Below are 273,924 nucleotides of genomic sequence, written 5' to 3'. Positions count from 1 at the left end.
TTTAGTGATATCTGGAGAGATAGGACAGTATAGAAAGCCATCTCCTATTCCCACTGATTTCATGAATTGTCCATTAGCTGTAGTTATCCCTTCTGTTTTGCTTTCATCAAGCTGAGCGAAGAAACTTTGGTCATTTGTCATGTGACTTGTAGCACCTAAATCCACACACCATGCTTGCACAGAGGTGACACCATTTTTGGATCCGAATGCATACTCCTTTGTTTCTATGACATTCTTAGCTTGTTGCAATGCACTTTGTTTTTGCATTCTAGCTTTCCAGATTCTACAATCTGCTTTTAGGTGTCCTGGTTTCTTGCACACAAATCATTCCCGCTTTTCTAGCTGCACGTTACTGTGTTTATTTTTGTATTTCGTCTTTAAAGCCGTCTCTGAACACACACTCACATTACTCATGCTTTCAGTTTTGCGCTTGTATTCATCCACAAGCTTGCCTTTAACATATTCCAGTGTCAGATCATCATCTGGACGTGCATCTAGTGCTGTTACAAGTGTCTCATAACTTTCAGGAAGTCCACTTAATAATAGCGCTGCAACATGGAAATCTTTTATCTCTTCTCCAATCCCTCGCAGTCTCTCCACCATCTCTAAGGTCTGTCTTATATAGTCCTGCATGTTCTGGTCTTTCTGTAGCTTAGTCTGATAGAGCTTTCTGATTAAATACAGTTTATTGCTGAGATTAACTCTTTCATGTGCTTTCTGTAACTCTTCCCACATGTCTTTTGCAGTCTGACAGTTACATATATGTATGATTTGATCATCATCTATGCACAGGGAGATTGTGCTCTGCGCCTTCTGATCTCTGTCTAACCACTCCTCTGTGGGCTGTGCGGGTCTTGGTTCATTTATACATTTCCACGTAACTTCTCTTATAAGCAGCATTTTCATCTTGAATTTCCAAGATTGGTAGTTCTGATTCGTCAGATTTGCAATGGAGAACTTTGCTGAGGGGATGGCAGCAGCCATTTCTGCTGTTTGTCTTTCTGTTGCTGTCTCCTGCACTCAATTGCTCTAGCTCACTGTATCTGGCTATATCCAGGGGTAATCTGTATTATATCCTGGGCTTCTGTAACATGTCCTGGGCCCATAACCTGTTAGATATAATCTTTTGGGGCTAAACAAAGTACAGACAGACAGTCTGTTGTTTCTCTGGAAAAACTGCGACAGGAACAGGAACTCATTTATTACTTATAAGGCATAGACAAAACATGAACTCACAAACGTAACACTGCCATCTAGTGATCATACAATGTAGTAGGCACACAGCAATGACATATAGTGGTTGTTGCTTATTAAATACAAACCTTGTATGCTAACATTCACTCGCTTTTACTTCAGGGTTAAAGAAAAGGGGGTTAAGTCTTCAAGATACTATAGAAAAAATTGTCCAAATCTGCGGGTAAGTAGTTGGTCGCTCACATAGCGCTTACTTTGCAGAATTTAGCCATGTTATGATTTGATTTTGCTGTCAGTTTTTCATAAAATGCACACACACATTCAAGTATTTAGGTCCTCATATAAGCATACAGGGGTTGAAAATGAGGACTGTAAAGTATTTTGAAATCTTTTCTTGTAAGTATATAAGTAAGTAAGTAAGTCAATTAAATACATTTTTGGTGTGTTTTCCAACAGTTCACTCAAACGTGTGTAAATCAGTCTATATGTAAGGGACCTAAAATATATGATTTTCGTACAGTAAATTAGATGTGTTAAAATGTTTCTGCTATGTTGCAGGCACAAAACAGTTTGGAGAATAACCAGGGGCCATTTTGGAGATATGGGCTAGGACAGTTCCAGCTAAAGCTTACAGCAGTTAGATTCAACAGTTGCATTGATATATATTAATAATTGAATGTGGTAGACCATTTTCACCATTCAGTTTTCAGGAGGAAGTTTGGAGCTCAATAACCATTTCCATTCATAAACGAGGATGGGTGGGGTCACACAGATGGAGGATATCAATAGCATACAGTATAAACATATGTAATATCATGTGCTAGGCCCCTTTCACACTGATGGACCAATCAAGTCCGCCTGGCAGTTTTTGAGGCGGACCCAATCGGACCATTCATTGGATCAGCAGATGACAACGGACAGGTGTGGACACCTGCCATCATCCGATCCAATCCTGTCTGCATCAGCGGACCTGTCATGCGCCTAAGTGGGCAGATCCGCTGGCAGACTCTACCAGTGTAAAAGGGGCTTAGTTTCCAATCTTTAATAATGGATACAGTAAACATTTGATATAGTGTACATTCATGACACTAAGTTTGCAAACCAAAAGAAAGCCAAACACTGCCAGAATGCCTTTTGGAACTTTTTGCAGACTGATTATTTAAAAAATGTTCATATTTGGCATTGACACGTATGTGTTCTTGCTTTGATTCATGCAATAACTGGCACAACTATTACACTAAAACAAAATTAAAAGTAAATATTCCCTGCTGTACAAGGAGCTATTGGCTATACAATGACCACAAAAAAAATCCTATGAGTCACTAACCACAAGATAAATATAAATCATAGCATGTTTGTGAACATACAGTATAAAAGAAACAACATACAATGATTAAATTACATAAAACCTGGAAGAACAATTCTCCTCTTTAAATATATTTAAAACAGGCATTCAGTTATTGACTAGAGACACAAGGCCAAACAAGCAGTAATTTCTGAATACAGGGAGAAGATGCTATAACTCACTGCTGACCTTGTAGCTCATTCATGTCAGCCATAAGTGGGCAGTGAGAGGCTTGGTGACCTTGAGAACGGGCATCAAATCTAAATGTTTCAACCATATGTAAAGGCAAAATAAAAAAATAAAAAAATGTAGTATACAGTAGATCTGCAATATAAGTACATTACCCCATCTTATGGCCATTTAACCACTTAAGGATCGCCTAACGCTGATATACGTCAGGCAGAATGGCACCACTGGGTACAATTACATACCTGTACGTGGTTGTATAAAGCCCAGCGGTGGGTCGCGGGCGCTCGCCCGCAACCCGGTCCGAAGCTGCGGGACTCGCGGACCCGATCGGCGCTAGAGTCCGGCGATCGGTCCCCGGAGCTGAAGAACGGGGAGAGCCGTGTGCAAACACGGCTTCCCCGTTCTTCACTGTGGCGATGTCATCGATTGTGTGTTCCCTAATATAGGGAGGCACAATCAATGACGTCAGACCTACAACCACACCCCCCTACAGTTGTAAACACACACTAGGTGAAGCATAACTCCTTCAGCGCCCCCTGTGGTTAACTCCCAAACTGCTACTGTCATTTTCACAATAAACAATGCATTTTAAATGCATTTTTTGCTGTGAAAATGACAATGGTCCCAAAAATGTGTCAAAATTGTCCGCCATAATGTCGCAGTCACGAAAAAAAAAAATCGCTGATCGCCGCCATTAGTAGTAGTAAAAAAAAAAATATTTTTTTATAAAAATGCAATAAAACTATCCCCTATTTTGCTAACGCTATAAATTTTGCGCAAACCAATCGATAAACGCTTATTGCGATTTTTTTTTTTACCAAAAATAGGTAAAAGAATACGTATCGACCTAAACTGAGGGAAACATTTTTTTTATATGTTTTTGGGGGATATTTATTATAGCAAAAAGTAAAAAATATTGCATTTTTTTCAAAATTGTTGCTCTATTTTTGTTTATAGCGCAAAAAATAAAAACCGCAGAGGTGATCAAATACCACCAAAAGAAAGCTCTATTTGTGGGGAAAAAAAGAACGTCAATTTTGTTTGGGAGCCACGTCGCACGACCGCGCAATTGTCAGTTAAAGCGACGCAGTGCCGAATCGCAAAAAGGGGCCTGGTCTTTTACCTGCATTTTGGTCTGGGTCTTAAGTGGTTAAAGACCCTGCAAATACTGTATAAAGAAATGTCTGTTGAATTGCCAAAAATGTGCTCAGCTCCTATGTCCTGTTGTGAGTTTTTTTGTAGACTGAGTGTCAGCCCTCCCAGTTGTGTTTTGCTAAACTACTCACTTACTCCCACTCTTCCATCTCCACTGCATAAATGTTAATCATTCTGTAATCCAAGATAAAAGCTAAGAGGACTCAGTGCACAGAAGCCAGCTCTGCAATTCTGACAAGTTCAATCGTTTTTGGGTTTTTTTCGATACATCAAAGCAGTATTAAACCCAAAACCGAAAATTGCATTGGTTTTCTTTTTTATGGTTTTCTTTTTTATGCTTCCCCCCCCCCCACACACACACACACACCCTACTCTCTCGATTAAGGAGAAACAGGGACACCTTTGGGCAGTAGTATTGTCAGTCAAGGGGAAGGGGAGTGTTGGATGCACTAGCAGGTTTACTGTAGATACACTAACAAATTGAAGACAAACTCCAGCTCACACATTTAAAGCGGTTATAACAACAGTTTTTTTTTTCTTTTAGGATGAAGGTTATTTTTTTAAAAAATACTGTAAATAAAAGCTGTTCATTGTAAGCACCCTGACAGTGTTTTATGGTTTGTCTCAACCCCCTAACTGCTACGTCTGCAGAACAACTTGTTCTGTTTAAAACAGACATACTGGCCGGATCCCCAGGTAAAAATAAAATAAATTCTTAAAGAAAACTAACGCAACCGCCACATATATGAATTGGTAAGCTGTAGTATAATAAATGTTTGGTTTTGGGTTTAATACTGATTTATTTGTTAGTGTTTTACATACATTTTAATAAGTCAACAACAGAAAAGAGGAAAAGCAAAAAAGAAAGCGGAAAATGGACTTTAACCACTTAACCCCCGGACCATATTGCTGCCCAAAGACCAGGCCACTTTTTGCGATTCAGCACTGCGCTGCTTTAACTGAGAATTGCGCGATTGTGCGACTCTCTCGCTGTGAATGGGTCTCTCTCTCTCCCCCCGCTCCGTGTATGGTAATACGTCACTTCCGTGACAAATTGTGATAGTTCACTGAAGGGTAGTGTCGTAAATCCCCTGGAACGCATCACATTTGCCGTTGGAGCGCATTGCGCATGCGCAGTTGCACGTCACGTGACTTCCGCAGCATTCTAGGATAGGCAGCAGAATATGACACTGCACCGGGCCTCCGTTGCAGTCTGCCTGCTCAGCATGACTCCACACTCATAGAGACGGCCTGCAAAAAATATGCCGACCTCTATGATAATCCATCAGACAGTATTACATTACCGTCCTCTTCTATTGCCAACTCTGACCTTTCTCAAACACACTTCTCCACCCAATATACCAACAAGGCCTTTGAGATACAAAATATCTTAAAGAAAAATTGGGGAATCCTGAAACAAGATTTTGTTCTTAATGGGTTCCTCCCAGAAAAACCTAATGTTGTTTTTAGAAGGCCAAGAGATCTAAGAAGCATGATCGCTCCAAGCGGGGTCAAAAAGCCCATTAATAAAATGACTAATGCTTGGACTACCCTATTCGATCAGAAGGGTAGTTACAAATGTAGCGTCAAGAACTGTGGCACGTGCATTTTCATGTGGCACAGAAAATAGTCGGTAGTTAGTATTGATGGTATGGTCCATCTGTGAAAGCAATTTATCAATTGTGGGACGGATTTTGTCGTATATGGTATCATCTGCCCTTGCGGTCGTCTTTATGTAGGTCGCACTTCTCGTCCCATGAGAGTGCGCATTGGTGAACACAAATGTGATATTATTAAAAAGAGTTAAACATCCGGTCCCTAGACATTTTTAAGAAGCACACCAAGGTGATCCTTCCGGCATGAGAGTTTTTGGGATTGAGTTAATTGGAGGATATCTAGATAGGGGTAGGAGACACCAGAGGCTCTGCAAACGAGAGGCCTATTGGATTTTCACCCTTGGGAGCCTCACCCCTGGAGGGCTCAATGAAGACCCGGAAATTCATAAAATCAATTAAAACAGTTCATATTAGTAAGAATTTAGTTTAGTGTAATCGTACTGTTCGGTAGGCTGGAGTCAGCCGATTTCAGCATCTCCGTTTCTTCTAGGAGATGCAGTTTGCTGGGATACACCTTTATGCCGCGTACACACGGTCGTTTTTCGGCATGAAAAAAAGTCATTTTCAACATGTCCAAAAAAAGTTTTTCCAACTTCATCATTAAAAAACGACGTTGCCCACACACCATAGTTTTTGAAAAATGATGAACAAAGCGTGGCGACATACAACACGTACGACTGCACTCTAAAGGGGAAGTTCTATTCGTCTTTGGGCTGCTTTTAGCCGACTCCTTGTTAGTAAAAGACGATTCGCGCTTTTCTGTCTGTTACAGCGTGATGAATGTGCTTACTCCATTATGAATGGTAGTTTTACCAGAACGAGCGCCCCCGTTTCATAACTTGCTTCTGGGCATGCGTGGGTTTAAAACTTCGTTTTTGCCCACACACGATCATTTTTTACAACACAAAAAACGACATGAAAAAATGCAGCATGTTCGAATTTTTTTTTGTCGTTTTTCAGAAGCCGAAAAACGATGTGAAGCCCACACACCATAATTTTAAATGATGTTTTAAAAAATGTGTTTTTTTTTCATGCCGAAAAACGACTGTGTATGCGGCATTAGTCTATTTGGTTTGATTTCATTTTGTTTGTGACCATATACCATACATGATTTTAATTAATTAATTATTTTCCATTCTACCTATAATATACACACACACACACTCACACACTTGTGGCCAAAAGTTTTGAGAATGACACAAATATTAGTTTTCACAAAGTTTGCTGCTAAACTGCTTTTAGATCTTTGTTTCAGTTGTTTCTGTGATGTAGTGAAATATAATTACACGCACTTCATACGTTTCAAAGGCTTTTATTGACAATTACATGACATTTATGCAAAGAGTCAGTATTTGCAGTGTTGGTCCTTCTTTTTCAGGACCTCTGCAATTCGGCACGCTCTCAATCAACTTCTGGGCCAATTCCTGACTGATAGCAACCCATTCTTTCATAATCACTTCTTGGAGTTTGTCAGAATTAGTGGGTTTTTGTTTGTCCACCCTCCTCTTGAGGATTGAGATCTGGGGGGGGGGGTTTCCAGGCCATGGACCCAAAATGTCAACGTTTTGGTCCCCAAGCCACTTGGTTATCACTTTTGCCTTATGGCACGGTGCTCCATCGTGCTGGAAAATGCATTGTTCACCAAACTGTTGTTGGATTGTTGGAAGAAGTTGCTGTTGGAGGGTGTTTTGGTACCATTCTTTATTCATGGCTGTGTTTTTGGGCAAAATTGTGAGTGAGCCCACTCCCTTGGATGTGAAGCAACCCCATACATGAATGGTCTCAGGATGCTTTACTGTTGGCATGACACAGGACTGATGGTAGCGCTCACCTTTTCCCTGATGCCCCAAACAATCGGAAAGAGGCTTCATCGGAGAATATGACTTGCCCCAGTCCTCAGCAGTCCATTCACCATATTTTGTGCAGAAGATCAATCTGTCCCAGATGTTTTTTGGAGAGAAGTGGCTTCTTTGCTGCCCTTCTTGACACCAGGCCATCTTTCAAAAGTCTTCGCCTCACTGTGCGTGCAGATGCGCTCACACCTGCCTGCTGCCATTCCTGAGCAAGCTCTGCACTGGTGGCACTACGATCCCGCAGCTGAATCCTCTTTAGGAGACGGTTCTGGCGCTTGCTGGACTTTCTTGGGCACCCTGAAGCCTTCTTCACAAATGAAGTGGAATTTTTTTTATGGGATTAAGTTAATTTTCATGGCAAAGAGGAACTTTGCAATTAATCTGATCACTCTTCATAACATTCTGGAGTATATGCAATTTCCCATCTCAAAAACTTTATATATATAAGGCTATTCTTAGGGGTGCAGGTCCAGTATATGCATACATAGTTGGAGGACTGGAGTACAGAGTTCCTCCATGTATGTATGTTAGTTTGTACGTGTATACAAGTCCATTTTTATTAAAAAGGCAAAAATAAAAGTCCAATCAAAGGTTTCCCACACAGGGGGTTCTTCTCCATCAAATACAAAACAGAAAATACTAGCCCACCTGGCTCTCTGTAGCAGTACTTCTGCACGTTATCCTGGTCACCCAGACCAGCGGACTTCTCAACATGGACGGCTTCCCTTCAGCGTCTACAGCTCTGCCTCTTGCAGTTACCAATGTTATGACTGCCTCTTGCAGTCACCCATGTTCTGGCTGTCTCCTACAGCCTCTCTGACTTCTGGAGACCTGCTGTCTCCAACTGGGATCCATGAGATCTTCCTACACTCTCATTATAAAGGGCTGTGCTCACCTGAGCATACACCCTGCTGATAATCCACAAAACCTGGATACAGGGTTGGAGATTCCGTCCCACCCCAGACACTGTGGAATCTCCAAACTATAGAGCCCCCTGACAAAATACCAAAACCTGGAGAAAGCTGCAAAAGCAGTCTTCCGCAGTCCACAGCTATGCTCTGTAGTCTTGCACCTCTCAAATGTGCATACCCTGTGTCCATTTTACAGTGACAGTAGCTCCTACTGTTATATATATATATATATATATATATATATATATGTGTATATAAATTCTATAGATCCTTTAATCTATTACAATCGATAGATGGCCCTACTTGGAGCTATCTCTCTCTCTCTCTATATATATATATATGTATATATGAATGTGTGTGTATATATATATATATATATATATATATACATATATATATATATATACACACATATACACAATGTGTGTGTATGTGTTCACAACAATGATCCTTATGAGCACCCCTTCAAACATTCACATGTGCGAGGGGTGTGTTAGGCTTTTCTACCATGTGTTTATATATATATATATATATATGTATTTATATTTATGTGTGTATTTTTCGTACATTTTTATATATATATATATATATATATATATATATATATATATATATATATTAGGGCTGCGGAAATTAACGATTAATTGGTCGATTAATCGTTAATTTCTTTGATCGATTAAAAAAAATTTGATCAAGGAAGATCTGCGGAGTGAGCTCCGCGGTCTCGCCCATAGAAAAGGCCGCGGCTTCGGCCTAGCTCCGGAGCCGTGGCCATCTTGGTCCACCCGGCGGCAGCTGAGTAGCGGCGCGCTGACGTCATCATCACTCGCCTGCCTGCTTGTATCATCTTCCCTTGCGCACCGCACGTGTCCATCAGCTACTCTGCGGAGGGTCTGCCTGCCTGATGTATAGTCAGGTAAGAGTGGACAACCATCCCGTGTGTGGTAACATTATGGGGGCAGATGTATATATTCCTGGAGTATGGGGGCAGATGCTTCATTTATACTTATAAGCCGGTGTGTGTATTCTTGCAGTATGGGGGCAGATGTGTATATTACAGCATGGGGGCAGATGTGTATATTACAGCATGGGGGCAGATGTGGATATTAAAACATGGGGACAGATGTGGATATTAAAGCATGGGGGCAGATGTGTATATTACAGCATGGGGGCAGAGGCTGTAATATACACATCTTCCCCCATGCTTTAATATACACATCTGCCCCCATACTGCAAGAATATACACCTCTGCCCCCATACTGCAAGAATATACACATCTGCCCCCATGCTGTAATGTACACATGTGGGCAGATGTGTATATTCTTGCAGTATGGGAGGCAGATGTGTATATTACAGCATGGGGGCAGATGTGTATATTACAGCATGGGGGCAGAGGTGTATATTCTTGCAGTATGGGGGCAGATGTGTATATTCTTGCAGCATGGGGGCAGATGTGTATATTACAGCATGGCGGGAGATGTGTATATTCTTGCAGTATGGGGGGGAGATGTGGATATTACGGTATGGGGGGGGGGGATGTGGATATTACGGTATGGGGGCAGATGTGGATATTACGGTATGGGGGGGGGGGGGGGAGTCATGGATTGTGGAAACCAACTAGTGTCGAGTGATTGTATATAGTGTACACCACATTTACCACTGACTAATGCAGAGTTGCAATGCAAGGAGATCAGCTAAAAGTAGTTGTATCTGTATGTGCGTTAATTAATCGAAATTAGTCGATTAATCGATTTAAAAAAAAAACGATTAATCGAACACAAACATTTTAATCAGTAACAGCCCTAATATATATATATATATATATATATATATATATATAATACATCTGTGCTGTTCCTTATACACGATTACTACTATATATTTAATATATGGGTTTAGGTAATGATGTCGTTCTAGCCTATCTGGTCCTGCACCTCGAAGGCGTAGTGTGGAATGGGTTCAGCCCCCGCTAGGATGTTGGGGTAGTGCATCCACAAAGTTTTTATCTGGGATGCACCCACATTCTAATTTTAGTTATGTGCACGCATATGCGCTTTTTATGACCTGCCCTTGCAAGCCGTTGCTGCAGCGACACTAATAGTATTTACCACTGTTATCATTACTATAATAATATCCCAAGTGATACGTTTGTCCTCTATTATATATTTGGAATGTTCAATTGTTTAATTATTAAACATAAGTATCTTTTGGTCCCATGGAGTGCAACCATGTAAGTTTAGTATTGGCCTCAGTCTTCTTGTAGTAATACACCTCGCCACTGGGGGTTTGCCATTTGGCCTCAAGAGTTTGGCCTTCACCATAATGGCAACGATCGGGAGGTGTGTTCATTTAGTCGCCTCGGCTCCACCCACATGTCACGAGAGTGGTATGCGGGTGGGTCGTACAGTGATGACGCAGGTCACTGGCGCCTGGCAACGTGGAACGCAGACATGTTTGCGCTCCACCTACGGCGTGTATGGGTTTGTGCGGAAGCACATTGCGGCCGCCATGGACGATGCTGGCATGGATCCATGTGCATCTACAAGCAACTATCTCTCTCTCTATATCTATATATTTTTATATACATATGTCCTCTATATACATGTGCGGTGATGTCTCTACAGATATATCAGTCTCTACATAATGGTCTTGCATATCAAGTGACTACTAATAATAATATTATCCACTTGGCCATTGCGTCTTGTGTATTGCGTATCATTTACACCACACAGTGGCGTGCTGGTATTAGTATTTTTATCATCAGAGTTGCCACCACAACTAATACTAATAATACTACTATTGATTTTACTTTTATCACTTTTATCTCTATTATTATTACTACTATTGTTATTACTCTCATTATCACCACCATAAATGATCATTCTCATTTTCATTCACATTTTTGTCTAGGCCTGCTACTGTCATTGTTGACGTTCTTGCACTCCATGGTTGCCTTCTATATATATTCCCTCGCTTGTATCATTATTGATATTTATATTATATCATTATTTATTCATTTATTTATCTATTTACATGTACAACTATTGTTGTTGATAGGCATGCAGGAGGCGTCAGACGGCGGTTACCCCTTTCACTTTCTCCATGACCGATCGGAGTGTGGCTCGAGGTCTTCTCACTGCAGCTTATGTCGATTAAGCTTAAATGCGATTTCTTCTACTACACTTGTGAGTAGGCCTTGTATATATATTTTAATTTATTAAAATCTTTTAACGGTAATGCACTAGGCTGGTGCGCCTTTGTTCTCTTTTCTCTTGTCAGCAAGGAATCTACCTGCTGGTCCTTGTCCCCTCTGCTTATACAGAGCGAACATGGACTGCTCAACTCTATGAGCAGTCGGATATAAGCGGAATGCCTGTCCATTTACACCCCGACTGCCATAGAGGTAGAGGCTAAAGAGCGATGATACTGCGGATGTAAGCAGTGGTTATGTCCGTTTTCTTGAGGATATGCGGAATATAGAGTGTTTTTAAGATGCATTAAGCCAATAGACGGGAAGGGTGCTTAATAGTAGGGATGAGCCGAACACCCCCCCCCCCCCTATTCGGTTCGCATCAGAACCTTCGAACGGACCGAGCGCACGAACATTTAGAACCCCGTTGACTTTTATGGGACTCGCACGTTTGAATTCAAAAGTGCTCATTTTAAAGCCTAATATGTAAGTTATTGTCGTAAAACGTCTTTGAGAACCCAGGTCTTGCCCCAGGCAACATGTATCAATGGAAAAAAAAGTTTTAAAAACAGTAGTTTTTTCTGGAGCAGTGATTTTAATGATGCTTAAAATAAAAATAAAAAATCGTACCTGTTGGGTGTCTATAGTATGCCTGTGAAGTGGCACGTGTTTAGAACTGTCCCTGCACAAAATTAGATTACTATAAGAAAAAAGTAATTTAAAACTGCTTGCGGCTTTAATGTAATGTCTGGTCCCTGCAATATGGATGAAAATCATTGTGAAAAATAGCACAGAGACAGACAGTACACACACCACGTAGCTTTAGGTGCACACTGCAGAGGACATGGGCAGTACACACACCACGTAGCTTTAGGTGCACACTGCAGAGGACACAGACAGTACACCACGTGAGAATACTGCAGCTAGCACAATCACCTGCCTGCCTGTCAGTAAATTAGGAAGAGCGGATCTAGCTAAACTATACAGTGTATAAATATATATACAACACCTAGGATGCATATATATCCTCTACTAACTGACTAGCCTGCCTGCTCTATCTACCTAAAAAAATGACTCTCTCTCTCTCTCATCTCTCTTAACCACCGCAAGACACTACTCAAGGCCAACCTGCAGGCGGCCTTTTATAGTGTGGGGCGTGTACTAAACCCCCCTGAGCCATAATTGGCCAAAACCACCCTGGCTAATTATGGCTCTCCGTTATTTTTTGCAAGCTGTGATTGGCCAAGCATGCGGGTCATAGTGCATGCTTGGCCAATCATCAGTCAGCAATGCACTGCGATGCCGCAGTGAATTATGGGCCGTGACACGCCACTCGAATTTGTCGCGAACGGCCAGTAACGTTCGTTTTTCGATGAACTGTCGAACATACGATGTTCGAGTCGAACGTGAGTTTGACTCGAACACAAAGCTCATCCCTACTGTTCAAAGTATATAGGGCCAAAGGGGCTGGTAATGACTTGGGGGGAGGGGGGCGGGGAAACCCATGCTATTTTTTTCAATGATTTTCATCCATATTGCAGGGACCAGACATTACATTAGAGCCGCAAGCAGTTTTAAATTACTTTTTTCTTATATAAATCTCATTTTGTGCAGGGACGGTTCTAAACACGTGCCACTTCACAGGCATACTATAGACACCCAGCAGGTACGATATTTAAAGGAATTTTTCAATTTTTTTTCACTTTAAGCATCATTAAAATCACTGCTCTAGAAAAAACGACCGTTTAAAAAAAAATAATAATTCCATTGATACATGTTTCCTGGGGCAAGACCCAGGTTTTCAAACCCGTTTTACGACAATAACTTGCATATTAGCCTTTAAAATGGGCACTTTTGAATTTGAACGTTCAAGTCCCATAGACTTCAATGGGGTTCTAAAAGTTTGTACGAACGTTCGGTCCGTTCGAAGGTTCTGGTGAGAACCGAACAGGGGGATGCTCGGCTCATCCCTAGCGGTAAGCAGTGCAGGGTGTACGAAGATGGCCGTCGCTACTTTCTGACTGCAGACTTGCCGCTGGTTTTCAAATTTACCATCAAAACAGAATCACAGATTTATAATACTGTATTCCACTATACACTATAAGCTGACTTTACTACTAAAACAAGTGTGAAATTCCAGACTTACCTGAGTGTAACAAGATGTCCACTGCCGCCTTTGTGTTCTGTCAGAATAGAAATCTATTGGAACACATAGTGGCCATGCTGGAACACATTGCGTAGTAAGCAATTTTTACTGGTAATATCATTTCCGTTACCAGATCTGACGGAACACGGGTAGCCAATTCATCGAGATCTCCAATCACGTCACCTCCGGCTACTGTAAAGCATCAGTAATTGGAGATTTAGGCGAGTTGCTGTTTTGACACAATACTGGCAATTGTATATGCTCCGGGACACGATATTATGAACAAACATTTTTAGTCTGCCCAATACCAACAACATGGCTGCCTCCAAGGTGGCAACAATTTTTTTCTCCTTAGCCGCTGTTCTTTCAAGACAGCAAATTCTTTGTGTACTGGAGTGTACACGCTTGCCGGTGTTGTGTCAAAACAGCAACTCGTCTAAATCTCCAATTACTGATGCTTTACAGTAACCAGAATTTAAGTTATTGGAGATCTCTGTGAATTGGCTATTTTGACAGAACAACTGCTCAGTGGAAATCAGCAGATCGATCCCCCACTGAGTTAAGTGGAGTCTGCTGGCAGGATCGCCCATGTTAATTTTGTGAAAATAGTGCAGCGCTGCGTATCTATATATCTTATATAAACAAATAATTATACATTCCATAAAACAATTTATGATTTTTTTTTATAAAAAACTGTTCATATGTAAGTTTCCAAAGCTGTCATCGCTGTGTAAAATCCTATTTAAATGGATCCAATATTCAATGGATCCTGCTAAAATGCCTGCTCACCTCAAGGATGAGTATAAAACTCAGACAGATCACTCCTTATGTTCACCACGATCAATCCACTTTACCAATGGTAGTAATTCCTACAGTCCCAGACTGCACCTCTGTCTGGGTAATCAACGTTTGAATTGTCTCCAAACACCACCTTCCTCCATTCGCTTTTTAATAATCAATTCCACTTATATTTCCAGGGGTTAATGACATGAAACAAAAAACACAAGTACCATAGTGTTCTCTGCTTTTAAACTTATTAAAAAAAGCCCCCCTAAAAAGTTACAGAAAGAACAATAAAAACAGCATGTATCAAATGTGTAAAGTGAGAAATTCCGCGCCTAAACGATAAATTAATAAACAATATAAGCTGCTCCTCATAAACAATAAAAATTGTACATATGTGAAAAATATAAAATAGAGGGCGCTAGGCCCATACAAATATTTGTATATTGCCGTGAACCAATCCAATGGGATTGGCAATTAATTAACAATCTCTAATAGATAATTAAAAAAAATAATATATGAATAAATAGTATACTAAAGTCCCATATATTGCAGACAGCGCTGCACATTCAAAAACAAAGTGAAAGTTCCAATGTGATCAATGTGAATATATAAATCTCAAAAATATAAAGGAAATTGTTGCAGTCCAATATGTTCGTTTGTGATTTTCTTTAAAAGGAGAGAAAGTGCCACCACCGCTCTATATAACTTCAATTCCACCCAAGGTGCTTGAGTTTAAATTGCTCTTACCAGAGCTAGTTGACCAGTTTAATGAAAAAGTGGTCAAACTAGCTTTTGCAGGATTGTGCCTGCGCACATAGGGATATGGACAACCAATAGACAGATCCAGGAGCTCCACATGGGATACGTTATGCAAGAGAAGAAAGCCAGGAAAGCCAATAGCGTAATAACGTTTATTAAAAGTATTAAAAAACACATAAAAACAGCCAAATGGCCTCTTACTTCCAAAGGTGCCCACCCGGCACTGAGGCTGCGGACTTGTCACCGACAAAACTGCGGTTTCAATTGTGGGATTCCGAAAGGGGGAGGAAGCCGCCGCTGTCTCGCCACCTATTGATCCTTACCGACACTCCACAGCGCAGGGGGGACGTCACGTGACCAGGTCTGCCTCCGACGTACGTTTCGTTATCCTAACGTCATCAGGGGGGCGTACCTGGTCACTAAAGCATCATGGTATATGTAGTCTAAAGCGAGCCGGTCATTGGTCAAAAACAAATTCAATTTTGGATTCAGCCTCGGTGCCGCGATCGCATACACAGATAAACAGTACACTTATAAACAGGTTCTACATTTGGGATTCTATAATTAAAGGTACATTTTGCATATAGGCTTATAAAAAGAACTCATAGAGCCCCGCAATTTGAACCCAAAAGAACACAGCACGGAAAGAAGCAAGGTTTAAACTGGACCGCTCCTCTCGCATCCCTCCGGATGTGCACAGTCATTGTAATATTTCAGATGGAATAAAATAACTTGCAATAAATTGATCAAAACATTTTTTTAGAATAAATCATAGCCTAAATAGGGCAAGGGATAATATATGAGTTCTGTACAACCATAGATATGAATGTTATCAACAAGTAGAATAAGTGCACAAAAATATAGAAACAAGGGGGAACCTAAGCAAAGGGACTTCCCTTGACTCCCTCTGGGAGTGCATCTTACATCCAGCATCCCACTATAAATCCAATATTAACTTATAAAAATAAAATTTCCAACCTGGGAAATTGTGATACAAGATAATCACATATTCTTAATAAATATGTGAATATATAAAAAATATATATATGTGTAAAAAATGGAAAAAAAACAAAAATTAGCAAACATTTAATTAAAACATTATAGAAATATATATATTGGATATATGGTGATGAAACGGAGAATTAGATCTTAAAAAAATTCTCGGATTGTATTGGGCTAGAAAATATAGGGTTAGTCATCAGTCAAAAAACAGTTGAGATCAAGTTCAACGTTTAGTCCTGATGGTTGCATGGTACGTAATTTGTGTACCCATTTCATTTCGTTTTGAGAAACACTCCTCAGCATGTGTGTACCTCGCCAGTTTCTATCAATTTTGTCTATACCATAAAATGTGCAAAGACTAGGATTACTATCATGATGACTGGCGAAATGTCTAGACACACTGTGGTTAGGAAAACTGTTTTTTATATTCTTTAGATGTTCATTAATACGGATCTTTAATTGGCGTGTGGTTCTTCCCACGTACTGTAAATTACATGGGCATTCGATCACGTATGTGACGTGATCAGATCCACAAGTGATAAGGGGTTTGATTTTGAACGATTCCCCTGTCACATTTGATCTGAACTCCGTTTTTTTCTTTTTATCACCAGGATTACGTGTAGTTCTACAGGCCTTGCATCTTGTGCAATGATGGAAACCTGATCCATCCAAGAAAGTAACTAACTTCCTTGGTGGATCAGGAACATTGGGAGCAATTTTGTTCCTCAGGCCTGGAGCCCTTTTGTAAATGAATTTTGGCACTTCTGGGATGGATGTGATGAGATCTCTATCTTTTCTCAAAATGTGCCAATGACGTTTAAAAACTGATTCAACCTGGCGATATTGCCTATGAAACCCAGAAATGAAAGGTACTTCGTTTTTATACTCTTTCTTTGGTTTAGGAACCAACAGTGATTGTCTGTCCAGAACTGCCACTTGGTCATAAGCTTGTTTTAATGTTGCTTCAGAGTACCCTTTCTCTAAAAATCTAGTGGTCAGAAGCTTGGCCTGTGTCTCAAAATCTTCTACAATATCACAATTTCGTTTTAGCCTCATAAATTGTCCTTTAGGGACTGCCCCTATCCAAGATGGATGGTGGCAACTGTGGGTGGGTACAAACCCATTCCTATCTGTAGGCTTGAAATAAGTAAGCGTTATAAATTTAAAGCCCTTCTTTTTAATAGTGAGATCCAAATAGTTTACAGAGGACATACTGGTTTCGGCTACAAACGTGAGACCATACTTGTTTTTGTTCATCTGCGTTATAAAGATCTTTAAATCCTCTTCAGGGCCCTCCCAAAAGAGGACAATGTCATCGATATATCGCTTATAGAATTTCAATGACTTGGGTCGATTTGCAAAAATTGTTTCGTGTTCCCACTTATTTAAAACAACATTCGCAACGCTAGGTGCATATCGTGCACCCATGGCTACACCACCAACCTGATTATAAAACTGATTATTTGCCCAAAAATAATTATTTTTCATCGCTAATTCAAGTCCTCTTATTAAATAATTAGTTTGTGCCTTTTTAAGCTTAGAAAACTTGTTTAGAGCCCATCGAAGAGCAACCAAAGCATCAGTATGTCTGATATTAGTGTAGAGTGATTCGATATCCACCGTTACCATAATCGTTTGCTCTGTTGCTGGTAAGGTTTGAAGTACCAATATCAAATCTCTACTATCTTTTAAGTATGATGGACTCTGTGAAACCAGTGGCTTGAAGAAACCATCAAGGTACTCTCCTAGCCGAGAGAACAGGGAACCTATCCCACTGATTATGGGTCTACCTGGGGGATTCACCTTATTCTTATGGATCTTAGGTAGAGTGTATAGGACTGGAATCCTGGGCGCATGCAAAACAATGTAATCAGCTTCTTTAGGGTTTAGAATACCTCTTTCGAGTCCCTCATTAACCCAGACAATCAACAAATTGCTGAGCCTCAATGTGGGATCGCACCCAAGAAGCTGATACGTTTTCCTATCATCTAATTGATTTTGCATTTCTTGATAGTAATATTCTTTTTTGAGAATCACAAGGCCACCGCCCTTATCAGCCGGTCTGACCACGATATTTTTGTTACTTTCTATTGTTTTTATGGCTTCTCTGAAGTGTTTTGAGGAGTTAGAAGGCACAACTTTTAAGTCACGTATATCATCTTGGACTAAAGTCCGAAAGACTTCGATATAGTGATTTGAACCTCGATGCGGATTAAAGACAGACTGATTCCTCAGACTACTATGGATAAATTTTTCTGGGCTTTTGGGTCTAGATTCCTGGAGATTATTTGCAAAGTGTTTTCTAATATTAAGTTTCCTAATGTGTTTCTCTATATCGATATAGACTTCAAATTTGTCGATATCTTTATTTGGTGCAAACTTCAATCCCTGTTGGAGAACTTCTAATTCTGAGTTAGAAAATTCTACTTCTGCCAAATTAAAAATCCCCTCACTTATTCTAGCCTTTTTCTTTTTCTCTCTCCCTCTTCCTCGTCGTCCTCTCTTTCTGAATATTCTTTTTGGGGAAGGGGGGATCTGGGGGGGATACGATACGTATCCTTCCACCCCCTCCCATCTCCCCCCCCCTGGTGCTGATTATAATAAGGTGCAGGTCGACCTCGAAAATTACCCCTATGGCCCCCCCGAGGGGGTCTGGGTGGATACTGTGGACGATAAGATTCATAGTAATAATGATCCGGACCTCTATCATCTAGGGGGCCGAATCTATTATAGGTATCTATTGGCTGAGGATAAGGATGACCATAGGCATTAGGAGGAGGATAGGTAGAGGGTTTGTAGTAAGGGGTCGATGGTTTGGAATTATTTTTGATAGCTGATTTTTTTGGGGTGCTGGATATTTGTACTTTTTTCTTTTCTGCATTTTTAATAGGCTGGGAGGGAAGTTCTCCATCTAGACTGATCTCATGAGAGTCACTTACTCTGAGAGTGTCTTGCCATTTATAGACCTTGTTCTCTTTGTATCAAATCACCAGCTCATTCACTGCAGATCTAGACTCACGGTGCTTCGTCTGACATCACAGATTCAACTTCTCCCCTCTAAACGCGTGTCGACCTCTCATTAGCCTTCATCGGTAGATCTACTGATAAAAGCCAATGAGAGGCCGACATGCGTTTTATTTGTTTATATAAGATTTATAGATACGCAGTGCTGCACTATTTTCACAAAATTAATATTGCAATAGGTGTGGTGTATCACTATATGTGTTCAGCAGCTGTGTAGACACTCAGAGGGGTATTTTTGTTTTCATGTCATCATAGGAGTAATTTATTACTGATTGTTTTTTTCTCACAGGATAGCCCATGTGAAAGAGCCCACTAGCCTATGGCACTGCGCTTGCTTCAACTGAATGGAGCTGTGCAGCAACTGTGTGCAATGCACACAGTGGCATGGGATTTTAGGGGTTAGAAACAGATGGTGAGGAGAAAGTATAACGCTTCTTCACCACCTGTCAAATAGTGCTCTGCGACTTTGTTTACACTTGTGGTTGGAGGACAGTAAAAAATAGAGGTTGAGCTGTGTTTTTACTGCTACCCAACTGTTCCTCTTAAGCTGTAAAGGCAGCAGAGGGGGGATAAACACACACAATAGCCAAAATTCTTTGCATCACAGTGTGGCAAAAACTGTCTGCACTGTTGGGTTCAGTGAGCAGTAATCTCTCCCGCAGGCAGTTCACACAATGTTAATGACACCCCCAGATCGGTTCACAGATCGCAGTGGGAACTGTGAACTCGTATAGGAATCAGATCGCATATGTGTGAACACCCATGTGATCCGATTCCAGTGTGGGGGAAAAAAAAGTCCCTGCACTATTTTGCACTAATTTTAAATGATGCTTTCCCAGTCTTTGAGGAAGAGGGATCCATGTGTGTCAATGACCACATCGAGGCATATGAAAATACCTTATCAGTTTTAGGCCTAGATGATGACCAGTCAAGGATTAATTTCTTACCGTGGGTATTTGAAACCAAACACTGTAGATTCTGCGAATCTTTAAAAGGTCCGTCTGGTACTTCATGGCAAGAAATTAAACACCGCTGTCATCTAGAATTCGGCCAGAACAAAAATGTTACAGTGGCTAGTGCAGCTATACAAAATCTGTGATGTGCCAGTAATCAAAACCCAACAGAATTTTTGGCTGTGCTCAAAAGTGCTTACCACTTAGCAGAAAATGAGCCAGATTACAATGAAACTGAGTTTAAATCCCTGTTCTTCGAGGCCCTACCTACCCACATAAAAGGACGTTTAGCAAAAGACTACAAAAGGGGGTGCTCACTGGAATCCTTGGTAAAAGAGTAAAAATGTGTACTCTATCCAACGAACTGGTGAATACAAAGGAAGGCCTCAACCCATAACTCAAACTGTGGATGAAATTAATGTATCTCCTCAATTATTACGGTTTGATACCCAGAAAATTACATGTGCTGATATAGTCAGAGGAGATATGCCACAGAGTCTTCCTGGCGGGAGACCACATACCCCACAAATTAGAAGGGGGGGAAGTAAACACCCTTTAGAGGGAGAGCACAAAGACCACCTCAGGAGTATCACCCTAGGGAACCAGACGCAAGGTTTAAGAGAAACTAGGGTGTACCTCCAACGTGTCAAATTTAAACCCAAAGGTAGAAAACCGTACTATTACAGGTCCAATTCGCCCCGGGGACCAACACAGGTAAATAGGGAGCAACCGCAGGGTAAGATGCCCCAAAATCCCCAGAAAAATAGGGAGAAATTAAGGCACAGACCACTATCCCAGAATCAGGACAGTGTTGCTGAGGGGGATATGTCTGATAAAACTGAGCCAGTAATCCCCAGAAAGTACAGAAACTGGGTTACAGAACCCTATTCTGATCAGCCTGTAGGCAATACAGAAACCAAAATAAAGCACATTATGGAAATGTTACACGGTTTCATTGCTGTATGAAGTGTAAATCACATTTCTTTAAGGGACAAATACTGGGGCCAGCCAAGGGCCACAGAGCCTTTGAAGCGCCTATGTTAAAGTAAATCTGAGGAATGCACTGGAAAGGTATAGGAGACAGAGGTTCTAACACCATTTTTTTTTTCAGGTTACAATGGTAAGAATTCTGAAATCCCCAACAGGGATTCGGGTCGTTAGAAACTGTTATCCTATTTTTCAGTGGTCACTTCATTCCTCTGACTTAAACAAGTCGCTCCAAACAGCTTAAGTTCAAGAAGTCGCAGAAAATGAAAATTACAGAGGATGACCGAATCCTAAAGACATTAATATCCGAAGGCCTAAAATGGTTTGATATTTTGGTAACAGATGAGTCACCCACATAAGGTAGTTTGATTGCCTCAAATGAGTTGTATTGACACCCCAAAGGGGAAGGTTTTGTTTTATTCCTCCCAAGTAGAAGGTTGACTATCGTATCAGATATTTTGTTACAGACAGCAAGTGTCAAACTGAAATGTTATTACATTTTGTTATTCCAGAACCGCTACAGTTAAGCTAAAAAAAAGAAAAATGGTTCTGAAGAATGTCAGTTATTAATGTATGGTATCCTCAGCTATAAATAAATGTCCTCATGTTAATGAGCCTTAGAGCTTTATCTCCCATAGCAAATATTCAGACATTGTATTGATAGCCAGAGGGCCAGATCCACAAAGAAGTTACGCTGGCGTATCTATTGATACGCCGCGTAACTTCTAGTTTGCTCCGGCGTATGTTTGTTTTGTATCCACAAAACAAGATACGCCTGAAGCTGGGCTAGATCCGACTGGCGTACGTCTTAGTACGCCGTCGGATCTAAGGTGCATATTTACGCTGGCCGCTAGGTGGCGTTTCCGTCGATTTCCACGTCGAGTATGCAAATTAGCTAGATACGCAAATCCACAAACGTACGTCCGGCCGGCGCATTTTTTTAATGTAGTTTCCCTAAGGCTTTTTTCGGCGTAAAGTTACCCCTGCTATATGAGGCGTACTCAATGTTAAGTATGGACGTCGTTCCCGCGTCGAATTTTGAAAACTTTACATCGTTTGCGTAAGTCGTTTGCGAATAGGGCTTTGCGTAGAATGACGTTCACGTCGCAAGCATTGGCTTGTTGCAGGTTGATTAAGCATGCGAACTGGGATACCCCCACGGACGGCGCATGAGCCGTTCAGAAAAAACGTAATTTACATCAGGTCAAGACGTATTACCATAAAACACGCCCCCATCTCATCCATTTGAATTGCGCGCCCTTACGCCGACACAGATACACAACGCCGCCGTAACTTACGGCGCAAATTCTCTGAGAATACGGGAAATACGCTGTAAGTTACGGCGGCGTAGTGTATCTGAGATACACTACGCTGGCCGTAAAGAAGTGCCAATCTACGTGGATCTGGCCCAGAGTGTTTAGTTAAAGGACTGATGACACAATGGGCCAAAAGGGGGGGGGGCTTGAGGAAGCCAGGATACCAGCCTGACACTGAGATCTCAAAACGCAGGTCATGTAAAAAAAAAATATATTGTCTTTTTCTCATGGAATCCATTTTACTTTACAGGACTAAGAGGTCCATAAGCCGGTCTACAGAACCGAGAGTCCAACACGTGTGAATCATCCAGAGGATGAACCGTATGGGGGAATCAGAGACACCGCTGATGGCTAGTCTGCACGGACAGAACCCACCAGGACAGCCAAGCCCAATGGCACCCGGGTGAGCCAGTTCCCACTAACCAACGGCTAACCAACCCTGAGATGCACGCATCAATCACAAACCCAATTCTTTTCCTTAAGGAATGACACCCACCTACAGTTGTCTACAACCTTTAAACACGATGTATACCCACAAAGTCGCTTCCTATCAGAGGATACGCAGGAACATTTGATCATCGCCACCTCATGGAGTGAATCCCATGCACGTCTTCTGTAACATACCTGGAATTCACTGGGGGGATTTTTGTCGTGGGTTTGCAAGGAAATATAATATATTTAATATTTACTGGGAAAAAATGTGAGATTCGCCTAGATGAACTATAAATCTATTGATCGAAAACGCATCGGGACTACACGCTGACCCTACTGCTTGCTATATGCCTATTTTAACCTACTGAAATGTGAGTGTAAATTTTTACTATTTGCTGCCAAGTAAATTATTTTTATACAGATTTACACAATGTGCATCCTCGTTTTTTTTCTCTTATCTCTCATACTCTGAGCCTTTGGATATTTTGCAATTGGAAAGTGCCTACTGTCATCATTGGCTGGTTCTGGCTGTTTTCTTCCATCGTTTGGTCTTACATTGCTTACACAGTAGAAGCCTCCAGGATTTCACCCCTCTGTCCGTTATTTCAAGTTGCCTTGGAGTCAGGACATCGTTACCCTTTAAGCCTGTCTGACTGTCATGGTCTTACCTCTCTCCTGTCTCCTTCGTTTGACATGTGCTGGCGGCCATCTTGGTTTCTGGGTCTCTTGTAGCCTCCCACCCTGCGGCTCCTCCTTCCCACTGGGAGGAGCTGGATGCCTGGCTCATATATATAGGAGGTCTGTGGCTTCAGTTCCTTGCTTGGTCCTCCTGTGTTCACATGCTTCTAAGACTGCTGCTGCTTCTGGTTCCGATCCTGGCTTCGTCTGACTTCCCTGCTGGTTCCTGATCCTGGCTTCGTCTGACTACCCTTCTGGTTCCTGACCTCTGGCTTCGCAAGACTCTGCTTCGGTTTCACCATCCGTTTGGACTTTTGCTTTACAGCTTGATTTTCAATAAAGCCTTCTTATTTTCACTTATCTCTTGTTGTACGTCTGGTTCATGGTTCCGTAACATTAGGACCAAGCCATGAATTTTGACGGTACAGGGCCATCCTCGCTACCCACGCTGGTTGCCAGACTTGATCAGCAGGATTACCTGTTGGGTCAGTTCGCCGTGGCGTTGCAAACCCTGCTTGAACGCACGGTTCGGTTCGCTTCCGTTGCCGATGGGTCGGTTGTCGCTCCTGGGCCCGCTCCTACTGCCGCTCCGGTTGTTGCGCCAGAGTCTACCCCGACACCTGTTGTTGCGCCTGCGGTGTTTCGGGGTATGACCGGTTCTGCCCCCCTTCCACAGCGATTTGGGGGAGAGCCAACTCAGTGCCGAGGTTTCCTTAACCAAGTGGGCATTTATTTCGAGTTGCTGCCACATGCCTTTTCCACTGAGAGATCAAAGGTGGGCTTCTTGATCTCGCTGCTCTCGGACAAGGCCTTGGCCTGGGCCAGCCCTTTATGGGAGAACAACAATCCGGTGGTTGCCGAGTTTTCCGGTTTTGTTGCTTCTCTTCGGAAGGTATTCGATGTGCCGGCTCGCGCCGCCTCTGCTGCGAAGCTCCTTATGTCCGTCAGACAGGGTTCACGATCCGTAGCCGAATACGCCATTGAGTTTCGTACCCTGGCAGCAGAGGTGGGCTGGAATAATGAGGCTCTGGTCGCTGCTTTCTCTCATGGTCTCTCAGATGCCTCGAAGGATGAGGTTGCAGCTAAGGACCTACCAGTGGAGCTTGAGGCTCTTATTTCTTTCCTGATTTTGATTGACACCAGACTCAGGGAGAGACCTTCCTTTAAAGAGAGCCTGCGGAGGCCTCCTAACAGTTTGGCGCCTAAGGTTGCTGTCCCACCCGTGCCTCCCTCTCCTCCTGGGGTTGACTTGTCTGGGGGTGAACCCATGCAGCTGGGGTTTGCTCGCCTGTCCGAGGGGGAGAGGGTACTCCGGAGACGCGAGGGCCGATGCATGTACTGTGGTCTCGGTGGGCATTTTCGGTTGGCATGTCCGAACCGTCCGGGAAACGCTCGCACCTGAGATCCTGTCGGGGGCAGATCTTGGGTGGAGTCTCCTCGTCCCCGGTTTCCCGTGTTGATAAACCACTGATCACTGTTGTCCTCTCCTGGGTCGGGGGCTCGGTGACGACCCAGGCGTTGGTGGACTCTGGTGCTGGTGGTTTTTTCATTGATAGTGTGTTCGCTGCCGCCAATTCCATTCCTCTGCAGGCTCGAGGTTCCCCGCTGGCTCTAGAGGCGATAGACGGCAGACCCCTCCAGCCGTCACACGTGACTCATGAGACCCTTCCAGTGGGGATAGCCATTGGTGCCGTTCACAGAGAGTCGGTCTGCTTCCAGGTTATTTCGTCTCCACACTACTCGGTGGTCTTGGGGTACCCCTGGCTCCAGAAGCATAATCCGACTTTCGACTGGAGATCGGCCGAGATCCTCTCATGGTCACCACAGTGTGGGGCTAGTTGCATCCATGGGCCTGTCAAGTTGCTGTGTACTTCCTCGGACTCTCTGTTGCCTCCTGAATACGAGGAGTACCGGGATGTATTTGATAAGGTGCGTGCAGTTGCCCTACCTCCGCACCGCCCATACGATTGTGCCATAGAGTTACAACCTGGTGCCGTTCCTCCTCGCGGCAGGGTCTATCCACTGTCGGTTGCGGAGAATGAGGCCATGTAGGAGTACGTGATGGAGGCGCTGTCCCGTGGTCACATTCGCAAATCCTCGTCCCCGGCAGGGGCTGGATTTTTCTTTGTGAAAAAGAAGGGCGGTGAGTTGAGGCCTTGCATCGATTACAGGGGTCTCAATCGCATCACGATCAAGAACGCTTACCCGATACCCTTGATTTCCGAGCTGTTCGATCGCCTTAAAGGGGCCACGGTCTTTACCAAACTCGACCTGAGGGCGGCATATAACCTGGTAAGGATCAAGGCGGGCGATGAGTGGAAGACCGCGTTTAACACCAGGACCGGTCATTATGAATCCTTGGTTATGCCCTTTGGGTTGTGCAATGCGCCCGCAGTCTTTCAGGAATTCATCAACGATGTTTTCCGTGACCTGTTGCAGCAGTGTGTGGTGGTCTATTTGGATGACATCTTGGTATATTCTGAATCCATGGAGGCCCACATTCTGGATGTCAAACGAGTGTTGCAACGGTTACGAGAGAACAAGCTGTTCGGTAAGCTTGAGAAATGCGAATTTCACCGATCCCAGGTAACCTTCCTAGGTTACATCATTTCCGCTGAGGGGTTGTCCATGGATCCTGAGAAGGTTTCGGCTGTCTTACAGTGGCCCCAGCCCAGTGGTCTTCGTTCCCTGCAGCGCTTTTTGGGCTTCGCCAATTATTATCGGAAGTTCATCAGGGACTTCTCCATGCTGGCCAAGCCTCTCACGGATCTGACCAGGAAGGGCAGTAATTCCCAGGTCTGGCCGCTCGAGGCCATCCAAGCTTTTGAGGCCCTAAAATCCGCCTTTGTGTCGGCTCCGATTCTGTCGCATCCCAACCCTGGGTTGCCCTTTGTCCTCGAGGTGGACGCATCTGAGACGGGAGTAGGCGCTCTTCTGTCTCAGCGTAGAACACCAGAGGGTCCTCTGCTTCCTTCTGGGTTTTACTCCCGGAAACTGTCTCCCGCGGAATGCAACTATCAGATTGGTGACAGGGAGTTATTGGCCATCGTGCAGACCCTTAAAGAATGGAGGCACTTGCTCGAGGGCTCGGTGGTTCCGGTTCTCATCCTGACGGACCACAAGAATCTGACCTACCTTTCTGAGGCCAAGAGATTGACACCACGTCAGGCCAGATGGGCTCTGTTCTTGTCACGTTTTAATTACGTGGTCTCCTACCTACCCGGTTCCAAGAACATCAGGGCGGATGCCTTATCACGGCAGTACTCCGAGCTGTCCAGGGAGGAATCGATTCCGACTTCGGTCATACCTCCGAATCAGATCCTGGCCGCCATTCGCACCAGCCTGACCTCTCCCCTGGGTGAGCAGATTTTGGCGGCTCAATCTGGTGCTCCCTCTGGGAGACCCAACGGCAGATGTTTTGTGCCTGAGGAGTTGCGCACTCGGTTGTTGCGAACCTACCATAACTCCAAGACCGCGGGGCATCCTGGAAAGAATCAGCTGTCCTGGGCTGTTTCACGTCTGTTCTGGTGGCCTTCCCTACGTTCCGACATCGCCGCATATGTAGCGGCATGCTCCGTTTGTGCCCAGAGTAAGTCCCCTCGGCACCTTCCGTTGGGCCTTCTGCAACCCATAGCCACCGGGGAGCGCCCATGGTCACACCTGGGGATGGATTTCATCGTGGACCTCCCTGCATCCCGAGGCCATACGGTCATTCTCATGATTGTGGATCGGTTTTCCAAAATGTGCCACTGTGTTCCTCTCAAGAAGTTACCCTCTGCACAAGAGTTGGCCACGATTTTTGCCAGGGAGGTCTTCCGGTTGCACGGTTTGCCCAAGGAGATTGTGTCGGATCGGGGGAGTCAGTTTGTGTCCAGGTTCTGGCGCGCCTTTTGCTCCCAGTTGGGGATTCATCTCTCCTTCTCCTCGGCCTACCACCCTCAGTCCAATGGGGCCGCAGAACGATCCAATCAGGCCTTGAGCAATTCCTTCGTTGCTATGTCTCCGATCACCAAGACAATTGGGTTGACCTCCTGCCTTGGGCTGAGTTTTCCAGGAACATGGCGGTGAACTCTTCCTCTGGGACGTCTACCTTCATGGCCAATTATGGGTTCCAACCTGCCGTGTTACCGGAGGCATTCTCTCCCCAGGACATTCCGGCTGTGGAGGATCACCTTTCCGTCCTACGTGCTTCTTGGGTACAGATCCAGAAGTCCCTCGAGGTCTCTGCGCAGCGCCAGAAACTCCAGGCTGATCGCAGACGAGCGCCTGCTCCTTCCTACCCGGTCGGAGACCGTGTATGGTTGTCCACCCGCAACCTCAACCTTCGAGTGCCCAAGCTGGCTCCTCGCTTTGTTGGTCCCTTCCGAGTGCTTCGCAGGGTAAACCCGGTAGCCTATGCCCTTGTGCTTCCACCTGGCATGCGGATCTCCAACGTGTTTCATGTCTCCCTGTTGAAGCCACTGGTGTGCAATCGCTTCACTTCCTCGGTCTCGTCCGGTCCAAGTGGGCAATCATGAGGAGTATGAGGTGAGCAATATCCTGGACTCACGCCTGGTCCGCGGTCGGGTGCAGTTTTTGGTCCACTGGCGTGGTTATGGTCCAGAGGAGCGTTCCTGGGTTCCCTCCGCAGATGTTCATGCCTTGCTCCGAGCCTTCCACGCACGCTTCCCTCAGAAACCGTTTTTTGCACCGCGGAGGAGGGGCCCTTGAGGGGGAGGTACTGTCATGGTCTTACCTCTCTCCTGTCTCCTTCGTTTGACATGTGCTGGCGGCCATCTTGGTTTCTGGGTCTCTTGTAGCCTCCCACCCTGCGGCTCCTCCTTCCCACTGGGAGGAGCTGGATGCCTGGCTCATATATATAGGAGGTCTGTGGCTTCAGTTCCTTGCTTGGTCCTCCTGTGTTCACATGCTTCTAAGACTGCTGCTGCTTCTGGTTTTCCGATCCTGGCTTCGTCTGACTTCCCTGCTGGTTCCTGATCCTGGCTTCGTCTGACTTCCCTGCTGGTTCCTGATCCTGGCTTCGTCTGACTACCCTTCTGGTTCCTGACATCTGGCTTCGCAAGACTCTGCTTCGGTTTCACCATCCGTTTGGACTTTTGCTTTACAGCTTGATTTTCAATAAAGCCTTCTTATTTTCACTTATCTCTTGTTGTACGTCTGGTTCATGGTTCCGTAACACTGACCTAATAAGTATATGCCTATTTGGGTCCCCTCTCTCTGGTAAGCCTCCCATTTAAATTTTGGTGGTGGATCTACTAGCAAATTCTCATTATTATCAACACTAAGTCACCCTTGGTTGCATTATTTTGATTTTGCATTTTAGAGACTTTTCTCTTTTTATCACAACATATGGACTTTTGAGCACTTATGGTGTCATTATCACATTATAAGACTTGTTTCTGTAGTCTTTTTTATTTTTCACATATATATTTAGCGGTACACTTTTTGTTTTTTGTTTGCTTACAGAATTGATCTAATTTTGTGGTGTTGGCTGCCATATATATATTTATTTTAGGTAGCGCGGTGATTGTATATACAAAATTTGTATATTGTTTTTGGTCTATAATAATGCACTGATTACTGTGAAAATGACAATTGCAGTTTAGAACTTAACCACTAGGGGGCGCTGTAGGGGTTAAGTGTGACCTCATGTGTGTTTCTAACTGTAGGGGGGCGGTGCTGGACGTGTGACATCAGTGATTGTCGTTCCCTATATCAGGACACCGGCGGCGATCGGGTCCGGGGGTCCCACGGGCGCGGAGCTTCGGACCGGGTCGCGTGTGCACCAGCGCGACCCACGGCTGGGCTCTTAAAGGCCACATACCTGTACGTGCCTGTGCCCAGCAGTGCCATTCTGCCGACGTATATCAGCGTTAGGCGGTCCTTAAGTGGTTAAAAAATTAAGAAAATAGGACTACATTGGAGGTTGGAGGAGGAGGGGGAGGAGGAAAGGGCACTCTGGGGCCCCTGTGCATACATATATGTGTACCCTGGGCCCTTGCACCCCCACCACTGGGGGAACATCCCTGTGCAGGGTATTTAGCAATTAAATTCAAACTTGTTGTATTATGATTATAATGATATGTTTCCAAAAAAATCTGTCATTCTATTTAGATGGCATTAATAGAAAGTCTGTATTGATAGCTTTTGATGAAAAGAACTTTGTCCAAGAAACGCATTGAACTGTAAAGACTACTATGCGCAATCACTAGAGTATTGAAATCGATTTTTATATATAAAACCATTGTATTTTATTGTAATTTTTTGTTGTCAAATGGATTGAATTTGTCAAATGTTACCAATTATTTGAATAAATGTTACTTTTACCAAAATGTGCTGTGCATTAAAAGTCCCATTTCTTCATGATTTCAATAGCTTTGATTTGGCACAGAGTTTGTATCATAATTCTCAGCACAGACTTTCCGGAAGGTCTTAGTGAGCCTGTCCCTGCTGTCGTTCCACTGACGTGAGAAATGCAAGTTTAGGAGATTATTCATTAGGTAATCCACAAAGAGATCCGGGGTGCCTGCCCGGTCCACAGCCAGGAAAATCCAATGGAAACAAAGAAGAATGGTGGCACATCCGGAAGTAAAATCAAAATAATTTATTGAAAGTCCATAAAATCAAGCGAACGCGACAAACATCAATCCAAAAAAAGGTGCTCAGTGGGCACATTTCACACAGACGTGCTTACTCATCATTGTATGTGATGAGTTAGCACGTCTGTGTGAAACACGTCCACTGAGCACCTTTTTTTGAATTGATGTTTGTCATGTTCGCTTCATTTTATGGACTTTCAATAAATTATTTTGATTTTACTTCTGTATGTGCTGCCATTCTTTCTTTCTTTCCATTGGATCTCCTTATTCCCCTCCCACAGCATATATAGTTCTTAAAGGGAGGTTAAATCATAAAAATTAAAAACTCTTTCCACCACCCCATATACAGACTTGCCAAGGGAGAAAATTTGGCACCCATCCACACGTCACATTTTGTGAATAAACTCTATACAATAAAAATAAGTTGAGAGTTAACAGGCAATCCACAGAAATTATCAGGAATTGCTGCAACTCTGCAGTATATGCACTATACCTCTTTAGATGGCATTTTAATGCTGTCAATGCTAGGTGTTGAGGGATCAAGGAGAAACAAGACTCCACCGTCCAATGTTACCTATGTAAAAGCTTCACCCCACTGTAGATCACAAATATATGATAGTTTTATACCTGTATCCTTGATGCAACCCAGTAGCCTCATAACCAATGGCTGCAAATACATATCCACCCACTCTCTTAGATGTTCCAACAGTCAATTGTGCAGCCCTGTATGGGAACACCCGATTTATGGACTCTGGGAAGATGATGGAAAAAGGGGGCGATAGGGGTATCCACCATAAGGTATTTAGCTGTTTTTGTACTTAAAACTCAAATTCTCTTATATTTGTTCAATCGACTCCAACAGTAGCCTCTCAAAAGCCCTGGTAGGATCTTGTTCCAAGGTCTTATAAGTGATGGAATCTTGGAGCTGTCCTACAGTCTGTTTATGCAGTAAAGAATGCTTGTTGTTCTCACTGTGGAACCTAAAGGGTTAATCCTGCACATTGTGTAAAAAAGCTGTTTGATCCCGTATGCACAGATCCTCCTCTTCTTCCACTGATTTCAGAACAGGTTCGGATAAAACAGAGCGTTTGGAGTCAGGCTGCACATGCTCAGTTTGGTGTGTATTGCTAGAGTTTTTTTTTCTTCTTATTGGGAGAGTGTGTGTGATTAGCACATGGCCAATCGGCACTGTCCAGACAGAGGGTCAGTGGTCCTGCATCCTGATAGGACAGTTCAGTGCAGTATGAAAACTATAACCAAGAACTGATAGAAGTCACAAGACTGCTATATACTGCTGAGAAAATTTTCTATTTACTAAAATGATTGCATTTCAATGTACTGTGGGAGACCAGATAAAGTGAATGCAGGGTTTAGTACTGGGTTTAGTACACTTTAAGCACTATGACTGTTCCACCTTTATCTGTTGTCCTTATTATCAGACCTGTGATTTCTACACCTTGGGAAATATACAGCATTATCACTTGCGGACACCAAAATGGAATACCTCAAACAAATATAATAGCTTTAGTTTATTTTAATATAAAAAAGTAAAGCACTTAATTGGGTTATTTACACAGACATGTCACTGAAAATAATTCACAAGTGAAATTGCTATCATTTCCTGACTAAACTTTACATTCTTGTAATGCTTCATCAAGATGTACAAGTTTCGCACTTTCTTCCCAAAGTTTCCTTGCACTCTCCTCATTCAAAGCTTGGGGAGCAGGCTCTTTTTCTCTTAGTGCATTGAAATATTTTCCAGACGTGTCTTGGAGATCTTCAGCTACAGCAAGGTAGATGCTGGACTGTGCCGCCTGTTTTGGTGATTTTATCAAGAACCAAAATATGGGACCTGCAACATGAAAACCCTTTTTTAGCATTAATAACTACCAGTCATTTATCAAGTTTAGTGTAGCTATTCAGTAACTGTGCAGTTGGTAAAGTTGGCCATACACTGAGCGAATTTTGGTTGATTTCTAATGAAGCGGAAGAAATTTGTCTGAAAAATGGGCAAAAAAAACTGCTGGCTAAACAGCAGCTGCATCCATTCAGATTTGCAAGTACTGTTCAAGTATTCCAAAATCTGGTGGCATCAGCTGTCAGAATACAAAAGCCACAGCAGGAGATTTGTCCATCTGTTTTAGAGGTGTGTGGCCAGCTTTAAAGTGGTTTTAAACCCACTTAAAAAAAACAAAACACTAACCTGCAAGACAAAGGCATAATGCATAGCATACTAGCTCATTATGTAATACTCACCTGAGATCGAAGCCCTCGCTGCGGTGCCTGTACACAGCACCGGCCAGCGACATCACTCCTGGGGGCTACAGCCGGGTATCGCGGCTCCGGCGCAATGCCGCTGGTAACGAAACACTCACTGAAGCAACAGCACGTACCTGCCATTGCTTCAGAGTGCATGTGTCGATTACGTTGGCACATGCAAATACAGGGGATATCTCCAAAACCGTTCAGGCACCAAAAACGATTTTGAGCGGAAAAGGAAGGCCCAGGCCTATGGCGTGGCTCCTTACCTTTTCTGGATTGTGGGAGCAACGTACTCTTACCCCCAGTGACATTTTAATAATGCCATCCAACGAGGCTCCAAAGAGCCTCTCTCCCTGGAAAGGCAAATCCGCCAGAGCCTATTTAGATGCCTGGTACACAGACCAGCATTTTAGCAAAATCCAGGCGGCGTAGCACCACAGCAGATACTGAGGCTCTAGTAAGCAAGTGGGCCGTATCTAAGGCCACATCACAGACATTCTTAAGGCCCTGCACCAGCTGGTCTGCTAGTTCCACGCAGACCAGGGAAGCCTGTTGCTTTTCCAACTCACGGTGCAACAATTTGGCCCATTCAGTAAGTGTCTGGGACACCAGGGCCTTGGCTAACACTGGCCGCAATGCTGACCCGATCACTGTAAACATGGACCGTGCAACAGCCTCGGCCCTCTTATCGGCAGGGGCCCCCTCCACCAGAATCGTGGTTACCTTATTTAACCTGGATACCGGGGGGTCCACAATCGGAGGAGATGTCCATTTTTTCAGGAAACTCTCCTCAAAAGGGGTAATGCACCGCCATGCGTTTTGGGACCGAAAAAGCCTGTTACGGGCAGTCCCATTCTTTGTAGATAAAATTTATCAAATTAGGTCAGGTACGGAAACATCTAAGCCATGCGGGCCGGCTTGTGAGACCCAAAAAGGACCGACACCTCTGTAGATGCCCCCGCTGTATCCTCTATTTTTAGGGTATCCCACACCGCTGTGATAAGTGCTCCTACAATCGCCTTTTCCTGCGCTAACCGGACACAGAGTCGTCCTCACTACCTGAACGGTCCTGGTCCGCATCCTCTAACACTTCAGACCAGGGGCCGGTTGCCACAGCAAGGCCCGAGTCTGAATCAGAGCTTTCCCCAGAAGACGGTGGGGGGAGGGGGCGTTTTTTACCCCCCTTTGCCCCACGCCCCGCTTCCACCCTGGCAACAAAGGACTCCAAGACTGCCGACAAAGCGTCCATAGGCACCGCAGGTGCAGGGGAATCGGCTACCACCACAGGGATGTCTGGGGGAAGAAGCGCCTTCTGACGCCATGCTGACTCACCTCGCCTGACACCCATTAGGGACCGCAGGCCAATTACATCAAAGTCCACCATCCTAGCTGCCATAGACTAAGGGAGCCCCCCTGCGGGACTCTCCCTCACGAGGTGTTCTGTGTAATTCGCGCCGTTCCAGAAGGTTAGCCAGCGCTAGAGGCAAAAACAAGCTGAGACTACAAGTAATTGGCCGCCTCTGCAAGAAAATGCCTGAGGCTCCGAAAAGATGGTCGTCGGACTTCCTGACTAAGGCTACAGGAAAATGGCCGCCAAACTTCCTAACTAAAAAAAATACAGGAAAATGGCGCTACCACGCTGCTCTGCACAGTGGTCTCCACAATGTGTACACCAGAACACCCCACAAAGTCTAAAAAACAGGGAAGAGAGCAAGCGGCCCCCCGCCAGACATGGAGCCCCCCATACAGCGGCCCACGCATGAAGAGGAGGGGAGGGACAGGGAGAGAAGAAGAGAATGAGAGACCCCCAAATCGACCTCCCAGGGAATGCCCAGATGCTCCATCCTGCCGAGACAGGTGAAACCATGCTTACCCTCCTGTGGGGACTGCTGGACGCATTCCGCAGACAGACCCATCACCCATGCGGTACGGGGTGGCTGTCAGCCATGGCAAACTGACACGGACAGCAGTAGCCTGGTCATATGTGTGCCCGGAGCATAGAGCTCACCGGCCACCCCTGGATCAGACGGGGTATGTCGTGGCCGACCCAGCACGTAGCTAGGGTCTGCTCACGCTCGATGGCCAGGCTGGGGAGACTACCAGGATCTATATTATCCAGCCTGTCACCCAGCCCAGCTGTTGATGGTAGATCACGGGAATCAAAAAACCAGGAAAAACAAAAAAAATCTCCAGGACCAATGGTCCCCACCGGGAGACAGTTCTTTCTCCTACACAAGGCAAAAGAAAACTGGGCTACTGGATGCAGTGTAAGGGGTTATAGCCAGCAGAACCGCCCCCCTGGGCGGTACTGTGCAGTTTTGGTTCTGCCTAGTCCTCTCCTGAAGGTGCCGATATAACCCTAAGGTCAAGATTTAAGTGCTGTCCGTCAATGAACGAAAGAGAAAAAACTGTTGGCTAAACAGCAGCTGCATCCATTCAGATTTGCAAGTACTGTTTAAGTATTCCAACATCTGGTGGCATCAACTGTCAGAATACAAATGCCACAGCAGGAGATTTGTCCATCTGTTTTAGAGGTGTATGGCCAGCTTTAAAGTGGTTTTAAACCCACTTTGAAAAAACAAACAAAAAACTAACACCTGCAAGACAAAGGCATAATGCATAGCATAGTATACAAAAGTACTATTCACTGGCCCTCTAAAAGTACAACCCTGCGCTTTAGGATAGATCCAAAAGTCCAAGCAAAAAAATCTGTCCAGATGGACCACAATATAAACAATAAAAAGCAGCTGCTTGAAATAAAAAAGTCACTTGATAAAAGCAGAAAAATAAAACCAGCCCGCACAGAGCTTGTTAATAGTCCTGCAGCAGCGCTGCAAACCCCTGGTTTGATGAAAAAGCTGTGTGAGATGACCAGATTAGAAGTATCAACAGTATGTGCTGCAATCACCAAAAGGAATTCACCACGTGGGGGGGGATATAGGGTCCCCTTTGGGGAGAAACACTCACCAGACGGTTACTTTAAAACAGCATTTCAGTATACAACTCCTCACATGTCACTTTCAGATGATTAAAACGGCATACCATTCTCACTCTTTGATCAACATTTGGATATTCACTCTCCAGGTATAGTATCCACAGGTATATAAGGGAAGGAAAAATCCATATAGTGCAATATTATTTTGATAGCTTTAATGTAACCCAAAAACATATATAAACAAGCCCCCTTATAAAACATGCGTACCAAACAGAGATAAATAGTCAGGCAAATGTATAATATTTTGGATTTTTAGCAACTCTCACTGTTGGTTGTGGACCCCTGAAGACCGCTTTGGAGACTTTCCTGCAGTTTTACTTCCTGGTTCCTCACTCCTGTGGAGCGCAAACGTCACTTCCGGTCGGGATGCTGGATAGCAGCGCTCTGACGTTTCGTCCGTTCGGACTTCCTCTAAGAGCGTGCTAATCCAAAGCATCCCCCGGAAATTTAATAGTGTTGCGCCGCCCGCCCGCCATTGACAAAGCTCCAAATGGGGATGACGCCCCATCCATGCGTCATTAGTTGTCTTTCCCCTCCGAGCGCCGTATAGGATCACGCCCCCCGGAGGGGAGGAGATGTGTGGGGCATTGTTTTGTACTGCGCTCCTACTGACTCTCACTGTTCCCACCATGGAACAGACTAATGAGTGTAAACTTGCACAAAGCCACAAAAAACTATTTAACCGCGGGGCTGACAAAATATAAAGGATTCTGATTGTTCAACACCCAGTACCATACATATTGAGGAATTCTACACAATATACACTATACTGGTGTGTGTCACTAACGTGACACTGCAGCTTGGGCACAGTAAATTATATAAACAATTTTATAACAGTATCAACCGTAGATAAAATGTCTCAATAAATATAATAAAATAAAACATTGTGCTCATAAAATCAGATTAAAATACAGTCTACTGAAAATATAAAGGAATATAAAATCATTACATACCCATAAAATACTGAACTGCATATATTAATAGATCCCATTTAAAAGATATAGAAAAAAAATATATATATATATATACATACACACACAAAATATATAAAAATCCATATTATATATAAAATCAATAAAGCGCATATAAAGATGTATTTCTAGAATATACGTATGTATGCATACATAAAATACATCTTATATAAATAGAAAATTCCAAATAAAATATATCTACAAATACTCAACCAGCAGAGTAGTGCAAGATAAATTAATTGATAAAGAGATACTGTATAGATGGAACAGAGATAGATAATGCTAATTGGGATGTATAATGCCAACTAGTTTGTACGGCCTGTATAGCTGGGGGGGTCATTAGACCTAACTGTAATTGACGTATGTTTATGTTTAACTCGATAAACAGGCAACTCAATAACTACACAGTTTAGGCCCGAATGTCCAAAGCACTGGTGGATCACCTTGTTACCACCACATTTGTGACCCCTCTCTACCGCTCGGGAAAGTACCCGGTAAGAGAATCATACACTGACTTATATACTCCTTCTTAAGTGTCACTAATAAAACAATTGATGTCCAGTTCAACATTGAGTCCTTTCGGCACTAATACGTCTGTCAGAAAAATCCAATTAGTCTCTCTTTTCGATAGTTCGCGTACTCTATGCGACCCTCTCCAGTGTGTTTCTACATGCTCAATGCCCCAGAATTCCAAACCAGATGGATCCTGGTTGTGTTTTATTTTAAAATGGAGAGACACGTTGTGATCCTTGTATCCCAGTTTGATATTCTTTATGTGTTCCCCTATTTTAACTTGTAATCGTCTTTTAGTTTGACTAATGTAAAGCAGACCGCATGGGCATCTGAGCACATACACAACATGGGTGCTATTGCAAGTAATAAATTACTTTATTTCGAATTCTTGCTTATTTAATGGTGATGTGAAATGGTCCAGATTTCTCTGTAGTTTTCTAACCTCTTTACATGGTTTGCATTTTCTGCACGAGAAGAAGCCGTTCTTATCCCAGAAACTCTGAGGTTTTTCAGGTAAGTCCAAGATTTTCTTCACTATAGCATCACCTTAAGTGGGTGCTTTGCTGTAAATGAATTGGGGGTGTTGTGGTATTATAGGTCCTAATTTCTTGTCCAACGACAGAATATGCCAGTGTTCGGTAAAGATGGATTCAACCTCCTTATATTGGCTGTGAAATTGGCTTCTTTCATCTGACATGTGCTGGCGGCCATGTTGGTTTCTGGGCTTCTTATAACTTACCACACCCTGCGGCTCCTCCTTCCCACTGGGAGGAGCTGGATGCCTTGCATATATATAGGAGGTCTGTTGCTTCAGTTCCTTGCTTGGTCCTCTTGTATTCACATGCTCCTGAGATTGTGCTGCTGCTTTTGGTTACCGACCCGGCTTCCACAGACTACCCTTCTGGCTCCTGATTCCTGGCTTCATTCGGACTACCCTTCTGGCTCCTGATCCCTGGCTTCGTTCGGACTATCCTTCTGGCTCCTGATCCCTGGCTCCGGTGGAAGACTCTGCACTGTTTGATCATCCGTTTGGACTTTTACCTTGCTGTTTGGTTTTCAATAAAGCCTTCCTATTTCATTTATCCATTGTTGTACGTCTGATTCATGCTTCCGTGACACTTCCCAACCTCAAGGAACTGTGGGTTATATCCTTTAGCCTTGAATCTTTCTGTTCGGATTTTTGATTGACTGAGAAAGTTGTTGGTTTCTGAACAATTCCGCTTGACCCTCATTATTTGACCCTTTGGGATATTCTTTAGCCATCTCGGGTGGTGTCCACTAGTTACTGGTAAATAACTATTTCTGTCTGTTTGTTTAAAATATACCTTGGTTTCTAGTCTATTGTTTTTGCGATAAATAGTCACATCTAAAAAAATTAATAGTATCCTTATGCCACTCTGATGTAAGCCTAATGTTGTTGTTATTGTTGTTTAAAACATTTAAAAACATATTCAATGATTCTTCTGGTCCCGCCCAGATAAAAAACAGATCGATAAAAAGTTTGTAGAAAATTAATTCGGCTTTTCTTTCCTTAAAAATGGATTTGTCTTCCCACTCGGCCATGAATAAATTGGCGATGCTTGGTAGTGAGGGGTGAGGGGTCACAAATGGGGTGGTAACAAGGGATCCACCAGTGCCTTGGACATTCGGGCCTAAACTGTGTAGTTATTGAGTTGCCTGTTTATCGAGTTAAACGTAAACATACGTCAATTACAGTTAGGTCTATAGACCCCCCCAGCTATACAGGCTGTACACACTAGTTGGCATTATACATCCCAATTAGCATTATCTATCTCTGTTCCATCTATACAGTATCTCTTTATCAATTAATATATCTTGCACTACTCTGCTGGTTGAGTATTTGTAGATATATTTTATTTGGAATTTTCTATTTATATAAGATGTATTTTATGTATGCATTAGGGTTGTCCCGATACCACTTTTTTAGGACTGAGTACGAGTACCGATACTTTTTTTCAAGTAGTCGCCGATACCGAATACCGATACTTTTTTTTAAATGTGTCCCCAAATGCAGCCATGTCCCCCCACAAATGCAGTAATGTCCCCCGTATGCAGTAATGTCCCCCGTATGCAGTAATGTCCCCCGTATCTAGCAATGTTCCCCGTATCTAGCAATGTCCCCCGTATGCAGTAATGTCCCCCGTATGCAGTAATGTCCCCCGTATCCAGTAATGTCCGCCATATCCAGTAATGTCCCCCGTATCCAGTAATGTCCCCCGTATCCAGTAATGTCCCCCGTATCCAGTAATGTCCCCCGTATCCAGCAATGTCCCCCGTATGCAGCAATGTCCCCCGTATGCAGCAATGTCCCCCGTATGCAGCAATGTCCCCCGTATGCAGCAATGTCCCCCGTATGCAGCAATGTCCCCCGTATGCAGCAATGTCCCCCGTATGCAGCAATGTCCCCCGTATGCAGCAATGTCCCCCGTATCCAGCAATGTCCCCCGTATCCAGCAATGTCCCCCGTATCCAGCAATGTCCCCCGTATCCAGCAATGTCCCCCGTATCCAGGAATGTCTCCCCATATCCAGCAATGTCCCCCACATCCAGCAATGTCCCCCACATTCAGCAATGTCCCCCACATCCAGCAATGTCCCAATATCCAGCAATGTCCCAATATCCCCCACATCCAGCAATGTCCCGCACATCCAGCAATGTCCCCCACATCCAGCAATGTCCCCCGTATGCAGTAATGTCCCCCGTATGCAGTAATGTCCCCCGTATGCAGTAATGTCCCCCGTATGCAGTAATGTCCCCCGTATGCAGTAATGTCCCCCGTATGCAGTAATGTCCCCCGTATCCAGTAATGTCCCCCACATCAATGTCCCCCACATCCAGCAAGGTCTCCCCATATGCAGCCATGTCCTGTCCCCCTTACCTTCATCGCGCCGCATCCCCGCTGCCGCCGACTGCTTAATATGGGCGGGGAACATTACAGCTTTGAACAGCTGTAATGATTGGCGCCGCGCTGCGTATAGACACTCCCCCTTGCTCGGGATTGGACAGTTCACCCGAGCAAGGGGGAGTGTCTATACGCGGCGGGCGGGAAAGACTACAGCTGTTCAAATGAATGCTGTAATGTTCCCCGCCCGTATTAACCAAGCGGGGAATGCGGCGGGATGCGTTGTAGCGACGGGATGCGGCGGCGGATGGGGGGGGGGGGGGGGAGTATTCTATTTTGGTATCGGGGGTATTTGCGGGAGTACAAGTACTCCCGCAAATACTCGGAATCGGTCCCGATACCGATACTAGTATCGGTATCGGGACAACCCTAGTATGCATACATACGTATATTCTAGAAATACATCTTTATATGCGCTTTATTGATTTTATATATACAATATGGATTTTTCTATATATTTTTTATATATATATATATATATATATAAAATAATTTTTTTTCTATATCTTTTAAATGGGATCTGTTAATATATGTAATGATTTTACATTCCTTTATATTCTCAGTAGACTGTATTTTAATCTGATTTTATGAGCACAATGTTTTAATTTTGTTATATTTATTGAGAAATTTTATCTACGGTTGATACTGTTATAAAATTGTTTATATAATTTACTGTGCCCAAGCTGCAGTGTCACGTCAGTGACACACACCAGTATATAGTGTATATTGTGGAGAATTCCTCAATATGTATGGTACTGGGTGTTGAACAATCAGAATCCTTTATATTTTGTCAGCCCTGCGGTTAAATAGTAGTTTTTTGCTGCTTTGTGCAAGTTTACACTCATTAGTCTGTTCCATGGTGGGAACAGTGAGTGTCAGTAGGAGCGCAGTACAAAACAATGCCCCACACATCTCCTCCCCTCCGGGGGGCGTGGTCCTATACGGCGCTCGGAGGGGAAAGACAACGAATGACGCATGGATGGGGCGTCATCTCCATCTGGAGCCTTGTCATTGGTGGGCGGGCGGTGCAACACTATTAAATTCCGGGGGATGCTTTGGATTAGCACGCTCTTAGAGGAAGTCCGAACAGACAAAACGTCAGAGCGCTGCTATCCAGCATCCCGACCGGAAGTGACGTTTGCGCTCCACAGGAGTGAGGAACCAGGAAGTAAAACTGCAGGAAAGTCTCCAAAGCGGTCTTCAGGGGTCCACATTCAACAGTGAGAGTTGCTTAACATCCAAAATATTATACATTTGCCTGACTATTTATCTCTGTTTGGTACGCATGTTTTATAAGGGGGCTTGTTTATATATGTTTTTGGGTTACATTAAAGCTATCAAAACAATATTGCACTATATGGATTTTTCCTTCCCTTATATACCTGTGGATACTATACCTGAAGAGTGAATATCCAAACGGTGATCAAAGAGTGAGAATGGTATGCTGTTTTAATCATCTGAAAGTGACATGTGAGGAGTTATATACTGAAATGCTGTTTTAAAGTAACCGTCTGGTGAGTGTTTCCCCCGAAGGTGACCCTATATCCCCCCACGTGGTGAATTCCTTTTGGTGATTGCAGCACATACTGTTGATACTTCTGATCTGGTCATCTCACACAGCTTTTTCATCAAACCAGGGGTTTGCAGCGCTGCTGCAGGACTATTAACAAGCTCTGTGCGGGCTGGTTTTATTTTTCTGCTTTTATCAAACATCACAATGCATAGCATACTAGCTCATTATGTAATACTCACCTGAGATTGAAGCCCTCACTGCGGTGCCCGTACACAGCACCGGCCGACGACATCACTCCTGGGGGCTACTTCCGGGTATCGCGACTCCGGCGTAATGCCGCTGGTAACAACACACTCACTGAAGTAACGGCACGTACCTGCAATTGCTTCAGAGTGCATGAGTCGATTACGTTGGCACATGCAAATACAGGGGATATGTCCTAAACCGTTCAGGTTTAGGCGATATCCAGGGTAGCTACAGGTAAGCCTTATTATAGGCCTACCTGTAGCAAAAAATGGAGTTACTTACCGGTAACGTCCTTTTCCAGGAGTCTTTCAGGACAGCCACCTTAGAGAGATCCCGGCTCCTCCCCTCTCAGGAAACACCGCCTTCAATAGAGTATTTAATCCTCAGCTTCCCACTGGCCCTTCAGTTTTTCACGAGCACCTCCGGCCAACTGGGGAGACACAAAAACACGTCATACAACACAAACATTTTAGTCTTACCTGACGGTCTTATGTGATGAGTCCTCAGACATCCAGTACCTGGGTGGGTACCGGTGCTGTCCTGAAAGACTCCTGGAAAAGGACGTTACCGCTAAGTAACTCCATTTTTTCCTGGATCGTCTTTCAGGACAGCCACCTTAGAGAGGATAAGCGAGCACCTTACCTTAGGGTGGGACTACTGCTTGCAGAACTTTACGACCAAAGGCTTGATCTTTGGCTGACAACAGATCCAATCTGTAGTTCTTGACAAATGTGTTGAAGCTGGACCACGTTGCAGCCCTACAAATTTGCTCCGGAGAAGCACCAGCCCATTCCGCCTGTGAAGCTGCTCTAGTGGAATGTGCCCTGATCCCATCTGGGGGATCTGACCCCCCTATCACATAAGCTTGAACAATAGCTGATTTAAGCCATCTGGATATAGTTCGTCTGGAGGCTCTGGATCCCTTCCTAGACCCCGAAAATAACACAAAAAGGGAATCAGACTTCCTAAATTGTCTAGTGCATTCTAAATACTGAAGGATGCACCTCCTAACATCCAAATTATGGAATGTATGTTCCTGTTCCCTCACAGGATTCGAACAAAAAGTAGGTAAGATAATTTGTTGGCCTCTATGAAATTTTGAAGCCACCTTTGGCAAGAAGGCCGGATCCGTTTTAAAAATTACTCTATCCGGAAAAATTTGAAAATAAGGAGCCCTAATAGAAAGGGCTTCGAGTTAATTTGCTTTGCCATGGTAATTGCCACCAAAAATGCCGTTTTGAGGGTAATTAATTTCAAAGAACAGGACCCCAATGGCTCAAAAGGTTCCTTTGTAAGGGCCTGCCAAATTAAAGAAATGTCCCACACTGGAAGGGAAGAGGTTCTAACTGGCCTCTGTCTACTTAGACCTTTAAAGAATCTTGCTATCCAAGGGTCTAACGCTAGCTGTTTCTCTAGAAAAACGCTCAACGCTGAAACCTGTCCTTTCAATGTGCTAAGCGCTAAACCTTTGTCTGCTCCCAACTGTAGGAATTCTAGCACTGCCACTGAACTATGTACGTCAAAGGAGTCTTCTGAGCACCAGCTATTAAAACGTTTCCATACCTTACAATAGATGGTTTGAGTCTCCACTTTCCTACAATTTAGGAGAGTCGTAATCAGACGATCAGAAAAGCCCCTGCCCCTCAACAATGCCTCCTCAGAAGCCAAGCCGCCAGGTTCCACCTGTCCACGTGAGGGCAGCAGATTGGACCTTGAGTGAGAAGGTTGCTCTGGACTGGAAGAATCCACGGAGGTTCTATTGCCAGGTTTTTTAGAATGGAGAACCACGGTCTCCTGGGCCAATAAGGGGCAATCAAAATGAGGATCGTATTCTCCCCTTGAAACTTCCTCAACACTGCAGGAATCAGGACCGGAGGGGGGAAGGCATAGCACTTTGAAAATGCCCATGTCTGAGCCAGTGCATCTATTCCCAGCGCCTCGTCCCATCTGTTCAGGGAAAAGAAAAGACCTGTCTTGGTAATTTGTTTTGAGGCAAAGAGGTCTATGCATGGCATCCCCCATCTCTGGACTACCATGTTGAACACCTCCTGGTTTAAGACCCAGTCCCCTTCCCTCAGAGTTGTTCTGCTGAGGAAGTCCGCTGTCTGGTTCTGATCCCCCTTCAAGTGAGTTGCCGACCTTCTTCTGGTGACCTGTTTTAGGAGCTTCAGATTTCCTGTGAAATTGAAACTTCTTTTTGGCCTGTTGCCCATATTTCTTTTTAATGGGAAAGGCTTTCTTTTTGTCGGCCGTTCTATCCAGGACGGCTGCCAGGCCCAAACAATAAGTCTCCTGTGAGAGGTATACCACAGAGCTTTATTTTGGACGCACTGTCCCCCTGCCATGTTTTAAGCCACAAGGCTCTCCTTGCTGAGTTGGTCAGGGCTGAAGATCTTGCGGACATGCGCACTGACTCTGCCGAGGCGTCAGCCAGATATGCCACCCCCTTTAGTAGCGTGGGAAAAGAAGCAAGGATAGTCTCCTTCGCTGTTCCTGCTTCAATGTGCGCCTTAATTTGAGTGAGCCAGAACTCCATATTGCCCTGTAAACTGTGGCCGCCATGGCGGGCTTAAGGTTCGTCTGCGACGAGTCCCAGGATTTTTTCAAAAGGGAATCCATCCTTTTATCCATGGGGTCAGAGAGCACCCCCATATCCTCGAAGGCCAGATCTGTATGTCTGGACACCTGGGAAAAGGCTGCATCTAGTTTGGGAGTTTTATTCCAGACTAAATTATCCTCCCCCGCAAAAGCAAACCTTCTTTTCAGTGCATTGGAGAAAAAAGGTTTCCTTTCCGGATCTTGCCATTCTTTTTTAACCGCTTAACGCCCGCCGCACGACTATATACGTCCGCAAAATGGCACGGACAGGCAGAAGGGCGTATATATATGTCCTTGCCTTCTAGCGGGTCGGGGGTCCAATCGGGACCCCCTCCACTGCGTGCGGCGGGCGGCTTACTTTACCGAGCGATCCGACTCGAGGGGGTGGCTGTTCGTTTCCGTCTGCCCCTTCGTGATCGCTTCTAGCCAATCCCGTGAGCCACCGCCGTGTCACTTCCTCTGCCTGTAAAATGTAAACATAGGCAGAGGAAGTGATGCAGCTCTCAGCTCGGCGGTATTTTCAAATCGCCAAGATGAGAGAAGAGTCGCACCTAACACTACACTGACACCACACACGCAGGCACATTTAACCCCTTCCGATCACAACCCCCTGTCACACTGTCACTGAATGCAGTGATCATATATGCACTGATCACTGCATTTAGTGTCAGTGTGACAGGCAGTTAGTGTTAGGTCCAGGGTAGCCCCGTACCCCCCCCCTAATAAAGTTTTAACCCCTTGATCACCGCCCTAGTTAACCCTTTCTCTCCCTATTGCCAGTGTCACTAAGTGATCATGTTTCCGATCGCTGTATTAGTGTCACTGTTGCCGCTAGGAAGGTAATTTTTTTTTTTTATTGGGATTTTTTTTTTACTAAAGACAAAAATGTCGCTCTATTGTCGCAGAGGCAATCAAATACCATAAAAAAAAGCTCTATTTGTGGGAAGAAAAGGACGCAAATTTTGTTTGGGAGCCACGTCGCACGACCGCGCAATTGTCTGTTAAAGCGACGCAGTGCCGAATTGTAAAAACGCCTCTGGGCATTTAGCAGCATATTGGTCCGGGGCTTAAGTGGTTAATGGCATTGACCAACACGTCATGGACTGGAAAAAAATTATTTTTCTGTTCTTCCAGGCCCCTGTACTTTAGATCATGTAATGACAACACTTTCTTTTCCTCCTGGATGCCTAGAGTGGTGTGGATGGCGTCTAAGAGCTCTTCCACCTCCTCTAGTGAAAGTTTGTACCTTGAGGATTTTGTGGACTCCCCGCCCACCCCCTCTGTATCCGATTCTCCTTGAGAATCTGAAATGGCGCAGCCCGCTTCTTCCTCAATATCCTCTGCCAGACCCTCCGGCTTCTCACCACTACTAGGGAGAAAATCCGTTAAGTCAGGTGAAACAACCTGCTGCGCTGGTGGGGGATTGCTTTGGGGCTGGGGCAATTGAAAAGAGGAAAAAAGAGCTTGGAAAGACTGAAAGGTACTAGAAAGCTCCTTAACTGATGCCGCCAGATCCACCCCCTGTTCTGCTGTCTGTTCTCTTAATAGTCCCTCAATACAACGCCTACAGAGCGTTTTTGACCAGGATTCCCCTAGTGTTGTTCTGCACACAGGGCACTTCCTTTTAGAGCCATGGGCTGATTTACTTGAGGCTTTCTGAAAGAGAAGCAAGAGAGACAGCAGTACATTAACTGGGGCCCACCAGCGTTACTCACAGGGATCACCAGGAGTGCCCCCCCAGGACCAACCACCACCGGGGTCCCAGAAACTCCTATCCCCACCGACCACCAGGAAGGGAACAACACCCGTGGAGCTATCGGGGAACAGGCAGGTGACCACCCCAGGATTCCGCTTACCTGCGACTGGCTGGTGCTTTCCTTTAGATGGAGCGGTCTTTGAGACCTCTGCCTCCGACATTGCTGCTCAGCAGAACGGTGGTCTTTGGTCTCCCTGATGCTGACACGTCAGACTGAAGAGACTGCACCAGCCAGAGTGCCTGGTCCGCTTTCTTAGGCCGCGTCCGGAACCGGAGGACGCGGCCTCGTGTAGCTGTTCCGCCCCCAACCGGAACTGATGTCGCCCATCATCCGGTCCAGCAAGCTCCATGCTGGCTGCAATGCAGGAGGGACCCGGGACAGCCGACAGCGCCACCCTAGGCAGAAGCAAGACGGACCTCCCAGCTTACTCTTTTCCTCAAAGACGCTGCAGGTAACCGACCCTCTAGCCGGCCTGAGCGCCAAATTTAAATAAACGATTTCTAAGGCAGAAGATCCCTATTCTCACAAACGCCCAAACACTGCCTCAGCTTCCCCAGCCATCGGCTCCTGGTTCCACAGCGGTGTCTCCCCACCAGAGGAAACACCATAACTGAAGGGCCAGTGGGAAGCTGAGGATTAAATACTCTATTGAAGGCGGTGTTTCCTGAGAGGGGAGGAGCCGTGATCTCTCTAAGGTGGCTGTCCTGAAAGACGATCCAGGGAAAAGTGAGTTGTAAGGGTTTACTACCACTTTAAACTACTGTAATGGATACAAGTCTTAAATAGAAAATGTTTCTTACCCAGTACTGAACTCGAAAATGAAGATTTGTGCATCCCTGTATGTCTGCCGAGTTCTGTGTCTGCAACACCTGGATGCAAAGAATTTGCAGTCACCCCCGTCCCTATAAAGAAAAATGGAAATGTAAAATTTTAAATATACACCCTTAAACATAAACATTTAACTAATTTTAAATATTGTGAAGCTCTGGCAATTGACTGTTGAATCACAGGGATGGGGCTTTGCACTGTGAGGAGTCAAATCTGAACATAAAAAAAGGCTGAGGTCATGTGAACAGTATTTGCCTAACATCCAAGAAGTTCCACAAGACAACAAAGATTGATATTGTACACTTGGGGGGATACAGGGTTTTCCTTTTCACACACAAACTGATTATTGGATAACAGCAGGTAGACTGCTTCACTTAGCAGGAAGTAGAATGGCCTGCAACTGTAAAAATCTGTATTTTTTGCTCGAAAATTAGTTAAAACACTCAAACATATCGTTTTTAAAGCAGAGACATTAGAACCCTCAAACATTATATCGTTTTTAAAGCAGAGGCCATAGAGAATAAATTGGTGTTTTTTTTATGTCATACAGTATTTGCACAGTGGTTTTTCAAATGTAAATTTGTGAGGGAAAAAATACACTATTTTGAATGCTAATGCATAAAAACACAATATATAACCCAAATTTTTGGAAAATATAAAAGATGATGTTACACCGAGCAAATAGATAATCAAACATGTCATGCTCCCGGGAGCACTTTAAAAAAAATAAAAAATTATTAACTTAAGAACTTTTATTTTTTTTATCACTTTCATAGTAACATCCTTTGCCACAGCAATAGGCATGTGACAGGTACTCTTTATGGAGAGAGCTGGGGTCTACAAGACCCCAAATCCCTCTTCTGCCCTCAAAAGCATTTGAACACACCAAGATCAGTGTGTTCAAATGCTTTTGATTTTTAAAAATGGCTTTGTTGACATCCAGATAAACCTGGAAGTGATGTCAGGTCATCGCTTTCGGGTTATCTTAGCCGAGTAGCCAGCTGGTTTATCAAGACTTCCGATAGGAAGAAAAATCCCGGTAAAGCCGCAGACAGAGGCAAGAGGGAAAGGACAGTCCCCTCCCCCAGCTAGTAAAAGCAATCCAGCAGGCAGTTAGCCAGCTAGCCAGCAGGATTGCTTTTACAAGAGATACAACTGTCAGCTCTAAAAAACGGTACCAGGATGATGCCTGCACCTGCAGGCACCATCCCAATATAACCACTTGAAGTCCAGTGTTGTACCAGGTATGTGACTGGTTGTCAAGTGGTTAAGGCCTCATTCATACGGGTGCCGACACCTGTAGTCTATGAATGGCCCATGTGTTTATGCAACTTGAGCCACCAAATGTTGCATGCAGGCAGCCCATTTAAGTCTAAGGACACAACGGTTGCATGGACGGAGATACTTATCCAAATTTGTCATACATGTGGGTGAGTGGCCCCAAATGCACATAGTCTGCGTTTGGGGCTGCTCATCTGCATGTTTGTCAAATTGGAGGAGCGGTTGTGTCAATGCAGCTGCTGCGTTCCCATAGACCTAAATAGGCTGCCTGCATGCAGCATCTGGCAGTCTAAGCCGTATAAACACAAAGCCCATTCATAGGCTACGGGTGTCCGCACCAATGTACATTAGGCCTAAATTCAAAGGGCTTGTAATCCTTTGTGTTTTTTCAAAAAACACCTTAGTCACCACTCCACTCCCCCAGCCCCTGTTTTACTTACCTGTGCCCCGAATTTCCGAGGGAGCGATCCTGCGTCATTATCCCCATGCCTGATCAGCTCTTCATTGAAAAGATTGATAGCAGCGCAGCCATTGGCTCCCGCTGCTGTGATCGAGCCACTCTATGCAAAACGAACTGCACAGTGGAGGCAAGTATGATATGTTTTTTATGAAAAAAAAAAAAATAGAAATTGAAGCTTTAGTACCACTTGAAGCCCTCTGGGAAAGAGGTATGTTTATATTATTTAAAAATGACAATAACAAGGTGTTTTCTTAGGACTGACTAACCTTTTAGCCTTTTTGCCAGTTCATTTGTAAACAAAACATTAGCAAGCTTGCTTTGGCAATAAGCTGCTTTTGTGTTATATTTCTTCTTCTCCCAGTGTAAATCCTCAAAGTCAATCTCCCCTACTATGTGAGCCAAGGAAGAAACATTGATGATGCGGGACTGACCAGAGTTCTTCATCTTGTCAAGCAGCAGGTTAGTCAGAAGGAAGTGACCTGAAAAAGTTGCAATTATGAGAAGGTTAAATCAGTAACTGAAAAAAATAGTATTTTTGTACTCACTGTAAAATCCTTTTTTTTCTGAAGTTCATGGACGGACACAGCTCCAAATATTAACAGGAGAATTATGTTCCATCTATCAGGAGAGGACTAGGCAGACATGTTAAAAACAGTTAAACATGTAACACAGCAAAGCCGAACAGCACCGCCCAGGGGGCAGGCCCTCTGGTCATAACCCTCACCCTGCAGTCAGCAGCTCAGTTCGTCAAATAGCAGTACAAACTTAAAGGAGGGGTGGGTGCTGTGTCCGTCCATGAACTTCAGAGAAAAGGATTTTAAGGCGAGTTCAAAAATCCTATTTTCTCTTTCGTTTATGAACAGACACAGCTCCAAATATTCTGTGTCAAAAGGGGAATATCTCTGATGTTCTCAAAGGGAGATTTCTGATTTCCCGAGAGCACCAGATTCAAATCCCACAGGGGTAGTGAAGGACGAACCGGAGGGGCCACATGTCGAACCCCTTGCACAAACGTTCTCACCAAGGAGGAGCCGCCAAAGGTCGTTGAAAGAAAAACAGACAAGGCTGAAATCTGCCCCTTTATGGTGCTTAGGGCAAGTTTTTGATCCACCCCACGCTGTAAAAACAGCAGGATCCTGGAAACCGAATAAGCCCATGAGCGCCACTCTATCTCCTCACACATGGAGATGTAGGCCTTCCACATGCGATGATAGATCTTTCGAGAAGATGACTTCCGTGCCCTCAGCATGGTGGAAATTACAGAGTCAGACAGACCCTGGCCCCTCAGTATCTGACTTTTAACAGCCATGCTGTTAAAGCCAGCGACTGTAAAACAGGATGAAGAATAGGACCTTGTGACAGAAGGTCCTCCAGCATTGGCAGTTGCCAAGGGACATCCTCCACCAGGCGTACAAGGTCAGAGTACCAAGGGCACCGAGGCTAATCTGGAGCAATTTGAATCACTGGGATCCCCTCGGTCTCCACTCTGCAAAGCAAACGAGGAACAAGCTTCAGCGAGGGGAAAGCATATATCAGCTGATATTTTCCCCACGGAGCAACCAACGCGTCCGCCCAGGGATCTTTGGACCTGGCCACAAACCTCAATACCTTCAGATTGAGTCGAGAAGCCAGGAGATCCACGTCTGGCGTGCCCCATCTCCAGCAAAGTAGCTGAAACACATCCGGGTGTAGTAACCATTCTCCTTGGTCCAACATCTGGCTACTTAGGTAGTCTGCTTGCCAGTTTTCTATGCCCAGATTGTATATGGCCGACAGGGCCGGCAGGCTCCGCTCTGCCCACCGAATGTGAGCGACCTCTAATGCTGCAGCCGAGCTTCTTGTTCCTCCTTGATGGTGTTGTCCAAATGGATCCTGACTGGACGTCCCTGAAGCCTCAGAGACCATTTGGAGAGGCACAGTCTGATTGCCCGAAGTTCCAACACATTGATCGGCAGACAGGATTCCTCCTGCGTCCATCGACCCTGTGTTGACTAAACACCCCATACCCCCCCACCCCCCAGCCGGTCAGGCCGGAGATCTCAGCCACCATACTAGGAAAGCGTTGACTAGTTGACTCACCCGGATTTAACAATCCAGGGACAACAGAGACTTGTCCCATTTGGACAAGATTTCCTTCTGCAAGACATGAGTGTGGAATTGAGCATACGGTACCGCTTTGAAGGTGGCCACCATGAGACCCAGGACTCGCATGCAGAATCGCAGTGTTGACCACCAGCAGGATGCCAACAGATTCACTGCCGACCGAAAAGTCTGCAACTTCTCCGCGGGAACTTTTGCCTCTGAGGAGTCCATAATTAGGCCCAGGTACTCCAGGCACCAACACCGACTTCTGTAGGTTCAACACCCTACCAAACTCTTGAAGAGTCTGACTGCTGATCGCCAAATCCTCCTCTAATTCTGAGCCCGAAGCAGGAGGTCGTCCAAGTAGCCCATGATAGCGATTCCTCGCTGTCTCAGCAAGGCCAGAATCAGAGCGAGCACCTTGGTGAAAACCCATGGTGCTGATGCCAGGCCAAACGGGAGAGGCACAAACTGGTAGTGGTTGTACCGACCGCAAATCGCAGAAACCTCTGATGCCTGGAATATATGGGGACATGCAGGTATGCGTCCTTTATGTCCAAGGACGCCAGAAAATCCCCCGGATGGAGTGCAGTGACCACAGAGCGAACTGATTCCATCCTGAACTTTCGTACCCTCACAAAGACGTTGAGGGCCTTGAGAACCAGGATTGGACAGACCCTTTTTTTTTTCGGGACAAAACAGATTGGAGTAGAATCCCTGAAACCTTCTGGCAACGGCACAGGTACTACTACTCCGTGCCTCAGCAGGTCCTGCACTGCCCCCAATAGGGCGTTCCGACGAGCCGGAAGAAGATGAAGGTTTGAGGGAAAGAATCTGTTTGGTGGACAAGAAAGAAACTCTATCTTGTACCCTGATGAAACCACTTCGCAAACCCACTGGTCGGAAAGAAGGGAGGTCCATCGAGCTGCAAACTCCAAGGCGACCCCCCACCTGAGAGTCGGGCGGGAGCAAACCTTTATGCTGTTGCATATTTGTTCGCAGGCTTGTTTTGCTTGCGAATCCAGGGACGCTTTTGTCCCTCAGCTGGCCCCTTGTCAGCCTGGGAACGCTTACCTGCGGGCCCAGACTGACTAAAATACCGCTTCTGAGCAGAAAAGGAGGGCCCTGGCCTACAGCGTGGCTCCTTACCTTTTCTGGATTGTGGGAGTAATGTGCTCTTACCCCCAGTGGCATTCTTAATAATGTCATCCAGCGAGGCTCCAAATAGCCTCTTTTCCTGGAAGGGTAAATCCGCCAGAGCCTTTTTGGAAATCTGGACCTCGGACCAGCATTTTTGCCAAATCAGGCGACGTAGTACCACAGCAGATACTGAGACTCTGGAGAGCAAGGGAGCCATATCCAAGGCTGCATCACAGACATACGTAAGGCCATACACCAACTAATCGGCCAGCTCCACACAGACCAGGGAAGCCTGTTGTTTCTCCACCTCGCAGTGCAACAATTTTGCCCACCCAGTAAGAGTCTGTGACACCAGGGCTGTGGCCAATACTGGTCGCAATGCTGACCCCAACATGGTGAACATGGAACGGGCCACCGCTTCGGACCTCCTGTCAGTAGGGTCCTTAAATGCAGGGGTCCCCTCTACCGGAATTGTGGTGAACTTGTTCAACCTAGACACCGTGGGGTCCACAACCGGGGGAGATGCCCATTTTTTCAAAAGGCTTTCCTCAAAAGGGTAACAGACCGCCATGCGTTTTGGGACCGCAAAGGTCCTCTGCGGTTGTTCCCATTCCTGGTCAATAAACTTATGAAAATAAGTCAGGCAAGGAAAAACTTTAGCAGTGCAGGTCAACTTGCAGGACCCGACACCTCAGTAGATGCCCCAGCCGCATCCTCCAATTTGAGGGTTTCCTGCACTGCGGTGATAAGTGCTCCAACAAGCCCCTTTTCCTGCGCTGCCACAGATACAGAGTCTTCCTCACTGTCCGAAGGGTCCTGGTCTGCATCCTCTGATACAACAGAACAGGGGCCCTGTGCCACGGCCAGGCCCGAGTCTGAATCAGAGCTTTCCCCAGATGATGGTGGGGGGGAGGGGGCGCTCTTCACCCCCCTTACGCCCACACATTGCTTCCACCCTGGCAACAAAGCACTCCAGGACCGCTGACAAAGCGTCCACAGGTACTGCAGGTGCTGGGGCACCAGTTGCTATCACAGGAATTTCTGGGGAAGAAGCGCCAGCCTCTGACGCCATGCTGACCTCTCTCACCTGACAGCCACTCAGGGACTAGGTAAGTCAAGGTACACTAAAAAAAGCCCACCCTTCTTGCTGCTATAGACCGAGGGGTATATCCCAGAGGAACTCACCGCCCTGACCCGGCACTGCTCTGCACTGTGGTCCGCTCTATCTCCCTGCACAGTGTGTGCCTGAGGTGATCTGCCGTTCAGAATGAACATTTTTACCTCATGAAAAAAAGAAAGAAAATGGCCGCCAGCTGTAATCTGTATTAGAAACAGCGCAGCTACAAGAAAATGGCCTCCAGCTGTATTGTAATACAGTGCGGCTACAGGAAAATGGCGCCGGCGCGATTCTGAGGTAAAATAAAGGCCGCAAAACGCTGAGCCTCCGAGCGGAGGCCCCCCTTATGGCAGACCCCCCACACCATTAGCAGACCCCTACACAGTGCGCAGCCCAAAGTTCAGGACCCGGAGTCCCCTCTAGGGATCTCCGGTAAACAGCAGGCCCAGCAATGCATTGGGGGGAGGGAAGGGATGGGGAGGGAGGGAGGAAATGGATGGGGAGGGAGGAAATGGAGGGTGAGAGACCCCCTAAACGACCACCCCAGGAATGCCCAGCTGCTCCATCCTGCCAGGACAGGAGAAACCGTACTTACCCATCCCGCTGGGACCGCTGGATGCGTTCCTGACAGACGCACCGCCGAGCAGTATAAAGTGGCTGTTGGCCATGGCCCACTGTGACACGGACAGCAGTAGCCCAGTCATAAGTGAGCCCTGGAGCATATAGCTCACCGGCCACCCCTGGAGCAATGGGGTATGTCGTGGCCGACCCCGCGCGTAGCTAAAGGTCTGCTCATGCTCGATGGCTGGACTGGGGAGGTCCTTCTCCTAAGCTAGGCAGAAAAAAAACTGAGCTGCTGACTGCAGGGTGAGGAGTTATGACCAGAGGGCCCACCCCCTGGGTGGTGCTGTTCGGCTTTACATGTTTTTAACTGTTTAGACGGAACATAACCCTACTGTCAAGAATATTTGGAGCTGTGTCCGTCCATGAACGAAAGAGAAATACCTATTTTATGTTAGGTAACAATGTCAACGTAAAATAAATAACTCACGTATATAAAGGCTATTCAATTTCAGGTGGGACTATACAGCTTTCTTTACTGACATGTTTTACATGCCATGTCTTATATGTCGAAAGTTTAGATGTAAACCCTAAGGGCCCTTTCACACATACGGACAAACGGTCTGTTTATTACAAATCCGTTTACGGACTTGTAATGTAACCCTATGGGATTGCAGACGTTAGCGGATGATGCATCCGCTAACGTCCGCAACCATCCGCGTCCGCGGACGGAAGAAAACCCTATTTTTCTTCCGTCCGGCGGAACGGATCGGATGAATACGGACACGCGGTCCGTATTCATCCGATTACCCATAGGGGAGAGTAGAGGAGAGACAGGGCGGTCTCTGCACTGTGTGCGGGGACCGCCCTGTCCGCCGACAGCTCAGCGGGGATTAACGGAGGAATCCCCGCTGAGCCAAACGGGCTAATGGAGCGGATCAATATGGATCCGCTCCGTGTGAAAGAGCCCTAACTGAGCATTTTGTGTGCTAAAGCACTGTAGGGGAGATTTTCTAAAAGTGGAGCAGCTGTGCATGGTAGCCAATCAGCTTCTAACTTCAGCTTGCTCAATTAAGCTTTGGCAATAAAACCTGGAAGCCGATTAGTTACTATGTAGAGCTGCACCAATTTTAGTACTTTCCAGTTTTATTTAATCTCTGACATAGGACATCATGCTGTGGAACATCAACAAACATATTGGTAAGGGGTAATGGAAGCATCAAATTAAAAAATGCTGAAAAATATTTAGTGATTGGGTTTACGAATACCTCATAGCTCAATTTTGCCATTTGAATATGCATCACTCGGGGCCAGCTCCCTACCATGGGACCCATGCGACAAGTTGAGAGGGGCGACAGAGCAGGGCCGCTGCTACCTACACCATCCACATTGAGTGCAGACTCAGTGAGAGTGTCGAGTCTCTTCCCTTTTCTCACACAAGCTCCTGGGCAAGGGTGGCACCAGGTGAGTGCAGGCCATGAAAGGTGGGGAGGGGTCATGTAGAGAGTCGGCATACTGATCGGCCGATCCAGCACAGAGATCCCTCCATCTTCTACTGACACCCCATTCCTGAACAGAGTGATCTGGAGGGGTGACAGGGACAGCCCGGACTAGAGGGAGGGATAATACACAGCACAAGGAAGCTCTGCGTATACAGTGGAACCTCCGATTGCGAGTAACGCGATTAACAAGAGTTTTGTATTACAACCTATTTTTTTTAAAAATCCTGACTCGGTTTGCAAGTGTTGTCTCGCAAAATGAGCAGGATTCAAGCCTCTGCGGTGTGCAGTACTGCATTTGGCCAGGGGTGCAGGTGACACTCAGAGCCGTTCAGAGCGGCTTGGAAATACTCCATTCCAGAGTGTTTCCGAGCCTTTCCGGGGGGTTTCAGTGTGCATCCGAACAGTCTCAGAGTATTTCCGAGTCTCTCCGGCACCCCCACCTCTGGCAAAATGCGGTATTGCCTGCAATAGAAGTCAATGTGGAATGAATTTGTTCCCATTGACTTCTATGGGGAAACTCGCTTTGATATGCGAGTGCTTTGGATTACAAGCATTCTGCTGGAACAGATTATGCTCGTAATCCAAGGTTCCACGGTACTATTTTAGCCTGTCTATATACCCATGTAGCCTTTCTCTATACACTAGCCTGTCTGTATACACCCTAGTAGCCTGTCTGTATACACCCTAGTAGCCTGTCTGTATACTACACTAGCACTTAACCTAGATTTACGCTTCTATGTTTAGTGCAAAAATCTGACTTCCTGTTAAATTACATTTTAGTTTTAATTATCATGATATAAAATAATGGATGTGGGGACCTTTTGGTGGCGTGTTTTTTTTTTGTTGGGGTGGTAATCTTCCTTACATGTTCGCACACTCCAGCGTTTGAGTGGCCATCTCGCAATGATGTCACTTGTGTGTGTTGCACAGTAGTCATGATTGCGGTGTGCACTGCGCATTGTACAGTGATGTCATCGGCTAGAGCCGATGTGAATATCTACTAAATGGCACAAATATAGTAGATATACATAGTACTTACAGGTAAGACATTGTAAGCTTACCTGCAGGTACAATTTTAAAATCTGAGTTTAAATTTGACTAGGTGTTTACCTAGGATTAGAAAAGTATTTAGGTTGATGACAGATTAATTTTAAGGTTATCAAATGTTTCTTTATATCTTGGCACGTCAGTGTTTCATGGTAGAGCCAAAGCATATATAAATCAAGGCAAATCAATGTACATTAAAACTTTCAAAAACTTTACCCAAATGGTTGACACCAAACTGCATTTCAAACCCATCCTCTGTCTTCCACTGAGGGCACCTCATTACTGCAGCATTATTAATGAGAATGTCTAGGTGTTCCACTTCTAAAGAAAAAAAAAAAAAAGAAAAAATATATGAAATTGCACAAAATATAAATGCTTGCATGTGTGCCAAGTATCACCACAGAACAAAATCACTTAACATTTGGTTCTATTTGCAGCGTGCTGGTCAGGTTTTTAGTCGATGCATTAATTTTCAGTGCCAGTCTCTAAGCAGTGGTTGTTTATGGCACAAGGCTTTTAACACAAAGGCAGAGTGAATAATACTAACTGGTCAGTGCTTTGTCTTCTCGCTATTCCCTAAAGCAGGATGTTACCGTTAAACCCCACAGAATCCCTAAAACAAGCACTTGCAGTGCCTTGAAAACATATTTCTACCCCTTGAAATTTTCAACATTTTGTCATGTTACAACAAAAAAACCTTAAATTTATTTTCATTGGGATTTTATGCGATAGACCAACACAAATTGGCACGTAATTGTGAAGTGGAAGGAAAATGATAAATGGTTTATTCAATTTTTACAAAAAAATATCTGAAAAGTGTGGCGGGCATTTGTATTCAGCCACCTTTACTCTGATAGCCCTAACTTAAATCTAGTGGAATCAATTGCCCTCAGAAATCACCTGACTAGTAAATAGAGTCTACCTGTGTGTAATTTAATCTCAGTATAAATACAGCTGTTATGTGAAGCCCTCAGAGGTTTGTTGGAGAACCTTAATAAACAAAAAGCATCATGAAGGCCAAGGAACACACCAGACAGGTCAGGAATACATTTGTGGAAAAGTTTAAAGCAGTGTTAGGTTATGAAAAAATATTCCAAGCAGCACTGTTTAATCCAACATCTGTAAATGGAAAGATTATGGCACAACTGCAAACTTACACGCCCCTCTATGGCGTTTACAGGCATTTAGTGGCAGGGGCATAAATCTGAATGCACCAAAATCGCATTTAGGAGAGGAGCTTTTGGGCATAAAGGACAACTGATGTGTCTAAACACACCTAAATGCTAGGCATGATTAGCACTTGAGTGTTTATTCAGTTCCACAGTAAGTATAACAAGCATGCTATGCTGCATATACAGACTGATTTTACTGTTGTGGGTTTAGTAACACTTTAAGGTTTCTTGGTTGTCGCTTGGAAGTTTCAGCTCCCTCCATACATTTTCTATAGGATTAAGGTCTGGAGACTAGCTAGGCCACTCCATGACCTAAATGTGCTTCTTCTTGAGTCACTTCTTCATTGCCTTGGCAGTATGTTTTGGGTCATTGTCATGATGGAAGACATATCCATAATCCATCTTCAGTGTTCTGGCTGAGGGAAGAAGGTTCTCATCCAAGAATTTACAATACATGGCCCCGTTCATTGGCCCCTCAGTGCACAAAGTCGGCCTGTCCCTTTAGCAGAGAAACAGCCTAAAAAGCATAATGTTCCATTTCCGTGCTTGACTGTAGGGATGGTGTTCTTATGCCGCGTACACGCGATCATTTTTCGGGTTGTAAAAAATTAAGTTTTTTTTTTATGTCATTAAAAATGATCGTGTGTGGGCTTCAGAGCATTTTTCAGGGGTTCTAAAAAACGGGCAAAAAAAATTCGAACATGCTCTATTTTTTAACAACGTTTTTAACATTGTCGTTTTTCGGGTTGTAAAAAATGGTCGTGTGTGGGCTTTAACGACGTGAAAAATCCGCGCATGCTCAGAAGCAAGTTATGAGACGGGAGCGCTCGTGGGACTGTAGGCCACACATATACCCACCAACAACCTTACTCCAGGTACAATAAGTAAAATTAAATAAATATACTGACCCAAGTTTGGCAAATAATGGCCGCGGCAATTTTTATTGGTTTTAACACAAGAAATAAATTATCCATATAAACTTTTATTATTCAACATCAAACATCAACTTTAATGAAACCAACCAACTGTGTAACTGCTTAGTTTTTAGAACTCAAGCAGCATTACCTCATTAAATCATGAAATAACACGTCCCCCCTGGACATCCAGGGTGATACCGACCACATAAAATTGCATGCGACTCGGGAGGGAGGGCGGGAGTTCTTCCACCGCTGCTTGTTGAGGAGAAAGAGGGGGATTTCCAGCCCAGCCAATCATTTTAAAGCCTTCCCAGCTTCTAGTACCTTCTGCTGCGTCCCATTGGCTGGCTGCTGATCCCTCATTTAAAGCAACAGTACCACAAATTTCCACATAAGCCCATACATACCCGGCATAATACAAGCTATACATTTTAACCCTTCATCCATTTCCCAAGTATGTGGTGGCCACAATCCCACTTAAGTGGGCTCCTATTGTGCCCCCTTTTCTATGGGACTGTAGGCCACACATATACCCACCAACAACCTTACTCCAGGTACAATAAGTAAAATTAAAAAAATATACTGACCCAAGTTTGGCAAATAATGGGCGCGGCATTTTTTATTGGTTTTAACACAAGAAATAAATTATCCATATAAACTTTTATTATTCAACATCAAACATCAACTTTAATGAAACCAACCAACTGTGTAACTGCTTAGTTTTTAGAACTCAAGCAGCATTACCTCATTAAATCATGAAATAACACGCCCCACAAGCCGGGCTTGAGTATCATGCCCGGCCCCTCCCCAACACCGCGGCCTGCTTAATTCTATTCTGTAATCCTAAATTGAAAATGTCAAGCCCCACCTCCGAGAGGTGAACACCAACTTGCCTGTACAACCCAGGAAACCCCCCTTCTAGATCCACATGCCTGTATGACAGCCCCCTGAGTTTAGGCATAAACTTCTTCATGGCCCTATTTATGCGCTTCCTCATCTTCTCCATGGCCTTCCACTGACAAGACGAAAAGCCATGAGAGGCGAGGGATAATTTCTGAAAATACTAGGGTTGTACCTGGAGAGGCGAGAGCAAAACGGTGTAGATCCCTCTGCATTAGGAAAAGCAAATCCAAGGTCCTCATGTTCCCTAAATTATTCCCCCCGGTATGCAAAACTAAAACATCTGGCGTAGGCCAATTTTGACACAACCTACATAAATGGAAATAAAGTTGGTGCCAGTGAAGGCCCCGCACCCCCTTCCAATATACCTGAAAAGATTCCGGACCAAGAGACAAGTTGGTGGAATACCTACGCAGGGCCTCCCATTGTATACATCCAGGATTTGTGCGCAGACCAACATATCCGCCTTAAGAGAACTGGTTAGCCTGACATGGGCGAATGCCGATTTTACACCTGTGATCGCTAAATAAAGACGTTGCGAAAACATACGACCAACTGGCCTGACCCTGCATGCAAATGCTAAGACTCCCAACAGAGACTGCATCTCCTTAAGCAGCACCTTTCTTTTTGACAGGAAAAAACATCAACAAGGACTTTAACTTCACCAGTTTTTCTTCAGGCAACCGAAATTCCATCCGGCAAGCGTCAATCTGAATGCCCAAAGATTCCAAGGACGTCGTAGGGGGACACGTATTTTCTTCTGCCAAGGGGACACCGAGCAGACTGGACATACTCTGAAAGGCCTGCAATAGCTCAGTACAAAGCAAAGAACCCTGCGGACCCATAAACAAAAAAACATCCAGGTAGTGTATTAACTTATCACAACCCGACTGAGCACAAATCACCCAATGCAAAAAAGAAGAAAAAGCTTTAAAATAGGAGCAGGACACGGAACACCCCATGGGTAGACACCTGTCAAAGAAATAAGCCTCATCAAAATAAAACCCCAACAAATTAAATGCCTCAGGGGCTATGGCAACAGTCTAAGCGCCAATTTAATATCAGCCTTAGCCAGTAACGCTCCAGGCCCACACTGCCGAATCTTGACAATTGCTTCCTCAAATGTCGCGTACGAGACCGAGCAGAGCGAATCATCAAACTCATCATTCAGAGAATCCCCTTTAGAGAATGACAAATGATGTATGATTCTATACGCACCTTGCTCCCTCTTGGGCACCACCCCCAATGGTGATATGCAGAAATTAGCAAAAGGGGGGTGCCCAAAAGGACCAGCAATGCGCCCTTCTGCAATTTCCTTCCGAACTTTCTCCCCGACACTGTGTGGGAACTGCTCAACTGATTTTAAATTCCCCACTACCGTACACCCCACCCTGGTGAAATTCAAAACCATTAATGAGAAACTGCGCTGTCGCCTGGTCTGGATATCTGTCTAACCATGGGCGCATGCTTTCCAGCCTCACTGGCGTGCAGTGAGGCCCTTGGACCCTTGGACTCTGACTAGCCCCAGTATTAGCTGACTTTTTTAAACACTTTACTGCCAGGTGGACTCCCGCACAATAGGAACATTTGTGCCTATACTTACAAGCCGTATTCCAGCGACATTGGCTGTCATTAACCCCTTAACGTCCGCCGCACGACTATTTACGTCCACACAATGGCACGGACAAACAGAAGGACGTATATATACGTCCTTGCCTTCCCGCGGGTCGGGGGTCCGATCGGGATCCCCCCCCGCTGCGTGCGGCGGGCGGATTCACTCGGGGAGCGATCCGGGACGACGGCGCGGCTATTCGTTTATAGCCGCTCCGTCGCGATCGCTCCCCGGAGCTGAAGAACGGGGAGAGCCGTATGTAAACACAGCTTTCCCGTGCTTCACTGTGGCGGCACATCGATCGTGTCATCCCCTTTATAGGGGAGACACAATCGATGATGTCAGACCTACAGCCACACCCCCCTACTGTTGTAAACACACACTAGGTGAAGCCTAAAACGTTCAGCGCCCCCTGTGGTTAACTCCCAAACTGCAACTGTCATTTTCACAATAAAGAATGCATTTTAAATGCATTTTTTGCTGTGAAAATGACAATGGTCCCAAAAATGTGTCAAAATTTCCGAAGTGTCCGCCATAATGTCGCAGTCACGAAAAAAAAAATCGCTGATCGCCGCCATTAGTAGTAAAAAAAAAAAAAAAATTATAAAAATGCAATAAAAATATCCCCTATTTTGTAAACGCTATAAATTTTGCGCAAACCAATCGATAAACGCTTATTGCGATTTTTTTGACCAAAAATAGGTAGAAGAATACGTATCGGCCTAAACTGAGGAAAAAAATAATTTTATATATGTTTTTGGGGGATATTTATTACAGCAAAAAGTAAAAAATATTGCATTTTTTTCCGAAATTGTCGCTCTATTTTTGTTTATAGCGCAAAAAATAAAAACCGCAGAGGTGATCAAATACCACCAAAAGAAAGCGCTATTTGTGGAGAAAAAAGGACGCCAATTTTGTTTGGGAGCCACGTCGCACGAGCGCGCAATTGTCTGTTAAAGCGACGCAGTGCCGAATTGTAAAAACGCCTTTGGGCATTTAGCAGCATATTGGTCCGGGGCTTAAGTGGTTAAAGGCAAAACAGCTGCCCCTCCTGTACACTGTGCCAGGAGTAGTAACCGCCGCCGGTTTTGGAGTGACTGACCTCTGCGGGGCAAGTAAATTTAGCCATAACCATGTGGGCAATCCATGGTGGCATATTGTGTTACTAATGGTTTGTTTGGTGACAGTGTACCCAACTGCCTTGAGATCATTCGCAAGCTTCTCCTGTGTAGTTCTGGGCTGATCCCTCACTTTTCTCATGATCATCCTTACCCCATGAGGCAAAATCTTGCATGGCACTCCAAACCGAGGGCAATTGATTTGTTATTTTGCATTTTTTCCATCTGCGAATAATCGCTCCAACAGTTTCCTACTCACCAAGTCTCTTGCTGATGGTCTTGTAGCCCATTCCAGACTTCTGCAGATCTTGTCTTTGACTGTTCTTTGGTCTTGGCCATGATGGTGAGTTTGAATAGAAGAAAGAGATTCTGTGGATAGGTGTATTTTATACACATAACGAGCGGTCATTAGGAGCACCTTCTAAAATTGACAGGACTAATCTGTGTACCACATGAGCACATATGGTAGCCAGTCTGTGAGAGCTAGAATTATTGTTGGTTAGTAGGGGATCAATTAGTTTATTTACTTACTGAACTACAACTCAAATTTATAACATTTATAACATTTGTATTACGTGTTTTTTCTAGATTTTTGGTTGACATTCTGTCTCCATCATTTAAAATACACACATGATAAAAAATTATAGACCCTTCATTTGTTTTTAAGTGGGCAAACTTACAAATTGCGCAGGGGATTAAATAATTTGTTTCCCCACTGTGTATTGATAGATAGATAGATAGATAGATAGATAGATAGATAGATAGATAGATAGATAGATAGATAGATAGATAGAGTGTGCGTGTAGGTTTCAAATTTAAGCCCACTGTTGGTTTACCCTTTATTTTAGTGAATACCAAAAGTCTGTTCCCCTGTCCTTCTGCAGACCTACACCTGGTTTCAGTTGTCATGATAACAATATACACAAGTTTATTGTTGAAGTGGTTATAAAACCTTAACATTTTTTAACCTAATGAATTCCTAGACGCAGACAGTGAGACTCAGGAGCGAGCCCGCACGGGACACGCCATAGAGGAGGAGCCAGAAATACCAGCAGAAAACCAGAGAAGAGGAGAAAAAAAAATGTGCATTTATTGTTTTTTGAAACAGCAGCCTGGAAAGAATTGCACTCGCAATTAACTGATGATGCAGTGTAAAGCTTCTGCACACACTGTTTACAGCTCTGTTGCCTGTACATCTGTAAGAGCTGTCATTGCAGAGTTGTAGGAAATGTGAATGAATTACGAGTGTGCTGATCAGCCCGCCCACAGTTCATTCAAAGTACAAGTACATCTGCTGCTGTAGCTGGTGGTACCTGTACATTGCAGGTGAAAGATGTAACATGCCCCAAAGGTGAACTCATCCCTTAAGGCACAGTGGTGCTTTAAATCTATTTTCTCCCGTGCCAAACTTTGGGCCCACCAAAGGATTCATTTAGAAATGCTTTGCGATGTCCCCCCCCCCCCCCCCCCCAAAATTGCCCATCTTATGCAGAGACTATTTGGGAAAGAGATGTTGGTACTTTTGAGAACAATGGAAGGATGCAATGCACACTGTACAAATATCACAAAATGTATCTCAACTGTATTTTCTCCACTATACTCCTTCAAACCTCTATAAAATGTGCGTACTATCTGAATCACTATGCAATAGATGGAAAATGGATGCTATCCTAAACTGCACCGTTATTGGATAGGGGTTATTACCACTGTAAATAATGTATTTCAGACCACTGTTAGGGAAGGTCCCAAACAATGCCTACTAGGCAACCTTTGTGACCTCCAAGTCTAATGCCACGTACACACGACCGTTTTTTCGGGTTGTAAAAAATTACGTTTTTTTTAATGTCATTAAAAACGATCGTGTGTGGGCTCCAGAGCATCTTTCACAATGTAAAAAATGGGCATTAAAAATTTCGAACATGCACAAATTTTTCACGACGTTTTTAACATTGTCGTTTTTAACGTTGTAAAAAATGGTCGTGTGTGGGCTAAAACGACGTTAAAAACCCATGCATGCTCAGAAGTTATGAGACGGGAGCGCTCGTTCTGGTAAAACTAGCGTTCGTAATGGAGTAAGCACATTCATCACACTGTAACAGACTGAAAAGCGCAAATCGTCTTTTACGAACACGAAATCAGCAAAAGCAGCCACAAGGGTGGCGCCATCCGAATGGAACTTCCCCTTAATAGTGCCGTTGTACGTCACTGCGCTTTGCTAGAGCCACACAGAGAAGCTATAGCTAGGGTTCTGTTTCAGGCCCGTAGACTAATTATTTTACATCAGACGTCTGTAGAACCTTCCACTAAATGCAGATGCTCAGGCTGGAAAAAATGCATATATCAACATAGTTGATGTACAGGTAAATTCAAGAAAGATTGGTCCCTGTGCTTGGATACTCTGGGATTAAGCCCTCTCTATCTAGAGGTGGACAGGCTACTTCTCTTATTGTGAGGGTACACCTTCCAATATTCTTTTCTTTTGAAGAACTGCAATGGTACTTTATGGCAGGGTTTGACAAATTTGCTTGGAATCTAGGAGCCAGCTAAAAAAGTTAGGAGCCAGAAAACGCACCCCGTCCCGACGAGCTTGTGCGCAGAAGCGAACACATACGTGAGCAGCGCCCGCATATGTAAACGGTATTCAAACCACACGTGAGGTATCGCAGCGATTGGTAGAACGAGAGCAATAATTCTAGCCCTAGACCTCCTCTGTAACTCAAAACATGCAACCTGTAGATTTTTTTAAACGTCGCCTATGAAGATTTTAAAGGGTAAAAGTTTGTCGGCATTCCACGAGCGGACGCAATTTTGAAGCGTGACATGTTGGGTATGAATTTACTCGGCGTAACATTATCTTTCATAATATTAAAAAAAATGGGGATAACTTTACTGTTGTCTTATTTTTTAATTTAAAAAAGTGTAATTTTTTCCCAAAAAAGTGCGCTTGTAAGACCGCTGCGCAAATACGGCGTGACAGAAAGTATTGCAATGATCGCCATTTTATTCTCTAGGGTGTTAGGATAAAAAATATATATAATGTTTGGGGGTTCTAATTAGAGGGAAGACGATGGCAGTGAAAATAGTGAAAAATGACATTAGAATTGCTGTTTAACTTGTAATGCTTAACTTGTAATACCAACGGCCACCACCAGATGGCGCCAGCTTACACATCTGGTGGTAATAACTTGTAATACCAACGGCTCACCACCAGATGGCGCCAGCTCACAAAAAAAAGTCGCCAGGACCCTATTTCTAGTCGCCATGGCGACCGGGATTTGTCGAGCCCTGCTTTATGGTGTGCATGGTACATTTGTAGACGTACTGTAATTGTTTGGATACTTAACAATCTGTGCATATATGGATATTGTTAGTATCGAATACAAGCATTGTATTGTGTCATGATTACTCTGGCAATTGTAAAACTTTGCAGTTGATTCTCTGGCAAATTTTTAATAAATAATAAAAAAATAATTAAAACTTCTAAAATTAAAAGCCAGCAGCTACAAATACCGCAGCTGATGACTTAATAAATATGACACTTACCTGTCCTGGAGTCCAGCAATGTCGGCACCGCAGCTGATGTTTCCATCAGCTGTCGTGTGCTGCCGCCACCTTTGCCGGTAAGCGAACCCGATAGTGAAGCATTACGGCTTCACGCCGGGTCCCTACTGCGCATGCACGAGGCACAGCTGCGCTCTCCTACTGGTCTGGCTGCGGGGGAAGGAGGGGGAAACCCGAGCTGCTGACGTAATGCGCCGTGGTCCAGCCTCCCAAAAGTGGGGATGGGGTATTTTGACAGGTCCCCCCCCCCCCCCCGAAAAGGTGCCAAATGTGGCACCGGAGGGGGGAGGAGACATATAAGCGGAAGTTCCACTTTTAGGTAACAATAATTGTTTGGTTATGAGAGTAACAGCAACGAGAACTATACAAAAATGTGTTTATTCTTACATTAAATACAAACAAAATGTTTGAGTAGTACCTCTCATTTTGTGAAGATATTACCATAAGGACATCTTAAAGTGGTAGTAAACTCTTTACTACCACTTTTACCTACAGGTAAGCCTATAATAAGGCTTACCTGTAGGTATAAAAAATATCTCCTAAACCTGTACGGTTTAGGAGATATTCCCCTCGCAATGCGCCGCTGATTGCATCGGCGCATGCGCAGCGGGGAACCTCGGCTAAAGGCCCAGCAGCCGCCAGACCTTGCCGGAATGAAGTCTCCCGCCCGCATGCGCGGGAGTGACGACATCGCCGCTCCAGCCAATCACATCGCTGGAGCGGCGATACCCAGAAGACGCGCCGAGGCAAGATGACATCTCCCTTGGCGTGGACCAGGTAAGTTCTCCACACCTCGTTCCAAGGTAAGTATTTCATAATGAGCTAGTATGCGGTGTACAACCGCTTTAAGCTTACTGGCGCTGAGGTTCTTGTAGGATTTATTCAAACTTGTTTGTGAAATTGGCGCACCATAATTAATATTCTATTTTTCATTGTGTTGTCCTTTCTTTTTCATAGTATTGCCCTTGGCATGCCTCCTGTATATACATTCTGTGTTCTTTGGTTTTCAAAGAACATCAATTAAAAAATATTACCCTTTAGTATGTCCTTTGCAAATTCTTTGATCGACCTTGTTGATGCCAAGTCCAGATGTTTGGCAGACACATTATGATTAAGGGTCTTGCCACGGATTTCTCTTGCAGCATTTTCACACTTCTCCATATCTCTACATGCCATAATTACTCTGGCACCTGTACGTTAATGACAAAAAAAAAAAATTAGATAAAAGTTTTAATTTCTAAGCATGCACACATGGAATTCAGTAAAGGTGAGCAACTCAAAAAGGTGTAAAGTAACTATCAGTATTTTGACAAAGACTATGGACATGTGACAATGGTGCTGATTTACTAAAACTGGAGAGTGCAAAATCTGGTGCAGCTGTGCAGGGTAGCCAATCAGCTTCTAACTTCAGCTTGTTCAATTAGGCTCCATGCACACTGGAGCTAGCGCATAAACGGATGTTTTTTGGAGTTTGGGCATTTTTTTTAAAGCCCATTAACTCCACTCTATGTTATCCTATGTGTTCATGCACACATGTAGGTTTTTTGACGTTTATCAGCAGTGGAGTTTTTTGTGCTGTTTTCTGAACGCCCTAAAATCGCGTTCAGGAGTCGTTTTTTTGACCACAAAAAATGCCAAACACTCATAAACGTTGATAAACTTTTAAAAAACGTGGCTCACCAGTGTTTAACGTTTTTGATCCATATAAAAAAAAAAAAAAGCTTAAAAACGCTAACGTGTAAAAATGCTAAAAAAACGATAATAAGCGATATTGTAAAAACATTACAAAAACTTAGAAAGACTCACTGCAAAGCTACTGACGTTTTTATAACATTATTTTAGCATCCAGTGTGCATGGAGCCTTAAGCTTTGAAAAAAAAAAATCTGGAAGCCGATTGGGTTCTATGCAGAGCTGCACCAGAATTTGCGCTCTCCAGTTTTAGTAAATCAACCGCATTTTGTCTCAAACTGTGCTTTCATCAGGACTCATTTACACCACAATCCCCAAATCCATTTTGCAGTTTCGCATGTGTGTTTACATGCATTTTTAAAAACAAATTTTATATATATATATATATATATATAAAATTTACATGTGTTCAAGGTGCATTCAAGAGAGACGAAATGCACTTCTAAGCATGCACACCTAGTATTCAGTAAAGGTGAGCAGCTCAATAAGGTATAAACTACCAGTATTTCCAGAAAGTCTTTTGACACATGTGCGTGTCTCTTTAAAACTGTGCCTGCATTAGGATTCATTTACGCTGCAATCTCTGCTTCAGTGTGCAGTTCTACATGCATTTGTAAAGCTTTTGCAGTGTTTTTTTTTTTAGAGTTGGATTTAAATGCATTCACAGTGCCTTCACATTTATTTTGAAAGTACATGAAACCACCTTAACGGAGTGAAATTGGCTCATTGAAATACATTTATTTTTCTTGCCTATGCAATTTCGTACTGCACTTAAAGCGGGGGTTCACCCTTAGAGGGCACTTTTCCCCCTTAGATTCCAGCTCGTTTTTACTAGGGGAATCGGCTATTTATTTTAAAATATGTGCAGTACTTACCCGTTTACGAGATGCATCCTCTCCGTCGCCTCTCCTTCTTGATTGACAGGCTTCTGAGAGGCTTCCGACGGTCGCATCCATCGCGTCACGATTTTCCGAAAGAAGCCGAACGTCGGTGCGCAGGCGCAGTATAGAGCCGCACCGACGTTCGGCTTCTTTCGGCTACGAGTGACGCGATGGATGCGACCGTCGGAAGCCTCTCGGAAGGCTGTCAATCAAGAAGGAACGCCCGCTCCCGAAGACCCATACCCGGAAGCGACGGAAGAAGATGCAGCTCGAAAACGGGTAAGTACTGCTCATATTTTAATACAAATAGCCGATTCCCCTAGACCGAACGAGCAGGAAGCTATGGGGAGAAATTTTTTTTTTTTACAAATGGGTGAACTCCCGCTTTAAAATTGCATTTGACAGTATCTGGTCTAAACAAGCCTTTATGTGCAATCTATACTACCCCCCGATCAAATTAATCTAAATGTCACTTTCCAGAGGAGGGTCCTACCTCCTCCAGTCAAGCCAAGTCAAATAAAGAAGAAGTTCCCTCCCCGTCACCTCTGGCCACAATTGGACCAGAACTCTTTGCTGCCCTGAGAGACTTTGTTTCAAAATGTCAGAGAGACCCTCCAACATACTCTGCAACTGGGTATCGGAAGCTCAGGGTTTTCTCTGGAAGACAACCAGTGCCTACAGGGGAGGACAGCTTTGAAGAGTGGCTGGACCAGGCCGCACAAGCCTTGGATGAATGTGACATTCCTGAGACCCACAAGAAACAGAGAATCACAGAGAGCTTGAAAGGGCCTGCCTCAGAAGCCATCGGCAATTTAAAGCTCAGCAAGCGAGATTGTGTTGCTCAAGACTAGCTAAACATTCTGCAAGATGTGTTTGGGCGCACAGAGAAAGATTCTGATCTCCAGAGTGCCCCGGTGAAGGAGTCATCCGGGTGTCCATCTACATTAGCTAGCTCCAAAACACACAACAAAGCTGGGAGACTGCAGCAGGAGTCCAAACCTCTGCAGAGGGCTCCTGTTGTTGCCTCCGAGCGAATCAGTGTCCCACTCCCTTTGAGCCATGCTACTCGGCGTCAGAGAGTCAATGCACACCAGACCCTACAGAGATTTAAGACAGATCAGAGCTCCTGCAAGAAAGGAGTGCGGATACAAGCTACGGACAGGCCAAGCCTGCCACTTTCCACAAATTCCCTGCCAAGCTAGTGGGGCCCTCTCTGGTTGTCCAAGTAGAAGGAATCTATACCAAGGCCCTCCTGGATACTGGAGCTCAAGTGACTCTCCTCTACAGAGACTTCTATGACAGGCACCTCAATCACCTGCCACTACAGAAGTTAGAAGAGCTAGAGATATGGGGCATTGTAACTCAGAACTTCCCCTACGATGGCTATCTACCATCCAAACTGACCTTCAACCCTTCTGTAGCTGGGAAGGCTGAGACCTTTGACACTTTGGTAGTGGCAGGGGCGAGTAAAAGTTCCATCATCATCGGGACTAATACTGACCTTGTCAGGAGACTGTTAACACATCTTGCCCAAGAGCAGGACACTCCAACTACAGGTGTGCACCCCATGTTGAGACAAGCCCATCAGCGCCTGGTGCAAGAACAGAGGGCCCCAGCTGAAGGAGTGGGAAAGATCTGGCGCTTGGACCGGAGTGAGAAAGTGTTGCAGTCTGGTGACGTAGCTTGCTTGAGAGCATCAATCAAGCTTAATTGGAAGCAACCAGGCCCTTTCATCGTCCTTGAAGCTGACAGGCAGAAAGAAGACATGGGGGTGGAGATAATTCCTGAAGTGGTTCCAACTAAGGCGTTGCAGAGAAGTCACGGGAAGATCTCAGTTAGTGTTCGCAACATAACAACCTCACCTGTGAAGATGCCGGCTCAGATGTTGTTGGGCCAAGTGAACCCGGCCACCCCAGTCTCACCGTCTGATTTGGTGGGCAGAGAAAAGCATGGACTACCTGTAGAGGAGTTTTATCCGAAGAACACTCTCCTCTATCCGGAATGGAAAGAAAGAGACAAAATTCAGCTCTCGAGATGGCAGGCCGCATTCTCAAAGAGTGAATTCGATGTGGGGTGTGCAAAGAGCGCTCAACACCGGATCCGTCTGCAAGAAGACAAGCCGTTCAGAGAGAGAGAGAGAGAGAGAGAGTCCGACACATTCCTTTAGGGCAGTGGTTCTCAACTCCTGTCCTCAGGACCCACTAACAGGCCAGGTTTGCAAGATAACCGAAAAACATCACAGGTGATATCATTTGCTGCTCGGTTATTGCAGTATTCTAGTCTGCATCTCCCCAAAGTAATACTTATTCTGGCCTGTTAGTGGGTCCCGAGGACAGGCTTTGAGAACCACTGCTTTAGGGGACCTGGAAGACCTGCGTTAACAATTGGCAGAATTGAAGAAAGCAGGTATCAATGTATCATCCGAGAGTCCCGGAGCCCATACACTTCTCAGATAGTGGTGGCACGGAAGAAGAATGGATCACTGAGGCTTTGTATCGACTATAAAACACTCAACATGAGGACCATTCCTGACCACACCACGGATAGAAGACGATTTGCAGAGCCTGTCAGGAGCTATGTGGTTCAGCGTACTGGACCTGAAGAGCGGGTACTATCAAATCCCCATGCATCCTGAGAATAGGGAGAAAACTGCCTTTATCACCCCGGTGGGGTTCTTTGAGTTCAACCGCATGCCTCAGGGCTTGTCTGGTGCCCCAGCCACTTTCCAAAGGTTCATAGAGAAGACCTTGGGTGACATGAACCTTATAGAGGTGTTGGTGTACTTAGATGACATCATCATCTTTGGGAAGACCCTGGAAGAGCATGAAGAGCATCTGCACAAGGTCCTAAAAAGACTCTATGATGAATGGTTGAAGGTGTCTCTGGAGAAGTGCCAGTTATATCAACCCTCGGTCAACTATCTTGGTCACATCGTGTCTGCCGACGGAGTGGCCACAGACCCCCAGAAGCTAGAAAATCACTTCCTTGCCGAAGCCCACTAATGTGACTGAACTCAGGTCCTTCCTGGGGTTCTGCTCCTACCACAGTGGCCCCACTGAGGGAGTTTGTGGAAACGTAACGCGTACGGGGGAGGAGCTGTCCGACGTTGCCCGCTGCCTTCCTTTGTAAAAATGTTGTGTTTGTATTATATGCTGCCGTTCAAGCTTCTTTTGTGTGAGTAGTTCTCATTTATATTCAATACATTTTTAGTATTGATTAAACAGAGAGCACTTAGATCTTTCTTCTCTATTTATGGTCCGAAATTCTTGCTGACTTCCGAGGAATCTGACATGAATATATGTCATTTGGTTTACCTGCGGGATTGATTTCTGCTTGCATGACTACCTGGTAATACAGGAGTCCATGCCTTAAGGTGAGAGTAGCCAATCCTATCAGAGGTGGAGGGATCACCAATTATTTTGCCAACGCCACCGGTGAAGTTTGTCTGGAATTTGTTGTCACATTTTTGGACTTTATTTCACTTTGTCATTTGGACTTTTTCACAGAATTTTTGGATTTGTTGTATTATTTGGAATTTTGTAAACTATATTTGTATTTTTGCGCTGCACTTAACATTTTTATTTTACGCATTTATTGGATTTTGTGAATTTCCTTCAGTGTTCAGCTTGCGTTTAAATAAGGGGGGATTATTATTCACAATATTATAAGTTTGTTTTTTTTGCGCCGATTGCACCTTTTTGGTTTTATATATTGAAGTGGGCAGTAGTGGATAAACTGAGGGATTATCTATATGGAGCGGAGTTTGTGATTAAGACAATAATCCTCTCAATTACATCCTCAACACTGCCAAGTTGGATGCCATAGGTCACAGATGGTTGGCTGCCCTATCGGAGTTTACTTTCAGCCTGAACTATTGACCAGGGTCGGAACAAGGTCCCATTGCTCCAGTGATCCCCCAGAATAGTGGACCCGGTTGACACCTGAAGGAGAACGAGCTTTGTGTCAGGGAGCAAAACACCAAGCTAGAGGAAGATCCAGGACCGAACCCATTGGAGTTTCAGCTGCTGATTTTCCCAAATGTTATTGCAATGTCACCCAAGTCGGGGATGAAGGTCTGCCGAAGCTTTAAAAGAAGGATTTATGGAGGAACCAGTTGGAAGATCCCCTCTGTAACTTGGCATTAAAGGCCTTGGAGAACCAACGCCCCTGACTCCCCGAAGGAGGCCTGCCTACTGCACCGAGAGAGGGATCGGTTGCAACTGCATCACGTGGTGGTCTACCGAAGGGGCCCCTCTGATGATCACGAACAGAAATGGCAGCTATTTCTACCGGAAAAACACAGGGAGACAAAACTGACTTCTCTTCACGACAACCATGGCCACTTAGTGCCCGAGAGGACTTTCCACCTGGTGAGGAACTGATTCTACTGGCCCTGCATGCGGGCTGAAGTCGAGGGCTACTGCCACTCCTGTATCAGATGCATCCAAAGAAAAACTTTGCCTCACCGAGCCGCCCCAGTGGGCCATCTTCAGAGTCAGGGACCCATGGAGCTGGTGTGCATTGACTTTCTGTGCTTGGAGCCAGATATGAGTGGACAGGGAAATATCCTGGTAGTGACTGACCACTTCACTAGGTATGCCCAGGCCTTTCCCACAAAGGATAGACAAGCATCCACGGTGGCCAAGGTCTTGGTGGAGAAGTTCTTTGTACACTATGACCTGCCCCAACGCATCCATTCTGATCAAGGGAGAGATTTCAAAAGCAGCCTCAAGAGACTTTTAGACTTGTTAGGCATTATGAAGTCCATAACCACCCCATACCATCCTCAAGGAGATCCTCAGCCAGAAAGGTTCAACCGAACCCTTCTGGATATGCTTGGGACTTTGAGTTTGGAGAAGAAGCAGCACTGGAGCAAGCATGTAGCTGCCATTGTGCACGCTTAAAACAACATTGCAAATGATGCCACAGGATACTCCCCTTACCGTTTAATGTTTGGACGGGAGGCACGGTTGCCAGTAGACTTGGCTTTTGGCACATCCTTAGATCATACTTCAGCAACATCCCACCGAGGGTATGTAGACCACCTGTGGAAAAGTCTGAAGAACGCCTATGAAAAGGCCCAAGCTACCTCAAATGCACAAGGACTAAGAAATAAAAGGACTTTTGATCTCAGAGTCCGAGTGCAGGATTTGCAACCAAGTGACGGGGTGCTGCTAAGGAATCTGGGTGTCCCTGGAAAGCACCAAAATAAATTATTATTCTGGCATCAGTGGATATCATAGCTGCTTACCTATGAAGCAGGCAGTAAGCACACTCATCAGGACTTGCAACAGGAGGAACTTTTAAACATAGTTTAATAAATGTCAACATTTAGGTGGGGCACAACCTGCTTACCAACACGTTCCAATCTTTCCACTTTGCCCTTTGGCAGAGCTCGGCTGTCGGCCCATGCAGAACCATCTCCTGTCCACCCCTTCTCTTCTCCTCCCCACCTCTTTCTTTTTACCTTCCCCAGGTAAACATTCATTCCTTGTTTTCTTTTTCACCTCTGTCTAACCTCAATCTTTTTCTAATTTCCGCTTTTTCTTACTCCTCTTTATTGTCTTAGTGCTTCCTCCATGAACAGATTGCCATTTTCTACCTCCTTAACTCCAAAGAGGCATCTTCATCTTCTAACATGGAGCACTCACCATTAAACCTCTCAGGGTCTCCATTTCCTTTTCTGGCAATGAGGCACCTGACATCCAATTGTTCATGCTGCTTTGTTCTTGCTAATGACTTACTGTATATCAACATGCCATTCTACATTTCCCTTTTTAACCACTTGAGGACCATCCGCCAGTTATACTGCGGCAGGTTGGCTCCCTTGGGCGAGCCATCGTAGCTTTATGTTTAGCCGCTTTAAGACCACTAGGGGGCACGAGGACAGAGCCGATGCACGTGCCCGGCGGCCACGATGTTCGCCAGGAACCCACGATCACTCCTGAGAGAAACAGAACAGAGATCTGTCAGTGTGAATAGACAGATCTCTGTTCTGTCAGGAGAGAGGAGACAGATCTGTTGTTCATACTAAGTATGAACAGCGATTGGTCTCCTCCTCCAAGCAGTCCCACCCCCCCACAGTTAGAATCACTCAATAGGACACACATTTAACCCCTTGATCGCCCCCTAGTGTTAACCCCTTTCCTACCAATGACATTATACAGTAATCAGTGGCTATATTTAGCTCTGATCGCTGTATAAAATGTCAATGGTCTCAAAAAAAAAAGTATCAAAAGTGTCTGATCTGTTTGAAGCAATGTCGCATTCCCACTAAAAATCGAAGATATCCGCCATTACTAGTAAAAAATATATATATTAATTAGGGCTGTGCAAATTAACGTTTAATCGATTAATCTTTAATTTTTTTGATCGATCAAAAACTTTTTGATCGATTAAATTTTATTTTGACTTGTACTGGGCCATCAGGTAACTCCATCGGAGAACGGGTGACGTCAGACACCAGCGGGGCTTGCCGTATCCATCTGAAGGGCTCCTTTGCTGTGCCTTCATATCTGCATGCCGGCGGGACCTTACTATCTGCCACATGCAAGGGCTGTTATCACTTCCCTCTATCAACCTGGGATTCTACAACCATCCATTGGGAGTTGTGATAGTTCCCTTCATGGGACATCTACATGCCGACGGACTGATGTTAACCTCTCCTCATCTGGATTCAGCAGTGGTATCGTTGTACACATTTTTATACCAGTATCATACTTAGCTACATGTTTTTATGACTGCTTTTGCTACCGTTTGGTATTACTCGCACCATTTTTACAGTTTATGTAGCTACATTGATTTTATCTCCAGTGCAATATTTATTTGGTTACCTACTTGAAGACTATAAAAGTTTTAATGCTATTCCCATCGAGCGCTGCCTTTGTGTGTTTTTTGTATCCTGCTATCCATTTTTCCAGTTGTTGGTAGCTGCACTGGGAATCACCCTGCAAGGAGATTAGCTAAAAGTAGTTGGATCTGTATGTGCGTTATAATTAATCGAAATTAGTCGATTAATCGATTTAAAAAAAAAAAAACGATTAATCGAACAGAAAAATTTTGATCAGTAACAGCCCTAATAATAATAAAAATGCCATAAATATATCCCCTATTTTGTAGATGCTATAACTTTTGCGCAAACCAATCAATATATGCTTATTGCTATTTTTTTACCAAAAATACGTAGAAGAATACATATCGGCCTTTTTAGATTTTTCGGGGGAATATTTATTGTAGCAAAAAGTAAAAAATATTGGGTTTTTTTTAGCGCAAAAAAAAAAACTGCAGAGTTGATCAAATACCACCAAAAGCATTGCAAGACCGCAAAATTGTCAGTTAAAGCGACGCAATGCCATATCGCAAAAAAAATAAATTACCTAGTCATTAAGGGGGCAAATCCTTCCGGGGGCTTAAGTGGTCAAACTCGCCTGTTTACCCGATCATCTCATGTACCATTTCCACGTTTCTCTGCACATTGTCTGGTAAAGAAAAATCTACAAAAACCCAGTAAATCTTTTTTGAAACAATCTTTCCACCTCACTAGTGCAGTGCAGGGTCGCCAATTCCGGTTTGTGGCACTGCCATTCGGACTGTATGCTGTTCCCAGATTGTTCACCAAGGCCTTGGCTCTGGTTCTGGGGCTCCTACGTACAGTACATAAGTAACCTATCAACCTAATTAGTTGCAAATTGTCTTTCAGCTCTTCCTTGTTCGTACTACTTACTTTGCCAGATTTTTGTTGCCTTGTTCCACTGTTTTGAGATGTGTTGCTGCCATCAATTTCAAAATTACCTTATTGTTTTCTATTGTGATTAAAATATGGGTTTATGAGATTTGCAAATCATTGCATTCAGTTTTTACGTAGATTTTACACAGTGTCCCAACGTTTTTTGAAATTGAGGTTGTATTTAAAAAGTGACACGGAACTCTAGACTTTGGCTCTAAGGCATGGTTATATAAGGTTGAATTGAATTTACGTATATTAGACTTCAGCCTAAAGAATGTAGTTTTAACTCAAGAACAAAAATGTATTGGATAATGGGTCCCTAGATGGAAGAACAGCATTATCATCCAAGGACAGGACTACAGAACGCCACCCTTCTTCTCAATAAAATAACATAGGCTTTTTTTTCCCTTTATTTTCACCTGATGATCCAGTCATTTCTGTGTTAGGGTGTCTCTATTCCACTGGAAAAACAACAAAGACACCAGCATTGGCAATCTAGGGAGAGGGTAATGTTAGATGGACTTGACAAACAAATTAAAGCTAAGCTCCAAAACATATTTTAGCAGTTAAAGCAACATTTGCTTTTTCTCTTTTGAAATTATGCTTGGATAACACTACTGCGATGTGCTTTTGATACGATTTTCAGTGCGATTATATTCGATGCAGTTAGTATATTCTATGGAACCAAATTGCACTGAAATAGCACAGGAATATTTTTAAAAATCACCCTACACAGAGTCGTATTCATGTGAACAGGCACCATTGAAAATACTGCAATTTCCCTTGTCATGGGAGTCAAATGTTTTTTCTCAACCCTCTAACTGCCACTTTTCTTGGACAGCTTGTTCTGGAAAAATAAAAGTGAAAAATAACTGACTTACTGTCAGGATCATCAGGTGAAAAAAAAAAAGCCTAAAAAAAAGAAAATGCAGCCACCAATATACAGTATGCAATATATACAATTTTTGTTTTGGGGTTTAACACCACTTTAAGTATTTTAGTGACTAGGAAATATTTGTTTTTCTTTTCTTAGAATTGAAGGCACTGAATTATTTTTGAATAAGGGGACACTGATCTTTTTTTTAACTATACTAAGAATGTGACTATGTATGTATGTCACGGGTAACTTTACTTCAATTTTAAAAGCCGGGTTTAGTTTAAAAATACACTTTGTTTATTGTTACTTTCAACAACTGCTGTAGCTTCAATTTGCAATGTTAACTGGTGTATATTTGCCAGTCATGCTTATGAAAGTATAAAATTACTATGATGTTTACACAGACAAGTAATAAGCATCTGGTAACTAACTGCCATGTTATTGCTAGGGCACCAGTGGTGTAGGGCAGTAGTTGTCAACCTCTTTGATACCAGGACCCAATAAATTCTAACAAAACCTTCCATGCCTTAAGGCCCCTTTCACACGGACAGATATAATGGTGCTTTTAGCGGCGGATTTTCTAGTTTTCTACCGCAGCTAAAAGCACACAATGCTTTCCTATGGCCCCATTCACACACAGCGTTTAGCTGCGATTTTGTTACATGCGGTTTAATGCGAATAGAAAAAATAGAATTAAATGCGTCCAGGTGCAATGTAGCGCAGTATATGCACGTAACCGCAGGTAATCGCAGTCTTTTGTGTCAACTGCGGATAGCAGCGTAAAAAATAAATAAAAAAAAAAAACGAACAACAGGAAGCACATCATAATCAAAAAAAAACAAAAAAAAACATTGCTATGGGATTGACTATGGTAGCTAAACGCGGCCGCGTGTAATCGCAATGTACCAAGGCAGCTAATCGCAGCCTTGAATTTCACAGAAAATTTACATGCTTTTAACTGCGGCAAAACAGCCGTCCGTGTGAAAGGCGCCTAACAGGAAGAATACTTTTTTACTCACACAATAAAAGTTTGGAAAACAAAAACATATATTGAAATGCTGGAAGGCTCTACATGTGGGGTGGGGAGGTTGTATAGTTTGTGGAGTGGGCAAGGCTATGTTCACACTAATCCGAATTTGTCCTGCGACTTCATGTCCGACTTCCATGCAACTTCAATGAACAGGATACGACTATATCAAGTTCTTTGATATACAATGTACCCCATACCCATTCACAAAAAAAAAAAAAAAAAAGAAGACGAAAAGAAGTGTAGTGTTTACAAAGAACGAGAGAAGGTTATCGAAAGTCCTTTATCATATTTAATGAAGAATGTCCCTTGTTGTAGCTCCATGTCTTCTCTCTCCGCTGACCTGGTCCTCCTCCAACGCTGGCTCCCCCTGTCAGGTCCAGTGTCTGCCAGTTCTTATATAGCCATAAGGCATGGCCATCTGGGAAAGTCAACCGGAGATCCCGCCCCTCATGTCACATGGAGTCCCTGGATGGCCACATCCCATGGCTATATAAGACCTCGCAGACACTGGACCAGACACAACAGCGGGAGCCAACCTCGGAGGAGGACCAGGTTGGCGGTGGAAGAAGTCATTGGCAGAGGGAGAACTAGGAGAAGAAGTGGACAGAGAAAAACCCGGGAGAAGAATCATTTTTAATAAAGGACTTGTCGCTTGTTTTTGTAAAACTACACATTTTTTTTGGTGAATGGGTAGGGGTACACCATACTCATTCACATAGACCGCCCTGCCCCAAAGCGCCCACCACCTATGTTGAAAGCATGTGGCCTGGTCTTCTCTTGATAGTAGACTTCACTTGTCTGGATGTTGTGAATGCAGAGAATCCTGCAATTATCCGCTACTGTTGTCTTCCATGGACGTCCAGGCCTTTTTATGTTGCTGAGCTCACCAGTGCCTTCTTCTATTCCAGGGGTGGGCAATTATTTTTTCGATGGGGCCACATGAGAAACTAAAAATATTTTGGAGGGCCGGGCCAAAAGGCTAAACTCAATACTGCATAAAATCAATTGTATTTCTTTATAAAAAGCAGTAAATATCATGACACAGGAGGGGGACAGACGCTGGGGACATGACACAGGAGGGGGACAGACGCTGGGGACATGACACAGGAGGGGGACAGACGCTGGGGACATGACACAGGAGGGGGACAGACGCTGGGGACATGACACAGGAGGGGGACAGACGCTGGGGACATGACACAGGAGGGGGACAGACGCTGGGGACATGACACAGGAGGGGGACAGACGCTGGGGACATGACACAGAAGGGGGACAGATGCTGGGGACATGACACAGGAGGGGGACAGAGGCTGGGGACAGGCAGCCACTGTTTAATCAATAACAATTGATTAAACAGTGGCTGCATGTGATGGCACAGTGGCTGCGTGTGATGGCACAGTGGTTGCGTTTGATGGGCACAGTGGCGACAATTGATGGCACAGTGGCTGCGTGTGATGGGCACAGTGGCAACAATTGATGGCACAGTGACTGCGTGTGTTGGCACAGTGGCTGCATGTGATGGCACAGTGGCTGCGTTTGATGGGCACAGTGGCTGCGTGTGATTGGCAGAGTGGCTGCGTTTGATGGGCAGAGTGGCTGCGTGTTATTGGCACAGTGGCTGCGTGTGATTGGCACAGTGGCTGCGTGTGATTGGCACAGTGGCTGCATGTGATGGCACGGTGGCTGCGTTTGATGGGCACAGTGGCTGCGTGTGATTGGCACAGTGGCTGCGTTTGATGGGCAGAGTGGCTGCGTGTTATTGGCACAGTGGCTGCGTGTTATTGGCACAGTGGCTGCGTGTTATTGGCACAGTGACTGCGTTTGATGGGCACAGTGGCTGCGTGTGATTGGCACAGTGGCTGCATGTGATTGGCACAGTGGCTGCGTGTGATTGGCACAGTGGCTGCGTTTGATGGGAACAGTGGCTGCGTGTGATTGGCACAGTGGCTGCGTGTGATTGGCACAGTGGCTACGTGTGATTGGCACAGTGGCTGCGTGTGATTGGCACAGTGGCGACAATTTATGGTGGCGAAGTGGCTGCGTGTGTTGGCACAAGTGGCTGCGTGTGTTGGCACAAGTGGCTGCATGTGTTGGCACAAGTGGCTGCATGTGTTGGCACAAGTGGCTGCGTGTGATGGGCACAGTGACCCCTCCCGGCCCTGCCTACTGTTATCACTGCGGCGGGGAACATAACAGACAGCGTTCGTTTGAACAGCTGTTTTCCCCGCTGCGCATAGACACTCCCCCTTGGACGGATCTGTCCAATCGCGAGCAAGGGGGAGGGTCTATGTGACTCCCCCTTGCTCGCGATTGGACAGATCCGTCCAAGGGGAAGTGTCTATGCCATAGACACTCCCCCTTGGACGGATCTGTCCAATCGCGAGCAAGGGGGAGTGTCTATGTGACTCCCCCTTGCTCGCGATTGGACAGATCCGTCCAAGGGGGAGTGTCTATGCGCGGCGGGGAAAACAGCTGTTCAAACGAACGCTGTCTGTAATATTCCCCGCCACGGTGATTAACGTGGCAGCGGCGGGCGGGGGTGGGCCGGATTAAAAGGTCCGCCGGGCCGTATACGGCCCGCGGGCCGTAGTTTGCCCAGGTCTGTTCTATTCCATTTGTTTTTGAATCCTTACAATGGCCCGTTTCACTTGCATCGACAGCTCCTTTGAATGTATGATGTAGGTTCACAATAATAGATTTCAAATGCAAATACCACACTTAAAATCAACTCCAGTAGCCTACACCTGCCCAGGAAACGCTTTTGATTCAATTGTCCTATTATTTTTGGTCCCTTGAAAAAAAAAAAAGGGGGGTTGGCTATTCTCAAGAGTCTTAAGAGTTGTAATTCCTAAATCCTTCCTCCGATTTTGATGTACATACCCTCAAATTAAACCTGAGAGTGTGCACTTTCAGCCCATACTCATTATACAACTATAAATTGAATATGTTTTGGTAAATACCTAAAAAAATATATACTAAAATTGTGCCTGTGTCTAAATATTGACCGGACTGTATGTTTACTTGAGGCAGCCAAGAAAAATCTTACCTCTTTTTGCAAGTTCCAGAGCAGTTTCTTTACCAATGCCTGTGTTGGCTCCGGTTACTATTGCTGTCTTACCAGCTATATTTGCTTTGCTTGGACAAGGTCCACCACCAACATATTCCCTAGACAAATAGAAAAAAAGATCATGCATTTTTTAATGGAATACCATCATGTTCTTATGTTAATCTGTTATTTACTAATAGGCAACACACATCTGCTTCAAAGCACTGAAAGGCAGATTCCTGACACCAATATGGCAGCAAACTAGTGATAGAGTTCTGCCTCTAGATCACTCCCTCAAAACCAGTGAATAGCATAAAAAAAGACTAGTTAGCCCCCCCCCCCTTTTTAGAATTTTAAAGAAGTAACTGTCTCCAATTGCTCCTTTCAGGTCATCCAATATACCTTTTGTCATTCCAGCTGGAAACCATTAAGGAAAAATGGTTATTGCCTGGACTCTAGCAGGCTTGGTTGTGCATATAGGACAAGGGGTCGCAAGCCTCCGTCAGCGACGGTGACAGCGGCGGCGCCCTCTGTACCAGAGCGGTTGCAGCCTCATAGGCAGCACATTCGAGAGCATCTATGGTGTCCGTCTGTAGTGAGGTATCATGGTCATCCCAGCATACTTACGCAAACTTTACGGAGTAGACCCAGGTGCCTTGTCATCAAGGGACTTTGTAGGAAGGACTATTCAGTCCTCTGTCCCATCCTACTTGGAAGAGTTGGCAAGTAGAACCCACCCTGTCAGCTAGTTATTTATAACTAGTATGCCGACATGTTGGCTTCAGGAAAACTGAAAATTGTATCAAATACTTACTGTAATTTTCCTTTCCTGATGCCAAACCATGGCAACATACAGATCCACCCTGTGTTGCAGTATGTAGCTTGTTACAAAGAATGGGGGGGAGGCCAACTAGTCTTTTTTTATTTTATTCACTGGTCCTGAGGGAGTGGTCAAGAGGCGAAGCTCTATCACTAGTATGCTGCCATGGTTTGTCGCCAAGAAAGGAAAATTACGGTAAGTATTTGATAAAATTTTCAGTTTTTTAGCTTTAGGCTGGCCATACATGGTTGAATTTCGAACTAATTTTCTTTTGAAAATCTGAAATTTTGTGCATTTTGTAAACCGATCCATCACGGATTTCGATATTCGACAAACCAAGCCTTTAATTTCACCTCGGCTGAGAATCTTCTTTTCTTTCCGGGAATTTTCTTGTCTTGCCCATGCACATTTTTTTTTCGATTACATTTCTTGCATGATTCTCCCATCATTTATTAGAAAATTGTTTGTTTTCCAAAATATTTCAAACATGGCCGATTTTTCAAATTCGGCTGTTGCTGCAGCCCACTAATGATGCAAAATTCAAAATTCTTAGATAATTATTTCGAAATTTAACCCATAGACGGTTTGAAACTTGGCTGGTTCAGCAGGAACTGGCCGAGATTTGAAACAGGTGTGAGCTGAATGTACCCAAGTTGATTGATTGATCAACCAGCCTTCTGGATTTTACATGTGATTATTGCTGGCAGCTGTTATAGGAGAGAGGGAAGGGGATGATAGGGGGAAAGAGAAATGGGAGAGGTCTTAGCAGTAAATGTATTGTGATATTGTTATACTGTAATCTTACCTAAATAAATAGGGTATAACAATATCGCAATACATTTACTTTCCCTTTCCCCTATCCTCCCCTTCCCCCTCTCCCTTCTTGTACCCTCTTTTTCTTTTTGGTATTTTGGCTTCTTCATCATGTATGTGTAAATATACATACACATATAGATTGCAAATAAGTATAGCCCCTATAAATATTATGGCCCAGATTCACAAAGCACTTACGCCAACGTATAACAAGATACGCCGACGTAAGTGCAAATGTGCGCCGTCGTATCTGTGCGCCGGACCCACAAACTAAGGTGCGCCTAAAAACAGGCTTCATCCCTCCAACGTAACTTGCCTACGCCGGCATAGGGTGGGCACACATTTAGGCTGGACGCATGGTGGCGCTCCCATTGATTAGCCATTCAAATGTGCAAATTAGTGAAATACGGCGATTCACGAACATACGTGCGCCCGACGCAGTGCACGCAAGTTGCACGTCCGGCGTAAAGTTATTCCCCATAAAGGAGGTGTAACCCAGCAGCAAACATGCAAAGGTCTGCACCAGGGAACACAAGCCGGCGTATTTTACGTTGGACGTGTCTGGCTGGGCGTAGGTTACGTTCACGCCGTACGCAGTGATCCGGCATAGTTTAGGCAGTTGTTCCGACGTGGTTGTGAGCATGCGCATGGGTATGCGTCCACGTCTCGGCGCATGGGCAGTTCGTGATACGTATCTGTCTGGCGCTCGGCCCATCATTTGCATGGGGTCACACCTCATTTGCATGGCTCACGCCCACTTCCACCTACGCCGGCGTACACCTTCGAAATCCAGCGCAGCGTTGGGAGCACTGGCTTGGTGAATTCCATGCTTGCCTCTCTGCGCTGCGTTGGCGTAGCGTACATTGTTTGCGCTACGGCAGCGTAATGTGCGCCCGCTCTCTGTGAATCTAGGCCTATATGTTTATTATTATTTTCCCCTATTTTTCAATAACATATAGTCCTAACATACACACATAACTTCATATATACATATCTGTCTTTTACAAGATATGGTTCCCCATCACATCTCTTTAAAGGAACACTAAAGGTTCGTTTTTTATTAGACCAATTGATTGCTGTAAGCTAGAGCTTTTAAATATCTCTTACCTCGTTTTTCCTTTTGATCTCCAAAATACAGTAATCCAGGTTTGAAAATGCCATTTCCTGTCACTCCTCTTCTTGCTTTCCACCAGCATCTGAGCTGTTTTGCATGGTGGAAAGCAGAATGTGCTCACCCCCTCCCTATGACTACAGCCCTGCGTGAAGATGCTCTTATCCCTCACAGGCATGGAGGCTAAGCCTAATGGGAATTGTAGTTCCCATTAGGCCATGATGTAGCAAGAATGAATGCGCACCGCAAACCAGGAAGTCAGTGAGAATAATGATTCAGGAGTGACGTGGATTGGAATAAAACAGCTCGATTTTCAACAGGTATCAAACTAGTTATAATGCAAAACATTACTTTTTACTTTATCAGCTACTGTCAGACTTTAATTTAAGAGGAAAATATGTTTGCCTTTACAACCCCTTTAAATGATCCCATATTTATATACCTTATCATACCTTACATTATCATAAAATGTAATTATATATATATATATATAAAATATATAATATATATATTTATTTTTTTATCTTAATGCCAATATATATAATATAAGGGGGTTTTATCAGATTATTAATGGTTGTTTATACGTTAAAAGTGCTCATTTTATTTTTTATTTTCCATTACAGTTTGACATCTTGTATATATCCATCAATATTGCTATTCTACGGCCCTTTGTTTGCTATTGCATATGCTTTTATTATTCTTTGCCCCTATAATTGTAAGCCTTCATTGTTGTATGGAGTGCACTAACAATTGTCCCCACCAGGTGGCGATACCAGCGAGGTGTATAAAAAGGCCATCTACAGCCTATACAGATCAGCTTGACAAAGGAGCATGCAGTGCTTCCATCTCACCACTGCGCACGCTCTGAAACGCGTCGCATCACGTCCGTGACGTCATCTTGCCATACGCTGCGTTCCAGCCCTCTCCTGAGACCTGTTGACTGTGCTCCAGACCTCGTTCTGGTTCCAGCCCGAGAGCAGGAAGATACCTGGTGGGCCGGACGCTGGTGTTCTGCCAAGGAAGGTCCCCCGGCGGATAATGCCCGCCCTATGTTAGCGCAGGCACAGCACTTGCGCAGTACGGAGCCGCCAAAAGTCTCCGAACATAAACAGCTGTACTTGGCGCCTGCGCACAGCAGACGACTTTGTGCCACTCGCTCCTGATGCTCGTGCAACTTTGCAAGGGGCGGGTGTATTACTATTATATCGTGTAAGGGGCGGATGGCTAAAGAAGAGGCCAAATTTAAAATTGATGGGCAGAGCTGATAAGTTGGTGGCGGTTTTATCAATAAACTACACGTCTTTGCGGGGCGTTTCAACAACTGAAGGGTGGGTTTTGCAATGTTGATGGGCGGGTTTGCTCTTCTTTAGCCATCCGACCCCTAACAGGATATAATAGTAATACACCCGCCCCTTTCAGAGTTGCACGAGCATCGTGAGCGTGCAGCAGAGTGTGGCACATTGTCGTGCTCATTGCGCAGGCGCCGTGTACAGCCGATTTGCAGCTGTTCAGCTTCGGTGATTTTTGGCGGCTCCGTTGTGCTCCGTACTGTGCAAGTGCTGTGCCTGAGCAGTACAGGGTGGGCATTCTCGGCAGGACACCGGCTCTGTTCTACACGGCTTCACAGGGGAAATCTGATGCTGCAAGCCAGAGCGGAGATTGATGTTCCACTGGACTTCACTGCACCTCTTTAAAAGAAACTTCCATGCAAGTTTTTTTTAGTGCACCTTGTTCATTAAAATTATACAGTTTTACCTAAGTGGCCGCCCAAACCCTTAGTTCTCTCCCTCGCCTCTATGCAGCACCAGCATTGCAAGTGTGGACACCCAGCTTTGACAACTTGCGGCTTTTACAGCTGGGTGCGCAGCACCTTCCCATTGGTCAACCAATCTTCTGAGACCTGTGGCGTGTCCCAGAACATTGCAAGGAGGGAGGGGGTTCGAGCAGAAAACTGTCAAAACTAAGAACCAGTTCCCCCGCCCCCCCAAAAATCACATGCCAAATGTGGCATATTTGGGCATGAGGGGGGAGTGCTTAAAGCAGAACTTCCTCTTTTGGGTGGAGCTCCGCTTTAATGTAAATGCCAACAAAACTCAATCAAAAGGAGGTCAAAGGAACTCTGACGGTTTTTCCCTAAACTTATGCTGATGCTAACTTCCTACTTAGTACACAAACCATAATAGGGCACCATGGGTGCAACAGTCTGCAAATAATCTTAAGACACAAGCATGGACGTGGACCATACTTTAGAATAACTAAAGGGTTACGAAACGGTCTCGTTTCTCCGTCTGGGGAACGACGAAGAAACGAGACAGTTTCGTAATGCGTAGGGATTGGCCGTAGGACAAGACGTACACCAGGAGTGACGTGAGACGGCGCAGAGGATGCCACTGTTTGTTTACATGCTCGTTTTTATAGTTTTTCATTGGAGGCCCTCTTTTGTCCCCCTTGTTTCCCTGGCTTGAGTCCTTCCAGGTACTACATTCAGCCATCAGGTTTACATCCGCTGCTATCGGGACATTGAGGAGACTGCCGTGAGGTGGAGATTGATGCATTGATCTCTCTATTTTTCCCTCATTGAGGTGAGAGTTCTGGGAGACCAGACTGGTGTCTTTGGTGGAGTTTCCATTTCCTCTGGGATTAGTGGACACCCATTCACAGCAGCCTGTCACTTTCACATTTGGACTTTGACACTATTTTTTCCAGCGTCATCTTCTTAGTTAAGATTTGATCACTCAGCACTTTTATTTGCACTTTTTGATGTTCTTAGATGTGTCTTCATATTGCTTATATATGAATGATTGAGAGCATGTTCCACTGGCTCTCATTTACAAAGACCAGAAGCTGTGACAAGCTGTGTGCTGGGAAAAAGAAAAACTAAAGTTCTGCTATCACAAACTGAGCAGGCAAGCTCTTTTTGCATTTGAGACCTGCAATTTCCTTCTGCAATAAAGAATACCTACCTGTCTGCTCGCCATCTACTCTGCTATGTAAGCCTGACAGCAAATCCCAGCCAATGATTCATGGCCAGGACCTGCTGATTGGCTGTGTTCAATCAAAGCGAAAAGCTCTATGTTGGTAAACAATCTTTAGTAAAAAGCAGAACACTGTATACACATTACACATAGGCACAAATTTAACACCTTTATCGCCCTAGATGTTAACCCCTTATGAAGAAATATAAACTACATTTTGTATTGCATATGTTTTTTTTTTTTTTTATAATCAGTTTTATTTGTTTTCCAACATATAAATCACATACATACATTTACCAGGAAGTTGCATAGTGAACAAAATGGCGACCACGCAGGGTCTCAGACTGTAAGGTGCCCCTTGGGGGTCAGTGAACATGCAGTACTTTGACAAACAGCGCCAAAATAGCAGGCAATAACTGGGTGTCTCATGTAGTAGTCACCCCTAAAGGCAGTGCAATTGTCTATTGTGCAGTAGTATGGGGTCGGGTTGCTGCGCCTGCTCTTTATGAAATATCTGGGAGAGGCCCCTGCTCGCGGGCAGGGCGGGGGGAGGGGGGCCCAAGGGCCTCCAGCTTTCCACCCCCCACCGCCGTCCACACCACATGTGCCCCCCCACAGGGCATTGGGACCAGCTACAAAGCCACTCTCGTTCCCCTGACGTCAGGGGACGGTCCCGTCGCCCCCAGAGTTTTGTAATTCCAGCCCTGAGCCCGACCCCTCAATTGACCCCTTGGCCGGTAGCGCCATTATTAACATAACATATTAACTGACATTCCTGGGCATAACAGGGTAGACTGAGGAGAAAAGGGAAAAAGCAGGGAGGGGTAGAGTAAGAAAGAAGACAGACAAAGACAGTCCAGGTGCATTTGCGATTTCTCAAGGTGCTGCTAGCTTCCACACGCCGGGCCCGGCTTCGCGGGGAGAAATCTCCTCAGATAGTTCTTCTTCATCCAGCACAGCCAAACACATGGGCATGGGGCTCCTTCCTATTCTTGTGCTAATCTGCGGGCCTTAAGGGAGGGATCTGATAGTTCTAATAAGGCAATATCCAAGCTAGAAGGGACAAAAGTGGGGTCGGTAGTGTAATCCGACCAGGGGGCCCATATGGTGTTGAATCGTTCTCGTGTGTCACGGCAGGTCGCTATCCAGTCCTCCGCTTCTCTGACTGCATTCACCCCAGCGATCCACTCCCCCCTTGTAGGGACTCTGGATGTTTTCCAGTGAACCGGCAGTAGACGCCTCGCCGCATTAAGCAGGTGAGGTAGCATACACTTCTTGTACTGTTGGATAGGGATCGTGGGGACATGCAGCAGGAAGTGTTTCGGAGAGAGAGGAATCTCCACCCCTGTCACTACTTTGATCTGATCCCGTATGTCTTCCCAGAAGGGTCTGACCAAGGGGCAGTCCCACCAAATATGAAGCAGCGTTCCCCTGAGGTTACAACCCCGCCAGCACAACGGTGACATAGAAGTGTAAATATTAGCCAGGTCTGCTGGGACCCTATACCATCGGGACAAGAGCTTGAAATTCGTCTCCTGTGTTCTCGAGTCGATGGAGGATGAATGGGTCAATTGGTATAGATGGGTAAGTTGTGTCTCTGTAAATATCGTCCCCAGGTCAGATTCCCACCGTCGTACATAGGCAGGTCTAACCTGCGCCGTAGCCGAGGTAAGAAGACTGTATAGTTCTGACACTATGTGGGCGGTAGGGGCGTCGTCAGTAAACAACCGTTCAAATGGGGTAAGTGTCGAGGGGTCCCTAATATTGCGACCGTGGATCTCAAAAAAGTGGTGTAGTTGTCTGTATTTCCAGAAGTTCATACGGGAACCCTGTCTACCCACCGGGAGCGCCTCATAGCTCAGGAGTTTGCCACCTCCCATAAGTTTCCCACAACTGGCATTCCCATCATCCACCCACGATTCGAAGAAAGACATCTGCTCACCCGGGGGGAACCATTGGAAGCCCCCTAGGGGGGCCAGAGGGGACACAGGGGGGGCCAAGTGAATCTCGGCGTTCGTCTTATCCCAGACTGTCAGAACATGAGACGTCAGAGGGGAGGTTGTGTCGGACAGCCCCCTGTGTTCCCTTGCCAACCACGGAGCGTAGGATAAGTTCCTGCCCGCCAGACTTTTTTCTAGGGGTACCCAGACCTTGGTATGGGTGTGAAAACGCCAGTTGAGGATCCTCTGTAGAGCTATTGCTCGATAATACTGTTTAATATCAGGGACCCCTAGGCCTCCCGTTCGCTTTGAGCGTCGCAATATCCTAAGCGCCACTCTAGGTTTACGCGCATTCCAGATAAAAGCGGACATCATGCTGGAGATACGGTCAAAGAATTGTTTGGGTAGGGGGATCGGGAGCATTTGTAGGTAGAAAAGAATGCGTGGCAGTACCGTCATCTTTAAAATATTTACCCGACCTAGCCAGGTGAAGGCCGATCGCGTCCATTTCAGGAGGTCACTTTTGACCGTAGCTAATAATGGGGCATAGTTAGCTAAATAAAGGGTATCAAATCTGTCGGTCAACTGCACACCCAAGTAACGCATGGATGTCGTGGTCCAGGTGAAAGGGAAAGAGGCTCTGAGACCCGTGGCTAAGTGGGGGGGAAGATTAATGGGGAGGATCTCCGATTTTGACAGGTTGATTTTAAAATTGGACAGGGTCCCGAAGAGTTTCAATTCTCTCATCAGGTTAGGTAATGATATCGTCGGGTTCGATAGGTGGAAAAGAACATCGTCCGCGTATGCCGAGAGCTTATGCTCTGTGTGTCCAACCCGTAGGCCTGTAATGTCTGGATTGGCTCGTACGGTCCGAAGCAGGGGTTCTAAGACTAAAGCGAACAAGAGGGGTGACAGGGGGCACCCCTGTCTTGTACCATTTCTAATGGGGAATCTCGAGGATAGGGTTCCGTTTACTTTGACCTGAGCACAAGGTGTTGAGTAGAGGGACAAGATCGTGCTCAGTAGTCGTGGTCCTAGACCGATCGATCGCAGGACCTCCGTCATATACGGCCAGTCCCCACGATCGAAGGCCTTTTCGGCGTCAGTTGAAAGAATAATATAGGACGGGGAGGTTGGGCAGGTCCGGGCCCAGTGGATAAGTTGAACTGCTCTCAGGGAGTTATCTCTGGCTTCTCGACCAACTATGAAGCCCGTCTGGTCAGGGTGCACGATTCCGGGTAGGAGGTGTTTGAGTCTGTTCGCTAATACTTTTGCTAGGAGCTTAATGTCCAAATTAAGAAGGGAGATAGGGCGGTAGCTTTGGGGGACGGTGGGGTCCTTGCCCTCTTTGGGGATCACAGTAATGTGAGCAAGCAGAGCTTCTGAGGGAATGGTTTTACCCCCCGCTAAGGAGTTAAAATATTTGCACATAGGAGCCGCCAGGTGGGAAAGAAAGGTCTTATAATATACCTTACTAAACCCATCTGGGCCTGGGCTCTTCCCGTTAGGCAAGGACTCCACCGTGGCCCCGAGCTCTGTGGTGGTGATCGGGAGTTCTAGTGTCGCGGACTGGTCGTCTGTGAGTGGGGGGAGGTTAGCCGATTCAAGATACCGCTGAATCGCCTGTTGTCTGGTATTCTGCGTGTCGGGGGGAGTGTCGGAGCTCAGATTATATAGGCTGGCGTAGTAGTCTCGAAACCCCGAAGCTATTGTGGAGGAGCGTACCGCCAATTCCCCTGAAGGAGAGCGCAGCTTCTGCACGTGGGATGTAGCCTGTTGTTTCCTAATTGCCCGTGCAAGCATTCGACCGCACTTGCTCCCGTGTTCATAGAATTTGTGGGATACGTAGCGGAATTGTTTACAGGTTTGGCGATCTAATAATCTTAAAAAAAGTTCTCTCAATTCCGTCAGTTCCCTCAGGGCCTCGGGGGTGCCACTTGCCTTATGTTTTAACTCAGCCTTCCCCAGGGCAGTGTGTACCCTGAGAAAGTCTGCGCCGCGCTCCCGCTTCAGTCTCGCGCCTTGTGAAATCAGCTCCCCCCTAACCACTGCCTTGTGGGCCTCCCAGATCAGACCATCCTCCAATCCGTCAGCCGAGTTTTCAGCAAAGTAGTGGGACAATGTGTCCGACACTCCCTTCACTGCAACTGGGTCATCCAACAGGTTGTCGTTCAGCCTCCACGTCCAAGCCTTGTTCAGGCCCGATGGCAAGTCTATGGCAATAGTGACCGGGGCGTGGTCTGAGATAGATATGTTGCCTATGGTTGCCGTCTGGAGCAGGTCCAGTGTTTTGAAATCAACATATATGTGATCTATTCGTGTGTAAACATCATGGACTTTGGAGTAATAACTAAAGTCTCGGTCCGTAGGGTGCATCGTGCGCCAGCAGTCGACGAGGAGGCGGGACTGTAGCGCTTTCCGGAAATGCCTAAGAAAAGCGTAAGAATGCGGGGTTTTCGCATGAGAAGTATCTAGCAGGGGGTCGGGGCTGACGTTAAAGTCTCCTCCTATAATCAACCGGCCTTCTCTAAAGTCTGTCAGTTTGTCTAAGGTAGAGTCAATAAAGGTGAGTTGGTCTGAGTTTGGTGCATAGATCGTCGCGAATGTGTACATCTGGCCCGCTATGCTACCCTTAAGGAACACGTATCTACCTCGAGGATCTGTTTCGTTGCCTGAGGGCTGGAAGGGGCAGGATTTATGTATAGCTATAGCTGTCCCCCTAGACTTAGGCGTCGGGGAGTTACTAATGAACCACTGGTTAAAGAGATGGGTGGGCAGCCTAGGGAGGGACTGGGGTGTAAAATGAGTCTCCTGAAGAAAGAGCACCTGTGTTTTCAGTCGCTTTAGTTCCCACCACAGTTTACTGCGTTTGTGAGGGGAACGAAGCCCCCTAACATTGTATGAGCTTACCTTGAGAGAAGCCATGTGTGAAGTTGGGGACCGATGAGTCTAGCTGGCTGGTGACGAGCCCGGCGTGGGAGTCCGGCAGTGTGGCGCACCTGGTAGAAGGAAGATAGAAGTGAGGGAGTAGAGCAGAGAGAGCGGGGGGGGAAGACATGAAAGGTAAGTAAAAAGTAAACAATATATTCAACAGTGCGACCGAAGTCACTACATTCAACATCACAACTAAGGGTCTTGCCCAGGGCCCCGTCCCCTATATGGGGGTGGGTTCCTGGACGTCGGCCCGGGGTCCCGGCAGGGACCATCACCCCGAAAAGGGTGGCCTATTGGGGGTACGCGAGTCAACATGGGGATGAGACGGGAACACTCCCAGCTCCGCCCACCTCACCTAACTTGGTGCACTAGGGGGGGGGGGGGGAGAACCGAAGGGATAAGCCCATAGGGGGGGAAGGACCTGTCCGGCCTCTGGGAGCCATTAGAGTTCAGTACTTGTGGTCCAGGCCAAGGTAGCGGGTAAAGTCGTCCCCCACAGTGTCCCTTGAGGAAGTGTATAGATCCATACGGCTAAGATGGGGTGAGGTTAATAAAAAGGGGAAGAAACAAATGGGGGGGGTAAGGCACGTCTGATCCTAGGGCCATGTAAAAAAGTATAGCCTGTGGCTCTTTCAGCCGGGGGAGTAGCGACTTAGTTAGTAGCTGAAGTAACCGTATTGCTGTGCGGTCACGCCGGTATCTCTTCAAAAGGTAGGGTTTGCTGGAGAATCTGTGGGGCGGCGGTTACGATCTCTTCTGCGGTTTCGGCGTGAGGTCGATTGCCATGGCTGGGACTGTGGTAGTTTCGGCTGCAGCTGGGCCGACCAGCCCCTCCAGTCTGGGAAGTCTATTGGGTCTAAATCTAGGGAGGACAGGAAGTCCGGAAGATCATCCTTAGTGCGGAGTGTCACAGTTTTGCCCTCCTTGGTGACTTGTAGGTAAAAGGGGAACCCCCAGCGATACGTCAGTCCTGCGTCTTGAATAGCTGTCAGCAGGGGGCGCAGTGCTCTGCGTTGCATGAGAGTGCGTCTAGAGATATCTTGGTAGAAGGCTAAGTGCGCGCCATCAAAGTCAAAAAAAGGTTTTCCACGCATCTTCTGCATGATGCGGTCTTTTAGGGTGTACTTATGCAGTTTGCAAATAATGTCTCTAGGATTATTTACATCTTGGGAGGGAGGTTTCAGAGCTCTGTGCGCCCGGTCTATTTCAATAGTGGCCGTAGCTGGGAGACCGAGTATTTCTTTAAAGACACCCTCCAGGGTAGGGATAATGTCCCGTGCACCCGTAGCCTCCGGTAGGCCACGGATCCTGATATTGGCCCTGCGGCTGCGGTTCTCCATATCGTCGAGCTGACAGAGCAGGGCCTCAATCTGGTGGTCTTGTGCGGTGCATTTCTCTTGTAATAGAGAGATGGCCGGGAGGGACTCTTCAAATCTCTGTTCCAGGGATTCTAGCCTTCCCCCCAAGTGTGTGGTATCAGCCTTGAGCTGAGCTATGTCTTCCTTCAGGGCCTTCTCAACCCTGTCTGCAAACCGTTCTAAGTCGGCCTTGGTGGGGAGGGAGTAAATATGGCGCCGTATGTCCATGTCATCCAGGGGGTCTGGGGCCTCCTGATCGTCCTCCCTCAGCATGGGGAAGTTTGGGGAGTCCCGGGGGGGAGATTCACTCACCGATCCCTGGGATTGAGTCGGGGATCCTTCCAGAGCCTGTGACCGGGTGTGCTGTGAAGCCTTGGGAGTCTTAGAGGCCTTCGACGCCGCCGCCATTTTCGGAGCCTCGCGGCCGCGAGTGCTGCTCCCGGCAAAGAAATCCAGCTGTCCTTGCCTAGTACGGTCCGTCCTCGGTGGCTGGGAGGTGGACTGGTTTCGCTGGGACATTTTAAGCTGCGGATGGGGTAGGATTATCCCCGTAGCTGATGGCTAGGTGCGGCGGTGAGACGGAGCTGAGGAGATGCACGTCCTCACTCCTCCATAGCCAGGACACGCCCCCCTATTGCATATGTTTTATAGCAGAAACTAAAAAAAATAGATTTTTGTACTCACTGTAAAATCCATTTCTCTGAGTTCATGGACGGACACAGCAGCAATTGACCTTAGGGTTATCTACCTTCCTTTCAGGAGATGACTAGGCAGAAAAAACAGCACTTCAAGTGTTAAAACACTTCTCAGTATAGCACCTCCCAGGGGGCGGGTCCCCCGGGTACATCCCTCTCTCTGCATCATGCAGCCCCAGTTCGTAACAAGCAGTACAACAAAGGAGGGGAGGGTGCTGTGTCCGTCCATGAACTCAGAGAAATGGATTTTACGGTGAGTACAAAAATCCTATTTTCTCTTCTGTTCATGGATGGACACAGCAGCAATTGACCTTAGGGACGTCCCCAAGCAGTGTCAAAAATTTCGAGGGGTGGGAAAAACACAGCAAACCAAACTTCACCCCAAACAAACCGGAGTTTCTCAACGGAGGAACTCCACCTTAAACACCAGCCTGTAAAACCTTGCGGCAAAGGAGGCATCCGAAGATGCACTCACATCCACCTTGTAAAACTTTGAGAAGGGGTGGACTGACGACCAGGTTGCTGCCTTACACACCTGTAAAATGGACGCTTGATGGAGGAAAGCCCAAGAGGCACCAATCGCCCTGGTCGAATGTGCCGTAACCTGAAAGGGAGGCACCCACCCCTTTAGGGCATAGGCCTGAAGCTCGACCTGTCGGATCCACCTAGAAATGGTGGCCGATGAGACCGCCAGACCCTTCTTAGGACCAGTCACGGACACGAACAGTGAATCTGACCTCCGAAACTGAGCCGTAGCAGACAAGTACACACGTAGGGTTCGAACCACGTCCAAGGAATGTAACGTGGCTACCTTCGGGTTCTTTGGCCGAGGACATAAAGATGGAAGAACAATGTACTCATTGATGTGAAAAGCCAAAACAACCTTTGGAAGGAATGATGGCTGCGGCCGCAGCACCACCTTGTCCTTGTGGATGACCAAAAAAGGAGCGTTGCAAGACAAGGCCACCAGTTCAGAAACCCGTCTGACGAAGTAATTGCCACCAGAAAAACCACCTTCTGGGACAGAGTCAACAAGGGAATCTTTCGAATGTCCTCAAACGGAGACTCTTGAAGCACCGAGAGGACTAAGTTCAAGTCCCATGGAGGCAGTAGAGGACGCACAGGAGGGGCCACATGCCGAACCCCCTGTACAAATGTACGCACCTTCAGCACCTGGCTCTCAACAGCCACGCCGTTAAATCCAGTGACTGTAAAGCAGGGTAAAAGATCGGACCCTGCGACAGAAGATCTTCTCTCAGGGGTAGATGCCAAGGGACGTCTGCCACCAGCCGCACATGGTCCGGCCAGGGACGGCGCGGCCAATCTGGAGCGATCAGGATTGTTGGTATCCCCTCGGCTTCCACTCTGCGCAGCAGACGGGGAAGAAGCTTCAGAGGAGAAAAGGTGTAGATTAGGCGATAGTGACCCTATGGCGCCACTAACGCGTCTGACGCGTCCGCCCATGGGTCTCTTGACCTGGCCAAGAACCGTGACATTTTCCGATTGAGACGGGATGCTAGAAGATCCACGTCTGGAGTGCCCCATTTTTGGCACAGACTCTGAAACACTTCCAGGTGTAGCGACCACTCTCCTTGGTCTAGCGTCTGGCGACTTAGGTAGTCGGCCTGCCAGTTCTGCACCCCCGAAACGTACACGGCCGACAGAGCCGGAACGTATCTTTTGGCCCACCGGAGAATGTGCGCGACTTTTCCTTCGCTGCGGCCGAGCTCCGTGTGCCCCCCTGATGATTGACGTACGCCACGGACGTGGCGTTGTCGGACTGGATCCTGACCGGCCGGTCCTGCAGACCCAGAGACCACTTGGAGAGGCACAGCTTGATCGCCCGGAGCTCCAGGACATTGATCGGCAGGCGGGACTCCTCCTGAGTCCAGCGTCCCTGGGCTGACTGGACACCCCCCAGCCGGAGAGGCTGGCATCCGTCGTGACCACTGTCCAATGGCACGGCAGAAACGATTTCCCGGGTTGAAGTACCAGGGATGTCAGCCACCACACTAGGGAGGACCTGACCAGGCGGCTCACCCGAATCTGGTAATACAGAGACGAGGGGAGCCTGTCCCAACGTGACAGAATCTCTCTTTCTGTAACACTCGAGTGTGGAATTGAGCATACGGAACTGCCTCGAACGAGGCCACCATCAGACCCAGAACTTGCATGCAAAAGTGAAGCGACGACCACTCCTGGGTCTCCAACCGCTGCACCGCAGATTGTAGCGTCTGTAATTTTTCCCTCGGGAGAAAAACCCTCGCCTCTGAGGTATCCAGGACTAACCCCAGGTATTCCAACCGCTGAGACGGTACCAGAACCGACTTCTGGACATTCAATAGCCAACCGAACTCTCGGAGGGTCTGACAGGTGATAGACACTTCCTCTTCTAACTCTGAGCTTGAGGATCCCGCGCTGCCTCAGCAGGACCAGAATCGGAGCCAGCACCTTGGTGAAAACCAGTGGTGCCGAGGCCAGGCCTTACGGGAGGGCCACAAATTGAAAGTGGTCCTCTCCGACTGCAAAACGCAGAAATCTCTGGTGTTTTGCGCATATGGGGATATGAGCGAATCGACTCCATCCTGAACTTTTGCACTTTGACAAAACAATTGAGGGCCTTGAGGTCCAGGATTGGACGGACCCCTTCCTTCTTGGGGACTACAAACAGATTGGAGTAAAACCCCTGGAACCGTTCCGCTGAGGGAACGGTACAATCACTTCCCTGACCAGCATGTCCTGAACAGCCCCTGACAGGGCCACCCGGCGTTCCGGAGGAAGCTGGAGGTTGGAAGGAAAAAATCTGTTTGGTGGACAAGAGAGAAACTCTATCTTGTACCCCGAGGAAACTACTTCGCAAACCCATCGGTCGGAAACAAGAGACCTCCACCGAGCTGCGAATTCGCGAAGCCGGCCCCCCCACCCGAGGTACGGGAGGGGGCAGACCTTCATGCAGAAGCAGGCTTGTCCGCAAGCTTGTTGGGCTTGCGGTACCAGGTGTGCTTTTGTCCTTCAGCGGGCGCCTTAGCACCCTGGAAACGTTTTCCTGCCGCACCTGGGGGGCGAAAAAAACGCTTGGGGTAGTAAAGGAGGGCCCTTGCTTACGGCGAGGCTCCTTACCCTTTGCAGATTGCGGGAGCAGAGTGCGCTTACCTCCAGTGGCATCTTTTATGATGTCATCCAGAGATGCCCCAAAAAGCCGTTCACCCTTAAAGGGCAAATCCACCAAGGAATTTTTAGAAGACTGGTCCGCAGACCAACACTTCAGCCACACAAGGCGGCGTAGCACCACCACGTAGGCGGAGGCCCTGGAGAGCAAGGGAAGCGTATCCAGGGCGGACTCACAGACAAACTTTAGGCCCTGCACCAACTGGTTGCCCAGTTCCACACAGAGCTCAGGAGCATTCTGCGCCTCCAGCTCCTGCAGCAAAGACTTTGCCCGTTCGGTAAGTGTCTGCGACACTAGAGCCCTGGCCAAGACCGGTCTCACCGCCGACCCCACCACTGTGAACATGGAGCGGGCCACAGCCTCAGCTCTCCTATCTGCGGGGTCCTTAAAAGATGGAGCCCCTTCCACAAGCAACGTGGTAGCCTTGTTCAGTCTGGACACAGGGGGGTCCAGTGACGGAGGAGATACCCACTTTTTTAGGAAATCCTCCTCAAACGGGTAACGGACCGCAAAGTATTTTGGAACAGCAAAAACTTTCTGCGGCCGATCCCATTCCTTGTACAACAATTTTTCCAGATAAGGAACACAAGGAAACACTGCAGTGATAAGAGCTCCAACAAACGCCTTATCATGCGCTGACCCTGAAGCAGAGTTGTCCTCACTGTCCGTGTGGGCTAGGCCTGCATCTTCTGACACAACAGAACCAGGGCCAGACGCAGTAGCAGGGCCCGATTCCGTGTCAGAGATATCCCCAGAAGAAGGCAGAGGGAGGGGGCGCTTTTAACCCCCCTTCTGGCCACTCGCCGCTTCAATCCTGGCAACAAACGCCTCAAGGACTGCCGTCATAGCATCCACTGAGGCCACAGGAACAGGGGCACTAAGGGTTAACTGGCATGCTCTGATTTGGACGCCATGCTGACCCACTGTAAATGCCACCCTTGTACTGCAAGGCAGGACCCACAGGTCACCCTCCTGGCCGCAACAGAGAGCAGGGGACCCCCCAGAGGACTCACCACCCGACCAGGCTGCAGTGCTGCTAAGAAGCTAGAAACGCTGCCCGTGCTGTGCCGTCCCTCAGGAAGTGTGATGGGAGCTTTTGCGCCGTTATTCTGGCCACTGGAGGCCGAAAAACCTTCCAAGATGGCCGCCGACATGCAAAAAAACAGCATGCTACAAGAAAATGGCCGCCGAGCGTCAATAAGAGCGCCCGTCACCGGTAAAATGGCGGCCAAACACGTTTTTAAAAACACAGTGACATAAAGCAGCAAAACACGGCAAAAGTACCAGACCCTGCAGGTCCCCCCCCCGCACACACGGCATCACAAAAAGGCATACAGCACCCCACAGCAGCCGCAGCCCCAGGTAGGACGGAGCCCCCCAGGCGAACCCCCCACCTCACGGCCGCCACCCAGAATGCGGGGAAGGAGGGAGAGGAAGGAAGAGAGGAAAGCAGGGTGGACCCACGATCGACCTCCCCGGGAATGCACCAGCCGAACCACCATGTTAAGGCAAGGGGAAACTACTTACCCATCCTGCGACCACCGGCTGGAGGCATTCCAGACAGCCCCAAGTCCGCTTGTGGCATGGTTGTCGGCCCGGCACACTGTGACTTGGCCATAGAGACCGGTCATAGGTGTTCCCTGGAGCGAATAGCTCACCGGCCACCCCTGGAGCAACGGGGCATGTCGTGGACGGCCCAGCACGCTCGATGGCCGAACATGGGGGGACTACAAGGATCGAGGATCCAGCCTGTCACCCAGTCGGCAGTTGATTGAAGATCCCAGGATCCAAAAATGCAGGAAAATATAAAAATAAAAGCGGAAAAAAAAATAAAAAAAAAATCGCAAAAAACCTCCAGAGCACATGGGCCCAGAGGAGCCATGTCTTCTCCTCACGCTAGGCAGAAAAAAACTGGGGCTGCATGACGCAGAGAGGGATGTACCCGGGGGACCCGCCCCCTGGGAGGTGCTATACTGATAAGTGTTTTAACACTTGAAGTGCTGTTTTTTCTGCCTAGTCATCTCCTGAAAGGAAGGTAGATAACCCTAACGTCAATTGCTGCTGTGTCCGTCCATGAACGGAAGAGAAATTATTATTTTTCAAAAAATTTCATTCTTTTTTTGTTTATTTATTGCGAAAAACTAAAAACGCAGTACTGATCAAATACCAGCAAAAGAAAGCTCTATTTGTGTTAAAAAAAAAAAGAAAAAAAAAAAAAAGCATGCCTGCGCAATTACCAGTTAAAGTAGCCCAGTGCCGAATCGCAAAAAATGGCCTGGCCATGAAAATAGCAAAACCTTCCAGAGATCTAGGGGTAAAGGGCTCATACACACAAATGTAAGTACAGCATAATATACACCTATATTTATAGTACCTGGGACCCTCGGCTGCAGTGTATTTCTGGACACGTCAATGTACTGCAAAATACACCGTACCCAGGGGTCGACAAATCCCGGGCGCCAGGTCGCCATGGCGACTAGAAATAGGGTCCTGGCGACTTGGCTTGGAAGGGGGGGCAAAAAAAAAAAAAAAAATATTTTTTTTTTTTTTTTTTTTTGTGAGCTGGCACCATCTGGTGGTGAGCCGTTGGTATTACAAGTTATTACCACCAGATGTGTAAGCTGGCGCCATCTGGTGGTGGCCGTTGGTATTACAAGTTAAGCATTACAAGTTAAACAGCAATTTTAATGTAATTTTTCACTATTTTCACTGCCATCTTCTTCCCTCTAATTAGAACCCCCAAACATTATATATATATTTTATCCTAACTAGAGGTCGACCGATATATCGGCCGATATTTGGCGTTTTATAATTAATCGGTGTGCTTTAAAAAAGCCGATTTAAACTTCAGCACCGCGACTTGCAAAAAGCTTCTGTAATAGAAGTCAATGCAAGTTGCCTGAAGCTTCCCATAGAAGACTTCTCTCTCTCCTGGGCAGACTGCCAAGTTTTAGAAAAGTTATACAATGTTGCTACTTATCAATTAACTGAACTCTGTGTAGGAGAGTTCTCAGTTTAACCATTTAAAGGCTAAATCTTTTTTGACACTTGTTGCATACAAGTAAAAATCCTGTATTTTCTGCTAGAAAATCACTTGGAACCCCCAAACATTATATATTTTTTTTTTAGCAGAGACCCTAGTAAATAAAATGGCGATTGCTGCAATATTTAATGTTACACGGTATTTGCGCAGCGGTCTTTCAAACAATTTTTTTTGGGAAAAAATATACTTTAACAAATAAAATAAAAAATAACTAAACAGTAAAGTTAGCCCATATTTTTTTTTTTTTCGTCCAAAAGTTTTCATTACCTGTTTTTGTGTATTACATTTTTTATTTATATATATATATATATATAAATAAATAAAAAATGTAATACACAAAAACAGGTAATGAAAAATTTTGGACGAAAAACAAAATATGGGCTAACTTTACTGTTTAGCCCAAAAGCGCCTGAAAAATCGGCCTAACATATCGGCCCAAAAAAAAATCGGCATTATAAATCGGCTATCGGCTGCCGCAATTTCTAAATATCGGCATCGGCCAGAGAAAAACCCATATCGGTCGACCTCTAATCCTAACACCCTAGAGAATAAAATGGCGATCGTTGCAATACTTTCTTTCATGCCGTATTTGCGCAGCGGTCTTGCAAGCGCACTTTTTTGGGGAAAAAATTACACTTTTTTAAATTAAAAAATAAGACAACAGTAAAATTATCCCCATTTTTAATAATAATGTTACGCTGAGTAAATTGATACCCAACATGTCACGCTTCAAAATTACGTCCGCTCGTGGAATGGCGTCAAACTTTTACCCTTTAAAATCTCCATAGGCGACGTTTAAAAAACTCTATAGGTTGCATGTTTTGAGTAACAGAGAAGGTCTAGGGCTAGAATTATTGCTCTCGCTCTACCAATCGCGGCGATACTTCACATGTGTGGTTTGAACACCGTTTACATATGCGGTCGCTGCTCACGTATGCGTTTGCTTCTGCGCGCAAGCTCTTCGCGACGGGGCGCGTTTTCTGGCTCCTAACTTTTTTAGCTGGCTCCTAGATTCCAAGCAAATTTGTCAACCCCTGACCGTACCCCTGTAATCTCGTGTCAACGCAGGTGCTCATGATTACATGTGTATATGCACAGATGTATTTTTTTAAGTGCAAGAGTGGGGCATTAGGCTCCATGCACACTGGGCTTATGCAATAACGCCAGTTCCCTTGGCAGAAAAAGCGCTCATATAAAGCGTTTTTGTTCACAGTTTAGGTGAGTTTGGGAGAGTTTAGTGTTTTTTCTGCCAGAAAGCTCCAACCAGAAACAAACTAGAAGGGTTTTTTCCTGGCTCTAAGGCTCTTTTTCTACTACTGCGAGTTGTGCAACTGGACGCATGTGAAGTTGCATTACAAGTCAAAATCCAAGTATTTCAACGGTCCCCGTTCTAATTGGTGTGACTCAAGTCGCAGCGATTTCAAAAAAGGTTTTTGTATTACTTAGTTCCGACTTCGGTGCGACTTGTTCTCCCATGAAAAAACATAAACATACTAGGGGGGCACACCCTAAAAAATGCTATACATCTAAGATGGTGCTGCTATAAGACCAAAGACAGTACAAAACAGATTATAGCGCACACATTTATCCTTCAAGGCTAGTTATAAACACCTGAACATATTCAAAAATACGGGGGTTTGGTTACACTATATAGTCATATAGTGCTAAGCCCACTTACTGCGACAAAGTACCCAAAATTAGTGGGTCCTGACCATATAGTGTGACCAAACCCCTGTATTTTTAAATATGTTCAGGTGTTTTTTACTAGCCTTGCAGGATAAATGTAATTTTTGCATGTGTGCGCTGTATTGTTCTCCCATGGTTCACACCAGTCGCATGACATCGCATCATTAATCGCATTGCAAAGTCGCACTGTAAACCGTGGAACTTTGGGGTCACACTAGTGGAAACAAAGCCTAAAGCCTCGTACACACGATCAGATTTTCCGGCGGGAATTGTGTGTTGACAACCTATTGGCGGAAAATATGACCCTTTGTACGCTCCATCGGACAATTGTCGTCGGATTTTCCGCAGACAAATGTTGGATGGCAGGCCATAAAATTTTCCGATCGTGTGTACACAAGTCTGTCAGACAAAAGTCCAAAGTACAAACACGCATGCTCGGAAGCAATGCTCACCAAACACAACATTAGCGGAAGGTGCCCAAAGGGTGGTGTTAAAGAGCTAAAAAAAACTTGTAGTACGTAACTACGTTCGTGTTTGTTGGCCGACACTTGTGTGCCGTTTGTATGCAAGACAAGTTCCTGGCCAACGCCCTTTGGACAATCCGATCGTGTGTATGAGGCTTAAGGCTCCATGCACACTGGCTTAAAAATCGCTGTTTCTACAGGAGTTTTGTGTTCTGCCTATAGAAGAAGCTCAATGATATCCTATGTGTCCATGCACATTAGGACGATTACAGGCAAATTTTGAGCTCAACGTTTAAAGGCAGGACAGAAAACCCTCCTGGTTCGCATTTCTGATTGGAGCCTACTGGCAGAAAAAAATAAAAACTCTATATGAGCGTTTTTTACTCCCAAGAGAACAGATTTTTTATTCTGACTGTTGTGAAGCAATTAGCCGTTGTGAGACCTCTATGCCTGGCCCGTATAAGCAGATATAATCACTAAGGACAATCCTCATCAGATAGCTAGAACTCACCAAGTACCAATTCTATTCACAGAGGTGCTTTTATCAGGGTTAGAGCAGATGACAGGATACAAACAGATAACTAGGTTGTGGTACTTATGCATTAAAAAATAATATTGTCTGTAGCTTACTATGCAGAATACATGTGCCCATGTTACATGTGGCCTTTTAGCAGTCTCCATTACACAGGAAGTACAAAACTCAGGAAGAAGGGTGAAGCATTACATAGAAACGAAGTGTGTCATAAATCAAAGAAACCTAGAAATACAAATGCATTTACACAAAAGGTCACTAGATGGCAGCATGTGAACTAAACATAACGCCATAGAAAATGGTTCAGAGAAACCATCTATATAACAAATTCTATGCCCCATTAGGGCATTTAAGCCCAGTGTACATGGAGCTTAAACGCTGAGCTTAACCACTTCAGCTCTGGAAGGTTTACCCCCCATCATGACCAGGCCATTTTTTGCGATATGGCACTGGGTTACTTTAACCACTTGCTTACTGGGCACTTAAACCCCCCCTCCTGCCAAGACCAATTTTCAGCGCTGATGCACTTTGAGCCTAGGTTCACACTGCTGCGAATTCAAAATCGCGGTAAAATGCGCGATTTTACGGCTGCGATTTTGCCGCGATTTCGGCCGCAATTTAATGTAAATCGCGGCCCGAAATCGCAAAAAGTAGTACAGGAACTACTTTTTGAAATCGCAGATGCGGCGTCGCACTGATTAGGACAGTGCCATTGCTGACAATTGCCGCCGATTTGAGATGCGATTTGACATGTCAAATCGCATCTCAAATCGTTCCAAATCGTACCCAGTGTGAACCAGGGCTGAATGACAATTGTGCGGTCATACAACACTGTACCTAAATTAAATTTTTATAATTTTTTTCCCCACAATTAGAGCTTTCTTTTGGTGGTATTTGATCACCTCTGCTATTTTTATTTAGAAAAATAATTAAAATACCGAATTAAAAAAAATATATATATTTTTTTATATTTTGTTATAAAATGTTGCAAACAGGTAATTTTTCTCCTTCATTGATATACGCTGATGAGGCTGCACTGATGGGCACCGACGAGGCGGCACTGATAGGCGGCACTGGCGAGGAAAAAAAACAATTACAGGCTTTTGTTTACATCACGTGATCATTGGCTGGCAGCTGATCATGTGGTAAGGGGCCGGACCGGCCCCTTACTCGGATCTGTAATCACCCGAGTCTCAGTGACATTTGGGGTCTGCGTTGTAGCTGTCATTTGGCTATAGCGCGGACGCCAAGCGGTTAACCACTTCAGCCCCGGAAGATTTTACCCCCTTCCTGACCAAAACACTTTTTACAATTTGGCACTGTGTCGCTTTAACTGACAATTGCGCGGTTGCTTGACGCTGTGCCCAGACCCCCACAAATAGAGCTTTCTTTTGGTGCTATTTGATCACCTCTGCGGTTTTTATTTTTTGCGCTGTAAACAAAAATAGAGTGACAATTTTGAAAAAATATATATATTTTTCACTTTTTGCTATAATAAATATCACAAATATTTTTTTTTAAAAACAAGTTTCTTCATGAGTTTAGGCCAATATATATTCGTCTACATATTTTTGGTAAAAGAAAAAAAAAGAAAACAATCACAATAAGCGTATATTGATTTGTTTGCGCAAAAGTTATATCGTCTACAAACAATGGGAAAGATTTATGGCAATTTGTATGCATTTTGTTTACTAGTAATGGCAGTGACCTGCGATTTATAACGGTACTGCGACATTGCAACGAACAGATCGGAGACTTTTGACACTTTTTTGGGACCATTGGAATTTATACAGCGATCAGCGCTATAAAAATGCACTGATTGTCATGAAATCGCTAGCACCGGTGTTAAGCCTAGGTTCACACTAACTGCGGGATAGAAATTGTGCGAGTTCAAAATTTCATATTCGTATGTCAGTCCGACTTCAGGAGCGATTTCAGAGACATCTGTGCGGGTTCCTACAAAAATATCTATGCAAGTCGCCAAAAGTAGTACAGGAACTACTTTTGGGAATCAGTGCGGTGCGGCCCCGCACCAATTCGGACGGTGACATTGCTGGCAATAGCTGCCGATTTGGCATGCGATTTGACATGTCAAATAACATGCCAAAACGCATCAATGTGAACCTAGGCTTACACAAGAATTACAGGGAAGAGGCACGTTTCCCCATGCACACGGGAAGCAAATGCAAACACATGTAAACTCAAGTTTTCAAAGGCAAAAACCGGCGTTTAAAACGCCCGTTTTTGCCGCGAATTTCGTGGCAATTTTGCCGCGTTTGCGTCTATCAGCGTTCATAACAAAGACATTGTAGACCCTCCCAAAGCTTTGAAACGCAAAAACGTTTGCGTCTGAACCCAAAATTTTGCGTCTGAAAAAACCAGCCTAAACCCAACTGCTTTAAAACGCAAAAAAACGTGAATGTGTGCATGGACACATAGGATAACATTAAATGTGTTCAGGGGCAGTTGAAAAAAATGCCCAAATGCCTCTGAACTCGAGTTTACCAGCGTCTCGTGTAATATGGGCAGAAATACGCTGCAGCTGGGGCTTTCAACCACTGTAAATACTGTTGTATTTTATGACTCATTCAAAATAGCAGTGGAGGGGTGGTAAAAGCCTGCAGTTGAAAGCGTGTTTTTACTGCTCCTCAACTGCAGCCAGGAATTGTACACCTGCTGAGGCATGAATGATACCCCTTGTTGCTTTGGGTGAGTAAACGGGGCTACTCTGCAATGAATGACTTGTATAGCGCTACAAACACAAACTATATCGCCTCAAGTCGCGCTGTTGCGTTGCGCTAGTGTAGCGATCAAGGGGTGAAAGCAGGCAGCGAAGAGGCAATACAACGCTTTCTCACCGCCTGTCAAGTGCTCTCTGCGAAGAGCAATCCAAATGCAGCAGGTCAGAGATCAAAGCACATACACTACATGCATTTACATTCATGTGCATGACCCCTAAAAATAAATTGGCTAGAGAAACACTTGAAGTTGTAAATAAATGGTCACTTTAAATGCACAAATTCAGCAGCTTAGATGTTCTGTAACAAATGCTGGATTGCTGGTGTATAGAAAATCACCTGCATATGACAACCTACTTACTTTAGAAGGACTGATCCACCTATTAACGTTCCGACCATGGAAGCTCCTACTACATACTTATTCATGATGTCTGTGCTAATAAACAGAGTTGAAGCTCATAGAAGCAGCACACAGGCACAGCACTGAGCAGAGGTCACTGAGAAGTATGGGCAAGGAAGGAAGAACTTCCTACTACAGCTACGGAAGCCTGCTGGAGACAGTACAAGAAGGCGATAGACGGATTGTCAGCTCTACACTCTAATCAGCAGCCTGCATTCCTATTATATTATTATTAGAAAATGACATTTGTCAGACCTGTATGTGTAGTGATTCCACCGTATAAACCAGGGAATTTGGTGATTTATTACACTTTGGCTGCTTTTCAGAGACACAGTGCTGCTAAAGCTGTTTTTAGAAGTTAGTTGGTCATATTTATTTTCCAAGTAAATTCGGCCAAGTTGGCTGCACACTGGACGTTTTTTTTCTGCTGCTCCTATGGGCTTTTTTTTTCTCTACCTTTAAGCCCTGGTCCACACTGTGGCGATTTGACATGTCAAAATCGCATGCCAAACCATTGGCTATTGCTAGCATTTACGGCGCCACACCGATTCCCAGAAGTCGTTTTTTTACTACTTTTGGCGACATCGGGGTACGATTTGTATAGACATCTGTGCAGGAACCTGCACAGATGTCTCTGAAATGGCCCCCGAAGTCGGATTGACATGACATGCTGGAATAAAATCATGCAAATTCAGCTGAACTCGCATGATTTCAATCCCGCTGTTAGTGTGAATTTAGGCTAAATGCCCCTGCATGTTAGCCTATGGCAGTGTTTCTCAATTCCAGTCCTCAGGCCCCCCCAACAGGTCAGGTTTTCAGGATTTCCATTATTTTGCACAGGTGATTTGATCAGTTTCACTGCCTTAGTAATCACCACAGCCTTTTCATCTGAGGGAAAACCTGACCTGTTGGGGGGGCCTGAGGACTGGAATTGAGAAACACTGGCCTATGGGGTTGATTACTAAAGGCAAATAGACTGTGCACTTTGCAAAGTGCAGTTGCACTCTGCAAGAGCAGTTGCCCCAGAGCTTAGTAAATTAGGTAATGATTCACTTTGCAAAGAATACCCAATCACGTGCAAGGAAAATAGTAGTTGCCGGGGCCCGAAGAGTAAGACTTGGGAGGCGGACGGTGACGGGCAGAGAGTCGCTGATTGCCGCCGTTACTAGTAAAGAAAAAATATGTCCCCGGATTTTATTTTAAAAATCTGGTCACCTTAGTTTAGAGGCAAAAGGAAAATCCCACAGACAGTGCATCCATGAGCAGTGGCATTTTTGCAGAAAGAAAACGGTTGATGAGCCTTAGTGCTTGAGCAGTCGATAATTTCAGTGGCACACATTGGAAGTCGCTCCCGCACTGGGAACCACGCTGCACTTGCGGGTCTCGTGCGGGGCTGTGAGTCAAGAAATGGAGCAGGGACCTTTTTCCTGGGTTTCAGGAGGCACGGCAGCCCATTTAAATGAATCAGCTGCTGTGCCCGTGCAAAACGCAGCGCGTGGAGCCGCAACAGTGTGAACCAGGGGTTTGTCCATGACTGACGATCTCCACTAACTGGTAGTGTCCATCATAACCATGTCCATGGTTTTATATGCAGACTTGTTGAACTCTGGACCTTCCCCTATTTATGTATCACATGGGGTGAAAGGCCAGCCCAAGACCAAAAGCCAAAAGGAACTGAGGTACTGAAAGTTAACCCTTTCCTCAGCCTGAGCAACCCAACTACCTCACTAGTGCAGAAAACCCACACTGTAGGCAACCTGCCTACAAACTCATCTTTTATTTTGCACAAAAAAATTGGGGATTGAGGATAGGTTAAAGCGGTAGTAAACCACATAAAAAAAGGCAGTTTAAGTCATAATGTGCTAGTATGCATCGCATACTAGCACATTATGACAGACTTACCTGAAAACAGAGACAGATTTCTGTGCACCATCCACGAAAGGGCCCCATCTCAAGCTGGTCAACTCTAACCTTAATGCGCCAGGTATTTGAGACATCCAGGGGTACCCCTCTCAGGTACACTTACAGATTCCCATATCTGGGGTATCACTATAGTGTGCACTCAAGAACATTATCATTGAGTTAAATGGGTCTGATTTCACTCATTAATCGTTATCTCAGTTAAAATTTGGACTAACATTGCTGCAGTTTAGGTATTTCCTCCTGTTATAGGCCAGAGTTCACTTTGCATAGTTCTATAACTTTTAAAGTGGTTGTAAACCCTTTACAACCACTTTAACCTACAGGTAAGTCTTGATTAAGGCTTACCTGTTGGTGCTTAAAATATCTCAGACTTGCACGGTCTAGGAGATATTTGCAAATCGGCATAGTGCGATTTCTTGTGCGCACGCGCCAGATTAGGGAAGAGCACGCTGTGCTGTTTCTATCTCCGGTCATGCCGTTAAAGGTGGCTCCCGCGCGCATGCGTGGGAGTGACGTCACGCGACTCCAGCCAGTCACAGAGCCGGAGTACGCGGCCCCGAAAGGAAGAGGGGTGACGAATGGCCGCCAGCTACCAGCGAGGAAGACGGGGACATCGTGGGCTTCTTCTGAAGGTAAGTGTCACAAAATGGGCTACTATGCGATGCATAGTAGTCCATAAGGCCCCGTACACACGACCAAACATGTATGCTGAAACTGGTCCGCGGGCCAGTTTCAGCATACATGTTCGGTCGTGTGTAGGCGCGAGCGGGCCGAATTCCAGCAAACATTTGCCCGCCGGGCCTTTTCCCAGCAGACAAATATTCCTGGACATGTTTTAAAACCGTCCGCTGGAATCCTGCCCGCTCGGACATGTACGGTCGTCAGTACAGACCTACCGTACATGTCCAAGCGCCCGCCGTCCCTCGCATGCGTCGAATGACTTTGACGCATGCGTGGAAGCCTTTAAATGGCAGGCCCGCCCACGTCGCCGCGTCATCGCCGCGGCGACGACGCGGACACGCCCCGCGTATTGTTTACGCGCGGACTTCTGTACGATGGTTAGTACAGCCATCGTACAGAAGCCCTCTGGCAGGCATGCACGGTGAAAACGGTCCGACGGACCAGTTTCATCGTACATGTTTGTTCGTGTGTACCGGGCCTCATGCTTTACCTTTGCAGGGAAACAAAGAGGAAGTAACACCCATCAGGGTTTACTTCCTCTTTAAGTGTTTTATTTGTTTGATGCTAAGTCTTGTACTGTTTACCTGCTTTGATATAATACACTTACTTAACTTATCTGGCCTATCATAATTTCTGTGCATTATTACACATCAATTTATTGTGGAACATTAGTCAATTAATTAAGTCTTGTTATATGCTTCAGACTGGCTCCTTTTGCAGGTACAGCTTTGTAAAACATTAAGGCTCAGTTCACATATTTGCAAATTGGAATGCGTTTTGAACCACATCCAATTTGCATTAGATGTGAATCCGGCAGCCTTCTCTATGGAGCCGGTTCACATATCTGCAGGCCAGCCGCAGTGCATTTTTAAAAAGAGTACTGTGCGTTTTTCAGTCTGGTTTAGGTGCAATTTCAAGTAAAAAATTGCACCTGCATCGATTTGCACCTGAACCGGTGAAAAAAACTGCACCAGACTCCTTTTAAAAAACACAGGGAAACTGCGGCTGGACATATGTGAACTGAGCCTAAAAAGTGTGTCTATACTGTTTAAATCCAGTAATACACTGTCTCACCCTGCTCTGCACATGCTCAGTTGCACTCCATTTTTAGGCACTGCTGCTGTTGTAGAGGCTGATCTGTTGACACATTAAAGCGGAATTAAACCCTCCTATCCTTTACAGAAAGCTGCTTCATTTCAATCTGCAACTGCCATGGTTGCTGCACATTTGATCAGTTATGACACCAGCCAATTGATGGTTTGACAGTTTGGTTGAAGACAGAAGAAAATGTGACAATTAGTAATCCTGGGATTCCAGGATTGTATCTGTTTTTTTAAACTGTTAAATCGATGGGTTTAGTTCCACTTTATGATTTACTGCTGACGCTCTGGGCTTCAACAAAATGGCAGCCTCCGCTCCCGCCCCCACGATGGCGACCATGGTACCTCCAGGCTCCTGTAAAAAAAAGTGCACAGCGCCTCACCCGATGCCTGAATATCTCTCGCAGTGTGCAGTTTCCCACCGGCCCTTCCTCTCTTCTCGTCCATCCCAGGTGTTGTCATGTACAAGCACCTGGGGTGGACATGTACAGGAGGGAAGGAGGAACCGGCAAGGAGCAGCGCGCTGTGCGGGGTATTATTACAGCCGCTTCCTGAATCCCTGCTAGACTGCATGTATTGCAGGTGCAGAGACTCTCATGGGCCCAATAACGGCCATGCCCTCGGCCAGTGCCCGAGCACCTGATGGGTCAGTCCGCCCCTGGCCTTAACAAGTCTTGCAGTGTTGGAGGGTGGGGGCCACTGCAGGGGTTTTTTCTTCCAGTCGGGGCTCTAAAGTCCTATATTGCTTTATGGTAGTAAGTTTATCATGCCTTTTTATATGTTGTACTGATATTCAGAGAGGTTTCATCAGAGAGAAAAACACACATGACCATGGATATGTTTTTTTTTTTTTTTTTTTTTTTATCCAACAACATTTTATTGAGTTCAGCAGAGGTACAAGAGATACATACTCCCCGTGACAATGTGGGGTAACAAAACATTGCGTACATAAAGTGCAGTACAGTACTGGATTCAGAGCTGACTGTCCAGCCAAAGAAAAGAAAAGAAAGAAATTACCAACAATAGAACCACGTCTAAAACTGCACATTCTCCCCTTTATTAGTTCACACATCCCATACCTCACCCGACATTAATTCCCAGTAGCCTATGTGCCAGTAAGTCCACCGGGCTAGTCCTGGTTAGTCCAACCACCTCGCCCAAATCTTCTTAAACTTATGTGCGCTGCCCCTGTGCTGGTATACTAGCTTCTCCATTCTCAGTACCATTCCAATATTGGTAATCCACTTCTTCATGGTCGGGGGGGCCTCAGCCTTCCAGTGTACCATAATTAGTTTCCTCGCCTGGAACAATACCCTATGTACAGCCTCTCTGCAATCCTCTTCCCATTTGTATTCCTCCAGAGCACCTAGGAGGCAGGCTTGCGGGTCCTGTGGAAGAAATACTCCAAACACTGAGTTAACAGTAGTCACCACTCCTGCCCAATATGTGTGGAGTTTGGGACACCTCCACAGCATATGGATAAGATTTCCATGGCCCCTTTTCAGCGCATGCATGTGGGGTCGAGCTGTGAATTCTTCAAGTGAAGCCTGCGGGGAGTATAGTAAGTTCGTAGCAGGATATATAGCTGGGTAAGCCTTTGGGAGACGTTCAGTGAACACCTGCCCACTGCCTGAAAAATCTCTTCCCATTGTTCCCATCTAACTGGCCAACATCCGCCTCCCACTTATCCCTTATCTTCAGAGGATGCTGCTTCATCACTGACTGTAACAAGATGGCGTAGCATTGGGAAATAAAGCCTTTAGACGACTCAGCACCCCCCAGAAGACTAAACACAGGGGTCTGGGACAGAAGTTGTCAGACAAACCTGATTTCTTTTTATGAAGAGGTAAGTAAAATCTTGGACAGAGGCGTGGCTGTGGTATACTTGGATTTTGCAAAAGCGTTCGATACAGTTCCGCAAAACACTGCTCAAGTGTAAGGTAAGGTCTACAGGATTGGAAATAACAGTTTGTAAATGGATAGAAAACTGTCTAAAAGACAGAATTCAGAGAGTCGTGGTTAATGATTCTTACTCTGAATGGTCTAAGGCAGGGGTGTCAAACTCAATTTCATTGTGGGCCACATCAGCATTATGATTGCCCTCAAAAGGGCCAGTTGTATCTGTAAGATTAGATGTCCAGCACACAGGGCTGGACTGGGACAAAAATTTGGCCCTGGACTTCATCCAGACCGGCCCACTTTAATTCAATAAAATGCTGCCCCCATCCCCTGAAAAATCACGCCCACCAAAAGACTCCTACATCCATTATTGTATATCATGAGAGGGTGAGAGAGAGGGGAATGAGAGAGAGAGAGAGAGGGGGAGGGTTGAGGGAAAGGGGGTGAGAGGGGGTTGAGTGTAAGAAAAAGAGAGTGAGTGTAAAAGAGAGGGGGTGAGTGTAGGACCCCTTTTTACACTGAGGCGTTTTTTAGGCGCTTTTGGGCTAAAAATAGCGCCTGTAAAGCAACTGAAAAACGCTTCCGCTGCAGCCCCAGTGCCCCACTGTGAAAGCCTGAGTGCTTTCACACTGGGGCACTGTCAGGGCATTAAAAGTCCTCCAAGCAGCATCTCTGTTTTTAAAAATGGCCCACTGAGCCATCGGCCCACCGGGAAACTCCCTGTAGTCCCTATGGCCAGTCCATCCCTGCCAGCACATTAGATGTCAAGAGCCACCCCATTATCAGAAATTGAGTCCCCCACTCTCCCTTACATCACTTATGCTGCTGCTGGGAGGAAGCTGGATGCATTGCTTAAAAGCAGAAAGTAAGGGTCTGGAGGAGGACCAGAGGAGGGCTGGAGCTCTCTTGCAGGTGCAGGAGAGGTGTGAGGGCCACATTAAATGGCCTGGAGGGCTGGATTCAGCCCACGGGCCTTGTGTTTGACATCTGTGGTCTAAGGTCATCAGCGGTATACCCCAAGGTTCAGTGTTGGGACCCTTACTTTTTAATATCTTTATAAATGATATTGGGTCTGGGATCAAAAGTAACATTTCTGTCTTTGCAGATGACACCAAGCTATGCAGTGGAATAACGTCCTTACAGGATGTCGCCAATTAACAAGCCGGCATCAATGCTCTGTCTAATTGGGCGACTAAGTGGCAGATGAGGTTTAATGTTGATAAATGTAAAGTTATACAGTTGGGGGCTAAGAATATGCATGCATCATACATGCTAGGGGGAGTACAACTGGGGGGATCTGTAGTGTAGAAGGATCTGGGGGTTTTGGTAGATCATAAGCTCAGTAATGGCATGCAATGCCAAGCTGCGGTTTCCAAAGCGAGCAAAGTCCTTTCTTGTATTGAGAGGTATGGACTCCAGAGACAGAGATATAATTTTGCCCCTGTACAAATCATTAGTAAGACCTCATCTGGAATATGCAGTTCAGTTTTGGGCTCCAGTTCTCAAAAAGGATATCGGGGAACTGGAGAAAGTGCAGAGAAGGGCAACCAAACCGATAAGGGGCATGGAGGAGCTCAGCTTTGAGGAAAGATCATGGGGACTGAATTTATTCTCTCTTGAGAAGAGGAGGATAAGGGGGGATATGATCAACATGTACAAATATATAAGGGGTCCATAAACTTGGTGATAAGTTATTCACTTTACGGTCAACACAAAAGACAAGGGGGCACTCTTTACGTCTAGAGGAAAAAATACGCAAAGGTTTCTTCACAGTAAGAGCTGTGAAAATGTGGAACAGACTCCCTCCAGAGGTGGTTCTGGCCAGCTCAGTAGATTGCTTTAAGGCCCCTTTCACACTGGGCATGGGAGGTGCGGTGGCGGTATAGCGGCGCGATATTTAGCGCCGCTATACCGTCGTATTTACCGCAATATTCGGACGCCAGCGGTGCGGTTTGAACCCCCGCTAGCGGGTGAAAAAGGGTTAATACCGCCGGCAATGCTCCTCTGCAGCGGCGCATTGCCGGTGGTATTAACGCGGTTTCCTATTGATTTCAATGGGAAGGAACGGTGTAGAAGCGTTAAACACCCCGCTCCTATACCACTCCAAAGATGCGGCTAGCAGGACATTTGGAGCGGTCCTGCTAGCGCACCGCTTCAGTGTGAAAGCCTTCAGGCTTTCACACTGAAGACTGCAGGGTACGATTTTTTCAGGCGGTATAGCAGCGCTATTTTTAGGGCTAAACCGCTTGAAAAACGTGTCAGTGTGAAAGGGGCCTAACAAAGGCCTGGATACTTTCCTAAATGTACATAAATATAACTGAGTTCTAACATTTATAGGTAAAGTTGATCCGATTGCCTCTCGGGAATCAGGAAGGAATTTTTTTCCCTGCTGTAGCAAATTGGATCATGCTCTGCTGGGGTTTTTTGTCTTCCTCTGGATCAACTGTGGGTATAGAATTGGGTATATGGGATTGTACGATATGTTTTTTTTTTTTTTGTTGGTTGAACTGAATGGACTTGTGTCTTTTTTAAACCTGACTAACTATGTAAATATGTAATGACCGAGAACACCCACCTGTCAGACTACCAGCCTCCACCTCCACAGCCACGACAGCCTCCACAGCAGCATGCCACACGATGGCAATATCAGCTATGAGATCCCCACCCACCATGGTCTCAAGACTATCATTATTCCCACTTATAATTTATATTAATCTAGGATTTTTACGTTTTCTATTATGTTTATTTTTTCGAATTTTGAACATGGGGTGCACTTTTTATTACTGTAAAATATGATTTCATTTCTGACAGAGGATCTGGAAGTTTCTTTATGTTATTAAAAAATTTTGTTCCAAAAATAAAATTGTTAAACACAATACTTACATATATATATATTTTTATAAATTCCATATTTGGAGTAGGCAGTTATCGTATATACTCCAGTATAAGCCAAGGTACCTAATTTTACCACAAAAAAATGGGAAAACGTATTGACTCGAGTATAAGCCTAGGGTGTCCATCTGCATGCCTCACTGTGTCCATACCTCACTGTGCCCATGCCTCACTGTGCCCATGACTATAGAAGGGGTGCCCAGTTTTCAAAAATTGGTTCTCCCCAGCCGTAGGTTCCCCAGGCAACAAACTTTGCACACTTGTAGAGGAGAAATGGGGCTACATGTGTGCCAGGGGACCTACGACCGGCCGGTACCAGGTCCCCAAAATCACCGGAGAAATGACCGTTTAACATGGAAATCTATGGAAGGGGTGCCCGGCTTTGAAAAATCAGTGCTCCCCGGCCGTAGGTCTCCCGGACAACAAGCTTAGCACACTTGTAGAGGAAGAGTGTATTGGTGCCTGTTAACAAGCGAAACAGTGAAACAGGTGAGTATTTCCCATCCACCACAAATACAGTAAAACTAGCCTCTCAGCTCACGGATTCAACCTGAATAGGTCACACAGCATTTAACCCACACAATGGGGCTTGAACCTCCAGCGATTCAATGAAAGTACCAGAACTCGATTCTCCACAAGGCACATATGCAAATAGAATAAAGAGGATCTAGTGTTCTCTGTTTTACTATTTTAATCCAGCAAAAGAAGTATAAAATTCACTTACAAGTGAGGCACTTGAGCCAAGTGCAAGCGAAACTGCATCACAATATGTTTCAAACCATGACAATGGCCGCGGGTGACGTCAGACGTTAACTCCTCCCCTGTACGTTACGTCTTGAATGCCTGATGTAAGGGGAACTCTGCTGGGAATGCCTGATGTAAGAAGGGACTCCGCTGGGGACACCTGGTGTATGGAGGGACTCCGCTGGGAACACCTGATGTAAGGAGGGACTCCGCTAGGGACAGCTGATGTAAGGAGGGACTCATATCCTCCATGACCATTTGGAGTGTGGTTTGGGTTCTACATGCTGCAGCCATTTATGGAATGACTTTCTTACTGCAAACCTTTCCATTACAATTGTGAGTATGTTTTTTATGTTGTTTTTTAAAGTGTAAAGTGTAAAGAGTTCCACCCATAAATATAACATTACATCAGTAGTTTTAAAAAAATGTCATTAGTCCTTTAAGAAAAACATTTTTTTTTTTAGATGCCTTCAAAGTGTTGTTGCTAGGCAGAATAGTTAATCTTCCCACTTCCTGCACCTAGGTGCTTAAAGGGGAGTTCCAGCCATTTGTATGTTTATTAAAAGTCAGCAGCAACAAAAAGTGTAGCTGCTGGCTTTTAATAAACAGGCACTTACCTGCTCCAGCGCTCCAGCGACGCGCCGGCCGGGGCTCCGCTCCTCTCCCCGGCCGGCGTCTTCATTTTCAGTGTGGGCACCCGGCCGTGACAGCTGTCGGCTTCACGGCCGGGCACCCACTGCGCATGCGCGAGCGCGAGCGGCGCGGCACTGCGCATGCGCGAGCGGCGCGGCCCGGAGCCGCGCCGTGTAATTGGCCAGGAGATCGCCTAGGACCTGTGACGTGTCCTAGGCGATCGCCTACAGCAGCCACTTCCTGAAGGCGATTAAGCTTAGTCGCCTACAGGAAGGAGGAAGTGGGACAGGAAGTCCCACTCGTGCTGAAGCCCCCACTCCCCCCCCCAAAAAATTACATGCCAAATGTGGCATGTAAGGGGGAGAGGAGTGGGTTAAGAGGAAGTTCCAAATTTGGGTGGAACTCCTCTTTAAGCTTCTTAACCTACACCGCACAGACTCCTGGGAATGTAGTGGGTGTAACTTTCCAGGAGTCTGTGCACTCCCCAGTCTCGAAGAATCATGTGACTTGGACAGTACAGGTGCTGAAACCTATTACACTGCATGTGTGAGATCTGCAAGGCTGAAATCCAGGAAGTCATACAGTCTGGCTTCATGATGCCCACACTTAAGATGGCCCCAGTCAATTTCTATTTTATAAAGTGTCTAAATGCTGTAACAACCTAACAAAACGGACCTTAGTTTACAGACTAACTTTACTAGAATACATTAAGCTTGTGTATTACAGGGGTATTTATATTTAAAAAGTGAAATTGTGGCCGGAACTTTGCTTTAATAAAATTTGTCAAAATGGTAATACACTAGGATGGTGCGTCTTTGTCCCTTTTTTTGTCTTTTACTCTGCTGGGGACACCTGATGTAAGGATGAACTCTGCTGGGGACACCTGGTGTAAGGACGGACTCTGCTGGGGACACCTGGTGTAAAGAGGAACTCTGCTGGGGACACCTGATGTAAGGACGGACTCTGTTGGGGGGCACCTGATGGCATCTGGTGGCAGGCAACATGGCAAGTGACACACTCGGGGGTTCCCACTGATTCTGCATTAGGGTGAGTATTTCATTTTATATTACAATGTAATAATGTACTTTAATCATCCTGACACCATGGTGCCGAGATGATTGAAGCGCTAACACCAGGTGTTTGGAGTATCTTTATCTGCTGATTTTCTGAAATACACATATTTCTATTGTGGTGTAAGATCTGGGCCTGTTGTCCCTCCATCACTTCCTTCCTTTCTTTCTTTTGCTCTATTTCTCCTTTTTGTTTCTCTCCTCCATTCCTTGATCCCTCATTCATCTCAGACTAACCACACCCCCTTTGAGCCACACCCAATATTTAGCGTAAGTCACGCTCAATTTTCACGGCGGCTCGCTTCACGCACCGCATTTGAATTCCCCCCATTAAGTTACACCTACAAATGAATGCCCTGCCCACTAATTATAAGACTGTCCACAGACAAAAAAGCCTTACTGTACATTTTTTTTACAATGTTGGCAACTATGGGGTAGATCCACGTACAGCGGCGTATTATTATGCCGCCGGGCGTAGCGTATCTAAGATACACTACGCCGCCGTAACTTACTTTTTTTTTTTAATCCTCAAAGAATTTGCGCCGTAAGTTACGGCGGCGTAGTGTATCTTTGGCGGCGTAATGGCGCGGCATTCAAATCTCTGTGATGGGGGCGTGTTTTATGCTAATACGTCGTGACCCGACGTAAACAACGTTTTTTTTTAACTGCGCATGCGCCGTCCGTGGGGGTATCCCAGTGCGCATGCTCGAAATTAACCCGGAACAAGCCAATGCTTCCGACGGTGACGTCATTCTACGCAAATCCCTATTCGCGAACGACTTACGCAAACAACGTAAACAATTCAAATTTCTACGCGGGAACGACGGCCGTACTTAACATTGAGTACGCCTCATAACAGTAGCTTTAAATATACGCCGGAAAAAGCCGAACGCAAACGACGTAAAAAAATGCGCCGGCCGGACGTAGGTTTGTGGATCGCCATAACTAGCTAATTTGCATACTCGACGCGGAATTCAACGGAAACGCCACCTAGCGGCCGCCGAAACATTGCATCTTAGATCCGACGGCGTACCAAGACGTACGCCTGTCGGATCGACCCGAGATGCCGTCATATCTTGTTTTGAAGATACAAAACAAAGATACGACGCAGGAAATTTAAAATTACGCTGGCGTATCAATATATACTCCGGCGTAATTCTTTTGTGGATCTGCCCCTATGTATTTAGTAATGGTGAACTGAGGAGAATAGTAAACAAGGGAAATTAGGGAAAGAGGCAGGCGCAAGACCAAGTAAATTGTGTCCCCTTTTGTCTTTCTGACATTTGTTTGCCCACATACATGTGCCTGGATGTGTATACGTGTAGAAATGCAAGCACTGTATATAACCATACTCCAGTTTTTACTCTAGAACTTTCTGCCAGCAAGATCCAGTGTAAATAAATACCGGCACGCCGTGCAAGGATAAAAACTGTTGTTATGCTTAGGAATAAATGTCTATGCATGGCATGTGTGATCACGAGCACCGGCGAGATGTCAGGGGCATAGCGTAATTTTATATTATACTTTTATACAATATATATACTTTTATATTGTAATATAGTCATATGGGCAGAAATACGCTGCAAATCCAGGTGTATTTTATGCTGTATGGCGATACTCCTGTATTCAGTAACTGATCGATCTGTTTTTCAAAGTATTTTTAGTATATAGTATCTTCCACAGCTGACACATCTCTCCCATGTGGAATGTTTACTATTTTTACACAATATACACGGATAACTAACTGACAGAAGCTATTTATAGCCGGGGTGAAGACACACGAACACCAACATCACTTTACAGCTCGTACACATTTATCTGAGCTTCCCTGGTCTAACTGCTTCTGGATCTGTGTATAGTATCTGGCAGTACCCAAAACAAACATGGCTTCCGGCCACGTCAAGCAAACTTGTCACGTGATAGGAAGAAGCATGTGCAACTCCTTCCTCGCAGGCCAATCAAAGAGGCTGAATGTAGTTACCATACCGACGTGTTCCTCCTCCAATGAGAGGCTCTTCCTGCTGTGGGGATTCTAGCCATGGTGAGTTTCTGTGTGCTTGGGCTCGCCTGTTGTATTTTTGGTGTCATTAGACGTTTGGTGGTGAGGAATTGGTGCTTTACGGGTGACTAGTGCAGCTCACTGGCTTGTGTGCCACATAGGGCATGCCATGGGGCTGGGAGTTTTTTTTTTGTCTGGTGTCTTGTCTTCCCTAAAACATCTCCCTACATAGATTAAAGTGCTGCTGTCTGACCTGATGGTCAAGAACGTGCTTGGATGTTGTTCCTGGAATGCTTTTTCTTTTCTTTTGGGTGGTAATGGTTTTTGTATCCTCACACTGTCTGTGATACTTTTTTTTTATTTATTTTTTCCATCAACATTTACATTTTATCTTCTTGGTCCAAGTAGCACTAATACACAAAAGAGGGGTTGTTCACACTAGTGCTTGGGGGCAGTGAAACTCGGTGGTTGAACTGCGCTTTTACTGCTCCCCAACCACTACCCCCTTTAGCTGCAGAGGCAGCAGCCAGGGGTGTACGCACGTCACAGCAGCAATTAAACCACCTAATGCTTTTGGTGGGTGCTGCTGTCAATCAAATCCTGTGACAAGGAAGCAGGAGGCGGGGCTAAGCTATGCTGTCTGTGTTTATAGGCACAAGCAGCGTGGCTCAGGATTAACCACTTAAGGACCGGACCAATATGCTGCTACATGACCCAAGGGGTTTTTACAATTCGGCACTGCGTCGCTTTAACAGACAATTGCGCGGTCGTGCGAGGTGGCTCCCAAACAAAATTGGCGTCCTTTTTTTCCCACAAATAGAACCTTCTTTTGGTGGTATTTGATCACCTCTGCGGGTTTTATTTTTTGCGCTATTAACAAAAATAGAGCGACAATTTTGAAAAAAAAATGCAATATTTTTTGCTAGAATAAATATCCCCCAAAAACATATATAAATTTTTTTTTTTTTCCTCAGTTTAGGCCGATACGTATTCTTCTACCAATTTTTGGTAAAAAAATATCTCAATAAGCGTTTATCGGTTGGTTTGCGCAAAATTTATATCGTTTACAAAATAGGGGATAGTTTTATTGCATTTTTATTATTTTTTTACTACTAATGGCGGCGATCAGCGATTTTTTTTTTTTCCGTAACTGCGACATTATGGCGGACACTTCGGACAATTTTGACACATTTTTGAGACCATTGTCATTTTCACAGCAAAAAATGCATTTAAATTGCATTGTTTATTGTGAAAAATGACAGTTGCAGTTTGGGAGTTAACCACATGGGGCGCTGTAGGATTTAGTGTTCACTTAGTGTGTGTTTAACCACTTGAGAGCCGCGCTATAGACGAAATACGTCCGCAGCGCGGCTCTCAAGTGCCAAGTGGCCGTTTAAAAACGGCCTTTATGTGCATTACCCGCGCGCGCCACTGGGTGGCGCGCGGCGGGTAAAAACTGTCCCGACGCATCGCCGAAGACCCGATGCGTGTACCTGGCGGCCGCGATGTCCGCCGGGTACACGCGATCGTCGGTGACACGGTAGGTGACAGCAGGAACGTGGAGCTCTGTGTGTAAACACAGAGCTCCACGTGCTGTGAGAGGAGAGGAGACCGATCTGTGTCTCTTGTACATAGAGACACAGCATCGGTCACCTCCCCCAGTCACCCCCCTCCCCCCACACAGTTATAACACACCCAGGCTACACAGTTAACCCCTTCCTCACCCCCTAGTGTTAACCCCTTCACTGCCAGTCACATTTATACAGTAATTAGTGCATTTTTATATCACTGATCGCCGTATAAATGTGAATGGCGCCAAATTTGTGTCAAAAGTGTCCGATACGTCCGCCGCAATATCCCAGTCCCAATAAAAATCGCAGATCGCCGCCATTACTAGTAAAAAAAAAAATAATAAAAAAAATCATAATTCTGTTCCCCATTTTGTAGGCGCTATAACTTTTGCGCAAACCAGTCGCTTATTGTGATTTTTTTTTTTTTTTTACAAAAATACGTAGAAAAATACGTATCGGCCTTAACTGAGAAAAAAAATTGTTTTTTAAAAAAAAATTGGGATATTTATTATAGCAACAAGTAAAAAAAAATATATATTTTTTAAATTGTTGCTCTTTTTTTGTTTATAGCGCAAAAAATAAAAACCGCAGAGGTGATCAAATACCACCAAAAGAAAGCTCTATTTGTGGGGAAAAAAGGACGCCAATTTTGTTTGGGAGCCACGTCGCACGACCGCGCAATTGTCAGTTAAAGCGACGCAGTGCCGGACGCTGAGATTTCGCCTGGGAACGAAGGGGGTTTATGTGCCCAGTAAGCAAGTGGTTAAAACTGTAGGGGGGTGTGGCTGTAGGAATGACGTCATCGATCGAGTCTCCCTAATAAAAGGGATCACTCGATCGATGCAGCGCCATAGTGAAGCACGGGGAAGCCGTGTTTACATACGACTCTCCCCGTTCTTCAGCTCCGGGGGGCGATCGCGACGGAGCAGCTATAAACAAATAGCCGCGCCGACCGCCGCATGTAGCGGGGGGGTCCCGATCGGACCCCCGACCCACGTCTAGGCAGGCACGTACAGGTACGTTGATGTGCCTGTCCGTGCCATTCTGTACATGCGGCGGTCGGGAAGTGGTTTTGGAAATGTGTTCACCCTACCATCGGGGTTGCTGTGTGCAAAACTTTTGAACAGAGCAGGTAAGTATGACATGTTTATTATTTAACAAAATAAATGAGTAAAACTCTCTAAATGCCTGTTCTCACTTTCCATAAACCTCACGCACTTATCCAGCACAGGGGTCCATGCCCTCACTGTTCTTCCTTCTTGGTTTTCTCACCACTGCTTGCATGATGTGAATAGTTCTCATTGGCTGGTCAGAGGAGGAGTCCTCTTAGGAGCCAAAAGAGATCTGATCAAGGGGGTTGAAGGGGACCAGCTCGTGAGGATTAATGTGCAGTGCCCACAGACGGAAACAACATCATCGCAGGACCTGGATGGGGTACTCAGAAGAGTATTAGACCCCTTTCACACTGGGGCGTTTTTCAGGCGCCTTTGGGCTAAAAATGTACATACTCTTTTTTTTTTTTTTGTATTATTTCTGTGATGAAACTTGGTAAAATAGTGTTTTATTTTAACATCATTGTAATACACATTGATGTTACAGGCTCTGGGCCAGATTCAAAAAGGAGATACGACGGCGTATCTCCAGATACGCCGTCGTATCTCTGAGTGTGCGGCGTCGTATCTATGCGACTGATTCATAGAATCGGTTACGCATAGATTTCCCTAAGATCCGGCCGCCGTAAGTGTCTTACACCGTCGTATCTTAGGCTGCATATTTACGCTGGCCGCTAGGTGGCGCTTCCGTATATTTACGCAAGGAATATGCAAATGAGCTAGATACGCAGATTCAGAAACGTACGTCCGGCCGGCACATTTTTTTACGTCGTTTATGTTAGGCTTTTTCCGGCGTAAAGTTACCCCTGCTATATGAGGCGTAGCTAATGTTAAGTATGGACGTCGTTCCCGCGTCGAGTTTATAAAATTTTACGCCGTTTGCGTAAGTCGTTCGCGAATAGGGCTGTACATAAGTTATGTTCACGTCTAAAGCATTGACGATTTGCGGCGTAATTTCAAGCATGCGCACTGGAATTTTTTCACGAACGGCGTCAAGTACGCGGGGTCACAGTTAATATACATAAAACACGCCCACATCATCCACATTTGAATTAGGCGGGCTTACGCCGACACACATACGTTACGCCGCTGTAACTAAGGGAGCAAGTGGTTTCTGAATACGGAACTTGCGCCCTAATTTACGGCGGCGTAACGTATCTGAGATACGTTACGCCCGCAGAAAGATAGGCTATTCTATCTGAATCCGGCCCTCTGTGTGCATTAGTAATCCTATTTTTTTTTTTTTTTTTTGGATAACTGCACTTAGCTATCTCCTTACTCACCCACATCCCCTCCCCAAAAAATAATAATGCAGAACCTGCATACATATTAGGAAATGCAACCTCCCATGTACTGTACATACAGCATATTTGTAAAAACTAAGAATGATTACGCATACTAATAAAACTATTTACATCTAGTCCATCTAACACTCCCCTTCCTCCAGGCTGAACATGCTGCTGTCCTTATCTGCCCCCTGTTCTCCTTCATCCAGAGTGGCATCTTTATAATACAGGAGACAAACAAAGATAGGCTTAGGGAGGCACATCCTAAAAATGCATAACATTTATATGGTACAGCTATAAGACCGACAAACAGGAAAAAATTACAGTGCACCCATACTAAAATGACATTTAAATCCTGCAAGGCTAAACACCTGAGCAAATCCAGAAAATAAGCAAAAGGTATGGGGATTTGGTAACGCTATATGGCCACATTACCTATAAGCCCACTACCGCGTCAAAGCACCCCAATATCAATGGGACCTACAATATTCATAGAATGAAAGATCCTGCTTCGCAACCATGAGAGAAATGCACTCCTCTGGCTAGGTTCACACTGCTGCGAATTCAAAATCGCTGTAAAATCGCGATTTTACCACGATTTTGCGGCTGCGATTTTGCCGCGATTTCGGCTACAATTTAAGAGACATCTGTGCAGGGTTCAATGTAAATCGCGGCCCGAAATCGCAAAAAGTAGTACAGGAACTACTTTTTTAAATCGGTGCAGCGCTGCAGATGCGGCGTCGCACCGATTAGGACCGTGCCATTGCCGGCAAATGCCGCCGATTTGAGATGCGATTTGACATGTCAAATCGCACCTCAAATCGTTCCAAATCGTACCCAGTGTGAACCAGGGAATGTGGGAATACTAAAGGACTCTTCCTATAACACAGGTGGACACTAATAATGTTCACCTGTGTTATAGGAGGAGTCCTTTAGTTCTCCCACAGGGTTTCTCAGCTAAGCACATCCTTCTGCCTGCATGTCTGAGCTAAGGTCAGATGGATTCAAGGAAGAAACAGCTACATTAATCATCTGCCCTTACTCAAGATGGCCATCGGTAGAAATGCTATTGGGGGGGTTCTATGGGATTTTTCAACAAAATAAAGCATGGAGAAATGGATGAGTGGGTATGTTTGCTTTAAATATTTAGGCTTCGGGGCGTGTCCAAGATGGCGATGGGAGCAGACGTGTAACCGCTGAGCTCCCGGTCCGGAATCCCATCCTGTCTTCATCCTGTGCAGAATCACCCATTCCTCCTACCTACACCTCTGCCCTTCCTTGACGGAGTCCCCGGGGCATGCGGGGGACTAGATCCGGCGGCCGGGGGAGACGGAACAAGCCTGCTGCCCACAACCCGCCAAAACTCGGGCCTACTACTCCGCCGTTTGCCGGAAGCATGGAGGCACAGAAGGAGGCCCCGCCGGACGGCGCGATCCTCGCTGGCTCCCCGGCTTTTGACGCACTAATGCTGGCGATCTCTAACTGCCAAGCCGCGCTTACCACCAAGATAGACCATGTCCAGATCGAGACGGCCCTCATCCGTCGGGACATGGACGTGTTCCGTGAGCGGGTGACGGAGGTGGAGCGCAGGGTCTCCGACGTGGAAGATGTGCAGCGGGATCAACGAGCGGATCTGGTCTCCCTGAAATCCAGGGTGAAGGTGCTGGAGACTAGGGCGGAGGACGCCGAGAATCGGAACCGCCGCAATAATTTGCGGGTCCTGGGCCTGCCGGAGGGAGCTGAGGGGCCGAATCCGGTCGCCTTCATGGAGCGGCTGCTCCCCTCTCTACTGCCTGCTGCACGCTTCTCCCCGCACTTCTCCATCGAACGGGCCCATCGCATGCCGGCGGGCAGGGGCCCGCAGGGAGCCCCCCCACGCACCTTCATCTTCAAACTCCTTCACTATAGAGACAGGGACACGGTCCTCCGCGCGGCCCGGCTCCAGGGGGAGTTGAAGTTTGAGAACACCAGACTCCTCATATTTACGGATTACTCCGTGGAGACCCAACGCCAACGTAAATCTTTTGATCACGCCCGCGCCCTGCTCCGGGAGCGTGGGATCCGGTATAGCATGCTGTTCCCTGCTAAGCTGAGGGTGCAAGATGGCGAGCGTGTACAGTTCTTTATTTCCCCCCGTGATGTGGTGGCCTGGGTGGAGACATTGCCGCGCTGAAGGTGGACTGCACTTGCTGCCTGTGCTCCAACTTGTGAGTATGCTGTGGGGAGCCCCTATTGATCCTTTGAGGGGGTCCTGGGTGTGGGGTGGGCGGCCTGGGGACACATTTTGAGACTTGGCGGGACGGAGGTGGCAGTTCTGAAACTCTCTGACCTCGATGCTATTCCCCTTTCGGGGTCCTGTGCTCCTAGCCTCCTTCTCCTGTCCTGTCCTTGGGGGTTATAATGGTCACCAATGAGACGTCGGAGGACACGATGCGGCCCCCCTCCTGGACCGTGCCCCCCCCTTTTTTCCCCTGCCATGAGTGTACCCGAGACTGGCGCTCTCTCTCTGTGGCCCTCAGTGCTGACCCCTCACTGTTACCCTCCCCGGTTGTTTGGGCATGGGGTTCCCTCAGGCTGACTGTTCCTGCTTCCCCATCCTTCTGCTGGACTATGCAGACCACTGGGATGCTCGGAGTGTGTCCCTTCAAGTTTGTACCCCTGGGGCTCTGGTTGATTTGCTTACTCCTAATTTACCGGATGCCTTAAAGGATTCTCTGGTCTTTGTCCTTTGTATTGTTGACTCGTTATTTTTCTCTCTTGTGACCCTCTTGGTCCAAGGGAGCGGACTGCCTTCTGTTCACTGCCCTCGGATCTGGCCTGAAGGCTGGTTGTTTTTGGGATGAAAACTCTCCTCTACGTTTTGGGGGGGGGGGTGGGGTGGGGGGGGGGTTAGGTACGTGGAGCCGATCTGCTGGCTCCCATGTTCTTGTTTTTGTTTCTGTTACATGTTACATGACAGTAATTTTCTCCTCATGTATTGCTGCACTGGCAGGGAGACGGGGACCTCCTCTCAGCCCTGCGATGGCTGCTGGGGCTGCCTGGCGTCTCCTATCCGGTGTTGATCCTCTCATTATTTATTTTATCAGTATGTATGGCTATCCTTGATATCCTCTCCTGGAACACACGGGGGCTGAACGCCCCAATTAAACGCTCCTTAGTGTTTCAATTTATTAAAAAATATCATCCGCATGTGTGTGTGTTGCAGGAGACGCATCTGATAGGGAGTAGGACCCTCAGTCTTAAGAAGCCGTGGGTGGGACACCATTACCATTCCACCTATTCCAGTTACGCCAGGGGCGTGAGCATCCTTGTCCTCAAGTCGCTCCCCTTTAAGCTCCTAGACCTAGCTCTCGACCCGGACGGCAGGTATGTAATAGTGTATGCGTTGATCCATAGCTTACCGTGGGTGTTGGTGGGCATTTACCTACCACCGCCTGCCTCTCTTGGAGTTCTGAACCTCCTTGCATCTAAAATAGCACAATTCCCGACTGACAACGTCGCATTGCTGGGTGACTTTAACCTTGTTCCGGACTCTGCTATGGACCGGTGCGCCGGACCGGGTGCGACCCGGCAGGGACTGGCGGCCTGGGCGGACACATATGGCCTTACAGATGTGTGGAGGTGGAGGTATCCGGATGTCAAGGCCTTCACTTGCCATTCGGCTACTCACAAATCCTTCTCTCGTATAGACCTGGCCTACGTGGGGGCTCCGGTCCTGCCCAAGGTCCGGGATGTTCTTATCCTACCTAGAGGTATATCCGACCATGCGCTGCTGCTCCTATCGCTGACAATATCGACTGACCCGACTGATAGACTCTGGAGGCTTTCTAGATTCTGGATCACGGATGCAGAGGTGGAACCTCGGTTCCATGACTCTCTCAAGCAATACTGGTCTGACAACCCGGGCACGGCGGCGGAGACCTCTGTATGGGACGCCTTTAAGGCCTCCTCCAGGGGACACTACCAGTCGATCATAGCTGCAGTACGACGGGAGCGCAGGGCGGAACTTGTTAGAGCTGAGGGGGACGCGAGCAGACAGGAGGCCCTCTATATTCGGACTCGGGACCCTCGCCACTATGACCGGTTGCAGCTATTGACGAGACAGACTCTCCTACTGCGGACATCTCTGACGGAAAAAAGACTACTACACCAGTCACAGCGTATCTTCGAGCAGGGGGAGAAGACGGGTAGACTCCTGGCCTGGCTGTCCAAGGAACAATCCGGGGTCACCGCGATTGCTCAAATTCTGGACTGTGCAGGGACCTCCCACTATACCCCGGGAGAAATCAACCACTGTTTCGCCACCTACTACCAGGAACTTTACAGCTCTAGAGTGGATTACGAACAATCTGCCTTGGTTGATTACCTGGAGGCGGTGGACGTCCCTGTCCTCACCCCTTCGGCGGCGAAGAGGTTGGACGCCCCAATCAAATTAGAGGAGGTCCAACGGGCACTAAAAATGATGCAGGGAGGGAAGATGCCGGGCCCGGATGGGCTCCCGGTGGAATTTTATAAGACCTATGCTGAAGACCTCGCTCCCCGATTGTTGTCCCTCCTGTCCCGGGCGTCGGAGTCCGGGGCTCTCCCGGACTCGATGAGTGAGGCAGTGATAGTGGTCATCCCCAAGACTGGTAAGGACCCTGCCCTTTGTTCCTCGTATCGACCTATCTCGCTTCTTAACGTCGACGCTAAGATCTTCGCGAAGATACTGGCCAACCGCCTGAATACTGTCATTACGGCCCTGGTCCACCCGGACCAGATGGGCTTTATGCCTGGTAGAGGCACCGATATCAACCTGCGTCGACTACACACGCATCTGGCGATTGCGGGATCGGATGCTCCGGGTGTGGTGGCCTCACTCGACGCTGATAAGGCCTTTGACTCGGTCGAGTGGGGCTACCTCTGGACGGTCCTCTCCCGCTTTGGCCTTGGCCCCCGATTCCTGTCCTGGGTGCGCCTGCTCTATGCGCATCCCAGAGCTCGTGTCCGCACTAATGGCGCCCTGTCGGACCCCTTCTCCCTTGGGAGGGGGACTAGGCAGGGCTGCCCGCTGTCCCCGGCGTTGTTCGCGCTGGCGCTCGAGCCCCTGGCCGCCCATCTGCGGGGGGACTCGGGGATTAGGGGGATCCGGGTGGGACCCTTGGAGGAAAAACTGTCCCTGTATGCGGATGATGCCTTACTGTACCTGGCGGACGCCTCCTCCTCCCTGCGTACTGCCCTTGCCCATTTCGATAACTTCAGTCAATTCTCGGGGATTCGAATCAATTGGGATAAGTCGGTACTGTTCCCGCTCCATGCGTCGGTGACCCAGGCGGACTCGCTTGCTCCCCTTCGCTGGGTTGAGGAGTTTACCTACCTGGGAGTTCGGGTGGGTTCGCAACCGGGTAGCTACCTTACTAGGAACATACTCCCAGTGTTGGAACAACTTACTAAGAAGTGTGCGACGTGGAGGAGCCTTCCCCTGACCCCGGTCGGACGGGGGAACCTTATCAAAATGGTATATTTACCCAAATTGTTGTACTTTTTCAGGCAGACTCTGACCCCTATCCCTCGGTCATTTTTTCGACAGTTAGACAGCATTGTTTCGAACTTTGTCTGGGCTGGGCGCCCACCGCGGGTGGCGCGGCGCACACTTTATCTCCCATTATCGAGCGGGGGGCTGGCGCTCCCGAACTTTTTGATTTACTACTGGGCGGCGGTGCTGGTCACGGTGCGATGGTGGTTCTCCCAGCCCAGGCAGAACCCGGCGGTGGTGTTGGAGGCGGCAGTGCTGGGTTCATATGCAGCACTCTCCAACCTGGTATTTAGGGGTCCCAAAGCGCATCCGACGGTTACCGGCCCCATGAGGACTGTCCTACTGGTCTGGCGCACCTCTAGGGTCAAACACATCAAACCCGGGTCCATCTCTCCCCACACTCCCTTATGGGCCAACCCCCTCCTCCCCCACCTATACAGTCTCCCTGATCCTGCGTTGTGGGCGAAAAAAGGAATCCTCACCCTCCGGCACGTGATGCCGAACGGCAAGATGATGACGTTCCAAGAACTGAAGGCAGCCTACCGCCTTCCCCTCTCCTTCCAATTCAGATACTGCCAGCTCAGGCATGCCCTCACCTCACAGTTCACGGCCCCTGTGACCCTCGAGCCTGATTCCATTGAGCGCCTCTTGATTTCGGGGGTGATGGGGAGCCCCTTGTCCTCCCTTTAGCTCCGACTCACGGTGGCCCACGATGTGGACACAGCTGGGGCCCTGGGCAAGTGGAGTGCAGACATCCCTGATCTTGACGAAGAGGTATGGGAGGATTGTGTCTCCTCTTATATCCCCTCTATGATAGCTTCCAGAGATCGTTTTATCCAGCTGAAGTTTTTGCATAGAGCATACTACACACCGCAGAGGTTGGCTGGAATGTTTCCCTCTAGGAGTCCGCTTTGTACCCGATGTCTGGTTGACACTGGGACGTTTTTCCATATGGTTTGGTCCTGTCCGAAACTACACACGTTTTGGAGAGGGGTGACTGACACTCTGTCCGAACTCTGTGGGGTGGACTTGGCTATGGATCCTCGCATATTCCTGCTTAGCTATCTGGGCGAGATTGAGGGCGATAGGTACGTCAAGCTTTGTATTACTTTTGCATTATTTTATGCTAGAAGGGAGATTCTTTTACGTTGGAGAGGCCCGGAACTTCCCACAGTGCCTTCATGGCGGGCAGCGATTGAACGGGTCCTCCCGCTATACAAGATTACATATGAAAGCAGAAACTGTCCAGCGAAGTTTGATAAAATCTGGTCCAATTGGGTCGATGCCTCTGGCTAGATGCCCCCCTCCTCCCCCCCCCCCAAGGTGATGGTGTCCCATTCTCCCCCCCCCCCCCCTATAAGTGGGTGTATCCCCCTTTTTTCCCCGGCTCCTATCCCCTCCTTGTGGGTGGCTCTCCTCCTGGTTTGTTCCCCCCCCCAGGGGGTGGGGGCACGTAAGATCGTGAAACAACGACTGGGGTGCTCTGTTGACTCGAACCCCCCCTGCTCGATCCTACTGCTTTGTTGATTTAGGTTCGGCTCTCCTCCCTGTTGATCTGTGGCCCTTACTACTGCATCTGCCTCTGATTCCCCTACCTGAATTGTTAATGCAATCTTGACTGACTGTGTTCATGATGCTTTCAACTGTCATTGCTTACTGTCAATCGTTCATCTTTCAATAAAGAGAAAACTTTTTACTGTCAAAAAAAAATATTTAGGCTTCATTTCCATGGACGTTTTTACAGCCACTTTTCTGAGCGTTTTTGCAGCTTAAAAACAGCTCTCCATGTTAGCCTCATGTCCGCCATGACGTTTTTAAGCTGCAAAAAAAAAAACAGGACCAGTGCGTTCTGAAGCTCCAGTGTTAGAGCTGTAAAAACGCCAGACGTTAAAAAAAAGCGCAAAAACGCTACCGCTGCGTTTTTGAGCTCCAGCTCAAAACAAAAAAAAAAAACATGGACAGGCGTTTTTAAAGCGGGAGTTCACCCATTTTTAAAAAAAAAAAAAATCTCCCCTTAGCTTCCTGCTCGTTCGGTCTAGGGGAATCGGCTATTTATATTAAAATATGTGCAGTACTTACCCGTTTTCGAGCTGCATCTTCTTCCGTCGCTTCCGGGTATGGGTCTTCGGGAGCGGGCGTTCCTTCTTGATTGACATTCTTCCGAGAGGCTTCCGACGGTCGCATCCATCGCGTCACTCGTAGCCGAAAGAAGCCGAACGTCGGTGCGGCTCTATACTGCGCCTGCGCACCGACGTTCGGCTTCTTTCGGAAAATCGTGACGCGATGGATGCGACCGTCGGAAGCCTGTCAATCAAGAAGGAACGCCCATTCCCGAAGCCCATACCCGGAAGCGACGGAGAGGATGCGTCTCGTAAACGGGTAAGTACTGCACATATTTTAAAATAAATAGCCGATTCCCCTAGTAATAACGAGCAGGAATCTAAGGGGGGAAAAGTGCCCTCTAAGAGTGAACCCCCGCTTTAAGCTGTAAAAAAGACTAAACAAAGTGGCTGTAAAAACGTCCATGGGAATGAAGCCTTAAAAGTAAAATCGAAGGATGAGGTAAGTGAAGAGGACTAAGGTAAAGGAAGCTATTTAGAGAATTATTTTTTTTTTTTTTTACCTTTGCAACCCCTTTAAGGATAACAGGGCTCGTTTAAGCAGTATTAGTTTCTCAAGTTTATTAAATAGCACCCAACACTAGAATATGACCTCCAAGTGGGAATAATGATAGGAAAGGAGATGCAGTAGACCATCTAAATGTTTTGAGACATTAGTCGTGAGCCTGTAGAACAGTGGTCTCTAAGTACCGGCCCGCGGACCGGTTATAAATGGCCCGCAGGCAGGGCGAAAGTGGGAGTGTGAGCTGGCGCCATCTGGTGGTGAGCTGTTGGTATTACAAGTTATTACCACCAGATGTGAGCTGGCGCCATCTGGTGGTGGCCGTTGGTATTACAAGTTAAGCATTACAAGTTAAACAGCAATTCTAATGTCATTTTACACTATTTTCACTGCCATCTTCTTCCCTCTAATTAGAACCCCCAAACATTATATATATTTTTTATCCTAACACCCTAGAGAATAAAATGGCGATCGTTGCAATACTTTCTGTTACGCCGTATTTGCGCAGCGGTCTTACAAGCGCACTTTTTTGGGAGAAAATTACATTTTTTTTTTTAATTAAAAAATAAGACAACAGTAAAGTTATCCCCATTTTTTTTTATATTATGAAAGATAATGTTACGCCGAGTAAATTCATACCCAACATGTCACGTTTCAAAATTGCGTCCGCTTGTGGAATACCGACAAACTTTTTTACCCTTTAAAATCTTCATAGGCGACGTTTAAAAAAATCTACATGTTGCATGTTTTAAGTTACAGAGGAGGTCTAGTGCTAGAATTATTGCTCTCGCTCTACCAATCGCGGCGATGCCTCACATGTGTGGTTTGAACACCGTTTACATATGCGGGTGCTGCTCGCGTATGTGTTCGCTTCTGCGCGCAAGCTCGTCGGGACGGGGTGCGTTTTCTGGCTCCTAACTTTTTTAGCTGGCTCCTAGATTCCAAGCAAATTTGTCAAACCCTGACTTACACCAGTGCTGGTGGTAATAATGCGCTCGCTGACACCAGTGCTGGGGGTTAATAATGTGTTCGCTGACACCAGTACTGTTTGAAGTTTGAAAGTTTGCATGCGGCCCCCATGGCATATGAAAACTTGTCTTGTGGCCCTCAGGTAATTTTGAGTTTGAGACCCCTGCTGTAGAACCTCTATAGCAAGGTACAGATAAAGATTATCTACAAAAACAAGTGAATGTAAAGCCATGGTCACTCTTTTTGCCAACCAACTTTTAAAATCTGCAAGTTTTCTAATTTGTCTGACCGTGTGTACGCTCCATCGGACCAACTTTTTCGGGTTTCATCCAACAAAAAGTTGGGTCTGCAAACGGACCAACTTTTCGGCAACAAAAGTCTGATGGTGCCTTGTCTGACCGTGTGTACAGCAAGCCAACCAACTTTTGTACAAAGTGCAAATACGCATGCTCAGAACCAATGTTAAAATCAACCAACAATAGCAGAAGTTAACCAAAGGGTGGCGGTAAAGAGCAGAAAAGCCACGTGATGTTGGGTAATTTTTAGAAAAGTTTGCAGAAAAGTCTGAGCGTGTGTATGCTATGGGTGTGACCGGACAAATCAATTAGGAAAAAAATCCAAGGGAAAGTTTGTTGGATGTGTGACCGTGTGTACGAGCCTTCACAGGCAATAAGGTACACTTTCAAGGAACATTAGTGGTGGATGGCACCAGCTTTCCAAATTTTGTGAACAGTGTAGCCCAGATGGGAACACATCAATCAGAGCTTTGGTTGATGTGTTCCAGAGCTGCTCCTATGGTCTGATACTGGTGTGAGGGTTGTTGAGGCAGTGACAGCAAAGAAGATCTGGCTATGTGGAGTTGCTGATCCATCCATTTCTGTTGGTTTTGTTCTATCTGCATGTGCTTTTAGACCTCTTACTGAATGTGAAGTCTAGGCTTCTGGTTAGCAGCTTTGCTTTCACATCTGATGGCTGGTGCACGCTGGATATATCGAGATCAAGGCCTAGTTCACACTGGTGCGACATGAAAGTCGTGCCACTGTCGGTCCGTCTTTGCCCTGCGATGTCAATTCAACTTCCACCCGACTTTAATGAATGGGATCCAAAATTGATCCGACTTTAAGGTGAGTGCGACTTGGGACTTAGGGAAAGCTCCACGAAAAAAAAAAAAAAAAAAAGTTGTGCCCCCCAAATCCATACCATAACCTTAGGTCTGCAATGGATTTTGAGTGGAAACTGCACACCATTTTTTTTTTACGTTTTTAATGACGTGGGTTCCCCCCAAAATCCATACCAGACCCTTATCCAAGCATGCAGCTTGGTAGGCCAGAAAAGGGGCGGAGTGAGCTAGAGCGCCCCACCCCCGAACATGCCCTCAAAATGGGGGTTGGGGTGCTTAGGGGCAGAGGAGGCTTGGCCCGCCCCACTACCAAAAAAATAAATAAAAAATCCTCCTCCCAATGTTGATTGGGATAAGAACTGTAACAGGACACCCAGAGACTTTGTGAGGATGGGGGATACTCCTGTGTCAGCGTCACTGATAACTCTTGGGTCTGAGTCCACTCTGTGCCCTTTGGGCATGGGGTGGCAAGTGAATCATAATTCATGTATTACATGAGATGGGACATTAATAACAGTTCATATTTTGACGCAGTAACAGAGCTTGTCAGTCTCGTTATTGAGGGAATTCTTATGGAATGGATCGGGTCTGCCTGTTGGTTGGAGTGTCGGTAGGCTGTCTTGAATGGGATGGAAGGTCGTAAACGGTGGTGACCGTTACAAGAACCTTTTCCTCGCAACCCTGGGCTGTGGTTGTGGGGTTATGTGGCCAGGGGACTTATCGGAATCTGGTCCCCAGATCCCTGCCCCTCTATGTGAATGAGTATGGTGTACATAGTACACCTACCCATTCACCCAAAACATTAGGCAGTTTTTGACAAGTCCTTTAGGCTACTTTCACATTGAGCCGCTATAGCTGATTGTTGTTTGATAGGCCATTGGAAAGCCTCCTGTCCTGGAGGCAACTTGAAGTTGCCTTGTAAGTTGCCTGATGATTCATACTCAAGTCGTGTCCAAGTCGCCTCCCAAAGTCGTGTTGCCCCTGTGTGAACCGGCTCTTATTGGCCTTCAAAATAATTGCCATCCTTCACAACACTCACACATTTGGCAACGTTCATAAAGCTTCTGAAAACCATCAGCAAAGGCCTCTTTAGGAATCGATCACAGAACCGCTCTAACACATTCTTGGATTGCTGTTATGTCTGCAAAACGTGCGCCTTTTACGTCGCTCTTTAGTCAGGATGTTTTAGGGTCGCGAGGAAGAAGGTGAATGACATTCCATCGGTTGCCGCTTGGTTTCTGGATCGAAATGGTAGCCCCAGATCTCATGCCCTATGATGATGGTTCGCATAAAAGATGGATCCTGTTCACACATGGTAATGAAAGGTTTCCATCTGTTTTGCTTTCTGTTCTGTCAGCTTGTTCGGCACAAACTGGGAACAGATCTTCTGCTTACCCAGATCTTCATGGATGATGGTTTGTACTCAATTCCTCTGCCATCAATTGTAGAGTCAGTCGCCGATCTCGTGCCAGCACTTGTCTGGGGTTCTGCTTTTCGACGGCCGATCCAAACAAGGCTCATCCTCAGTCATTTCCATCCAGTCACGTAAGCATTTGAACCAGTCTTAAAGCGGGGGTTCACCCGAATTTTTTTTTTTTAACATTACATTCAGCCGAGTTGTCATAATGACAATCGGCTGTTTTTTTACATGTTATTACCGTACATCCCCTATTTTCACCGACGCTTCCGGGTATGTCTTCTGCGGGACTGGGCGTTCTTAATTGACAGGCTTCCGACCGTCGCATACAGCGTGTCACGAGTTGCCGAAAGAAGCCGGACTGTGAGTCGGCTCCATACGGCGCCTGCACACCGACGTTCGGCTTCTTTCAGCAACTCGTGACGCGCAGTATGCGACGGTCGGAAGCCTGTCAATCAATTAGGAACACCCAGTCCCACAGAAAACATACCCGGAAGCGGCAGTGAACATACGGTATGTACGGGGATAAAATAAAAAAAACAGCCGATTGTCATTAGGACAACTCGGCTGAATGTAATGTTAAAAAAATTTTTTTGGGGGCGAACCCCCGCTTTACACACATTTTCTGCTCATGGTTTCCATCCCATCACCAACATATCGCGTGTCTCCATCACCATTATACCCACTTTGTAGCAGAACTTGATGTTCACTCGTTGCTACCTCTCACACTTACTACATTCGACTGCCCATAGGGGGTTTACCCTGACGGTCACGTGTACTCCACGCTAGGTGGCGCACACACCTTGCCGTTTGAGATTTCAGACCATTCACTGGACTTTTTAGACACACCTTGTATGTATTGTAATGCTCATTTAGCTGTTTAAAGTTGCCCTTTTGAAAAAAGTGTGGTTTTTTTTTTTTTTTTTTTTTTTTGCATTAACCATCACATTTTCCTTTGCATAATGATATATGCTTATCTCATTTACTAAAGGGGTCCATACACCTTTTCCGAAAGACACATCGCTCTTTGCTTGGCAAACTAATGCAGGAGTTTCGTCTAGTGACCGCAGACCGCAGAGTAAGTATACACTATAAAGATCATCATACTAAGGGCAGACGTTGGGGATAAAATGTTGCTATCCTGCACAATACTATTAATTTGACAGTACAATAAAATGTTCACAGTTGTAACCTGTGTCCTGGAAATATTAAACTGTTTCATGGTCTACCACAGGGGTCTCCAAACGTTTTACTTTACTAAGGACCACATTCTATATTTTACACAAATTTGCGGGCTGGAAAAACAATTTTATAAATGAATCCACAGTAAAAGAGTAGAATATAATTTGACTTGCTGCTGACAGCAGGACTGGATGGTGCTCCTGTATCCTTTGCTGGTACCTAAATGCTGGAGCATCATGCAGCGTGGCTAAACTTCCAGTGTGCATGAGACTTTACATCTGTGTCCCCATCAATTTCCCCATTCCGCAGTGTCCCCATTACTCAGGGTATCCCCACAAATTGGTGTTCCCATTAGATCCCTCCCACATTTTTGTGTCCGCATCATTCATCGGAGTCTCCCTGCACATTTGTGTCCCCATCACAGCCCACCCCTGCCTGCATATTTGTGTCCCCCGTCAGAGCCACCCCCCCCCCCCCCCCCCACACACACACGTTTGTGTCCCAATCAGCTGCCCCCCAGATGTTGGTGTCCACGTCCAGAGCCATTCAACCCACCCTACATACATGTGTAACCATCTCACAGCAGCCCCGCTCCTTGCACGTGTACTTTAACTTTACCAGCGCTTCTCAGACATTACACTGGCTGTGCAGACCTGCTGCACCTCCCGACTTCCCCGCTGGTATTGCACACTGGTTACTGGTTAACAGCGGGGCGGGAGCCGGGAGGTGGCAACAGGTCTGCACTAAAGCACCTCATTGGCTGCTAGGATGCCCACGGTCCCCCGCAGCCAACACAGTGAGACGCCGGGAGAAATTGCAGGACCTGCGCTGCATATTGCCAGGGGGTGAATATGCAGAGCAGGTTTCACAACGGACAGGAGGACTAAGGACTTGATCTGCGGGCTGTAAGAAATGGCCTGGCGGGGCGCATGTGGCCCGCGGGCTGTACTTTGCACACCCCTGGTCTACAGGCCAAAGGCACATTACCACTTTTGATCATAGCTTTGCATTATATAAGCAAATACTAAATATATCTCAATATATGAGAAAACAATGCACATTACACCTATCCCTCTCTTCAAACATTTTCTACCTGTCTTCCGTTCGTTCAAAATAAAAGATGTTCCTTAAATGCAATGCTATGTTTTTTTTTTTTTTTTTCTTTTTTTTTTTTTTATTGAACATTTCTTTTAGTACAGCATATAATGTATGGTATTTCATGTTGCATTATTTTAACAAGGAATATGCTTTCTGCTTTAGTCATGGAAGATTTTGCTGTTTGGTGCTATAAATGTGGTTTGCACAGGATTCTTACTCACGTGGTGCAATTCTACAAACAGTATGGGTATGTTATTATTTACACACATTTATTTGTGTCAAGGATATTGTTTAAACAGTCAATATTCTCATCTTAAAATGTGTATATATATTTTTTTTGTTTGAGAAAAACACTGTCGATTTAGTTGTCTGTGTATTTCCTGTCCAGGAGACACAACCACAACTTAAAAGGAAATCTTCCCCATCAGCAATTTGGATTACTAAAACACTCAGCCAACTCTTCTCTGCTTTATACAAATCTAAAATGATGTTTTGCCTTTACATAAGCTTTAATTTGAAATTTTTTGTATGCCAATATGTCCCCTAATACAGTGGTCATCAACCCTGTCCTGCAGGGCCCACTAACAGTGGGCCCTGCAGGACAGGGTTGATGACCACTGCCCTAATACACCTTTCCACCTAAAAACATAATATAGTTGCACTTCTGCTGTATAAGTGTCAGCTTTTCCCAAAGGAAAGTACACTTTGTACTTTTTTTTTTTTTTTTTTTTCTTGTTTGTTTTTTTCTTTTTGCATCTTGCACACTATATAATCCTGTTTTTTCTTTCTTTTCAGCCCTTACTGCTTACACCTATTTAACAATCTTTGATCTCTTCAGGTAAGATCCTCACTTAGGTTAAAACCACTAAGCATTGAGCGATGGAAAAGAGGGAGGTGATTGTAATGCTGCGTACACACGATCGGACATTCCGACAACAAAACAGAGGATTTTTCTCCGACGGATGTTGGCTCAAACTTGTCTTGCATACACACGGTCACACAAATGTTGTCGTAAATTCCGATCGCCAAGAACGTGGTCGCGTACAACACGTACGACGGCACTCTAAAAGGGAAGTTCAAAACCAAGTGCGCCACCCTTTGGGCTCCTTCTGCTAATCTCGTGTTAGTAGAAGTTTGAGAGATGATTCACGCTTTTCAGTCTCGTGCTTTTCAGTCTGTTACTGCTCTTCAGAAATAATATCAGTTTGTCAGAACTCTGTGTGAATATCAGCAGCAAAACCACTTCATTATTCTAGCATTATAAAGAAGAAAGGAATACGCTGCATTAAAAGATTACAATTTTGCAGCGTGACAAATGTGCTATGTCCATTACGAACGCTAGTTTTACCAGATCGAGCGCTTCCGTCTCGTACTTGATTCAGAGCATGCGTGGAATTTTGTGCGTCGGTATTGTCTACACACACTCGGAATTTACGAGAACGGATTTTGTTGTCGGGAAAACTTGAGATCCAGCTCTCAAATTTTTGTTGTCGGAAATTTTGACAGCAAATGTCCGATGGAGCTTACACACGGTCAGAATTTCTGACAACAAGCTCCCATTGAACATTTGTTGTCGTAAATTCCGATCGTGTGTACACAACGCAAAAATGCTTGGCTCCATCTTCCTGTCTTTTGATGTACTGATTTAAAATGTGCCTCTTTCTTTACCCATGCTGGACAAAGTAACAAATTAGGGGTAGATTCAGGTAGGAGATACGACGGCGTATCTCCAGATACGCCTGCGTATCTCCAGATACGCCGTTGTATCTCTGAGTGTGCAGCGTCGTATCTATGAGCCTGATTCATAGAATCAGTTACGCATAGATTTGACTAAGATCCGACCGGCTTAAGTCTCTTACGCCGTCGTATCTTAGTTGCAATTTTAGGCTGGCCGCTAGGTGGCGCTTCCGTATATTTACGCGTCGAATATGCTAATTAGCTAGATACGCCGATTCAGAAACGTACGTTTGCCCGGCGCATTTTTTTTACGTCGTTTACTTTAGGCTTTTTCCGGCGTATAGTTACCCCTGCTATATGAGGCGTATCCTATGTTAAGTATGGACGTCGTTCCCGCGTTGAAATTTGAAAATTTTACGTCGTTTGCGTAAGTCGTTCGCGAATAGGGCTGGACGTAATTTACGTTCATGCGCCGTTCGTAAAGTACGTCAAATACGTGGGGTCACAGTGAATTTACATAAAACACGCCCACATCATCCACATTTGAATTACATGTGCTTACGCCGGACCAGATACGTTACGCCGCCGTAACATAGAGCGCAAGTTCTTTCTTAATACGGAACTTGCGGCCTAAATTACGGCGGCGTATCGTATCTGAGATACGTTACGCCCTGCGGAGAGATACACCAATGTATCTGAATCCGGCCCTTAGTGTGTAAGTGCCCTTAAAAATACCTGGTATGTGTGGGAGCATATGACCTTCTCCTTCATCTCCCAGGATGCAGTAGTCAGTCGCTAGGCCCGAACACTATCAAGAACATTTGACCCGAAGTAACACACCCACAAGAACATAAAAGTAAACAAAACAAAAAAAAATAGTATATTGCAGCTCACAGTACCAATCCTTAGAAGTGGGGGCTGCAATAAATTCATTGTAAAGGAAAAAATTTTATTTAAAAATAATAACAAACATTTTATACTTTCCTGCTCTGTTTTGCACAGAGAAGTCTCCTCGTCTCGGGTTCCTGGCCAGCGCTCTGGGCCTCTCCTCCTTGCTGAGTGCCCAAAGCCGCTTGCTGTGGGGGCACTCGTGTGTGCTTGCTCCCGAGCCGGCTCTCTGCGTCCATAAGACTCGGAGAGCACGGCTCAGCCCCGCTCCAGCCTCACTGGCCATGATTGACAGCAGTGGGAGCAAATGGATCCTGCTTCTACATCTCGTTCAATCTGGAGGGAGAGACCCAGGAGAGCCCTCGGGTCTTGTGCACATCACTAGATTGAGATCGGGCTTAGGTAAGTATTATGGGGCCTGAGACGGAAGGTGCACACTGAAGGCTTTTTACCTTCCTGCATAGAATGGTAAAAAATCTTTCAGCCTTTACAACCACTTTCATTTTTAGGCTTTATTTTCTCCCTTTTATTACACCTGGTGATCCTGCCAATAACAAACAGCCTTGTTTTGGTGGGTTTGCAGTTGTGCCATACTTATTTCATTTTTGAATGATGGATTGAACAGTGCTCTGTGAGATGTTCAAAGCTTGGGATATTTTTGTATAACCTAACCCTGCTTTAAACTGTCCCTTGGCCTTTATGATGCTGTTTGGTCACTAAGGTTTTCTAACAAACCTCTGAGGGCTTCACATTACAGCTGTATTTATACTGAGATTAAATTACACACAGGTGGACTGCATTTACTAATTAGGTGACTTCTGAAGGCAATTGGTTCCACTAGATTTTAGTTAGGGGTATCAGAGTAAGGGGGCTAAATACAAATGCACGACACACATAAAATGAGAAGAAAAGAGGTTTAACCTTAAACTGTGTAGAGGGTTCTTCACTGTAAGAGCAGCAGTGATGTGGAATTCCCTTCCATAGGCGGTGGTCTCAGCGGGGAGCATCGATAGTTTAAAAAAAAATATTAGATAAGCACCCGAACAACCACAACATACAGGGATGTACAATGTAATGCTGACATATAATCATACACATAGGTTGGACTTGATGGACTTTTTTTCAACCTCATTTACTATGTAACATTTCAGATATTTATTTGTAAAAAAAAAATCTGAAAACCATTTATCATTTTCCTTCTACTTTACAATTATGTGCCACTTTGTGTTGGTCTAGCACATATAACCAAAAACAAATGTATTTTATTGGGATTTTAACATGACAAAATTTCAAGGGGTATGAATACTTTTTCAAGGCTGACAAGTATGACAGCGGTAAAAGATCACCTGGTATATGATCATACAGTATGATCATATACCAGGTGATCTTTTACCGCTGTCATACTTGTCTCTCTTGAATTTCTTATTCAAGCCAAGGATATATAAAGCATAAGAAATTAAACCATCAGACATTTTTCTAGTTACTAATAAGGCCCCTTTCAGACAAACGGCTGTTTTGCCGCAGCTAAAAGCATGCTTATGTTTTGCTGGAATTCAAGAATCCAGGCACAGCAATTAGCTGCATTTGTACAGTGCTTTTAGCTGCGGTTGCGTTTAGCCGCGGCACGATATTGAACGGGGATCCGACTTGGATCCCTGCCAATACCAAGCACTGCGTTTGGTATGAATCTTGAGGGGGAACTCCACGCCAAATTTCAAATAAAAAACCGGCATGGGTTCCCTCTACAGGAGCATACCAGGCCCTTGGATCTGCTATGGATTTTAAGGAGACACCCCGTATGCCGAAAAACCGGCGTGGGGTTCCCCCCAAAATCCATACCAGACCCGTATCCGAGCAGCAGCCGGTCGGTCAGGAAAGGGGTGGGGACAAGCGAGCGGCCTCCCGCTTCCTTAACCCCCCCAAGGCCGCATGCCCTCAACATGGGGGAGTAGGTGCTTTGGGGGCAGGGGGGCGCCCTGTAGCCCCCCCACCCAAAGCACCTGTCTCCATGTTGATGAGGACAGGGCCTCTTCCCGACAACCCTGGCCGTTGGTTGTCGAGGTCTGCGGGAGGGGAGCTTATCGGAATCCGGGAGCCTCCTTTAATAAGGGGGCCCCCAGATGCCGGCCCCCCACCCTAGGTGAATGAATATGGGGTACATCGTACCCCCTAGCCATTCACCTGGCGGAAAAAAAATATGTAAAAAAACACACTACACAGGGTTTTTAAAGTAATTGATTAGTCGGCTCCAGGGCCGCCCTCTCTTCTTTAGCTCTTTTACTAGGGGGGCCGCCTTCTTCGATGTCTTCAGTAGGGGGGGGGGGTGTGTCGGTCTTCACCGCCATCTGGTTCTCTTCCGCCGGGGGGGCGCTTTCTTCTTTAGCTCTTTTACAGCGGCTCCCCTCCCGGCTTCTTCGGCGGAGGGTGCCCGGGCTTCTGTCGCCTTCTGCCTTCTTCTCTTCTTCGATGTTGACACAACGCTTCCTCCCGCTGTAATGCCGTGTGCGTGGCTCGCACCGATTTATATAGGCCTCTTATGACGTCACAGTCCCATCATGCTCCTGATGTCATAAGAGGCCTATATAAATCGGTGCGAGCCACACACACGGCATTACATCGGGAGGAAGCGACGTGTCGAAGAAGAAGGCAGAAGGTGACAGAAGCCCGGGCACCCCCCGTCGAAGAAGCCCGGGAGGGGGGCCGCTGTAATAGAGCTAAAGAAGAAAGCGCCCCCCCCGGCAGAAGAGAACCAGACGGCGGTGAAGACCGACACACCCCCCCCCTTTGCAGAAGACCTCAAAGAATAAGGCCCCCCCTCGTAAAAGAGCTAAAGAAGAGAGGGGGGCCCCAGAGCTGGGTGAATGGCTAGGGGTACGATGTACCCCATATTCATTCACCTAGGGTGGGGGGCCGGCATCTGGGGGCCCCCTTTATTAAAGGAGGCTCCCAGATTCCGATAAGCTCCCCTCCCGCAGACCCCGACAACCAACGGCCAGGGTTGTCGGGGAGAGGCCCTGTCCTCATCAACATGGGGACAGGTGCTTTGGGGTGGGGGGGGCTACAGGGCGCCCCCCTGCCCCAAAGCACCTTCCCCCCCCCCCCCATGTTGAGGGCATGCAGCCTGGCACAGGCACAGCCTGACCGGCCGGGCTGCTGCTCGGATACGGGTCTGGTATGGATTTTGGGGGGAACCCCATGCCGTTTTTTTGGCATACAGGATGTCTCCTTAAAATCCATAGCAGATCCAAGGGCCTGGTATGCTCCTGTAGGGGGAACCCATGCCAAATTTTTTTATTTAAAATTTGGCATGGAGTTCCCCCTCAAGATTCATACCAAACGCAGCTGACACAGTGCACTGCGGTTATGTGCCGATAGCTGCGGAATTTCGCAGCTGGACGCATTGAGATCTATTTTTTCTATCTGCACAAAATCGCGGGGAACAAAATCGCGGACCCGATCGCCGCTGGAGTCCCGCGATCGGTCCCCGGAGCTGAAGAACGGGGAGAGCTGTGTGTAAACACAGCCTCCCCGTTCTTCACTGTGGCGCCGTCATTGATCGTGTGTTCCCTTTTATAGGGAAACACAATCAATGACGTCACACCTACAGCCACACCCCCCTACAGTTAGAAACACATATGAGGTCACACTTTTCCCCTTCAGCGCCACCTTGTGGTTAACTCCCAAACTTCAATTGTAATTTTCACAGTAAACAATGCATTTTTTGCTGTGAAAATGACAATGGTCCCAAAAATGTGTCAAAATTGTCCGAAGTGTCCGCCATAATGTCGCAAAAATTTATAAAACTATCCCCTATTTTGTAAACGCTATAAATTTTGCCCAAACCAATCGATAAACGCTTATTGCAATTTTTTTTTATTTTTTTACCAAAAATAGGTAGAAGAATACGTATCGGCCTAAACTGAGGATTTTTTTTTTTTTTTTATATATAAATTTTTTGGGGATATTTATTATAGCAAAAAGTAAAAAATATTGCATTTTTTTCAAAATTGTCGCTCTATTTTTGTTAATAGCGCAAAAAAATAAAAACCGCAGAGGTGATCAAATACCACCAAAAGAAAGCTCTATTTGTGGGGAAAAAAAGGACGGCAATTTTGTTTGGGAGCCACGTCGCACGACCGCACAATTGTCAGTTAAAGCGACGCAGTGCCGAATCGCAACAACTGGCCATGGTCCTTTAGGTTCGGGTCTTAAGTGGTTAATTGAACAAGCTGAAGTTAGAAGCTGAATGTATACTGTTCTGCTGTACCAGATTTTGCAATCTCCATATTTAGTAAAGCAATCCCTTTGTTTCTAGGGAGATGAGATCGGACAAAGTTTCATGTTTGAGATGGAGTTTGATAGATTTGATGAGTTTGACATAGAAGGCTATAGTTAAATGCCGTGAAAACAACTTGTAACATAAACAGTTGGCATTGTTAAATGAAACCCTTGTTTACCTTTTTCAGCCTCTTTATTGCATCTCATTACTGATGGTCATCTGCAGCCAATTATTCTATACATACATGCGCTAGAGAAGTGGTAATATTGCATTTCTCTGGACAGGTTTCCTGATGGTGACCACAGTGTATCATGCTTGCATAATGTGTGTTAAAACAGCCGCTTGCTGTCTCCATCGGAGGCACACCTGGCTGGGTGACAACGCAAAAGCACAATAGAGAGGCAGAGACCACACGACGTCACCCTATAACCAAAAATTACATTACCTCTGTTTAAGTTTATGTGAGATTTTAGTTATAACATAGGTAAGTTAGGACATCTATAATACAATAAGAATGTAAAGGTTGATGGGCGCTTTTATCATTTAACTTACAGTTTGGTTTCGTACAGTGTTTGTTCTATTTAAGTTCTTAAAATGTCTGTTATTGTCAGTTGAAGGTTTAGGAAAGCTAGGTTTAGCACCGTCCTATACTAATCCAGACTTTCTTTTTGTTTCAGTTTATTAACATGTTTGATAAGCTATTGGGTGATGACGAAAAAACACAGTCCCACATATTCCTTTGGGTATGTATTTGTTATGTTTATTTTTTTTTTTTTTCAAAATTCTTTATTTATACAATACAACGGGCGATCTCGCACAGATCACAGCAAAAGTGCAACATACAGTGGTGAGCATAAACTCGCAAGTTAAGTGCATATCAGTTATACAGTCATATTCATCTAAGTCCTATAAACATGACCCGTCGATACGCCCATATTTTCCTGTTTTCTAAGAAATAGTAGTTAGAGGTAGAAAGGGGGTTGGTGGACAGCACCAGTGCCCGAGGGAAGTATGGGAATAAGAGTAGAAAAAGAAGAAAAAGGGGGGGGGGGGGGGGGGGTTCGCGGGCATGGACACCCGCATCTCCGGGCCCGCTTGTCTTGCAGATTTATCTATATTGGGTTTGGGTCATCGTCCTCTGCTCCATTCAGGCTGGGGCTGCTGTTAGCCTCGTTCAGCCCTAGAGCGGTGGGCCTCTGAGGGACTGTCCCTCGTCTGAGTATTTGTGTACGTTCCACAGTTGCCATGTATTTTTGTAGGATTCCTGTCTGTCCTGGTTTGATAGGGTCAGGTCTTCCAATCTTCCAATGTCGTCCACCTTATGTAGCCACATTGCCACGGTCGGTGGATCGGGGGACTTCCAGCAAAGTGGAATGCAGGCTTTGGCGGCGTCAAAGAGGTGTCTGAGAATCGACTTCTTATACACACGGGTCGGGATGTCAGTAGCGTGTAGTAGATAGAAGGCTGGGTCGTCAGGGAGCTGTCGTTCCGTAAACGTCTGGGAGATCTTTTTGACCTCCGACCAGAAGGGTTTCAGTTTTGGGCAGGACCAAAAGATATGTAGTAACGTACCCGTTTCGCTCTGGCAGCGCCAGCACAGTTCGGACGTTGTCTGGTATAGTTTACTGAGGAGAGCTGGTGTGCGGTACCAGCGTGTCATGATTTTATAGTTCGTTTCCTGCACTTTTGTGCAGATGGAAGATTTATGTGTAAAAGTCAATATGTTTTGTTTTCGTTTTGTCGAGAATGAGCAGTGTAGGTCATGTTCCCATTTGACTATGCATGGGATTAGGTAGCCGTCCGGTGGCGTCAGGAGTGTGGTATACAAGATGGACAGGGCATGCGGTAGGGCATCAGTGCCCGAGCACAGCTCCTCCAAGGGTGTCAGTGTTTGCATCCTTGTGTCGGGAAGTGGCAAGGAGCGAAGGAAGTGATGAAGCTGAGTTGCTGCCAGGAAATTTAAACTGTAGTTTCCAGTCGGGTCTGTCAGTTCTGTCAGGGTTCTCCAGCGGCCGGCCACACTATAGTGGGAGGCCCTAAGCATTCCCTGGTCCCTCAAGTTTTGGAAACTCCCATCCCGTAAACCTGGCTGAAAGTTTGGGTTGCCCAGCACTGGATATAAGGGTGAAACTCCCTGTGTCGGTCCTGTTCTGGATAGTAATTTAGCACACACCTTAATCGTGGTGCCTATCAGCGGGTGGTCGCGTACCAGTCTGGGGAGTGCCGCGAGGCACCACGGGGCTGTCTGCAGTGGAGTCTCGCTCTGGGCTTGTTCTATGTGAGGCCACAATTTTATGTCCCTGTGTCGACCCCAGTCAATGAGGCGATTGAGATGGGCAGCATGGTAGTACGCCCGGATGTCAGGCATGGCCATTCCCCCGTATATCTTGGGCATAGTTAGCACCGATCTGCGTATCCGGGGATGTTTTCCGGCCCACAGGAAGGTCCTAAATACATTCTGGACTTGTTTGAAATAATCTGCTGGTATATGTACGGGGAGGGCTTGTAGGAGGTATGTGAACTTTGGCAGTATAGACATTTTTAGTATATTGCATCTCCCGAACCAGGAGTGAAGGCCGGTGGTCCATTGGTCTAGTAGTTTTTGGACAGCTTTTAGTAGTGGCGGAAAATTTAGACGAAATGTTTGGGCGAGGGTCGGGGGGATGTGTGTGCCGAGGTAGTGTAGGGCTGTGTCCGTCCACTGTAGTTTAGTGCTGCCGCGGAGTCGCTCTAAGCATGAGTCCGGGATTCCCACTCCCATCGCCACCGACTTGCCCATGTTGATCTTAAGGTTAGATATTTGTCCATATGTCTCAAATTCTCGCATGAGACTGGGGAGGGACACCATCGGGTCAACTAAGGAGAAGAGCAGGTCATCCGCGTAGGCGGACACCTTGTACTCTCCTCTTCCCAGCTTGACTCCGGATATGGTCGGGTTGTGCCTGACATGACGTAGGAAGGGTTCCAGCGTAAGGGCAAATAGCAGTGGCGACAGGGGGCAGCCCTGTCGTGTTCCATTGCTTATTTGGAACGGTCCGGATAGGACCCCATTGGCTCTAACCCTAGCGGATGGGTCAGTATATGTCGCCTCTATCCAGCTGAGCATCTTACTGCCCAATCCGATATGCGACAACGTTTGAAACATAAATTGCCAATTTACGCGATCGAACGCCTTTTCGGCGTCGGTGCTAACGAAGACGCACGGTGTTTTGGTGGTGCTTACTCTGTGGACAAGGTTCAGGACTTTGGCAGTGTTGTCCCTCGCTTCTCTTGAGGGAACAAAGCCCACCTGGTCCAAGTGGATCAGGTTCGGGAGGTGATTTTGGATCCTACATGCCAGGATTTTGGTGAGGAGCTTAAGGTCTACGTTTAGCAACGAGATAGGTCGGTAACTACCACACTGACCTGGGTCCTTTCCTTCTTTAGGTATGACCGCTATCTGTGCTTCCAGTGTGGAGACATGAAGCTTCCCGCCAGCACCCAGCATGTTAAACAGTGATACCAACTTAGGCCCTAGAGTTTGAAGGAACGTCTTATAGTAAGTCACGGTCAGCCCGTCTGGCCCCGGTGCCTTGCCTGGTTTGGTAGCGCACAGAGCCGACTGTAGTTCAGGAAGGGTAATGGGTTCTTCTAGCAGATCTCTGGTGTCCGTGGGTAGTGTCGGCATGTCTGACGAGGATAAGTAGTCGCGCATCGCGGCTATGTCAGTGTCTCGGCGTTTCGGGGGTAGGTTGTACAGGGTTCCATAGTATTCTCTAAATACCTCGGAGATGGATTGTGGTAGTGATGTTTTCTGGCCTTCACGGTCAGCTATGTGTGGAATATAGGATGCACCGGTCTGGGATCGTAGAGATCTCGCCAGCATCTTCCCGCATTTATTCCCCGCCTCATAGACTTTATGTCTACAGATTTGGAGCGCGGCCTTTGCCTTGTATGTCAGAACATCTGTAATCTGCCTACGTACTGTGTCTAGCTCTACTCCTCGCTGTTCCGTGGGGGTTTGTTTATGTTGCTTCTCTAGTGTTTGTAATTTAGATAGTAGGTTATTTAGTTGTTCTGTCCTTAGTTTTTTCTTCCTAGCTCCATGCTTGATAAGGACGCCGCGCACGACCGCCTTATGGGCCTCCCATACTACTTCTGGTCTGCTGTCAGGGGTGGTGTTGTCTGTGAAATAGTTTGTCATTTCTTTCGTTACATCTGCTATAATGTCAGGGTCTTGTATTAAGGACTCATTCAGGCGCCATGGGTGTCTCCTTTCGGAGTGGAGATCCGTCAGGGCGTAGATCAACGTGACCGGAGCATGGTCCGACCATGTAATTGGGCCTATGGTGACCCCCCTAACTGCACTCAAATTCCTATGTAGCACTAGGAAGTAATCGATTCGGGAATAGACTTGGTGCGGCCTGGAAAAGAAGGTGAAGTCTTTTTCACCTGGGTGGAACAGCCGCCATGCGTCCACCAACTGAGATTGGTGGAGTGCTGCCTGTGCTCTACTACGTGCTTTAGCAGTCATTGAGGATAGACCCGAGGACGTGTCATCTTGTGGTGATAGGGGCATGTTGAGGTCCCCACCCATAATCAAATGTCCAGCGGTAAATCGCGTCAGAACCTTAAGTTGTTTGGTCAGGAAGTCTACCTGGTGTTCATTCGGGCGTACAGGTTAGCTAGAGTGATCACTGAGGTGCCTATCCGTCCCTTTATGAACAAAAAACGTCCCTCAGGGTCCCTTCTCACCTCATTCAGTGTCCAGGGCACTCCGGCCGCAATAAGGACCGAGACACCTCTGGATTTCGCCTCCGTATAGGATGAGTGATATACCGTGGGATAGTGCCTGCTTTTCAGTATAGGTAATTTATCTTCCCTAAAATGTGTCTCCTGTATGAAGACAATGTCTGCCTTCTGTGCTCGGATGTCATGTAGCAGTATCTTACGTTTTTCGGGTGTGTTCAGGCCCTTGGCGTTTAGTGAGAATACCGTCAGGGCGTCCATGTCCGCGGGCAGGGGGGGGGGGGGGGTAGGTTGAGTAGTTCAGGTGTAGTGGTTCACCGGGTTGGTTGTGTCCCCAGACGGGGAGCAAGGAAAGAATAGAGAAGAAATAGAAAAGTAACCAGCACCAGGTGGTGTGGTCTGGGAGAAAACTAATATAGCTTTAAACAGCTAGCACGCTCACCAGTGTTAACTGGTGTATGAGCGCAGTCCTATGTGGGTCGGTGGATAGACAGAGCCGATGGCGCGAGCTCCCGACTCCGTCCATCCCCCACGGCCAAAACAGTTGTTAGTCTACAGTAACAGTAATGCAATCAATGGTAATACAGTATTGGTTTAGTGAAAATAATAGGAGAGAAAAAACCAAGTCTCTCAGCATAAAATATGAACAAAAATAATAAGAGCAGTGCAAAACAGAACGTATTGAACATTAAATCTCACTTTACCCGTCCGCAATCTCAGAAATGAGCGGGTCTGGGAACAACCAGCTTCCAGACCGCATGTCTGAATCACATCGTGTCCCCTTCTCTCCCTATACAACGTTCCCAAACTGCCAGTATCTCCCTCCACCCCGAGCTATCCATCCAACACATCGTCCCACTTCTCTCAACATGCGTATGGCTTGCAGATCTCAGAGCGTATTACCCTCCTCCCAGCTCCGGCCTAAGTTGTGAGCTGTCCCATGTCCCTTTCCCTTATACATTCTCCATCATTAGGAACGAACCCTTCTCCCAGGGGGGGAGATATCCCCGACACTCCTGGGGTAGCGACCACCCTCACCCTACCAGCATGGGCAACTAGGTTGAAATAGTATGTCCAGTACTTGGTCCATTAAACAATGTGGACCGGTCTTCAACTGCGCGGTCAGTAGGTGGTGTTGGTGATGGTGGGCTGGAGCGTAGCAGGTTTATAGATTAGGGCGCGCTCTAACAGCGCGGGTGCCCAGTGGGTCGCCAGCTTTTAGCGCTTTTAGTGCCCATGTAGCGTCTGGGACTCCTCCATCCTGGGAATGGTGGTGTTCCCTCCAAGCTCTAAAAGTCCAGCTTCAAAAAGTAATGAGGGGGGGGGGGGGATCTCCACTGTGGGTGGCAGGGAATGTAACCATTCTAACAGCCCCAGGGTTCGAGCTTCATCTGTCCTTGTCCGGGAGACCGGGGGTAAGGGCACGCTCTAACAGCGCGGGAGCCCAGGGGGAATGTTTGAGTTGGGTGACCAGTTCACTAAGCTGCGTCTCGGGGTACATCCCACCTCCACTCGCGCATTGGGTCTCAATATGTGGGTTTCCTCGGCCATCAACCGTCCAGTGACATCATAAATCTAATCTCTTGGCAGGGGGGGAGAGAGTGTCTCCGGCGTAACATAGAGGCGTGGGGTACCGGGAGTGGGGATTGTGGCCTACGGCCTACTCACGGTTTGCTTCTCCTGATGGTACACGTTGCCTTCTCCGACCGCGACCTTGTTGGCGGGCTCCCCTGCCGGGTCTGTATAAAAAAAGAGAAAATGCGCCAACCTAAGTGCAGTAAGTAGGTATTTAATTAAAGCAATTTGCACAGTAAAAAAGGGCTACTCACAAAACCAGTATAAATACAGGCATGTTATGGAGGAGACGGCTGGTCCGATGTCACAACTCGTAGTCAGCAATGCAACAGGCTGGTCTCTTATCCTAGTCCCCCGGGTGATGTAAATAAAGGTCCTAGATGTTTGGTAGCCTTAGGGGAACCCCACAGAGAACGGGAGCCGTAGATGCTGCACCAGAAGCGGCGTGCGTTCCAGCGTGGAACGCAGCGTATCGCCGTATAACCGGAAGTGACGTAGGGGCTTCGGACAGCCAATGGGATGACGCGTTTCTCAGCCTCCGCTGGTTCATCAGATCCATGCTGTCCAATAGGAGCGGACATAATAAATAAGCAAGGGAATGCCATGATTGGTCAGCGGCGCCAGTGGGCAGATACACACAATAAAAGGAAGGAATTCATATGGAATAAACTGGGGAAATACACTGCTAGTAATGAATGATTAAATCAAATATGATTAAAAAAGATATATGATTAAAAAAGGACTTTTGGAAATGGGATCAATTTAAAAAACAATTTAAAAAACAGATTTGAAAAAACGAACAGCAATATATCATGTCATTGTAACAGGCATGTCTAGGCATTGATTTTGGATGAACATCACTGTGTGGGTAGGATATGTTAATATAATTTATACACTTACATAATATATATACCAAAAAAATTGTATACAAAAAATATATAAGGATGAATAATAAATAAATAACAATAAATAATGGAGCAATATGAAAATAAAAATAAAAATAAAAATAAGTATAAATCTCAAAAGGTCAAAAAATTATTAATTAATAATAGTATCTGATCCATAAAAGATCATAGGTTCACCATATATGTATATGAAATAAAATCTGTACAATAGAAGATAGAATATAGAACCGACACATCCAAAACTAATCATAAATCAAGGTGTGTATATATATATATATATATATATATATATATATATATATATATATATATATATATATATATATATATATATATATATATATATATATATGTACATATATATACACATAAAACTGATGATAATTCAAAATATTAATGATACACTGGTGCATGTAATGCACAGTGTATCTATAGATAATGACACAATAGATGACCAAAAAACTATTACACAAGGTAATCCTGTAGTACCCCGTGCATGTATCAAATACGTATCAGAAAAAAAGGGGGAGGGGTTTCTATGCATATATATAAAAATATGAGAATATGAAAAGTACAAAGAACTATCCTTAACCAAAGGGCAAAATCTGTTGGAAGTAGGAAAAATAGGAACAACCTGCATACATTAAATGATATTATTCGTCTCAATTTCCTCGTTGAGGCCATGAGGCGACATCGTGTTTAAAGAATAAATCCAGAAAGTTTCCTGTCTGCATAGGCGCTGAAATCTCTCAACTGCAGTAGGGGTTTCAGGAATAGCCTCAATGACCCATACCTGCAGGAGAGAGATATCCTTGTGATGGTTAATGGCAAAATGACGTGCAATACTAGACTTGGGGTCCCCAGCATGAACAGCACGTCGATGTTCCCCAAATCTAGTACGAAGCGCTCTAATAGTTCTACCCACATAAAAAAGTCCACAAGGACAAGAGATGCAATAAATGACATAAGTCGTCGAACAGTTATAAAAGGAATTCAAATTATACGTTTTGTCATGAATGACAAAACTTTTTTGTCCATGCTTAACATAGGAACAAGTCAAGCATTGGGCCTTTTTACATTGGAACATTCCGACAAGAGGAATGAGCGTGAGTTGTTTGAGCCTATTAAGTTTAGTATTACCAGAGGATTTTATTTTACTAGGAGCAATTTTACTCTTGACGCTGGGCGCCCTACGGTAGGCAAATTTAGGCTGAGCTGTTATGGATGAGGACAGGTGGGGATCCTGAATAAGAATGGGCCAATGTTTTTTAATAATATTTTCCATTTTTTTATATTTAGCGTGATACTGGGTAATGAAACGGGTAGTGGGGGCCTGGTCTGTTTTCTTAGATAAAGGTAGGGAATCCGAATCATAATTATTACAAGCGGATTCCACGAGGTTAGGAGGATAACCTTTGACGATGAATTTATCTTTAAGATTAACACTCAAAGATTTGTAGTCCTCCAATCTGGTACAATTACGTCTAAGACGATTAAATTGGCTTTTGGGAACATTATTGATCCATTTGGGGTGGTGGCAGCTAGAATAGTGGAGGTACGAATTCACAGCGGTCGGTTTGGTGAAGTTCCTAGCACCAATGATATGATCGTGAAAGAGTTCCAGATCCAGATAGCATAACGATTCGGGGTCACTGGCTGAAGTGAAAGTCAGTCCAAAGGAGTTGTTATTGCAGTATGCTAAGAAATTGGTAATGGAGTCAATAGACCCATCCCAGATCATTATAATGTCATCTATATAGCGACCATAGAACACGACATGTGCCGAAAAGGGGTTGTTTTTATCTATATAGCTAGCCTCCCATCGACCCATGGTCAGGTTGGCATAGCTTGGTGCAAAATTTGCACCCATGGCTGTGCCTTGCTTTTGTAGAAAAAGATCATCATCAAACTGAAAATAATTGTGTTCTAAACAAAAACGAGTTGACAAAAGGATGAACTCAATCTGTTGTATGCTTAGACTACAATCGTCATTAAGGAAGTGTGAAACAGCCTCTAATCCCACAGAGTGTGGTATGGAAGTGTAAAGCGAGCAAACATCAAGAGATAGCCAACGGTACGAAGGCTCCCAGGTATAAGGGGTCAACAACTCGATTAGATGGGTACCATCACGAATATAGGATGGGAGGGCTTGGGCGAGTGGTTGTAGGAAATGATCAATGTAGAGCGAGAAACTGGTGGTGATGCTATCCATGGAAGCAACAATGGGACGACCAGGTGGATTATTAGCATCCTTATGTATCTTAGGCAAATGGTACAAGTACGGAACTTGAAAAAAGGGTTTTCGGAAAAAAGCAGCCTCTACCTTGCTCAGCGTTCCATCGAGGAGGGCCCGCTGAACAATATCAGATGACTCAACTACAAATTTTGGCAGGGGGTCATATTTAAGTTTCTCATATGTATCTTTATCTGAGAGTAATCGTCTAGCCTCAGTCATATAGTCATTCTTGTCTTGTATAACAATCCCCCCTCCCTTATCGGCAGATCTAATAATAATATCAGGATTGTTACTTAGTGATTTTAGAGCTGAATGTTCAGAGGGTTGGAGGTTACTATGGAACCGAGTAGCACCAGAGGGGTCCGACTTGCACAAGTCGGTGAGCTCCTTGAAAACTACCTGATAAAAAGTTGAAAGGTAGGGGCCCTTGGACTGTGTAGGGTTAAAAATGGACTTGGGTCTAAACGGAGTGTGGGTTATGGAGCGAGGAGAGTGGGTATATTGGGACCATACCAATAGATCCTCATCTTCTCCATTATCTCCATCGGCATTCCATAGATCACAAAGATCCTGGATAGCCTGGAGGTCAGCAGAAGTATCCAAAGTAGGCGGATTGTCACTTGGTAGTTGGGCCTCTACAGGGACAGCTGAAGTTTTCATATTAAAATGTCTTTTTAACGTAAGATTACGAATAAATTTATTTAGATCTTTAAACATAGTAAAGGAATTGGGATACATAGTAGGAGCAAAATTGAGACCTTTGGCTAACAATGAAAGTTCCTGCCCATTCAAAGTGAGAGAGGATAAGTTATAAATCTTCACAGTTTCCGCAATTTGTCTGGACGCGGAGAGTGAGGATTTATGTTTCCCCCTGCCTCCTCTCGTGCCTCGTCTGTGTGCTTTCTTTTTAATTGGGAAGATAGAGGCTTTGGTAGGGGGGTCTGCAATAAAAAAGAAGCAGGAATAATATCGGAGGAGCCTCCAAAGGAGACTGGTGTAGTGTCAATAGGCACTACACTAGGCCCACAATCATCATGGCAAGACAGGACATCCATAACAGGAATACTAGGATGCGCTGTATGATGGGAGGATTCTACCGGAAAGGGGTGGGCTGGTAGACTATCAGAGCTGATGATGTCGGAACTATAAACCGTGGGAGAGGGTGTCAGTCTATCAGTGGAAGATGACATCCTTTTTGATGGAATGATGGAAGTGTCGGTTAGATGTTGAGTAAATGTTGGTACCAAATTCAGGGACATAAGTGGTACAGGAGTAGAATGGGACAAGGCTTTTTTCCAATTGAAAACTCTTTTATATATGTAGTCATTTAAATCTCTCCTAAATTTGTGTAATTTATTTTGAATTAAAGCATCTTCACTTTTTTTAGTATTAATTTTAAACATTTTTAACCATAAAATGGGTAGGGAAGAGTATGTGGAATAAAAGTTGGTAATATTATCTATAATTTTCTGTTGCAAAAGAAGGCAACGTTCAGTTCTATGCTTGATGAGAATCTGAATCCATTTCTGGGTGCAGAACTCAGCTATGCCTTCCCACTCGGTGGAGGCATCAGGATTCAAAAAGGAACACCCTTTAAGAACCCGAAGTCCCCTGGGTGAAATTTTAGAGGCAAAATATTGCTTCAAAAAGAAGCAATCCCACCATTGTTGATTGGCAGAGATGGTGAGGTCCTCTATGCGTCTCATTCTAGTACATGTGTCTTTATATTTAATATCAGACCACGTTCTAGAATGGACTAGGGGGCTAAAGAAATTGGTAGGAAATAATGTATAAAGTTCATCCAGAAAATCAAATTTGTGTTGCTCGATAGACTCTATAAGGTCCATTTTAAAAAGAAAAAGAAATGAGGAGTAAAGGGGGCAATAAAAACAATATACGAACAGTATAAGATCGCTTAAAAAGAAGGAAAAAATAAAATATATATGTATATATATGTGCGCACATATGTGTACACACAAACATACATATACATAGAATATAAAGTGTGCACTATACTCAAAGAGCAAAAGAAGACCAATTCAATAGTAGGCTTAAAGTAGGGAAATATACATATGTATCTCTCTCACACAAGCAGGTGTATAGAATAATTTACTATGACAACGGACCGAAAGAGGGGGGGGGGAAAGGGGAAAGGAGGGGGAAGGGGAAGGTAATAATAAACGGATATTATATTATAGCTGAGCACTACTAAGTCTGCGGCACATCAAAAAGCTTCAAAGAAATCAGTGTAATATGTATAGATCGATGGCGCAAAAACCAGGAGAGCACAGTCAACAATAAAAAAGTACATACATCATATGGTCCATGTCAATAAAAATGCCGGGTCTGTATCTCGAGGGTCCTCCACGTCCCTGGGTCCGAGGCAGGAGTTGGAGCCAATCAGGTACTGGCACCCGATCCGTGCCCAGGTAATCGAAGAGGGCCGGGAGGTCTGCAGGCGTTTGGACGGTGAAGGCCTCTCCATCCTTCCGAAAAGTCACCGCGAGAGGGTAACCCCAGCGGTATGTGTAGCCGCGCTGTCTGGCGACGTCCAGCACTGGCTTCAGCATCGCACGGCGGCGCAGGGTTGCTCTCGAGAGGTCCGGCAGGATCTTAATCTCTGCGTCTCCTATGCGGATCTCGCCACGGTCCCAAGCGTTCCTGACGATGCGCTCCTTCTGCGCGTAGCGGAGGAGTCGGCACACGACATCTCGGGGCCTGGTTGGATCGTCTGATTTCTGGCCTAGCGCGCGGTCAATCTCCACCGTCTCCTCCGGGTTCTCCAGCGCGTCTCGGAACAGCCGCAGCAGTGTGCCGTCCAGGTCCTCGGCCTCCACCGACTCCGGTATGCCCCTAAGTCGTAGGTTGTTGCGGCGGCTCCTATCTTCGGCCTCCTCGAGATGCAGCTGGAGTGTAATTGCCGCTTCTCTGTGGAGGTCTCTGTCTCGCTCCAGGCCGGATACGCGCTGCTCCAGGGTTGTCAGAGATCCCTCTCCCGCGGTTACCCTGTCCGTGAGGGTGGACACCTCCGCCCGAACCTCCTGGAAGTCCCGACGGTGTGCATCCTCCAGCCTGAGCACTAGTGTCTCTATGTCGGAGCGGGTAGGGAGGGCCTGGAGGAGTGCTCGTATCTCCCGCATCTCCCGTTCCGTCGACGCGCCCCCCGGTTCCGCAGTGGAGGAAGACATAGCCAGGTCTCCCTCGGATGTCTCGGGCGCGGTGGGGTCAGTTGGCTGGTCAGCCGGGTGGAAGGTCCAGAGGGCCTGCTCTGAGTCCTCTATCGGGTCGTCATGCGGGGTGCCACGTGGTGCCGCCACTCTTGCTCCTGATGATATCGGCGTATTAGGGTGAAAATAATGGTGTAAATCTCCCGTCTTAAGGCCCGAACGGGTACGCCTGGGTGTTCCTCTGTTTTTTCCTCCTTTGGCAGATTGCATGCCTGTATTTTGAGGTTTATGGCCGGTATAGAGGAGGACGAGGCCGGGAGCTCCAAAGATGTGCGTCCTCACTCAGCCATGTCCAGGCCACGCCCCCCATGTTTATTTATTTTGAAAAATATTTTTTTATTGATTTAAAAAAAAAAGCGGTTCACACTTGACTAAATTTCTAACGCTCAACAAAAGTTCCTATAGCATTTGTATGGTTTTAGTATGGGCATTAGACAGGCGTTTTACAAGCATTAATGAGTTTTAAAAATGCTCCCCAACCCCCCTATGTGCAGTTATGAAGCGTTTGACAAGCCTTAAAACTGCTCCACGCAGTAAATGAACAGATCTTAATGCCCTGCAACTGCCTGCCAAAGCATTTGTGAGGTGTTACCATAGACTTAAATGGAAGGCGTTGAAAGGCTTCAAATGCTTTCAGACTCAACATGAGGTTTCAATTTGGAAGTGTCTATTGTATCTTGTATGTGCTGTCTATTGTATCTTGTGCATAGGCATTTGAGGGGCCTTTTTAAGGCCCCTCAAACGCCTTATCTTAATGCCAGTGTGAACTCAGCCTTACAACACAGAGCCTTTTGGACATACCCAGGCTCAACTAGTCTCAAAGACCAGAACTATCTATACATGGGTCACTATCCTGTAAACGAGTTGCATAATGTTGCTTTGTAAAAAGGTTACGATTTATTAACAATACCCTTCCAAAATGCTAGTGATGGTGCATAAAATAATGGATTTACGTGCATAAAATGTAATGGATAGAAACATCCTATGCGCATTTTTTGGTACCAAGTCCTCAGCCAACCCCAAGAGGCAAACTGGAATGGTTAAGGGACTGGCATCGATGGAAGCTCCAGCAAAGTGTGGGTAACCTTAGTTACATAGTTAGTCAGGTTGAAAAAAGACACAAGTCCATCCAGTTCAACCACAAAAAAAACACAATGCAATTCCATACACCCAACTCCACACCCACAGTTGATCCAGAGGAAGGCAAAAAACCCCAGCAGAGCATGATCCAATTTGCTGCAGCAGGGGAAAAAATTCCTTCCTGATCCCCCGAGAGGCAATCGATTGACCCCGGATCAACTTTACCTATAAATCTTAGTACCCAGTTATATTATGTACATTTAGGAAAGTATCCAGGCCTTTCTTAAAGCAATCTGCTGAGCTGGCCAGAACCACGTCTGGAGGGAGTCTGTTCCACATTTTCACAGCTCTTACTGTGAAACCTTTCCATATTTGGAGATGAAATCTCTTTTCCTCTAGACGTAGAGAGTGCCCCCTTGTCCTCAGGGTTGACTGTAAAGTGAATAACTCAACACCAAGTTCACTATATGGACCCCTTTATATATTTGTACATGTTGATCATATCCCCCCTTATTCTCCTCTTCTCAAGAGTGAATACATTTAGTTCTTCTAATCTTTCCTCATAGCTGAGCTCCTCCATTCCTCTTATCAGTTTGGTTGCCCTTCTCTGCACTTTCTCCAGTTCTCCGATATCCTTTTTGAGAACTGGGGCCCAAAACTGAACTGCATATTCCAGATGAGGTCTTACTAATGATTTGTACAGGGGCAAAATGATATCTCTGTCTCTGGAGTCCATACCTCTCTTAATACAAGAAAGGACTTTGCTCACTTTGGAAACCGCAGCTTGGCATTGCATGCCATTGTTGAGCTTATGATCAACTAAAACCCCCAGATCCTTCTCCACTACAGATCCCCCCCAGTTGTACTCCCCCTAGCATGTATGATGCATGCATATTCTTAGCCCCCAAGTGCATAACTTTACATTTATCAACATTAAACCTCATCTGCCACTTAGTCGCCCAATTAGAGCATTGAGGTCGGCTTGTAAATTGGAGACATCCTGTAAGGACGTTTTTCCACTGCATAGTTTGGTGTCATCTGCAAAGACAGAAATGTTACTTTTGATCTCAGACCCAATATCATTTATAAATATATTAAAAAGTAAGGATCCCAACACTGAACCTTGGGGTACACCGCTGATAACCTTGGACCATTCAGAGTGAGAATCATTAACCACGACTCTCTGAATTCTGTCTTTCAGACCGTTTTCTATCCATTTACAAACTGATATATCTAATCCGGTAGACCTTACCTTACACATGAACCTTCAACCAAACAATTTGCATTTCCAGACAATGCCAAAAGATGTGGTCAAAATCGGCTGGCAAGTCCGTACATCTCCAACATTCCACCGAAGAGGATCCATAAATAACCAAGGAGTCCTCATATAAAAGGGCAGTAGAGCCAAACTGAGACACAAAGGCATGTTTCTGCTGCAAGTATCTTTAAACGGGTTCAAGTTTTTTAACTGAAACCTGCCCTTAAGCCGATTTAAAGGTACATAACTTCCACAATATCCTCAATCACTTGATTCCAACCTTTGGCCAGATGACTGGATCTGGAGTATCTCTAAACTGTGGAAGTTTGGGGTTAAGCCACAGCAGAGTTGATGGAGAGATGGAAGTTGTCTCGGTGCATGATCACCTGTACTCTATCCCATGCCCGTATAGTTACTCTTATGGAACCAGTTATGGGTGACTGCACCTGGGAGCCTCTATACACTAAATTAGATAGTCCCTCGTAAGACCCAATGATCGCGGCCTCCAGCACCTTGGCAGCATCCTCATCATCCCTCAAAAAAACAGTGCCTTGCAAACACCATTTGCCCTGCCAATAAATATTTATATAGATCAGGCAACGCTAGACCTCCCTGCCCTGAAGGTTCTTGTAGAGTGCGCATACTGATGCTAGGATAAGACACAGGCCATAAAAATTAACAAAAAGAGACTATCAATGCGTTTAACAACATCAGCTCCAGAAGGTTTTACCCCCCCCCCCCCTTCCTGACCAGGCCATTTTTTGCGATATGGCAGTCTGTTACTTTAACTGACAATTGCGCGATCGTGCGACGCTGTACCCGAATAAAATTTATGTCCTTTTTTTCTCCCATAAATAGAGTTTTCTTTTGGTGGTATTTGATTACCACTGGTTTGAAAAAATAAAATACATTTTTTACTTTCTGCTATAAAACATATCCAATACATTTTTTTTTTAAAATAAAATGTCTTCATCAATTTAGGCCAATATTCTATTCTGCTACATATTTTTGGTAAAAAAATCTCAATAAGCGTATATTGATTGGTGTGTGCAAAAGTTATAGCGTCTACAAAATAGGGGATATATTTCTGGCATTTCTTTTTTTCTTGCGTAATGGCAGTGATCAGATTATATATATAATATATATATTATAATATTTTTTTTTTTAAGGACTGTGACATTGCAGCGGACAGCTCGGACACCTTTTTTGGGAACCAGTGACATTATTACAGTCATCGGTGCAAAAAATATGCACTGACACTGTATAAATGGCAGGGAAGGGGTGATAAAAGGGTTAAAGTGTGTTCCTTGTATGTGCTTTCTTACTGGGGGGGTGGATGGGCTCACTGCATGGACACAGTGTCCCATGTTCCTGATTAACAGGAACGCAAGATCAGTGTTCATGCCTGTCATTCTATCTCTGTGGGGAGTGATCACGGGTGGCTGGGCGGACATCGCATCCGCTGATTGGCCACGGGGGGAGTCAATTAGTGTGTCCACCCCCCCCCCCCCCGTGGTTATTGCACAAAATCACGTACAGGTACGTAATTTTGCGCAATAGAGCTGACCTGCCATAGTAAATATGTGGTAGGCGGTCAGCAACTGGTTAAAGTAAGCTTGTGGGACCCAGACTGGAGAATTGCGAAGGAAATACAAAAACGGTGGTAATATTTACATTTTGAGAAGATTTAATCTTCCAATTTAATGACTGTGGTAAATATCACCAAGCCTCCAATCTACGGTTAACAATGGGTATCAAGGGTAATAAATTGAGCGACATATAGTCCCCTATCCTAGGTGATATCTGAATACCAAAATAAGTACATTTTGGATACCCACGCAATAGGAATATCAGGATCGGCATATGATTGCACCCCAGCATCAATTGGCATTACACTTGACTTAGTCCAGTCAACGCTGAGACCTGAAAACCATGCATACATTGGCCCAGATTCAGTAAGCAATTGCGCCTGCGTAACCATAGGTTACGCAGCGCAATTGCTTACTTGCTCCGGCGTTACGAATGCTCCTGATTCAGGAACATCGTAACGCCGACTGCAGCCTAAAATCTGCGTGGCATAAGGCTCTTATGCCACGCTGATTTTAGGCTGCATTCTTGCGTTGATCGCTAGGAGGCGCTCCCATTGTGATCAGCGTATAGTATGCAAATTTCATACTAACACCGATTCTCAAAGTTGCGCGGGCCCTGCGTACGCAAGGTACGGAGTTTCCGTACGGCGTCTTTAGCGTAAGGCTGCCCCTTCTAATAGTAGGGGCAGCCAATGCTAAAGTATACCCGCCCTTCCCGCGTCGCGACGTTCAAATTTTACGTTGTTTGCGTAAGTGATTCGTGAATGGCGCTGGACGCCATTCACGTTCACTTTGAAGCAAATTACGTCCTTGGGACATCATTTTCCGCAATGCACGTCGGGAAAGTTTCCCGACGGAGCATGCGCTCGGCGCGGGAGCGCGCCTAATTTAAATGATTCCCGCCCCCGGCGGGATCATTTACATTGCGCGCGCTTACGCCGGGCAATTTTGCCGGCGCGCCCTCGCAATTTACGGAGCTTCTGCTCCGTGAATCGAGGGCAGCGGCGCAAATTTGCGGGGGTGCAGGGCAAAATCGTTGCCCTGTGCCTCCGCAAAAAAAGAGCAAATCTCTTTGAATCTGGGCCACTGTTAAAATGTCAAAGATCTTGCAAAAATAGTAACGCCATCCGCATAAATAGCAGTACACTCATGGATTCCTTCAACCCCAAGTGCCCAGACCACCAATGCAAAAAAAAAAAACCTCCTCAAATTAGTGTCGGTAGATTTATTTTTTATTTTTTTAGTTATAAACCCTGTTTGGTCAATATCCACCAGTGTGGAAATAACACGAGGTAGCCTTGCTAAAACTTTAGTTAATACCTTTTTAGATCTTAGTTCAGAAGGGCAAATGGCCTATAGGAGGAACATTCCAATAGGTACTTACCTGGCTTGGGAAGTAGAATAACATGAGCCCCCATCAAGGAGGAAGGAAGTACTCCATTATCTAAACAGTATTGAAAAACTATTGGAGTCCTGGAACTAACACCTTTACCATGCAATAGAAAACCCATCCTGTCCGGGAGATTTATATATAGGGAGGGAATACTCTATTGGCCAGCTCTATTTGTTCATTCGTAATGTCTACCTCCAGTTTGCCATTCTTGTCACCTTGGTCGAACAATGACTCTGTCCTCCGAACCAGGGAGGTCTGTGCCAACTCTGTAAAAAACAGGGTCAAGTTTTTAACGGGCCTTTAATAAATCTGTATATGTGCCAGCCGTAGGTAAGGACGAATGTGAAGCCTCACATTCGTGTTCCTTTTCCTGTAATGTGGCATTATAATATTTTCTGGCACTCTTAATGGCTGAAATATAGTGGCCACACATACACGTCTTGTAGGCGTCCCACACTATCGTGGGGCCTGCAGTATCTAAATTATCCTTTTAGTACTGATCAAGGTCAGGGGTAATCTTGCGTTGTTACTGCCTCCACCTCCAACCATCCAGGGTTTAAATGCCATGCACCTCCCCTACCTCAATTCTAGATAAAGGTCTATGAGTTTTGGACAAATGTGAATAGCTTCTCGCCTATGAAATCTTCCAACGCCACAACTTAGTCAAATAAGCAGTGTTAATCCATTGAAAGAACTCAAAGGTCAAAGCTCTGGTAGGATTAGAAGAGCTTTGGAGCAGTATTTAAAGTCCCTCGCCATCAGCACAGGGAAGTGCATGAAAGGAGCCAGTTTACTAATTAAGTCATACAGCGGTTGTACCTGAAAAGGAGGTGGGTAAAGTAGTAAACATTAACCAAACTATTTTACACGTAATAAAAATCAGCAACTACAAATAAATAACATCCCCCCCCCCCCCGGGTCTGAGACAACTTGATGAATGGTACTAGGCACAGCCTTACTTGTTAAGGTAGAAACCCCCCCTGGGTAAAGTATGTAGTGCTTTAGAAATTCAGGATCTGCATAAGGCTAAAACCCTTTTTACCATCCAGGTGTGCCTCTTGCCGAAACACTACAGGTTTCAGACATTAAAACATCCAGGCTCTCCTAAATTTGTCATTTAATCCCTGTATGTTACAGGAAATCACATTAAGCATTGACACTGTCATTAGGCAATTTGAAAGTCATAGAACCCCTAAATGATAGCAGCCACCTTCAAATCTTAAATACCATTCACAAATTGTTCAGCGGGAGCACCACAGTACCCCGGTAATAGACATAGGCAATAGACAGAAAACAAACCTAACCCCCGCTGCTGTGTAAACAGAACTCTGAACTAGGACACTATATTCACCCCTTAATTAGCCGTATATTTAAGAGAATGTGTCCCCAACAAACTGAAGCTTCTTGAAGTCTTGTAACAGTTATAAAGCAGGTAGAGCCCATTCTTAGAATGAAAGATACCAGACCAGAAGTCTGCTCAAATAGGAAAAAGGAATACCACCCATAATAGTCTAATGCCTCGTACACACGATCAGTTTTTCAGACAGGAAAATCACGTTTTTTTTCAGCAGGAAAATGTCTGAAATTTTTCTTGCATACACACGGTCACACTAATCTTTTCTGAAATTCCGATCATCAGGAACGTGGTGACGTACAACACGTACGACGAGCCGAGATCAATGAAGTTCAGTAGGCAATTCAGTTCTTCTGCTTGATTCTGAGCATGCGCATTTTTTTTGTGCGTCGTAATTGCATACAGATCCTGCTCTCAATCTTTTATTGGCAGGAAAACTGACAGAAAAAGTGTGATGGAGCATATACAGGGTCAGGATTCCTGACAAAAACCTTGCATCACACTTTTCTTGTCGGGAAAACTGATCGTGTGTACGAGGCAATGCAATCTGTTGAATGGTAGTTCAACGATAAGCCAAATAAAAACAAAGCGCAGAAACGAAAATCCCCCCCCCCCCCCCCAAAAAAAAAAACGTGGCTGGAATATACAGCAGCAAGGCACAACATGAAGAAGCTCCACTTCCAAGAAGGCTTGGATGCTCAGTGTTTCAATCCAGTCACTGGCCTCCACGGGAGTGTCAAAGAAACGGACAGTACCTTGGTAGGGGGCCGTCGGTAGACTAGGATAGAGCATGCAATGATTTTCTTCTCACAGTGTGTGCGACGGTCATCATTAAAGGAACTGCAGCATTTATGAGAAGTCTGGAAAGAGCATCACCTTTTGCGTTTTCAAATGTGAGTTCCTCCTGCTTCCTGGCTTCAGCCAGTGTCCGATCTCTATCTCGGAAATGTATGAAGTGGAGTGCCAGAAGGGCAATTACCCATGGGGACTCTGTGAGCCCTTTTTACCACATAGGTAGGCATGTCCGCCATATCCAAGAGCTTCATGAAGAACTGCTCAGCAAAGTTCGCCAGCTGGGAGCCTTCTGCCCCCTCCGGCAGACCCACCATTCAAACGTTGTTTCTTCTTTGTCTGTTTTCTGCATTCTCCATCTTGTTAGTAAAGGATTTCACCACAGATTGAAGATCAGCCAGTTGTGCCACATGTGAGCCCTTTACATCTTCCACTGAGCCTCTACAATCCTCTTCTTCAGTCTGCCTTTAAACTTGTCTAAATCATGTCTAATCAGGGTGCACTCAGAGGCCAGATGATCGATCCCAAGCATGAGGGCTGATTTAAACCCAGCTATGGCATCCAAAATCGGCTTAGTCATGGTGTCGGCTTACGCCTCCGCTGGTCAGAAGGCTCAACAGAGCAGACCCAGTAGCAGTGAGAAACACTGAGCTCATGGACTGCATGGCTGATGCATGCTGTGTAGCTGTCCCAGTGTTAGAAGGCAAGATGGCATCAGGCAAGTACGTGATCCGCCCCTTCCCGGATCGCTGGGTTTTCGGATTCGGCTGCGGCTTGCTTTTGATGACATGATTGCAGCCACCAAGGATTCCAGGATGTGTGGAGACACAGCTGGTGTCTTTTCAGAACCATTGCTCAGAGCAGTTAACTATGACATGTTTAATATTTTAAAGAAAAATACTATTTAATTTAGAACTGGCACAAGCTTGCACCTCTCTTCTATGCATAAATTGGAGCAGTTGCTGCTGCTAATTAGCAACAGGCACACAAGCCTGCACATCCTGTACATCAAGGTCACACCTGGCTGGAATCGGCGGCAGTTTTCTATATAGTAAAACACTCTCTACTAATTGGGTGAAGACCTGCACTAGTTTCTATTTTACTCTGAAATAGAAACTGGCACAGATAGACCTGAAGCAGGTCTATATGCTTAGTTAATGTGGTACATTCCACTTCAGACAGTTATAATGGTGCAAGAAGCTTAGTTTGATTCCCCTGAAAGTACAGAACTGAGACATTGCAGAAAGGGGGAAAAAAAAAAAAAAGCTCTGGCACTTGGACAAGGCGGCCCTGGTAATCGAGCACCACCTGCCTAAATACTTACTGTGCCTTCTGCCCTATTGGAGCAATATTCATTGAAGCACCACCTAGGACCCCACAACCTTTCCCATAAAAAACATCCCTTTCTAGCCCTGTTCTACCTGTGCCTATGTTCTGCAGCCCTTTCCTTCATTCAGGAGAGCTGTAGTCACCTGGAGGCTTCCACGAGTACAGCTTTCACATAGGAGTGAATGGGCCACGGCATGCATGCACAGGCAAAACCGCACTCTGAGACCATTAATGTGAAAGACTGCAGTCTCACAATGAATATCACTGGAGGGGGAGGGGAACAATAAATATTTACCCAGGGTGGCTGCACTTGGGGGAGTAGGTGCAATAATTGAAGGATAATGACGCGTACGCACGATCGGAAATTCCGACAAGAAAAGTCTGATGTGAGCTTTTGGTTGGAAATTCCGACCGTGTGTAAGCACTATCGGACTTTTGCTGTAGGAATTTCCGCCAACAAAAGATTGAGAGCAGGTTCTCCATTTTTCCCGACGGAAAAAAGTTCCTATGGGAAAATCCACACGTCTGTATGCAATTTTGACGCACAAAAAAAACATGCATGCTCATTATCAAGCAAAAGAGCCGAACTGCCTATTGAACTTCATTGATCTCGGCTCGTCTTATGTCTTGTACGTCACTGCGTTCTTGGCGGTCAGAATTTCAGACAAGATTTGTGTGATCGTGTGTATGCAACGAAAGTTTGAGCCAACATTCCGTCAGAAAAAATCCACGGTTTTCTTGTCGAATTTCCGATCGTGTGTACGTGGCATAACTCTCTCACAAAGTAATCCAAAGTAATCAAAATTTGGAATACCTAAGCAAATAAATTGTGAAAATCACATAAACATACTTTTTGGTAAACATTATGTTAACTATTTCTGTAAAAATACACCATATAACTCACTACATTTATATTCTTGCTCATTTTTAGGTTTGAACGATTTGAAGTGCTTGCAGTATTTGCCTCTACAGTTTTGGCCCAGCTTGGTGCACTGTTTATATTAAAAGAAAGGTGAGGTGACTCAAGTATTTTTCAGCTATGATAGAACATTCATACTAACAATATTACCTATATTAATTTTAATGCCAAAAGCATTTTACAGCTAAATTAATGATTTTTTGTTAGTCCCTACCCCGATAGAGGTCATGATGCAGTGTCCCTAACAGTCCTACAAGTACACAACAAACTCCTTGCATATAGTGTCTCTAACTGTAATTAACCTCAGAATCCCAGAGCTGTAAGGCAACAGTTTCAAATATTTAGCCTTGGTGTAATCTCATTCATTTCTTTTTAATGGCCTGATGTGGTAAATCATTGTAGCTAGTCACAACAGAGATTAGTGGACCCCTGTCAAGGCCTCTCAAGTCTTCAGGTCCAAGGTGTAGTTGCCACAGTTTCTGTGGCAGGACTGTGTCAAGAATTTTACTCCAGCCTTTTCAACGTTGCCATATCCAAGACCATCCACCCCACTCTGTATCTCAAAACACTGAATGTCTTCATCCAAACTTAAAATTTTTGCATGGAATCCACTGGGTGTGTCATAGTCTTCCTTCACTCTGTGTCCTCTTTTTTTTCATTGCATGACCATTTCCTAAAAGTCTATCAATGTATGGATTTTTTTTTATTGAACTTAAAACAAACAATAACGGATGCATGCCGGTGGCAGTCACCCGTAGTCCTACATTTAGATTACAAAGAGGATGATTTACCTATAAAACCACAAAACTTTCCTGAGCATCCCCTGTGTTGGTACACATTTTTTTTTAAATAAGGGTATGTCCCATGTGCATTACCAACATTTGGTGTGAAGGAGGGTCAGGTGATTTCCAGAGCAAAAAAAGTATTTTGCGGGCTTGGAAGAGAGCGCGATTATCCACTACTCTCGTGGGCTCCTCCGGTATGAGATCTCTCTTTTTTTTTTTAAATGTATTTTGTGCGTGTACTCGAGAGAGGAGCCGGACTGCAGGAGTTGGGAGTAGGCAGGCCTCCCCCAGAGGCAATCTGCCACCTTTCTCCATGCCCCGGGTGGCAATGGCGGGTGTGTGAGGGGGTCCTCCCACACAGCCCGCCCTACCTGCTCCGCTTTGAAGCCCAACGGGGCAGAGGGACTCCCTATAAGGGAGTGAGAGGATTAGCCCGCTCAACCAGCCCCATTAGTCCTTCGCCTCTCTTTAGAGACCGCGTGGTCAAAGTGCGTGTGTTAACCCAATTTAGAGTGCGTGTGTAGGTGTGGTGGTTTTTGTGGGAGGGGGGTGGGCGTACTAAGCACAGGCTTACCTTGCATAGCACACCCACCGGGAGCCGGGCTGAGACCACCAAACTCAATTCACATGAAGCCGAGACCGGGATCCGAACCTCTAGCTGCAGAGGTGAATGGCTTGTCAGCGCAGTGCCAATCGCGTTGAGCCACCGCAGCTCCACTCGGTATGAGATCTCTTAACATACCTAACAGACAATTTTTTGCTCATACATAACGGGACACAGAGCCTTAATTAATGGGTATGTAGTCACCACAGGTGATTGGACACTGGCAAACCCAATTAGAATTGAGTTCCTCCCCTATATAACCCCTCCCAAATGGAGAGTACCTCAGTTTTTTCGCCAGTGTCTAAGGTGGTTGGTCACGTTGAACATGTGCTAAGAAGAAAAAGCTCTTTTGATGATCTTCTGCTGAGGCCTAGGAGTTATAACCGGATCCATGCCTCAGGCCGATATCAAAAGCCTAAGATGGGTGGTACCTGGGCCTCGTGTAAAGAAGAAATGAGGTTTGCCTGTAATGTCTCTCTGCGGAGGTCTAGGCTCTGGGATCCAGGCTTTGGTGTACTAATGCAACTGTGGCATGAAAGGTTACTGGCAGAGTCTTCTACAGGTCCAGGTATGAGGTTTCTCTAAGTAAGAACCCATGGAAACCTGAAGGTTGGCACAACATTACCCGTCGTGATGGGTGAAGGCTGGATTTACTATTTCAGTAGCTTTCCTGCGGCGGGGATAAAGGTAAGAGAGGATCATTTAAAAAAAAATGTTATCTTCTGTGAGTAGGATGTCTTACCTGGTTTTCACCACTAAAGGGAGTAAGTTGCATACCTGGTGTATTCTTACAAACTGTCTATAGGCAGGTGGAGAGGGCCGTGGTTGCTCGTGCATGGCACGCCTGTGTGCAGGCGCCAAGAGGCTTGTTTAAACAGCCCAGCACGCCAGAGCCTTCTGTAAGCGGCATGGACACAGAGCTGTGGGCTGTAAGCATTACTGTGGATTGAACCAGGCAAACCTAAAACTCCTACTCTGCATCAGGTTGTGCAGTGAGCTAATATTGCGTATTGTAAGACTATAGACTACAGTGATTGCATTTTTGTGATACTACCTCTGCTTTGCAGTATAGGACTATGTCCCCCAGAAGAGGTACAAGGGCTAGAAAAAGACACTAGGAAGTCCCTGCTTATGGCTAAGGATTCTGAGCATGCCTGCAGTTTACCATCCCCCTCTGTCAGTATGGTAGCAGCTTCACAGGATGATCATGTGCCCATGTCTGGTTTTGCAGCTTCCCCCTATGGCAGCTCCTGTTTACGTCACTGAGGATGCTTTGAAAGTTGCTTTGGATGACTTAGAAGGAAGGATTGCTGATATAATCGCAACCTCCTTAAAAGGTAGCAGAAAACAGGGTAGATCCCCTTCATCTGCTCTGGCTCTCTCATCAGATGAGCATTCTCAGGGTGAAAAATCCCTTTCTGGAGATGAGGATCAGGTGCAATCTGAGGACTCGGAGGATGAGAAGATTCCTTCTACCTCTCAGTCGCTAAAGATGTAGGTACAATATTATGCAGAGATGGTGCGTGCCACTTAAAAATTGCCTCCAGTTGAAACTTCTATGTCCTCTGTTTCCTCTTTTGGGATCTCGGAAATCCCCACAGGCTGCATGCTGCTTTCCATTTCATCCCTTGCTGGATAAACTGATGTATGATGACTGGGTTCACCCAGATAAACAGTTTTCTCCTCCTAAGCAGTTTTCCCTCCTTTATCCTATGGAGGAAGGTTTCACTAAGAAATGGGGGGGTACCTGCTATAGCAGCTATTTCTTGTGCAAACAAAAGCCTGACTTGTCCTATAGACAATGCAGGTCTTTAAGGATTCAACTAATAAAAAGCTGGAATCTTTATTAAAAGCCTCCTCCTCTATGGCCGGGGCTGTAGTACAACCTGCAGTTGCAGCGATTGGCATATGTCAGTTTATTAAGGAACCGATGAAGCAGATAGTTAACCTCCTCCCTACAGAGGAGATTGAGGTTTATGAGGACCTTCCTAAGGCCCCATGTTTTACGATTGATGCGATTATGGACTCTGTTCAGCAAGCATCCCTCTTGAATCTATGCAAGGGCCCCTTTGGTTGAAGCATTGGGAAGCTGAGGTTTCTTGCAAAAGATATTTGGTGGCATTCCCCTTTGGTGGAGGAAGCCTGTTTGGGGATGATTTGGATAAATACATCCAAAAGATTACCGGAGGCAAGTCTACTCTGTTGCCGGTTAAAAAGAAGCGTAAACGTCCTTCATTTAAGCGTTCTCTTTCCCCAGCCCTGGAACCTCATTCTCCAGGCAGTGGCGACGGCCTCCCCAGTCTAAACACTAGGGGAAAGGCCCACTGCCAAGCCGAAGGGCAGAAAAAGACTTGGGGTTCAAAGTCTTCCAAGCAGAACCCCAAAACTTCCCTATGAAGGAACTGCCCCCGCTCAGCCGAGTGGGGGGGAAGGCTACTGCAATTTGCAAAAGCTGTTTTTTCTCATAGCCATATCCTCAGCAAGGAGGGTATCGGAATTGACGGCTCTTTTGTGTAAAGAACTGTATATGATTATTCATGATGATAGGGTGGTGCTGCGTCCTCACCCAAATTTTTTGCCCAAGGTGGATTCAGGATTTCATCTGAATCAATATATAGCCCTACAGTCTTTTTTTCCAGATCCGCAGTCTGCGGAGGAAGAGTCTCTACACTCTAGATGATGTTAGAGCTACGTTCTACCAGGTATATGTGAGAGGGTACAAGGATCCGCAGCAGTATAGATCCTCTGGCCTAATGGTGGTCTTATTTCTAATCTGTGTCTCCCTCCCCTCAATTTTAGCATTGTTATGGGACATTTTATTAAGTAATTAAGTCTCTGTGTCCCGTGATGTATGAGCAAGAAATCCTCTGTCCCACTAGACCCTAAATAATAGTATTTTGTAATACAGCTTACCTGTAAAATCCTTTTCTTGGGAATACATCACGGGACACAGAGCCTTAATTACTTAATGGGTTATGTAGTCACCACAGGTGATTGGACACTGACAAACCCAATTAGAATTGAGTTCCTCCCCTATATAACCCCTCCCAAATGGAGAGTACCTAAATTTTGTAGCAAAGCAATAAGTGTCCCGCGTTTAACACCGAAGAGTGGGGCGGGAGCTCTGTGTCCCTTGATGTATTTCCAAGAAAAGGATTTTTACAGGTAAGCTGTATTAAAAAATACTATTATTTAGGGTCTAGTGGGACAGAGTATTGGAATACCCAAGACAGCTGTCCAATAACAATTTAGTTTAGGGCATCTCCCAAGAAGGTGGCTGAAGTCCCCCTTTCCCATTTACATCTATAGCACAAGGGATCAGTGAGTTTGCCAATGTTATACAGTTTAGCAGGTGTGAGATGGGATCTCAGTACTATGTACAACTGGGATAGTTTTTGTGACCAGATTAGGGAGCTAGTTACCATCGCCTACAGCGCATCTCCCCACTGATCACCAGGCAGTGATCTCATGTCCCCCTCCCATCTCTCTCTTGAGCCTTGGTGGGATAGCTATCCAAATAGTCACTCAATAACCTATTGGATCACTGAGATAAAAGACCTTTAGCATGCTCTACTGAGGAAATCGGTGTGAAAATAGGGGTTGGCGATGAGGTCCATCCAGTCTCATCGCCCTGATCCCGAACCGCGTGCTGCAATTGAATTGAAAACTCTACCAGTCTGCCATTGCCTTCCTTCATCAGGGAGACTTTTTGGCTTCAGAACATCATTGTTTCCTATTCTCTGCTGTGGGGCCCCTAAACTAACAGTCTGCAGCTATGTATTCACCCAGGTGCTTTCCCCAGTATTGGTCCTACTGCTCTCTTGTGACATCCCCACTGTGGGATACATAGATGACCTCCTATAGAGGAATAGATAGTGCAGGCTGTGTTGGACAATGTGGTTTTAACTGTCCAGACTAAAGTGCAGCTTGAATGAATCTGGAACCTTCAGACACTGGCGCTGGATTATGTGTCATGTCTGAGTCTAGTCCTGGATATTGATCAGGCCAGAGTTTTTTCCCACAGGAGAACTTCAAACCCATCTCAAATTAAATTTCCCAGATATTTAGACAGACTGATAAAGTAGTTTCTGTCTTTAACCTCAACCAGGAAATGGGTCTCCCATCCCTCTGTCTAGCTTTTTTTATTCAATGGGAAATTTCCATACATTGTCTGGATGTGGTTTAGGCTGTGAGAGGCTGTCTCTCAGTCCCTGCTTCCATTAGTTAGAGTGATTACCTTTTTGTTATCTTGAATTGACCCCATAAGGCGTGTGTAATTCTCTCTAGGTGGCTCAGGCAGACCATCATCTGAGCTTATGGTCTCAAGGATTGTGTTCCACCCTTTTCTGTCAAGGTTCTCTCTGCTAGATCTGTGCTTCTAGGCCTTTCGACAATTAAATAAGGTGTTGCCTAGATTTGCAAGGCTGCCACCTGCTCAAGCTCTGGCAAGTGGACGTTTCAGCCTCATCTGATGCCAGACTTGGAAATAAGATCTTTCAGTTTGTTTGCCAGTGTCAGTCCTCCTGTAGGTGGCAGTATACCCCAAAGGTGAAAGACCTTCTGTGCCCCTCAATAGACTTCAGATTTTGTGTATTTTTTTTTTTCTCCATTCAAAACAAAAATAAATAGTTTAATATTTAGATACATTTTCTTAGTGTTCTGCAAAGTTGTCAGAATGTTCTTAGCTGCTCTATCATACGAGTTCCCTTTGCTTTTTATTTCTGGTCAACACCTGTGTATTTTACTGCAGTCTTCTTTCCAGCTTAGTTTTAGCCAATAACATCTGAAGCTTTACTGAAAAGCTAGGTTCTGCTTATCACTGCTATGCCTAATAAGGTAGAATGCTCCTGGTACTGGAGATTTCTGACTATGCAGTGGAGTATTGAAAGTTGCTGCTTTGAGGCTGGGTTCACAACTAAGACAGATCTGTCACACAGCAGGGGTCCGGTGCATCCTGGTTCACCATTTCAAGTCCGAATTCTGACCTGAAACTGGCCAAAACAGGCACACGTTTTTTTCCTGCAAAACGCACCGGACTTGCTGCGGAGATATGTGAACGCACTCCATAGAGAACCAATCACATTCTCCTGCTATGCGAATGGAATGCGGAGAAAAACCCGCATTCCAATTTGCATAGTTGTGAACCCAGCCTTTAACAAAGTGAAAAAAATAATTTTGGGTGGAATTTTGTTTCAATAAACTATTGCAATGAATGACAATTAAAACTAGAGATAAACAAAAACACTATTGATCCATCAGATTCATGTCTTCTGAAAATATCTTATTTTTTAGTGCTGAAAGATTTGTGGAACAGCCAGAGATACACACGTAAGTGTTTGGTGCATTTCATTTTCTGTCTTAAATACAATATTCTTATTTGCTATAGCCCTCTTCCCCACTGAGCTAATAGCACTTAATACAAATGTATTTGCAAAAAATGTAAATCATAAAATATTGTGTAGCGCTATTTAACGTGTGTGTATATATACACACACACTTGTACTCATAAGTTGACATACCCTGGCAGAATTTATGATTTCTTGGCAATTTTTTGTATAAATGATAACACAAAAAATATTTATTTCACTCATGGTTAGTGTTTGGCTGAAGCCATTTATTATCAATCAACTGTGTTTACTCTTTTTTTTTTTTTTTTTTTAAATCATAATGGCAACAAAAACTACCTAAATGACCCGGATCAAAAGTTTACATACCCTGGTGTCCTGATAACATGCACACAAGTTGACACAAAGGGGTATGAATGGCTATTAAGGGTAACCATCCTCACCTGTGATCTGTTTGCTTGTAATTAGTGTGTGTGTGTGTGTGTGTGTGTGTGTGTGTGTGTGTATATATATACACACACACATGGTGCTATGCTATACATGGTGCGGCAGGGAACACACAGCTATTTAAATGAAAGCTGTAATGTTCCCCGCGCTGATTAATTAGGTGGCGGCGGGGGGGGGGGGGCTTGGCTTTCTCTGTGGAGACATGGCTGCATTTATGGGGGGACATGGCTGCATTTGTGGGCACACATGGCTGCATTTTTGGGGACACATTTTAAAAAAAGTATCGGTACTTGTACTCGGTCCTAAAAAAGTGGTATCGAGACAACCCTAATAAATAAATAAATAAATAAATAAATATATATATCTATCTCAATGAGTTTCTGGACTCCTGACAGACCCTTACATCTTTTATCCAGTGCTGCACTGACGTTTCTAGATTCTGAGTAATGGGGAAAGCAAAAGAATATTGCTTTTTTTTCCACAACCATAAATGCTATATTTGGAGGGGAGTCAACAAGGCCTATGATGAAAGGTACGGAGGTGGATCGCTGATATTTTGCACAGGAAATTTGGTCAAAATTGTTGGCAAGATGAATGCAGTATGTTATCAAAAAATACTGGGGAAACCTTTGCATTCATCAGCCAGGAAGCTGCGCATGGGACATACTTGGACATTCCAACATGCAGGGGCGGACTGACCATTGGGACTCGTGGGCACTGCCCGAAGGCCCCATGCCACTAGGGGGCCCCATCAGGGTTGCCAGGCTCAATAATACCAGGGACAGTATGTAATAATCTGTGTTTTTTTTACATCTGTCCTTGATATGTCCGAAACCGATATGCTTTTGATGTGAAAATCCTGAGATTTTAGCTGCTTTAGCCTCTGCACTGCTTCCTGGCATGGTGGCCATCTGTAAGCCCAGGGGCCCCATAATCTTCTATTGCCCGGGGGCCCCATTAATTGTCAGTCCACCCCTGCCAACATGCCAATGATCCAAAACACAAGGCCAAGTCGACCTGTCATTAGTTACAGCAGAATAAAGTGAAGGCTCTGTAGTGGCCATCTCAGTCTCTCTGGGGAGATCTCAAACGTGCAGTTCATGCAAGACAGCCCAAGAATTTGGAGGAATGGGCAGCTTTACCATCTGAGAAGATAAAGGGCCACTTCCACAAATACCACAAAAGACTTCAAGCTGTCATTGATGTTAAAGGGGGCAATACACGGTATTAAGAACTGGGGTATGTAAACTTTTGATCGGGGTCATTTGTGTAGTTTATGTTGCCATTATGATTAAACACAGTTGATTTGATAATAAATGGAAGTATGAGTGAAAGGAAAAGTTTTTGTGTCATTCATATTCTCTGAAAAATGGGCAAGAAATCATAAAAGTGTGTATGTGTGTGTGTGTGTGTGTGTGTGTGTGTATATATATATATATATATATATATATATATATATATATATATATATATATATATATATATATTAGATAGAATATAAACCCCACACAGTTAATTGGACCATGATGGATGTTTGCTGGAGCACCATAAATAGCTCCGTACTGAGAAAGTTGCAGAGATGTAATGTATAGGGCATGGAGTGATGTCACTACTCTGGGAATAAGAAGTGGGCTGAGACACAATTTCAGGGATGGTGTTTACAGTGATTTTGTAAGTGCTTACTGTGTGTGTGTGTGTGTGTGTGTGTGTGTGTTTAATTATTATTATTTTTTTAAATGGAAAGTACTATGGTCTTGTCTTGTGGGAAGGGGGGGAGGGTGAACTTCCAGCTCAATTCGTCACGTCAAATTAAACCGGAAGTGGGAATGGGTATCTGTCAAAACCAGGTACCCTCTACCCCCCCCCAAAAAGGTGCCAGTGGAGGGGGAGAGGAGGCAGACCAGCGGAGCTTCCCCTTTTTGGGTGAAGCTCCGCTTTAATGAATTCAGAGTTACTTTCAGAGTTACTTTTCAAATTACATTACCATGTAAAACTTGTATGAGATTTTAATGTTTGGGTTTAGATCTACTTTAGAAGAAATGGAAGAAATATATTCTAATAGAAATAAGAAGGCTGCTATTGCTGATCTCTTTATGAAAATGCTAGTTGCCTAGCTGGCTCTCGTTTTTAATAGAAATTTTAAAAAAGAGCGAATAAGCAGCATTATAAGATGCTTCACAAGGGTTACAAAGCCACAAATCCTCCCCATTTGTAAGATACTATCTTTACTATGCTAAATTCCAAAAAAAAAGAGTATGCGTAAAGGATGCAATGCGACTACAGCATAAGTCCATTTACGCAAATAGGTGAAAGCATACTCAAGCAATAACAAGAGATGTCCAACACTAGCATATCATCAGAGCCAGGAGCAAGTGACCAGCAGGTCCCACTCGTCATCTGAACACCGGGTCACGTACAACCTCCGGTTAGTGGGAGAACGGCCTCGCATTCCTGGTGAAGACAGTGGATGTCCCACTAGATTTAACAGGCACAGGCCACTCCAGATAAGCTCTCCAGATGGAGAGTAGCAAAGAAAATAAGGTAAAAAAAAAGAAATAGAGAAAGAGTTACCACGTGCCAACCCTCCAAGACCAGGACACAACCCAAACATAAGCAGTTCAAAAATCGCTGGTCAAATATTTGATCCATCAGTTCCAAGATTTCTGAAACCATTTTCACTTTGTCATTCAAAATGGCAGAAAGATGCTCATTTACCATGAGCCAAGACAGTATAGCCTTGAACAGATCAAAAGGTATGGTGGCAGATTTCCAGGATCTGGCTATGTTTTATTTGGCTTCCACAAAAAATAATTGTAATCACTCATTTGCGGATGACTCGGGGCACTTTCCACCTGACTGCATAATAGTTCATGTTTCGGGATTTTATTAAATGAACCTGGGTGAGGGAATAAATGAGATTATACACTCAAATCGAAAATCGCCTCACCTTGAGGCATTGCCACCATATATGAAACGCCACCCGCTTCTGTCCACAGCCTCTAAAACAGAGTGGATAAGCACCCAGGACATAGGAAGCTATCCCAACAGGGACCATATAATGCTTCAATCATTTGAAAAGCTGAATTACAACAAGCATAGAGTTCAGGGAAGTCAGACATCCTAATCTGTATATTTGATACAGGTTAGTGATATTAAAAAGTACTCTAGTCCATAAAAAAACAATACAAGTTGGGCATGTCAGGAGGCTTTTCAGAAGGGGGAATTCAGCAGTGGCACTGGCCCTCCGTGTAAGTGTTTTGGTAATTTACCTTCTTTATTCCTTTAGTATAGTAACTCGCACCGATTCTTTGTAAACGTTGAAAGTTTGTAAGTTTTATAATAATGGTAACTCTGATTTCTTCCAGAGGCCGTCTGCTGGTGGGGACTTTTGTGGCTCTGTTTTTCAATCTGTTCACCATGCTTTCTGTTAGAAATAAACCATTTTGTTATGTTTCAGAAGGTAAGTTTACTTTCAGTATATTGTGATTTTTATGCAAACTTAGAATAGTGTTTCTGTATAACAGCAGTTAGAAATTAGAGACCACGAGGTGCTACATCATCCCTGTACTGTAACAACCTGCCAGAGCCCCCACAATTCTTGTTAAAATGCCATCTGCCAAAAGATGGTATTTGAATAGAAATAGCTTCATGTGGGCTTTGCGGGACATTGCTGCGGCCGCTGATAGGCTGAGCGCACTGTGAGTCACCAACCCGCAGGAAGTGGAAGAGACCGGGACCGGAGAACGGGACGGCGATATCAGAACAACGGGGGATCGTAGGCAGGTAAGTGAAAGTTTATTTTGTATAGTTTTACAGCCCGGGCACAGCGGGGGTTAAAAGTTTTAGCTTGGAGAACTCCTTTAATAAGCATTACTAAAGTGAAACCAACAGTATATACATTTCAATTACAAAACATATATGAACCAAATCTGGGAATCAAAAATAAGCAAAGCAGGTACATATGAAATATGAATAGAATTCAATTTATAAACTATAACTAAAAAGTCCATAAATTGTTGACGGAGATTTTATCAAAACACCCGTGAGTTGTGCCAAATGTCATGTAGTGGATAACGTGACCAAATGAAACAGTGATAGAGATCCTCCACCTGGTTTTTAAAGGGGGATTCCTTTTCCGCAGCACTCTGGAGAAGCTAGTTCTCCTCATATGAGCTATTGTACACTGGTAGTAGTGCCTACCACCCTCTGAATAGTAATTCACAGTTGATTGGTTTTTAGGGGGTAGTATAGCAGCGACTGACAAGCGTTCCGTTGGTGGTCCTGCTGCCTCCTGAATGTATGGTGTGTTTTTTTTTTTTTGTATTTAAAAGGCACCACAACTTCAAGCCAAGCGTTTGCCATGTTTCACCCCTAATAACACATTAGGGGTGAACCAGTATATTCCACACATATACTTCCTACATACTAAAATTTGTATCAGTTTTTTATCTGTCTGGCAACTACGCTTATATTTAATCTAAAGTGTACATGTTATTCTACAGTTTTCCCTTTTTTATAAAGACCCTAATTTATGTCTCTGATACAAAGCATTGAAAAGTTATTTCCTGACAAGCTCCATGGCAGTTTACGTTTGGGTAGCCCGCCCTCCCTCCTACCCCATAGGACCTCACTCCCATAAATTTGCAGGCTGAGGCAGAGGCCACATTCCTTTTTTTTTTTTTTGTTCTCCCCACTCATAACTCGATTTTCGTGTAAAGTTTCCTTCCTTTTGGAAGATGTGGCAACAGGGGTTTCTTGTGGGACAGTCATGCGGATGTTGGGAGCATCATGTGATGTCCAGAAGTTTCCAGGGTGGCTCCAGTAGTTGCGGAGTCCCCAGCTAGCAGCAGGGTAGTGATTGACACCTGTAATAGAGGAAGCTCTGCCAACGGCAAGCAGTTGCATCAGGTCGGATGCCCTGCTAACCGCGGGTGACCTCTAAAGTGTGCCCAGCATGATGGTGTGCTCTGCTGTTCCTACCTCTGGGATCTGAGTTACCCTGCGGATGCATCGATTGCCCTGTCGAAAGATGTCCATGATACGTCAGTATGTTTGGCTTGAGGTCAGCAGAAGGGACCAGATGCCATGCTAGGGAGTAACTCCACTTTTATGTTAAAAAATGGAAAAATTATAATCAAAATGAAACCTATTGAGAAGAGTATGCTCTGATGTACATTGCAGCATTTTTTTTTTTTTTTAAACATTGGTGCAGTTGCCTTCTGTCCTGAACAGATATTTTTAAGCAAGGTTTTTCTTTCTGTGTTGGAGCCTCTGTTTAATGAATTACCTGTGTAGTGATGCTCTGATGTGAGAACCTGCAGTGTCAGTATTGCTCTAGCAGTAGTCAACATTAACATTGTCTCTCTGGACAGCTTAGGACACTTCAACATCTGCAGTTTAAACTGGGAAGGTTATTTATGAAATGATTCTTAAAAATGTGGAGTTCTCCCTTAGACTTGCAGGGATTTATTTATTTCTACAACAGATCCTTGTGCCGCTGCCTAATCCTATGCGGTGACTGTTCTATGCAGGTTATAGCTGGAGAGGGGGGGTGGCAAGTGTCTTCCATACTGAATACTGTTCCTGGATTGGTGGCCTTTCTGCAGGCCTCTTAAAGCTGGTGTATGGGAATCCCTCGGGCACACACACATCACCCACTAGGAGAGTGCTATTTTGTCTACTTGTCATTGTTTGTGGCACATGTACTTTTTTTTGTGTTTTTGTATTTGTACACTTGTTGCTTTCACATGCACCGTAGGTGCCTACTGTGTGCTTCAACATCAAGTGCCAGTTTTTGTACGAATTTCCCATTTAAAGATCGTTTTTTACATTTTACATTTTGTTTGGCCTTTAAAATCCCAGCTAGGGGGGAGATACTCTCTTTTTTGTTATATGTTACCAAGGGATGTGACCACTACAAATGTTACTGGATCAGTGAGTACCTCTTCCTCTATATCTAATGCAGCATACATGTCTGCTGGTTGGGTTCTCGATCCACTCCTTCTCTAGACAGGGATCCCTGTCAAGTATACAGAGGGAGTTTTTAGAACTCTGCAAGAGATTGGCTTGTTAGTCTTTCAAAAAGGGTCACATGACTCCTACGCAAATCCTTGTATATCTCAGAGCTTAATCCATCAAGGTTCAGGATACATAGTTTATGCCACTAGAGTATACTGGGGATATGATGCTGGGTAAACCTTTCCTCTATTCACCTGTCAGTGTCCTAATATCCAATGATCAGAACCATGGTCTCTTCCATCCATATATTGAGGTGTGGAAATGGCCTCCTGTCCTGAGAGTTTTTGCTCTAATGTTGATCATGCATTTTTTTTTCTTATTTATTGGACTTGATTTTATTTATTTTTACACAGTTTAACCACTTAGGACCGCCGCACGAAGATCTACGTTGGCAGAATGGCACGGCTGGGCACATGGACGTATATATACGTCCCCTTTAAGAGCCCAGCCGTGGGTTGCGAGTGTGCTGCCGGCGGCGTGCTCGCGACCCGGTCCGAAGCTCCGTGACCACGCCTGCGGGACCTGCGGACCCGATCGCCGCGGGTGTCCCACGATCGGGTCACAGGAGCTGAAGAACGGGGAGAGGTGAGTGTAAACAAACCTTCCCCTTCTTACCTTACTGCTGTAAGGTAAGCAGCATTGACAGATATGGTGGAATGCAAGGTCATTCAAAGTGGGGGAGGGGATTCCTTCCTTCTCCAACGTTTCCAGTAATGTGTGGATGCGGGGTGGGGGGGCCACTCAGGGGCTCGAGTATGGATGGAGAAATAAGAGAATACAGAGCCTCTTGGTGTAGTACGTTTGGCGTTTTTTAAAATTCACAATTTATTTAGATAAAAAAGGTACTCACATTTCAAATGATGTAAGATGCATTGCATAAAAACGAACAGCGATCTTGGGACCTTGTTGCGTCACTTCCGGTGTCCGTATGCCTGCGTCCTACGCGTTACATCACTCTCACGCGACTTCAACAGGATGTAACGTGTAGGAAGTGACGCAACAAGGTCCCGAGCTTGCTGCTCGTTTTTAGGCTCATCAAAGCTTTTACACGTGGTTAAAGGGTCACTAAAGGAATTTTTTTTTTTTTTTGCTGAAATGACTGTTTACAGGGTATAGAGACATAATAGTTAACTGATTCCTTTTAAAAATTATTAAAAATAGATAAAAAAACAATCATATAATGAACCTACAGTTTAGTTTAGTTTTTGCTGTTGTTTCCTGGTTCTCTGATGTACAGAGCCAGAGAGCCAATAGAGGGCAGTGATGGTTTGAAAACGAAACTGATTGGTGCTGAGGGGTTTTAGACACACAGTAATCACACCTCCTTGATTAGTGACCACAGTGAGAAATCTCCCAGTACTGTGGTGATCAGGAAACAGACAACCAGGAAGTGTGGAGATCAGAGAGGAATTACAGCAAAAACGAACAATGAGGACATGAAACCAGGACTGCAGTAAGGTAAAGGAAGCTATTTAGCTAAAAAAAAAAAAATTCCTTTAGTGACCCTTTAACTACTTGGTAACCGCCCTATAGCCGAAATATGGCTACAAGGCGGTTCCCTAACTCTAGGAGGGCGTCAATATACGTCCTCCCAGAGAGTCACAATTGCGCGGGCGCGCACACGCGATCACCGGCGCTCGCTGGGTCCACGGGACCCGCAGCAACACGGATCGCGGTAAGGAGCCAATGGAAGCGGCTCCTTACCACGTGATCGCGCCGTCCAATGACGGCGCGATCACTTGTAAACAAACCGGCGTCATGTAATGACGCCGGTTCCTCCCTCTCCTCTCTGTACCGTTCGGTACAGTGTGAGAGGAGAGGGAGGGGGATCGGGCGGCAGCAGCAGCCGCCGCACTGTGGGCTGGATCTGTGACAATTGCAGTCACAGATCCAGCCATCCCTGCGCAATACTCTGCAGTAAAAAAAAAATAAGCGCTAAAGTAAAGTGCAATACTCTGCAATACCCCCCATACTCTGCAATACCCCCCCCCATACTCTGCAATACCCCCCCATACTCTGCAATACCCCCCCCCATACTCTGCAATACCCCCCCCCCCCATACTCTGCAATACCCCCCCCATACTCTGCAATAACCCCCCCCCCATACTCTGCAATACCCCCCCCATACTCTGCAATACCCCCCCCCCATACTCTGCAATACCCCCCCCCCATACTCTGCAATACCCCCCCCCCATACTCTGCAATACCCCCCCCATACTCTGCAATACCCCCCCATACTCTGCAATACCCCCCCCATGCTCTGCAATACCCCCCCCCATACTCTGCAATACCCCCCCCCCCATACTCTGCAATACCCCCCCCATACTCTGCAATACCACCCCCCCCCATACTCTGCAATACCACCCCATACTCTGCAATACCCCCCCATACTCTGCAATACCCCCCCATACTCTGCAATACCCCCCCATACTCTGCAATACCCCCCCCATACTCTGCAATACCCCCCCCATACTCTGCAATACCACCCCCCCCATACTCTGCAATACCCCCCCATACTCTGCAATACCCCCCCATACTCTGCAATACCCCCCCCATACTCTGCAATACCCCCCCCATACTCTGCAATACCCCCCCCATACTCTGCAATACCCCCCCCCCTACTCTGCAATACCCCCCCCCCCATACTCTGCAATACCCCCCCCCATACTCTGCAATACCCCCCCCCCCCATACTCTGCAAAACCCCCCCCCATACTCTGCAATACCCCCCCCCCCCATACTCTGCAATACCCCCCCCCCCCCATACTCTGCAATACCCCCCCCCCCATACTCTGCAATACCCCCCCCCCCATACTCTGCAATACCCCCCCCCATACTCTGCAATACCCCCCCCCCATACTCTGCAATACCCCCCCCATACTCTGCAATACCCCCCCATACTCTGCAATACCCCCCCATACTCTGCAATACCCCCCCCCATACTCTGCAATACCCCCCCCCCCCCCCCATACTCTGCAATACCCCCCCCATACTCTGCAATACCCCCCCCATACTCTGCAATACCCCCCCCATACTCTGCAATACCCCCCCCCATACTCTGCAATACCCCCCCCCCCCATACTCTGCAATACCCCCCCCCCATACTCTGCAATACCCCCCCCATACTCTGCAATACCACCCCCCCCATACTCTGCAATACCACCCCATACTCTGCAATACCCCCCCATACTCTGCAATACCCCCCCCATACTCTGCAATACCCCCCCATACTCTGCAATACCCCCCCCCATACTCTGCAATACCCCCCCCATACTCTGCAATACCCCCCCCCATACTCTGCAATACCCCCCCCCCATACTCTGCAATACCCCCCCCATACTCTGCAATACCACCCCCCCCCATACTCTGCAATACCCCCCCATACTCTGCAATACCCCCCCATACTCTGCAATACCCCCCCATACTCTGCAATACCCCCCCATACTCTGCAATACCCCCCCATACTCTGCAATACCCCCCCAATACTCTGCAATACCCCCCCAATACTCCGCAATACCCTCAATACTCCAATACCTTGCAATACGTCGCCTATGGGGATTTTTAAGTTGCAACGTTTCGCGCAATTTCACGAGCGTGTGCAATTTTGAAGGGTGACATGTTGGGTATCTATTTACTCGGCGTAACTTCATCTTTCATATTATGCAAAAACATTGGGCTAACTTTACTGTTTTTTTTTTTTTAAGCACAAAACTGTTTTTTTTTTTAAAAACACGCGTTCAAAAAATTGCTGCGAAAATACCGTGCAAGATAAAAAGTTGCAACAACCGCCATTGTATTCTCTAGGGTATTTGAAAAAAAAACATATATAATGTTTTGGGGTTCTATGTAATTTTTTAGCAAATAAATGATGATTTTTACATGTAGGAGAGAAATGTCAAAATTGGCCTGGGTGCTCCAGAACGCCTGATGGTGCTCCCTGCACGTTGGGCCTCCGTATGTGGCCACGCTGTGTAAAAGTCTCACACATGTGGTATCGCCATACTCGGGAGGAATAGCAGAATGTGTTTTGGGGTGTAATTTGTAGTATGCATATGATGTGTGTGAGAAATAACCTGCTAATATGACAGAAACTAGAATTTTTTTTTTATTTTTACAGAATTTTCAGTCTTTTTTCTTTTATAGCGCAAAAAATAAAAACCGCAGAGGTGATCAAATACCACCAAAAGAAAGCTCTATTTGTGTGAAAAAAAGGACAAAAATTTCAGATGGGTACAATGTTGTATGACTGAGTAATTGTCATTCAAATTGTGAGAGCACCGAAAGCTGAAAATTGGTCTGGTGATTAAGGGGGTTTTCGTGCCCAGTGGTCAAGTGGTTAAGGATCGTTCTTTTGAACCATGTGACTGTAAATTTTCACATCTCATTGGACTTTTTCTCATATGTTCGCTTTGCAGATTGAGTTTATTGTGTTACAAGAGACAGCTCATATTATTGCAGTTACATGTTAATATTCATTATTTAGTTTAATGTTTTTTCTAGACTGAACGTGTCTTTTTTTTTTTTTTTGCTTTTGTTTGATAAGAGCAGATTTAGACTGTTGCAGTGCATAATTTTGAATGGACTGTTAAAAGTACTAAAACTCATATTTTACCAGACATGCAACAGTTTTTAATGCAGTGAGCTGCAACACACAGATGGTTCACAACTGAATGCAAGTGCATTACCATGTGTTAGAGCAATGCACAAATCTGAATAAAACCTTAGTATGTAATGTAACTTCAGATTATCTTGTTTAATTTCACCGTTTAATCTCACAGCTGCAAGTACAAGTTGGCTTCAGGAACATGTAGCAGATCTGAGCCGAAGGTACTGTATATCAATTATCATATCTGCTAAACATATATTTTAAAATCTTTTTGTAATAGTGTACAGAAGGTTATAACCATGAATGGTTACACAAGGTGATTGCAGTTTCCCATATTTAAAACCCAGAAGACTGGAAATATTCTGAAAGAGAAATTGATAATTCAAAAGACATGCTGGTAGGCCAATTGGCTTCTTTCTAACTGTCCCTAGTATATGAATGTCAGTTAGGGACCTTAGATTGTAAGCTCCCTGATGACGTGTGTGTGTGTGTGTGTGTATGTGTATATATATATATATATATATATATATATATATATATATGCACTTAAAAATTCTTTCTTTTTGTAGAAATTAATCAAAAAGACATCAAATACATCATTTGTATAGTCAGGCAGATATGGTAAAGAATTTTTATATATAGTGTAGTATTGGGTACAATTTTTTATGGCCCCCCATATTGGGTTACTCACAAAAGGTAGGTATAATACAGGCTCTTCATTAACCACTTGACAACCGGGCCTATTTTGGCACTTCTCTCCTTCATGTAAAAATCTAAATTATTTTGCTAGAAAATTAATCAGAACCCCCAAACATTATATATTTTTTTTTTAGCAGACACCCTAGGGAATAAAATGGCGGTCATTGCAACTTTTTTTCGCACGTATTTGCGCAATAAATTTTCATGAATTAAAAAATAACAAAACGGTAAAGTTAGCCCAATTTTTTTGTATAATGTGAAAGATGATGTTACGCCGAGTAAATGGATACCTAACATACCTATCACGCTTTAAAATTGCGCAAACTCATGTAATGGCGCCAAACTTCGGTACTTAAAAATCTCCATAGGCGACGCTTTAAATTTTTTTGCAGGTTACTATTTTCAAGTTAAAGCCCACACACGACTATTTTTTACAACCTGAAAAACGACAACGTTAAAATCGTCGTGAAAAAATAGAGCATGTTCGGGAAAAAAATTGCCCGTTTTTCAGAACCCGAAAAATGCTCTGAATCCCACACACAATCGTTTTTAATGACCTTTTTAAAAAAAAACTACATTTTTTTTCAAACCCGAACGATCGTGTGTACGTGGCATAAGGCTCGATTCACATCTATGCGTGTTGCTTTTGAGCATTTTTGCAGTGCTTTTTGCTGTGCTTGCTGCATTTTTCGCCACGCGTTGATGTGAACATGTTCCATAGGAAACCATGTTAAATTTCTCTGCATTTCTGCAAAATGCATCAAAAAACGCATTAGTGTGAATGGAGCCTTAGACCCCATACACACTATTAGATTTTCTGCAGATTTTTGTCTTCAGATGTTTTAGAGATATACTGTCAGTCCAGATGTAGCCACATGCAGCAAAGTTGATTGGTCGGCGCTTAACAGTACAAGATGGACAATGATCCAAAACACACTGCAAAAGCAACTCTGGAGCTTTTGAAGGAAAAGAAGTAGAATATTCTGCAATGGCCCAAGTCAATCACTTGATCTCAACCCAATTGAGCATGCATTTGACTTGCTGAAGGCAAAACTAAAGGCAGAAAAAAATAGCTGCAGTTAGAGCCTGGCAAAGCATCAGATAGGAGTTAACCCGGACTTTGGTTATGTCCATGGGTTTCAGACTTCAGGAAGTCATTGCCAGTAAAGAATTTGCAACAAAATAAAAAAAAATTACATTTTAATTTTGATTATATTTATTTGTCCAATTACATTTGAGCCCCTGAAAATGGGGGGACTGTGTATAAAAATGGTTGCAGTTCCTCAAATTTGCGCTTGATATTTATGTTCAACCCCCTGAATTAAATCTGAAAGACTGCACTTTAAATTCATTTGGATTGTTTCATTTGAATTTTATTCTGGTGGCATTTTTTTTGCCTTTTTCTGGATCAACTATATGATTGTGTATATGGGATTGTAGTAGTATTACATTCTTTCTTTTATATATTTTTTTAACTAGATGGACTTTGTGTCTTTTTCCAACCTGACTATGTAAATATATAAGGGGTCCATATAGTGAACTTGATGTTGCGTTATTCACTTTACGGTCAACGCAGATAACAAGGGGGCACTCTTTACACCTAGAGGAAAAAATATTTCATCTCCAAATACGGAAAGGTTTCTTCACAGTAAGAGCTGTGAAAATGTAGAATAGACTCCCTGCAGAGGTGGTTCTATCCAGCTCAGTAGATTGCTTTAAGAAAGGCATGGATTCTTTCCTAAATGTACATAATATAACTCTGTACTAACATTTTAGGTAATGTTGATCCAATGAAAATCAGATTACCTCTCGGGATTAGGAAGGAATTTTTGCCCCTGCTGTAGCAAATTGGAGCATGCTTTGTTTGGGGTTTACCCTTCCTCTGGATCAACTGTGGGTAAAGGGTTGTGTATATGGGATTGTATAATAATAATATTTTTTTTTTTTTTTTTATGGTTGGACTCGATGGACTTTTTTTTTTTGCCTAAATATGTAACCATGTATGTAGTTTTGAAGTGAATGACTGTATAAGATAAGGCTGCATGTCTTCCTAAAATGCAGACTGAATATTAATTCTTGTTTTTGAGATTTGTGATAAAAGTAAAATGTGCAAGATACCATTTGTTATAGAAGGTTGCACTTTGCATTGGCTTTCAGGGGATTTTTTAGTTTCTTTTAGCTCATCTTAAATAATCAGTTTATTTTTTAATCCAAAATTGCAGTTAGAAATATCCACACAGAAAATGTTGTCATATTTTGTTTTTAATGTGGTTGTTTTTGTTTTTCTTTTCTGCAGTTTATGCGGTATTATCCCTGGGCTGAGTAGTATCTTCCTACCTCGGATGAATCCTTTTGTGTTAATTGACATTGCTGGAGCATTAGCGCTTTGCATTACTTACATGTTGATTGAAATTAAGTAAGTAAAAGTGGTACATTGTTAAACGTATTTATCTTTCAATGTGTGACAAATTTATGTTTATGTATTTTTTTTTCTCAACATAAACTGGTATATAGCTCTTCATACATCCATGGGCGAACTTGCACATGGCCAGCCCCCCCCCCCCCACTCCTGACCTGAATGGCAGCAATCACCCGTTCTGAGCCCCAGTATAGCTGCCTCACATCTCCGATGCTTAGAAATCCTTTCAGCTCTCTCCTCTTCTTCCTCCCCGCTGAGAGTATGGGCTACGTGGCTGACTTTGACACACCATGTAGCTGTAGCTGAGGGTACATATCTTCAAATGTTTTTGACCCGCCTATTTACAACCGTCTCTCCCCTGTACTGCAGAGTTGGTGCTCCTGGGCATACATGCTGATGAGCAAAGACCTATTTATACTAGGCTACTGATATCCTACTTATTGTATTATGCTTAAAAAAATAAAATAAAATACTTTTGAAATTCATAAACTGTTGGGTTATACTGCCGCATACAGTACACTAGAAACTGACAAACAAAATACAGGGGCTAGCTTTTTTTTTTTTTTTTCTTTTTCCATAAAGTTACTTTTTCGCCAATTTAAAATTTCCCTACACACTGCTTAAGCTGATCTCCTATATGCAGTTATGTTGATCTGCATATTCTCAGCAATAGCTTTACCCTGCTGGACTGGGTGAGTGCAAGGTTTGCCTGGAATGTAACCTGCAGACACTGGGCTCCACATTGTGGCACTTTTCCATACCTGTGTTAGTTAGAGTGCTTTCTGGGTCCCCAGCTGTTGACACAGCTTCTATTGTGACCCTGTCACTGAAAACACACTTTGCGAGTAGGCCATTTGGTCTGTGCATTGGAAGCTACCTTGCTAATAGGACTGTTGGGCACCATTATTATCCCTTATGTTTCTGTCTGTTTACTATGAAAAGACTTAACACTGAGCGACCGAGTGCTGATGCCATTCACTAGATGGAGTGTCACATTTGAGCTTTGCACTCTTTTCTGCCATTCAGCATTGAGGAAGCGCCTTCCCACCACTGACCCTGTTTGCAAACGCCACGTGGATTATTCTCAGTTGGTCATAGCTGCCTGCCTACAGTCTGAACCTTTCCTGCTACCAGCAGCTGAATCATGAATATTCGTTCTTCTAATGTGATTGTGTTATACTGCCACCTTCAGGAGGAATTGGACATGCAACGTTTTACCCTTTTTTTTTTTTTTTTGGGACTTTTTTAGTTTTTTTCTAGAACATTTTTCTTCAATCAAGACCTTATCTACATGCTGCTGAGCTAAATTAAGCTGAGCAGCTATCCAGATTGGCAAATCTTTGACGCAGCCTTGGAGGCAAGGTTACCTTGAAACAGGCTCTGCCAGTGGATCTATCTATTGTTTTAGGTCCTGTAATAGTTAAAGTGGTTATACTGTAAAGGCTGAAGGTTTTTTATCTTTGTGCATTCTATGCATGAAGATAAAAAACCTTCTGTTATGCCTGCAGTGACACTTCTGCACTTTAGGGAATTATCTGCTAAATTTGATTTTCCCCGATGGATGTACTTTGGATATTAGCAGTTACAACACGCTATTCGCCCAAAAATTCCTGACTCATCCACGTTAAAGACTGATCAGATTGAGGAGCTTTTGGCGCAGGAGTTACTGACTATACCCTTCTCTACGCTGTATATAGCTCTTCCTGGTGTAGAGTCTCCTAATATGGATAGGCTGTGGGAACAATAGCATGCAGATATACCTGTGCTAGATAGGGAAGTCTGGAAGGATTGCTTTGAGGACATTTCCAAGGTGGTTATAGCTTCCAGGGATAAACTGATCCAGACAAACCCCATGACGAACCAGTGAGGTGCATGGCAGCCTCAGCTCTCCGGCTGCTGTCAATCGCAGCCAGTCAGCCAATCGCGAGAGAGGGCATGGGGCCGAGCTGCGGCTATGTGTGTGTGAATAGACACACAGAGCAGCGGCTCTGCTGAAGTGCCCACACTGCAAGCTGTTTGCTCTGGAGCAGGAGGGAGGGGCCTTGAGTGCTGGTGGGGGATCCGAGAAGAGGAGGATTGGGGCACTCTGTGCAAAACCACTGCACATAGCAGGTAAGTATAACGTCTGTTATTTTTTTAAAAGAAACAACGTGCCAGACCTGTTGCATCATGTTGCTCTGGCTCAAAATCCACTAACAGATTTGGCGTGGATTCCAGTGTCCCTCTGAAAGGGTCTGGACAACAACAGCTTGGAACATTACCCTTTACTTGAGTCGTCTCACTGCTCAGAGTCTTTCATAGCTCTGACAGGTGTGTCTCTCTCCTCCACCTGTCCAATGAGGTGTTCTCCGCAACCATGCAAGATATTTTGGGGCTAGATTGCTGATATGATTCATCACTGCCAGATTGCTGACTAATAACATAGAAGCTTTAAGCTTGTTTTTTATGCCTTCACTATCAAACTCTGTTTTAGACACAGCAATGGGTTTAGCTACATCACTGCCTTCTTTCTCAATTGAAAACTCACAGGTTAATAGACGATTTTGTACCTGAGAAGCCTAAGTTAGCTGAATTTGCTATATAAAAAACATCTCCGCTCTGCCTTTATTGATGTAATGCGAGTTACATCTTAAGTAGCCACTGACTTTAACTATTGCTGTTATCAATTTTGGGTTCTTTCAGGGGACCAAAGCCTGTTAAAAGCCTTACAGTTTACTCCTTTCTCTATGCTGACTATGGAAATCGCAACAAATTATTTTCTCTGGCTTATGGGTATGTTCTTAAGAAGTGGTTTGTATCCATTGTGGATCTGGCTATATCTGGCTATTAAAACTCTGGCTGTTCCTGTTGAGAATTCACAAGTGTTTAAGAATACCACTGTAAAATATTTGGGAACTCTCCCCTATGATCTTTTTTACTTGCAGTGGCAACATCATCATTGGGAATAATCCAGTAGTCTTGATGCGGCAAGAGAGGTAGAATTCTCTCTTGGGCAGAACTGCAAATTTAAGTGTTGCCTGCTGTTTACCTCCCAGAAGTAAACAACTAGAAGCACCTGGACCTGGGCTATTGTTCCCTACACCTGTTGGTGTTTCAGGACCTGTGTCAAAAGTGGGTGATGTTGGATGTTGACCTCCCAGGTGTGACAACAAAGGTTTGTCTCCAGCTGCAGTGGGGTGTTCTGTTGGCTCATTGGTGTCGGTACACTCTGATCTAAGCCTTTTCTTTTCAGAAAATCCTTCCCATTCTGTTTTACAGGATCTAGATGAAGGACATCCTGGTGATGTTCCTTTCCCTAGACTGGCCCAGGTGGATGTGACACAGAAGTCTGATCAGACTCCTTGCAGATGCTCTGTGGGATCTCCAAGATAGTCTAGACCTTCTGTTCCAAGTATCAGTTTACCAGGTCTTGAGATCTCTGAATTGTTAATACCTATGATTCTAAAAGCTAGAAAGTGTACTTTTTACAAGGTCTACCATCGCGCATAGAAAGGCGTAATTCACTGGTGCAAGGAAAGATTTTCATCCCAGTAAAATATACAGTGGCACGCATAATTGCTTTTCTGAAAATGGACCGGAATCCGCGTTTGGCCTGAGCACCATCAAGGGGCAGATCTCGCCCCTTTTTTTTCTGAAGACTGTTGGCTTCCCCCGTTTTAAGACTCTTGTGTTGGGTGTCTCCCATGTGACTCTCCCTGTGTACTCTCCCTTGACTCCGTGACATTTGAAATTTTGTTTTTCTTTGAAAACTGCCCTATAAACCTATTGGGAATATTTCCTCATCCACTTTTACCCACAAGGTTGTGTTCTTTGTTGCCATCACTTCTGTGAGAAGCGTGTCTAAACTGGCAGCTTTGACCCCTAGAGAACCATTTCTGGTCTTACACAGGGACTAGGTGGTGTTGCGCCCTAGAATCTCCTTTCTTACTAAGGTGGTTTCTGCCTTTCACCTCAACCAGGAAATTATTAACCTTGTATCTCTATCCAGCTCAGAAGATCTACTTCCATTCCACTTATATTTCAATGTATTTAGCAGCTGCTCTTGAGATATTAAGAATGTTGCTCTAATCTTCATGCTTTATTTATATTTTATATAGAGAAAATTGACACATTGGGGGGGATTTACTAAAACAAGAGTGCAAAATCTGGTGCAGCTCTGCATAGAAACTAATCGGCTTCGTAGTAGTATTGTCTAAGCTTAATTGAATAAGTTGAAGTTAGAAGCTAATTGACTACCATGCACAGCTCTACCTTATCTTGTGTGCACCAGTTTTAGTAAATCTCCTTTATAGATTGCATGCTTAGTACCCTTATGCAGAACAGAAAACAATAAGCCTGTGTAGAAATTAGTCTAAACGAAAAAAAATCCCATGTGCTTTGCTGAAATCCATTTCTTGCTGAAATGGATATATTACTAATAATTTCTAAACTTGTGTGAGCGTGTGCAAGATGGTATAATTGTCTCTTTTTGTATCTGCAGCAATTATTTTGCCATGGATACCGCATCAGCTGTTGCCATTGCTGTGATGACATTTGGTACAATGTATCCAATGAGTGTTTACAGTGGCAAAGTTCTGCTCCAGGTAAGTAATTGGGTTATGTTGGTATCAAGTCCAGAAACTGTTATCCTGAAGCGGAGAACTAAAATTCCCTAAAAAAATTGTTACTGATACGCTTGCATTGCCTTTTCCCACACCAACTTTACTTCAGAGTTTAAGAATAATAGTGCACATCCTACAAGTTTAGAAAGCTGATCAAGTGAGGAACTGCCCAGTCAAAGACCAGCTCTGCCATATCTGTCTTTTTATAGTGCAAGAAGAGGAATGCATTGCAAGTAGACCCTGGTAAACAAGTAGAGAACTGGTAAAGAACAGTACTTGTATAATTGGACAAGATTCAGCTCACAGGTCAACCTATTTAGTGCATGATGTTCAAATGAAACAAAATACAAAAACAAAAAAGTCCACAAACATATATAAAGTGCACTTGTGCATCAGTGCAAACACTGTGAAGTGAAAAACACCAGGTAAAAGCAGCAAGAAACGAACCATTCACAGTTCCAGCATGTAGACTGACTTAATAATAGGGAGCACCTGTGATATGCTCAGCACTTCACCCTACCTCCCATCCACAGTCCAATAATGCCACTTGCCGATTCAGAAAGCCAGCTCATAGAGAGGGAAGAGAAGAAAAAACAAAGGAGAATGCTCATAGTGTAGTATGGCCGAAAAAAACAGATTGTGGACTGATTAGAGAAACCACACTCACGAAATCCTTTGCACATAGACAGCCTGTAGATGCAGCTCAGTGCAGCGATCTCCTCATGCGGATGTAGTTCCGTTGATCGCGTCACTTAGGCTTCTCCCCCACTAGTATCGTCACTTGTCACGTGACTTAGTCATGGGTCACATAAGAGTGAGATGCCTTGGCTTGAGGAATCCCTGCAGTACCTGTTTTCACATAAACATGCAATACACATTAAGAATAGTGTGGTGCAGGCCAATTATTAGCCCACACCCTCAACTAGAGGGAAAAATGTACTCATCACTGTGCAAGCGCCAGTAGGTAGGTGTCTTGACCATTGTGCAATAGGTATGTATATTTTGACCATTTGTTTGGGGCAGGAGACTGTTTTCTATTAAGAGTTTTGTAAATTATTGATCATAATTTGTGAAAATAATGGGTCAGCTCTTCAGTATTATGGGACTGTACATTCACAGTTTGAGAAGGGAAAGGTGGAAAGAGGAAAACATTCCATTCTGTTCCTCTGCTTTGGTGGCCACACAGTGAGTGTTAACTGCTGCATCTCCTTCCTGAATGCCTGCCCAGCATTTCCATATCACTGGTAGGATACCAAAGAAACGAAAGCAGGCTGAGGGTGTGATGGACAGTGGCTTGCAAGATGGTGGCTGGACACAGCATGGCAACAAACGGGGACAAATGAATGAATGAGTAAATGAAGCAGTAGCGCAATTAAATAGGTGGAGTTCCACCCATAAATATAACATTACATCAGTAGTTTTAAAAAAATGTCATTAGTCCTTTACGAATTTTTTTTTTTTTTTTTTTTAGATGCCTTCAAAATGTTGTTGCTAGGCAGAATAGTTAATCTTCCCACTTCCTGCACCTAGGTGCTTAATGCTTCCTAACCTACACTGCACAGACTCCTGGGAATGTAGTGGGTGTAACTTTCCTGGAGTCTGTGCACTCCCCAGTCTTAAAGAATCATGTGACTTGGACAGCACAGGTGCTGAAACCTGATCTGACACTGCTTGTGCAGCACTGAGCATGTGCGAGATCTGCAAGGCTGAAATCCAGGAAGTCATACAGTCTGGCTTCATGATGCCCACACTTAAGATGGCCCCAGTCAATTTCTATTTTATGAAGTGTCTAAATGCTGTAACAACCTAACAAAACAGACCTTAGTTTACAGACTAACTTTACTAGAATACATTAAGCTTGTGTATTACAGGGGTATTTATATTTAAAAAGTGAAATTGTGGCCGGAACTCCGCTTTAAATAGCTTCAACCAGTAAACTGAGCCTCATACACCTGGCTTTTGCTCTGTTTCTGTTCCTTCTGCCAGGAATACTGATGAAGCTGAAGTATATCTACCTGCTAAGGGGCCAACAGCTGTGATAGATCTTAGACTCCATTAAAGACCTTCTACTGCCCAACACGGTCTGTACCTCTGCTGCCCACAGTGATATGTAGAACCCTAGAAAATTAATTAATATCAGAAGTGATCGAAGGATAACTCTGATCCAAGCGCACAATGGTATATGTAAATTGTAAACTTTTAAAGCAGTAAATAGCAGCTATTATATAAAAACAAAGTAGAGAAAAATCATATGTGTCATTAAAAAAATATTAATTAAAAAATTTACAGCGCTTGAGCCACCAATAAAGGCTCATGAACTCATTAACTCATAACCTGCTACTTGAAATACTGATAAACATAGACCCCTGCAAGGTGATCTTATGAAATAATATCAGTCCCACAGAACCACAGTCAAAAAGATCAAAAAGATCAATCAATGTCAATCCGTGTGTCTTTTAGTAACAGTTCACACTATGCACATCGATGGAAGTGTTTAGGATGTGCTTTTAAATCCTGCTGAAGTATAGAAACTTCATTCAGCTGCGCTCCCCTTATGGTATTGTACTCACCAGACTGCAGATATTAACGGCATTGAAAGGGTCCTGTCAGAATGATCAGCCTCAGCAACTCTCCTCCAGGTGTGTGGCGATATCACACATTGGATGTATGCATGCAGCACAGCGGACATGCAGGGAAGCAAAGGAGACTGCATATAGTGTAAAACCCTTTATTTATAAAGATATTACCCCTGCCATACATATATGCTTACAGAAATAAAATCAATTAGAGCTTGTCACTTAGAGGTCTGCATCTGCTCACACAGTAAAAAGGTTCCAAATACCGAAATAACTGCTCCGTGAGTCCCGGGTAGATGGTAGCTCCAGTACAAACGTTACGTCGCGTAGCCACACCCTGACGCGTTTTGTGATCCTGTGGGCCTGATATATTTTTATGAGATCACCTTGCAGGGGTCTATGTTTATCAGTATTTCAAGTTGCAGGTTATGAGCTAATGAGTTCATGAGCCTTTATTGGTGGCTCAAGCACTGTTAATGTTTTATTAATATATTTTAATGACAGATATGTAGAACCCGCCTTAAAAGATGTGTACTTTGCTGTTCAGCTCTGCAGTAGTTCCCTAGTTAGTCTGTTATCACAAGTATATGCAATAAGGCTTGATATTTCTTTTCTTTTGTTTACAGAAGTAGTAAAAGTATGTTGTTCTGATGACTTACAGAAGGACAGGGAGTGCACCATTGCTGTTGAAAATAGAGTTAGTGATATTGAGGATGCCATTCCTGCAGTAAAAATTATTCTCATGCAGCTTTTCTCCCGCCTAAAACGTGCAAATGCAACTGTTTTTATGAAAATAGCTCACGCACATGTGATGTAAAAGAGGTGCTGTAATATAAAGGACACTGGACTGTAAAGGGGGAACATTGTTGGCCGGGCAGGAAAGGCGGGAGAGGGACACACGGGCATGGCCACACAGCTGGAGTTGAACAGTGATCACAGCCTGAGCCCGCTGCGGACTGCGGTCACTGCTTACCTCCTGCTGTGCGTCCTGGTTAGCAACAGGTCGCGGGTTGGGGACCCCTGCCTTAAAAGGACAGCACAACATTTTTTTTTCCTCAAAGCATATGCCTCTCATTATAAAACTTTAGCCCATGTACAGTGGAGGATATTCCTTGTGTAAGATTTGTCACTATAGAGGCGAGGAGCACTTCATAGTTACAGAGTTGGTAAGGTTGAATAATAACAGTGGTCCAAAAAGTTCAACCTGAGTGTGTGCCTTTTTGTGTGAGACTACTGTTCTCCATATCCCTGCACACTGTTTGCTAAGGAACACATTTAAAAGCTTTTTGAACTTATCTACACTCTTCGCTGAAACCACCAACTTTGGAAGTGTGTCAAAACTGAACCGCTTTTCATCCAACTTCATTGTGTGGCCAAATGTGTGTTTTTAGAGAACTAAGAATAAAAAGTTCCCTCTAATGTGTCACTATTCAAGGATTTGTACATTGCAATCATATTCTCTCTTAAAGCGGAGCTCCAGTCTCCTAAGCATTTTTTTTTGATAAAAGCACCCCTGTGATTCCTAATACTTGTGCTATATCATTTTGATATTAGCATAAGAGTCCTCATACATGTTACTTGTAAATATGTTATTTCTTACTTGATCTCTGAAGTAGGCAGGGGTCATGAAGGATGTGGGCATCTGAAGCCTGCTCCTGTGTATTTCCGGGATTCGGTGCAGCTGGCTACCCAGCGTGCACCTTGTGATCCCGCACCTGCTCAGTGAAGCCACTGAGCGTCTCTCTCTCTTTCCGGCAGGTTTCCATAGCAATTTTGGTGTCGGTGGAAGTTCTCGCACCATTGCTATAGCAACCTGTTAATCATGACATTCCCGGTCCTCCCGCGCGTGTCATTTCCGGTCTGGAGATTTCGTCACTAGGCGATTCGCAAGGACTCCTGGTATACATGACACTGCTATCCCAAGAGCCCTTGCAAATCGCCTAGTGACGTAATCGCCTAGTCGAGGGAAGCCAGAAGTGCTGTAGAAGAAAAGTTAAAGGTGTTTACAAAGAAAAAAAATATATTTTATTGCCATTTTTATCAACATTTAGGATGGGCATGTACATAATTGTACTTTCAAAAAAAGGATTCTCCAGGGAGAATAAATTTGTTTCTAGCTGTTTCCCATAACGGAGGTCTTTCAGCCCACTTATTAGTTTTGAAAAGGGGGGGGGGGGGGGGGTTGTCAGTTTGCTAGCTTGACCTCAAGGCACAAGAAAATGTTTGGTTGCTGATACTGATGGTACAGTGCTCACGGCTCCCTCCAGTATAATATGGGTTTTTCAAGACTTTTATCAGTCCCCACACACTCTAAATTAAGTTCTTTTGAGAGCCACTAAAGTGTCTCCCCTCTGTTTGATTGAGTTGGAGACTGCAGTTGCTAGCTTACATTTTGGGAAGGCCCCAATTACAGATGGCCTGCCAATAGAGATATATTGCTGTACCAGCTTTGAATCTTCCCTGTGCTGAAGAAGGCTTGTTTTGATACTAAAGCCCTGTACAAAGATGGAGTTTTGAAACAGCTCCAAATGGAATTTTAGCTTGATCTGTCCTTCCACCAATGCCTGCAGCTTAGGTAAGCCTTAGGACAGAATAAGAGCCTTAACCACTTAAGCCCCAGACCAATATGCTGCTAAATGCCCAAAGGCATTTTACAATTCGGCACTGCGTCGCTTTAACAGACAATTGCGCGGTCGTGCGACGTGGCTCCCAAACAAAATTGACGTCCTTTTTTACCCAAAAATAGAGCTTTCTTTTTGTGGTATTTGATCACCTCTGCGGTTTTTATTTTTTGCGCTATAAACAAAAATAGAGCGCCAATTTTGAAAAAAAATTCAATATTTTTTACTTTTTGCTATAATAATTATCCCTTAAAAACATATATATAAAAAAAGGGATTTTTAATACAGCTTACCTGTAAAATCCTTTTCTTGGAGTACATCACGGGACACAGAGCGGCATATTCATTACTATATGGGTTATATGGAGTACCTTCAGGTGTTGACACTGGCAATCTCAAACAGGAAATGCCCCTCCCTATATAACCCCCTCCCATAGGAGGAGTACCTCAGTTTTGTAGCAAGCAGTATGCCTCCCAAAATGGTCCCCAAAAAGAGGGGTGGGAGCTCTGTGTCCCGTGATGTACTCCAAGAAAAGGATTTTACAGGTAAGCTGTATTAAAAATCCCTTTTTCTTTATCGTACATCACGGGACACAGAGCGGCATATTCATTACTATATGGGTTATATGGAGTACCTTCAGGTGTTGACACTGGCAATCTCAAACAGGAAATGCCCCTCCCTATATAACCCCCTCCCATAGGAGGAGTACCTCAGTTTTGTAGCAAGCAGTATGCCTCCCAAAATGGTCCCCAAAAAGAGGGGTGGGAGCTCTGTGTCCCGTGATGTACTCCAAGAAAAGGATTTTACAGGTAAGCTGTATTAAAAATCCCTTTTTCTTTATCGTACATCACGGGACACAGAGCGGCATATTCATTACTATATGGGATGTCCCAAAGCAATGCTCACAATGAGGGGAGGGAGAACATCTCCAAGACAAAAGGATTTAATTTAGAGAAATACTCAAATCATAATAAATCCAACTTAGTTGAGAAAAATAATCTTAAATTTTAAATTTAACTCAAAAAAGAGGAGCCCCCGGATTCCGAGGGTCTCAAACTGCAGCCTGCAGCACTGCCTGCCCAAAGGCTGTATCAGACTTCCTTCTTACGTCCAACTGGTAGAACTTTGTAAACGTGTGGCCAGAAGACCAGGTTGCCGCCTTGCAAACTTGAGCCATAGAGATCTGGTGGTGTGCTGCCCAGGAGGCGCCCATGGCCCTAGTAGAATGAGCCTTTAATGATACTGGAGGAGGCAACCCTTTCAAGCCGTAGGCCTGAGTGATTAATTGCTTAATCCACCTAGAAATGGTGGACTTTGCAGCTGCCTGCCCCTTCTTGGGCCCATCCGGTAATACGAACAGCACATCTGTTTTCCGGATCTTCTTTGTAGCTTTAAGATAGGCCTTCATGGCCCTGACGATATCCAAGGTATGCAGCAACCCTTCCTTTCTGGAAGTAGGTTTAGGGAAGAAGGATGGTAATACCAAATCCTGGTTCAAATGAAAACTGGATACAACCTTCGGTAGGAAGGAAGGATGAGGGCGGAGAACGACCCTGTCCTTATGAAAAATAAGATATGGTTCCTTACAGGATAAGGCCGCCAGTTCCGATACTCTTCTTGCGGAAACTATGGCGACCAAAAATACTAACTTTCTTGTCAGTAAAACCAAAGGAATTTCAGCCAACGGCTCAAACGGTTGTTTCTGTAAACTTGACAGAACAAGGTTTAAATCCCACGGGCAAAGCGGGGATTTAACTGGAGGTTTAATACGTAAGACCCCTTGAAGGAAGGTCTTAACCAGCGAGTGGGTGGCCAGCGGCCGCTGAAACCACACTGACAGAGCAGAAATCTGTCCTTTGATTATGCTTAATGCCAATCCTTTATCCACTCCTAGCTGGAGAAAACTTAATACTCTATCGATGGTAAATTTGCGAGAAAGCCATCGCTTGGACTCACACCAGCCTACATAGGCCTTCCAGACCCTGTAATAAATCACCCTAGAGACCGGTTTCCTGGCTCTGATTAGGGTAGAGATTACTTTCTGAGACAGACCTCTACCCCTGAGAATCAGGGATTCAGCTTCCAGGCCGTCAAATTTAGATGCCGTAAGGCAGGGTGGAGGATCGGACCTTGCGATAGAAGGTCTGGCCGTAGAGGAAGAGTCCAAGGGTCTCCCACTACCATCTTCAAGATTAGTGAGTACCATGCCCTTCTGGGCCATGCTGGAGCTACCAGGATGACTGGTATGTGCTCCACCCGGATCCTGCGCCGCAGGCGGGGTAGTAACTGGAGCGGGGGAAACGCATAAAGAAGTTTGAACTGATGCCAAGGGCAAACCAACGCATCGGTTCCGCAGGCCATCGGATCCCTTGAGCGGGACATGAACCTGTCTAGCTTCTTGTTGAGTCTCGATGCCATGATATCCACGTCCGGCACTCCCCATCTTTGGCAGAGTGCTTGAAAGATTTGTGGATGCAGAGACCATTCCCCCGGCAAAAGAGTCTGGCGGCTTAAGAAGTTTGCCTGAAAGTTGTCCACTCCTGGAATGAATATTGCCGATATGCAGGGCACATGAGCCTCTGCCCATAGGAGAATCAAGCTCACCTCTCTCTGAGCGGCTTGACTCCTGGTTCCCCCTTGGTGATTTATGTATGCCACGGCCGTGGCATTGTCTGATTGAATTCTCACCGGGAACCCCTGCAATTTTGACGTCCAAGCCCTGAGGGCTAGTCGAGCAGCTCTGAGCTCCAAGATGTTGATGGGCAACTGCTTCTCTGGCGTTGCCCAAGTACCTTGGCGAGTGCAACCATCCAAAATTGCTCCCCAGCCCGTCAGGCTGGCGTCTGTGGTCACTATCTTCCAAGCCACTGGGCTGAAAGACTTCCCCTTCAGTAGATTCTGAGGGTCTAACCACCAACACAGACTTTGTCGGACTCTTGATGAGAGCGGCAACGGGATATCCAAGGCCTGTGGCCTTCTGCTCCATGCTGACAGGATGGCTGCCTGCAGGATGCGAGTGTGGCTCTGGGCGTATGGTACCGCCTCGAATGTGGCCACCATCTTGCCTAGTAATCTCATACATAGGCGAATAGTCGGTTTCTTCTTGCTTAGAACCAGTAGGATTAATTCCTTGATGGCTTTGACCTTCCTCAGAGGTAGAAACACTCTTTGTTGTTCTGTGTCTAATCTCATGCCGAGATATTCCAACTGCCTTGTGGGCAGGAAAGCTGACTTTTCTCGATTTAGGACCCAGCCGAACTTCTCGAGGTATTGGACCGTGAGGGCCACTGCTCGCTCCAAGCCGGGAGACGAGTGATCTATGACTAGGAGGTCGTCCAGGTATGCTAGGATCGTGACCCCTTGGATCCTTAGTTTGGCTAGGATTGGAGCTAGGACCTTCGTGAACACCCGGGGGGCCGTAGCCAACCCGAAGGGAAGCGCCACGAATTGGAAGTGACGCGAAGCCACCATGAAGCGTAGATATCTTTGATGTGGCTGATAAATTGGAAGATGAAGGTAGGCATCCTTTATGTCTATGGACGCCATGAAGTCGTCCTTTTGGAGTGTGGTAGCTGCTGACCGCACGGTTTCCATCCGAAATGAGCGGATCTTTAGGTATGTATTTACCATCTTTAGGTCCAAAATTGGCCTGACATCTCCATTGGACTTCGGGATGATGAATAGGTTGGAGTAGAAACCTAGCCCCTGTTCCAGGACTGGTACCTCTACTATTACTTCCTGGGAAAGTAGATGATTTAATGCCGACATTAATGCGGCTCCTTTCTCCGGATCGTTTGGAATCCTCGACTCCTGGAAATGAAGAGGAGGAAACCTTAGGAAATCTAATTTGTAGCCTGTGGCCACGGAAGACCGTACCCACTCGTCGGGAATGCTGGCTTCCCAAACCTCTGAAAAGAGTCGCAGCCTTCCTCCCACCTTCGTGGGTGGGGGCGCCCCTTCATAAGGTCGGCTTGGGGGCTGGGTTTGCTGGTTTGCGAACCCACTGCTTTCTGCCTCTAGCAGCCTGTCCTTGTGATTTGCTGTTGAAGCCGAAGTTTGCTTTCGCAGGAGGCCGTCGATACTGTTTGGCATTAGAGGGCCCCTGCCCAGGGGAGTACTGTCGTTTAAACGCAGGCCCCTGAAACTTCCTCTTAGTTGGCAAGAGAGTACTTTTGCCATTTGAAATGGTTTGAATGTATTTATCTAGGTCTTCTCCGAAGAGTCGTCCTCCATGGAAGGGGAACCCTACCAGGAGCTTCTTGCATGGGGGCTCGGCCTCCCAGCTTTTTAACCATAAGAGTCTTCTCATATGGATAAGGGATAACGATAAACGTGACGCTTGCTGGATAGAATCCTTAATTGCGTCTACTGTAAAACATATGGCCCTAGGGACATCCGAAAATTCTTCTGCCTGCTGGGCAGGAATAAGTTTAAGCATCTGCTTAACCTGATCCGATAATGCTTGAGCAACCCCAATCGCAGCCACAGCTGGCTGTACTACTGCCCCTGCAGTAGTGAAGGAGTTCTTAAGTAGTGCTTCCAAGCGTTTATCAACTGGATCCTTGAATACCTGTATGTTTTCTACAGGGCATGTTAATGATTTGTTAATACATGAGATGGCTGCGTCCACTGCAGGAGTAGCCCATTTCTTGGAAAATTTATCTTCCATAGGATATAGGGCAGAGAATCTTTTAGGTGGTAAGAAGATTTTTCTGGCTTGTTCCAATCTTGGAACAAAACTCCCTCTAGTAGAGGGTGGATCGGAAATACTGCATTGCTTTGAGGCGCCCTCAGTGAGCCCAAAGCTGAAACCGTAGATACCTGGAGATCTGGTACTGGCAAGTTGAATGCATTATGGACCAAGTCCGTTAAGGCTTGAGTCCACCAGCTCTCCCCTTGGGAGACTGCTCCAGCCTCCTCTGTATCCGGATCTTCGATCCCTGAACCTACTTGGTCCTTGTCCAAGAGGTCGTCCAATTCCCCTGAGGAAAGGACCTCCTCTTCTGAGGGTCTGCGCTCGGGCGACGGAGATCTAATCCGTTTACTGCCCCGCATAGCTGTGGCTATCATTTTTCCCATTCTTTTCTCCATCTCTCTTAAAGAGGTGAGTAATACCTCGTCCGTGACCATCTTAGGGTTGGACTGACCCGCGCCAGCTCCAGCCCCAGATCCCGATGGCCCCAAGGCTCCCTGTGGGGAAAGCAGCGGCATAACTTTGTCCGAGACCTTAGACTCTCCGGATGCCATGGTACAATACCGAGGTACACCTGCTACCTATTGGTATTTGGAACTATAAAAGTTAATTGCCCAAACACCTGTTTGGGGGATAAAAAAATGCTTCCTCTCCCCTAGATGACTTTTTTTTTTTTTTTTTTTTTTTCGTTTTTGTTTCAAATCCAGGAAAGAAAAAACATTCTGTCCCCCTGAGTAGTATTGCAAAGAAAAACTATGAGATGGAAAAGAAACAGCCTATTTCTAGGCTTGAAAAACAGTCTTCTGAAGACTGCAATATCCTTTCTGGCCACTGTGTGTCCTCGGCGCCCCGTGCTGCCGCTCTGGTCTTTCCTCCCCAGTTCCAAAGTATTGATGAGCTGTATGGAACAAACAAGGAAGGGCCGCCCCTTCCTTAAGCCACTGACCCGCCCTTCCCCCCCCCAGCAATCTCAAACAGGAAATGCCCCTCCCGACAGGGGGGGGGGGGGGGTTTGGGAGGAAGGGACCTCTCTGCTCCAGCAAACTGCAGCCTGCAGCCTGGAACCACGAGGAGGTCAGCGTTTTGCCTGCTTTGCAGGCTCTGAGGAGGAAGACTGAATGGAGCATCGCCTGGAGGCTTGCAGGTAAGCACAGCTCTCTGACACACACACATACTTTTATATCACACAGGCCCCACTCAATGCTTTTCCAACACTACAAGGGAGGTCACATCTTATGGGGAATAATACATATAGAGCCATCCTATCTTTGATATGTGACTAGTTTGCCAGATGCAATGCATAACTTTAGGCATGTCCCCTGTGACCCCCCAGAAAAAAACCTGCTAAGAACCAAGTTCCGCAAGTTTTCCCCTCACTTACCTGCTCCATGCCAAGCAAGAGGCCCAATCTTCCCCCATCTCGGTGGGGATGTCTAGACCTTCAGGCCCTGGGTTCCTATGAAGGATCCACTGTCCTGGGCCCATATAGCACCCTGGCAACAAACATTAGGCACCCAAAGGTTTTCTAAGTTCTGGGCCCAGGGTCCAGCTCTCTAAAAAGAAAAGCATTATGGGCTATACCCCAAGGGTTTGGGGTCCGGTTACTGACCACTTTAGCGCTGAGGCTTTTTTGGACAGAACCGGTAGCTCACCTAATCCCAAGGATGCGGAGGCAAGCTAAACCATGACTAACACCTAAGACACTGGCGTAAAAACTGAGGTACTCCTCCTATGGGAGGGGGTTATATAGGGAGGGGCATTTCCTGTTTGAGATTGCCAGTGTCAACACCTGAAGGTACTCCATATAACCCATATAGTAATGAATATGCCGCTCTGTGTCCCGTGATGTACGATAAAGAAAAAATTCCCTCAGTTTAGGCCGATACGTATTCTTCTACCTATTTTTGATAAAAAAAATCGCAATAAGCGTTTATCGATTGGTTTGCGCAAAATGTATAGCGTTTACAAAATAGGGGATAGTTTTATTATTTTTATTTTTTTACTACTAATGGTGGCGATCAGCGATTTTTTTTCGTGACTGCGACATTATGGCGGACGCTTCGAACAATTTTGACACATTTTTGGGACCATTGTCATTTTCACAGCAAAAAATGCATTTAAATTGCATTGTTTATTGTGAAAATGACAGTTGCAGTTTGGGAGTTAACCACAGGGGGCGCTGAAGGAGTTGGGGTTCACCTAGTGTGTGTTTACAACTGTAGGGGGGTGTGGCTGTAGGTCTGACGTCATCGATCGAGTCTCCCTATAAAAGGGATCACTCGATCGATGCAGCCGCCACAGTGAAGCACGGGGAAGCCGTGTTTACATATGGCTCTCCCCGTTCTTCAGTTCTGGGGAGCGAGGGGGCGGCTATTCGAAACGAATAGCTGCGCCCTCGTCCCGGATTGCTCCCTGCGGGTTACCGACCGCCGCATGTACCGGGGGGGTCCCGATCGGACCCACGGAAAGGCGGGGACGTACATTTACGCCCATATGCCTGTACGTGCCATTCTGTGGACGTACATATACATGCGGCGGGCGTTAACCGGTTAAGGGTATTTCCTACACAGCTGTTTGCTATTGCCAGCTCTAAATGGAGTATCCTGATTTAGCACCTTCACAACTATCGTATAACTAAACACTTTGGCCCGGATTCACGTAGCACTTAAGCCGACGTATCTACAGATACGCTGCGTAAGTGTAAATGTGTGCCGTCGTAGCTATGCGCCGTGCCCATAGAACTAGATACGCCTGAAAATAGGCTTCCTCCGACCGACGTAACTTTCCTACGCCGACGTATCTTGGGCACATATTTACGCTGGCCGCAAGGGGCGCTCCCATTGATTTAGGCGTCGAATATGCAAATGACTGAGACACGCCGATTCACGAACGTACTTGCGCCCGTCGCAGTAATCTATGCCGTTTACGTTAGGCGTACGTCCGGTGTAAAGTTATTCCACATATTGGAGGCGCATCCCATGCAAAGGTATGGACGACGGAACAGCCGTCGTATTTTACGTCGTTTACGTAGTACTACGTGAATAGGGCTGGGCGTAGGTTACGTTCAGTGATTCGACGTATCTTAGGTGTTATTTCCGACGTGATTCTGAGCATGCGCACTGGGAGGCGTCCACGGGACGGCGCATGCGCCGTTCATTCGGCCCATCATTTGCATGGGGTCACGGTTCATTTAAATGGATCACGCCCACCTTCCACCTACTTTGAATTAGGCGGGCTTACGCCGACTATTTCACGCCGGCGCACCGTTAGGAGCATTTGCATTGTGAATTGGGTGCTTGCCTCTCTGCTTTACGTTGGCGTAGCGCATATGAGATGCGCTACGCCCGCCTAAAAATGTGCCGATCTACCTGAATCCGGGCCTTTGAGTATTTCCCTCAACAAAATAAAAGCTAGTGGGATGAGAGACTTGGTGACATTTCGGAGGATAAGTGGGAGGAGCCGTTGCTTGGCTTTCTCTTTCACACTCTTAACAGACTGTCTTCACAGAGCTTATCATACACCCAACCTTCTATTTCAAATAAGTCTGCATGGGAATTTCCCCTTCAACGCAGGCAATGATGACAGGAATCAGCAATTGTCTTTTTTTCGGCGGGGGTAGCCGTCCCCGCCAGGAGAAGACAGTGATTATCCCTTGTGACTATAGTAGCCACTAGCAAATATTGCAAGAGAATCTAACAGGCTAGTTGGTGCATTCAGCCTGCCCATTAATAGTTCAAATTTAGCTGGTTCCTGTTGAATTGGCCGCGATTCAAACCATGTATGTTTCTGCTAACTGTGACAAATGTGGCAGGTATCCAGGAGATATGCTCCATCATCTTGCTGGAATGGTGTAATTCTGACCTTGAATGCAGTGTTTGCTGTGTCATTACAGCACAATCCTATTATGTGCATACTAGTGATGCTTTTAACACTGTGCTGTTAACAGTAAGAAAGCTGAAAGGCAGAAAATTGGTATCTCAATCTTTTACTGCAGGAGAATGACTTGGAGATGGATTGCCCCTCAAGAATATGATACATAGCGGAAAAGGATGCCCACTAAAATTCCAGGCTCTATAGGCTTGTTGGATAGACAAAATGAATAATGCCCTATAACCGGTTCAATCCCTGGCATCTACTAACGTTTTGCTGCTTGGAAGGTTGGTTTTTACCTAAAAGGGTACCGTACTTCAGTGCTGGAAAATAAAAACCTCATTACACCAGTCAGTTTGGTTCATATTAAGTTGATTCATAGTTACTAGAATACTGAGATGTGTTAGAGCGGGGTGTTTAGAGCAAAATTATTTTTCTAAAATACTACTGTTTTAATGTTTGTTGCAGGGATGCATAGGTGGTCCATTCTGACGTAGCAAAGGCAGGGGCTTTCTATTAGTGCACTTATACATGACCATACATTGGGTTGTATAGTTGTACAGAGTAAAATACACCGGTTAAAGGACAGTGGGGAAAATAATTATTTGATCCCCTACAGATTTTGTAAGTTTGCCCACTTACAAAGAAATGAAGGTTCTATCATTTTTATTATAAGTGTATTTTAAATTATAGAGACAGAATGTCGAATCCAAAAATCCAGAAAAAATAAACACATGATACAAATGTTATAAATGCAGTTGCAGTTCAGTGAGTAAAATAAGTATTTGATCCCCAAGCAAACCATGACTTAGTACTTGGTGGGGAAAACCTTGTTGGCAAGCACAGAGGTAAGACATTTGTAGTTAGTGGCCAGGTTTGCACATATCTCAAGAGGGATTTTGGTCTACTCTTCTTTACAGATCTTCTCTAAATCCTTACGGTTTCTTGGCTGTCGCTTGGCAACTCGAAGTTTCAGCTCCCTCCATAAATGTTCTACAGGATTAAAGTCTGGAGACTGGCTAGGCCACTCCATGACCTTAATGTGCTTCTTTTTGAGCAACTCCTTTGTTGCCTTGTTGGTATGTTTTGGGTCATTGTCGTGCTGAGAGACCATTCATGATCCATCTTCAGTGTTCTGGATGAGGGAAGAAGGTTCTCATCCAATATTTTACAATACGTGGCCCCCAATGTGGGAAAACTTACAAAGTCTGCAGGGGATCAAATAATAATTTTTCCCACTGTATATGTAAACCCTCACCTTGAAAAACTGTGTAAATTGAAATGAAAAGCAAAACATTTGTGTATAGATTTTTTTTTTTTCCCTTTTTCTAAGTGATCAGAACTGAGACAATTTAGTGATTTAACCACTTCCCGCCCGGTCAATAGACAATTGACATCCGGGAAGTGGTTCCGTTATCCTGACTGGACGTCTATTGACGTCCAGCAGGATAACATGCCCGTGGGGGCGCACGACGATCGGTGATGCGGGGGTGTCGGTATGACACCCTGCATCTCCGATCTCGGTAAAGAGCCTCCGGCGGAGGCTCTTTTACCACGTGATCAGCTGTGTCCAATCACGATGTAAACAGGAAGAGCCGTTGATCAGCTCTTTCTCACTCGCGTCTAACAGACGCGAGTAGAGGAGAGCCGATTGGCGGCTCTCCTGACAGGGTGGGTTTGCGCTGATTGTTCATCAGCGCAGCCCACCCACGGATGCTCACAATGGACCACCAGGGAAGCTGCCAGGACCACCAGGGAAGCCCCAAGCATGTGGATGGCCAGGTACATCCCACATGGCCATCCACATATGCAAATTGATGCCAAATATGTGCCAATCAGTATCCACAAATGGACACTGGCACCATTGTGAAAGACCTTAAAGCTGTGATACCCAGCAATGCCACCCATTGGTGCCATCCATATGTGCCCACCTATCAGTGCCCATCCATGCCACCCATAAGTACCCATCAGTGCCACCATAAGTACTCATCAGTGCTGCCTATTGGTGACCATCGGTGCCGCCTATGAGTGCCCATCAGTGCCACATACCAGTGCCACCTATCAGTGCCCATTAGTGGCACCTATCAGTGCCCATCGGTGCCCCCTTATCAGTGCTCGTCAGTGTAGCCGCCATATCAGTGCCCGTCATTGAAGTAGAAAACATACTTATTTTACAAAAAATAACAACAAACAAAAAACTTTTTTTTTTTTTCAACATTTTCTGTCTTTTTTTTTTTTTTGCGCAAAAAATAAAAACCGCAGAGGTGATCAAATACCACCAAAAGGAAGCTATATTTGTGGCAATAAAATGATAAAAAATTAGTTTGGGTACAGAGTAGCATGACCGCGCAATTGTCATTCAAATTGCGACAGCGCTGAAAGCTGAAAATTGGCTTGGGCAGGAAGGTGTATAAGTGCCTAGTATTGAAGTGGTTAATAACCATTTTTTTACTTTTGGATTTCTGTTACATGCCAAGGCCCCTTTCACACGGGGCAGATCCGCTCAGCGGGAGATCGCTCCGTTGATCTCCGCTGAGCCGGCGGATGACAGGTCCCCATCTCTGCTCACTGAGTAGAGCATGACCTGTCGGAGCCCCACTGATTTTTATGGGGACATCAAACGAAAATGGATCAACAGATCTCATCCGATCCGCCAGATGGATGGCTGAATGTATCGCTATTTGTCTGTTTTTAGTGGATCGGATGGCAGACAGGTGTCAGCAGACACATCCCTGCTGACATCTGCCTGTCCATAGAAGTCAATGGGTGGCCCGCTCGGATCCGCCTGAAATACGGACATGCTGATCTGAGGTGAGTTATCGTGTGAAAGGGGCCTTAAAGAAAAATTTTATATTGGTCCATCGATTCATCTAGAAATACCTATTTTTTGCTTCTCTAGCCACTTAAAGCTGGGGTTCACCCAACAAAACATTTTTTTAACATGACATTCAGCTGAGTTGTCAGAATGACAATCGGCAGTTTTTTTTTTTATTTCATTGCCGTACATACCGTATTTTCACAGCCGCTTCCGGGTTTGTAATCTGGGCGTTCCTAATTGATTGACATCCTTCCGACCGGCGCATACATCGCGTCACGAGTTGCCGAAAGAATCCGATTGTCGGTGCGCAGGCACCGTATAGAGCCGACTCGCAGTCCTGCTTCTTTCGGCAACTCGTGAAGCGCTGTATGCGCCGGTCGGAAGGATGTCCGTCAATTAGGAACGCCCAGTCCCGCAGATTACATACCTGGAAGCGGCGGTGAAAATATGGTATGTACGGCAATGAAATTTAAAAAAACAGCCGATTGTCATTCTGACAACTCGGCTGAATGTCATGTTAAAACATTTTTTTGGGGTGAACCCCCGCTTTAAGACACGGAGCAATATGCAGGTTAAGGACCTTGCCCCTTTTTGCGATTCGGCACTGCGTCGCTTTAACTGACAATTGCGCGGTCGTGCGACGTGGCTCCCAAACAAAATTGGCGTTCTTTTTTTCCCACAAATAGAGCTTTCTTTTGGTGGTATTTGATCACCTCTGCGGTTTTTATTTTTTGAGCTATAAACAAAAATAGAGCGACAATTTTGAAAAAAATCAATATTTTTTTACTTTTTGCTATAATAAATATACCCAAAAACGATATATAAAAAAAACATTTTTTTCCCTCAGTTTAGGCCGATACGTATTCTTCTACCTATTTTTGGTAAAAAAAAATCGCAATAAACATTTAACGATTTGGTTTGCGCAAAATTTATAGCGTTTACAAAATAGGGGATAGTTTTATGGCATTTTTATTAATAATAGATTTTTTTTTTTTTTTTACTACTTTTGTGACTGCGACGTTATGGCGGACACATCGGACAATTTTGACACATTTTTGGGACCATTGTCATTTTCACAGCAAAAAGTGCTATACAAATGCATTGATTACTGTGAAAATGACAATTGCAGTTTAGGCGTTAACCACTAGGGGGCGCTGTAAGGGTTAAGTGTGACCTCATATGTGTTTCTAACTGTAGGGGGCGGGGCTGGACGTGTGACATCATTGATCGTTTTTCCCTATATCAGGCAACAGACGATTAATGACGGTGCCACTTTGAAGAACGGGGAAGGTGTGTTTACACACGCCTCTCCCTGTTCTTCAGCTCCTGTGACCGATCGCGGGACACCGGCAGCGATTGGGTCCCGCGGCCACGGAGCTTCGAACCGGGTCGCGTGCGCCCCACGGCTGGGCTCTTAAAGGCGACGTACCTGTACGTGCCTGTGCCCAGCCGTGCCATTCTGCTGACGTATCTGTGCAGGAGGCGGTCCTTAAGTGGTTAGGGAAACGATGCATGATGGTGCAGAATTTTTTTTCTTTTATTCGTTCCCGCTGGTCAGCTCCTCCCTAGCCAGAAACCCAGTTTTGTATTCATATTGTTGAGCTCAGGCTGCCAGTCCTCTGCATATGTATCTTAATGGGAAATGGAGGCAGTGCTTTGCCATTGCAGAGCTCACTTTCTTCAGCCTCCTTTGCTGTTAGCATGCCTTTTGGGTTTTTTCTTCCAGGCAATTGCTCTATCACTCCTTGTCCCTTTTGTATTTGTTGTGGTAGCGCTAGTTTCGGGCAAGTGCATGCAACCAGAGACCAGTGCTGTGCAAAATTATTTTGTCTCCTACAAAGCAGCATTGTCGTACAGCGGGAAGGAGAGAGGAGGGGGTCATGCTGTTGACCACCCTAGATTAGATCCCGCTGCACGTTTCAAAACAGGACATAGTGTTGCATGCAATTGTGCCCTGGGGGACAGGATAAAGAAAATGAGCCAGATTCGGAAAGATGCGCGCATCTTTCTGCTGGCGTAACGTATCTCCGATACGTTACGCCGCTGTAACTTTGGGCGCAAGTTCTGTATTCAGAAAGAACTTGCGCCCTTGGTTATGGCGGCGTAACGTATGTGTTGCGGCATAGGGCCGCCTAATTCAAATGGGGATGTAGGGGGCGTGTTTTATTTAAATTGCAGTTGACTCCGCATTTTTTACGTATTTTTTAAACGGCGCATGCGCCGTCCGTAAAATATCCCAGTGTGCATTGCTCCAAATTACGCCGCAAGGACGTATTGGATTCGACGTGAAAGCCATATTCGCGAACGACTTGCGCAAACAATGTAAAAATTTCAAAACTCGGCGCGGTAACGACGGCCATACTTAACATGAGCTACGCCTCATATAGCAGGGGTAACTATACGCCGAAAAAAGCCCAACGTAAACGACGTAAAAAAATGCGCCGGCGGGACGTACGTTTCTGAATCGCCGTATCTACCTAATTGGCATATTCCTCGCGTAAACATACGGAAGCGCCACCTAGCGGCCAGCCTGAAATTGCAGCCTAAGATACGACGGTGTAAGACACTTACACCTGTCGGATCTTAGGGATATCTATGCGTAACTGATTCTCTGAATCGGGCGCATAGATACGACGGCGTATCAGGAGATACGCCGTCGTATCTCTTTTCTGAATCTGGCCCCAAATGTGTATGGTAAAGCTTCTTCCTCATCTTCCTTATCTGTAATAACAGCAGACATAGATGTGGGTTAGTCTCTGCAACATAAGAAAAAGAAAGAATACAAGACATATATTCTCTGTCACAGATTAGCAGCTATTCTCTCTATTCCCAAACACCAGCTGGCATATGTAGCTCCATAGCTTTAACATGTAAGGTTCTTGTTATCGCAAAATACCTTTTCAAGACTCATATTTCACCTGCTGTTGATTCAGTCAGCTACACCCTCTCTCTCTCTCTCTTTCTATTTAAGCTGGGCTCATTCCCTCAGGCATTGCCTGAGCAACAGCTAGTGTTCTAGTGCTAGGTCCCCCAGTGTTTCCTAGTGTCTCCCACCTTTGCTGTACATGCAGCACCTGGATTCTCCCCCATCGGTACCAACGGATATCTCCGACTCCTCATGTACCCCAACTGTATCTTTGTACCTGCATTCTCTGGGCCCTCTGTGCTTCTCCTTGTTCCTTGAGCGTACTATTACCCCTGTGTTCCTGTAAGCCCAGCATCCTTCTGATGTAATATACCCAGTACTCTTTTCTTCCTATGATCCCAGCACCCTGTGCTGCAAGTGTATTTTACTAGTGCTCCTGCCTTCTCTTAAAGCTAGCACCACTATACTTCTGATGAGTCCTTCATATGAGTCCAGTATTTAATGCATTCCAAGATCCTCATATTTTGTGCTTACCTGGTACCTGTAGCTTGCACAGCTGTATGAAGGCTGATGGAGAGGGTCCACAATCCCCGACAATTCGTGACATTATCTGCAACTACAATTCTCAATCGGGAAGCTATATACATAGTTTTAAGAGACATACTTGACACAGACTCATACTATGTAACTAGGGATGAGCTTTATGTTCGACTCGAACATTGGCTGTTCGCCCAATTTGGGGTGTTCGCGGCAAATTTGAAAGCTACAGATCTCACCTTTAAAGGTCTATGGGAGAAAATCAAAAGTTCTAATTTTAAAGGTTAATATGCAAGTTATTGTCATAAAAAGTGTTTGGGGACCTGGGTCCTGCCCCAGGGGACATGTTTCAATGCAAAAAAAGTTTTAAAAATTGAATTTTTTTCATGGGCAGTGATTATAATAATGCTTAAAGTGAAACAATAAAAGTGAAATATCCCTTTAAATTTCAATAGTAGCGCATGTTTCCCGTGCTTAGAAAAGTCCCTGCACAAAATGAAATTTCTAAAGGAAAAAAGTAATTTATAACTACTCGCGGCTATAATGAGTCATTGGAAAAAAACATAGGTCCCCCCACCCCCCAGTCCATTACCAAACCCTAAAAAAAAAATGTGTGGGGGTCCCTCCAAATTCCATTACCAGGCCCTTCAGGTCTGGTATGGATATTAAGGGGAAACCTGCGCCAAATTTTAAAAAAATGGTGTAGGGGTCTCCCCAAAAACCCATACCAGACCCTTATCCGAGCAGGCAACCTGGCAGGCCGCAGGAAAAGAGGGATGAGAGCACCCCCCCGAACCGTACCAGGCCACATGCCCTCAACATGGGGAGGTTGTCTCCATGTTGATGGGGACAAGGGACTCATCCCCACAACCCTTGCCCTGTGGTTGTGTGGGTCTGCGGGCAGGGGGCTTATCGAAATCTGTGAGCCCCCTTAAACAAAGGGGACCCCCAGATGCCACCCCCCCCATGTGAATTGGTACATTGTACCCCTATCATTTCACCCAAAAAAGGTAAAAAAAAAAAACAGACAGCTTGGGACAAGTCCTTTAATAAAAAGAAAAATATTCCAGCACTGTAATTCTTCTACGACTGGGATCCGCCGCCACGAACAATACAGCCTCCATAGGAGGCCACCCGTGACCCTGCCCCCCCTCTGATGCCACGGGGGTTTCCCGAGATGCGGCAGGTCCTGGTCGTAGAAGCATTACAGCGCTGGAATTGTGTGTGTGTGTGTTTTTTTTTTAACCTTTTTTTGTCACTTTTCTGGGTGAAATGGTAGGGGTACAACGTACCCATTACCAATTCACATAGGGGGGGCTGGCATCTGGGGGTCCCCTTTGTTAAAGGGGGCTTCCAGATTCTGATTAGCCCACAGCCACGGGGCAAGGGTTGTGGGGATGAGGCCCTTGTCCCCATCAACATGGGGGCACCCTCCCCATGTTGAGGGCATGTGGCCTGGTGTGGTTCAGGAGGGGGGGCGCTCTCTCGTCCCCCCCCCTTTTTTCTTGCAGCCCGCCAGGATGCGTGCTCGGATAAGCATCTGGTATGGATTTATGGGGGGAACCCCACTCCATCTGTTTAATTTTGTTTGGCGCAGGGTTCCCCTTAATATCCATTCCAGACCTGAAGGGCATTGTAATGGAATTTGGGGAAACCCCCACGCATTTTTTTTTTTTTTTTTTTGGGGGGTTCCCCTTAAACATACCGACCCAAAGGGCCTGGTAATGAACTGGGGGGAACCAATGTTGTTTTTTTTAATGACTTTTATCTGTATTGCCGGGACCCGACAATTCATTATAGTCGCGAGTAGTTTTAAATTAAATTTTTTCCTTTTTAGAAATGTAATTTTGTGCAGGGACTTTCTAAGCACAGGAAACATGCGCTACTTTACAGGCATACTGTAGACACCCTCCAGGTACAAAAAGGAATATTTCACTTTTATAGTTTCACTTTAAGCATTATTAAAATCACTGCTCCCGAAAAAACGTCAGTTTTTAAAACTTTTTTTTTGCATTGACACATGTTCCCTGGGGCAGGACCCAGGTCCCCAAAAACTTTTTTATGACAATAACTTGCATATTAACCTTTAAAATTTAGCACTTTAATTTTTCATTTTCGTGTCCCATAGACTTTAACGGTGTTTGCCCATTCGAATACATTTTTTTGCCTGTTCGCAAATCACCCGGGGGGGTTTGGCCCATCCCTATGTATATAACCATCTGAATATCATGGAAAATATTTATCCTCAAAAAGCAACATGCCTGACTATTAAGCATAGTACACACTGCTACTTTTTTATTTTGTTCAACAAGAGCTCTGGAAAAGCCGCTGTATTGATACGATGTTAGTATAAGATTTTAGTATAGTGATCTCATCTCCCTGCTGAGCTATTGTGTTCTGACATGGGGACTTTTTTTGGCTTTTTTGGGACCAGCTGCCGAACACACAGGCCAAATGTCGCCCGATATTCGGCTCGTGTGTACGGCCTTATACCAACTATGTATTACAATGTATGCTGTAGCCCATATTTGGCAATGCTATACAAATTTCACACTGTGCACTTGTGGAGGGGGTTCTGCAAGCAGCATCTTTGGGGCGGTGTAGAAGTGCTGTATACAGCGCTCCTACACCATCCCTGCCCATTGGAATGAATTGGCAACGCTTCAGAACAGCCTGTAAAGCACTTCGGGAGCGCCGCAACATGGGCGGTTTTAACCTTTTTTCCGGCAACATCCTTCATTCTCTATGGACCCAGACTTGTATAGCTAGCTACTGTACCTCTGACTACTTTATTGGAGTATACAAAAAAATACAAGAAAACCTGACAGGGCATCTGCAGCCATTGGGCTGCTTTCACACTGAAGCGGTGGGTCTGTTGGCACTTGGAGGTTTAGAAGCTCCCCGCTACTGGCCGAAAAGTACAGCTTAAACAGCGGTAAACACCACTAAAATGAGCGCCGCTTTACCGCTAACGGACCCGACGCCACAGTGTGAAAGCAGCGTAATGGCTGCAGATTTTCTTGTATTTTTTGTTTATACTCCAATAAAGCGACATGGAGGTCATCAGGTGGAACCATTGAGCTCTGTGCAGGAAATCAATACACTTAGAAGTGTTGGTTTATCTGCAGACTTCACAAAATAATGTTTCTTACATGTGGGACAGCCAAGTGCTACTCCAGTGGAGTATTTACAGCTTTGTGTAGACTTTTTTTTCTTTATTTTTTTTTTACCCAACATAGCAACAGTCTTTCATAACAGTACTAGTATGGCAGCGTTAATTACAACTTTAAGCAAATAAAATATTTTTAGTGGCCATACAGACAGTAGCCTGATAGGGGCTGAAATTCCTGCAAAACATTAGTTGTGATTTGATTGTTGTGTGACATGCTCAGAAAGTATGTGCCTTGGCATACTGGTTGGATTGAAAGCACATTCTTGCATTCCACTGTCTTTGGTTTGACCACATTTTTGAGGTGGGATAGGAAAGGAGTCAAAATACAAGCATGTCACTGCTTTAAGGCCCGTACACACAATAAGAAAATCGGAAGTCAAATTTCATCCTCCGAACGATCTGCCAATTTTCGCATCATTAGTTTGGTGCTTTTGATAGCTGATTTCGATTTTTCGTACGACAAAAGCTGGATGTGCAGACTATAACATTTTTGGCGGATGTGAAAATTGTAAAAGCAAGACTATGCATACTCAGAAACTAAAGAACACATACAAAACTATTTAACACATTACGTCATTTCTGAAGTTAAATTCTGTCGTACGAAAATTTTCGTATGGTGAGTAGCCTCTTCACTTTCGACATGAGACTAGCATACAGAGTTCAGTTTTGGGCTCCAGTTCTCAAGAAGGATATTGGGGAACTGCAGAAAGTGCAGAGAAGAGCAACCAAACTGATAAGAGGTATGGAGGAGCTCAGCTATGAGGAAAGATTAGAAGAACTGAATTTATTAACTCTTGATGAGATTAAGGGGGGATATAAATATATGTACAAATATATAAAGGGTCCATATAGTGAACTTGGTATTGAGTTATTCACTTTACGGTCAACACTGAGGACAAGGGGCACTCTTTACGTCTAGAGGAAAAGAGATTTCACCTCCAAATATGGAAAGGTTTCTTCACAGTAAGAGCTGTGAAAATGTGCAATAGACTCCCTCCAGAGATAGTTCTGGCCAGCTCAGTAAAGTGCTTTAAGAAAGGCCTGGATTGTTTCCTAAATGTACATATTATAACTGGGCACTAACATTTATAGGTAAAGTTGATCCGGGGAATATCCGATTGCCCCTCGGGGGATGAGAAAGGAATTTTTTCCCCTGCTGTAGCAAATTGGATCATGCTTTGCTGGGGTTTTTTGCCTTCCTCTGGATCAACTGTGGGTATAGAATTGGGTATATGTGATTGTACGTTATTATTATTATTATTATTATTATTATTATTATTATTATTATGTAACAACAACAAAAAACGGACAACCGTTCGTCCGAAAATTTGATCGCGTGTACAAGGCTTTAGACTTTTTTTTTACTTTTAGTATGCTGGCAACAAGTGTTTGAAAAGTTTGGTGTACTCTTGGTTATGAGACATCCATATGTATATGATACAGGAGTATTTCCCAATACTACAGGTAGTGTTGTTTTTAGAGACTACATGTAGTAATTATTTGTGGGTGTGAATGGAGCAAGGGTATAGGAATGTAAATCTGTCATGTCACAATTGCATTGACTTGGTCTCAGTAGTAACTACAAACATTGTGTTTGTTTTGTAACTTATGGACTAGGAAATAAAAATTGCTACTCCATAAATGGTATTGTGTGTGTATGTATATGTATAGGGCTCTCAATGGTATATTTGTAATGATGCCAAAAACAGTGGGATTGATTTATTAAAGGCAAGTGGACTGTGCACTTTTTCAAGTGCAGCTGCACTCATTTTCCCCAGAGCTTGGTGGATGTGGTCAGCTCTGCTGATTTCCATCATCCAATCACGTGCAAGCAAAAATGCTGTTTTTTTTTTTTTTTTTTTTTCCTTTACAAAGTGCAACTTCACATTAAAATTAGTGCTACTGCACTTGCAAATGGCATAGTCTATTTGCCTTTAGTAAATTGATCCCTTGTTTCTTCTGAACTGGACATGATTATTTCATCTTGGGCAGCCCAGTGGCTAATTGGTTAGCACTTCTGCTGGGAAGCACCAGATTCAGTTTGATTTCCAACTACACCACTGCCTACCTGGAGTTTGCATGTTACATAGTCGGGTCTAGTTCAATCAATAATAAAAAAAAAATCATACAATCCCATATACACAATCATTCACCCACAATTGATCCCGTGTGGGTTTCTTCTGGGTACTCCGGTTTCCTTCTACAAGCCAGAGACATGCTGGTAGGTTAATCGTCTCCTTCTAAATTGGCCCAAGTACAGTTGTGCTCAAAAGTTTGCATACTTTTGGCATTTATATAGAAAATGTTGCATTACCCCCGGAGGAGCTGCTGGCTTGTTTTGGGCAGCATGTTACCTCTATTTCCCCGCCGTCTAGGTTATCAGATGAGAGTTGAGAAAAAGTTCAATGTCCACACTTTTTAGACTTCTTTTTCTTTGCTGTATTTGTCAAACTTGGTAAAAGAATAAAATAAGTGAAGAGGTGGAAGGGTAATAGGTTCAGGTGTATGACTTCTATTCGGAAACACTCCTGCTTCCAGCAATGCAGCTTTCGTCGCCACTCTAGCCAGAGCAGGTATTGTGCACCTGGATAGGCCTCTCTCACTAACCTAGCAGCCAGAGTGTCACACGGAAATTTGGTAGAGTCTCTGCCACAGACCTTCCCAAATATGGAGGTATATTCGGTTTTAAAATCCTCTCAGCACAGGATTAAGCACCCGGATCTCCCCTGAAGAACTTGTTCTAGAACTGACAGGCGATCATCATTCAGCCTTCCAGTAATAGTGCATCCTTCGATGGAGTTCCAAGGCCTCTCCTGAGATACCAACCTCGGTGCTTTCCAAGACAGGTTCTTCGAGTGGCTTCCTCCCTCAGGACAGACAGCGCAGGAACACTCTACAAGCGTAGACCCAGTCTGACTACCGGGCCTACTTAGTAGATTACAACCCTGGACCAACGTGGTCCCGGAGCCAGGAACAGTTGAACACGCCCCCCCACACCGGCCATGAGGGCCACACACGGGGGGTGGTGGGACGACAGACCCAGGATCGACAACGACCCCGGACTAGTGACGTCTGTCCCTTAAGTACTCCTCCCCAGCATGCACATTGGGACGATCAACTTCCTCTAATTGGCTGCCAAAGGGGAACACCCAAAACACCTTGACCTGACTGCTGCCACCCTTGACCTGGGATGTTAACGACACCCCAGACAACAGTAGTGGTCACTCACAGTACAGCCATGGCTGGAACAGAGGCCCAAATTTAGTGAAAAATCATACAGTCTAAGTTAACTAACTCTCAGACTACCCTCTAAATTTAACGCAGCGCCAGCTAAAAAAGTAGCAGGCCGCTACAAAAATATGACTAATCATGCCAAAAAACTGTCTTTTATTTAAGGATAGCAATCACATGAAGCCATTTATTATCACATAGTTTATTGGATCCTTTTTAAATCCTAATGAGAACAGAAATCACCCAAATGGCCCTGATAAAAAGTTTACATACCCTGGAAAATTTGTCCTTGGTACAGACACAGAAGGTGGCACACACACAGGTTAAAATGGCAATAAAAGGTTAATTTCCCACATTTGTGGCTTTCTAAAGCACAATTAGTGTCTGTGTATAAATAGTCAATGAGTTTGTTAGCTTGCACATGGATGCACAAAGCAGGCTAGACACTGCATAACAAGGTAATAAAACTTTGCAAAGATGGAAGTGGATATACAAAAAGATAGCCAAAGCCTTGAATATGCCAGTCAGTGCTGTTTAATCACTTAAGAAGTGGAAAATTAGGGGCTCTTTTGATACCAAGCCATGGTCAGGTAGACCAAGAAAGATTGCAGCCACAACTGGCGGAAGAATTGCTCAGAAAGAAACCCCCACAGGTAACCACAGGAGAAATATAGGCTGCTCTCCAAAAAGACGGTTTGGTTGTTTTTAAGGACCACAATTCAACGATACTTGAACAAAAAAGAGCTGCATGGTTGAGCTGCCAGAAGGAAACCTTTACTGTGCCAGTTCCACAAAACAGCCGATGAGGCATGTCAAGGGGGTGCTGGGCATATTGTACCCATGCTTTTTTTGGAACTTGTGCAATAAAGGCTTCTTTCTGGCAACTTGACCATGCAGCTCTTTTTTGTTCGAGTATCATCGTATTGTGCTCCTTAAAAACAACCAAACCGCCTTAAGCCCCTTTCACATTTATACGACTTCAAAGTCGTGCGATTTTGCGGCCACGATTTTGGATCAGTACAACTTCGACTTTGCCACAACTTTGGCATTAACCAATAAAAACATACATGGTGTGAGGCAATTCCTTTTCCTGCCACCGCAGTTGTCATTGCTGCTGCGGCAGTAGCAGTGCACGGGGAATAAGAGGAGGAGAAGCGGAGGCGGAGAAGACGTCGATATTGGGTACATCCCATCATTGCCAATCGTGAAGATAGGGGTCAATTTTGGGTCCTCTATAATGAAGAATGAGAAGAATGCTCCTTACATTGGTGGTCAGTGGGAAGAATGCTCCTTACATTGGTGGTCAGTGGGAAGGATGTCCCTTACATTGGTGGTCAGTGAGAAGAATGCTCCTTACATTGGTGGTCAGTGGGAAGAATGCTCCTTACATGGGTGGTCAGTGAGAAGAATGTCCCTTACATTGGTGGTCAGTGGGAAGGATGTCCCTTACATTGGTGATCAGTGAGAAGAATGTCCCATACATTGGTGGTCAGTGGGAAGAATGCTCCTTACATTGGTGGTCAGTGGGAAGAATGCTCCTTACATTGGCGGTCAGTGGAAAGGATGTCCCTTACACTGGTGGTTAGTGGGAAGAATGCTCCTTACATTGGTGGTCAGTGAGAAGAATGCTTCTTACATTGGTGGTCAGTGAGAAGAATGCTCCTTACATTGGCGGTCAGTGGAAAGGATGTCCCTTACATTGGCGGTCAGTGGGAAGAATGCTCCTTACATTGGTGGTCAGTGAGAAGAATGCTTCTTACATTGGTGGTCAGTGGGAAGAATGCTCCTTACATTGGTGGTCAGTGGGAAGAATGCTCCTTACATTGGTGGTCAGTGAGAAGAATGCTTCTTACATTGGTGTCATTGAGAAGAATGCTCCTAACATTGGTGGTCAGTGGGAAGGATGTCCCTTACATTGGTGGTCAGTGGGAAGAATGCTCCTTACATTGGTGGTCAGTGGGAAGAATGCTCCTTACATTGGTGGTCGGTGAGAAGAATGCTCCTTACATTGGTGGTCAGTGGGAAGGATGTCCCTTACATTGGTGGTCAGTGGGAAGAATGCTTCTTACATTTGTGGTCAGTGGGAAGAATGTCCCCTTCATTGGTGGTCAGTGGGAAGGATGCTTCTTACATTGGTGGTCAGTGGGAGCATTTTCCCTTCATTGGTGGTTAGTGGGAAGAATGTCCCCTTCATTGGTGGTCAGTGGGAAGAATGTCCCCTTCATTGGTGGTCAGTGGGATATTGTCTTTGTAGTTTTTCTTGTCTTTGTAGTTTGGGTCACACAAATCATAAATAGCTGGGCACTCACAGATAAATCGAATGATTTGCTCATTATCGACGTCTCTTTTTTTTTTTTTACCTGTTTGGAGCACATTGTTCCTGAGGGAATAATCAGGAAGTGAATGTGTGGTGGAAAAATGTGCTTGAGAGGGGCTACTATGGTGAAGGGATTGGGTGTGACAAGGGTTAAAAAGCTGCTTGTGCTTACAAAGTTGTACTGAAATCGTGACTATATTATTCAGGTACGATTTGCATGCTACTTGAGGGTTTAACATTGAGGTCTATTGACATCAACACGCATGGAAGTTGTACCAAAGTAGTGCAGGGACTACTTTTGAAGTCGGCACTACTTAAAGTCGTGCCAGTATGAATGGTGTTTATTGGAAATCATGGAGAATGACTTGTCATACGATTTTGCAGTACAAAATCGTGAGACAAGTCCTTTAAGTGTGAAAGGGGACTAAAAATAACCACACCATCTTTTTCCAGAGCAGCCTGTATTTCTCCTGAGGTTACCTGTGGGTTTTTCTTTTATCCCGAACAGTTCCTGTGGCAGTTGTGGCGGAAATCTTTCTTGATCTACCTGACCTTTGCTTGGTATCAAGAGATCAGCAAATTTCCCACTTAAGTGATTGAACAGTACTGACTGGCATATTCAAGGTTTTGGATATATTTGTATATCCTTTTCCATCTTTGTAAAGTTTTATTACCTTGTTACACAGGTCTTTTGACTGTTCTTTTCTACCTCCTCATGGCTCAGTGTCTAGTTTGCTTGGTGCATTCAAGTGAGAGCCAACAAACTCATTGTCTATTTATAAACAGACACTAATTGTGGTTTAAAAAGCCACAAATGTGGGCCACCTTCTGTGTCTGTACCAAGGCCAAACATTCCAGGTTATGTACACTTTTTATCAGGGCCATTTGGGTGATTTCTGTTGTTATGATTTAAAAAGCATCCAAAAAACTATGAGATAATAAATGGCTTCATGTGATCACTATCCTAAATAAAAGACAGTTTTTTGGCATGATTAGTCATATTTTCAATATCAATGGCAACATTTCACCATTTCTACCAGGGTATGCAAACTTTTGAGCACAACTGCGTGTGTATATGAATGCATGTGAGTTAGAGACCTTAGATTGACATTGGTCCCTGCACTCGAAGAGTTTACAATGTACAATATAATGTAAAGTGCTGCCTAAACTGTCCGTGCTATAATAAAAATTTAAAAAAATCTCAAGGCCAGACAGATTTGGTCAACATGGTCAGTAATTGTGAAACAGACTATTGGATATGACATGACTTTCTGTTGCCAAATACGGGGAACCATTTCAATCAATTATATTTTCTCTGATACAGGGGCAGACTAACTGGATTTCTTAATAAAATGGCTTGATATGTGGGATAGGAGTATTTTTTTGAAGGAATTGGTGGTCTAATGATTTTATTTTTACATTGAGGATTGGAAATGGATTTCTGTTGAGAGCATTAAACCAATGCAGATATAACACTACATTTTAGCGTGTGGTTAATTGTTTTTTCTTTTGTTGATAATAAGGTTGCTGTCACTGTTTACTAGTGCTATAAAAAAACAGGATGGATAAATCATTATTTGAAATCCACATAGAGGTTGCATAGAAGTCCGTAAAATGAATTTCTTTATCGTACACCACGGGACAAAGAGCCCTAATCATTACATAGTGGGTTGTATGGGTCACCAGAGGTGATTGGACACTGGCACAACCAATGAGAACAAGTTCCCTTCCATATAACCCCTGCCGATTCGGATAGTGCTAAAGGAACCTCTGCCATAGAGGCCCCTGGGGCAAAAGAGCTATACTTCGGGTCCATCCAATACGCTTAAACTATTACGCCACAATTGGATGGTATCCGGGCCTTGCACACGAGGTGTCGCCTGTAATGTCTCTTTTTGGAGGACTTGGCTCTAGGGTCCAGCACTTTTGCTTTTTTACAAACGCTAAAAGTCCTGGCAAAGTCTTTTACAAGGCCCAGGCAAGAGGCATCCTTTAAGTAGGAACCCATATCCCTGAAGGTTGGCACACATGCCCGCCGTGATGGGTGAAACCTGCGGCGGGGATAAGGTAAGCAGGAAAAAAGTATTAAGCATATACCTTAACCACTTAAGACCCAGACTTTTAGGCAGCTAAAGGACTCGGCCAGGTTTTGCGATTCAGCACTGCGTCGCTTTAACAGACAATTGCGCGGTCGTGCGATGTGGCTCCCAAACAAAATTGGCGTCCTTTTTTCCCACAAATAGAGCTTTCTTTTGGTGGTATTTGATCACCTCCGCGGTTTTTATTTTTTGCGCTATAACCAAAAATAGAGCGACAGTTTTGAAAAAAAATTCAATATTTACTTTTTGCTATAATAAATACCCCCCAAAAATATATAAACTTTTTTTTTTTTCCTCAGTTTAGGCCGATACGTATTCTTCTACCTATTTTTGGTAAAAAAAATCGCAATACGCGTTTATCGGTTGGTTTGTGCAAAATTTATAGCGTTTACAAAATAGGGGATAGTTTTATTGCATTTTTATTAATTTTTTTTATACTACTAATGGCGGCGATCAGCGATTTTTTTCGTGACTGCGACATTATGGCGGACACTTCGGACACACTTTTGGGATTATTGTCATTTTCACAGCAAAAAATGCATTTAAAATGCATTGTTTACTGTGAAAATGACAATTGCAGTTTGGGAGTTAACCACAGGGGGCGCTGATGGGGCTATGTGTGACCTCATGTGTGTTTACAACTGTAGGGGGGTGTGGCTGTAGGTGTGACGTCATCGATTGTGTATCCCTATAAAAGGATCACACAATCGATGACGCCACTACAGTGAAGAACGGGGAAGCTGTGTTTACACACAGCTCTCCCCGTTCTTTAGCTCCGGGGACCGATCGCGGGACTCCAGTGACGATCGGGTCCCGCGGTCACGGAGCTTCGGACCAGGTCCCACGGCTGGGTACTAGCACAGGACGTACCTATACGTGCATGTGCCCAGCCGTGCCATTCTGCCGACGTAAATGTGCAGGAGGCGGTCCTTAAGTGGTTAAAGACTTTTTTTTCTTATGAGTGGATGTCTTCTCTATTACCGCCACTAGAGGGAGTAAAGAGTTGAGTTTTACTCACCAAGCTCCAGACAGTGTCAGGTCGGTTTCAGACAGCACACTCTCCGCTGCAGAGCTCTGCCATGGAGCGATCAGGTCCTTTCCTCACTGCCATGTGACAGACAGAACGCCGGTCCAATCTCAGGGTCAGAAGGGTGGGACTGTGTGTGGCGTCACGCGGATTGCAATTTTAATGTAAGCTGTTACAGCAAGCAAACCCAGATCACAGAGCGGGATCTTTTCTTCCTCCACGTGTCTTTCGCTATGATGATCCGGCCCCCCTCTCTTCCTCTCTTTCTCTGGGAGAACAGCTCCCATTGTTGGCGGTGCTCGCCTCCCTGCTCCCGGGCAGCCCAGCTCCTCGCCAGCCCTCATTTTCCACTCGCAAAATAGGCGAGTAGAAAACTTGAGGGCTATAATATATTAACAAAAGTATTGGGGCGCCTGCCTTTACACGCACATGAACTTTAATGGCATCTCAGTCTATAGGGTTCAATATTGAGTTGGCCCACCCTTTGCAGCTATAACAGTTTCAACACTTCTGGGAAGGCTGTCCACAAGTTTTAGGCGTGTGTCTATGGGAATATTTGACCATTCTTCCAGAAGCGCATTTGTGAAGTCACGCACTGATGTGGATGAGAAAGCATGACTCGTAGTCTCCGCTCTAATTCATCCCAAAAGTGTTCTATCGGGTTGAGGCCAGGACTCTGTGCAAGCCAGTCAAGTTCCTCCACCCCAAACTTGCTCACGTCCAGGTCCATCACAGCCAGCCAGGAGAGAGGGGGGCGGGCCTCAACCACACTCTGTGTCCAATAGACACAGCTGGCTCTGGAGCAAGCCCACACAAGTGCCCCAGAGCAAGCAGCTTGCTATGGTGGGCACTCAGCAGGGGGGAGGAGCCATAAGAGGAGGCTCAGGGTTACTCTGTGCACAGAGCAGGTAAATATATGTATGTTTGTTTTGTTTTTAAATGCCTTTTAGAATCATTTTAAAGTTGATTTCTTTGACATGTGTATCTTTGACAAGGTGTTTTTGTAGATGTCTGAAACCTTTAAGAGCAGATTCACACATATAGTGCCTTGAAAAGGTATTCATACCCCTTGGGATTTTATGTGCTAGACTAACACAAAGTGGCACATAATTGTAAAGTGAAAAAAATAATAATAAATGGTTTTCAAATATTTGTACAAATAAATATCTGAAAAGTGTGGCGTGCATTTGTATTTAGTCCCCCTGAGTCAATACTTTGTAGAACCACCTTTTTGCTGCAATTACAGCTGCAGGTCTTTTTGGGTATGTCTCTACCAGCTTTGCGAATCTAGAGAGTGACATTTTAGTTCAATCTTCTTTGCAAAATAGCTCAAGTTCTGTCAGATTGAAAGGAGAGCGTCTGTGAACTGCAATTTTCAAGTCTGGCCATAAATTCTCAATTGGATTTAGGTCTGGACTTTGACTGGGCCATTCTAACACATGACTATGCTTTTGATATAAACCATTCCATTGTAGCTCTAGCTGTATGTTTAGGGTTGTTGTCCTGCTAGAAGGTGAACCTTCGCCCAAGTCTCAAGTCTTTTGCAGACTCAAACAGGTTTTCTTCTAAGATTGCCCTGTATTTGGCTCCGTCTATCTTCCCATCAACTTCCCTGTTCCTGCTGAAGAATAGCATCCCCACATGATGCTGCCACCATCATGTTTAACCGCTTGTCAACCGCACTCCGTCAAATGACGGCGGGCGGAAGACTCTATTGTTCTGACAGGACATCATATGACGTCCTGTCATTGAAAGCCGCTGCACCAGTCGCGTTACTGGGAACACAGTGCGCGTGCCCGGCGGCCGCGATGGACCAGTAACTGAGCAGGGACGTGGAGCTCTGTGTTTAGGTTTTTGGTTGTAACATGACAAAATGTGGAACATTTCAAAGGGTATGAATACTGTTTTAAGGCACTGAATGTGATCTATTGTGTTGCATATGTTAGGGCAGCCCAATCATTATCAATAGGCTGCCAACGCACAGCAGCAGATCTTAACACATGATCATCTTTTTTTATGGAGCAGTGCACAAGTATATGCTTTGTGGTGCGCTGGCTGCTAGTGTACTATGCATTAAAGTGTCATTTGTTTGCATTGTTGAGAATGAACCCTTAATCTGAAAATTTAAAGGATGCATAAAAAAGTTTTTTCCTATTTAACATGTATTCCTGTTTTTTTTTCTTTTAAAGACTACGCCTCCCCATGTGATTGGCCAGCTAGATAAGCTTCTCCGAGAGGTATGTGAACTCAAACTGGGGAAAAGCCATAATGTAAACTGTATCCAGATATCAATCAATTTATACATCAAAATAAGGTTGTCCTAGGAAACTGGCAAAATAAATCAAATGGCAGATGCCTTGTTACTTTTGGCCATTTATTAGCGCTTCCTCTACAGTATTTTCTTTTGGAACAAGGCAGTTTTTACACCTCAGATATGGCTTCCTGATTCAGCAATAACTTTATTTATACAGTAGGTGTTTGTGATATTGTGTTTTTAGCACGACAGCATCGCGCTGATTCTCGGCGACATGGTGCCGACATCTCGCACTCACTGGAATAGTGACAGCACATTCCAACGTGCGCGTCATAGAAGCGACGGGAGATCCGACTTGGATTCCCGCCAATTCTACACGTGTGCGGCGTTTGTTATGAATCCTGAGGGGGAAGTCCCCGCCGGATTTTAAATAAAAATTCGGCATGGGTTCCCCCCTCAGGAGCATACCGGGCCCTTAGGTCTGTTATGGGTTGTAAGGAGAGCCCCCCTACGCCGAAAAAACGGCGTAGGGGGTCCCCCTACAATCCATACCAGACCCGTATCCAAAGCACGCTACCCGGCCGGTCAGGAAAGGAGTGGGGACGAGCGAGCGCCCCCCCCCCTCCTGAGCCGTACCAGGCTGCATGCCCTCAACATGGGGGGGTTGGGTGCTATGGGGCAGGGGGGCGCACTGCGGGGCCCCCCCACCCCAGAGCACCCTGTCCCCATGTTGATGAGGACAGGGCCCCTTCCCGACAACCCTGGCCGTTGGTTGTCGGGGTATGCGGGCGGGAGGCTTATCGGAATCTGGGAGCCCCCTTTAATAAGGGGGCCCCCAGATACCGGCCCCCCACCCTAAGTGAATGGATATGGGGTACATCGTACACCTACCCATTCACCTGGAGGAAAAGTGGTAAAAACACAAATAAAAAACACAGGGTGTTAAAATATTTTATTAGTCTGCTCCGGAGGCTCCCCCTGTCTTCTTTAGCTCTTTTACCAGGGGGAGCTTCTTCTTCCGATTTCCGGGGGTCTTCTCCTGCTCTCCGGGGTCTTCACCGCTCTTCTGTGACGTCTTCTCCGCTCCGGGGGGTCTTCTTCTATGTTCGCCGCTCTCCGGTGCCTTCTCCTTCTTCCACTGTTCTGTGACGTCTTCTTCTCTTCTTCCGCTGTTCTGTGACGTCTCCTACTTCTCCCTTCAGGCCGCTGTGCTGTGAGGTCTTCTCTTCTTCTCTTCTCCCGATGCTGACACGTCGCCTCTTCTCGCTGCAATGGCGGGTGCGTGGCTTGCATCGGATTTATATAGGCCTCACAGTGGAAGAAGAGGAGAAGACGTCACAGAACAGCGGAAGAAGGAGAAGGCACCGGACAGCGGGAGGAAGAACCGGGGTGCGCCGAGTCAAGAGCGGAGAGCGGCGAACATAGAAGAAGACCCCCCGGAGCGGAGAAGACGTCACAGAAGAGCGGTGAAGACCCCGGAGAGCAGGAGAAGACCCCCGGAAATCGGAAGAAGAAGCTCCCCCTGGTAAAAGAGCTAAAGAAGACAGGGGGAGCCTCCGGAGCAGACTAATAAAATATTTTAACACCCTGTGTTTTTTATTTGTGTTTTTACCACTTTTCCTCCAGGTGAATGGGTAGGGGTACGATGTACCCCATATCCATTCACTTAGGGTGGGGGGCCGGTATCTGGGGGCCCCCTTATTAAAGGGGGCTCCCAGATTCCGATAAGCCTCCCGCCCGCATACCCCGACAACCAACGGCCAGGGTTGTCGGGAAGGGGCCCTGTCCTCATCAACATGGGGACAGGGTGCTCTGGGGTGGGGGGGCCCCCGCAGTGCGCCCCCCTGCCCCAGAGCACCCAACCCCCCCATGTTGAGGGCATGCAGCCTGGTACGGCTCAGGAGGGGGGGGGGCGCTCGCTCGTCCCCACTCCTTTCCTGACCGGCCGGGTAGCGTGCTTTGGATACGGGTCTGGTATGGATTGTAGGGGGACCCCCTACGCCGTTTTTTCGGCGTAGGGGGGCTCTCCTTACAACCCATAACAGACCTAAGGGCCCGGTATGCTCCTGAGGGGGGAACCCATGCCGAATTTTTATTTAAAATCCGGCGGGGACTTCCCCCTCAGGATTCATAACAAACGCCGCACACGTGTAGAATTGGCGGGAATCCAAGTCGGATCTCCCGTCGCTTCTATGACGGCTCTGTCTCCGATGGGGCTCGTAGGTGCTCAATCTCGCCGAGAAAGGGAGCGAGATTGACACAATATCGCGTGCACCTACTGTACTACTAAAGCACATATATCAGCACATATATCAATAATATTCCGAACAAAAAGATCTTTCTTTTAACAATGTTGTCTTACGAAAATGCACGGTTTTCTTTTTAATTTACTTTATGCGTGTTTACAATGCCCAAAATTACATTTCTGGTGCAAATCATGGCAAAGCTGATTTTTAAAACGTGTACAAAAAATAATTAAATGTGACTGATGAAACTAAAATGTAAATAAAAGGCAGAACAATAAAGCTAAGGGCAGAAAGGAGGAAGGGTGGGATTTCTTTTTTTTTTTTTTTTTGAGTGGTTTAAACCAAAAATGTTTAATATTGCAGCAAATCTTTAGATGTGGTGGTTGAATTGGTTTTCTTCTTTTTTGGCCTTTTTTCACCTGGTAAACCAGCCAGTATCACAGTTTTCTTCAGCTGCATGTTATAAGTGACGAAAATAAAATTCTGTTTCCATTCAGATGACTATAATAGGACTGAAACTAAAATAGTTTTTTTTTTTACTAAAATACCATGACTAAAACTAAATCGAAATTTTACATCAACAGTGATCAAAAACAATATGCTTGTTTACGAAACTTGGTTTTATTTCAATGTTACTTGTTTTCATTATTAACAGAGAACTGTTTTGTTTTTATATTCGGTTAACATGTGCAATGCCATTAGTCAATAGATTTTAAAGTATTTTTTTTTTTTTTTTTTGCACTTCTGTTTGTCAAAATGCAATATTTTTGTTTGTTTGTGACACTGGAGATTTTAGTCGACTAAAATATGACTTAAACAATTCATATGACTCAACCTAAAATGGCATTTTAGTCAAAAGACTATGACTAAATTGAAATTTGACGTCAAAATGAACACTGCCAGTAACGCACTTTCTGTCTGAGGGTGGCTACACACTCTCCTCCATTATAACAATGGAGAAGCAACATAGCCACCCTTGGGCAGCAGCATTGTCAACAACCTGGGGAGAGGGAAGTGTTAGATGAACTAGTAGACTTTACATAAGCGACTAACAAATTAAAGCTTAAGTTCAGCTAACCCTTTTAAAGCAGTTAGTTACAGAATTGTTCCTCTTGTAATAAAGGTATTAACTATATGAATAAAATCTGACCACTGTAAGCAACCCGTCAGTGTTAAATGGTTTGCATCAACCATCTAGTTGCGGCTTTTGATGCACAATTCGGTCTATTAAAGGAAGTTGGAAAAAAATTCCAGTCTTATTGGCAAAATTGCCAGGTGAAAAAAAGCACACGGAACTGCGTCTGGTGTGAACTGGCCCATAGTATCACTTTAAAGCTTTGTGAATTAAGCTATTATGTGCCTATATGTTACAATGTATTTGTCAATAAAATTAAGTTTTAACAGGAGTTTTTATCTGCAGTTCTGAGACACAGACTGTGACTTGGCTATCCGACTATAATCTCAGCAAACTCTGCTTACACAATGGCTGCAGGGGGAAAAAGTCATTCGATTACATTTTTGGTGCTCTTTATATGCTTCGGGTCCAAAACTGGCTAATTTTCTTTTTTCACGTTGAACAGGTTTCAACTCTGGATGGAGTTCTGGAAGTTCGCAATGAGCATTTTTGGACTCTTGGTTTTGATAGCATGGTATGTTTATGATGATTTGGGAATTTTCAGAACTTGTTATGGAAAATAATTTTCTTAATTATTCTTTAACCACTTAAGACCCGGACCTTTAGGCAGCTAAAGGACCCGGCCAGTTTTTGCGATTCGGCACTGCGTCGCTTTAACTGACAATTGCACGGTCGTGCGACGTGGCTCCCAAACAAAATTGGCGTCCTTTTTCCCCACAAATAGAGCTTTCTTTTGGTGGTATTTGATCACCTCTGCGGTTTTTATTTTTTGCGCTATAAACAAAAATAGAGCGACAATATTGAAAAAAATGCAATATTTTTTACTTTTTGCTATAATAAATATCCCCCAAAAAAATATAAAAGAACATTTTTTTTCCTCAGTTTAGGCCGATACGTATTCTTCTACATATTTTTGGTAAAAAAAAAATCACAATAAGCGTTTATCGGTTGGTTTGCGCAAAATTTATAGCGTTTTTTTTTTCGTGACTGCGACATTATGGCGGACACTTCGGACAATTTTGACACATTTTTGGGACCAATGTCATTTAAAATGCATTGTTTACTGTGAAAATGACAATTGCAGTTTGGGAGTTAACCACAAGGGGGTGCTGATGGGGTTATGTATGACCTTATCTGTATTTCTAACTGTAGGGGGGTGTGGCTGTAGGTGTGACGTCATCGATTGTGATTCCCTATATAAGGGAACACACGATCGATGACGGCGCCACAGTGAAGAACGGGGAAGCTGTGTTTACACACGGCTCTCCCCGTTCTTCAGCTCCGGGAACCGATCGCGGGACTCCAGCGGCGATCGGGTCCGCGAGTCCCGCGGCGCTTCGCTCCGGGTCGCGTGCACGCGACCCCACAGCTGGTCTTAAAGGGCAACATACAGGTACGATGATGTGCCCAGCCGTGCCATTCTGCCGACGTATATCGGCGTGAAGGGATCCTTAAGTGGTTAAGTTACACAGGATAAGCAGAATTCAGGAAATTTGGGTTATACTGCTGTCTTTAGGAGGAATTGAACAATGGTATATGTCACGGACCCCTGTACTCAAGAAAAGTCTATATGCTTCCTTGCCCGGTACCAGCAAGATCCAAAACCCCCATAGCCCACCCAGTCACTTGTCGAAACATTTGTGTAGGGTAGAAAACATAAGACTGTTTATTTAAACACAGGCACAAAGAGATGTACATTCAGGGCCAATTCTCCTGCTTTGCATAATGACACAGGGAGGAGTAAACTACATTCAGTTACAAGAGACACACAGGTGTATTCAACTTTCCAGCAGTAGACTATCTTGTTAGCAGGGAGGGCTGTTGGAGGAATTTCCCCCTCCCTTCACCCTGCCCCCGGTCTATATGCTAGAAACCCATATACAACCCTTATGTTGCTCCCAAGGCAGACAATCACACTAGAACAATGGGATACATCGATCTAGTAAAAAGTCTACAACAGTTTGAGACCAAGCTCATACAATATTCCAGGTGGGATTTATTTATGGTCACATATTTCTTGAGTGAATTTTTTCAGAAATACCGCTGTTCCAAGTGAAAGAGCCCCTTCATTCTGTCAACACAAACCACACATATAAGACATATAAGACCCTGGATAACAGGGGTAACATGAAATACTGAGTCCGGTGTGGTTGTGCGGTGAGTCTGATTTAGTGCAAATCAGACTAGGATTCTCAGTCACTCTGTGCCCCTAATAGACACAGGGTGAGTTACACATAAGCGGGGCTGTGCGAGCTGGACAAGGAGATTCCAGAGCTCTCTAAGGTAAGCTGGGTTCCACAAGCCCTCTGCCCAAAGTGACTCCTGTCACAGTATACATGCATGCCATTGATCGGCCAATTATAACACCTCCCACTCATGTTTATTTGCTAGAGGATGGGAATTTTTATTTCAGAGAAAGGTATACCCCATGTATTCTAGACCGTTTTATAAATACTTTTTTCTTGAGTCAATTTTATTCATTATGCTAACTGGGACTTTGCACCTCCCGTCAAGCACAGGGTCTTCTTGTGGCACTACCCAGACACTTGTAGTGTGTCCTGGGGCTTGTCCCTATATCTACATAGCATGTTTCCTCACACTGGAGAATCGAGTGCTGTGCCCCTCACAGCTGTGTCATGTGTGCACTCACATTGCTTCCTCCTGCCATTCAGTAATGGCACTTCCCAAATCAGGGTAGTTTCCTTCCATTTCTCTCCTCACAAGGACACAAGTTTACCTTGGATTGGATTTTTCTGCTGTGTATAACTTTGCTTTAATTGTACAGCAGTATGTCAATTCCTAAGCACAAAGTTAATTCATTCCTCTCCCTTAGAGTCTTCCCTTATTCAGACGTGGCTCTCTCCTCTGCTGTCTCCAGGGTTGAGTTTTTTTCTGCTATGAAGGATTTTATGACCAAAATCTAAAATAATGGACTCAAAACACATGGGCTGTAAGCATACTTCTCCTTCTAAGCCTATCTCTGACATTTAGGCAGCTGTTGCAGCCATGGCACAGTTGTCTGTGGATAATCCCAGTATTATTTTTGTGTTGAATTTGGGCTTGAGGAAGCCTTAGGCCTCGTACACACGACCGAACATGTCCGCTGAAACTGGTCCAGCGGACCAGTTTCCGCGGACATGTTCGGTCGTGTGTAGGGCCGACCGGACAATTTTCCGGCCGACCGGACAGGTTTCCAGCGGACAAATGATTCTTAGCATGCTAAGAAACATGTCCGCTGGAACCATGTCCGATGGTCAGTATGACTCATCGGACATGTCCGCTGGCCCGAGAACCCGCGCATGACGTCGAAGTGATTAGACGCATGCGTGGAAGCATTGAACTTCCGGGTTCGCGCACGTCACCGCGTCGTAACCGCGTTGTCTGTCCGCGGGAAATTTGGTCTGATGGTGTGTACAGCCATCAGACCAAATGATCCCAGCGGACATGTCCGATGAAAACGGTCCACGGACCGTTTTCATCGGACAGGTCCGCTCGTCTGTACGAGGCCTTAGTCTGATGACATGACACATAGACTGTAAAGATACCATTTCAGTTCTTATTGACATGGAGGGTACATTTTAAAACTGAAGCAGCCTGTGTCTGAAACCATCCCTGTTGTCAGTCTGGCCTCCCTTACAGGTTCTAAGACTGTCAAAACCTTGCCAGTATATTTGTTACTGACACTTAATTTGTATGGGGACTTGATTACTTCTGACAAAGTATTTGTTCTCCTAAAATGCTTTATTCTGCAATCTCCCTTGGAGAAAGAGTTTACTGGGAAGTCGGCTGTTCCCTTTTTAGACCCAGCCATTTCTTGCTTAAACAAGACTGTTTCTGTTGAGGACACTCTGGTGCTTTAAAGACCAATATAACATTTCCTTTTAATCCTTGTTTTCTTTAGTTAATCTTAACTGATCATTCAGTTTTGTAATGTTTGAAGCTTATGCCCACTGCATTATACTATTGTGTTGATGGGTTGGTGGACATTGTCCATCTAATTTTCAGAATTGGTCTCTTGTCTATAAATGTGTGGAAGACTCTCTGGCTCAACTAGTCCATGAAATAACAATGTAAAATGTGATTACTCTGCATGTCCTTCAGTGGAGAATGTATGTTTTGGTACTTCCCTCAACAAGTTTATCACAGAGGTCAGTGGTGGCTAAAGTACCTTTTTATCATCAGAAACTAAACCTAAGCTCCCAACTGGTAATTTTCATTCAAACTCTGAAAGCAAAAAGTTCCTTTTTTATTTATCCCAGGCCTCGAAGTCCAGGACAAAATCTGGGTCCCAGATCAGTCCTATATCCTGGGGTCCCAAGTCCTTTAGTCTACGGACACATCCTCCTCACAATTGGGGAAATGATATCTCTCAATCAAATCTGTCAACCTCTCAAAGACTATCAGATCTCCATGCTACCTTGACCAAACGCCTCAATCAAGGAGTCACTGCTATCGAGGAGTCACTGCCATTGTTGCTCAAGCGGAAAGGTTTCAAGGTTTTTACAAAAACCCGTTCGCTGTTCCCAGAGCCAATTGGAGCATTCGCCCTTATGTAGATCTTAAAGCCCTTAATGTTTTCTTTCCAGTACAAAAAGTTTCCTTTGGAATCCAATAGGTTGGTCATTGTCCTCCTCCATCTAGGGGACTTTCTGGCCTTTGTTGACATTGGGAGAACATACTTGAATTGCCCAGGCCAATTTTCAGCTTTTAGCGCTGTCACACTTTGTCAATTGCATGGTCACTCAACGCTGTACCCAATTTTTATCACTTTTTTTCACACATTATTTTTCTTGGTGGTAATCACAGCTGGGTTTTTATTTTTTTTTAAAGACTGATAATTCTGAAAAAAGCTTTTGGTAGTTTGTCAGATAATTTTGTAAATAAGTGATTTTTGTTCTTCACTGATTTGTGCTGATGAGGCTGCACTGATGGGCACTAATAGGCTGCACTGACGAGACAGCACTGAAGGTCACTAAAGAGGAGGCACTAATATGCAGCACTGATAGGTGGCACGGATGAGCAGGCACTGAAAGGCAGCACTAACAGGCACAGATTGGGGCCACTGCTGGACACTGTTGGGGCTGCACTGACAATCGGATCACTAATCTGAGAAAATGGTGCTGATCGGCTCTCCTCACACTGTCAGTGTGAGGCAAGGAGAGCCAACAACCGTAATTTCCTTGTTTACATGTGATCAGCTGTAATCTTTACCGAGATCGGGGTCGTACCGTGTCCCAGTGACGCAGGCGTATAGGCATGGTGAGACTGGGGTGACGTCTTATGACATCTTCCCAGAACAACCGAGCATCCAGCCCACCGTTATTTGTCTATACGGTGGGTGAGAGGACGTTAAACAGCATCCAGGATCAGTAGCTCTTACAGGTATATTGTACATGGCTAGCAGTTTTTAGAATAGTTTGATAGTTTTTTTTTATTCGTGTGATTTTTGGATTCTGGTGGTGATCAAGTTCAGTTGTTAACTGTCAGACAATTGCACAGCTATGGTGTACATCAATTATAGACAAACCAGAGGTCTTGTGGCAAGAGGAGCAGAACAGATGCGATCTTAGGCAGAACTTGTTCAAAGTCCACTTTCCTGGCATTGACCATTGGCAAGCAGACAACATCAGCAAAGGTGTTCCAGAACCTGTATCTCAAGTGAAGGATTCTGGATACGGACCTATTGGCCTCCAGATTTAACAAACTGGACAGGTTTGTCTCCAGATGCAAGTATACCCTGGCAGAAGCTGTGGCTTCCCTGGTGGCTCAGTGGGATCATTGCATCCTGACTTATGCATGTTCTCCTCTGAAGCTCCTTTTTTTGTCTGCACCACAGGATCAAGATGGAGGGCATTCTGGTTCAACCTGACATCCACCTTCTGTACCAAGGTCCAGCTTACCGCTCTGCTTTACAGTTAATGGCTTTAATGGATTAGTTGTTAAAACACATTTTCTAAGAGATATAGGGATCTTTCTGAATTTATTATGCCTTCGCTCCTAAAGGCTAGGGAGTCCACGTCATGTAAGGTCTTCCATCGCACATGGAAGGCTTACTTTGCCTGATTCAAGGTGAAAAAAAATTTATCCCAGAAAATACTCTGTGGGATGGAGCCTGTCTACAGTTCAGATTAACAGTCCAGATCAACATTTAAATTTGAATACCATCAAGGGACAAACTTCAGTTCTCACCATAGCAAAGATCTATTGCTTCGCATCTCCTCATCAGGGCCTATGTACAAGATGTAGCTCACATAATGCCACCTGTACAGTCTCAAGGGACAATTGGGTTCTCTGGGCTCTTCAACGGCCTCCATTTGAACCTATTAGAGATCTCCCTTTGTCTATTCTACCTCTTAAATTTAGTTTTCCTCCTTGCCATCACCCCGCTAGATAAGGGTCTAAGCAGGCTGCCTTATCTTGTAAAAAATCTTTTTTGATTCCTCATAAGTATAAGGCCTCTTTCAACCAGGACATTGATTTTTCCATCTCTCTGCCCTATTCTGGTTCATACTAAAGAAACATTCCTGGATATTGTAAGAGCTGTTCCTGTCTACCTATTAGCTAGCTCTTCTGTCAGACAAACTGACTCTTTTTTTCATCATTCCATATTGCCTCCTTTGACTGATATTTCTTTCACTGAATTGGTATTGGGAAAGGTCTGCACCCCCCTGTCCCTAGGTTTTCTTGTGGGTGCCTTTCCTCTCCACCTGCAGTCTTGTAGGAGCTTCATCGCCTGCCTGCCTTGATCAAATCAAATTTCCAGATTATGGCTGCTTCAACCAATCAGGTCAGTCTTCCCCTGCTCTGTATTCTCTGGTAAGGTGATTTGACCTAGTTGGCTGATGGGGCACCTCATTCTGGGGTTGGTGCTTGTTACATAGTTAGTCAGGTTAAAAAAAAGACACAAGTCCATCTAGTTCAACCAATAAAAGGGAAGAAAAAAAAAAATCGTACAATCCCATATCCTTATTCTACATTTTTTTCAGCCTAGTACTTCTTATGGCATGTCACTTGGTACCTGGTAGGTCTTATTTGACCATGTTTATTCTCTCCCATTCTCATGCTGCAGATGGCCATGTTGCCTGTGTGGGGCTCCTGCAGGACCTCTTGCCAACCAGAGCTGTGTTTTTTTTGTTCTAAGAGGTTATTCCTTTTTGTGGATTCTTTATGCAAACAAATTAACACCGACCGTCGTGGTTTTGTCTTGGCCTTCTTGTACCACTTGTAGGCTGGTTAACATGGAAGAAAGTTTTCTCATAGTTTCCCTGGTGCTATTCTTATCACCCTTACGGGATACTCTAGCTTTCTCTACCATATTTTTCTGGACAGCATAACAGTTTTAACTCCCCTTGGGGTATAAGGATCAGGTATGACCTCCACGTCTTCCTTTAGGTCCTGACCCTCTTCTCTTGAATTCCTTGATGGTGTGAACCAACTTGGGTTGTCTTCCGCTTCCACCCAGCTGGTTAGTCCTGTTTCTTCTTTTTTGTTTTATAGGTCTTCAGCCCTCGGGAAATAAATCCTTCCTTCCATTTGAGCCTTCTCTGTTGCTTGCTCAAGCTGCAAGGTGATTCTACAGTTAAGTGTGTTTCGGTCAGTTAGCCCTTTCTGTTTTTTCTTGTGAACCTATTGCTGCTGTTTAGCTCTATTGTTGCCCAGCCACAATTATTGCTTGGGGATGTCCCATGGTCTATGAATCGATTCTTGTGTCATTTACTGCAGTGGCGTTACTAGGGTTGGTGTCACCTGGTGCGGTAAAATATGGTGTCACCCCCTCCCCCCCCCCCCCAATAACATTTTTCAAATATTTTTTACCCTACTGTGTGCTCTCTGTTCTCCTTTCCTCCCCTTTTCTCTCTCTCCCTATCCATATTTCTTGTTCGTTCTATTCCTTCTTCTTTCTCTCCATTTTTCTTTGTCCCCTCCCCCACCTCTTTTTCTCCAGAACCGGAATTCACATCTCAGGAGCCTATAGGCCAGGGGCGTACCTAGAGCATTTGGCACCCGGGGCGGATCCAATATCTGGCACCCCCCACGTTAAAATGTAAAAACACCCCACTGTGCCCCCTGCATACCTCTGCATCCTTCAATATCTTTTTGTTACTACTGTGTACCCCTCTCCACAACTGCACCTCTGGACCCCTTTACATTACACAGCCCCCTGCATCACTGGACCCCTTTACATTACACAGCCCCCTGCATCACTGGACCCCTTTACATTACACAGCCCCCTGCATCACTGGACCCCTTTAAAATTACACAGTACCCTGCATCACTGGACCCCTTTAAAATTACACAGCCCCTGCATCACTGGACCCCTTTACATCTCACAGCCCCCTTCACCTCTGGGCCCTTTTACATTACACAGAACCCTGCACCTCTGGACCTCTTTGCATTACACAGCCCTCTGCATCACTGGACCCCTTTAAAATTACACAGTACCCTGCATCACTGCACCCCTTTACATTACACAGCACCCTGCATCACTGGACCCCTTTACATCTCATAGCCCCCTGCACCTCTGGACCCTTTTACATTACACAGCCCCCTGCACCACTGGACCCCTTTACATCACATAGCCCCCTGCACCTCGGGACCCCTTTACATTACACAGCACCCTGCATCACTGGACCCCTTTACATTACACAGCACCCTGCACCTCTGGACCCCTTTACATTACACAGCACCCTGCACCTCTGGACCCATTTACATTACACAGCACCCTGGACCCCTTTACATTACACAGCACCCTGCACTTCTGGACCCCTTTACATTACACAGCACCCTGCATCACTGGACCCCTTTACATCTCATAGCCCCCTGCACCTCTGGACCCCTTTAAATCACATAGCCCCCTGCACCTCGGGACCCCTTTACATTACACAGCACCCTGCATCACTGGACCCCTTTACATTACACAGCACCCTGCACCCCTTTACATTACACAGCACCCTGCACCTCTGGACCCCTTTACATTACACAGCACCCTGCACCCCTTTACATTACACAGAACCCTGCACCTCTGGACCTCTTTACATTACACAGCCCCCTGCATCACTGGACCCCTTTAAAATTACACAGTACCCTGCATCACTGCACCCCTTTACATTACACAGCACCCTGCATCACTGGACCCCTTTACATCTCATAGCCCCCTGCACCTCTGGACCCTTTTACATTACACAGCCCCCTGCACCACTGGACCCCTTTACATCACATAGTCCCCTGCACCTCGGGGCCCCTTTACATTACACAGCACCCTGCACCTCTGGACCCTTTTACATTACACAGCACCCTGCATCACTGCACCCCTTTTACATTACACAGCCGCCTGCACCTCTGCACACCTTTACATCACATAGCCCCCTGCACCTCTGGACCCTTTTACACTACACAGCCCTCTGCACCCCTTTACATTACACAGCACCCTGCATCACTGGCCCCCTTTACATCTCATAGCCCCCTGCACCTCTGGACCCCTTTACATTACACAGCACCCTGCATCACTGCACCCCTTTTACATTACACAGCCACCTGCACTTCTGGACCCCTGCATGTTACACAGACCCCCTTCAGTGCAGACACCCCCCCTTTAGTGCAACCCCCCCTCAGTGCAAATCCCCCCTTAGTGAAAACCCCCTCAGTGCAAACACCCCCTTAGTACAACCCCCCCTCAGTGCAAACACCCCCCCTTCAGTGAAATCCCCCCAGGTGCAAACACCCCCCCCTCCCCATTCAGTACCTCAGATCATCGCAGGCAGCGCCATGGCACATGGACAGAAGGTCCCCTCGGCCCCTCCCCCTCTGTACACACAGAGAGGAGGGGGCTGTGCCTGTGTACCGACTGCCGAGCACCGCTAACAGCCCGTGGCTGTGAGAGGAGGGGATGGATGGTGCTGCGGTGTCACCCCGCAACCCCCCCTCCTCTTGTACCGCTGCGCTCCGATTCCATGGTGCTCATCGCTGCAGTCACGGGGGGGGGAGCCGCCCCCCCTCATTTTAAATTGGGATGGTGTCACCCCTCTAGCGGGTGTCACCCGGTGCGGGCCGCACCCCCCTAGCAACGCCTCTGATTTACTGTATAATATAATAGGAATTTTGATGTGCTTGTAAATTCCATATCTTGAGAGATCTTGAGAGAACAGTACAGACTAGACATGTGCACTGCCAAAAAATTTTTTTTTTTTTTCGTTTTTGTCTCATTCGTTTCGAAAATTCTGATTTTTTTTTAATTTTTCGAATTTTTCAAAAATCGAAATTTCGAAAATGAAAAATTCGACAATGAAATTTTTGAAAATTCGAAAATGAAAAATTTCGAAAATGAAAAATTCTAAATTTCGAAAATTAGAAAATTCGGAATTTCGAAAATTAGAAATTTCGAAAATTAGAAATTTCGAAAATTCATAAGTTAGAAATTTCGAAAATTAAAAATTCGTAAATTCGAAAAATAAAAAATTCGAAAATGTAACATTTCGAAATTCGAAAATGTAACATTTCGAAAATTTAACATTTCTAAATTCGAAAATTTAACATTTCGAAAATGTAAAAATTCGAAATTTGAAAAATCGAAAATGAAAAATTCGAAAATTTTTTAAAAAAAAAGAAAAATTTGAAATTTCTAAAATTGAAAGATTCGAAAATGAAAAATGAAAAATTGGAAATTTCGAAAATTCGGAATTTCGAAAATTAAAAAAAAAACTAAAATTCGAAATTGAAAATTCGGAAATGTAAAAATTCGGAAATACGAAATTGAAAAATTTGAAATTGGAAAATTCGAAATTTTAAAAATTCGAAAAAAAAACTAAAATTCGAAAATTTAAAAATTCGAAAATTTAAAAAAAAAAGAAATTCGAAATTTCTAAAATTTAAAAAATCGAAAATAAAAAATGAAAAATTCGAAATTTCTAAAATTCGGGATTTTTAAAATTAAAAAAAAAAAACGAAAATACGAAATGCGGAAATACGAAAATTCGGAAATTTAAAAATTCGGAAATACGAAAATTCGGAAATTAAAAATTCCGAAATTCGAGAATTAAAAAATTTGGAAACTCGACATTTCGGAAGGCCGAAAATTCGGTAATTGAAAAATTCGGAAATACGAAAATTCTCGGAAATTAGATTTTTCGGACATACGAAAATTCGGAAATTCGAAATTTTCAGAAAGTCCGAAAATTCGGAAATAAAAAATTTGTCAAAACAAAAATTCGAAATTAACGAATTTCCGAATTTTCGTTAAAAAATTTATTAGAAACTAAACGAATTGCACATGTCTAGTACAGACACAGGGCCCTTGCCTCTCTTTTCTGTGACCTCTTTATTGCTTGCTAACAAAACTGGAGCCTCACAGAGCAAGCAGGGCTATGTGGGTACACTAGGGGGCTGACCCAGAGAACCCTTTGTCAGCGTCCAATCAACTGAAAGTAGTGGCAGATGATCCATGGTAAATGCATTGAATTCTGTGTCCTGTACTGTGCTGCAAGATATGGAATATACAGGCACAGGTCAAAATTCCTATTTTTTGTGCTCACCATAAAATCCTTTTTTTTGGGGTTCATCAAGGGACATACTGTAGGTCCAATCCCTCTGTGTTTATGATCTACTCCTAATACTGATTTTCTGAAAACTGACGCTTCACAGGCATGAGGAAGGTTGTACTTGACCAGCCAATGGATATTTTTATTTCCTAGTGTGCAGTTCTTAAAGGCAATCTTTCTGAACTCCACTGATCCTGTGTCCCTTGATGACTAGAAAGAATGTTACAAAATTCCTATTTTTATTAGCCTTTGTTCAAATATAAATTAAAAACTCGGGACAAAATAGGTAAGTGTTGATGGGTTGGGGATGTTTGAATAATACCTTTTTAGTGCAACATAATTATATTTCATAATTTCTATAATTTTTTCCTTTTTAGGCAGGATCAGTTCATGTCAGGATTAGAAGGGATGCCAATGAGCAGATGGTACTCGCTCATGTCACAAACCGACTTAGCACTTTGATTTCAACTCTGACTGTTCAGATCTTCAAAGATGAATGGGCAAGGCCAGTTTTGTCTTCTGGTGCCATGCCACCCAATATGTTGAACATTCCAGACCATCACATTATTCAGATGCCATCTTTGAAGACATCCAGTGATGAGATAAGTCCAATGACTTCCACACCATCCAAACCTAGTAGCCCACCTCCAGAGTTTGCCTTCAATACACCAGGCAAAAACATTAACCCTGTCATTCTTTCAAATACACAAGCAAAGTCATATGGCCTTGGAATTTATGGATCTGCTCCATATGGTGGTACATTTAGCCAAGGATTTGGAGTACCTGGGCTTGGCAGCACACAGGGTTTGCGAACTGGTTTGACCAATGTTGCCAACAGATATGGAACATACACACCATCACAGTCCTCTCAGTTCAAACAATGACAATTGTGTTTTGAGTTTCTCACCTATTTTTTGGGCTCTACTTGTTTTATGTTTGAGAACTATCTGCACCATGATGCAAAGACTCTTTTGGACCTGTAAAAACCTAAAATTATTTTGTGCCTGCATACCACTGATACATTCCTTATATTTTCTTCATTATGCACATTGTCTTGTTCTTAAAGTGTATGTCTTGGCAAAATAAAAAGAAACACATGTTTAGTATATATGCATATTTCTCAGAATTGAGTCGTCTTGTTTGAGCTGTCTCGGTGGGCAGGTGTGCCCAGTACCCTTAAGCTGGACAACAGAACACCTTCCCATTCCTAATCTCAATTGCATAAAGGAAATGTGTTCTGTAGTCCAGCAGGGAAAAGCTGATGGCTTCAGCGCATGAAGAGGCAGGGATATGTGCTCAAACAAGATGTTAAGAGCACCCTGTTTTTTCTGGAAGAACGGGAATAAAAGAAAAATGTAGCTGTATTGCAGGGATGCACTGAATGTGTTTTTCTTTATTTTGCCCAGACCCATGCTGTAAAACTCTTACAACCAGCTGAGATGGAAGGCATTAAATATTATTTTGTTTTTTTATTAAATCATCTGGCAGCCTTTTTGTTTATTGTCGTTGTCCCTGTCTATTTAAAGTCATTTGTGATGTACTCCGTGGTTGTCCATTATCGAACTGCCTGCAGGAGATGAGGTTCACGGTGCGGCCCCTGGCGCCACCCTGGATTCCCTTTGCTGCTAAACTGTTCATGCAGGGACATACCTTAAATGTGCAAGATTGATTTTTATTTGTTTTTTCTCAAACAAAGAAGGTTTTATTGAGTAGAAGAAATAAGACATACATGTTCCAGAACATAACCATTACACATAATCTTCAGGGTATAACACACAAGGAAGTCATTCAAATAAGGTACTTTTGCACCACTTTATCTCTGTTTCTCATCCAGTGTTCTCTCTATAGCTGAATCGTACAACACTCAGGCTCCTCATGTAGATCTATACAATCACTAAATGGGATACATTGATATGACCGGACGGATGGATCCTCTTTTAATACTAGAATATGCGGTTATTAACCAAATCTACTGGAGCTAAACCAGGGACATCTAACCAGGGGGCCCATCATTTGTCAAATTTGGCCCTTTTACCCCTGTGTAGATATAAAAGCTTTTCTAGGCAGAGTAAAAATAGAAATGATCTTGCGCTAAAGAAAACAACACTCTAAAACCACCCTAATGAATGGTACACAAAGGATGACTATCAGATAAAATATAATGAACAGGTGAGCAAAAAAAAAAACATATATAAAGTGCTGGTGCATAAAAACATCAATAATGCATGAAAAAAGTCTACTTATAATGAGTATAGAAAGACCAACAGTCCTATGAAGTGGACGGCTATCTGAATATGTGGGTGTCCAAATGTTGATTCCCTTGGGGGTATTTCAATGGGGATGATGGATAGAGAAGTGAAAAATAATGAATAAATGTAGAATCCTCCGACTAGTCTCTCAGAACTCTCACCTCTATTCTCGTAGTAATAAGCGTATAATGGTGACCATATACATCAGCCTCGCATGTTGCTCTCTCCCATTCCTCTCCTAACCTTTACCTTCTTCCTCACCCGTGGATCACCCGGTATCTTCGTTAATAAAAATGTTCCAAAGAAGGGACCTGTGAATAGGAGAATGAGAGGGGAAGAAGAGGCATTCAATGGTGCAGTAATGTTAAAATGTTAATTTTTATTATTGCTTAAAGGTAGACTCTTGCATATAAAAAAATGGGTGATGTACAAAACAATGAAAAACACCGTTCTGGATGCCTTCTCACAGGAGTTCCGGCCACTTCTGGTTTGCGTCAGCCTCGCGTGCCCTACGTCGTTATGTCACGCACCTCGTGACTTTATCAGGGGTCCCCATTATACTCTTATTACTACTAGAATAGAGGTGAGAGTTCTGAAAGACTAGTCGGATGATTCTACATTTAATCATTATTTTTCACTCCTTTATCCATCATCCCCATTGGAATACCCCCAGCTTTGGTACATTCTCACTCGCAGTTTATTAACCCTCCTCCTTTACTCACAGTAGCACGAAAGACATCTTCACTTATACACTTTTCTAGGCAGAGGCTTTCCCCCATTTGAGTAATCCATTCTTGCAATGTGGGAGGTTCTGTTAATTTCCAGTGTCTCAGAATCATTTTTTGCGGGCCTGAAAGAGAGCTCTAGCAATAGCTTGTCTAGAGATATCCTAAGCAATGTTTAGGGTCCAGTGGAGTCTGGGCCTCAAAGACTGTATTAAGCGTATTAATAATCTTCTTTCAATAGATCTCTACTGCATCTAGTACAAGTGAAGTCAGATCCCGCCCCCATGCGGGCCAACCTAGCCGGTGTTTAGTGTACCCCAAGGATAATATGGAGCTGTGATAGTCTCTGCGACATATTCAAAGAACAATGGGGAACTGCCTGCAAGGCTTCCTCCCACTGTTCTTCAAACACCCCCACATCTTGTTCCCACCGGCAACCTGCCTTCAGAGGAGCGTCCCGTAAGAAGAGGTTAAGGAGAATGGCATAACAGCAAGATATAAATCCCTTGTATGTGGTAACCTCAAACAGGTAATTGAAAACCGACATAGAATCCAAGGACCATTGATCCACTCCATTCTGGGCGTTAACCATGTGTTGGATTTGCAAGTAATAAAAGTGCATAGATGCAGGGAGTCTAAAGTTCTCACCAAGCTCAGAAAAGGGCCTCAATTTTCCGTCTCTGAAAATATGGGATATACCAAACTGTTTCCACTTCAAGCCATAGGGCAGTTTTGCTATTTCCTGATAATAATTATTATCCCATATGGGACTTTTTAGTAAATCTGTTGGCTCCTTGCAGCATCCTAACCTTGTTCCAAATCTTCGGCATAAGGGCATATGTAGAGTTTGTTAGATTTGTTAAAGCATAAGGCTTCCAGGCTGTCCGCCACCCCTTTACCAGTCGTGAAACTGAGTAGCTGGGCAGAGGAGTCCAGTAAATTCAGTTCCAAATCCTGCCATGGCCGCACAACCCGCGCAATGTGATGCAGTTGGGAGGCTTAAAAATAGAGCCAGGGATTGGGTAGTGCCGAGCCGCCAGCTTCTTTCGAGCGCTGCAATTGATCCAGTTTTATTTTAACAGGCTTAGAGTGCCAAATCAGGAATCTGAAAATTGAGTTAATAATTTTAAACTTTTTCAGCGGAATGACCATAGGGTAATTGTGTACCACATACATCATCAAAATCATTTTTATTAGATTTACCCTTCCCACCTGAGACAATTTCAGCCTGGTCCATACCTTAACATTGTCACGGCAGCGATTGAGTAGAGGGGTCGGGTTAATTTTGATATAGTCTAACAGGCACAGAGTGACCTGTATACCTAAATAACTGTATGATCAATGAGGGGGGGGGGGTGCAGGTGTTCGATCCAATAATAGCAGTGAGGACTTGGTCCGATTAATGACCAGACCTGAGTACTCTCCAAATTGACATACGACTCTCATCGCCTCATTTAAGGAAGTATATGCATCTTTCAGAAACAACATGGTGTCATCAGCATACATCATTATTTCTCTCATCGTCCATGGACGGACACAGCTCCTTAAATCTTGACAAGTGGGTTATGTTCCTGTTCACAGAAGAGGATTAGGCAGAAACGTGTTAGATAATTAAATACATGTTACTTTAACAGAGTTAAACAACAGCCCCCGCCCAGGGGGCGGTCCCTCCTCCATAACCCTTTTACCTGCAGTATACAGTTTCGTTCTGCCTAGCAAAGGAGAAGGATGTATGGCTCCCTTTTGGGCCCAGCGCCCTGAGGAAATTTTTCTTTTTTTTTCTTCTGAAGAATCTTCTATCAACTGTCTGCTGAGAGAAAGGCTGGATATTATAGATCCTTGTAGTCTACTCAGTCCGGCCAGCGAGCGTGAGCACACCTTTGCAAAGAGGTTGGGTCTGCCACGGCATACCCCATGGCTCCTGGGGGCGGCCGGTGAGCTTTGGCTCCAGGGTCCACATATGACTGGACTGTGGTGTTGTCTCACTCGCAGTGGACCAGGCCAACAACTACTCCTACGCGGTATAGGTCTGTCAGGAATGCGTCAGTGGGTCCTCGCATGGACAGGTAAGTACAGTCCTTCCCACTTCGGCGGGTCAGTACGGCTGGGCATTCCTGGGGTTCGGGGGTTCTCCTCTCCTCCCTTCCCGACTCTGTCATTTTTTCCCTCTGCTGTTCATTGCTGCCGGGGTGGATCTGTGGGGGGGCTTATTTTCCCACCAGGGGACTGTGGGTGTCTGGGACTGTGTTTTCCCTGTGGGGGTGTATTTGCCTCAGAAAGGTCTTATTAGGCCTTCTCATCCTCGTCACAGTGTTTTGCCGCCATTTTTGCATTGTCGAAGCCATGTTTTTTGTAGCCTACTGCTACCATTGTAAATCTCCATTGGTGGCCATTTTGTTGTGGTCGCGCTATGGCGCAATTTGCTATTGCGATTGGCCATTTTACTGTGGCCGTTCCCTGCTCCATCTGAGGAGTCCGGCGGACATTTTGGAGGGGGTTTTGGCTCTAGTGCTGGGCTTATACAGCGTGCAGCACGGATCTCCTCATGTTTTTCTGATTTACCTCACAGCATGTTCTGAGGGTAGGCAGCGGCAATGAACGGTCTACTCTGGTGATTGGTGAGTCCCCTGGGTAACCCCCGGTCAGTGCAGCAAGGATGGTGGAATTTGTTCATGTTTGAAATGTATCCCTGAGAGCTGTTTTTTTTTTTTAACTTCAAAACCAAGTTTATTGAGATGTAATAAATAAAAGGCACATACATGTTAGGCGTTTGAACAATAATAGACGATACCTGATACATAATTACAGTTATGCAGTTTACAGTGTAAAATCATATACCATGCCCCTCCCTTCCCGGTGCCCCGGGGGACCAATCTTGTCATGCATAGAGGGAGAATCCGTCTTTAATCCATAGTTACATTACATGTACAGACTCAACCACACCACCCTGCTTCTTCGCACCCTCCTCCACCTCCGTATTCTCATTCCGTGCATGTTTCCCCGTCCTCCAACCACCTGTCCCAGATACTGGAGAACTTCTGTGGGCGCCCCCTATGAATATATATCATTTTCCTATACGGAAGAGTGGTATTCACCTCTCTTTTCCATTCCTCTAGTGTTGGGGCCCTGTCCCTCATCCATGCCTTAGCCACCACCTTCCTAGCTATAAATAGTGCTTCACAGATAAAGATATTTTGATATTTATCAATTTCAATGTTTGGGATCAGTCCCAACAAACATAACTTTGGGTCCATGCCCACCGGTGCTCCCATATTGTCGTGTAGGAACTGTGTTATCTGTAGCCAGTAGGCTTGCATGTCAGGGCAGTACCACAGCAAGTGGTAGAATGAGGCCGCCGTGTCGGCACACATGGGGCAGGCAGTGTTTCGTGCGGGTTGGAATTTTGCAATTCTCTTAGGTGTCAAATAGGCTCGGTGAATGATATATAGCTGTGTCAGCCTGTCCGACAGTTTGGGGGACGACGTCTTTACCCCCTCCAGTATCTCGCCCCAGTCTGCGTCTTCTATCTGTCCCAGGTCCTGTTCCCATTTTATCTTCGCTGTCTGTGACACCTTGCCTATCTTCTTCAGCCTCCTGAGAGCTGTTTTTAATGGAGCCAGTGTCTGGTCTTCCTCCCCAAGGCATACCAAAAGGTGGCAGCTGGGGTTCCTGCATTAATGGACACTTTGTTAGAGCGGCGGGCGGGTGTTGGGGTTAAAATGTGCATCCTCCCCCACCATCCCCTGGGGACTGCTTTGCCTCAGACCGGGACCTGGCTGTCACGTCCCTGGTTCTGTGTGGTCTGTGTAAGTGGACCAGGAAATTTTTTGTGAGGAAAACTCACTGGGGTCAGTGATGGGGCACTTGTCAGTGCGCTGCTGTAAGGAACTCGCTTGTGCTGTATTGTGCAGCGGAGGTATCCTCTGAGGGCTCGGTCTTTTTTGTGCACACAATCCAGACCGCTCTGTAAAGGTTTTCCTTATATATCCTTTTTATTTGACAAGTTCATTGATAAGGAATGGGAAAGGCTGCAGAAGTCCCTGTAGTTCCTCAGCGCCTGGTGGTTTGGTACCCCTTTGAGGAGAGTTTAAAAAAAAAAAAAAATAATAATTTATACGCTTCTCCTCAGGTAGTGGCCTCCGGTGCCCGGTTAAAAAGGGGTGACCACTCTCCCTATATTGGGGACCCCTGTCTTTAAGGACTGGGGTCTGCATGGCGGCCTGTTGTGGCCGTAACCTTGGTGTCTCAGACACTCGCTGAATGGGCAAGGTTTTGCACCAGACTGTGGAGGAGCTCCAGCTTCCTCCCTGATTTGTTGGCCGACCAGTTGGTCCAGGGCCTTGTATATGTCTGTGTTGCTACACGGATGCAGCATCCTTTTATATCCAGAGCCTCTGTTTCGGCAGTGGTTTTGCGCTGCCGGATTTTGCGGAAATGCTGATCTGCTATCCAAGCATCAAAAAAGCCCTGGCTGATTTACCCATCAGGGGTAGGAGGTTTTGGTACCTCGTTGGATGACATTATCACAAATGTCACTGGGGGTAAGAGCACTCTCCTCCCTCAGTCCGCCAGGGGGAAGGAACCACACCATGTCCCGGGTCCTTCATTCCCCGCTCAGAAGTGGTATTTTTCATCAGTCAGGACCCGTGGGTAAACCCTCCCAGGCTGACAAAGGCTCTATTGGGTGACGGGTTCGTCCCTGGGTGCGTAGGCCGAACACGCCGGTACCCAAACCCGCAAATGTATGTAGCCTTTCCCTTCCCATCTCATGGGGGGGCGGCTTTCCAGGTTCACAACTCGGTGAACCTTCCTGCTTTCTGACCAGTGGGTCTGCGAGGTGGTCTCTTCGGAGTACTAGATAGGGTTCCTCCTATCCACTGAACAGATTCTTTCCCTCGAGTCTCTCTCGCCTTCCGGCTCGTCGGTCTGCCCTGCTGGGGCATTGTGGGACTTGCTAAGCTGCAGGGTAATTTTACCTGTCCTGCAGGATGAGAGGTTTTAGGGATTTTATCGTATGCCTGGTTCCACGCTCATGTTTTGCAGAAGGAGATACTTTTCCAAGTGGTACGAATCTCTTTTTGTCTCTGGATCGACAGATTCAGGTAAGCCACCTAGTCAGAGTCTCTCTGAATTGGTGGCTGAGATCCCAGACTCTTCGGTCCGGGAAGTCGTTTCTTCCCTTCTAGTGGATGGTGATTACGACGGATGCCAGCCTCACGGGTTGAGGGGTGCGTCCAGTCGGCCCAGGGTCGCTGGACTCTTGCTGAATCCTGTCTACCGATTGATGTCATAGAATTCCGTGCGATCTGGCTATGCCTCTCCTCTTTGTAGAGGAGGTTGCAAGGTTGTTCGATCTGGATTCAGCCGGACAGCGCCACGGCTGTGGCTTAGGTCTACCATCAGGTAAACTGACAGGTGGACTACCTGAGTCGCCAGATGCTGGACCAGGGCGACTGGTCTTTGCACTCGGGGATGTTTTCAACTCCCTTGCAGGAGGTGAGGCTCACAGGGTATGGATCTCCTGGCCGCTCGCCTCAACCGCATGGTGTCGAAGATCGTGGCCAGGTCTGGTATCCTGTGATGATGCGTCAGACTGGTTGGTGGCTTTGTTGGGTCAGTATCGGCTACTTTTATGCCTTTCCTCCATTGTAGTTGCTTCTTCGGCTGCTCCACAGAGCGGAAGCCGAGTGGATCCCAATCGCTCCAGTTTGCTCTCGGCGTCCTTGGTACGCCGATCTCAGGGGCCTGGGGGCGGTTGCCAAGGCAGGAGGTCCTTCTGTCTCCAAGGTCCCATATTTCATTCTGTTGTACAGTCGCTAGCTTGCACGGCATGGTTTTTAATAACCAAGTTTTCAGAGGACCAGGGTCTGTCTGACTCGGTCATCTTAACCATGCTGAGGGCACGGTAGTCGTCTTCCAGAAAGATCTACCATCGTACCTGGGAGGTCTACATCTTTTTGTGCGAAAAGATGGGGTGACGTCTACGTATGTACTCGATGTCCAGGGTCCTGCAGTTTTTTCCAGCTTGGACTGATCTGTAAACTGTCTTAAGCACCGTTAGGGGGCAGTTTTCAGACTTGACTGTGCTTCTTTCAGTGGCCTTTGGTGGCCCATTCTCGGGTGGGTACCTTTTGTGCAGGGGGTTTGTCATATACTACCCCCTTTTGACCCACCTCTTCCCCCATGAGTTTTGACTGTGGTGCTCTTGGTTCTTCAGGAACCTTCCTTTTTAAAATCCTCAATTTCCTCTCTTGGCACTATCTCAGTAGGTGGCCTTTGTTTGTCTGTCAGAAGGCTTTCTGAGATGGCAACCTTGTCTTGCAAGTCACCATACTGGATCCTCCATAAGGATAAGGCGGTGTTGCTCCCGCAACCTTCCTTTCTTCTGAAGGTGGTTTCGGCCTTTCACCTGGATGAAGACATTGTTCTTCCATCCTTATGTCCTCGGCCGGCGCATCCTAGAGAGGTTGCGCTACATACTTTGGACGTGGTACGCCCTTTGCGGGTGTACCTGTCTGCTATGGCTCCGTTCTGGAGGTCTTGCGCACTTTTTGTGTCGGTATCTGGTCCACAAAAGGGCCCGACGGTCTTATCGGCCACCATTTCGCGGTGGATCAGGCAGACTGTCATACACGCCCCCTACACTGGGCGGGGCTGTTCAACTCCATTAAATACATGTTACTTTAACAGAGTTGAACAGCACCGACAAGGGGGCGGTCCCTCCAGACATAACCCTCCTCCCTGCAGTATGCAGCCTTGGGGCCAGATTCTGAAAGGACTTACGACAGCGCAGCGCCATGTACGCCGTCGTAAGTCCTAATCCGACCCGTCGTATCTATGCGCCTGATTCTTAGAATCAGTTACGCATAGATATCCATTAGATCCGACAGGCGCAAGTCTCGTACGCCGTCGGATCTTAACTGCATTTTTTTTTGACCGCTAGGTGGCGCTTCTGTCGAACTCTGCATTGAGTATGCAAATTAGCTAGATATGCAAATTACCCAACGTACGCGCGGCCGACGCAGTAAAGTTACGACGTGTACGTTGGGCTTTTCCCGGCGTATAGTTGCCCCTGCTATATGAGGCATAAGTGCGGCATACCAATGTTAAGTATGGCCGTCGTTCCCGCGTCGAAATTTGAAAAAGTTACGTTGTTTGCGTAAGTCGTCCGTGAATAGGGCTGGACGTCATTTACGTTCACGTCGACACCAATTACGTTCTTGCGGCGTACTTTGGAGCAATGCACACTGGGAAATTCCATGGACGGCGCATGCGCCGTTCCGCAAAAACGTCAATCACGTCAGGTCACAGTAGTTTTACATAAAACACGCCCCCCTGATCCAAATTTGAATTAGGCGGGCTTATGCCGGCCGATTTACGATACACCGCAGCAACTTACGGAGCAAGTGCTTTGGGAATACAGCACTTGCCCGTCTAAGTTGCGGAGGCGTAACGTAAATCGGATACGTTACGCCGCCGCAGAAATATGCAACTGACTGAGAATCTGGCCCTTAGTTCGTAACAAGCAGTACAAACCTAAAAAGGAGGGGTGGGTGTTGTGTCCATCCATGGACGACAGAGAAAAGGATTTTACGGTGAGTACAAAAAATCCTATTTTTTTTTTTTCATGGAATTCTCCATAGTGAAAGCCTTGATACAGGGCAACCCTGCCTTGTGCCCCTGTGTAAGCTAAAGGTTGGTGAGATCATCCCATGAAATAAACCGACTACCAAATCCATTTTTCTCCATGACTGCCCATAGATATGCCCATTCAATGTTGTCAAAAGCGTTGTGGGTGTCTAGGGACACTAACGCTCGATCCCCTTTGTTATCCACAGAGGATTGCATATTAACGAAAGAGTCTATGCAGGTTAATGGCAGTCGACTTTTGAGGCATAAAACCAGACTGCCCCGATTGAATAATAGTGATTACCTTATTTAAACGTAAAGCTAAGACTTTTGCCAAAATGTTTACATCATTTTCCAGAAGGGAAATGGGTCTATATGAGCCCTGTTCAGGGGGGGGGGGGGGTTCCTTATTTGGCTTTAGTATCAGTACAATATTAGCCCTAGTCATAGACTGTGGGATGTTACCCCTCATTGAATACCTTCAATCGTTTTTGAAGTACGGACCCTGCATATTGCTTATATACCTCAATGGGAAACCCGTCATTTCCAGGAGCCTAATGCCACGGTCGTTTTTCGGCATGAAAAAAACAACTTTTTTAAAAACGTAATTTAAAATGATCGTGTGTGGGCTTCACGTTGTTTTTCGGCTTCTGAAAATCGTCAAAAAATTCGAACATGCTTAACGTCGTTTTTTTAAAATGTCGTTTTTCGTGTTGTTAAAAATGATCGTGTGTGGACTAAAACAACGTTTTAAACCCGCGCATGCCCAGAAGCGAGTTATGAGACGGGAGCACTCGTTCTGGTAAAACTACCATTCATAATGGAGTAAGCACATTCATCACGCTGTAACAGACAAAAAAGCGCAAATCGTCTTTTACTAACAAGGAATCAGCTAAAAGCAGCCCAAAGGCGAATAGAACTTCCCCTTCAGAGTGCCGTCGTACGTGTTGTACGTCACCACGCTTTGTTCATCATTTTTCAAAAACGTTGGAAAAACGTCGTTTTTTTGGACATGCTGAAAAACGTCGTTTTTTTCATGCCGAAAAACGGCCGTGTGTACGCGGCATTAGAATTGGGAAACAAGGGGGCGTGGCCAAGACAGGCATGATAGAGGACGCGTCTCTCACAGCTCCCAGTGGTGATCCGGTAACGATCCTCCCCCGGCCAAAATCTTGATCCGCAACCACCCTATGCTGGCAGCTGACGACACCGGGATCACAGCGGTACCACCACCGGCACTCTGTACCAGGGGGATGACCCTCAAAGGACAAGGAGAGACCGCAGGGCCGGAGATCCAAGATGGCGCCGCCGCGCTGGCTGTGAAGGGGACGCCTCGTGGAGCGGAGAAATCGGGGCCCAAGCACAGTAAGCAGGTCAAGGCCTCGGGCAAAGACCCCCCTAAGGACATGCTTTATTATGCCCAAAAACTGTCAGGGGCTGGGGGACAGGAACAACCGTCCCGCTCTGGGGACGCACACCAGGCCGGGCCTGCTATGCAGGAAGACACTGCCCAGCGGCATTGGGGAGAGGAGGTGGATGGGGATCAGGCCGGCTCCAGGCTAGATGGCGGCCAGGCCGATGCACCACAGGCCGCGACTGCAGTGCAGCCCACGCTGGCGGACATATTACAAGCTGTGAACAAATGCACGGCCTCTGTTGACACCATTAAGGAACAGTTTGGCCTGCTGCGGCAGGATATGCAAAAAATTCGGGAACGCACCACTGCGGTGGAAAGCAGGGTCAGTGAGGTGGAGGACCAGATGCACCCCATGGCCCAGGATACCAGGGCTGCTTTGCAGATGGCAAGGGAGGCTTATGACCGTGTAGAAGATATGGAGAACCGTCTCAGACGAAATAACGTCCGCATAGTGGGCCTACCGGAGAGGGTGGAGGGCAAGGACCCCACCACGTTTGTAGAGAACTGGCTATTGGAACTTTTTGGCAAAAAAACACTGTCACCGTTCTTTGCGGTGGAGCGGGCCCACAGAGTCCCTTCGCGCCCACCGCAACAGGGGGGCCCCCCAGATCTATCCTGGCTAAACTACTTCACTACCGTGACAGGGAGGCAGTGCTCTGCCATGCCCGGGCGAACGAGCCAATATTCAATATAATGGAGTGCGGGTGTCCTTCTATCCGGATTTCTCACAAGAGGTGCAGAGGCGCAGGGCAAAATTCCTTGATGTGAAGCGACGGCTGCGAAACCTGCAACTTCCCTACGCCATGCTATACCCTGCGAAGCTCAGAGTAGTGGTTAGGGGCCAAGCCCAATTTTTTGAATCCGCTAAGGAGGCCATGTCATGGCTGGATCGCAATGAACAATCCTTACAAAGGCGAGCGCAGGAGGAAGGAGAGTGAGCCCTGAGACTGGGGTGGGAGGTTTGTTGTTTGCCTTTGGGCACCTATCCTGCACAAATGAGAGAATGTCTGAGTTGATCCTGTTTAGGGGGGAGCCCCTACTTTTTACCTATTGATCTCCCTTTTCAGACTTTTGTGCTCCATATAGGAAGATTCATTTCCTCCTTTTTTCTTGGTTGTTTCTTTTCCCTCTTGGCCGGGGGACATGATAAGTGGCAGCAAGATGTGAGGAGAGATGCTCTCAACAAAAAGTGTGCTATGCTGATGGTTAATGCGAACAGTGTCAGTCGACAAGTAATCGCAAAAAGAGTTGTATCCGCCCTGTTGGTGGTACGTGGATATTTGGGGCCCGTTTGGTCCAAAGGTTACATTAATTTGTATCACTTTTTCAGTTACCATTCGTGGAAAGAGGTACATCGCACGAGACTTAGGCCTTTGGCCCTTTTGCAAGGTAGTATACAGATGTGGACAGTCCTGGGGGTGGGTCTGCCCTCCCAGTCATGGGACCAGAATGTGTATTTATGCTCACCAGTGTATAGCTATATGATTTTAGTGGAGGACTCTCATGGCTAAAGTGCCTATTGTTTCATGGAACGTGAGGGGTATGCATTCACCACTAAATCGTACAATGTTGTTTATGTGCTTAAAGAAGTATTTGCCAGGGGTGATTTGCTTTCAGGAGACTCACTTAACGGCGGAGACTGTGTGCTTCCTGAAATACAAATGGGTGGGTAAGGCGTATCACTCTACACACACCTCCTTTTCGAGGGGGGTGAGTGTACTGGTGCATAATGCAGTGGATTTTCAGGAGATTGCAAGTGTCATAGATCCAGAGGGCCGCTATGTATTTGTTCACTGTAAAATCGGTACCTTAATCTGTGTCATAGCATGCGTTTACATTCCCCCGCCCTTCACGGCAGTGGTGCTCCGGCTCCTCCTCTCTTTTTTGGACGGTAGGCCGGAGGCTCCGCTGCTCGTGTTGGGAGATTTCAATTGTTGTTTGGATCAGGTGGCGGATAGACATCCGGCCCCTAGACCCTCTGCCCTCGCTAGGAGTACTCCCCTGGCGCGGTTGTTGCAAGAGGTGGGCTGGGTGGACGTCTGGCGACACCGTAACCCGGGAGGCAGACAGTTTACGTGTTTCTCAAAAACTCACGGCTGTCTGTCCAGGATTGATTTGGGGGTGGGAAATCTGAGCATGCTTCCGCTGATAGCGGACCTGTCACACAGGCCCCGCAGCGTGTCGGATCACTCAGCTCTAGTGGTACAGCTCTTAGTGGCCCCGCAGGGGAACTTAGTTAAGGCACCATGGAAATTGAATGCATTCTGGTTACAGCTCATACGTTCACATGGGGAGATATTGGAGGAGGTACGGGGGTACTTTGCAGCGGGTGCAGGGATGGACATGGAGGTGGAACATTGGGACGCCTTCAAGGCGCATTTTCGAGGCATACTTAGCAGGGAAGTGAATGGGGTTAAAAAGGCCTCAACAGCTTTATTGATTGAAGTAGAGAACAGGGTTCAGGACATGGAGAGGGCTTATGTAGCGGATTCTTCTGATTCGACCAGGGAAACCTGGCAGGCCGCTCAGTCGGCCTACCAGCAACTTCTCTCCTCGTCTGCTGAGAAGAAACGCTTTTTTGCAAAGCAGGCGTTCTTTGAGGAGGGTGAGAAAACCGGCCGTATATTGGCCCGGATTGCGAACTCCCACCAACGATCGCCGGCTATAGGGGCCATAAGATCTAGTTCTGGAGGATTAGTTTCACAACCAGAACAAATTATGCAGGAACTGGCGGGTTTCTATGAGACCCTGTACAGCTCAGGCACGGCATACACTCAGGGAGATCTAGAGCTATACCTAGCCCAACTGGCCTTCCCAGAACTGACTGCTGACCAGCGTATTCTGCTGGATAAGCCAATCACAGTGGAGGAACTGGTGGGGGCGGTCGGTGCTTTCCCTAACTGCAAGGCCCCGGGGGAAGACGGGCTGCCCATGGAGGTGTATAAACAGTACTCTGAAACATTACTCCCCCAATTACTGAAGGTCTTTAACAAGGCCAGGGAAATGGGGAATTTACCCCCGTCTATGACTAAGGCTAACATAGTCCTGCTACTTAAGCCAGGCAAAGATCCTGTAGACCCAGGTGCGTACCGCCCCATTTCCTTACTGCAGAGTGACATTAAGATACTAGCTAAGGTGCTGGCCATGCGGCTGAATGGGGTGATAACTTCAATTGTGCATGGAGACCAGGCTGGTTTCATGCCCAATAAATCCACGGCGGTCAATCTTAGGAGGCTGTTCCTTAATATACAGGCACGGGCGGACAACATAGGCAGTAGGGCGCTACTGTCCTTAGACGCCACAAAGGCGTTTGATAGTATAGATTGGAACTACCTTTGGACGGTGTTGCAGAAATTCGGGTTTGGCCCGGTTTACATTTCCTGGGTGCGCTTGCTATACTGTCAGCCACGGGCGGCAATAAGGACGTTTGGCTCCCTGTCAGGGAGTTTCGCACTGAGGAGGGGTACTCGGCAGGGGTGCCCTCTGTCCCCCCTCCTCTTTGCTTTGGCTATTGAACCGCTGGCCATTAGTATCAGAGCCAACCCTCGCATCACCGGTTTCTGCTATGGAGATGAGCAGGAAAAGGTGATGTTATATGCGGACGATACCCTCCTTTTGTTGGGGGATACGGACACTTCCCTTAGAGAGGCTATGGTAGCGATCACGGAGTTTGGCCGATTTTCTGGTTTACTTATTAACTGGTCAAAGTCGGCCTTGCTTTTGTTGGACGGTGACAACACGCAGGTAATTAATCCCTTGTGCCCTATTCCCAGTACTCCCTCCTTTAAGTACCTAGGGGTGCAGATCACGGCTCAGCCACGGGACTTCATCCGACTCAATATATCCCCCTTGTTATTACGATTTAGGGACAAAGTTAAAACTTGGAAGGCCCTGTTGTTATCGGTTGCAGGCCGGGTGAATTTAATCAAGATGATACTTATGCCACAGTTATTATACTTCCTCCATAACACCCCCATGGTCATCCCCTTGAAAGTTTTCCACACGGTTAATAGCATCTTTCGAGGCCTCATCTGGAGAGACGGGGCTCCTAGGATTAAATTAGAGCACTTACAGAGACCTAAGGATAGTGGGGGATTGGCATTGCCAAACCCCTGGCTGTACTATTTGGCGGCCCAGATGCAGCAGCTGGTCGGTATGTTTCGGCCGGCGGTGCGGTCCTCTGCTCAGAAACTCCTGGAGCACACTGTGGGCAGAAGTCCGATTCCTGATGCATTGGAGGCACAGGCCTTTGCTAAACCACATAGGAAATACCCCACTTTTAGCCTAACCCAGAAGGTATGGAATAAGGTCAAATATGTTCAGAATGCGGAAGGATACACGAAATACAGTCCAATATGGCAAAATGACACCTACACTGAACTGGCCAAGTTGCAATCGGGGACCAGATGGAAAAGATATGGGGTCACACACCTCACACACATATTTTGTAATGGAGTGCTACGTACGTTCCCTGCGTTGCGAGAGGAGTTTGGCTTGCCGCAGTCAATGTCCTTCTCCTACCTACAGTTGAGGCATGCAGTGGTGGCGCAGGGTCGCTCTTCTGAGTGGTGCCTGTCGCCTACTCCTGCTTTTGATCTTTTGGGGGATGCTGAGACGTCGAAAGGCTTTATCTCCCAGTGCTATACCATTTTGTTGCAATATGTGATGAAGCAGCATCCCCTGAGGATAAGAGAGAGGTGGGAAGCGGATGCGGGAGAGTTGGATGGGGAACAGTGGGAGGAGATTTTTCAGGCGGTGGGCAAGTGCTCCTTGAATGTATCACAAAAGCTTACCCAGTTGTATATCCTGTTACGTACCTATTACACCCCACACAGACTTAGTAAGATGAACCCGCAACTTGACCCTACTTGTACACGTTGTAAGAGAGATCATGGAGATTTGATTCATATGTTATGGAGATGTCCCAAACTTCACACTTATTGGGCAGGAGTAGTGAGTACTATTAACTCAACATTTGGCGTGACTCTTCCGCAGGACCCGAGGGCATGTCTCTTGGGGGCTCTGGAGGAGTACGAATGGGAGGAGGCGGACAGGGAAGTGATTCACAGGGTGTTGTTCCAGGCGAGGAAACTCATCATGGTTCATTGGAGAGCTGAGGCTCCCCCGACCCGTGCTGAGTGGATCACCAACATTGGGACAACGATGAGGATGGAGAAACTGGTATACCAACACAGGGGCAATGCCCACAAGTTTGAGAAGCTATGGGCAAAGTGGTTGGATGTACCGGGCCTAGCCCCGGTGGACTTGGTGATGGATAGGTTGCTGGGTATTAATGTTGGGTGAGATCTGGATGGGAGCGGATGCCACGAGAGCAATGTCCGGAGTGGGGGCGGGGGGGGGGGGGGATTTACCTCCAGAATGGGATTGCTATATCTGTACATGTTTGTATGGCCTTGATCTTTATCTCTATTTTATGTTTATGTCCCCGACGTGTCGAGGGGATTCTGTATGCCTTGTACCTCTGCAAACTAAATAAAACTTTTGTTGGATTAAAAAAAAAAAATAATTGGGAAACAAACTAATCGCCAGCTGTAATTCTTGGAGGAGGCAGACATACTAGGCAATTGGACATTAGCAAGGTAATCGGTCAGAGATTCCAACAAATACGTTTGTTTGGATTCATGTAAGGAAAAGCAATTGCCTACAAGTTCTGGCATGATCTGGTCTGGGGAGTTAGTCACCCGAACTGGGTGCATGCGTTATGCCCCTGATAGAGGGGAATACTTTCTGGGAATTAGCTATTTTTGCTAAGAGGCGACCAATGTGTTCACCCTCCTCGTAGAAGGCCATCCTATTAAAAAAAACTCTTGCTCAGCAGCCAAAGCAGTGGTTCAGTACAGAGCTTCTTGAGCTGACAGCCATGCCTCCCTATTAGCATATGTCGGGTTAACAATGAATTTTTCCTCCAAGTCCTATGCAATCTGTTCCATTTCCTCCCTCTGAGCATTTGTATTTTGTTTAATAGCCTGAATCTCTTTAATAAAGATCCCTCTGAGGACAGCCTGCAAAGCCTCCTAGGCGTTGTCTGCATGCACACCATCTTCCATGAGTGATCCGATACACTTCTGAGGGCATATATCCCCTCCGAAATGTAGAGTTCAGCCGCAAAAGAGCATAAACATAGGTCTATTCGTGACAATGAAGAATAGCTCTTGGTGTAGCAGAAGCATTGCTTCACTCGCCAGGGGTCCTTCCGCCCCACCTCTTCTGTTTTAAATTGTTTTTATTCTTTTCACATAGAAAAAATCTTTACAAACTTTTTTTTTTTTTTTTAAATCAACATCTGATATATAGTTCATAGATTCTTCATACATAAATACATATACTTTAACATATACATACAACATAATACATACAAACAAATATTTGTGTGGGTACAAAGCTAGATCCATCCTTATAATCCTAGGTCTCTAATGGGACTTATATTATACCTTCGCACCTTTTCATTTCCTATTCTACCACTCTTGTTATTACCGGGCCTCTTGGTGGTGGAGTGGTCGTGTCCACCAATCTTCACCCCTTCCCCCCATGTTAATCTAACCCGGCATATACGTATTCATTTGCACATCTATACCCATCTATCACAATAAGGGTAGGGGGAAGGAGGGAGGGGAGAAAAAAAAGGGGGGGGAGGAAAAAAAAGGGGGGGGGAAGGGGGGGAAGAAGACCGGGGGCGGGGTAGGACCATCCGGGTGCTTTCATATAGTCCGCACCAGGTCGTCGCCCCCCCCCCCCCCCCCGCATTCAACCCATCACCTTGTGTATACACCTATGTGTCTCTTGTCATAAAAAAAAAAGAGGGGGGATGGAAAAAAAATATCGCCTTTTGTAGTGTATCCTATATCTGACCCAGTGCCCCCATGTGTATGTGTATCCTCATTTTTAAGGAAGTACGCTGGGAGGCTATCTGTCCTCCCTCCATCACTTCATATTGTGTGAAAAAAAAAAATGGGGGGGGGAGATGAAAACTCCTCCTCTTCCCTCATCCCCCCCTCCCCCCAATACCCATTCAAAGCTCTTGTTCGCTTCCCATCATATTCAAATAAGTCGGTGATTGCTTAAATTTTATCCATTTATCCCACGTTTCTTGAAATCTTATTTCCGTATTTTCTTGGAAGCTTATTAATTCCTCCATTGTCCTTATTTTATCTACTTCATTAAACCATTCCCTTATCCTTGGAGGTTCCTTCATTTTCCAATTTCTCGGAATTAGTGCTTTCGCTGCATTCAGTAGGAACGGGGTAAGGGTAGCTCTATATTTTTTCCTTTAATCATCCATTGCATGGAATAGGCATTTCCAAGGGTCTGGTCCTATTTCCCTCCCCTCTATCTGTTTTATTATACCTAATACCTCTGCCCAATATGTTTGAATCCGTCTACATTGCCACCAAATATGAGCATGATTTCCTTCCTCTCCACATTCCCTCCAACACAGGGGTGATACATCGTGATTTATTTTATACATTTTAGTGGGAACATAGTACCATCTGGTCAGCAATTTATAGTTCATTTCTTTCACTTTTGTGTCCCTTGAGGTAGGATGTATATAATCCATAACCCTCTTCTTCAGCCTCTCTGGAACTGTTTGATTTAATTCTGTCTTCCATTTTTCCAATTCTCACCCCACCTCTTCTATACATTTTTTTAAGCGCAGTACGGCGAGTCTCCCTACCACAGGTGGATGTTTGTCTAATAGCTGGTCTGTATAGCATTTGAAATCTCCCCTGACACAGAGTGACGCCTCGGGATATTTAATTTGGTACTCCAATAGGGCTCTTAAAGGGGTTGTAAAGGTTCATGTTTTTTCACCTTAATCCTATGCATTAAGGTGAACAAAACATCTGACTCCTCCAGTATATTAGTGTAACTATCAGCCTGAGCCATCATGGCGGCTGCTCCCTCTCACCCTCCTCCATGTCCGTGTCACAGAGTTCTGTTTCAGCGTCTAAAGCATGCATGCCAGCCAGGTCAGATTTCTCTGCCATCTTCTGGGCGTAGTAGTGCATATCTCTGAGGGGGTCTCCCGGTCCAGTCTTTGGGGTATTCAAGTTGTTTACTCAACCCCTCCTTGGATTTTTCCCCACCACATGCTTTCTGTGTAGGTGCCGGAGCGGCGCCATTTTGATGATCCAGCCGCGGGCTGTCTCCTCGGTGGACACGGGTCAGCATCACCACTGTTTGAGGGTAGATGTCAGCAGATGTTCCCCCGTGTTGTACGTCCAAAGCCGAGTGTCTCACTAAGCCCGAAACAGGATCAAATCAAGGTGATAGTGTGAGATCTCTGAAGAAACGTCTGCTCACATGCCGCTCTGGCCATGCCCCCTCTGCAAGATTGATGTTAACACTGCCCAGGGTAGACACAGTGGGGGTTATTTACTAAAGGCAAGTGCACTTGAAAGTGCAGTAGCTGTAGAGTCGAGGGGGGCATTCAAGGAAAAAAAACAGCAATTTAGCTTGCACATGATTGGCTGATAACATCAGCAGAGCTTCCTCTCATTTCAGATCTTCCCCTTAGATCTACAGCGACTGCACTTTCAGTGCAATTTCATGTGCACTTTGCACTTGTAGTGCAAAGTGGATTTGCCTTTCGTAAATAACATCCAGTGTTTCTCTCCAGCGATAGAACTTGCTGCTTTAAAATCTTGTGGATGGCTTCACAAATTGCATGTGTGAAGCTCAGGACGAAGATTCATTCCACCCCACTTTCTGCATGGCTGAGGCATGTACTTTATTGACATTTGTGCTGTGGAAAGTGGGAATTTGGACTTGGGGGTGCATGTACCCTTGGAAAACTTACATAGTAGGTGAGGTTGAAAAAAGACACAAGTCCAACCTATGTGTGAGATTATATTTCAGTATTACCTTGTATATTCCTGTATTTTGTGGTCATTTAGGTGTTTATCTAATAGTTTCTTGAAACCATTGATGCCCTCTGCTCAGACCTGTGGAAGGGAATTCCACATCCTTGCTGTTCTTACAGTAAAGAATCCTCTATCTTGTTTAAGGTTAAACCTCTTTTCTTCAAATTGCCCACATGTCTTACATAGTTTACATAGTTAGTCAGGTTGAAAAAAGACACAAGTCCATCCAGTTCAACCACAAAAAAATAAACAAACAAAATAAAAAACATAGTACAATCCCATACACCCAACTCCATATACCCACAGTTGATCCAGAGGAAGGCAAAAAAAACAGCAGAGCATGATCCAATTTGCTACAGCAGGGGAAAAAATTCCTTCCTGATCCCCCGAGAGGCTATCGGATTTACCCTGGATCAACTTTACTTACAAATCTTAGTACTCAGTTATATTATGTACATTTAGGAAAGAATCCAGGCCTTTCTTAAAGCAATCTACTGAGCTGGCCAGAACCACGTCTGGAGGGAGTCTGTTTCACATTTTCACAGCTCTTACTGTGAAGAAACCTTTCCGTATTTGAAGATGAAATCTCTTTTCCTCTAGACATAAAGAGTGCCCCCTTGTCCTTAGTGTTGACCGTAAAGTGAATAACTCAACACCAAGTTCACTATATGGACCCCTTATATATTTGTACATGTTGATCATATCCCCCCTTATTCTCTTCTCAAGAGTGAATAAATTTAGTTCTTCTAATCTTTCCTCATAGCTGAGCTCCTCCATGCCTCTTATCAGTTTGGTTGCCTTTCTCTGCACTTTCTCCAGTTCTCTGATAACCTTTTTGAGAACTGGTGCCCAAAACTGAACTGCATATTCCAGATGAGGTCTTACTAATGATTTGTACAGGGGCAAAATGATATCTCTGTCTCTGGAGTCCATACCTCTCTTAATACAAGAAAGCACTTTGCTCGCTTTGGAAACCGCAGCTTGGCATTGCATGCCATTATTGAGCTTATGATCAACTAAAACCCCCAGAACCTTCTCCACTACAGATCCCCCCAGTTGTACTCCCCCTAGCATGTATGATGCATGCATATTCTTAGCCCCCAAGTGCATAACTTTACATTTATCAACATTAAACCTCATCTGCCACATAGTTGCCCAATTAGACAGAGCATTGAGGTCGGCTTGTAAATTGGAGACATCCTGTAAAGACATTATTCCACTGCATAGCTTGGTGTCATCTGCAAAGACAGAAATGTTACTTTTGATCTCAGACCCAATATCATTTATAAATATATTAAAAAGTAAGGGTCCCAGCACTGAACCTTGGGGTACACCACTGATAACATTGGACCGTTCAGAGTAAGAATCATTAACCACGACTCTGAATTCTGTCTTTCAGACAGTTTTCTATCCATTTACAAACTGATATATCCAATCCTGTAGACCTTACCTTACACATGAGCCGTGTGTGGGGAACTGTATCGAACGCTTTTGCAAAATCCAAGTATACCACGTCCACAGCCACGCCTGTCCAAGGTTTTACTTACCTCTTTATAAAAGGAAATCAGGTTTGTCTGACAACTTCTGTCTTTTATGAATCCATGCTGTCTGTTGCTTAAATAGTTTTTTTCCAGCAAGAACTCATCCATGTGGTCTTTTATTAAATGTTCCAGTATCTTCCCAACTATAGAAGTTAAACTAACAGGTCTATAGTTACTTGGTAAAGACTTTGTTCCCTTTTTTAATATGGGCACCACATTGGCCCTGCGCTAATCCAGTGGTACTGTTCCTGTCATTAATGAGTCCCTAAATATTAGATACAGTGGCTTTGAAATTACAGACTTCAATTCTTTTAGGATCCGTGGGTGGATGCCATATGGTCCAGGTGCTTTATCCACCTTTATTCTGTCTAAATATTTCTGGACCATATCACTTTTGAGCCATTGTGGATTTGGGGCTGTGTCACTCCCACCCCCATTATGGACATGAGCTCCCCCATGCTCCATTGTATACACAGAGCTGAAGAAAGCATTTAATAAATTTGCCTTCTCTTTGTCCTCAGTCACCCACTCTAGATTATTTTGTAAGGGGCCTACATGCTCAGACTTCACCTTTTTACTATTAATATATTTAAATATTTTTTTGGGGGGTTTGTCCTACTATATTTTGCAATCTGTCGTTCATTTAGAATTTTTGCATCCTTGATTTCCTTTTTACATATCCTGTTATATTCTTTGTAACATTTAAACGACACTAGTGTTCCTTCATTTTTATATTTTTTAAAAGCTATTTTCTTCTTGTTTATAGCTTTTTTAACTTTGACCGTGAGCCACATAGGTTTTATTTTTAGCCTTTTAAACTTATTGCCCATGGGAATATACTTTGCAGTGAGGTTCCAAACAGTCTTTTTGAGGAATTCCCATTCTGTTCTGTGTTCATCGGTGCCAATATTCCCTCCCAGTCTAAGTCCTGGAGAGCAGCCCTCATCCTTGGAAAATTTGCTCTCTTGAAATTTAGTGTTTTTATCTTTCCTGTATGTATTTCTTGCTTATAGTTAACATTAAATGAAATCATGTTATGATCACTGCTACCCAGGTGTTCCTTTATCTGAACATTAGTAATAAGCATGGTTTGAGATTACCAGGTCCAACACAGCATCATTCCTAGTTGGGGCCTCAATAAACTGGACCATAAAATTGTCCTGCAGTAGGTTTTTAAATTTTTGTCCTTTAACTGTCCCAGCAGTGCCATTAATCCAGTCAATTTCTGGGTAGTTAAAATCCCCCATTATTATCACCATCCCAGCCCTTGCAGCCCTTTCCATCTGTGCAAGGAGCTAAGTCTCCACCTCCTCATTAACATTGGGTGGTCTATAACAAACTCCAATGATTAACTTTGAACTACGCACATCTGTATGCAGTTCCACCCATAATGCTTCAGCCTCATCACACTCTCCATCAACCAGGTCCTCTTTCACGCTTGCTTTGAGGTCACTTCTCACATAGAGACAGATCCCTCCACCTTTCCTTTTTACCCTGTCTTTTCGAAAGAGAGCATAGCCAGGAATATTAATAGCCCAGTCATGTGAGGATTGAAGCCAAGTTTCAGCAATACCGATTACATCATAGCTCTTCTCATGCACCAGAGCTTCCAACTCACCTGTTTTGCTTGGCAGACTTCTGGCATTGGTGAACAAACACTTACATGTATTGTTACATTTTTCTCTGGTGTTTTTCATATAATATTTGGTAGTACAAATGGCACTTTAATTTCCAATGGCTGTTTGCAACATGGGAACTTTCTTGTCACCTACCATAGCCCTCCCCCATCTATCCCCATTCCACTCTCCATTAATGTCTGACCGCTAACTAACCTGTGTGCCTGATGTAATTCTAGTTCACCCTCCCCCCTCTTGTTAAACTCCCTTCTGCGAAAAAGTTTTATCCCTATTGTGGGGTCACCAGAATGGTATTTGTAAATTAGGGCACCCGCTGCGCACTGTGACTGGCCGGGCAATCATCTGGGACCTATGACGTGTCTCAGATTATTGTTGAGAGGGAGGGGGGATAGGTGAACTTCCTACCGGCGCTGCGGAGCCCCCTGGGAGGAAGTAGGTGCTGGAACCCTCTAAAAAGAGGGTTTTCAGAACCCCCACCCCATAAAAATGACATGCCAAATGTGGCATGTCAGTGGGTCACCTTCCCTTAAAGCGGAAGTTGATTGAAGCAATTGAGCTGTGAAACCAATGTGTTAGAAGTGACATGTCCATTCATCATTCTATTTCAGAGAAAGCTTTAAGGGTAAACTTTATTATACTGCATTAATTTACATACACTCCCTGATTATGGGGATAATTATAGAAGGGTGGTTAGTACTGTTTCTTCTATTAGGATATGGTGAACATGTGAAAATAGGCTTTTAATTAGGTTGACACAAAGCTAAGTAACCAATCTAACAGGATAAGTTGCAAAGCTGTTTTTGTTTTAAAGAATATTACAACTGGGCTACATTACACTACTGTAAAAAGACAATGATGCTGCACTGTCCCAACACACCTAAAAAAATGCAGCTTTAATGTGACGTATTAATGTGATCTAGAGCTGCGATATTAATCGTTAAAAAAAATCATTATCACGATTCAACCCCCCTTACGATCTTAGTACAGCATTTCCCCGATTCATGTTAAACAAATGGAGAACCAAGCAGAGCTGTCAAAAAAAGAAAAAAAATCCAGCCGGCAAATGTTTACAGCAATAAAGAGAAACAATTTATCTCTCGGAATGAATGTCTGCCTGTAAATGAAGTCCGTTTAACCACTTAAAGACTAAACCTGACACTTGTTGCTTATAAGTTAAAATCAGTATTTCTTTTTCATACACTGTATATCATGGGACAGAGAGTTAGGCTAATATTACCTACAGGGCTATACACCATCTTTAGGTGAATGGACACTGGTAGACAAAGTCTTAGACAGGAAATTATCCCCTATATAGCCCCTCCCATACAGGAAGTGCATCAGTTTTTTGCAAGGTGGATGGGCACGATTGAGCTCTGAGCTTCAGGTCTCTAGTCCCACAAACAATTCTTAATTGATTCAAGGGATCCATTTGACACAGGCTCTATATGCTTAGATAGAAATGGTACCCAAGCCTCGCAAAGAAGTCTCAAGATCCTGCAAGGTGTTGCCTCTAATGTGACCTCTGAGAGCTGGACCCTGTGAAGTGTAATCCTGGACACCACAGCGCAAAGGCATTCCTGCAGGGTGCTGTACAGGTCCAAGGGAGTGGACCCTAAACATGAAAAGTGTACCCAGTCCTTAAAGGTCCTCAAGTGACAGGATCCTGCCATGATGGGTGAAGATTGGGCTCTTAGTTTCTAAGCTGCCCTGCACCTGGACAGGTAAGTGAAACCCCCTTATTTACTTATTGTGGGGTGTCCCAGTGATAGTAACAATCGGTCAAGCTAGCTAGAGGCTGGACACCTGTGTGCGGTAACCATATGGGGGAGTTTTGGGCTAGCTGTGGGTGTTTTGAAAAGTGTTCCTTTTTTGCTTGTGTCTGGCTATTTTTTACCTGTATAATGGCACGCAACGGTGCACCATTTCGCCTCTTGGTTCACCATGGAGCATGTGCATTTCCAAGAGCACTGCTGTGCTCAGCAGTTTGTTTAGCTGCCATGGCACATGTGGCCTCGCCATAGGCGTTATGCGCACTCAAAGCCACGCATGTGCTGTAGCCTAATCTGGGTGCACAAAGATTTGCGTCATATGCGAATACAGCTGCGCTCGTTTTCCGGGACCACGTGCGTGCGCACAAATGCCAAGCCTGCAGTGCTTCCAGAAGGCAGCTGTGGGACACAGAACAGGCTCTGAACCAGGCATTTGCAGCAGTTCATTTTTTGCTTACCCGGGTCACGTGAGTCACCGGTGTTGGTTGGCAGGCTAGGGGGCTTAGCAGGATTGTTGCATAGGAGCTTGGTGAGCCCTATTAAAGGGTCTCACTGCTGAGGTGTGTTAATACTACACCCAAGTACTCCCTTTTTGTGACTTGTAAATGTCTTCAAAAGAAGAGGAGTGGGACTAACATTACAGGGAAGGGCACACCCATGTCATCAGTAGCTCCTGATGAACCTAGTCATGTCCCTAGTGTTGTATCCCCTGAAAAACCAGAGGCTTCCGGGCAATCTGAGCCGCTGCGCCTATCTGGTATTGTGCCTACAGTCAATGCTGCTGCTTAACACTTTATCATCAAGGATGAACTGTCCTCGGCCCTAGCCGGATTAGAGCACAGGATTGCTGGCATGATTGCCTCCACCCCACAGGGTGGCAATAAGTGTGACAGATCCCCCCTCCCCTGAGCCTCCTAGTTTCACTGGAGGAGTTCTTCCCCTGGCAGCTAGGAGAAGTCCCTCAGTTGTGCTCATAAGTTTACATACCCTAGTAGAATTTATGATTACTTGGCCATTTTTCAGAGAATATGAATGATGGTACAAAAACATTTCTTTCACTCATGGTTAGTGTTTGGCTGAAGCCATTTATTATCAATCAACTGTGTTTACTCTTCTTTTTAAATCTTAATCACAACAGAAACTACCCAAATGACCCTGATCAAATGTTTACATACCATGGTGATTTTGGCCTAATAACATGCACACAAGTTGACACAAAGGGGTTTGAATGGCTATTAAAGGTAACCATCCGCACCTGTAATCTGTTTGCTTGTAATTAGTGTGCGTGTGTGCGTGTGTGCCTGTGTGTGTGTGTGTATAAAAGGTCAACGAGTTTCTGGACTCCTGACAGACCCTTGCATCTTTCATCCAGTGCTGCACTGACGTTTCTAGATTCATGGGGTAAGCAAAAGAATTGTCAAAGGATCTGCAGAAAAAGGTAGTTGAACTGTATACAACAGGAAAGGGATATAAAAAGATATCCAAACACTAACCATGAGTGAAAGAATTTTTTTTGTGTTATTCTACAAAATGGCCAAGAAATCATAAATTCTGCCAGGGAATGTAAAATTATGAGCACCACTGTAAGCTTATGTTTAGAGCTTGTATAGTAAGTGTAGCGGAGTACAATATTAAAATCCACGATCTCCGCTGGTAACCAGGGTGAATCCACCCTGTAACCGGACGAAACACAGCTCTGGGAGTCAACTGACTTTTTATTCACAGGCTTCCATATTTATATAATTCCCCATGCAAGGGGTTTCCAAACAGCTAAACAGATTTAGCAGGGGTAATACAGGGAGGACCACATGGGGAACTTAACATTTTGGATAATTCTCCCATCAGGCATTGCTGCACGAGGGAACAGTCGGTTGATAGCTGGGGTCTGGGGTTATGTGTTGTGAGAGTTCGGTTTAAAACTGCCGAACACCGATTGGGCAACATAAAATGAAGTACTTGAATGCTAGTGGCTTACGGCTGCTAGCATACAAATTACCATGCCCACATAAGACCCAGCAGAATACATAGCATATAATACAGACAACCCTTTGACATGTAACGTCCAGCGTTCCAGAAGTGGCTAGGTTTGCCACAGTAAGCATTATCACTTTGGTACAGCACCATTATATTTTATTATTGTATCGAATAAATTCATACTTTTTTCACATTGGAGCTGCATTTATTTAGGTGTGTTGGGAAAGCCAACCAAAATGGAGAGTTGGACAGAGTGCAAAAGAATCCAACCCAATAGAGGCATACAGTTGCCAGCATTTTTGAGGGTTGAGGGTTAGTGGTGTTTGGTAAGTACTGTGTAATAGCTGACCACATGTGTATCAGATAAAACAGAGCTTCCTTGGCTGTAAAGGATAGGAGGGTTTAGTTTCACTTGTATTTATCAGCCCAGGGAATAGTGAAGAGGAGAGAAATGTTCCAATTGGACTAAGCTTTAAATATCATAAAAGTGAGCTGACATTATGTATTTTTCTAAAAGCAAATATATACATCTTAGAAGTCATATTAACTGACAAAAAAATGTGCACATTAAACTTGTAATGCAGACATAAAGCAGGTCAAGCATTTAACACTAGAACTTGTTTTTTGAAGCTGACCAAGGGGTTTCCTGACATCCTTTATTTTTTTTTTTGTATTTACAGAGTTGGCTGCCAAATTTCTTCCCATTGATCAATTTATTTAGGCCCCACATCCCATTCCTCTATACATTTTAAAGGCAAATTGCTAAAATATTTGGTAAACAGACTTCAGCAGACTGTTGACTAGGCCTCCAGTACTTTGTCTCTAAATAGCTTTAAAATGACAGGGCCGGAGTAAATTCCAATGGAGTTATTTTTCACTAGACTTTTAGAAGCACACATTAGCCGTATGTATTTTATTTTTTAGATATATAGTCTGAATTTTCTTGAATGTCTTAAAGTTTAAGTATAGGGACACATACACCTCTCACATGAGAAGAATGATGTGGTACCACATCATTGGGGGAATTGCTGCAGGACTAGGAAGAAACCACAAATGCTTTGTGATGTAAACAAAATGGCAGAATGGGAAGGAACCTGTAGCATGACATGGAGGCGAGCGAAGAGGAGAACACTGGATTCACTGGGCTTGTATGTATATGTTATTACAGCATGGGAAGATCACCAAAAATAAAGGTAAATAATGTATATTTTTGTGAGTGTAAAGTTCCGCTTTAATTTTTTGAAAAAATTAAAAGGGACAATAAAGGTTCAGTTAAAAAAAAAAATAACAAACGTGTCATACTTACCTCCACTGTGCAGTTTGGTTTGCACAGAGTGGCCCGAACGTCCTCTTTTGGGGTGCCATGGCTGTCTCAGCTCCTCCCCGCAAGAGCTAACCCCCTCTGGGATGCTCTCTCTGAAGGGGGGTTACATTGCGGGCGCGCTCCCGTGTTATACACTTGGCGTGCATAGCCGCCAAATGTATGACTCAGCCCTGCCCCCCCTGGTGGCCGCATCACTGGATTTGATTGACAGCAGCGGGAGCCAATGCCTTCGCTGCTATCAATCTATCCAATAAGGAGCCGATCATCGCGGGATCGCGCCCACGGACATTCAGGGCTCAGGTAAGTAAAATGGGGTCTTGGGGGGGGAGCCAGAGAGTGCAAGGTTTTTTTTCACCTTAATGCATAGGATGCATTAAGGTGAAAAAACACAAAGCTTTACAACCACTTTTTAAGCTTAAGTTCAGTTTTAATATTCTCCACTAGTTAAGAAATTGTAACACTGCCTGTTTCCAAGGAACAAAACATGTAATTTTGATACTTCAATAAACTGAACATTATCCAATAATGTGGTATATCTAATGTAGCTTTTGACACTTGGTACTATAGGTGTCAAATGGTTAAAATGGATGTGACCACGCTTTGCAATACTAAATTCATTGATTTAGGATGCAATTTGAAATATTTCCCTGATTCTAAACTAGAAGCTAAAAGAGTGTAAATAAAGACAATTAGGTAGATTCAGTAAGAGTTAGGCCGACTTATCAGTAGATAAGTCGACCTAACTCAGAATCTACGCCAACCTATGTTTAAGCGTATGCTCAAACAGAGATACACTTAAACATATCTAAGATAGGACAGCTTGCGCCGTCCTATCTTAGATTGCAATATTTCGGATGGCCGCTAGGTGGCGCTTCCATTGCGGTTGGCGTAGAATATGTAAATGAGGGGATACGCCGATTCACGAACGTACACCCGGCCGACGCAGTACTTTTACCCTGTTTGCGTAAGAGATAGGCCGCGTAAAGTTAGAGCTAGGCCCTAGTGGAAGAGTAATGTTAAGTTTGGCCGCCGTTCCCGCCGCAAAATTCGAAATTTTTACATTGTTTGCGTAAGTCGTCCGTGAATCGGGATTTACGTAGTTTATGTCCACGTCAAAATCAATAGGCCCGTGCGGCGTACTTAGCCGCAATGCACACTGGGATATGTAGGCGCCCGGCGCATGCGCAGTAACAAAAAAACTTAAGGTCAAGCCTCATTACCATTAAACACGCCCCCCTAACACACATTTGAATTCGGCGCCCTTACATCCGCCTGCTTTAGGCTACGCTGCTGTATATTAGCAGGCAAGTACATTGAGAATCATTACTTGCCTAGCTAACTTACGGCGGCATAGCCTAAACACGCTAAGCTACGCCGCCGTAACTTTAGTCCATTGTACCTGAATCTAGCTATATATACACTGAAGAATAATCACTGTTGCATTTCCACCCAGCTAAGTGTTGTAGTCAAGGCAAGGAAATTGAAGCAGGGATTAGGAACTGCCAGACCACCTAAGTCTCATATAAAAGTTTTTCTGTTTCAATAGTTTTTTGTGGTTAACATGCAAAAGTTCTGCCCATGCAGGGACTAGCATTGAGTTTGAAACAGGTATTCGCTCACAAGAAGGGCAAAAATAAGGCAACACATAAACAGAAGAAATGAGAGCTAACACAACAGCAATAAATATAAGTGTTAATGATACCATCAGAACCAAGGGGTCCCAGAGAAGTTCCACACAACTACGGGGAACCCCCTAGGTCCATCAAATCCTAAAGGTGGTGCAACGTATAGCCTAAACTGAAATGAAGGATAGAGGAGTGGAAAACTAAAGAAAGTTAGACAGAAAGGTGAAGCTAGAGGAAGGGAGTTTGCTCACTTACCGGGTAGGGAGCTAGAGAGATATGGGGGAGTCTAGGAAAGAAAGGTAAGCCAGAAGGATAAAGACCAAGAGATGGGTAAAAGAGAAGGGTTTAGGAACATCTGGTGAACCAAGCTAGTTGGGGGGAGGGTAGGAAAGGCATATTACAGCCATGGTTCCCAAATGTTGAGGAACTTGACATGAGTGTTGTTGCGGATGCTCGGCATCTGTTCATTAAGCATCAATGCGGTAATGCAATCTTTCACCCCCTGAAAGGGGACAGATGTTTTTTTCCAGGCTTGGGCAATGGTTCTTTTTGCTGACAAAAATAGGTACAAGTAAGTTTCCGGTATTAAGCGAATAGGCCTAGGATTGGACAGTGTAATACGTCAATCTTGGCTTCTTTTGGTATAGGCAAGTGAAACAACGTAAATAGGAAACCAAATACATGAGACCAAAAGCCAATTAGTCTAGAACATTTCCACCATATATGTGTAACATCGCCCTGATGGCCAAAACCCTAGAAACAGCAGTCACTGCAGGATGGATTGACATGTGCAATACCAGCAGGGACCCATTACCAATGTAAGAGGACCTTCATGGTAGCTGTATTAAACAAGCATTTGGCCACAGAAGACCAGGCCCCGCTCCAGTCTGCCAATTCTTGTTCCCACTGAGCTACATAAGTAAGAGAAGTAGGAGATGAACGATTATTTAAAGATGCATTGAGAGACGAGATGAGGCTTGGATAACCAGGGGAGTGTAGGCAGATGTGTTTGAATGGGGTGCGTAGCAGTTTGCGCAGCGAGATGAGCCAATGTTGAAGTTGGAGGTAGCTGAAAAAACTCTGCTTCTGGTATGTCAGGGGTCACGTTTTAAATGATATGCCAGTTAGTTAGGGAGTGTTGAACATGTGAAAACCCATTAGTCACCCACCAAGAGAATGCCTGTGGTTGGTCCAGACCCGGGGAAAAGAGAGGATTATTAGTGATTGGGAGCAAGGGTAGAGAGTGCAAAATAGGCCAAGTGGAGTACCGCACAGAGACTATGATGAGTGAATGGGCAAAGATTATGAGGTAGCCAAAAGAGTGTTGGCATGGTGATGGGGGCACAGTTGGGTTATTCCAAGAGAACCCACAGAGGGATATCTACCGAGGCATGAAGCAGAAATAATTGGGCGATCTGAGCGGCCGGGTAGTATTTGGTCATATTGGGAACCCCTCAGACCCTTCTGTAGCCTGTGTGTCAAAAGGGTCACTTTGGAGATCCTAGGGCGTTTATTGACCCCGATAAATTGGAAGATTGTGTTTTGGAGCAATCAAAAAAAGTACTGCGGAACTCGCATCGTTACAGTGCGGAAGTAGTATAAATGTTTTTAGTATTCTAATGCAGGGCTCAAAATTTCAAGTCTTGAGCCACTAGCCAGGCCTCAAGGGTTACTCGCCACCAGTTTCCCTGCCCAACCCCTACCATGCCCCATCCCTAATTCTGCCGCTAATCACGCCCTCATAAATTATCTCCTGGAATTACACTGTTTTATGCAGAATTAAGTTACAAAAATAAATTAACAACTTTATCAGTTCCCCTCAGCACAGCCTCACCATGCCCACCATTGCAGGCTCACCGTGCATTGCAGCCTCACCGTGCCCACCATTGCAGGCTCACCGTGCATTGCAGCCTCACCGTGCCCACCATTGCGGGCTCACCGTGCATTGCAGCCTCACCGTGCCCCACATTGCAGCCTCACCGTGCCCCACATTGCAGCTCACCGTGCCCCACATTGCAGCCTCACTGTGCCCAAACTAAAACAAATTTGTCTAGCGATAGAGACAAATATGTTGTGGGTCATTATTGGCACCAGGAACCACATGAAACAATTGTTATGTAAAAACAATTCCTTTACATGTTTATTGTTCCAACAGTTAAAACAACAATATAAAATATCTGTAGACTATACATAGAATAAGATCATACTAGCCTGAAAAAAATATATACAGAATATTAATCATGCTACTGTCCAAGTTGTATTGATTCTGCCCGGCAGCTGGCCAACGCCAACCAGCACCATGGCACCTCATGACTCCAATCTGGGGAAAACAAGGTCCCTTGTTTGCAGCCAGGTGGAACTCTGCTTGAGAAACACTGCTATAAAGGACCCCTTATTTCATACCAGAACATGGGGATATGCCGTGTCCCATGATGACAAGGTCCCAACAGGGGAAGGAACAGAGGTTCGGGAGCTGTTCTCCCAGTGATCGCCCTGTGGCAGAGAGCATGGAGGTAGAGGCGAGCCGCGGTATCACCGAGTGGTTCAGCACGCTGTAACAGCATTACATTGAACTTTCCTCCAATCTGCTGGCTCTGATAGACAGCCCGGCCTCCTCCTAACCCCGCGCCTGTAATGACTATTACAGCATTACATTGAACATTGTGGTTGTAGCGTGAAAGTTTTAGTTTACCTGCTGTTTATCTGCTATCACAGAGAAAGAGAGTCCTGCTGGAGACATTCTTCTGCCTGCGTCAGACACAGCTAACCCTCCTGTCCCGGCGCCTGTAATGACTATTACAGGCACGGGTTTAGGAGGAGGCGGGGCTGTGTATCAGAGCAAGCAGAGCGGAGGAAAGTTCAATGTAATGATGTTACAGCGTGCTGAACCGATCGGTGATACCGCGGCTCGCCTCTACCTCCATGCTCTCTGCCACGGGGCGATCACTGGGAGAACAGCTCCCGATCAACCCCGCCCGCTGGCGGTGCTTGCCCCCCCCCACTCCCAGGCAGCCCAGCTCCTCGCCAGACCTAATTTTCCACTCGCAAAATGCGAGTAGGCGAGTGGAAAATTTGAGGTCTGTTCTAATGATTCAGTAATTGGACTGTTTTAATTTTTATATTACTGTTTTATACTTTGTAACATTTTTAACAGCTGCTTAGTACTACTCCGATATTCTGCAAAGTAAATTGAAAAGTTTATGTATTAGTGTTTGCACTGCTGGAGAGCTGTAGGACTGAGTTGGTGCTGTGTGGAGTGTTGTAGGCCGTTAATATACACCTTTCTTCCACATTTATTTCTTCTCTTTTTTCAGCAGCCATGGATGCCCTGCAGTTTTTGAGTAGCAGAAACATTGATATTAATAATGTATTTGCTAGAACTAGTAATAAAAAAAAATGAACTAAAGGAACAATTAAAATATTATATAAGGAAAA

At 45.2% G+C, this 273,924-nt stretch overlaps 2 protein-coding genes across 2 annotated transcripts; one reads left to right on the top strand and one right to left on the bottom strand.

Annotated features, from left to right (window-relative positions):
• Positions 1-31,649: 31,649 nt before the first annotated feature.
• Positions 31,650-105,302, bottom strand: LOC120937495 (retinol dehydrogenase 13-like). Its single transcript, XM_040350762.1, has 7 exons — positions 105,098-105,302; positions 80,459-80,577; positions 66,246-66,401; positions 56,148-56,252; positions 48,749-48,961; positions 46,714-46,815; positions 31,650-31,987 (listed from the first exon to the last, which is right to left on the bottom strand). Exons 1-7 carry the CDS (start codon positions 105,160-105,162, stop codon positions 31,761-31,763), a joined length of 987 nt encoding a protein of 328 aa, XP_040206696.1. The 5' UTR covers positions 105,163-105,302; the 3' UTR covers positions 31,650-31,760.
• A 12,709-nt stretch (positions 105,303-118,011) lies between these two features.
• Positions 118,012-241,209, top strand: SLC30A6 (solute carrier family 30 member 6). Its single transcript, XM_040350761.1, has 14 exons — positions 118,012-118,119; positions 134,681-134,767; positions 136,132-136,216; positions 136,765-136,807; positions 143,491-143,556; positions 165,211-165,291; positions 171,880-171,915; positions 175,745-175,839; positions 183,175-183,223; positions 185,998-186,117; positions 190,601-190,703; positions 224,738-224,785; positions 228,629-228,697; positions 240,095-241,209. The coding sequence occupies exons 1-14, from the start codon at positions 118,117-118,119 to the stop codon at positions 240,599-240,601; spliced, it is 1,392 nt and encodes a 463-aa protein (XP_040206695.1). The 5' UTR covers positions 118,012-118,116; the 3' UTR covers positions 240,602-241,209.
• The last annotated feature ends 32,715 nt before the right edge of the window (positions 241,210-273,924 follow it).

The sequence above is a fragment of the Rana temporaria genome, chromosome 4 (assembly GCF_905171775.1).
Source record: "Rana temporaria chromosome 4, aRanTem1.1, whole genome shotgun sequence".
NCBI classification, from domain to species: Eukaryota; Metazoa; Chordata; class Amphibia; order Anura; family Ranidae; genus Rana; species Rana temporaria.
This window is presented reverse-complemented; position numbering and strand designations above follow the sequence as displayed.

Excerpts from the sequence above, each read along its gene's own strand:
- LOC120937495 (XM_040350762.1), bottom strand. The coding sequence starts at position 105,162 with ATGAATAAGTATGTAGTAGGAGCTTCCATGGTCGGAACGTTAATAGGT. Across the intron at positions 66,402-80,458 it reads TCTGGAACTTGCAAAAAGAG|GTGCCAGAGTAATTATGGCA; the intron begins GTAAGATTTTTC and ends ATTAACGTACAG. Across the intron at positions 46,816-48,748 it reads ACTGGCAAAAAGGCTAAAAG|GGACGGGGGTGACTGCAAAT; the intron begins GTTAGTCAGTCC and ends TTTTCTTTATAG.
- SLC30A6 (XM_040350761.1), top strand. Across the intron at positions 136,808-143,490 it reads ACAATCTTTGATCTCTTCAG|TTTATTAACATGTTTGATAA; the intron begins GTAAGATCCTCA and ends TTTTTGTTTCAG. Across the intron at positions 165,292-171,879 it reads CTGTTTATATTAAAAGAAAG|TGCTGAAAGATTTGTGGAAC; the intron begins GTGAGGTGACTC and ends CTTATTTTTTAG.